The sequence below is a fragment of the Paralichthys olivaceus genome, chromosome 18 (assembly GCF_024713975.1).
Source record: "Paralichthys olivaceus isolate ysfri-2021 chromosome 18, ASM2471397v2, whole genome shotgun sequence".
Lineage (NCBI taxonomy): Eukaryota > Metazoa > Chordata > Actinopteri > Pleuronectiformes > Paralichthyidae > Paralichthys > Paralichthys olivaceus.
In genome coordinates, this window is record NC_091110.1 from 12416628 (window position 1) to 12653592 (window position 236965).

The following is a 236965-nucleotide window of genomic DNA, read 5'->3' on the forward strand; positions in this document are numbered from 1 at the left end:
GGCACTTTGCAGTAATCTCTTCTCCCCTAGTGTTTCCAGTCTGTCTCCACTTTTAATTACAAAAAAAAGCCAACAAATGTTACAGAAATACAAGTTGGATTTCAGAAAGCAAAGTTAAATGTGACAGAAAGATTTAATTGAATAAAATTATACTGATTCTTTCCCCTAGGTCCATCCAGCACCTTCCCACTGCCGTCTCTTTCCCCCCCCCAATTATTCCAGATCTCATTGAACCATCATTGTGGTAATTTCAGGCTACGAGAATGTTATGAGGGTGAGAAACCTCTCCTAATCCAAGCATGCAATTCTATGAATAACAATGGTGAAACTCCATCCTGAATAAGCCATTACCTCTCCATCGCTAATTTCCTCTTTATTTACCTTTTTTTTGTTTTTCATGGCTTTACTCCAACGGCCCCTTCCATCTGCCATATGCCTTATTTCTGTTGATCATATCTCACTAACTTTAAGATGCAAATCCTTAAACTCCTCTCACACTCACGTTTGCATGTCCACAACAGGAATGCAAACATCCCATAGATTCTAACCATGCATCCTGCAGGTGATCCTCCCGTACTACTGATGCCAATTATGGCGTGGCATTGCAAGATTTATGTGCAGACAGCGGGCGTGTGACTTAGATACAACAGGGCTATTAAAACACTTCTCATGAATAGCCTGGTATTTCAACACAATTGCCATATTAATCTCCTCTATGCACATAAGCCCAGACATCACATAGGGAGATTAGTTTCCGAGATCGGTCACTCATGTAATCTTGCAGATGTGTGTGTTGCAATCATGGAGATTGCATGTGCGTAGCTGGATCTTCCAACTTGTGTTGTGTTTCAACAGTGTTACCTGAGGTCTGTTTTTTTGGGTGGGTGTCATGAAAGTGAAAACTAGGACATTAATGTTTCAAGAGTCAACAGAAAAAAAAAAAAAAAAGAAAGCATTGTTTATTTTGAGGTGATGAAAAACCAGAGTCAGAGTGATGCAGCTAATTTTGAGTCTCCATTTTCTTCCCCTGAAATCAAAAGCGTCAGACTCATGAATGATGAGACCATCGATGCAAGAGCAATCTAAGATAAAATCATGAGAAGAAAATTGCAAGAAAAATCCTTTATTTAATTCAACTTTCTGTGAGGGCTGTTCATTTGTCCTCATAAAGTAACACTTATTCCTTTCGACAGAACCACCTGTTCGTCCTAAATGGATGCATTCATCAGCATTAAATTACTAATTAAAATCCTCTATAGGAAAACAATCATGACAAACTCTGAGGCGACAGAGATTTACAAACAGGGATGAAAAGCAGACAGTCTGATACACTGTTTGGATATTATCGACGCTGGAAGCAAAACCAGTCGGTGTTTTCTGCTTCCTGCCTCCGCTCTGCCCACTAATTTAATCAAAATCTGTCTCTCAAAATATCTGTTTCCTGCCACATTAGTGTGGTTCCCCTCCAAACAAGCGAGGGGGTCACTGCTCCTCCTCTCAGTCCATCTGTCATGTTTACAGGTGCATGTTGCTTCGCTGCCACCGCAGCTTATTTACACACTTGATTATTTTGAAATACCTCTGGCTGGGTTATATTCATCATGTGGGGATGACGGTTCCAAACTGGGTATTAGTCACCTACGCCAAATATACTTAAAACTCCAATAAGATATTCATAAAAATTCAAATTCTACTTAGTGCTGATTATGTGTCAACGTGCACGTTGTATTTAGCATCCATGTGTTTCGTCCCTATGCTTGTGCCTTAGTGCAAAATGAATCGATTCTGGATTTTGCACATTTATTTCAATAGTTGTCACAAATCACACTTTTCAGTCATTACGTTATGGCAAAAAGATTTTAGTGTCCCATCAAGTTCTCTTTACAGTCAGAATCCTTAAAGGTCTTAAAATGTAAAGTTAGTTAGTGCAAACAATGACCTGGAAAGATATGACTGGATGTCCACAATGACCTGGAAAGATATGACTGGATGCCCAGGCTGCAGTTCCTTTTAGACAGAAATGTGTGTGCATGTTTCTGTCACTATCACACAGACATGTAGAAGAATTACATATTTTTGCAGTGTGCAGATATAAACAAATATTTTACCCTTAAATAATATTATGCACACAATGATTCCCTATATCCATTCTTTCTCTATTCTATACTTTCTTCAGGGTTGCGAGGGGGTGAATCCAATCCCAGCAGACATTGGATGAGAGGGGAGGTACACGCGGCACTGTCAATCAAAGACACAAAACAATTCACGCTCACACCGACTGACAATTTGTCTTTGTACTGTGAGAGAAGACCCGAGTGCCTGAAGAAAACCCACAGACACGGAGAGAACATGCAAACTCTACACAGAGGCCAAGATTGAATCAGGATTCAAACCAACGACCGGATTACGGAACCTGCTTAAACCTTGTGACTGTCATGATTCAACCCCAGTGTTATGTTATGGGTTTAAAATCTTGAGTCTGGACTTTGATTTTGTCCATTTGCTTTTAGGATTTAGATCTTTGTTTGCTCTTTGAGTTCTTTATTTCACACTTCCTGTCTAGTGTACTTTGTGTATTTAGTCTGTGTGTTCTCCTTTGCTCAGTGCCAGTTCTTCTTTTTGCCTGTGTGTTTTGAACACCTCTGTTTTTTTCATGTATCAAACCTGTGCATCTAATTAAAGTGTTAAACTTCCCTTGTGTGGCATCTGCATTTGGGTCATCTTCTGTTGTCTAGATGTAACAGCTGCACCGTGCTGCCCTTTAGGTTCAGGTGTTTACACAGCTATTACGAAAAATGTCATTAGTATTTAGGATTTTCCCAGATGCACACGCAGACATGTCTCAGACAAACATGTTGACACATCCTGTCGGTGACATCGTGTCCTTTCAACAAAATTGGGAAACAGGACTCGACCTTGATCCTGGCATCTGCTGTTGATCACGTAGTTTATTAACCAACCAGAGGAAGGTTAACAGGGAGACATTACGTGGATTAGTTGAATTAAACTTTTAGCCTCTCACTGGATGGGAATGTATAATTCCTGCACAGATACTTCCACACTAACCATGTCTACATTTAAATGCATTAGATGAGCAGTTAGACGGCCGCTCCTCTGTTGATGCGGTGCAGGCCATGTGTACGATTTATTGAAAGAAATTATATCCGTACTGATTTCATGATACTTGAGGGAAATCCCATCCTGCATTAAACAAATTAGTTTGGCCAACAAAGCATTTCAAATTCTGATGACAAAAACTTTTTTTATTTTCTTCTTTCAGTCAAGCTCCTGCACGTCTGCCTTTATCTGAAAGAATTCCTCACCTTGAGAAAAGAAATGACAAATTATTCATGAGTCCCATTAAATATGCCACAAAGAAACCAGTCTTATCCAGCAGCAGTTGTTAATCCAGACTCAAACCTGATGTATAAAACTACCTGCTGCGTCTCAACCTGTTCTCTGCTCCAGCTGCACAGTCGAAAGGCTGATCTCTTCGCTTTTCTTGGAAAACTTAAAAACAGACGCAAAATGACACCGCATGGAGAAAACACCTGGTTGACTGGACGGCAAACACACAGCAGCACAACACTCATATTCAATAATTCACCAGCTGATTTTCCCTTTGACATCCTTTTGATGTGACTCAGTGTCACACTTTCAAGCTGTTGCTAAAAGAGATTGTCACACAATATTACAACATGGCTTTATGTGTACACTACAAGACTCTAGAGTGGTAGACAACAGTACGCAGAATAATGCATAACAACTCCTGGTCTTGCTTTATCATCACAGACAGTTCTTTGTCCTGCTTTGGCCCGTGGACCATGCACTGCGCAGTATGTGGTAGATTATATATATAGAGGGCTATACTATGTCATTTGGTAAGATCGGAGCAATGTCACTCTACTCAGGTCATTCTTCATATCTGGCAGCCATTGAATTATACCTCAGTGCCAGGGACACGCAGCTGCGGCCGGATGTATAATGTTTTTGAGCTCCCCGCCCGTCCGTCTGTTTGTCCCCTTCTCCTTAATGCAATATCTCGGTGGAATTTCTTTAAACTTTACCTTCATCCTTGACTCCAGACACGTGTGCAATCGGTTTTGTTGGTCAAAGGCCACTCTGACCTCACGTCTGTGCTACTGTCAATAACACTATATATCAACAGGACAATGTCAAACTCAGGAAGACAACACTCAGAGTCCAGAGTGATCTGATTTCTGTGGTAAAAAAGGTCAAAGGTCACTGTGACCACACAAAACTTGTTTTGGGTCAGAACTTAATTAACACATTATCTATGAAAACAAAAATACAGTGACCACTTTGATTGGTTGACAAACACACACAGGCGACCTCTGATGAAGACATACAAAGGTCTCGGACCAGTTGGACTCCTGGACCCAGCTCTTTAAATTTAAACAAACATCTTTGTATGTGACCAACAATTGCACACTCTACTTTGTATTATGGGATCATTTCCATCTGTTATTCATCTAATAAAAATGTGTCACTACACATTATGATTACACAACCAAGCTAACGCACTGCAGTATCGAGCGGACTGCTGAATGACCAGTGTAGAGTTTGTGGATCTTCTTGTACGGACACAAACAGACATTTGTTCTTTACCCCCATGTTCATAATGTTACATCTGTTCAGACCTAACGTCCAACAATGTGATCTGACAGAGCTTGATATGTGCAATGGCATAATTAATAAGATTGAGTGTAACTCTCAACCAAATCTCAACCCATTTCTTACTGGAACATTGCATTGTGCTCTCTTGTAAATGTCATAATAGCGCCACCTAACATAAACCTGAGCAGAGCTGTAATCAGATTTTTATTTACTAAAGCATGGCAGCAGGACTACATGCAGGTTAAAACATGTCCTGAATTATAAACGGGTATTTAGTGCATTTTTTATAAATGTCAATTTAAGTTTTATAATTCTTTTTTCTTGTGCATAAAACTTTCTGGAATAAAAACTATTCTAAAAACTTTCTTTATTGGAGGAGTGAGGATTTGAGGAGTGTGACAGTTTTAAAAGTTTGTATTTGCATCTATAAACCTGGAGCCTGAATCAGATCAGCCAGATGTGATACCATATGAAAGAGAGCTGTGATTTGAAGATCACTGCAAATTTCTCCTTGAAGCTTTTTTTTTTTTTTAAACTAATTTGGAAAAGCTTCAAAGCGGCAAGAGATGTGTTCATGGGGCTCTCGCGCTTTTGGAGTTTAGATGTCATGAGTCAAGTATTGCTGCCCGACTCAGTGTGATTGATTACTCTACTGCTACCTTATTATGGATCTACTGCCAGCGTCACAGTCTGTGATTGAATGATAATGACCCTAATAAACAATTAAAATCTGTATTTGCTGCAAGAACACAACAGATGTCAGCCAGCAATGACAGCGAAGGTCACGGACCCGATTCCTCATGTTTTTGCATCCCATAGTTGTACACACTGAGGTGGGGTTTTAGGTTTAATGTGTGTAACATTATATACATCAAGCTTAAATAGATCTATGGGTGGGAAACCTCAGGTGTGTGGATAAAATAGGAATGTACTTGCCGAACATTACTCATGCCATAAAGATCATGCTCCACGTAGACTAGGTTTTAAACAAGCTGCAAGATAAGTGTTACCTTTATTGAACTTCCATAGAGGAAATTGTTGATCGATTGCTTATATGTTTTATATTTAATTCAAAACGATTACTCTCTATGTATTTTTGCATTTATTGGCTAATGTGTGCACCACTGTTGACTACCACTGGGCCAAATTGTATAATAAAGATCCACCCATCCATCCATCATAGCAACTATCAAGAAATAGATGCTAAATATCAAGTTTTCCAAGACAGTAATGAAAAAGGTAAATTTCAAACATCATTACAGTTTGAAAATATGCTTTGAGTTTCAAGGACAAACACATTGATCAAGTTAAGCTTGATTAAGTTTCAGCAAATATTGGGAGCCTGGCGAGCTGCTTACACAAGAACGTGCTGTGCAGCCTCGGGAGCCAGGAAACAGCTATGACGCTGAAACCTTATTCTGAAGGAGAATTTATGAAGGAGCATCTTGTTGCTGCTGCTGCAGAGTCAAATTGTTCCACGGATATGACACTCCCTGTCAAGTTTGATTGATGGTCACCCTGCAGGAGAATCACTTAGAAACAACACTAAATCCCTGTAGTCCGCAGCGGTGGGTGAAATAGCCAATACAAGCTGGTGTCTGTAAGATAACAATTCACCAGCTCTCCACCACACACAGGCCTCACCCTGATCCCAGTGAATTGGGCCACAGCCTTCACAGTCCTCTAACCTTGACTGTAACACAGCAGGAGAGTATCAGCTGATCGTGCCGTGCCCCGGCACAGCGTGACACCGGCTCTATCTCAACACAACAGGTATTTTCTGAGTGTGAGGCTGAGAACTAGTAAGAGACCGAGCTGCAGGTAACGCAATACATCTGCCTGAGAGCCTGTCCTTCATAGCACTGCAGGTCAAGCCATCTTCAAAACACAGGAGAGCAAATAGAAGGAAAATGGAGGAAACTCTGGGTCACAAAGAAAAACGCTGGGACGTGGTGGGACCACGCCGCTGTGCCGGGAGAGAAAAGAAGATTCTTCTTAACTCTTCTCAGCGAGTCAGCATCTTTCAGCGGAACCAATTTCACCGTCTGTAGCCGGTCCAAGAATTTCTTCCAGGTGAGAATACAAAGCAGCATCTGTTCTCCACAGACCGCACATTAACGGGACACACATCCATTTTCAAGGCAACGGGTCATAACCAGAGTAAAGACCTATTTATCATCCTTTTACTAAAACCAAAAACCAGTGCTCTCAAAGTTCACTACAGGTTTTACTTTTAACCTATGAAAAGTTGGTAAAGTAAGATGATAAAAATACACTGATTATTTCTCGTTTGATGTGAATATCAACCACAGTCCCTTTCAAACTACAAAGCTGCCCTCCCTGTGGAATGATCCCTCGTCGATGTGCAACAAAAAAAACAGGAGGAACAGGAAGGCGAGAAAGAGTCGGGGTAAAACTGAACCTCGTTTGAAGCTTCCTCTCGAGGCCTCGGGGGAACGCACATGTTGGAATCGATCAGGATGAAGTAAGACGTTAACTTCAGGTCAAATCCATTTTAACCATCACAGAATAAAGTACAGTGATGGTTTAGAATATTTGTACTACTTCACAACCTAAAAATAAAAGATTTTGCTCGAGCTTTTGTTTGAGATCTTTTTAAATAACTCTTACTTGGCATATTTTGCCTTGTGTCTGAAACACAGCATCCTTGTTGCTTCTATATTCCTGTAGAACCACACAACACAGACACGTATGTCTGGGGAGAGATTACCAACACGGCGACGACCTTGGCTCGTGCCGGTGCATTTTTAAGTTGGTGTACACTAGTGTGTTGTTTACTTTGTGAGATACAAAGAACAGTGGTGCTCAAACCAGGACAGTACGGTGTGTGTTTAAGAAGAGCGATGGTATGTTACACTGATAATACAATGAATTATATTGTTTATGTCTTACAATGGCCTTTACAGCACATTTTATGCCTTAGAATTATGTTTGAGCATCAAATCAAAATGAAATAGATGAAGGGAAATGAATCACCTTTTTTTAAATTGTATTCTATGTCCTGGAAGATAAATAGATGCAGATCCTCATAAGCAAACTGTCTTTCAGGTTTTAACAATGTGATAGCAAAGTGAAAGCATTTTCTGAATTTTCGGGGGGTTTCGGGAGCAAATTAATTCCGGATTTTCCTGTTTTGTTTTTGCAATTTACCGGAATTTCCTCATTGAATTTGGAGTTGTTTCTCATTTTTCAGTTTGGGGATTTTTCCAGTAATTTTCTAATATTTTACTAGTTGTTTTCCCAACAGAATGTTTGTGCATGTCCTTGATAATGAAGTTCATGCAGGGTTGTTCAAAGCTATTTTTGGAAACAATATGTTTTGAGAAACTTTTAGTCTTTTATTTTCATTGTTGCAGTTTTATTTTTACTTCAAATCAATTTGGGGGGGTCACATCAGATCAGAGGAAGACTGATGTGTTTTTAAAAACAACCTGACAGACACAAAGCTGTGGTCTCTTAAAATAAGTCAGGGGGACAGATCCTGTTCTGAGATATAATCACATATTCATCTGTAGTGTACAGTCGACCACCTCTGTGACGGCCCACATCTACTCAATATTCTCCTTCTTAAGGCTTGAACAGCTGTCCTTGCTTTTCATAAAAATGTACATGCATATCACGTACTGTATATCCTCAGTGAAATCCAATATGCCATTTTATTTTAGCTGTACCATCACTTTGCATGGAAAATTTGATGCATCATCATTATTTTATGTTTATTTCCTTGTTATTTTGTGGGGCTTCTTTTGCATCAATCACTGGGTTGATGACTTGTTTTGACATTTAAGTTCAGTAGACTTGCACAGTCTGGGGTGATCATTTGAATTTCTAATGAGACCACTGGTGGGTCTACGAGGATAAATAGGTTAAATGATCCAAGTCCTAAATTAACATCAAGACAAAGTTAACGTGTTGGCATTCACAGCCTAGGGGTCGTAAACACTTCATTATAGACTTTGATTACATGTAAGGTCACAGTCATGGCCTTGAATCCATAACATCTACAACTGCAAGGTTCTTAATGGACCAATATGGATATCAGTTTCCCAACACGACCTTTCAATATCATTGTTTTTTCTTTGCCAATAAATATTTGGAAACTCACCATTTTCAGCCGCTTATGCTACATTAAACATTTTCTGGATTTGGTATTTAGATAAATAGGACTTCTCTAAAAAGCTGTGACTGGAGGACACCGGTTACGAGAAGTCTGCTGACAGCGATGCCAACATGACCTTCAACAAACATTTCAGGCAACATTAAGGTGATGAACTCAAGGGTCTGCTGGATGCACACCAGCAAATTTGTTTACTGAGAACAAGTAGGAATACAGCAATATAAATTTTTAATTGTGTCAAATTAAAACATGCTCACTTGGACTTTGTGTTGCTACAGGTATGGGGATAATTATTGGTTAATCACAGGAGTCTTATGGTGCCCATCTGTCCTATTTTGTAAACTTGATATCGCAAGAATGCCTTGAGGTCATTTCTTCGAATTTGGTTTACTCAATAAAGATTGAGGCGGTAGAAGGTTAAAGGTAAAGACTTGTTTTTTGGTTCTGCAACATCCAGGAACGCCTCAAGGAAATTTGGACTCATGAACCAATTCTATCAAGGTCAAGAGCATGCAACCTGAGCACAGAAAGACCCCGGGCAAATCGGAATTCAAACTGGCAACCTTCTTACAGTGAGGCTACAGTGCTACTGTTCATCAGTCATCGAGATTTCTGAACTCAACTTAAGGAAAGTGGGTTAGACTAAACAGTCAGTTCAACTCATCTCTCTTAATTTTTAACTTAATACACTGAGCAAATTAAATATAAATATACATGGAGGGCATTTAATGTCTGAGGTGGCATTTCTACTGTTCGAGGATGATTTTCTTCTCTTGGCTTCTCTGAAATGTGAACTGAGTGTTGGGGATTTGGGAGGTTTGGGTGTGGATTTCTCATTCCCTGTGAGGAGGGAGCAGCTGCCACACATGGAGCGGCGACGCACTGTGGAGCAACGGAGCAAGGGATTGTGAGATTGATGGTCAGTTAGGGCCACTGGCTGGTGAGGCTTTGCATCACAATGTGGTGGTGAAAGTCAGAGCCCAGCGAAGGAGTAAAACAATTGAACCGTCAGCCCTCGGTCACATCCTCTTTGAATAGTGACAGAGAGAGAATGAGATCGCAGGTACGGGCGGCTTTAATGAAGTTTCTCTGCTGGGTGTCTGCCTGTTAAACAGAGCTCAGTGATTCTGAAAAACCTCAACGCTGAATCACTTCTCCTTTGCAGTGTGAGAAGCCAACTGAGGGGGTTGAAAAGGCCACGCTCGGTTTGGCAATGTCCTGAGGCATGACCAACTGAGACGACAACCCCAGGACAGACCAAGGACACACCTGAGGGACTACATCGCCCATCTGGCCCCAGGAAAGATGAAGGATACCACAGAGATGGTGGAGAAAGTTGACATTAAATGGTTAAATAAGTCTTCCTGATACTGATACTATTGAATCCAAACTTGACTGACAAAACTTTTTCCATATTGTCTTGTACTGTAACCTAGCTTCGTCTTTGCCCGCATCTGAACCACTTGTACTCTGAAATTGATTTCTCTCTGTCTGAAGATCAAACCCTGCCTCGTCCATGCCTCTGCAATCTCTTCTGCTTTTCTCTATTGACAAACCAAGAGCAAGAAGCAAACTTACCTTTCTTTGTCCCTCTTTATGCCATCAATACAAAACTGGAAAAAAAAAAGTGAAATGACTTTCCTGATGTATTGCATGAGAAAGACTAATAAGTTTAAATAAGCATTAATATTCCTCAATGTTTGTTGCTAAATTTAAACTAAAATTAATTCTGTATACATATTTTTTTTCTTTTAGCCTCAAACAGAAGATATTTTCAGCCAACGTCCCTCATGACATATGATTATTTCTCATTAAATTCTCAGGCCCCTGATCGTCCTTTCTGGATGTTTTCACCTCTAACATGATTAAAGTAATTCAAACTATACTCAAAACAAAAACTGAAAACTCATTTCAGCTCCATTTATATCAATGTACAGTCTGCTTTATAGATGCAGAGCGACTATTCATTAATTTGTCCTGCACTCATTTGGATTAGTTGCTAATTAAATGATCCTTCAAGTTTTCATGTTAGATGAAGAACTTCAGAGGGATTCTCTCTCTAATGGGGAAGAAAACTTTCATAAAAACAGGAGCTGTCACATCAAACAATCTTCAGTGTTAGTGTGGTAGTGGTGTGTTTGTGTGGTCCTCAGGTTGTGAATAAAATTACTCAGCATAAATTGGTGTTCTATTCTTTGCAGAAGGAAATAGATCAAAAGCTGAAAACACAGAAAATTAACCAAATTACACTGATGCAAATTTTTGAAAGTCGTGTTTTTGACGTCATGACAAATGCTCGTCTGCTCAAACGTCTCATCAGGCGCTTGGACAGAGGACATTTCATTTCCATTAAACCGCGGTTAATTATCCTTTATAACCATCTTTCTGAATGAGCACAACAAACAAGAGATTCCATCAGAAATTCAGCCTCATGGTTTATTTTGGAATGTTTTGTTTGAGCACAGGCAGCCTGCCAATTTCTTATGAATCTCACAACACACTCGCCCCAGTGTGTGTGTGTGCATCACTGAGAAAGAGATGTGTGTGTTGAAAGGAAGAGGCAGACAGGTGAAGAGAGATGGAGAGAGAGAGAGAGCGAGACATGTCGCAGCACCCTCAGGACGTCTCCTCTTTCTGAGCAGCTGTTGTCTGAGAGCTGGAGGCAGCACTGCGGCGCCCTGTCAGCTCCCCTCTCCCACACAAGCCCCTATGCATGCAAAGCAGGCTCAGGCTGCCCTCTCTCCTTGGCCAAACTTATTCCGCCCCCTATTTTTTTTTGTCTGTATATACCAGTCACCTCCTTATTTACTCTGGCCCCCTTCTCTCTGAGACAGAGTCTTTATTCAAATCAATTCCCAGCCATCAGACGTAGTGCGCTCAGTAATAGTTTACAACACACACAGACACAGCAAGTGAGCCAATTTTATGAGAAAGAGCATCTCAAGGGCAGAGAATGATAAAGGAAGGAAAATGTATTGTTGTTATTTCAGACCAGATTGATTCTGTGCGAGCAGACGCATCAATTCCTCTGCAGAAGGAAAATAAATGAGCATGGTCTGATTTGGTCGAGCTCTTTCCACCATTGTAAAATCCTCTTACTCTGAAAAGTCAGGGGCCAGTAACGGTGTGGTAAACACGCCATTAAAACCTGTTCACTGTTCAAAACTCTGACCTGCTGATGCTGTTATACATCCATATATCAATGTGTATGACTGTTATGATTCAATTCAGCTTCATCCTACATAGCAAAATGGTTTGGGCCTATAGGTATGCATCTCACACCCCAGATCCGGCCCACACACACCGTGGAAAGATGGCCATTGGGTGGTCCGCTCATGTTTCATCTGGGCTATAAGTAAACCATAGCATGTCAAGCTAAAGTGGCCAGAATTTGTTTTAAGAAATTGGGACCATATTTCTATATGTCCTGCCATATTTAAACATATTGATGCTATTAAGGACAGAACCAATTAATAATAGCAATGATAATTATAATGACTGGCAATAGTAAAAATGAAAATTATGATAGGAGTTGAGTAGTGTCAAAACTTAAATACTGCATTTGCTTGCCTTGTATAGTATAAAGGCATTAATAAAGAGTTCCACTAGGGGGCGATACTTCACTGTCGCTTGAATGCATGTTCTGCAACAGGTTGATGAAAAGCGAGATGAGAAAGAAGTAGAAATGCACTCAGAGATGCTACACACACTGAGAATATTGAAGTTACTACAAATTTACACGGTACGTCCAGAGTGACCTGCTGGATCTCACGCATGGTGATGAGGAATCTATCAGGATTTGGAAAAAGCCCAAAACATTACATCATAAGCTCCTGCACCACCACACCCATGAGTGGAGTCGTCCAGGATTCAGGTGGCCTACAGCAGGGCCCGTCCTTCAGAGACATTCCCAAGTGAATGAACATCTATCCAGCAAAGATGACCACATCACAGGCTATAATATGTACAACCAACATGTTGGTATCAGACAACAGATCCCATTTCTCAAATGCCAAATTAGACTTGTTCAGGAGGCAGAATGTTTTCTGAAAAGTGAGGTCAGCACCTGTCCACCTAATCGTCTAACGGACTGACAGAGAGGGAGGCTCAGACCTTCATGGAGGGAATGAAAATGATTAAAGGTGATAAAGTGCAAACCAGGTTGTCAAGATACCGCTCCAGTTATCGCATCAGACCCATGTGACGAGCATCCTGTCGACTGCAGAAGAGCGGGGGATGTCACAGAGACGAGCTTGTGACAGACAGAGAATAAAAGGCAACAGAAAAACACTCATGACACAAACAGAAAACTGAGAATTTTCTTACGAGGTGACGGCATGTTGATCAGAAACTATTCCTGTGGTCCTACATCCCTCTGTCGTCCACATCTCACCAGGTCCAGTAACACTATGTTAGAAGTGGTCAAACCATAAGAGACAAAGTTGGACTCGACACTGAGCCCAGGTCCGATCTGGGAAATGAACAGGTGCTGTTGTCAGACACTGAGACCCTGTGGCCCCTAACAGACAGTGATGGACTAGAGAGAAGAATCTCCTGTGTGGGCCCAATTCAGATTTTACATTTTCTCTGTTTCATTACTTGTTATTGTAATGTCCATGGACTATAGTCTTATTTATCATCATCAGGGTTTATGATGAACATTAAGCTCAGGCTGTAGAACACTGGATTTCTCAGCCTAGAGACCAGTGGCAATCAAGACTCAGCTAAACTAGTTATAATTTGATTTATTTCAAATTTAGTTAGACATTTGCAACACTCAAGAAAATTATCCACTGAGTGCTGTGTATTATTTTAATCTTGTATCAAAATGTTGGGTTTGGAATTTATATTGTGCTCATGTATTATATATTCCTATTTAAAAGTAAAGCCAACTCAGTGGCACTGAGTGACGGGTACCAAAAACAAGGGGTCAGGTCCAGTGAGGGACTATTTGTAGGTTTCTGTGGGGAGGGATTAGCAACAGTGTCAACAAAACCTAAAGGCCCTTAAACTGGTTAGTCTGGTCATGGGTCAAGGACTAATGCTTTGACGCAGGATTCCTTTCGTCACATTCACACATTCGATGGACACAGAGCCCAAGGAAAGCTCCCAGTGCTCATGACTTAAACTATATTCTGGGACTGCACCTTAATTTACTTGGTAACCGACCAGTGCTATAATGAGGCTTTCAGATTTCCTGATCGTCTGCGAGAAAAAAAAAAAACTTTTGAGTGCCTAAACTTAAAAACTCCTTATTTCCATAAACTCATAAAGGACAGTTTTGAATCTGATTTCTGAGACCAACCCTGTACACAGCATAGAGAAAATTAAAAATTTTAAGAAGTGCTTTCTCTTAGTCAACATCATTTAGTCAGTTCTGACTTCATTGCTTCTCCTTTTGAACACAAGTGTGTGTTTTAATCGTTAGGTTTTTTTTCCTTGTCTAAAACACCCAAATAAACTTTGATCATTCAGTTAGCGTATAACAGAACAGTGTCCGATGACATGACCGGATAAAATGTAGTATAAAGTTTTTTTTCTAAGCCGGTCAGTTGTGTTGTCCCTTATGAGCCTGTTGATTCAACATTAGTGGCGATGAAAGCTGTTCTTCAGGACTGAAGGAGAACAGGAGAGGTTGGGATCAGCTTTCTGTAATTTGATAAGAACCCAGACAAAGGCTTATGAATAATGAGAAAAAAGAAAAGAGCATGTTGCTATGATACTGAAAACAACAACCCAGTGATTAACAATAGAGTCAACATTAGTTAATGACAACAGAATGAAAATATAGAACCACTAGTGCTACACACGTATTTTAATTCCACTGCCTAAATGAAAACAAATTAAACTGACAAAGAACATCTTTCTTAGTCAGGAAGCGATGCTCATCCTGTTGTTGATAAAATGCTGCCACCATGTGTTGTGCGTGAGTACTACTTAGTATTGCTCAATAATGACATGTTCATGAATAAGTTCCTTTCACGGCCGAACCAGGACAGAGGTCAGTGAGGTGACGTCACTGATGAAGACTTTCCAGTCACCAGGAACCGTTTTCATCACATCTTTCATTTGTATTGTCACGTTGCAAGTTTGCATGAAAACAAGGGTTTGAATACATGACATGGCAGTTTGGACAAATCCTGACTGAGCTCATTTAGGTTTTTTTGAAAGTGTCTCAATAGGTTTTCTGAGTTCAGGCTCTTCAGTGACTCACACTGGGCTGAAAACTTTCTGCTGACTGATCTGTGGTTTGATATGTTTGACTTCAAGGCCACGCCCCCAGAAGCGATGTTACAATAGCTTGAATTGCAACACGCCTGATGATAACCCACTGACTTATCTTTAACTTTTAATAAGTTACAATCACATTTCTTTTTGTGTCAAGTGTTAAAATAAATGATGAAACAAAGCTAGTCAGAGCTGGAAGTGGTCATTCATGTCTCAATAGATGTGTTGTGGCTGCCAAAGATGTCAAGTCAACTCAGAGTTCAGAAGTTTAAACTTCTGATAACCACCAGAAGTTTTTCAATTCTAGCAAAGATGCAAAAAAGTGACACTCTGTCAGTTCAGCATCACGGGCCACAATAACCTACAAACAGTGTTGGACCAACTTCTCACAGTTTAGAGGTTTAGAGTTCACTCAACACTGGAAACAGCAGCTCTCAAAAAAATTATAAATTCTCACCTCAAGGTCCATTTAGAAGCTGTTCCTGTTCTGGAGCCTTCAATCATGGATGTTCAAATCCTAGGAGAGAAAAAAGTAGAAAGAAATAACTACATTTCTGTAAAAATTAAACACTAATGAAGACCATGGGATATGAATCTATTTTATCAAGAGGCAGACTCCATGTGCTTTATAGCGAAACATTAAACACTAAATAAGATGGAAAACAATACTCTGCCATCATTGGCATTCTACCATTACTGACTCTACAGCTGTCATTGCTCGGCCTTCCATGCTCCCCCTCCCATCTCTGTCAGCCATTTTCTTTTATACAAATACTTTAAATATTGATACACTTGATGAAGACATCAATTTTACCTATATAGTATATTTCATGAAGAGGCAGTCTCAGTGCTTTACAGTAAAACATGCAGAAAACTTTAAACAAGCAACAGAAATACTCCACACCAATATAACAACTCTATAGCCGCCCATCTAGCAAACATACATATACAGGATAACTGCAGGTTTCAAGACCATGATGTAATTTAATAACTCCCCATAAGTGAAGATCAAGTGATGTGGAATGATGACGAAGACCATTGAGTGTCAAAGAATCCATTTTATTTATAAAGTACATTTCATACAGAGGCAGATGCCATGTGTTTTATGGTAAAACAAAAGATTAAACGTGCAATAGAAAAGAAATACTCCACATTGATAGAATAACCATACAGCCTCCCTTACAGCACACGTACTTACACACATCACATTCACAATGAAGCATTCACACACACACACACACCAACAACCAAAACCCTGAGAACTGTTTTAAGCTAAATAATTTAAACCTCCACAACTGTTACTAAATTCTGGGCTTGTTGTTATATTCCAATATTCTATAACCACATTTATAGTTACACGTCAATGATTTCACATGGACACATCTTGTACAATATTTTATAAGGATGCCACAATAATTGGAAAAATGGAAAGTGAAGTTTTGTGTGTGTGACCTATGTTTAGATGACGGCTGCTTCTACAGCTTAAAATGCATTACTTAAAATACACAAAATAACCTCACACCGTTAACAGTTTCATATAACATACTCTTATTAGCAGAAATTTGAAGTTCATTGATTCCGAGTGCAAACATTTAGTCATCTTCCTCTGCCAGTTTCATTGTATTAGTTTCAGTGATTTAAAGTATTTAATTCAGTTTTCTTCAACTCACCGGTTGTGGGGGTTGTCAGGAGTTGCCTGGTTGGACAGCAAAGGGAGGCTCAGCTCTGTCAGACCTGCTTAAATACTCATGTTTGCTAATTGGACCGTACCATGTCTCTACTGCATTGTGGGGAGTGGAGGAGTTTCCAGTTAACTCTTCTTTTTGTTAATATCTTTTTCACAATGGTGGTTTTGAAATTGTTGATTCATTAGTTTGTTAACTAACTATGTTAGTTCATTATATCATATTTCAGGTTATTACTGTTCATTTGAATAATTGTTAATAACTGCTTCCCCCCTTTGAGTGCTTGAGTTTTTAACACGTTTTTAAGTATATAGTTAAAAACTTAGTACAAATGTCTTTTAAGGCCTAAAATTCATTTGGTTTGAATTAAAGACTTTTTAAGACCCTGCGGTATCATTGTCCAGCGTATGTCTGACATTTTCTTGCTTTTTTAAAAATTTTCCCAAGAGACCATCTCTCTTTGCTGTCGCCTCAACATGAGGGTATACAGGTGGTCCCACCTGTGGAACTGTACTCTCATAATTCATGTTTAAATATGAACAATTCACACACTTCATATTTCTATAGAGTTTGAAAAAACATGCCTTACATCTCAGTCATTGATTTTCAGTCATTCACTCCTCTATCAGGATATTGTGTTTCTGTCTCTCTTCATCTTCTTGCAGTAAACAACTGTAAACAAACACACAGTCAATGGTCGCAGCCTCTGAATAAATAACACCAATAATAAATGGAGTGAGGATGAATAATTCAAAGTGCAGCCGGTTGTGTCTGTGCCAGTGTGTCGTCATCAGGAAGTGGTCGGTGGTGTTTGCAGAGGATGGGAGCAGCAGGAGCAGCAGGAGGAGCAGGAGGAGGAGGAGGCGGTGGCAGAGCTCAGCTACCAGACGCGTGTTTCACTCTCAGCCCGGTGGAGATGGATGATCCCCGGAACACGATCCGCTGAGATCCGACCCCAGGCCCAACACTCGCGGCTCATTGCGGTGCCACACGTCCCGTCTGGAGGCTTGTGGAGGAATGGGTGCGCTCCAGTCTGCAGCCGGTCAACCAGGATATGTTGATCTGGCGGAGAAGACGGGATGTGAGTGTTGATGTGTGTTTGACTTTTTAAATGTCCGCAGAAAAACATGAGCTCACTGTTGGAATAACAGGTTGAATCCAGTTTTATCTTAAATCCAGTGTCTGACATCTGTTGAGCAAAAACATGATCGGGCCTGTTATTTGTCTTCATCATATAAACACACCAGCCTCTCTGCTGTGTCTCGAGTTTGAGCTGCAGCATCAATGAATAATTCAAGTTAGTGTAAGTTTCCGAGATGGGTGATAGTCGCTAAGCAGCAGACACCAGCAAACCAGAATGTTTTCCATAGAATATGAATATACAAATCTGTTGCCACGAAACTTTCCTGTAGAACTTGAAGAGCTTGTTCATTAAAAACAAACACCTTGCATAGTTAAAGGTTCAGTGTGCAGAATTTAGTGACATCTAGCGTTGACGTTGGACGTTGAATGCCCCTCACCTCACCCTCCCTTTCTAAACATGAAGGAGAACATGTGGTTGTCTTCACTTGTCATTAAAACTCAAAAGGTTTAGTTTGTCTAATTTGGACCACTGTAAAAGACATGGCGGCCTCCGTTAAGAGGATTCTCTCCCAATGTAAATATAAAGTATTTAAATATAAAGGGTCCATTCTATCATTAGGATTATTTTATATTCAATTTCTGTCTAAATCTCACACTCTGGACCTTTAAAGTGTCAAAATGATTCATGCTAAAATGGTTTGAAGAGTAATGTCTGTTTTTTAGCAAGCACACAATTTAGAATTGGACCTAACGTTGCTTCTTTCAGTTTCATTTGAACAGATCCAAGTCCTGCATAAAAGATTCAAACAGCTGAGCCACAATGAAGAAACTCTGCGGTAAGTTGACCTTGTACTGTAGTTTGCAAGTCATTTTATTTATTTTTTTAAAGCAACTCTTCCTAATAAATTGGCTCAGCGTTTTGCCTTCTTCCTTTGGGAATAAAAATCTGCCTAACAGGTTCCATGGTGCCACAAACAGCCTTTAACACGTGACCTGTATTGATGACTCCTTTAAAAGCCTTCTTTCACACCCTCAGGAGAGATCACTTCAGTGGGATCCCAGATCTTGCGTGCAACCCAATCCGTGCACAGATCATAGAGGCTTTCTTTGACAGAAGGTGCAGTGACCATTCCTTTAAGAAACGTATCTCCACATGTTTGAACACGCAGTTATTGCACATTTCCACATGCAGATTAAATAGGAATCCTCTACTGTGTATGTGAGTGTTTTAATGTGATCACTGTGCATTTCTACAGAAACTACCATCAGAACGGAGAGGGCATGGTGCAGGAGATCGGCTTTGAGGAGTTCCTGGTGGTCATGTCCCATTTCAGGCCCCCGTCTCTGCACATGACAGAGGAGCAGCGTGAGAACGTCAGGAGGGAGAAACTGAGATGTGCGTCTGAAAACAAACCACGCGATCATATGCTCGACATTATCTGTGACTGACACAGCTGATCGTTGTGTTCTTCTCCACAGTTTTATTCAACATGCATGACACAGACAACGATGGGACAATAACCTTGGAGGAATACAGACACGTAAGCCACAAACAATGCTCCACTCATGCGGTGTTAAAACCTTTAAATAAACTTTATGCATAAAGATGATGAAGAACAACCATGTCTGTGAACAGAAAACCTTCCTGAGTCAGTATGAGATTATGAGATATGAGAGATGAGATATATATTTATATGTATATATATATATATAACTCCACTGCTGGTTATCGGGCATCTCCTCTCCACCGCTCAAGAGTCAGCTGCCTTCCTACAGTGCACTTGATTGGCAGATAATGAGTGAAGGGAGGAGGGGTGCCATTTCCTCAGACCCCCTGGAGATCAGGGATGGGAGTGTCGTAGTTCTCAATGTGAAGTTATTACTTCCTCTAAGGAGGTTTGTTTGTTTTCTTGTTTGTACTTAAGATTACACAAAAATAACTATACAGATTTCCTCAAAACTTGGTGGAAGGAAGCGGTGTGGGTCAAGGAAGAATCCATTAAATGTTACTTATAGGGGACGGTTGGGCCTCGATGGAGGTGTGCACTCTACTAAGTGTCTTTCTAGTATTACAGCTGTTGTATTTCTACATCTGTGCAGGTGGTGGAGGAGCTGTTATCTCGGAGCGGGGCTTTGGGGAAGGAAACAGCGAAAAGCATTGCAGATGCAGCCATGTTGGAGGTGGCCAGCATTTCCATGGGTCACATGGTGCGTAAGCTATAAAATAACAAGTTTTAAATCCAAGCGGGTCTGCACAGTGTCTGTAAACTCTTTGTCTTACACAGGAGCCTGATGAATTCTATGAGGGGATCACATTTGAGCATTTCCTGAAGGTTGGTAACCAGAACACACACTATTATACACTATAATACCATTTCCAGTGTATATAAGTAAAGTTTAAATTGTCACATTGAATGATGTCTAAAGTCAAACTCTTTTTGCAGTTGCTGAATGGCTTTGAAATTGAATCAAAAATGAACATTCGCTTTTTGAACATGGACACATCCACCCTGTGTAAGTGACGTTGGTACGTTTAGTTAGTCATTGACTCGGTGAAGACTCTGAGGACACATATCGTCGTTTTCACAATAACAGCAACAGCCTGTTTCCTACACCAACGTTTGTCGCCTGCACTGACTATATGCCTTACTTATGTTGGAATAACTATGCAGATCCAAAGAAAGTATATATATTATTATATATTATATTATGGATGTTTTAGGAGTATTTTATTTGTCTGTAAGCAATAACATGAGGCACTACATGATATATTAACAAGCCTTTTAGTAGTTGGACGAAGCAATAATCAAATATCCATGTCTGGAGTAACAGATGGTACAACTATGCATGCAAATATGGATGCTAGAACTGTTAGTGCCATTAATCAATAGCACCCAATAATCAGGGATAAAAGAGTTTGTCTTCAAATGTATATGTTGAGAAATAATAAGACAATATTAAGAAATGCCTTCACGCTGACAACGCAGCATATTTAATATGGCTAATGCTATGCACATGACATTTGCACAATAAAAGACCCTATGAGAAAAAGCCTGATTGTAGTTGATGATGTGCAATTCTGATTAAAAAGGAAACAGTTGCGCTCTTGCAAGATTAAAAATTCTTAACAGCTCAATCTGATTACTTCTAAGAACTTTTATCAGGTCACACTTTGTTTTCTCAGAAAAGTCAGTATATGAGTGTGAACCTGGCATTAACCGTACACTTAGTTAAAGGTGTGATCTGTGGTATATGATCTGATTACAATTTTTCAGAATTAGAACCATCTTTTGAAGATTTCAGGGAAGTCACAGCGCAAGGTGTTGGAGAATATCCTCACTTGTGATATTTCTATATATTAAATCATTCAATTATGAGGCCAACCAGATCCTTTTTATTCCAACATAACGAGTGTGAGCAAAACGTTTACATCTTCATCATACCAGAAGTTTCAAGAGCTATTTTCTTTACAGGGGGTAGAAGGGGCAAAGATAAAAACAATAAATGCAAGTAATAATCTTCCATACTTGTTTCATTTCATGGAGAGCTGCTGTTCTACTGGCCTGCACTGACTCCACATGCTTTTGCTGTGACTGTACTGTGTTACTGCATCTGTATTGTTTGTTGCTTTTATACTCACACATTAACTAAACATTGTCTGAACACGCAGAGTTATAAATGTAGAGAATGTAAAACAGCCAGCAGCACTTCTCATGCACTGTGACGTCAGACTCCAGCCAAGATCTGACGTGTACTGCCCTCTGCAGGACAAAACATACAAACCAAATTAAAGCATAATGAACTTGAACCTGATTCTTTTTGTGTGTAATTTCAGATTGTATCAAATGTGTGATGCGGTGATTTTAAACTTGATACATTTTGAGTCATTTTCTTCCTGGTTTTTCATTATTTTAATGTTTACATTTGTCACAGCCCATGGTATGATATCATTTAGTTTTTTAAACTGCGGGAAACCACAAATGGGGAAGTGGTCTCAGACTTCTGGATTACTATATCCCTAAAGCAATTGCATGTGTAAGTTAAATGCAAACAGCTCAGAGAATAATAGTTTTTAATGGTTTCTTTCAACATTTTCCTCGATTTCTCAGAGAATAATGCTTGATTTTAAAAAAAAAAGATCAGGCATATTTAGGGGACTGATATGCAATTTGGTGCAGATCCAAATAAAGATCTGGATCTAGTGAATTTAAAAGTGGTTTGATAAAGGGGCTTTTGGGCCTTGGTGGAGGTCTGCGCTCTATTTTGTTTGCATCAAACTTTGCAAAGTTGATCCAAATGAGAAATAATTTGTTGCATCCTTCCTCCCTTCACTAATCACCTTTCAGAAACGATATCACTGACCTGTGCTAAGCAGAAGTCAACACAGTCTCACAGTAATGTGCTGTAGACTGATGACAGGTGGGTCAGTGTGTATAGGACCTGTAAAGGGTTTCTGTTTTATATGAGGCTTTATATGAGCAGTCTGAGGCGCCTCTGCATGTCGGCAGACCTCACCCCCAGATCAGATCCTGTGAAGTGAAAAGTAATAAATAACGAGGACTGGAGAATTGGTGTTGTCCTAACGTACCCTCTGTGTTTGTGCTTTAAATAAAGCCGAGTTATAACGAGGAACTTGATTCATGACCTAGAGTGAATCCCCCATCTACTTCCAGTTTCCTGAGAGCTTGTGATTTAAGGAAAGTTTAGTAAGCATTACTTCATTCAACAAAAACTTTTGGTATCTGTGATATATGTGTGTGATACATTTGCACGCAACTATTCAAGAATTAATAACAGATTTTCTGCATGATTTCAGCTCCGCTCTTGTTTTCTCTGCCCCACCCTTCACACACTTGCATCTCCATCTCTATGAAGATGTTCAACACATACAGTATTCTCACCCACACCTTGTGACCGACCAGACGTCCCGCCAGTGTCATGAAATCTTTCCTATCTGATGCAGCCTTGTGTCCAACACATGCGTCATTCTGAGCTGATATCAGCTCGGTCAGCGTCTCAGCAGCTTCCTGATTTTCTTTTAACTCCTTTTGATGGACTGACTTTGTGCAGAAAACAGTACACGATGCATTAAACTAGAGTTTAAGTGTTTCTTTAAACTTTCTAATAATGTAGAAACAGATATATTGTCACTTTAAATGAATTTAACAAATGGAAAGTCACATGTGAAGCATAATAGTAGTGGTGGAGTGTTTACTCTTTTGGGATCGTCATTTTTCCAGACACTTGTGTTGCTGTGCTGCTCAAATTGTGCAACAACAATCACAACATAGAAAATCAACAATCACAAAGAAGTGCAGCTTTAAATTTTCTTTTAATAATTCCATATGCAGTAAATAAGTTTACATCAGCAAAATAGATACTTATATAACATCAAATGAATTAAATATACATGAATTAGATGGATTTCACACCCTTCATTTGGAACACAAAAGAAAATAAATATTAAATACCATAAATAAGCTCCATTACATTGATGTACCAGCCACCTTCAAACATCTTTGCAAGTCTTTATCAAAACCCAGTGAGAACAGGTGTTGTTGGAAACTGACGGTCTAAGGCCAGCCTTAGGTCATCCTCAGAAGAAGGGTGCGTTCGTCTATATCCCCCTGCAGACTTTGCTCTTGAGGGTTCTCAGTTCTCTGTAGACATTTGACAGGAACTCTAAATGGGTCTTTAGGACCGCACAGCCGTAGACCTTCTGTTGGAAGACGTTCTGAGGCGGAGGTAGCGTCGTGGGCCCCCCTGCTGGCTCAGGCATGGGCAGGTTTGGGAAGAGGCTCTGGTAGAAGCTGTTTATGAGAGATGCCAGATTCCTGCTGCGGGTGCTGACATTGGTGAGCTCAGCCAGCAGCGGGTTCGATGGTAACTGCAAGTCTGTCTGCTGCTCGTACACCCGTTTGAAATGTGTGAGGAAGGCTTGGAGGTGCGTGTAGATGCTCGCTATCCTCTCTGACGGCTCCAGGCCAGAGATGTTGGGGTCAGGGATGTTGTTGACCGACAAATTGCAGAGGTCCTCTGACATCTCTCCTTGAGAGGCCTTCTGCAAAAACAAAGAAAAAGAAAAGATATTTAAATTATCTCAAAGAGAAACACAAACAGTCAACATGTACTACACAAAAATACTGCACAAGCACATGGGGATTTTAACACAGCAAAACACAGTGCAGCACTTTTGCACCCGTACTCACATATGTTTCGATGAGGTCAACAGATTCCTTCTTTAAGAGTCTGGTGAGCTTTAAAGTCTGCTGCACAGAATTCCCACACTGCTGGCTTCCGCTCACTGCCACAGTCCTCGTTGAATCAACAGCCATAACCAGCAGGAGAGAGAGTAACGCTGAGGAGAAAGGAACTGGTCAGTTATGGTGATCCTTCATCACATCAACGAGGGGAACTTCAGCGTTAAAGCCACAAGTGGCAAGCAGAGGAGGTAAAAATAAACATTCAGCAAGTCGAGGACAGAACACGACAGGTCTGTTATATTATCAGTTCTGAGATTTTATACAATTAATGAATGCACTTGACATGTCATCATACTTGTCTCTTTAAACAAAGGTCAGATTTTCCAAACTTTTTAGAAACTAAATTAAATTTACAAATGCAGGAATAAAATCTCAAACATGTAAGTATATAATCAACAGAAAGTGTGAATAACTTATAAATATAAAACTGTATAAGACTGTGAAGCACTTAACTTGAATATGAAACAGCAGATTTAAGGCACAGAAAATATCCACAACAAGCACAATATCAAGAAAAGATGTGACCAAGTGTAATTGCTGTTTGATATTTCAATAGAAAAAAAGAGATGTGAATAAAACTTACTTGTTGTCAGTTCCATAAACTGTTGAAAACTCATTCTCTTTACATAACCATTCATTCTCTCCTCGGTATCTCAGGCAAATTGCGCGGACTTGTCATAATCACACCGCTTTAAAACTTTTTTTAAAAAGACACAAACCACACATTTGTCATAGGAGGAAATGACGTGCAGTTTGTGAGGCAACCAAATTTCCCAGAATTTCCTCCTTTTTTCTCACATGTGCCTTTTTTTTCTTCTGTATAAAACAAGTGGTCAACGTCCCTACATGTCTGTGCACAGACATGTAGGGACGTTGCCCCCTTATTGTTACAGGTGCACTTAACCTTTTTGACATTTTAAAAGCACTTCCTTTTCATTTGTGCATGGAAACATATTCACACGTGGTATATTAAAGTCACTTGAGGAAGATAAACCTGCATCATTTAGAAAATAGTGTCAGACATGCACAGAAATAAATCAAGCACTGGGGGGAGCCTCCCCTTTGACACAGTTCACTACCTTTTTAACTGCCCCCTAGAGAGAGGAGGTGAGAACTTACAGGGTGTCAAACAGTTACAGTGCACAAAGCTTGATAGTGATTTTCACTTAAAAATGTACCTTAAGAAACATGTAAAGCTCAATTGAAGGCATTTGTCCTTTAATGAACTAATCAGGTACGGATGAATATGGAAAAATCATTGGTTCCACTGATTTTAATGACAAATTAACAACAGCGCCACATTAATACACCTGATACTCATCCAAACATGAGTGGAAAGTACAAGTTGCGTTCTTTAAAGCAACGTTTTTGAACTGTACCTTCGTAATTTCATCCACTTCTGCTGCTTTTAGTGAACTTTTATCAATATAACTGTATATTTACAATTTAACTGTAATTAGTGCTCGAGTTTCTGCAGCTCGTGTTTCTGCAAAACATTGCTGTGGAGGAAGCCAGCGAGGTGACAGGAAACGCATTTCTCAATCAGAAACTTTTACATGTGCGTAAAGGGGCGGGTCTGCGTTACTCAACTATGCAACACGTCAGTGTCATCACACCACAATTTTAAGATTTCAATGAGCTCATGTATTTCAGGGGATGTTTCATTCTGACATAATGAGGTGGTGCATCGTCATGTCCAGCGATTGGTGGGAGAACGTCAAACATGAAGATAAACTGGGGTTTTTCATAACACTGACCTCTAGGAATGGTGGTCACTTCTGCTTGGAGACACGCTATGATGTGTTTAGTCAGCCGTCTGCATCACAGGGTTGGTGAGAGGTCACAGCCACAGCTCACTGACATGATCTCCATTTTACAGCAGTCATGTCTTTGTTTTAAGCATCTACACTCGATGCTGTATTGTTATCAAACCACCAACTGCTTGAGAAAAGCCAAGGGGAACTCAACGCACCACAGCCCTGTCAGCACTGGTTCAGGTAAAGGCAAACCACCTTCTCTGCTGCCCTCGGGGCTTTCCACTTGCCCCCGGGGATAATAGTGGGGTTGTGGTGAGGCAGGCGACTGCTGCAGATGGTGCTGCAGACGTCTACGGTTCAAGGAAACTACAGCCGAATTCCTGCCAGCCACCAATCAACACCCATAGAGCAAGAATCAAGTTTACCCGAAACAGCACCCTATAAAACACTGTGTAGGTCTGAGCTGTTTAACTTCCCTCTCACCTCCTGTTCCCTTTTCAAAGCTCTGGTTTTCACAAGTTGTCTTCGACCTGCACTTGCCTGTAGATCTATGGTGACTTAAAATGAACAGCGTTTGACACAATGTGGGCCATGGCTGTGATGTGGTACCAAAGAATATCAAAAGTGAAAAGTCCTCAACCACACAACAAAGTATTACAAGGAAATGCAACCACAAACAATATGAAATTCACTATCATAAGATGCAGGATGTTGACTGAGACTCTTTTCTTTCTTTTTTTCAACAGAATCTCTTTTATTTTGTCTTTATCTGCACAGGAAACGGTTGTTAAGGAAAGTCCCCTTTTATTCTAACTAAATACATCTTTATAGTAACTCAGAATTCACACAGATTGCTAAGGTTCATAACGGTTCTCAAAAAAAACCTTATTCCAGCACCCCAGCAGCACTTGATTTATATATTTTCTTACTAGAACCTTTCGTCCACAAGGCTTCAGTTCATATGTGACCAGACAAAAAGGCCTTACTGCATATGAGAAACTTTTTCATCAAATTTCAAAAAACTTTATGAAAATGTAAAAGGCTGAAAAATCGAGAGGAGCCATTCATCAACACATTCTGGTCAAACACAACAAGTTCAGAATCTGGATTTCTGTCTGTAAAACAAGCGTTTTGAATTTCCATCAGAAATGATACTCAATATATTCCTCTGTTTAAAATACTGTGCTAATTCAGGGGACGTCTTCGGCCTTTCAGCGCCGTGAGGAATACGACTGAACATTAATACAAGCCGCGGCTACGAAATCAAAAGACACAGGAAATAACCGCCGAAACATGACAGGGTTGCATTCAAGACCACAACATTAATTAAACAATGTTTCAAAAAACTGACCCGTGATAAAATAGTATTTATTTTTTCATACATATACTTCATTTTTAGAGGGTTTCACTGCATGGGGTACTCTAAATATGTCATGAGTGTCTGAAAAAACTTAGTAGTGTTTTGACTTGGGGTGGGGGGGGGGGCTTCAAAATGCTTCATGTTCACATTTTGTAAAAATCAATCGTCTCTCTCCAAGACACAAAACTACAAGGCTAAATGTGGTATTAGAAATTAAGCACCAAACAATTATCGTTCCATTCAGTATAAATGGAAACATTGTGCAACCTGTTCAATGACCTTAATGAACATGGCAAAAAATATGTAAATCTGATCATTAGACACAAATCACTCAAATGCAATCTGGATTCAAGTGTTGTGTTTTTTTTCATTTTCTAGAACCGCTGATCGATAAAAGATCAATCGGAATGATATTACAAGAAGTCTGTGGTTCCATTCACCAGCATTTATACAATCTGAGAGTCTAGTGATTTCCACTTAGCAATATACTGAGCTATTGTTTGACCGTATCTTCATGTTATAAAACAAAAACGAAGCAAAAACCTTTATCGTTAAGCTCTGTTATCGGTAATAGACCAGTGTCTCTGTGTCTTCTAGCTATTATTCTCATGTACAAATATTGATATCAAAAGTTATACAGCACAATTCTCACCATTTTTCCTTTACAAGAACTTTGATTAGTGAACATTAAATGATCCACAAGTTTAGATGAAACCAAAACAAAAATGGTGCCGGCCTCAGGAAATAAAATATAGATAAACACAAAAAACTAAAATCTGCTTCAGGCACAACTTAAATGAAGGCATTTGTGAAATGATCATATCAAATATGGAGCTTATGTCCAGTACCCATAGGCTTTGAAACAAAAACAAAAAAAATGCTATGACCACTTTTATTTACAAACAGCTAAAATCTCTGACAGATTCATGCTTCACTTCACAACCTGAATTTGTCCTTAAAGTGCATGCAATAATAAGCAGTTTTACCAAGTGGGATCTTGAATTGTGATAAAGAGAAACTGGTTGATCAAGCTGATGCCAATCGATCCTACATATCAAATAAAAAACTGTTGCCTAGAAAAAGTGAGGGACCACAGTATACTGTATGCATAAGCACAATATGGAAGTATGACTGAAGAAAATGTAAAATAAAAAAATGAATAAACTCTGACCTTATCCAGTGACCCCCATACAGTAATATTATCCACATTCAGAGCATTAAATAAATCAAACAAAATGAAATAAACCTCGTAAATAAAAAGACAAAGCAGCTTAACACCACGGGGGAGTCCGCAGCTCACATTCCACAATGTCCCTCCATGTAACACACACATTTAGCATCATATGAACATGATGGGTTTCTACTTAAACATATCAAAGTGCCCATTTTACTAAAATTTCCTGATTTATTCATTTCATACCAAAAGGAGAAAATGGCATGGAGGAAAAACAAAAGAGTCTGTTGTTCTGAACACATAAGTTTTGAGTTACACTGACTAGGTTTGATTTTTATTGACATGTTGTTGTTGTTGATTCTTTTGTTTTACTTTCCCCCTTCAAGTTTCACAAAAGAAGTTCTCATTGCACGAGACACCTCGATTCAAAGATGCAATATCTGCGAGAGAAGAAAAGCAATAAGAGAAAGTTTCCAGCTTTGACGCCGTGGGGCGCGACAAATGGCGGAGTGGACGTGAAAAGGGCGTGGATATGTTCTCCTCCAGAGATAAGTCCACTTTCATCTGTTGTCTTCTTTGGGGAAGTCCAGAGATCCCAGGCTTCCGAAGCCGAGACTTCTACTTTCTGTGTCAAAGGCGTTCATTTCTCTGTCCTGACGTTCCAACAAGTGCTTGATCTTCTCAGTGCGTTCCTTCTGAAGTGCGGCCAGTTCCTCCTCAATCTGCAATCGAAAAATATCACGGCAGATATTTCATGATATGGAAATCTGAGTTGTGTTCGCCAATAGATTGAAAATTAACATGGGACACATGGAGGCTTCCCAATAGTGAAGCCAAAAGTGCCTTGATCACTCCCTAGTGGCTGGCTGCAGTATAGGTCATAAACCCTGTCTCCTCCATGTTAGTTGGTGGGACACAGGCAAAACAAAAAAAAAATCTAAATAGACTCACGGCTTAATCCTCTGTTCGCTACTGTGAAAACTCCAGCTCCCAATGATGCAATCGGTGCAAAATGGCAGCTCTTTTCGTTTCTGGATAGTGAAGACACGTCGTCCATCTTTATTTACAGTCCATGGTTTTGCGGTCAGTACTGTTGCCAGTGACTTTACGAGTAAGATATAATGAAGGTTGTCATGATAATTATATTGTGGATATTCATGATTCTCTAATGATTAAACTTACTTGGTGGTAGCTCTCCTGACCCTTAGCACCGCCCAACCGCTACAGCTGAAATGTTGAGTCCTGATATGTCACTCAACATAAAATATGTCAGACATTACAGAGTCTAGTTTCTCCAATGTGAAGGTGAATGTAAAGGTTTTATTTTGATATTTATTTTGAAGATATTTGAGGATGTCTCCCTGCACATTAGTTGAGCTTTATAACCCAAACAAGCAAGAAATGAATTTAAAAAAACACCTCTTGGAAACCTGTGGCTCAGAGGTTAGAGTGGGTCGTCCTCAAAACAGAAGGTCGGTGGTTTGAGCCTAGTCTTCCCCATTCTGCATGCCTCAGTATCTTGTACTGAAAGCTTGTGCTGCTTTCATAGAGAATCATACAGAAAGTTCTACACAAAGATGCACTGTCCTTTGAGTGATCATCTAGAGAAGCACCATATAAATACAGCTCATTCACCGTTATTGAATTATTAAAACATGTTAGTTGCATTGTAAGCTACCTCATACTGACAATTCAACTTGTACCAATCTATCCAATTAGCAGATTACTATGATACTCTTTGTTTGCTTGCTCATGCTCCCTGGTGGACGTTCTCCATTCCTTTTTTATGCTCTTTATTTTATTTTTTAATAATCAGCAGATATCCCAGCAAACCACTACCATCAAACAAAACATGGTTAGAAATAATTACATAATAATAATTAGGGCAAACTGTGTATTGTAGCTACACTACTGGTACAGTCACACTCATAAAGTTGTGAGTTTGGTGGGACTTTTATATCTGGGTTGTAATGAACACTGCAGCCTCTAGGGGCCATTAAAGTCTCCTCCAACTGCCACCTTAATAAATTTCCTCCTGCACATTTATCTATCTGCTACCTATGAGGTCACTGTTTATATAATTTGGTGTTTCAGAATGGTGTCCATCTTAAACCTACCTTCTGTTCAAGGTGCGCCCTGCGTATGGAGACCTTCTGCTCCAGTTTCTGCTGCTCTCGCTCGTGTTGGGTCTCCATCTGCGACTTGGTTTTTCTCTGGTAGGCGTCCAGCAGCTCCATCTCCTGCTTCAGCTGCTGCTTCAGAGCTTGGCACTCGGCTTCCTGCTCCTCATCCAATCGCATCTAGAGACGCAGCGAGACAGATACAAATGAGCCATGAGCCTAAGCCGGGCTTCGTTTATCAGAACGACGAGATTTCAGCAAAACTGTTGACAGCACTTTGGATTTTTGATTATGAAGCTGGAAACAACTGATGCACATATGGTGGACACATATGTGAAGGGCAAATGTGTTGCACCGATGAATATAAAACATACAAATGATGATTGAGGTCCAGTTTGCAACTCATGACAAGAAGCTTCAGGGTCCTCATACCGCCTGTGATGCCATCATCTCGTTGATGCTCTGCTCGTACTGCTCGGCCAGCACGGCCAGTTTGCGCGTCTGCTCCTCTTTCAGGCATTTCAGGATGTTCTTGTGGTCGCCCTTGGGGGAGACCTCCAGCTGATGGTTCCGAAGAGCTTTGTACTGCTTGTTCTGCACCTTGCAAGTGTCCTGGAACTGTTTCTTGATCTGCATCTCCAGCGCCTGCAGAGGGAGACAGAAAACCTTTTAGTGTCCTGTTCTTTCATGTTTTACATTCAGATGGTAAAAATATGGAAAAACTAGTTTGAACAATAAAAGAAACAGGGAACATGATGTCAGGATATCAACTCACTAAATAACCAAATACACTGGTAAAGAAAACTCTTCAGGCACCTTGAGGTTTCTGGGCTGCTGCCGCTGCTCCAGACTGTGTTTCCTGTGCAGCTCTCTCTGCCGCCGGCCGTTGTACTCCTCCTGGTTTTCTAGCTCCGTCTGATGCTGCAGCCGCATGAGTTCAATGCGCAGCTTCTGCAACATCTGCAGCTGCCTGCGCTCCAGGTCCTGTGTGGACTCGTCCTGCCGGATCATCAGGGCATGTTCCATCTCCTTCTGGGTCCTCTTCTTGTTCAGCTCCTGGAACAAGAAGTTGATTCATTTGATTACTTTACTTAGAAACCTTAAGACTTGTTTTGCTTCATGGGAGCTCTGTCCTATCCTTTTTAACTTCACAAGCTTGTTTTTGGTCATTCAAGATTCCATTCTAAAAATAGCTGCAATGTTAAAGGGAACGATATGCACCCAAACGGATTGACAGGATTTGGAGGTTTCTTGCTATTTCATGGTCTTTTAAAACACAATTCATCCTTAAATTGTCATCCAACTTTTTGATTGGCTCTGATGTCATGAAGTCTCACTACCTCTCTCAGTTGCTCCTGTTCAAACTCGTGCTTCCTGACCAGACTCCGGCGTTTGAGGGCCCTGCAGCTCCGGTCGTAGACCAGCCTCTGCTGGGCCAGCAGGTGAGCTTCCTCCTCAGCCTGAGAGCGCTGCATTGTTTCTTTGTGCCTGGACAGACGCTCCTGCTTCTCCTCCTTGGGTGTGCAAGCGTCTTCACTCATCTCCTTAACAAACACAGAAACACAGACACAACAAAACAGAACACAATGAAATCCTCTGAGAACATGTTACTATGTGAGCGACATGACGAATAGCTTAATAAACTTTGTTCATGATATTTACTTCTTTGATCTTGTCTTTGCAAAGCCTGTACTCCTTTTTCTGGTTGTCTAAGAAAGACGTCAGCTCTCTCTTTTGCTGAGCAACAATCTGTTGCTGGATCCTCCTCTCCTCTGATGCAACTGACTTCATCTGTGAGGAGACATTTAGAAATTTCACCAGAAATGTCTTGACAAACATAGTTTTTAGCTTAAAGTGAATGAAATCGCTGTTTCATTTCCACCTCATTCATAAGAAACACCCAGAGAGCCGTACCTCTTTGTCTGTTTGAGCAGCGTGCCGCTTGGCCAGTCTTTCCAGCTCAATGTAAGTGTTGTTCGCATGTGTCTCTAGTTCCTTCTGCAGCCGGAGCCTATGCTCATCCATCTCGGCCTTTAGCCTGTTCTCCAGGGCGATCAGCTGCTTCTGGTGCTGCCGCCGCATGCGCTTATACCCAGACATCTGCTCCCGCAGCTCAAAGTCCTGCTCATGCTCCTGGATCTACCTGATGACCTAGACAGAGGAACACAGGAGGCGGGAAGTAAAAGACACAGAGCAGGCAGAGAGACACAACTGCCATGGAGGAGACGGGAAGGGGGGGGGAAGGAAGAGGGACAGCTGGTAAGTCAGAGGCTGTGGCCTAAAAACAGACCAGATGCACTACTGAGGCAAAGAAGAGCTCTTTCAAAGAAAAGTAACGAGTCTACAGATCCACGATAACATAAGACTTTAAAAGGTGATGCAGAAGTCTCACTTATAATCAATATAAAACAGTTTCAATCCCATTAAAAAACACAGTTGTCCAGTCATGCTTTTGCAGCTCAGGAAACTTTCAAAGATCAGCGTGTTTTTATCCAGAAGAAATTTAGAGATTGTCATTTATGCCTTCATTCCCTTTTGTTTGGATTATTGAAATTCTCTCTCCACCTGCCTGAGTCTACATAAATTACAGCTCGTCCAGACTCCTCACCAAATCTGCTATTAGCTTCCAGTACATTTTTGAATCATTTTAAGATTTGATTGCATACTTTTGAAGATCTGGACTTACCTCAAAGTACATTTCTTTTGACACCATATATGCTCGGTCATAATCTGACCTCCAAGGGTGACCGGCTCTTTTCTGTCAGGGCTCTGGCAACACCTTGTTTTTCCTCTTTTCTCATCCGTAACCTTTTCTCTTTTTCTCTGATTTACTTTTAAACTTTTTCTTATTGTTTGATTTTCAATCCATTTCCTTATTTGCCTCCAATTTTTTTCAACTCTGAATTGCAAAGCACCTTTTGCAACTGTGTCTCGAAAGGTTCCATATAAATAAAGTTTATTAGATCCCATTCAAAATTCTACATGAATCATTCAATTACTCACTACAGTGTGCTTTCCAATTAGCAAGGAATATCCACACCATTTCAAACACTGGGATCGTGACCCAACAATCTGAGACGACGTGTGGAAAAGCACCCTTCAACACAAACTAAATCCCATTAGCGGCAGACGGCGAGCAGAGATTTGCACATGGACGTTCGTACGAATGCATAAAAGCAGAGGCAGAGAGAGGGAAGCTGAGGATGGAAAAATGACATCCATTAACAGGATACGGTTGCCATGACTACAGATGTACAGCTGAGAACACAGACACCCCCTTCCCTCATCCTCCTCACCCCCCTCCCCTCCACCAGCACGCACGCACGCACGCACACACACTCACTCGCTCTCACACACGCGCGCGCGCCCCGTCCGCGTGCACTCGCACACGTAGCCCTATTTTCCATGCAGGGAGAGGGGAGCTGCGTACCAAAGATGCTGATTTGATGGTGGTGGCGATGTGTTCACGGGTCTTGCAGTCGGGAGACCGGCTCTTGTGAGAAGTAGGCCGCAGCTCTGGCCTGGTGTCCCCGTGCACAGCCTCATCCCTCACGCAAGCATGGTCCTGCAGGGGGGGAGGAAAAGGGGGAGATCGTGGGGCTGGGTGCTTCCCAGGCCCTCCGCACTCGCTGTTCCTGCCTGAGCCGCGATCACTGGCGAATCTCCCTGAATGCAGCACACATCCAGCGTCAAATGCATCATTCCCCCCGGCTACTGTCTGCAAGTCCTTCCTAAGAGAGAAGAGGGCATTGCCAAACAATTGTGCAAGGCAGCACCAAAAAAAAGAGGCAGCCACAGGATGGAGTCGGGTTTTCTTTTTTTTTTTTTGCTTTCTGGCGTCCCCCCCTCTCTTCCCACAGAGGAGGAACCAAATGGCTCCGGTGGATAAGGGTGAATTATGCAATGCCTACCATTGATAATCGGAGAGCACGGGGACGTGTTCTGCTGCCACTCTTCTCTTCCGCCTCAAAACGCAAGAAATGTTTGGGAGGATAAAGACTTCTCCTGTGCGCCCATGATCGCATGTGGTGCCGCGGGTAAAAACGCTGGAGTCAGACGGTGAGGCGCATCCGAACATGTTTTTATTTCCCCGAATCTGTCGCCTGACGATCCGCTTGTGTTCCACTCGAATTTCTGTCCTACATTTACAGCGCACTTGGTCATGGTAGGTGGTTCTGGTGCCTTCTATTCATCTCTTTCCTCTGTCCCCTGCTACACTCCCCCTTCCTTTAAAGAGACACCGCAATACTACAGCCTCCTCTCAGCAGGACCAAACTTCCACATCACACTCAGTGGATTTTAGAAATAATACCAATCAGGTGTTGTCATGTGGGAAGAACATGTTTTCTTTATATGCACAGGGCTGTTGTTGAATATAATCTTAGTTCCCCACTTTAAACACATTGAGCTATGCCAGATTTAAAATCAAATTTCAACCGTTTCAAAATAATTTAATGCATTTAAAGTAATGTTCTGCAGTAATGTAAAAATTATAGAATGATATATTATCTCACACTATAAATGTGATTCTTGAATGTAAATGTTAAATGTAAATATGAATGTTAACTGCACAAATCTTAAATAATATCTAATTGTTATCCCTATGTTAAATAAAAATGCAAAATATGAATATAAATGTTTAAGAAAAACTAAATGCGAAATATAAATGTTGAATATAAATATACAACTTTACAAAAAGAAACTTGTAAAGAAATGGGAACATAAGACCATGCTACCATCCTCTGTGGACTATTAGCATTACAATTAATGTGCAATAATAAATAATAATAAAGCAGAATCCATAAACATGCTTTCTTTAACGTCTTATCATTTCTATTGTTGCTTAATGTGGCAACAGACAAATATTAAAATGCAGTCTCTGTCTCTCTCTGGTGAACATATCTCATCATATGTGTGATGTCATTACTGCTGCTATGTACAGCGCTATTAAGATCAGCTCTATGGCTTCTCTGTGGCTGCTTGGGGTATTGCATAGTCCAACACTTAAAGGTCCAGTGTGTAAGATTTTTTTACATTAGTCCAGACTGGACAAACTTTTTGAGTTTTTATGACAACTGAAGCTACCACGGGTTCTGTTTCATGTTTGGAAGGGGAGGGTGAGGTGGGGGGTGTTCAGATGCAAAATGCAATGTCACCACTAAATTCTACACACTGAACTTTTAGCTACCACCTAGTACAACTCTAGCTACTCCGCAGAACAGCTAGCAGCTACCTTACAATGCCAGAGACTGAAAATACCATAGTAACCTAAACACAACTAAACACAGTGACATATGACATTCTACATATAACAACCACCCAGAGCCTCCATATCACTCACTACTAACTTAACTAAATGTTAATAAAAATGATGTTCCGCTAAAAATGGTGTACTTGAAATTTCCTCTGGAAATTTTTTTTTGTACTTTCAGTAAAGAACAAAGCAAAGAAAGAAAGAATTAAACTTTTCAGAAACAGTTATATGGTACTTTTTATAGCAGACACCTGGTTGGATTGCAAACAAATAAAGTCAAGAAACCAACCAAGTAATCACACACCCTTATATTTGTGTTCGTATTTCTATTCTGTTCTATAATTATTTTACATTACCTCTTTTATTTCCATCAGTTATTTCAATTAGTACATTAATCCCTGTGATGTCATACAAGAAACTTTACCCACAGGTCATATCTGAAAACGGCTGAACAATAACTTGTGTCCTATAAAACTCCAAACACTAGGTGTCACTGTTTACTTTTGAATGACCTGGCCTTCGTCAGTGAAGCTCTGCGTCTCATGGATGAAGCTGAATGTTTGCTTTTAAGTGTGATGAGAGTTTCACACGAAATTAAAAGGTACTCGTTTTCAGATTCTTATCAAACTTAAAAGTAAACAGAGAACCTTTAATCTCTTGTGATAAACCTGATAAACATCTACATTGAACATCTCATATAGAGGAAATACGTGGGTGATTATCAGAGTAAACAGGATTTCAGGGATCACGTTCAATCTACCATTTAGAAGTAGATGAGCAATGATTGAAATAAAAGAGAACTGGTTCCTTCTAATCTTTTAATTTGCTCATAGATGCATCAGCAATGAAAGGAGACAGGTACCTTTATTATTCTTATGGTAGGAGCCGTTTAATACAGTTGAAAATTATATTATTATATATTATAATAAAAAATAATCTAAATTGAAGACTGCAGCTTTTCCAGAGATTCTCTGCCTTAAAGCAAATGAAAACTCAAACCAAGTCATTTCTATATTCAGCTATTCTGCCCTGTAGAGGACATGGCATCAATGGAAATGCATAAATCACTAATACACATGTTCAATCAGAAAATGCTGTCATGCAAAAATATTCCTAAGACTCAAAATCAGTTCCTATTTTTACATTGGTGAGTTTGCATATATTTGTTACTGTAGTGGTGATCGTGCATTATAGTAGCAGATAGAATCTCATGACAGGAAAACAAGCAAGTTACAGGAAATCACATTTAGTAAGCTGTAACTAACTTCAGTCAGTGCTACTTAGGTCGCTAACTTGACCTACATCTCGCTCTGCTGGTTTCACTTGTCTCCATCCTGCCTCTGTCTGATCTGAACAGGTATGACGAGCTCATTGGCCGGCTCGCTGACGGACGTTCCGGGAACGGGAGCCTCCACTGACAGGACTCCATCACCAGACAGGGACGAGCTGATGTGCTGCAGGTCCACCCCCTGCGGCAGCCTGGACCAGAGTAAAGTAAACTTCTGTGTCACGTGTTTTTTAAACCAATCTAATATAAAAATATCCCAGAGATGTGAAATTACACAGATTCATTTAACTGACTTGTATTTCCTGTTGAAGCATCTTGTCACAGATCCATGCTGATCTTGCCTTTCTTCATGATTTCCTTCAAATGAAAACAACAAATTGTAAGTAAAACACAATATAAAAACAAAACATTACACATTGCTTTCAATTTCCAAATTGCAAATGATGCGTTTACTTAGTTTTCATCACACGATTCATTAAAAGAAGAACAGGCATCACCTGATATCTGCAGGTATCCCTCCTTGGTTGTGATTGTAATCTCTTCAGGTGAGAAGTGGTTGACGTCCAGGTTAATCTTCCAGCCGTCCTGCCCAGTGCGGATCTCTGTCACCCCACTCGTCAGTTGTTTCGGGCCCTTTGCGTTACCATCGAGCGGAGGCAGAAGCGGAGTCTGTGTGTACCCAGGCCAGGAGAACGAGGCCAGCCTCCTCTGTGCCCAGTCTATCCAGTCCACATCACTGGGCTCCAGAAAAGGAGGGAGGCCAAAATCCTGCGTGAAGATGCGGCTCGGCTGCGTCCAGTTTGGAAAAGGATCCCAGCTGACATCTCGGCGGAAAATGGGACGGGATAGTATTTTATTTTGTTCGCCCATATCCCAGAAAACAAGCTCTGAGTCGATGAGAGGGTTGTTGAAAATGCAAAGCCCGTAGCTCCACCCTGACAAACAGGTCTGGATTGATGACCTGGACACCGAACAATAGAGCAGCTGTATTTTTGTTGTCTGGGTGAGCAGGGGCCTGATTTGGCATATATACCCGGCTGACTCATTTTAACACATGTCCAGCAGCGACTGGGATCTAGGTGATGAGAAGGTTTTGGTATGTCCTCAGCTGGGAGGTTACTCCTCCGTTGCCCTGGAGCCTGAATAGGGAAATGCTAATTATTTGTATTTATATCTCTGGAGTGTCTGTGGCAAGTTGTTGGCGAATGACTCTGGACAGTTTATTCAGTGGTGGCCTCTACAGTCTTGTCACATACCGGTGCTCTTTGTCCATAGAAATCACAGCTTTGTGTTATGTGAGGGAACAGCGCGTACATCCACAGTCACACAGTAAACAATCGAGTTAAACCCTGTGTCCAAACCCAAGCCTGAAGTAAAAAAAAACCTCAAGACCAAACAAACACTACTTCTTGATGGATATTTATATGTAAAATAATAATCCTATATTATCATGATAAGTTGTGTTCACATCCAACATGAAGTGACGGGCTGAGAGGCTGACGCGGTGAAGTGGAGCTGAGGAATTTGACATCTACAGCATCTTCATGTTATGTCGTACAAATAATGAAACGAGCTTTGGAGGAATAAATCAATGAGCTATTCGCCATCAGAGAGGAATGATGTTTATTAATGAGGCAATATCTGTAACTTTTCCATCAACACCCATTAGTCACAGGTATTAACCAGATAAACACAATAACAAGGGTGACATAGTGTTCGGAGGAAGTTATTACATAATGCTTTGAGCGAAGCCATTGCCAGATAATCAGACACTTGTTTGCAACACTATCGTATCAATTCAAATGAGCTTATTTTAAACCAAAGATACAGATTGAAGCTAATCCTGATTTGTGTCCTGTGATATCAGCAATAGATGTTTGATTTGAGAATAGTTGCACTGGAAGTTAGGTTTAGTGTTTATATAGTTGGGTAGAGTTGCTTTGTTTGATTCAGGAGCTGTTGTGACACTATTTATTAAATGAGGATGTTTTGGTGTCAGGGGACTTTTAACCCAGTTAACTGTAAAGTATTAAACTGAAATCAAATGTATGACAACGAACAATTTATTAATAACCCTCCCCCAAACTTAAGTTCACAGAAAATAATGAATGTCCACTTGAATGTCCATAAGGTAAATCCAACAAGGGGGAAAAAAGGCAGCTCGCTCAGTCCATGTAAAATGTCCACAAAAAGAAAGAAAAATTCAGTTAAGTTCCTCCCTTCAAAATGCAAAAATATAACTCAGGAGAAACAATGCATTGCAAAAGAATAGAACTCACCAGGGTGGCCGAGGAACAGGGGAATAGGAGTCCAACCGAGAGTTGACCAAAAAACTGTTATGTTCCTTTTCTCACACTGTATTCTCAAATTCCTCGTGGGTTAGGTATCACCATAAAAATGAAGCAAATATCCGTTCTATCCTCAAATGCACAAACCCAGCTCCCCCCTGTCTCCCCCAAACAAGTCACCTCTCTTTGTTCTCCTAAGCCCCGCCCCTTTACACCTGTGACCTGGCAGTAGAAATCACCTGTGATGGTGACAACAGCCGGAAACTACACAGAACAGCACATGTGACGAGGAGAGAGGTTTAACTCTGCAAGGATTCAGTTCTAAACCATCGATAATATCCATAATCTTCCTCTCGTACTTGTGGAGCTGTCACACAATGCATCAAAACAAAGACTTAAATCATCATGTAGACACAGTTTCATTGAAATAATTGTTTGTGACCCAAAGGGATAAAAAGCTTCGATATTTCACAAAAAAGGGAAACTTTAGAGAAAAGAATCTGAAAAAAATGAATCCACATGTTTGAACTTTGCTTTTGTGCATGTTAATCATCTCATGACCCCTCAGACTCATCATGTGACACTTTGGGACAAGGGTCCCATCCCTCTGTCGACCATGTGACATTTAATACTACTGTACACGCACAGTATACGGAGAAAAATCTGTATGTGCTACATTAACTACAGGAGTGTCCTTTTAAAAGGAACAGCTTCTGTGCGTCATACAAAGAGATACAAGCTGCACAGTATTAGTGTATTAGAAGAACTTTATTATCAGACAACTTTGAAAATAATAAAGTGTTAAATAATATTCATCAGTGTTTGAGGTCAATACACAAACAACACACACAGTTCATTCACAGTTGTTACTTCTGTTTTCTGAAAATACACAGATTTAGAAAGGAGTATTTTCACATCCTGACTTAAATAAGAATGGAGTGTTAAAACAGTTGCAGGAGGAAACTTGCTTTACACTAAAAACTAAATCTGTAGTTTTTAGAGTGAGTGTCGTGTAGTATTGGGTGTCATAAAAAAACATTTCCACCTATAGACGTCAATCGAATGATACTTTTCTGCCATGGAGGATGTGATGTGGAGTTACTCATTACCTGTGCTGCTGCCTTTGTTCAGTCTGATGATATATTAATGTATATTGTATAATACATATTGTATCAGTAGGTGGAGATATAAACATGCAGGTCACATTGAAGCTCAACCTGTGGTTAGAAGGCCTCCCTCGCACTTTGATTTGAACGTGCAGCTTTCCTGAAATTAGAAAAATGAAAATGAAATGAAAATGAAATAGAGAAAATTCACTTTTCATTGAACTACAGTACACAGCCTATCTGTCACTTCACAGCATATATAGTTAATCCATTTATACATGTGGAAAAGAAGGTTTTAGATACTGTGACCCACCTTTTCTGTTTCCTGGAGCTGAGTACGATTGTCGTTATAATAACAATCAGCGCCAGAGCTCCGATGACTGAACCGGCCACAATTCCTGCGAGATTACCTGAAATATGACAAAGATGAATTTAAACCAGCGGCTCTCAACAGAAGCGACAATATTTGACAAGATGAAGTGGGTTTGATGAAATGCATTCATTGTATTTTAACTAGATGGGATGGATGGAAAGACAGAGGTCATGCAACAAAGGTCACCAGGATCCCCAAACACTGAATCAAGCTAGTTTTCTTGGCACAAAGCACATGAGTGACAGAAAACATTATATATCTTCACCATGTTATCCTGAGGCCCTCTTTTTAAATACTTCAGAGCAATGCAGAAAGCTTAAGCTTCAGGTTGAAATATCTCTGAAACGAATGGATCGATTTTTAAATGTGCTGGAGCTTTCCGTTTTGTCAGATTCAGACTTTTCAATCAGGTAGAAATGTGTAGTTTTGAGTGAACTAACATTACTTGAACTAACATTACAATTTTGTAATGACGTTCATTGTCCCCTGGGGATAAATCATTTGGTATCATGTCTCATCTTTTCTTTTTTCCCTGTTAAAGGCTCAGCTCAGATCCAGAGGACGATCATCACAGGCTGACAGATTTTATAAAAGCTCACTTAATAGTTGAAGAGGTTTGTTTTCAGGAATGTAAGAAAAAACTATTGTAACAAAATTTACAAAAAATCCAGTGATTATACGAGAGGAGAGAGGAGGGAAGTCGTACAACACAAAAATACTTCAATTTATGTCCCTAGAATTTTGTTGCTGTTCTGCATTTCATAATTCTCCTCCTCATAGTGATTAGATGACAGATGGAGTTTGATGCGTGCGTTTTATTCCAATCAGAAGTTGCAGATTTGTAAAGGACACATCAAAGGTCATGAAAGAGATTTAATTTTTTCTTCATTCAACACTTCAATCACAGAGCTGATTCACTCACAATTTATAAAGATACAAATCATTGGTGAAGACTGATTTCAGTTTATTTCGTTTGTTCATACTGGGAACCACGCAGCTCGTCTCCTCTCCGGACCACCGGCCGTCCTGCTGGCACATGCGCTCCGCTGACCCTTTGAGAGTGTAGCCGTCATCGCAGGAGAGTTGAACCTTCGCTCCTTGTAAATACGTGGTCCCCTCCTTTTTACCGTTGTCAGGTGGTGAGAGCCGGCCACAGGATGTCACTGCAGAGTTTGACAGTTACTATGACAACTTATAAATGTTGCTAAACATGGGACACTTAGACGTCTTCATCATGTGGACACTGACCTGGCTTCAGATCCTCCACAAGAGAGATGTGATTCTGGAAAGACACTCTGGTGGCGTTTCCCATCCTTGGACTGCGACCCACCAGGATATCAAACCTACGGTGCAGAGGAAATGATCAGGAAATGAGCTGCTGTAACATTATTTAAGAGACAATAGAAATTCCAAAGAAGTTGAAAGACATCATGACCTTTAGTCCCTTTATGGGCTACAAATGCAACAAGCTTAATCCCCATTTCTTTCAAACTCTGTATATACATATCTTTATAACACAGGTTGTCTGTTAACAATTTGTAGTCCAGGTCAAAATAAACCTGATGACATTCAATATCCAATATCAGGATTATTTTGTTGGATGACAATTATTGATTATTTATTTTATTGATTGATTCTATTTTGTGGATAATTTTGTAAATCTTTTTACTTTCTTTCTATCGTAATTTCTCCAAGTCAAGGTGACATGTTTAGATGTGTTGTTATTTTCAACTACATATTCATAAATTTAAATATTCAATAAATACTCTTTCTGACGACAGAATAATTGGCATATGTTTACGATTTCTGCTTTACTAGAACAGTTAATCATTTATGAAAACAATGGCCAATGATTTCTGCTCTACTATTTTTTCAGTATATAATGAGTGAAAGTACATTTTCTTTGCGTACCTGCAGAACTGAGCTCCATCTCCTGAGCATATCTCAGACGCCTGATTGCTTAATGGATCGTCTGGACTCACAGGGACAGAAAACACTGGAATAAAAGTGTGGTCGTGTCTGGGAGCGTAGTAATATGTGTCCAAAAGAAACTCAGAATCATATGTGAACAAGGCAGACGCGTTGTATACGGCCCCTGTAAGAAAAGAAAGACACACAGTTAATATATGTAATAAAAATGTTGGAGTTAAGGTAGAAACATATAGTAACGTTATCTGCTGATGTTTCATAAATGAGCTTGATTTTCTGGTTCTGTGCATAAAAAGAGAAAAAGAACAGATAGCAGGTTTTCCCACAGTGAAAGGTTCACATGAAGGGGACATGGCCCAAACAGGAAGCAGCGTGAAAAAGAAGAAATGGTGAGGAGAAGAACTTTCAACTTGTGTGACCTGTATTTAAATTCACCTGAATCACAGTAAAGATCAGTTTTACTGTGAGAGACAAATATATACAGTTTACCATCATACATTAGGTGTCTAACACATGAATATCTCATGTTTTTTGGAGGCTGAAGAGTGTAACATATGCAACTGAAATAAAAAAAGATTCACATCGAATGCAAACATCACAGGAATTCTGACCAATCATCAAAGGTTTCATTGATTTCTTACAGCTCGCCCCGAAGCTGAACAGCTCCTGCGGATTGCTGTGGTTCAGCACAAGTTGACCGGTGCTGAGGACGAGGTCGTCCGCGGCGTCACCGTTCATGTTTCCCAGCAGGCCAAGGGTAGAGTCTTTGAACTCCTCTGGTAGGAGCACGGTGGTTGTCATGGTTCCCTCTATCAGTCGTACCTCCACCCCGGCTCCAGTCGGGAACATCACGGTCACATTTGTCGAGGCAGGAGAAAACACAAACACGCCTGCAAGAGAGATTCGGTGAAAGCAAAGGCAGAGGAAGATTATATCAAGAACTTGATTGTGAGGCCATGAAAAAATATTTATTTATGAGCAATGGGGATGTGATCTGAAATCCAAAAGTGTCCTCTGACAGTTTGAACTGTTTGTTTGAATCCTTTAGCACTGAAACAGTAGAAATATTATTAGATGTCAGCTTCAATAAGCTTATCATAGTACTTTACTGTTGTAGTTGGTCAGGGTGAAGGTAAATCTTTATATACAGTTGGATTGATGGATGGATCTTGGCCACACACCGAGGACAATAGTCCTGCCTCAGTTTTTTCCCATTTTGTTTTCTGTGAATACATCGTGTCATGTTTAAGTCAAGGTGAGCAGGTGTTTCCATTTCTTTTAGAAGTCGAACAGGGGAGGATAAAGGAAACATTAATAATTGGGATAATCTAGGTTGAATACAGGATTTCCTCCCCACCTGAATAATTGTAACACAGTCCCTTAATGTTGTCAAGAGCTGTGTTTTGGGGGTTCAGGATGTCAGGACGTCCTTGTTTCAGGTCAGAACACTCCTCTGTTGTGTAAAAGCCTCCAAGAGTCTAGTTTACCATCTCAACTGATACACTCAGCTATGACAGCCCTGTCGGTATAAATCCTCAGTTTTTGTCCTCTACACTCTGTTATGAGTCAAATTGTGAGGATTGTGTTCAAATTCATACTCACTGTTTAATGAAATGAACAAAAGCAGGATCAGTAAAATAAAATGGATCATCAGATGCAGTAGGGTGAATCTCACCGTGCAGGTCCATCCAGCTCTGCTCAGTGAAGGACAGGGTCTTTTGGTTCCGCAGCACTTGGAGACTGTTGTGTCCGCTGACGAGCCGCACCTCAATAACATCAGAGGAAGCTTCTCTCATGGCCAGGGCTGTTAACTGTGTCGCTTTTATGATTCCTAATCATGAAAGAAGCAGATCATTGACTATAGGGGGTAACAGTAATTGTGGTAACAGATCCATGGTGGTGTGTATTTTATATTCAGTCAGGTTTAAAGTCTCTTCAGTCACTCACCATTCACAGATTCTGTTCTCCCTTGGATTATCAGATTCTTCTCTGCTGAGGTCACCAGAGTGTATTCCCCTTTACCATTGAAGGAGTAGCTGACGCCATCAAACGTTATGAAGTGGGGATCTCCAAACACCACAGCTGTCTCACACACAAACATTATGTCATGACACAGAACACTTTTCTTAAAAACCAACACAAAAACTGCTCCGCTGTGAATGAGTCACTGACCCGAGCTGGGTGACTGGTAGCGTCTGCAGTCGCTGGACGGCCGGTGCTTGAAGTAGTAGTGGCAGTTGTCCGACCACAGGCAGCAGTAGTAGAAGCTGAGCACGTCATACACCCAGTGGGACTGTCCAGGGATGCGAGGGGGTCTCTTGTAGGGAGGCGAGCCCCAGTCGTGCGCTCGGTCCGGAGTGCTCCCCCCGATGGAGTCCGCCGTCAGGACCTGGGCACCGGTGCTGTCATAGCAACACTGTTGTCCCGCTCCATACATGGGACTGTGGGTAGGTTCACAAAACACAATGTTGAGTTTACAATGACAAAGCATATATCCATCCATCCAAGGGACGCTGAGGGGCTGGAGCCAATCCCAGTGGACATTGGACAGAGGCGGGGAACAGGTGCCCATGGTCAGGTGCTAAACCCAACACACGGCCAATGTAGAGAGACAAACAACCAACTTCAATAACATGCAAACTCCACACAAACCAGACCAGAATTCAAACCAAGTGGTGACAGCACTGACCACTGCACCACCGTGCCACCCACAACACTGATGGTAATAATTGAAAAAGCAGCACTCAAAGTTCAAGGACAGCATGAGAATGATGAATTATCCTTTCCTATCAATCCTTACTCCAACACGTCTGTATTAAATTTCATGAAAATCCGTTGCAACTATTTCAGAGATATTTCAGTCTGGGAACAATGAGAGCATATTAATGACAAGTGATGATCGATGTATGTCCGAGGCTTGAAAATCCTTTATTGGCACTTGATCCAATCAAAGGATTTGTGCTTTGATTTGTGCTTTGCCAGCTGCTTTTCTCTTTCAGTATAATATTCCGATAATCAATAATTGTTTACTGTTCCAGGTGCCATACATTATTATGAGTAATTAATCAGAGGTAAATCGTTTGATTATGCAACTGATTAGCAGGATAAGGAGGGAATTTACTTCTACTTACTGTCACGGTGATGTATTAATGGTCACATTTTATTATGGAAGCAGAAAGTATTTTTCTTTGCTCTTTCTTAATTGAAAGCAAAAAGTTAATATTATTTTAATGAAATAAAGAAAACTTAGTTTTTTTTGCCAGATGTGAATATTTTACAGGCAAATTTTTTTTGCCACGTTAAGACAGACCTTATTTTTTGCTCTGCTGATAGACAGTGAGTCAGCACATCATAATTTAATCCGACTATAAGTTTGGCATCTTTGTTCGTTGTCACAGATACTGGTGGGTATCAATAGCAAACCTTATCACCAGTTCTCTCCATCCTACAAACTTACAGAACATAATGTTGAACTATGCTCTTGAGGGTGTGTTTACAGTCTCACCTGGCTTGTATGGCCCTCACACAGTGAACACTCCCAGGGTGGTAGGTGCAGACACTCCCTCTCTCGATGTCACAGCCATAATCAGTCTGAGGAGAGAGAGACGCAGCGTCTGTGAGCAGGAGGCCGATTGTACAGTTCACTGTATTAATGTTTAAACTACAGTTCAGGAACTGGCTTGTTAAATTTCAGCCTTGATGCAGCTTCACTGTTTTCTCAGTGGAGATAGATTTCCAAATGCCTAAATTAAAAACCAAACAAACTGTTATTTACTCACTAAATATTTACACACAAACTGCCATTGAACCAACACTGGCTTAAGAAAACATTTGCAGTGTGACGGCCGTGGGCCCTCGGCTTGTGTGCGTTCTGGTTTTGTCTCGTCCTAATGTTTGAGACCATCAGTAGGAAGTGAGGACAGCTGGACACTGTGTCCCAGTAAGACCCCATCCTGGTACCTGCAAGGCTCCCTCCTCCCTTCTACCACTTTGTGTCATGTTGAATCTTGGTTTTCTGAAAAGTTATATTAGCTCAGTCGCTCCATCTGCCATTCTGCCGTTAGTGTATTTCTGGTTTTAAACTAGTAAACAACTTTACAACCAACATGGTGAGCACACTCAGTTTATGAATAGCTGGTGCATAACTCAAATATGACAGATGCAACCACTGATATTCTGTTGCTTGTCCACCATTTGACGACAGCTTGATAATAACAAACACTGAACTTGCAGTTTTAACACCATGTTTCTCCTTCGCCTGTCTCTAACAGTCTGTGTTGGCTTTGTCTGTCCCTCACTGTAAAGGACTCAGATAAGAAGGCCATAAGTTCTCTAATGAAACGCGTAAATACAGTGTACGCTAACGAGAAGAGACTTCTTTACTTTGAACTGACGAGAAGATGTGAGATTAGCAACAGGCCATTTAAGTACAATCATAAACACATAAAGTAATTACACACTTTTATCTTTAATCAGTAACATAATTCAAGATAAAGTGGGTCCATGTGAGCATCTGGGTCCACACACACACACAACTGATACACGGATGTAACTGCCTCCGCCGAAGAGGTTATGTTTTCAACCCTGATCTTTAGTTTGTGAGCAGGATTATGCAAAACTCCTGAACGGATTCCGTGGGCCAAGAAAGAATCCATTCCATTTTTGGTTATCTTTACTTTTTTGATCCTTATTATTTCAGCACATTTACAGTCCAGCATCGCATCAGCTTCAGTCTCTTTTATGGTACTTACATGGTACAGGTAGATCTAGAAATTTTCTGCCCTTTACACTTACATGAAACCTCCCGGTGTCGGCTCTGGCCTGAGCCAGGGTGCAGGGGCAGTCTATGATCTCACTGAGGAAGTTGGGCAGCTTATTTTCCAGCTGGTCCCAGGCTACACACTTGTCCAGGGCCCAAACTGTCGAGTTCTGCCTGAACTTCTCCTCAAGATGCCAAGCAAGAGCGTGATCCTCTGTCCACGCAGCTTGTACATTCCTAAATGAAACAAATACAGCTAGTAAATACTTTTTATATTGTTTTTCTTGATGTGATGAGGAAATATGAGATTGAAATAATTTGTTTTTCCTACTGATACAGTGGGATCTTGGAGGATTGAAATGTTGTGAAACCATTATGAAATTGCAAGAAGAAGAGTATTTATTTCAGTCATACCACATGCCATCGGAGTAGTTACTGGAGCTAATGCGCACAGAGCCGAGCTCCCAACTTGAAAAGCCGTTCTCTGCTGGTTTGGGCAAAAAGCTGAAGGATCCACTGTTGGGTAGATCCTTTGCAAGCGAGTACAGATACTCCCATCGCCCCTGCCAGAGGTCTGAGTACGGCTCTCCTGTAGAGAGGCATCACGCAGATGCTCAGTGTTTTCCACTGCTAAGTGAGCTCAGGTGTTTATGTCCAACACAGTCGTACTCACCGGTCTCCTTGTATCCCCACAGCTCTACGTTGACCCTCGCAGCTCTGACCAAAGACGTATTCCAAGTCATCTCCAGAGTGCCTCCGACATCAGGCGTGCCGTAGTACTGCCATTTGGTCGAGTTGACCAGAGTCGCCTTGAATTTAGAATCTAACTTGCCAGTGTGTACTGTAGCAACACATTTAAATATATTACGTGTTAATGGTGTTTTCAATTCTGAGCAAGTTCAGTTACGTAGATAATCCCAGTACCTGAGAGCCAGGCTCCAGCTCTGCTGAATGTGGAGCCATTATCTGAGGAGATGTGCAGAGGGACCCATCCTGTTTCATAGAGAAGTGGGGAGATACAGTGGCCTCGTCTGCTTTCATCCACATATCCCACAGTGTTGGTATCATTGTTGAACCTGCCATTTTAAAAGAATTATTATTATCATTTACAAAATAACTAATAATTAAGTTTCCATGTTTTTTTTGGTACTTCCATTGTAAAATATAATAAAAATTGTTGTATACTTGAGTATTAAAGTTCATTTCTTGGCCTTAGAAACAGAAGTTTTCCAAAAAAATTATAATCTCAAAGTCCCCCTCCAGTGGGAATAAAGTTTTGTGCATTTTATATACACAACATTTAAGTGAAATAAGCAGTCAACACCATGGCTGAGTGTCTCCACCTAAACACTGCAGTTTGGAGAAAAAAAGGATTTAAGGCTCGGTCACACAAACACGATGTTAACATCGGAGTTCAAGTTATTGTCTGTATTTCACCAAAATCAGTCAATTAAAAAAGGTACAACAGGTTTAGGGACATGTAAATGCTATCAATGAAAATGTTACCTGCATACAACTTGGGAGCTTTGGTTGAAAGTTGCATCAAGGACGATAAAATCCGTCCCACCAAACGAGGTCCCAGAATACGGAGAGATTCCCACACAGTACTCTTTATAGTCCATGCAGCAGGTATTCAACGACGTGCACGTCGGGTGACACGAGCAGACGTATAGTGTGTTTCCACATTTTCCCTCACATGTCTGCCCTGTCCCATGAAAAGAGGTTTGAAGTGACGATCAATACATTATATTATTATTTAATTAGCATTTGATAAATAAAACTAAAAATATATTAAATTAGACTTTAATTTTACTTTTGACTGAAAATTAATCATTTATTGAATTTTCAAAAATATTTTACATTTAGAATGATTTTATTCGACTTAATCCATCTTTCTATAATGTTTCACCACGTAACTGAGGTATCTCTTGCTTCATCATTTACATTTTCTGTTTTGTGATTGCTTTAAGTCAAGGAATATGTCTCCTGTCTCTGTTCTGATCCTCCTCTAACTCTGATTTGATGGCAAAACAATAAAATCAGACACAATATACATCAACTTTTCACAATTCAGAGGTTTGCAGGTACTAACCTGATGTCCTGCAGATACATGAAACCAGGAGGACAAATATTACTGCAGTGAATCGTTCCATCGTGCCACAGTGACTGTGTCTCCACGCTCCTCTGCAGGCTGCGTCTGCAACAACTTAGTCCCGGACTGTTTAAATACATTCAGCAGTTTAACAAACCTTGGCCCTGTTATCACATGCATTTACAAACAATGGTTTAATCATTAGCCAGGAGTCATTGTGACAATGATTGACTCCAGATGTAGCAGCAGAGGATTTCAATGCTTCTGGCTTGGAATCAGTACATCACATGAAGCTATTAAATATATATAATATTCATATAAAATAGAGTCACACTAAATTCCAATAAACTGCTGTGTGAGCTATTTTCCAGGTTAGTTATAATATTTGGAACAGACCTGGAGTCAGTGGGTCACATTGCATGGGAGCAATTGAAAACAATGCAGTTACGTTATGTGTTGATAGTCTCTCAATGAAGTGGAGTGGCTACATCCACACAAAATATTAAACTTTTACACGCTGCTTTCAGACAGGCACTGAACCCTGAGATCCTCCTGGGAAGGAAGTATGTGTGAATGCACAACGCTTCAGCTGGTGTGTTGATCATTGAGGCCATATGATGTCACCTGGTTGGATGCAGTGCTCCTGGCTGTTTGTAACGTTGGAGACGTTATGGTGACTGTTGTCAGGGAGACGGGATGAGAGACAGAGCCTCTTCCGGTCTTAGAGGGATAGTTCACCCAAAAAACTCACCACTATGTCGATGGAGGGATGAAGTGTTTCCGCAAAACACGTTTGGAGCTTCAGGGGTAAAATACAAAGAAATGAAATGGCGACCACTTCTTCAGACAAAAAAAACAACAGAAAAAAGTAATAAAATGCCTCCATACGTCTCCTGTAGAGTCATCCAAGTGTCTGTTAGCCCCGACATTCATATTCGACTTGAAACGACCTCATGTACACCATGTTTTTAGCCTCAATGTCTGCTGTGATCCCTTTATCCTCCAGCTGTCACTTGAGAGGTGTGATCAAGTCGAGCGCTTGTGCGTTGTATTGACGCAAATGTGAACAAGGCTCCGGGCTAAAAGCAGAACAGCGGACATTTCGGCTAAAACATGCTGTGAATTATTTTATTTGTTTTTTTGTTCTTTTACGTTTGAATTAGTGACCACCATTGACTTCAATTGTATTGGATTTGGCTGCAGCACTGTTTACCCCTGTTTACCACTTCTCCCACCCCTCCATCGGCAGAGTGGTTAATGGATAATGTTTGAGCTTCCCCTCTAAGGAACGTTTCTCTCAAACCACGGGTCAACTCAAACATGCAAGTGACATTATCAAGGAAGTGTCCTTGATCCTTCACGTGTAAGTAAACTGCTGAGTCATGACAGGGCGATGAAGGGGGGGATTTATTAGCTAAGCAAGAACTTAATCACAAAGAAGTCATGGACATATCTATTAGCTAATCGGAAGCAAAAATTAAAGGGATCATTATTAAAGAATGGCAGCATATAGGATGTAGCATTTTGAGCATTATGAGCATTCACATTATTTGAAAATTGGGGGGAATTGCTCCACTGATCCAATAAGAGAAGGGCAGGTATTGTTAGACCCCGCCTCCTGCATCACCAGGACTCAGTGGTGAAGAATCACCTGAAATGGATTCAGATGGGACCACCTCCAAGTCTCAGCCATGACAGTATAGCATCATCTGCAACATTCACTCGTGATGTGACTCAAGCACAGGAACTGATATAGTAGATCTCTGCATACGTACTTAGTGTGGTACTTATACTTATACCTTGTTTAATTGCTCACTATGTATTTATATTTGTACTCAAATCAAATGTTTGAGTACTTCCTCCAACACTGATCCATAGAATTGACAAATAGGCCAGTAGGTGGAGCTGCTGCCCCAGAAATCATCAACACTGTCTGACGCTGATGAGTCAGTGGTGGTTTAACGTATTTTAATGTAAAGTTACAGCATGTGTGAGGTATTAAAACACAAATACATCAACGGTTGCACACATGTAATATGTCTCTCTCCTGGTGTAATCTAACATTTGTGATACATTTAATAAAAAAAATACAAGTGCTTCTCTTCATATTAAGGAGGGTTGAGTTTGTTCACATACAGATGATTTTAAACTGCAAATATTAAGAACAAGCAGAGCCACTGATATTCTATATATTGGGCTCTGCTATGAGCATGTTGTGTTCTCTCTACAGTCGAGGTATTGGCAGTAATCATGTAACAGTAGCATCTACAGTACTTAATTGTGTTGGATGCAAAATGCACAAATTCCAGGTTTGTTTGCAACAGGATTATAGATAGAACAATCGTGGCTGTTGATTCAAGATTTGCAGCTTTGTACTCGCATCATAATCTTGTCTTGGTTCTCGTCGATTCCTGAAAAACACAAAGAGCTTGTTCACTTGTTGGACGCTTTGATAATAATTTAAAACAGTATCTTTACTCACCACCATCAGGTGGCCATTCTTTGCTCTGTAGACAATGGACTCCTGACCACTCTTAAAGTCCACAAAGCCCTCTCTGCCTGGCTGGATGTCGAATCGCACACTGCAAAATGACAATAACCGTTTCACACTAGAATAAACTCACTCGTCTTTCACCATTAAGACATATTCCTCTGTATCCTGTACCTGCCCTGCACCACTTTGATGCAGTTCTGCTTGTTGGCAATAACACTCAGCTTGATCAGGGTCTCAAACAGGAAGTCACACTGCAGCACCAGATCCCCCTGAGAGAACAAACACCGGTCATTCAACTGATCCTGTTGATTTTTACAAAACCCATTAAGTCACGTCTGTGGTCTGATCCAGGTCTGATCCAGGTCTGATCCAGGTCTGATCCAGATCCTGCCCCTGCTCATGGCAGCTCTCATGGAAAGTCATGAATTACGTGTTGAATTTACAGTTATTGATTTATGAAGACAAATCCCTCACACAGATCAAAGAACAAAAATTACAAACACAAAATCATTGATGAAGTCGAGGGCCCAAACTGATATTGATTATCTCTATAATGTCGTCATGATAATAACATTAATGATAATAACATTAATGATAATAACATTAATGATAATAATAATAAAAAATAAAATATTGCACTTTTCAAAAGAATTTACAAATTATTAAGAAATCAATTCTGAAGTTTATAGATAAGAATTCACAAATCCACTACTTGTCTAAAGAAGTGTGATATACACGGTTCTGTTATCGTTTTAAACATCCATACCTACCACAGACACCAGCCTGTTGACAGCTCTACAGTACCTTTTTCTTGATGTCATCACACGTGACATGAAGGATCAGGAAGTTGTCGTTCAGGTTGCTCACGGATACGCCTGTTTAAAAAAAGTGCAACCTTTTTAAAGCACGAATCCCACAACAAGTGTGTGTCCCTCACTTTGTCTCCTCGCTCGTTACCTTTCAGAGAGCTGTAATCTATCCGCTGCTTGATCCTGGCCTCTTCCACCAGGTAGGCGGCTTCCAGGGTGAAGATTAGCTGCCGGAGACGAGGCCTGAAGCCGTTCCTGTCGTACTTCACGACTGGCACGCTGTACTGTGGGTAGAAAGTGCACGAGGTTAGAGGGGATGGAAGCCGCGTAATGTGAAGTAAATAATGTCAGTTTACCTTGACTTGCTCGTGTCGTATCATCTGAAGCACTTTGATGTGTATGTCGTCTGTGCCTTAAGAAAATAAGAGAAACTGTAAGAGAGGGTTTTACACTAATAACCAGATACTATAGGATGGAAAGAAGCCAATTGACCATAATTTGGAAACACTTTACATCTGCTTAGATCTAATGTAAAGAGCTGCTGTGTCGTAGTTATGTGTAAAGAAAATATTCCTGTAAGTAGATTCAGTGGCTGTAAAACATGTGGTCTTACTGATCCTGGTGTCCAGGAACGGTCTGCAAACACTGAATGGGTAGTTTTCTTTCTTTCCTTTAAACATGGAGCTCGTCTGTAATTTTAACAGAAGCTGCAAACAGGGAAAATATGTTAAAACACAAAGTAAGGTTATATATAGTAATATACAATATACTGCATATGTACTGTTTATTGTTACTTTGTCTTGGTTTCATGTTTTCCACAAACTGCTTCAAGAAATAAAATACAAAAACCCATTTGTTTGAGTAGATTTAAATGGATTTAAATCTTCCATTAATGCAGACACACATAGGAATGTTATTGCAAATGTGACTGGACACCCTTCATACTAACATGACAGGTTCTACACTCGTGTGTGACAGAAGGTGGATTGTACCTGTGCCCTCCTCTGTGGAGTAATTTCTTGAACGTACTTCTGTACCATGTGGCGGATGTAGAGCTGCTTCAAGAGCTGTGACACCTGCAAAAAAAGAAATCAGCTGAGCTGTTTGATTACCGGCCTGAGCACTGGTGCATGCAGCCTTTTGGAGAACAACCCACCTCCTGCATTACAGGTGGAGGCGTGAGCCAAGCGTCTTTCTCCAGGACTGTTCTGGGAAGGTTTTCTTTCAGCCGGGTGAGGTAGTTCTGCCTAACGTACGCCAGGTACTCGCTGTTGTCCATGCAGACCGGCTGATTCCTGGTCATGAAACCTTTGATGAACCTGGAACAGATCAACAGACGGAGGATGTCACAGCACAGACTCTATACAAATGTGTCCTTACTGCCGTACTCATAAGATCAACTTACTTCTTGATGACCTTGACGGCCCATGCTCTCTTTTCTCGCTCCTTTCTGGCCATGATGCCTCTCCAGCAGTTTTCAATCTTAGTGGCTGTTGAGATCAGACAAGTAAACAAAAGGTAAAATCCTAAACGTTTGGTCGAGAAAGATATTATAGTTTGTGATGATATATGTTGCCTCTCACCAGCTTCTCTTTGTTTCATGTAGTCTCCTTTCACTCTGTAGCCTTTGTACTTGGCCTGAATGCTTGTTGCTGCAACAGAAACAGTCAGAATAGTCCCCCCCCCCGTTTAGCTTTTTGATGCTTTTACTCCTTCAATAAAAATCTACAGAACAACATCTCACCTAGCTTGTGTTTGCAGACCTGAAAGGCGTCTTCTGTTGCAAACAGAGTTCTCGGATGGCGGATGAAGATTTTTGTCCTTGAGGAAAAGACGGTGAAACACTCATTACTGTAATTCCTGCATCCACCATAGACAGTCTGTGACGGCCATCCATTCACATCTGTTTGTACCTGCCCATCTTGTACTCATCAGATTTGTAGCCCAAGTGTTTGATGAGGCGCTGCACCCCCTCTGCTGCCGTACCTTTCCAGTTGGGCCAGGTGTCAGGACACAGAGGTTTATACCTGAGCACAGACGAATACACAAAACATTTGGTACCAGCAGCAGCAGTTTATACAGCCTTCAAAATTAGAGACTGCATCTAATGTCAACAGCAAGAAAACAAGTAACTTCATGTGTATTTCGAATGCAAACAAGTGCAGTGAAATTGAATGTGTGTTTAATACCTCTGGAGGAAGATCTCATATTTGCGGCGGTAAGCAAATCCAGCACGTCTGACCCTCAGGTGCTCCATCAGCCCCAGGTACTTCACCTGATGCCGCACCAACACGTCGTCAAAGCGTCCTGCAGGGGACACCGCAGTGCTAAGAGTTCAAGTGTCTAGTCCTAACTCACAGTGCACATTTAAGTAAGGCTCTAAGGTCTGAGGTGTTATGGGACACCTGGACTCACCTGGCTGCTTGGCTTCATTAGGTTTAATGCAGCGGACGTACCAGGGCTCTTTGGACATTAGGATCTCTGTCAAGCCCACGAGGCTGCTTTTAAACTGAGTCACCACCTGAGGAGTTACAGGAAAACAGGATATGAGAACTAAAAGTTTGTTTATTGTACTTGTGGAAATGTGTAATTTAATTTCATTATCTTACAGTTTCAGGTCTCTTCTTAGTGTCTGGCTCAGTAGAGGGAAAACAGAGCTTGATGATTGCATTTTTGGATTGTCTCATGACCTGAGGGAGAACAGGAAATCTGTACCATCAGCCAACATGTCCAACACATGTCCATTAATGTAAGAGAAAAGAGTTCTGCTCCTTTACTCTCAATATATTGTCAGTTATGTTTGTGTTGAAGTGGACAACATTATAAATCATTCAGCACATTCAGAAAGAATTCTGTATTTGTGTTGTACACTTTTCAAACACCTGCTGTCAGAGGATTTAGATAAAATGAAATTACCTCTTTCCCATTTCGATACAAGAGATCATTGTTTTTGTCCAAGAATCCTGAAAGAAAAAACAAAGAAAATCAACCATCTTTGAGAAAAGGTTTGGCTCATGCATTAACATGGACCTATACTTAAGCCAGCCACCAGGGGGCAATCGAAGCGCTTTGGCTTCACTTTTGGGGAGCCGCCATCTCTATAAACAGTCTATGGGTCTAACTAGTTACTTTTCTCTACTTCTGCTACTGTTGTACAACATTTCATTCAGAGGTTCATTTAATGGCAAAAACACATGAACAAAAATATAGTATTTCATTTCTCACCAACAACACAGTATGTAACTTCCCCTGCGTAGTGCAAGAGGCGGAAGTCTCCTCTATCCAGCGTTTTCCTCGTCTTTTGGTCTGCGAGTTTATGTCTGAATGGAGGACAGGGAGAGTCAGTGTAGGTATTTAGGATGTTTATGTTTATGTGATGTGCTGGCTTGATTGCTGGGTCACGTTTTAACCGTGAGCATTCTCTGTTAAGTGTTGGACTCACGTGACGAAATGCGGGTGGCCGCCCATCTTTTCCTCCATCTTCTCCAGGAAGGTGAGATCTGTGGCTTCGCCCGGACGTAAACATTCCTCGTCCTGTTAGAGAGGATGAGCATCACATTTTACTTTGTTGTTGCGTCACAACATTCTTGATCTTTTTGAACGACCATAACTCAGTCACAGCTTTACCAACTGAGAGATGATTCCTCTGTATTTCTCCTCCACGAGGTCACATATGATCTTGTTGTTGAAATATGGCACTGGTTCCCACTGAGCATAAAAAGACAATAAAAGGAAAAGTGTCTTGTAGCAGTGTGAGTCACTTATGTCGTGAAAATATGAGGGAAAATGATGCTCATACTTCAATCCCCTCCATATCGTACTCCTCCTGCTCTGATTTGAGGGTCAGCTGGATGAAAAGCTGCTGCAGCTTCTCGTTGCAGTAGTTGATGCAAAACTGCTCAAAGCTGAAATGAAACAAAGACAGTGTCCGTATCTGATTCCTCGTTTCACACTTTTTCTGTTGAAGAACAATCAGATTCTATTTTTTAGTGATCTTACCTGTTCACATTGAAAACTTCAAACCCGTAGATGTCCAGCAGACCAATCACTGTCTTTCTCGAGGAATCCTGGATTTAATTTACAGGAAAATAAATGCTTTCTGTTTTTAAACTGTGGATTTTACAAAATGTGTGTGTTTAATGCAATAGCTCAGGATAAGGGAGATTAAAAATAATAGTTGTCGATTTTTTTTCCACCCACCTTGTTGGCTAAAGATTCATTGATCTTGTTGACCAGCCAGTTGAAAGTGCGGCCATAGACGGCTTTGGCAAGGGCATCCCTGGCATATACTGCGTGGTCCACAGAGAAGGGAGTGAGCACCTTCAACATTGGGATGAGGGAGATGATTTAACACAGGCATTAAAAAAACACTCCAACAGATTTTATACTTTATAAAGTATAAAGTCACCTCCTCTGTTTTGGCTTCAATCTTCCTGTGGGTTAAGCCCTGTTGTAGCACCTGAGCAGGAATCCCCAGCAACTGCACAGCAAAGGCAAACCGAAACCGCTTTGTTTTACATCAGGAGGTTTAGATGAAAGGTGTAAACCATAAGACCACATATAAAGATGGATGACATGACATTTTCCCAATAGTGAAGCCAAAGATTGATGCTCATTTAGTTGAGTTTGGATTTAATAAGTTATTTGAGGCTTTAAAAATGGGTTGAAATCTCTTGATAGACTGCTGAGGCTGACTCAAGTGGTTGTTATCACAGATTCATCCTTGATCACTACCAGGCAGACTGTGGCTTCACATTTGTGAAATGGCAGCACTCGTCCTCACAATGCTTTGGCATCATTTCTGACCCCTTGAAGGAAGTGGAGACCTATCTGTTGTCTGTTTGGGACTCACCTTTGACACCCAGTTCATCTCCTGGTTGGTGTTGAGAGTGGCATATCCTCGACCGTCTGCTTCAAACCTGATGTTACCCAGGTGGAGCACACTGGCAATGATTCCAAACAGGTGCTGCATTACACCCAGAGTGAACTAGTTTATTATACATGGTTTTATTTGAGGTTTTGTCACACGTTAGAGTGTAAAGTTATTTACTACCTCACCTCAATATCACCCTCACTGAACTCTATGACAGAGAGAGCTTTCCGCACTGTCCTCCAGTCACTCTTATCATTGATAGAGCTAACTTTGGCACAATCTCCCTGAAGAAGATAAACACAAAAGGTCAGACTCAAGGTTTTTGTCACCCCAGATATATAACAAGTGGGTTTTTTTCACGCTGACCTGCACCAGATAACTGTAGTGCTGGCAGTTTCTCTCTAGGCCGAGCCAGCGGAGCAGATCTTCCTCTCCTCCGTCCACCAGCTGATAGAAGATGTGGAAGTTTCTCTCTCCGTGGTTCTGGTGGACCACGCGGGATTTCTCCAACAGGTAACTGAGGATGTGACCACCGACTGCACCACCCTGAGGAAGAAAGGTCATCTTTAACCCCCGGTCTGTGCTCAATGTTTAGGGCTGTATCGTGTTATATACAGAGTTTGTTGTATATTTGTTGATTTTGCAGTGTAATGTAATGTAAAGGCGATAAATCAGTCCACCTGGTGGTCAAACTGAATATCCATGTATTTCCCAAAGCGGCTCGAGTTGTCATTCTTCAGGGTTTTGGCATTTCCGAAAGCCTGGAAGATATAAAACGCAATTTATTTTTAAAATGACATTTTTCTCAGAACTGGTTTTACATGGCAGCAACTTTGTCCGACGTGTCACTGACCTCCAGAACTGGATTGGAGAGAAGAAGTCTGTCTCGAACATTGTTCAGGAGTCTGGTACTCGGGCAGCTCACAGCGTAGTACTGCAGGATTTTCTTGGAGGCCTCGGTCTTACCTGCCCCACTCTCCCCCGAGATCAGGATGAAGTGGTTGTTGAACTCTGACAGCATGGTGCGGAAGACGTTGTCTGCCAGAGCATAACTGAAAGTACATATTCAGTCAAGTTTTAACATTAAGAATGAGACAAATTGTTTGTACATTTTTGTTTCATTAAGATCTTGTTCTTACTTGTCATAGACAGCATTTTTATCCTAAACACTTCTTATATGAGATGCAGAGAAAATAAAGGGCTCTGGCCAGATGCAAACCAGGGTTATTGTGGTTTATGGCACCTCCCATGGATACATTTTAAAATCACATGTGAGGCCACACTTGGCCAAAGTGGTGCTGTGATGTAAATGCTAAATTTTGAACGAGTCTAAAATTGGGTGTTTATATGCTAGAATTCATGGATTAGCAATGTACACAAAAGCGAGCAACATAAACCAAAGTATTTGACAGGTGATGTTGCCTTATGGAAATGTTGACCTGATAATTTTGCTATTTTAAAAGCCAGGGGGTCACTAAAGGTATTGGACCAAGCAGGTAACATTGCTATTGCTAGACCCACACTGCTTCCATGACTGAAGTATAAGTTTGAAAAACTGTCTAAGAACTGTAGCATATCAAAATCCATCCTTGGTATCAGCTTTATCCAGAACAAAAGGAAATCTTACATATGAGGTGGTAACTCAAAGAAGTTGACTCCCATGTATGTGTCCATTTGCTTCTTGCTGTAGATGTCTAACTCTTTATATGGATTGACCGTCACCAGCAGAGTCCCAACGTAGGTCTGCAGACAAAGACAAGGACAGGAAGTTGAGGTCTGCAAATCTTGCACATTTGATGACAGAGATTGTTTTTCTCACGAAGTGATGTGACTTTAAAAAGACCTCCAGCTGGTGGTGTGCATGCATCATTCCACTGATAAGTATTTTGTTCCTCTTATCAAAAGCAATAAGTTTGTTTAATCACTTGTCGTGACCTTACAGACAGCGGTGACCTCTAGAGTGCTCACTCTGCAAATGAAAAGAACAGGAGATGCTGTTTCAGCAGCACAAGGTGCCAGATTCAGCAGAGGGCGACGCAGCATTAGGACCTCATGGGGTTGAAGGTCAAGGCCGTAAAGTTTCATTAGAGCACAGGAGAACGAGTGCAGCGTGAACAGTTACCCAAAATTAAACCACGCAGGAAAGACTCACGTAAATGAGATTCTCATGGAAGCGCTTCCTCAGGTTCTCCAGGAAGGCCGTCTCGCTCGTGTAGGCGTCCAATAGAACAAAATCCTGGATGCCCACGCGATCCCGGGCCGTCAGGGAGGCCTCCATGTTCTTCAGGATCTGGTTACACCGCTCATCCAGGCTCTGTGCCCGAAGAAGAACTCATCAGTGACATGACAAGGAAACAGAGAGAGAATCACAAAGCCAGAATTGTTTCTTCTCGACATATTATTTTTAGTCCGATTATCCCAGACCTATATGTCCCAAGCTTTTACGTTGCTTCCTGTTTTCCTCAAACGTTATCTGCTTTTGTTGAGGTTGTCAATCAAGAACACATACACACATGCACAAAATAATGAATAACATGGGATATATATTGTGAGAGTGACTAATTTCCTGCCTGTCTCTTCCTATATCTGTGACGTCCAGTCAGACAAGTTAGCGGCCTTGGCTGCATCCTTTATACTCATGACAAATCTAAATTCAGCCATCACTATCTAATCTACCTCTGTGTTCTCTAAAGAGCCATTAGTCATGCTCATGGCAAGGACAGGGCCAAATACTTCACCTTCTCTACCATCTCCATAACGTGAATGACAGTTTGATAACAGCTTCAACAATATTTAGACACAAATACAAACTAAAGTCAATCAAGCACAACCCAGATGTAATTAGATTCATTATGGAATCCACAAACATGGGATTTGTTCTGCTGCTTTAGTCACGATTGAGGAAGTGCCAAGTGAAATAATCAGCAAATGCGATGCCCTTTAATTACAGTGCTACGAGAGAGCTGCCCAGTATTATGCTTCAGTAGTTTGACTCTCATCGCTGCCAAGTCGACCTGTCACCAACTCTAAGAGACTGACAGTCATCCTCCAGTAGAACCAGACGGTGACTCTGCTGAACCACACACTCACATCAAAACATTTCAATAAACTACATTCTGAAAACAACATGTGATTGTTTAAATGTTCAATGAGGAAAAGCTGTGAGACGTTACCTACCCCGAGGGTCCTGGATGTGTATGTCTGTCCTGAACTAAACATCTGGTTTTATTGAGGGGAAAGGACAGTTTCATGTCAGGAAACTCTGACAGATCGCTGCCTGTACTTCCTTTTCTAGGAAACCATCAATAATATAGTGCATGTCCAGGAACGGAAGAAAATCTCATTCTAAATTTGTGTGTGCGTGGGTCAGTATGTAGAGATGAATTACATGTTTCCTGAACATACAATGTGTTTCCAACTATTGCTAAATATGTAAGGTCAGGACCTTATGTTAAGTAAGATAATATGTTGTTATTTAACACGTTTTGGTTTTTCAAAATCATGTCAATCTAAATCACGCTTGCAGTATCCATACACTTTCCATTGTTGCAGCTCTGTCAACTCAATGTTTAACCTATTGAAAATGAAATTCATCTTTATATAAAGTTCTGGTATTTAATGCAACATTCTTAATGTTTCTCACAATATCAAAGGTAAAAGAATGAGAGTTATTAATACTCATTTTTTCTCAGTGGAACAAATTTGATACTGACTATCCTTTAAAACAACAAAGACGTGAACACCAACAACTAGTGGCAATTGTTAAACTTTAGAAATGAAGAAAACGTTTACTGTTAAATAGCTAACATGAACAGACACTAGCCTGATGTGGGAAACGCTAATAACATGAGAAACCGGAATTTTCATCACAGAGGTTGAAACTTTTCTGACAGACCAACTATTCATTGTGAAACCTGCTTTGCTGTAGATTTACAACACGGGGGAAATAAATGAGCAGATCTCTCCATCACTCTGCTCTGTTGTTGCTCTGTGGGCACTGAGCAGAGGACGGAGATTTTATTCCATTCAAAAGAAACATGACCTCCTTTGAACACATGGCCGGTGAGAAAACAAACACTGTCCTGTAAAACAATGGACAACCTTACCAAAGAAGTGGTGACTAAGAGGTGACTCTTCTTGGCAGCGCTGGCATTTGATTTAAGTGTGTGAGTGCAAATGACCAGAGATGAACCAAACACTGGCGTGGGAGTAAACGCTCCAAAACAAACTATTGCCGTAAAACATCAAATTGTGATGTCAGGCTTCATCAGAACAGGAAAGTCTATCTGACCCGGAGACCATCACCCGAGAGGGCGCTCCATTGTCCCTGTCTATCCAGTATGGTGCCGGATCCTGTTACGCAGCCACAAAGTGGCAGTTAGGCTCCTGAAAGAGATAGCGCTCCTCGTGGGCCATTGACTGACATCATGCATCACCCAGGGCAACACACATTTAGGGGGCTCCAGGTGTCCAGAGAAACCTGACCGTCAAACAGGCCTCCATCACACCAGTCCAGTGGCTCCTCTGTTGCTACTGTTTCACACTAACATGCAAGACACACCAACAACTCATTGCCCTGTTTGCATTGCATTGCTTAATGGTGAAGAATCAACTGAATTTCCAATTAAAGTTTGTTTAAAGCCACATTCGTTTATTTGTGGCCACTTGGAGAGAAAGAAGCTGAGAACACAACACTCTCACGTTATCCTCACAGAAACATGTTGTTGTGAAGCAGCTAATGAGCGATTTGCTATGTCCTCATGCAGCAGATAACATTAACACTTATTTGGAGTTGTGCGTCTTGCCACCAGGTACAAGGTCCCTCTCCTTTTAGCTCAGTTTTTAGTCTTCACCGATTCATTAAGGATCAATGTGGCTCTTTAGCTGCTACATAACTCCCTGGCTGGTTCCCCGGCAAGTTGCTTAATCTGTCTGTGATTGGGTGCTGCTGATTTTTGCAAGAATTGATGCTGGTGGTGAGACTGAACCATAACTGTGCAATTGTGCTCCAGAAAAAAAAAAAAAACTACGAGACGGGCTTAAAAGGCACCTATGCACTATAGGTGATGCTTTTCTGTGGATTTGTCACAGCAATCAACACCTTTAATATTATACAGAGTAATTGGATTTATAATGTCAGAATAAAAATATACATTTGTGCTACTTTAATGTTTATGTGAATCTAATCATGATTCACACATTTTAACCTGTACTGTCTCATTTTATACAAATAAACAAATGTTGTCAGAGAACTTTGAAACAGCAGTTAAGTAGAAACACACGCGAGGTCCATGTAATTACCTCCCTGACTTCCAAAGCCCTGTGAGTCATGGCTGAATGAGTCCTGTGTGAAAATCCTGATAAATCCAAACTGTTCTGAACCTCAGTCCTCAGATGAAAAACTCTGGAATAAGGGTTTTCAGTCGGTGAGAAGTTCTCCCATAGTGCACTCTGTTCAAGTCAGCCACTGATATTTCAACAAGAATCTTCTCTTCTCCTCTGACACTCAGGTTTGCATCGGCCCCCTGATTCAAACACTGGCTCGCAGCGGGCCCGGTACCAAGCCTGGGACTGAGAGGCTGGGATGAGGAGGAGGAGGGTGTCCCTGCTGCTTCCTGCTGGGCTGGTGTCCCTGCATTCTGGGTAATGATGCAGTGATGAGCTACCTGGCTCTGGGAGCACTGAGCTGGTTAAACATTCATGGAGCGCAGGCAGCAAACGTTCATTTCAGTGCTTCACCTGAGTGATGAACAGCTATGCTATGTGTTTAAGGACAAGTGTGTGTGTGTTTGTGTGTATCTGCAGATATGTTACACAAGGATGTGGTAACTGTATCCTCACAGAAACCCCTCCTCATCCTCCTCCCTACAAAATTACTGCACAAGTATTCGATTACTGATCTTTGATTAGGCAGATGCATTTCAAACTAATTACTAACTGCTCATTAGAGACACACACAGCGAGCGGACCAATTTCAGATCCTCTGACATCAGCCATCAACACCACAAATTAATTACACATGTAGTCATATTCTAAATTAAATATTTTCAATCCTCTGACAAAACCTCAAATAGAATTAAAATTAGCATTAAAGTAATAAGGGTATGAAATTATAGAATGGACTTTACCCTATTTTAATAGTTTCAACACATAAACCAACATAAATGTTACCAAATGTAATTTTTTTTAAATATTCTTTGAGCATTTTTTGCCTTTATTTAAAAAAGTACAGCATAGAAGTGACAGAAAGTGAAGGAGGACAAGATAAAGATGGAACCAATGCAGCAAGCCTTCCAAAATTGAATGCAAATTATGCAATTGGCAAAATTGACATTACACTTTAAACATTATTCCATCCTGGTGCGTTTGTCTAATCTTTCTCTTATGTTTCAGTTGTGACGGGCCTACGGGCCGAGTAACGTTGCCCTCAAATTCCGTCTGTTTAAATTTTAACATTGTGCTTCCTGCAGGCATCAACAAAAGGCATCTTACGTTACTGCCTGAAGATCGGCCGCAACACGCAGTGACATAAGAGAGCATGCTGGAATAAACCCCCATTAACATAATGTAATCCATTATGTAAGTAGTGATTTTGAGGATCCGCTCCATCGTTGAAGAAGCTGCTTTTGGAATGTAGGTGCCGGATAAAAACACAGACACAGCTAAAGGTCACATCTTATTGATTGGCAGTGCACCTTTGAAAAACCTAATGGTCCCTAAGATCAGTGGAGTATGATCATTTGGATTCTAATGAATATATCACATGTCAGCATTTGTGAGTGTTTGCTAATCATCAGAGGGGACATACGTATATTTATATATAGAGAGACTGAGCAGAATCTGACACTGCTATGTTGATCCCAATTCATCTTTTATTCTACAGGAATGTTATTTGACCAAAAACTGGCATTTTGGAATTTTATTCTTTAAATTTCACACACAAAGGAGTTATCTGTTCTGTTAAAATACAGAGTCAATGAACTGACAATGTCCTCTTTTGGAAAAAACACATTTAAGTCTCATGTTTGTCGTCCATCTATGAAGCACTGAAGATATTTCTGACAGTTTTGTTTTAAAGACAAATACTGTAGTATAAAAAGAAAAAAAGACAATCCAGTCCAAAGTGAGAAAACATTGTAGATTACGAAAATGAACCAACAGCTCTGATAATAGCTCTGATTGTTAGAACTTGTTGGATATTAATGTAAATGTAACTTCTTAGTTTTGGTTCCAATGCACAAAAAAAAACTACTTTTTGATAAACTTTTGGTTTTGGAGCATAAACACATGTTTTTCTAGTGAAGCAATCAAACTTCTCTACTGCATCGATGTTCACTGCTGTTTCTGCTTAATTATTCATAAAATAACTGTGTCTGATGAAGTACATTATAATATGATAAAACATATTTTAAATAAAATCTTTTGCTTTCAAAAGGGAGCATTAAAATTCAAAAAGACTAAGAATGTGAGCATTAATCATCAACACACACTGCATTGATTGTGTGGACCAGACACAGTTCTTTGAAGCTGCTGTGGTCCTCGCCCCTGCAGTAAAGATTCACAGTGATAGTGTAGTAATAAGAAAAGTTGAATACTTTAACTGTACGAACTCACACACACACAAAGACACACACCTCAACACCATCACCATCAGATAAGAGAAGAATAATATGGCCTGCAGCAGTTTCGTTTCTAAGGACAAGTGTCCTTGATCCACCACTTGTCCAAATAAATATTCACAGGCTCAATTAGGCCCAAACAACTAAACTTCCAACTGATCCCTTATTCATGTGAGCAAACAGATTGCTGTCGCAGGAGCAGGACTCTGAAGGCCACAACAAGCTGTGAGGATATTAGTTTCCAAGTGACCGAGGACACAGCATCACAAAACCAACTGATTTAGAGATTTCAACATCAAAGCGACTTTGCATGCAAATGAAATGATAACAGCTTCAATATCTGTTACCAGGAAAGTTCATTCACATAATGCATGAACATTAATCTCATTGGACTCATATTTTAGTTTTCAAGCATGAAAAAGCCCCAAATCTTACCTCTGCGTCCATGTCGCAGTTCTGTATGTAAACCTAAAAGAAGCTCTGCTCTGTGTCTGCGTGAGTGTGTGTGAGTCTGTCCAGGCAGCCGATGTGACCGCAGGGGATGCTGCGAGGACGAGAGATTGGACTGTAATTTCTACCTGTACTGTATTTATGGCCGTCCCATAATGCAGCAGCCTCAGCATGTCCTCACTGTGTCCTACTTTACTTTCATTTTCAGGTCGACCTTTTTCACTTGAAAGGCCTGAGAGACTCCAGCAGCTGTACATACACTTTATTTCATCTTTTTTTTTAAAGATATTCTAATGGACAGGAACTACATGATGTAATATGCTGTAGAAAACTGGTTCACCAGTACAACACACTGTCAAACAGTGGTGCCATGTAACTAAGTACATTTACTCAAGTTAAAGTACTGTATTTAAATGGAGCGAACCCTGCGAGCTAGTTCAGGCAGCCAACTCAACCTTATTAGGCGGCCTGTTTGAGCAGAGACAAAATTCCCATCAACCCCTTTGCTCCCACTGCTGTTGCAGTATCACCACCAGTTGCCTCAGCCCCTCCACCATCCCAGCATCCACCTGTAGGCTCTGACAGGGGGTTACAAGTATTTCCTCGTCACTCCCATCATGTCTGTGTAATCATATCGGGGGAGTGGTTAAGTAGGAGCCTAGACACCAAACACAAACCTGTTCTACTGCAAGAAAACATTTGAACTTGAGTTGTCTGACTGAAATATATTTTTCACATTGTTTTATTTAACTGAGTAGATTTACTCCACTGCATTAACATACATAGGGGATCATTGTTCTATTGAATCCACTGACGTTTCTCATTGCAAAAACATAAATTAGTATAAAATTATTAATAAAATAAATTGTTTTGATGGTTCCATTTAAATAACTGCTTGTGCGGTAGCAGAACTTGTTTCTTATTTGTCGTCTTCCCTATCCTGTGGCCCGGGCCCAACTTTATAATTACAATTCTCCCAGTACAGTTTTTCTTTATTTCATTGCACTATTTTATTATCTATTTGCACTACTTGTACTTAGCATACAGAACCAGCTGACTTGTGTACATATACTCTAATGGTGTATACTTTTTCATTACTGCATATCCTCCATTCCGTCAGGACCATCCACAATTATACAAAAGTATCTTTGTACAAATCTTTTACTTATTTCTTCTGTATTTTATTGTCTCCATCCGTAGCCATGTACATTCTGATACTTTTTACTTAATGTTGAATGTAGACCTTCAGTTTGTAATGTACTTTTACTTTTACCAAGGTTATGGATCTGAATACTTTGCTCTTAGCATGGTGAAAGTGTATTTATCTGGTTGTAGGTTTCAGTTTATTTTAGTCCAGAGTAGAAACCTGATGAGAGAATAGTACATTTCATCTTCGAACATTATGACCGAGTGACACAAACAACCACAGGCAGTATGAGAGCACAACCTGCTGACGGCTGCAGGCTATAACAGATACCTTAACTCACTTTACTCTTCAACCAATACTTGTATTTCTTATACTTATATATCCGTATAATATGCAACCTCTCTGTGGTCCTGAGGGAACGGGGTCCTAAAACAAACACATTCACACACTTTGTTTCCCTAAAATTATTACATTTAGCTTTGATTAATCTGCTTGTTAGTTTTCATTTAATTTAATTTCTCACTAAAGAAAATGTTGAAACTTAAATATCTGGCTTGGTGGTTGTTTTCATCACACTATTGAGTCAGATTTCATCTTTTAAGGAAAGGTGAAGAGAATATATGTGATGAGGCTGAAATATTTATTCATTTATCTTATTTGTTTTTCAAGTTACAAAGTACTTCACGCAATAATAAAAACACAAATAGGTCAAATGACCAGTGTTGTTCTATTTTTAGTCTCGTCATTCCCTCTTATCATCTCAGTGAATCAGTCTCGTAGCACATGTTTGCTCACAGGTGTGACTCGTCCCCTCTCGTCTGTGCAGTATGCTGCTCTCTGACTGGTTGACTCTGAAACCTGAAACAGGTACAGAGCGGGTTTGGTGAGTTTTGATTGTGTTACCTTCTACAGCACACCGGTGTTTCTGTGGGTCACTGTAGACACTGACTCTGAAATGGATTCTTTTATGAGACCTGCTCAGATCACCTACAGGAAATGGAGGAATCCTGAACTAAGGTAAAACCATGAAATGTTGGGATTACACTCCTCCTTTGGATGTAGATTATGCTCAACTCCTATTTATTTGAAATGTTGCTCTCCTTCCTCTGTGTCGACGTTCAGGTGTGAGGTGGATTTTGTGGCTCACAGTGATGAGTCCCAGGGAACAGAGAACGAGATCTGCACAGTGACCTCAGCCACCAGAGAGTCTGCACCCAGCAGTGCGTCTGATCATCGCACTGAAGGTTCCTGTTTACTTTCTCTATATAATCTAAAAGTATGTGAGGTTTTTCAGTATACAGCTGCCAGCACTTTGTTGTTATATCACTGGATTATTGTTGTTGGAGCATTATGGGAGCAGTAACATGATGTAATTTGATCGGGGAGTTGAATTCAACTGTTTCATATATATTTTTTAGTAGTTTTGTACATATTATCCTCTGTATTTTTAGCAGTTTAACATATGTTTTGTAGTTTTATATATTACTTCTTAGTTTTATATCTAGTTTTTACTATGTTGTTAGTAGTTTTATATATTTTAGTATTAATTTACAGTATATATGGTGTTTTGCATATTTTTAGAAGTTCAAGACAAGAGTTTACATATTTTTTTATATATATATACAAATAAAGTCATTATATATTAATGTATATATTTTATAGAGCTCATCTTATCTATCTTCAAATGTTTAGGTTTAAATTGTTGTAATATTATATTATATAATGCAAATTGTATCAATAGAAGTAGGAATAGAAGTAGAAAGTAGAATAAAATGGAAATATGTACATTTAAATATCTAAATAGTGTACTTAAGTACAACATGTCTCTCTGCACCACCTGAACTCCAGTTCAACAACTCTCCTCTGAGTGTAAGCATTGATCTGAGATCTGTTGTCTGCTATAAGTCTGATGAGCTTGTGCTGTGCTGGAGTGATTTATCAGCAGCAGCATCAATACATCGCATGTTGTTGCATTTATGATGAAAGTAGTTCTTGCTTTCTTTGGATTCTCGATGCATTTGTTCAGCGGGTAAGAGTGAACTCACAGTGACCGTCATGTCCCTTGAACAGAAACTCTTACAGTGGAAGATGCACTGGACGCCATTGGTTTTGGGCCGTTCCAGTGGAAAATGTCGCTCCTCACTGGACTCTCATGGGTATGACATGTCGTCTCTCCCTGATTTCCATGCGGCCACTGTGCGTCTGTCGTGTAACGTCGTGTCTCTCTGAGTGCAGATAGGAGACGCCATGGAGATGATGATCCTCAGCATCTTGGGGCCACAACTGCACTGTGAGTGGAGGCTGCCAAGCTATAAGATGGCTCTGCTCACATCGGTAAAGTCTGTTCCGTTGGGATTCTACAGCTTGTTGATATTTATGAATGATAATGTTTAACCTTTTCTGACTCAGGTGGTGTTTGTTGGGATGGGGATCAGTTCACCTCTCTGGGGGAAATTGTCCGACAAGTATGGCAGAAAAGTTGTGAGTGTTGTCTCATTTCTCAGGTCATCACATATGATTCGTGATTTTTTTTTTTAATTATCTCATGTACTTTTGTTTCTGCGTTGAACAGGGTCTGGTGATTTGTATGTGCTTCACTCTGTACTACGGCCTGTTGAGCTCCATAGCTTCCACGTATGGCTGGCTCTTGTGCTTGCGGGGCCTTGTAGGCTTTGGCATCGGTGGAGCTCCTCAGGCGTGAGTTCACTGTTTCAAGACGAGACACCTCCATGATTTGTTAACATTAAACAGCAAAGATAAATATTTGGTCTCTTTTTAGGGTGACACTCTACTCAGAGTTCCTCCCAGCGAAGAAGAGAGGCGTCTGCATCATGCTGATTGCGGTACTGTGGTGATTTTGTTATTAATGCAAGATTTGACAGTGTTCTTGTATTGAATTTTTTATCTGATGGAGTAAAACAGTTCCTTAATTCCCACCTGATTGATGTGTTTGTGTGCATTAGATGTTCTGGGCAATCGGTGCTGTGTTCGAGGTCCTCCTGGCCCTGTGGATAATGCCGACGCTCGGGTGGAGGTGGCTGCTCGGCCTGTCCACGATACCAATGGCCATCTTCATTTGCTTTTGCTTTGTACTAACGCTATATTTACAAGACAGATCCCTAAAACAGATCCAGCTGCAGTCAAACTCTCAACCGAATGTTCTGTGTCTTGTAGTGGCTGCCTGAAAGTCCTCGTTTTGATGTGATGACGGGAAGGAGCGAGAAAGCCTTGGTAACTTTAACAGCCATCGCCAAACAGAACGGCAAGGCCATGCCTAGGGGGAAGATGGTCGCTTATAAACAGGTGAGGTGAAAGATGTTTTACAGAATGTGTAAAAGAAGATATGTCAGATTCTGGAAGACGGTCACGTCTAACTTCTAGCCCTACTCATCCTTTACAATATTCTGAATGACCTATCACATTTTACTTTAAGCAAAAAATTTGTGCATGCGGATTTATTTGTATTTTTATGTTTCTTTGGATAAAATTAAAAATTATATTTTACAGAATGACCGTGGACGGGTCAAAGATCTCTTCAACCCTCAGAATTTGAAAACAACTCTTCTCCTGTGGTTCATATGGTTAGTTTTAATCACACTTTCTACTCGAACAAAGGAAATTGTTTGATGGAGGTTGTATTACCTCAAGTTTGTTTATGTGCATTTATTTGTGAGTATCAGCCTTTAAATTATTACTTTACTCTCGTTATAGATGTGCATTGTAAAGTTTTAAGTTTTAGTTCTTACAGTTGTTGATATTTATGTCTCTGATTTACTGAAACCTATGGGCAGGTCATATTACACAAGCAGTTTTTTTGTATCTGGGACACCAGGTAAAATAATTGTGAGACTTCCTTATGTGTGATCAAAGTGATGGAAGCAAAGTGTTGTTATTTTATCCAAAGGTTTTCAAATGCCTTCGCCTACTACGGCATAGTCCTGTTGACAACTGAGATGTTCCAGGCTGGAGATTCATGTGGAGGTAAGTAGCAGCTGCTCCAGGTGGATCTGCTTTTTACCCTTGTCTTAATTGGAGCAAAATACCCAAAATAAAAACCTCCCTCCTTCCTTATAGTGACGCAAGGGGCAAAGATTGAGCCAAGCTGTAGTCTGGGATGCAAATATTTGACATCGGACGATTACAAAGACCTTTTATGGACGACGTTGGCTGAATTCCCAGGTGAAGTACAGTATATTAACTTTTTTCCCATCAGCTGTCGAGTCATAATTGGAGCTTTGAGGTAAAGACACTTCATGATGCTGTGGCCAAAAGCAGCATTAAAAGGTCCAGTGTATAAGATTTAGGTGAAAGGGAACTATTGGCAGAAATGTAATGTAGAATAATCCTCATGTTTTTCTTTAGCCCAGAAAAGGTCCTTTACATTTAAATACTTCATATTTACATCGAGGGTACCCTCTCTACGGAGGCCGCCATGTTTTTTACATTAGTCCAGACTGGACAAACTAAACACCTTTTGAGTTTTTATGACAATTAAAGTCTACCACAGTTTCTTTTTCGTGTTTGGAAGAAGAGGGTGAGGTGAGGGGTGTTCAGCTGCAACATGCAACTTCAACACTATATATCACAAAATTCTACACACTGTACCTTTAAGCTGAGAGGAAGCTTCCTTACTTCTTTGTCATTGCCAGAAATACTGTAAGAACGTCTAAGAGATCACAGAGAGACCCTCTCACGTCACCACCCAGGCCTGCAGCAAATCTAAAGAAGCCAATGTTATGTTTAAGGGAGTGGCTTCTGCTGAATTGTCATTTATCCTCTCTGTATCTTTATTAACTTGATTGCAGCAGTGTCACTGTATGTTTCTCATGTTTGTTTCAGGTCTTGTGCTTGCCCTGCTGGCAGTCGAGTGTATTGGCAGGAAGAAGAGCATGGCTCTGTGTTTCTTCATATTTTCTTTGTCCATTCTGCCTTTATACGCTTGTATCGGGAGGTAAGTCGGTCTCTGTGTGCCTTCATTCGTCATTAAGCATCAAAAACAATACATTAAACATTCTCTGCATTTCTCTCTCTGTTCGTGTAGGACGGCTCTGACAATCTTCATCTTCCTCGCCAGAGCCTTCATCTCTGGAGGATACCAAATTGTTTTTGTTTACACACCAGAAGTAGGTCTATACACCCTTTTTTAACATTAAATATAACCAATAATATGCTTGAATAAAACTGTGTCTGTTCTCTCAGGTGTTTCCTACAGAAATCCGAGCCTTAGCAATGGGGACTTCCAGTGCAATAGCCAGGGTGGGTGCTCTCATCACCCCCTTTGTGGCACAGGTATGAGGCAAAGTGCTACATATTTTGCTATATATCATTAAGAAATACTAATTTTCATCAAATAACAGCTTGTATACGTTGTTTATTTTTGTGAAGCTGTATTACTGGTTTAAATTAAGAATTGTGCAGCTTCCAAGTTATGTCAGACTTCTTCACACGATTGTCCAGATTTCTCTGCCAGGCTCCTCAGTGTGTTTTTATTGTTTCCAGGTGATGCTCAGAGCATCAGTGTATTTGACGCTGTCCGTGTACTGTGGCTGTTGTGTGCTGGCTGGCATTGCTTCCTTGATCCTTCCCATTGAAACGTTAGGCCGAGGTCTGCAGGAGTCCAGTCTTGACCGGGAGGCCGGAGGACAGGCAGGCAACACAAGCAGTCAGGAGCCACGATCCTCAGGCAGGGTTTAGGGTGACCAGGACGAATGCAATTAGAAGAGGAAGGATGTTTTGGTCGCCTCGCAGGCTGCACCATGATGTGGCTGTTGTCTCTTTAACTGTGGACTAAATCATCTGAGCGATGATGGGTGAAGAGCAGCGCGGGACAATCACATTACAAGCAGCCAGTGATAATGGAGGGTGGACCTACTGCCCACATTTAATGAGAGCGGAAGCACATTGGTGCTCAGTTTGTTTATGCTCTCCACCATTTCAACCATGACGACAAGCAAGGAACATTTTTGGAAAAAAATGACGCACTGTGACGGCTCTGCTCTGAGCTACAAAACGTATTTTGCCCTGAAGAAGCTGCAGTTTATTTAGTAATATTCAGACAAAATAATATTTGTTTATATTTATTTTGTATGTAAGCCTTTTGTGTATTAAAGTTGTTCATCTTTTATTTTATTAAGAGACATGTGATTATTTTATGGCTGTAGATTAAGGATTAGTTGATTATTGAATTAGTATACATTCTAGACTAACTAATTACTTATATATACAAATACAAATTATTCTCTTGTTTGATTATTTTGGGCGTTTTGATCTATAGACGTGTATTATATGACATTTCGGACAACAGGATATTAGGCATTTTAAAAGTTATATGAAAAATAATAGAAAATAAGTTATGATATAATATTAAAAAACAATAATTGTATTGAATTTGGAAATTATACATAGCAAATTATCAAAATTAAAAAAAATATTACAATCATTTGAACAATGGGAATGGATAATTTGAGACTGTGATGATGGTAATAATGGAGAATGATCTTGTTATTGTGTGTTTCATAACATGAGGATCATTTCATCAACATTTGTATTTGGGAGTTCCTAGTCTGGCCAGTCACCTTGACAACATTGGCCCAATGACAGCGCACACGCGAACTAGGCCAGCCAATCAGAGGCGGCCGCCGGATCTGCCTGTCATGTGTGCCCCGCTTCAACCTGCACCGTGTTGTGTTTGTGTGTCTGCGGACATGATGAAGCCCCGCAAATCACGCAGCGACTCCCTCACGACCCCCCGCACATGAGGACCCCGGTCACCGCAGAGGACGCACGGAGCCGGGCCGAAAGGCAGCAGCACCGCCGCCGGGACTCGGGAGCGAGGCGGCGCTGGATGCGAAGCAGCGGAGTCTGACTTGGCGTTTTTTCTCCCCGGTGACAGAGACACAATCTCCGCGGCGCATCTCCTCGCGTCCTCCCCGCCCTTCTCCTCCTCCTCCTCCGCGGCCGCAGCCCGCCGACCATGGCCCTGGTGACTCTGCAGCGCTCCCCCACCCCCAGTGCAGCATCCTCGGCCAGCACGACCAACAGCAGTGCGGGGGAGGTGAGTGGAAGGAGCCGGTGTCTGCTCTTTGTGTCCGCGGCGTGAGATGAATGCGCCTGCAGGATTTCTCATCAATAACAGTCTGGGTGGTGTTTGACATCGTGCAGGGAGCGTTCAGCTCACTTCCGTCACTGCTGAGAAACTTGATTTATTGTGTTATAACAGCAGCAGACTTGGATGTGGCAACTGTGGCGGCGGATTTGTAAACAAAATCCGACACAGGGGGGAGGAAGAGGGAGGAGGAGGTGGTGGTGGGGGGGTGTAAGCTGTCAGAACAAAGTGCTCATTTTGCTGCTGCACAAACATTTGCTGCTGTTTGTGTTCAGGTTTGTCCTCCCTGCTTTACTGCTGGGCTTTTTATCGGCAGCAGTGCAGTCTGGGTGATTGGGGACGAAGGAGACTTTAAAGGTCCAGTGTGTAAGATTTAGGTGAAAGGGATCTATTGGCAGAAAGTGAATATAAAATAATCCTAGTGACGTTTTCTCTGGTGTGTTTCATCTAAACTGTAATAAACATGCCCTTTATATTGAAATACTTTATCTTTACATTGGATATGTCTCTCTACGGAGGTCGCCATGTTTTTGTTTTTTTTACAGTAGCCCAGACTGGACAAACTAAACTTGAGTTTTTATGACAACTGAAGGTTTCCACAGGTTCTGCCTCATGTTTGTAATAGAGCTGCAACTTCCCCACTAGATATCACAAATTTATACATGCTAAACCTTTAAAGGGAAATGCGTAGTAACGTAGGATGCCGCAGACGCAATAACCAGAACCACATAAAACAATCATGTGTATGAGCATCTGTCAGCCATAATGTAATATTTAAACTCCTGACAGTGAGACGTAACTCTGATTTTATCTATTTACCTGCAACCCACCAAGTCCCAGCATCAAACAAAGTCAGCATCCAGATACGGAGCAGACGTCACAGAATCAGAGTCGGTGCTCCAGTTTCTAGTTTTTAGGAAAGTAGATTAGGTGCTCGTAAGTAGGCTGATTGAGCCGGGGCACAAAAACAAGCTGTGACATTATTCCTTTTGTTGATAAGTGTTTGGTTTTTAAATATAGGTTTCCTCTCACTGTTCTGCAAGAGTCAGCTGCCGGAGGAATAACTGGTGTGATGTGTTATTTTCCTGAACTTGAAGATGTCCTCATGAGTCAGCTGACAGCTCTATGGGACTTTGCATAGCATATGAGATCACAGCACTGACCAGGAAGGACCAGCAGATGGCGCTGGCACACCGTATTCCAATTTACACATCACTGATTGGCTCAACTTTGCCATCTAACACATTTTAAGGATTATTTAAGGATTAGACAACAATTCTTCATGTTTGCAGCCACAAACACTAGATTCACGGAGAGAGTGATTTTCAGGTCAGGAGTAAAATGTAAAATCTCAGTGTAACACTTGTGACACAGTTTTAAAATTGTCTGCCTTGTTTTTGTCTTACAGGACTTCGGGAGTGATGATGACCGGAAAACTAACCAGAGGTGAGATCTCTCTCTTTTAAAAAGTTAAAAAACTAGTGAACAAAAAACTTTTACTGCACCGAAAAGCTGGAATCAAACACCAGTGTCGAGATGTATTTATTATTGTTGACTTTTTGTGCTTTAGCTGCTTTTAAACTTACCCTACTCCACGTTCAATGTGTCTGACTTCTTTAAGTAAAACAGCCAGGGACCTGAAATAGAAGAAAATGAAAACAGGCATTTATAAAAATCAACAAATCTTAACATTAGTTATTTAAGAACATTTCTGAGTTATAAATTGCGGTTTTCTGAATTATAAAGAGAAATGACAGAAAACTCTTTCTACATCTGTCTTTTTACATATAAAGTGCTTTTATTCAAGCTGAGTTTTGTGACTTCTGCATTGAAGGTTATGTGGAAGCTCCTCATCAGCACGTGTCTCTTTTACAGTCTCTTTTCTCTCATGGCTCCAAGTGTCTCACCGTGAAAGAGAAAAACCGGCTGGAAATGCTGTTGATTAACGTGACTGATTTTAAAAAAAAAACGTTTTCTCCCCAGTTAAGTTAACAGAGATCACGTACACAGTTGTTCCTGCTCGGTCACAAAGCTTTTCTTTAATCAGCACGACGTCACAGAGGCAATGATTTGTGTCAGCAAAGCTCTGGCACAGACTCTGTCATTGTGCTCAGTGTGTGTGGGTCCATCACAGTTGAAACAGTCGTGTCATGCTTTGTCTGACTCAGTGGGTGACATGTTTCTGTAGCTCAGTGATTCATCAGTGTTACAGATTCTGCACGTCAAACTTCAGCCTGACGCCAAGGCAGCGTCGTCCACCGCCTCCCCGCACCTGCGTGAAAGATGCTATTGTGGCCGAGCTTTGCAGAGGGAGCGCTGACTGTGAGGAGGAGACACCGCGGCACGGATGAGGAGAATCGAGGACCGGGGTGTGGGAGGAGGGAGGGGGAAGGTCGTGCTGGGACCCAGACCATGATGCTGACAGAAGAGGCTAGAGCCAAATGTATGCAGGTTTAGAAGATGAACTGGAAATAGGTTAATATAGGAAAAGATAGTGTTTTATCAGCAAATCGTAGAACAAGCGGCAGGATGCATCTGGTGGTGAAACCGTCACATAAAGCCATGTTGACCGTGCTGCCTGACTTTGTGGAGAAAGCTGCTCTGACTCGGAGGGAGATCTGTCGCATGTAAGTTTTCACAGCGGCACAAACACATCAGGACGTGATAGTGGACACTTCTTTGAGTTAGTCGTTCTTAGTGGAGAGTAGAGTATGTAAGGTCTAGTTTTATTTAACGGGATCGAATGTTCACGTTTGAAGGGCAGGAGATGATTTTATAAACTCGCTGGCTCTATTTTAAAGCTTTAATCTTGGTCATAATTGAGAGGATTTTTTTCTTTGTTGTTAATTTACCTTGTTGTCAAAGTCGTCTGCATAAATTTGAAAAGGAACAGTGACACCACGTAGCAGAGGAGCTAAAACAAAAGGCCTTTTGATGGTCCCACTCAGTCATACCAGGCTTTGTGTGTGTGGTGGTTGGGAGAGTGGAATGAAACTGTGGTTAAACAAAGCTGTGCCCTGTCCTGTGTGACGAGACACTGAAGCTGTCCTCCTGCTCACTGCAGCCCTCACAGTGTCTCATGACCCAGGAGACATCCAAAAGAGACTGGACAGGAGAGCCAAGATGTAACACTTACTGACTTTTAGGTACTGATGAGGCTCCGTCTGCCCTCTGACTGTACATATACATATGTGTCCTGACTGAAGCCATCTCATGTTCCTGTGTTTCTCTTCTTGATTTGATTCCATTTCTAATTTGGCCACAATGACAAATCTACAACTTTAGGGAGAAGGAGCCTGTGATCAATGTCAAACAGCACCAACACACACCTGAAAACCTCCAGACCAAAGTCATTTAGAGCGATGAGACCACAATTAGTGTTTACACTTACAAATTCTGATCGTGGTGGCAGCTGATTGTGCAGCATGGTGGTGGATCATGGTGGTGGATTGTGGGTCATGATGGTGGATTGTGGATCGTGATTTCATCTGATTGTGGTTTCCTTACTCTTGTTGAGGATTCAGGACAGAGGATGTCGCACCTTGTTAAGCCCTGAGAAAAATTGTGATTTGTGAATATGAGCTATACAAAAAAATGTGATTTGATAAAAATAAACTCTAGTCAACATTGATGGTAAGATGAACGCAACCCTTGAGGCCAGGTTAAATTCATAAGCCAGGAAGCTGTTCCTGAAGCCTTCAATTTATTTTCCACTCCTTTTTGTTTCAGCCTCAGTGAGAGTTTCTTCATGGTCAAAGGAGCTGCCCTCTTCCTCCAGCAGGGCGGCAGTGCACAAGGACCAGAGACACCGAGCCACCACAAACATGCAGGTAGGAACAGACACGAGCAACTGAACAGAGAAGCTTTTCTCTTTGACTTTTTGAGCTGCTGACTAAAGAAAAAACCTGTTTCCTGTGGTGACTTTTTCCCCCTGTGGGTTTTTATGTTTATTCTCAAATGTTACAGAGCTGGGTGTGACCTGCAGTCAACACCAGGGACGCCCCAAATATTATTTAAACAAAGAATAAGCCTGAAACATGAATATATAGACAGTTACTGGTTATAAGATCCTGCTGAACAATGCTGATGTCATCCTCCAGCTCTCAGTGATTGATGATGTGTGTTGTCCAAATTACTGCAGGTATTTGTGTGTGTGTTTTTCTGCTGCCCAAACTTCACACAATCGCACTGCTGCTGTACGTCTGCACATCAGAGGCACATAAAAATTTGTCATCGTCATGCTCAATCTAAAAATAAACTAAACGCTCGCTACAGTCCCATCCACAATTTGAGTGCACGACTCAGGTGTGACTTGCTTACATAATAACCAGCAGGTATCAGGGTTTAGATTGAGAGAAATGAAGAACCCCCCTGCACAGTGAGAAGAGGATTAATGGTCAGTTTGACCTTTAGGGCCCGATCAGACCTGGTGTTAACATCTGTCCTTAGAGAACTGATCAAAAGTGGACAGTGTTAAGTACAACTGTTCATGCCTGGCATTACAATGTGTCCGTGCTTCTTGTGACCATTTGTGATGGGATCTGACGTCCTTCACATTTGTTTTCACACAGCTAAAAGAATGTGGCCACAAGCGTCCCAGACCACTTCCAAATGTGGTCTGAGTGATGGGATCTCAGGATGCATTGAAGACGCATTAGGGTGCGTGCACTTAGCGGTGACCACTTGTGATTGGATCACCCAGGACGGATGTTAATACCAGATCTGTACAGGTTCTTAGTTTTTGTGTCGTAAAGCTGAGTCAGTGCAGCCTGTTCTTGAGTGTGTGTTATTTTGTCCGTATTGCGAGTTGGGATGTTAGTGTCTTTCCGATTATCATTATAAAACGCTTCGATCAGAAAATAAACTGTAATAATCTGCATCTTCTATTTTATCACCAGTCTCAAAATGTTTCACTTTCAGGTGATCTACCTCAACACCTGCAGGTCATGTTTAAGATCCTCCGCTCTGAAGATCGCATTAAACTGGTTTGTATGATTCCTACTCTTCATTTCTGGTTCAGGGCTTATCTTGACGACAGCACGATATTTTCATTTCAAACACACTTCCTATGAATATTTCCTTTTGTTCCAAAGGCAGTGCGGTTAGAGAGCGGATGGTCGGACCGGGTGCGCTACATGGTCGTCATCTACACCAACGGTCATCAAGATACAGAGGAAAATATCGTCCTGGGAATGGACTTTACAGACAAGGACAAGTAAATATTCTCCCAGCAGCCTCACATTTACACACAGTACTCTTCACACTGATTGTTATATTTTCTAATGAACTGTTTTTTCTGACCCTCAGTAAAAACTGCTCCATTGGGATGGTGCTGCCACTGTGGAGTGATACCAATATCCATTTAGATGGAGATGGGTGAGTTTCATTTTGTCCTTTGATGAAAATTGGAATAATAAATGCTTGAATCAGCCGTCGAAGTGTAGCTACAGAACTACGATTGGAATAATAGTAATATTTTATTTATATACCTCTCACACATAAAAATAACAAAAACAAATAAAAACAGTGAAATGGAAGCTGGTTTAAAGGACTGAAGCTGGTTTTACTGACCTCCAGTGTCAGAGGAGTGAACCACCCTCATTTTTCTGTTCTTGCTGACCTGTTAACATTGTCCCTGTGTGCTGGAGGAATGTTCCACTGGTTCACAGCCTGAATAGTCCCATGAACGAGCCCCGTCCAGTCCGTGTTTACATCCCTTCATCACGCTTCATCTCTACCCAGACTCAAACTGATCTTCCTCCTCTTCCTCCTTTTCCACCAGAGGTTTCAGCGTGAACACAGCAGGGCGGTCACATGTCTTCAAGCCTGTGTCCGTGCAGGCCATGTGGTGAGGAAACTGTTTTTGTTTACGTGGGAGACTGTGGCATGTGTGTGGTGTGGCCTGGAGTTTCGATTTAGACATTCACATTAGGAACAGGTTTTAGACCCTGTGGACCAACCACAGGACGTGTTGTTGTTGTTATCTGATGCCAAAGTTAGTCATAATATAAATCACACAAAAAATACAATGGAAAACTATGTCTGTCATCCTCGTGAATGACAAAAGATATGAGGCCTAGAAATATGCCATGAATCAGATTTCAGTTGAAATTTGAGACATGAATGTGTTACATCATGTAAACTGAAGAACCATCCATCAGTGGACACTGGTCTCCCTGCCAGAGTGTGAAGTTGGATTATCCTATAGATATTTAATTTGCAGTTTAAAAGAACCACAGAAAAGAAATCCATAAGCTGTCATCTTAAATCTCTGTTGTCATTAACAATGTCCTGAACTAGTCACACACTATTTGTTCAGAGACCTCCTCTTGTAGCCACATGCCACCTGCTGGTCACTTATAAGAATTACAAATAAACAAGTCAGCCTTCTTCTCCTGTCTATCTGCTCCTGTCACATTGTTTCTGGTCTAAAGCCTTTTTGCTGTGCGTTGCCACAGGTCTGCCCTGCAGGTCCTCCACAAAGCGTGCGAGGTGTCGCGCCGGTTCAACTACTTCCCAGGGGGCATTGCCCTCACGTGGATGGCCTTCTATGAGAGCTGCATCACCTCGGAGCAAAGCTGTGTCAATGAGTGGAATGCCATGACCGACCTGGAGACCACCCGGCCTGACTCACCCACCATGTTTGTCGACCGGTGAGAAGCTTCAGGCTGCATCACGCTACAGTTTTAGTTGCAGTACACCTACACTTCAATAGATGTTAGTATTGGTCTTACCCTTAGACCGTGTATAAAGGTCCTGCCGATACACTCTACCAGTTGTGAGCCCCTCTGAGCCAGGGTGCCAACTTGAGGACGTGGTTAAACCATGGGGGAGTTTTATTGTCGTCTATCTTTATAGGAAGTCTGTGGTCTAGCTTGTGTACGTTGTTTTCAGTTGAACAAACATAAAACTCTAAACTTCATTTTCATTCACATATGTTCTGTGCAGGCCAACCGAGCGAGAGAGAACAGAGTGCCTCATCAAAGCTAAGCTACGCAACATCATGATGTTTCAGGACCTGGAGAACATCACGTCGAAGGAGGCATGTGTCAAATTAACGCCTCAACTGTGTGCATTTGTTCTACATCTGTCTATCAGCCTGTAAAGCTACATTCTAGTGTTTGACTGAAGGTGAGAAATACACTGTGAAACTTCTTTTAACAAATAGTTTGTTTCTCAACATCAGATACGTAACGAGCTGGAGCAGCACATGAGCTGTAACCTGAAGGAATACAAGGAGTTCATAGACAACGAGATGCTCCTGATCCTGGGTCAGATGGACAAGGCCACACTTATCTTTGACCACGTGTACTTGGTGAGAGTTTTTACATCATACTTCTACATTATATTCTTCATTTTTCCCACATGATACTTAAATACACACCGTGGTTATATTTTTTCCTCAATAAAATACAGTTAAATTAGCCTTTAATAATAAACCCCTGATTATCCAATTGAAATGTTTTCCTGTCTTTACCTTCATAGGGCTCAGAGTGGAACGCTTCAAACCTTGAAGAGCTACGTGACTGCGGGTAAACATATCTCATATTTTCTTCATTAAATATTAAATGATGTATTCTTTCACTGGATTCAATAAATTATATGCATGTATATTAGATTGTTAGATTAACTGTAGGTGTTGTTTTTATTTAAGTCAGCTTACTATTGATAAAGTTTGTTACTGTTAAATAATCCAACCGAGATGTGCAGTTTGCAGATACTGTTAGCCAAGAAGAAAGTGTGCTGGTTCATGAGTAAACGGTTTGAAAGAAAATTGACTCCGGTCACTGCATTGAGAGTAAATGTTTTTTGTTTGCAGAGTGGGCTACATCCTGAACGTGACCAGAGAGATTGACAACTTCTTCCCAGGGATGTTCTCATATCACAACGTGCGTGTGTACGATGAGGATGCCACCGACCTGCTGGCCCACTGGAACGACACCTACAACTTCATCGTCAAAGCCAAGTGAGGCACCGCACATAAATAAACCTGTGAGCTGGTGCTTTTTGACAGAACGGGCTGTGATGCAAGAGTAGAGGGTGAAATTATCCAGATATATGGACTGTAACAGCCTGGTGGTATGGTTTGTGCTGATGATAGAGTGTAGCAGTGCTCCTACAGAACTGTGGTATGATTACATGGAGTTTTAAGACTATTTTTAAGCTGTCACAGTTCTACTGTCTCTCATCATTCATTATCCAGGACCAGTACCAGGGCTACGGTCATTCAGGACACATTTTTCTTGTCTCCTAATACATCACACAACTGTGAGTTGCTCCAGTAACAGAGAGAGATTAAATGGTGCAGTCGGTCTGGTTGCTATGCAACTGTCCAACCATGCTCACCTGATGTAAAAAAAAAAAAAAAAAAAAGCATTAATAGAGCACAATCCCCACATCCTGGTTATCTAATAATCTTTTATTTTGCAGTGTGTGATAGTTTTTGATCCATGCTGTCCTAACATCATCAACTTCATCATCAAATAATACGGTTTCCTTCCCATCCAATAGGAAGAATAACTCCAAGTGTCTGGTGCACTGTAAGATGGGGGTGAGCCGGTCTGCCTCGACAGTTATTGCCTATGCAATGAAAGAATATGGCTGGTCTCTGGAGAAAGCCTACAACATCGTCAAGCAGAAGCGGAGTATAGCCCAGCCAAACGCTGGCTTCATGAGACAGCTGGCGGAGTATGAGGGAATCCTGGATGCCAGGTAAGAATGTTTTCAGGTTTCACTCAGGTTTGTTCACATCCTGGGGGGTGGTACACTATGAAACGTAGCTTCACATGTAAACAAAAGTTTACTTTCCTTTCACAGCAAACAGCGTCACAACAAGCTATGGAGGCCTGAAACAGATGAGGAGGGATCAGATGATTTGCAAGCGTCTGGCCACTGCACTGGTGGAGAGGAGACATCCGGGCTCAGAGGAGAGGAAGCCTGGGGAGGCTGCGGTGCATCTCCCTGCAGGGTCATGGGTCTGGAGATGGAGCCCCTTGACTCTCTTAACTATAATTACTATTTCAGACGTTTGTCAGACTCTGCGTTAGACAGCGAGCCCTCCACCCCAGTGCGGGGCCCCCCGCTACTGGGTATGGAGAGGGTTTTCATTGAGATTGAAGACGTGGAGAGAGACGCCCTATTGGAGGACGAGGGTTTTCCCATGGCCCATTTAGCTCTACCTGGCGAGGGCACGGCCGCGCAGACTTGTGGCCGCCTCGACCCCCTGGAGGACATGAGACTAAGACTTGAGTTCAGTACTTTGGAGGAGGAGGATGAGGAAGAGGCAAAGAAAGAGGAAGCTGAGATGGCAGCCTTGGCTCAAACACCTGGAGGATCAGATGGGAAGAGAGCAGGGGAGGAGGGTGAGAAGACGGAGGAAAGACGGTTAGGTCTCGCCAACCTTAACACCAACAACAGCAACCGGCTAGCTGCAAAACGCAGCTGCCCTGCAGCTTTTGATGTGAGTTGAGATGGATTTTAAGTTTTTTGTGTGTCTGCATATCTTAAAATATCTTTTATGTAAAAAACTAATGTAATGTCTTAACATTTTTAATATTCTGCATATCACTGACCATATACTTTATTCTCCAATTTTACCCCTTGCAGGACAGCGCGAGCACAGGAAACCCTTTAAAGGTGAAGCCCTCCTATCAGTCCTGTAAAGACTGCTTGCGTCTGCCACAAGGTCGGCGCTGTGACCGTCCAGCAGGAGGTCGTTCCCACCGTCTCAACCCCTCCCGCCACTGCACTGTCCCAACTATATACATAGATCCGCCCGGGACCAACTTTGCTTCCACTCCAATTCTGCAGTCTCTGCCGACCCCTGCAGTTGTCCCTCCTGATGTAATCCAGCCCTGTGCTCACCTCTACCGCTGTTCCACATGCGCCCCAGGCATCCCACCAGCGCATCGCCAGAAACTGGTCTCACCCATGAGCTGCGAGGAGACGCCTCCTGACTGCGGCTCAGTGGAGGCAGAGGACATGGACCAACCAACTGCGGAAAACGTGGATGTGCAGCTAAGAGAGGTTTCAGGGACGGTCAGTACTGCTACTGCTGAAGGTTTAAAACTACAACCTGGTGATGCAGCCGAGTTCCAGCAGCAGGCTCTGGCTCAGCTGCAAATGCCAGGACTGGGGATAGAGTTTGGTCTGGAACTGATGCGACAGAGGGCGGAGCAGCTTGAAAAGCTGCCGAGCTTGGCGATGGAGGGTCAGCTCCCAGTGGGCCCCCTGCCTTAAAGGAGGACCTGGAGGAGGAACACTGCCTCCATCGGGTACACTATGATGGCTGAGAGCCTTTAGATGACTGCAGCTGTGGTGTCGTACCAGAAATGAAGCACGAGTCTGACCTGTTCCGTCAATTCCTGGCCTCAAGCAGCTCTCTGTGCTTTTGCGTCTGCTGGCATGAAGAATGAGATGAGGCTGGTTGTTTTCACCGTCACACCATTAAAAGCTTCTGGCCAAACTGGGACTGAAGACTTCTCTCATGTCCCATGGAGTTGCTGCCATTTTACCATCAACACGCAGGTTTTGTGGTGGTTTCTAAGATCTACTCGTTCCTTTGTGACTCCTGAGAGAGCTGTAGTTAACACTTTGATGTTGATGGAAAGAAAAATACCTGGAGTAACCTGCTTCTGTTGGTGTCCTGTATATTTTATCAATCCAACTCATCAAGAGTATCAAGAGGAGCTCAATGATTTTGAGCCTGTTTGATTCCAGTCCGTATGTCCTCATGTTACCACGGATAAACGGAATCCCTGTTCAACTTCATTTCTATTTCTCTTGCCGCAGCTGCTTTTGCATCACGACGGGGCGTTTTCATGTGAAAGCTTAATCATTTTTAAAAAAGGATTTGAGCTAAGTGAGCATTTGAAAAGCGTCGTACCTCGGACCACAAATATCTGTCGGACTGTTTTTGGTCAAAGACTTTTGTTTCTGCTCAGTGGCTGGTTCACCCCCCCCTCCATTAATGTAATTATGTCCTTCAAGTGCTCAGTTTAGCCACGCATGACTTTGCAGTATTACAAAGCATATCCTCAACGTGCTTACGCAGAAAACACATTAAAATCACCTTTAATTTTCACCAAGTTTTTGAAACATTACAACATCCAGGCATCAAGGAACAATGAAAAGCTTAAATATCACTCACTCTTATTCAGGTCATTTCTGATGTAACTAAAGCCATATCATGTTGCCAGGTTCAGTTTGCACCTAATTATTCTCTGGGAAACCATCAAAACAAATTCTCTCAATCTAAAAGAAAGTGAAAGAAACATTCCTGAATTGTCCAGATCAGTGCCAAAATTTCAAGGGATCTATTTCAGCACGTCTCATCATTCCATAAAGTTTTATGGAAATCCGTTTGGTAGTTTTTTGCGTAATCCTGCTTTCAAACAAACAAACGGACAGGGGTGAGAACATAATCTCATTGGCATTGGTAATTATAGTCAATAAAGAAGCAGAGCACAGTTTCATTTAACCAGTGAAACATCTGGCTGTTATGTAATAGGCTCATCCCATAAACTTTTTTGGTAATATGTTGAAAAACCTTAGACTACCTTTTGCGAACCCACAATTATTTGCAAAGGCACAATGATCACGTATAGATTTAACACTCGAGCACAACTCTAGTATCCATTCACAGCGCACAGGCATAGTTCAGATGTATATTTACATTTATTAAGAATTATTTCAGAGCACTAAATCAAAAAAAAAAAAAAATCAAAATGAAAAATACACATTTCAAAGAAGTATGCTTTTCCTTAGCTTGCAGTTTTGACACCAATACTGTAAGAATTATTGAATTGATCCATCAATCATCAGACAGAGGCTGGCACTAACTTTTTTGTTGCTAATTTACTTAAATACTTAAAATATATATATTAATTAATTAACTGACAAGACCAGATTTCCTTTTATTTTTTAAATAGAGGTAACCGGTTAAAAAAATTGCAAAGCCCACTTTCACAGTCCATCAGTTCTTCAATAGTTATTTAAACTTTTCATAATGCACATCAACAGCTTGAGGTATATTTTTTAACCTGTTTGGTTAAAATTAGGCCACCTATCCAAAGTTGCTGTGCCGCAGGACGTTATTCTTTGGTTTGATGTTGTGTTGCGATTGTTTTTTGGCACGCTGGGTGTGCTAGAGTGGTTCTGAATGATCCCTGTTTAGAAAAAGCACATGCAAGTGTTATTACTGTGTTTAGAGATCCGAGTGCTTCAGGAGAACTCTTCAAAGAATGGATGCAAGTTACTTAATCATCGTTTTAATCATTTCTTTAAAATCCATCTGTAGAAACTTAAAGGGAAAAAAAAACAATAATTCCTCCTCTGTTCCTTCTCCTCTCTTAAATGAATCCCAGGGAGCTGCAGTTTTGCTCCACTAGTTAGATTTAAGTAATGTAGTTTAGCCTGTAACCTGCTCCTTCCAGTCATGTGGACATTTGAGTCTGGTGCAGCACCTACAGGAAGTTGCCATGAATAGTTCACAGCTGAAAGTATTACAAAGCGCAGTGTACAAGACAGACTAAAGGAATAGTATATTGAGGATATGAAATATTTAGTTCAACATAAAGACTGAAGGAAAAGTCTGGTTCTGAAAGATCTCGCACCTCTAAACTTATTTTTGCGTAAAAATCGCAAAAACCAAAAGTGTACAACATAATTTTTCAAGTAAGCTGGAAGTAAGGGTGCTGAGGGGGCTGCAGCACATCCCACTGGTAAATGGCTGTAAGTGCAAGGCAAAAAAAATTAGATTTCCTGGAGTAACATTTTGAGAAGCTCAGTGGTAGGTGTATATCAATTATAACCCTAATGAAATTTTCAATTTTGATTTAATCTTCCAGCATTCAGTGCATTTTCTGTAGCTTCTGCATGCACAAGTGTAGAACGCATCATTGATGATGAAAGGATAATGGATGTAAGTGGTGGAATTACAAGGTTAGATTTTATTTTACTGTCCCTTGACTGTGTCATTGCTATAGAATATATCTTGAGTCAAGATGGGTATGATTTAATTGCCCTGCTCACTTCCAGTCTAATTGTCATTTTTACACAAAGCCATGTTTGCTGTTCCTCCATTTGTAGTCCTTATGCTAAGCTAAATGACCACATTATGTTTTCCATTCAGACATCACAGTGATACCTCCTCCTCCAACTCTTAACAAAGCAAACAAGCCTATGTCTCAAATCTCAACCAATTCCTTTAGTGTATTCTTCATATAATTCTAAATGAATCCAGTGGTTCTCAGTAAGTTAATGGCCTGACGACGGTGCTCGACAACTCTCCGTTTGTGTTTCCTGCCCGCAGCACAGATATTTGGTTGTTTGCTTCACGTGTTGAGTTTGTTTTTGCATTTAAGTGCCTTAACCTCGGCCTTAGCTCCGCCATAAAGCATCACAGGCTTTGCAGTTTCTGAGAGTGTGTTGAAGGTCTGATTTATTTTTTTTTTTTTTTTGTACATGACTTCCCCTCACTCCCAATAATAACCACGCTCTTTGCATTGTATAACTCGGCACATTGATATAATGTATGCAAACACAGATAAGCTCATGCACAGCAGCCTCCTCTTCCTCAACAGACACATACTTGATGGACTTCCATTTATTAAATAGCCTATAATAATATTGTACTTGTTTGATATTGTTGAAACTTGTGGTATTGGTTCAATAGCTGGCTGAGGAACCTTACTTGCTGGAATGAGAACTATCATTTATTTACATTAGAGCATAAGATAAGAAGGATTTAATTAAGTCTCTGACATTTACCAATCTGTAAATACTTTTCTCTTCCATTTACTATTGAGTCGACTAGCTTGCAGATGTGGTCAGTATTAAGAAAAGCACTGATTATGCTACTGTGTCTCGCACACAGAGAAAAAAAATACGATTCGGAGGTCATCTCTAATTTAGTCACATGACTTACAGCTCTATTAAAAATGAAAATTATTGAATTTTTTGTATTATTATTATTATTGCATCATTCCCAGGCATCAAACTGACAATCCTACTTTAAGGGCCAGAGGCTGAGGAAGGACATTAAATAAGACATATATTGTACTTTCAGGTGATGGGGGGCATTTATAGAGTGGATTCATACAGAGCACAAGTTTGCCCCCTAATGCATGAGACGAGTGGAAATTGCAGAACATGAAAAACCTACCTGGGAGGGGGATTTTGTTGATCGTCTTTTGTTTACTTGTACTGTACATTGCCAATGTTCATGTGTAATGCACTTTTTTTTACATTTTGTTAAACTGATGTCCAGTCTAATGTTTATCATGGAAATAAACCATTTCCTCTGCAGAATGGGTTTATCATGCTGATAACTGTGCATATATTTGATTGAACTCAATTCTACTTGTATTGCACCAAATCACAACATGCATTATCTCAAGTTACTTTTTATAGTAACCTTAAAAATGAAAGCGAAACCCAGCAGTTCCCACAACAAGCAAGCATGGACAGATCTTATTTGTGATTATACTACACTGTAAATATTACTTTTTCTGGTTATCAGGAGGTATCGATCCAGCAAGAGAAACTTTATGAATATCATGAGGAGGCTGGAGTCCTCCTGCAGCGGCTGAAGGTTTGGTTCCGACCCGGCCATTTGCCTATTCTTTCTCCCCAGTTCAGGGCTTGCACTATCAAGTCAATGAAAGTGAAATACACAAAAGGTATCATGGGATAAGTCCTGTATGTGCATCTCTGTATATGTTTGATTGAAACGCTCCAGTCTCTGGCAGCATGTGGCCTTGCTCTCTCAGTGAAAGTAACCAGGCAGAGAGCGATCTTATTGAATTATTCAAATTATGTCTGCCTGACATGGGGCAGGTGACAGCTGACTGAGAAGATCTCCTCGAAACACTAAAGTCTGACACAGGCAGAAGGAGCATCATTTTTAAAAGTCAGCCTCAGTAAGTATCTACCTTTTCTGCAGTATTAGCCCTCAATGACATGCTTATATTAGTGTAACTTTAGTCTTTTATTAAATATCTTCTAAACTACAAAAAATTAGTTTCTTTGGATTCAAAAGTATTCAAAAGGATAGTCAGTATTGATTGGGATGGTGAGGTCTACAGTATCAACAGGTCAGGATGAGAATTTAAATGTTAAAGGTCGGTAAAAAAAATAATTTCCACATTAATGACATAAACAAATTATTTTACAACATTAAAGCTGCAGTCTCTGTATTGTATATACTTATGCTGGATACATCTTGTATAACTATATTCTACACAACCACAGAAATTGCTCATTAGGAGCTGCTCTGCTGCATAAATCCATCAACTATAAAATAAGCACGTTTATCTTCAGCGTTTTTATGACTAACTCCTGCCATAGAGAATGCTATGAAAATTTTACTGTCAGACTAGATCATGTGTCTGAATAGCATCCTGTCTTAGATCCAATTTGAAATTGGAGCTACATTATGTCATAAGCTGCTCTTAAGGCCTGTCTCAGTGTTTTTTTTAGAGGAAAACAAAGTCTGAAGTAATTAACTGGGCTAATAGTTGGTGCACTGTGTCACAAGTCTCTTATAAAGTGTGTTTTTGGTAATAAAAGCATGAGATGCACAAGAAGAGTGATGTAAGGAGAGAGGGAGAATGAGACTAGGGGGGTTTCACAGATGCCTGCAATGCTGCTATTGTAACACATCCATCCCAAAATAACACTTCAAGATACACTAAAGCTTCAAGCGCACGTGTCTGTCAAGCAGTGGATCAATGTGAGCAACATCATATTACAAAGCCAGGCTGTGTCATGACAAAACAAATGCTACTGAAAGACATAGTAGTAGTACCCTCTCACCGTCAGATAAACTAAATTGCATTTATTGATTACTTTAAGTTAAAATAACCATTTATACACTAATTTTTAAGCTAAAATGTTCTGTAAACTATTCATCTGTAAATTTTAACAAACTCTTATCTAATACTTTTATTTTGTATTTCATCAATCATGTTTAACTCTTTTCCAATACTTTTATTTTGCATTTTAACCATTTATCCATCACTTTCAAGTAACTGTTATCAATTGCTTCTATTTTGTTTTATCCGTTAAATTCTCAGCTGCCTGGCATTTTCAGCATGTGGTGTTCAGAAGTCAAAGCTTGATTAATATATATAGTTCTTAATAAAAATATATATATTTAGAGATAAAACGTAGCTAATTAACATCAAGGGGAATCGTTTTATTTATGTTCTGTGGACAAGTATGTTCATGAAATGGACTGACAAGTATCACTCAGCACTTCTTATACTTCAAATGCCACTAGTAGCGAAGCACATGATTGCAGACGAGGGGTGAAGAGGTTCAGTCACCTCTCTTTCCTCACTCACTTCTCAGCTCCAGCAACCAACGGCTCTTTAGGAGGAAATGTGGCATTTTAGGATTCAACATAATCCTAAATCGACTGTTAGGTTAAGTTAAACTTAGGTGTCTGTTTCTGCACGGGTGTACACAAGTTGTCCCTTGACTTGTGTGTTTGCAGCCTAAAAATACTCCTGATTCCACATGCCGCTTTAAAGCCCGTAGAGCCGTTTTCCCTTTGTAATAATCTCTCCTCCACCATCCATCATGTAGGTGGTTAAACTCTCATCGGGCTCCGCACAAACATTTCGGTTCAGCAGTCAAAGCACTTGTGACTTGCATCACGTATTCCAGGTGACCTTTCTAAAGACCCGGCCGTAACCAAAACAATCATAAACACTGAGATAGTTTGAAGGGAGGCACGCAGAGCACAAAGAAACCTTGTCTCCAAACCGGTAATTGACAGTGCGTGATGTCCTGCAGTGCGCTGGCTCTGAAGGGACATGTTTGTACAAAATTAGTTATCAAACTCAAAAATCATGAGAAAACAAGACTTTGATGTTATTGAAAACCTATTAATATACATCTTAAAATGTAACGTCCATGTATTGGGCAGTATTTATGAGAACGCATATTTTCTGGGCATTATATTTGACATTGGCACCTGGAGGCTGACCGCTTATCTCACTTGTCTTGTTTCTTTTTTGGCCTACTGACTCACTGGCAGCAGTTGGACCTTTAATTATAGCAACCGCGGCATTCCTTTCTGACAGAATAGGGGGAGATAGGCAGAGAGGCCATGGGAGGGCAAGTGTGAGCCATATAGACAAATATACAAAAATAGAGAAAGATTCAAGATAGTCAAAGATGGACAGCAGTGTCTGTTGTGTGGTTTAATTTCATTAGGACGGGGAGGCAAGCAGACCTTATTAGGCTACTATAACTCTGCTGCTGTGTCTTGATATTTGTCTCTTTCTTTTCCTAATGCTAAGACCGAACAACCACCATGGGCCAGAAGCTGGAGAAGCTATCGGAAAAAGACGAAGAGTCGCACACTAATTCAGAATGTTCTGAGCAAACTGGAGAGACAGAACAGTCGGAGACAAGAGAACAAGATGAGAGCATGCATCAGGACGAAGGCAGTTTTGCGACCCCTCAGAGTATTGATGGGATTAGCGGGAGCAATGTCAGTGGCCTGGCGACCGGGCACGCAGGGGAGCACGCAGTCACTTCTGCACGTCCAGACTCCCAAACTGGGCAGCCAATCAGACCTCTGTGTCAGGAGGAGCACCCGCTCAACACTAGGGGAGAGTGGGTGGGTGGAGACAGGGAGAGCCGGAGTGTCACTCGAACTGTAGCAGAGTCAAGAACTGTTCTGAGACTGAAAAACACCAGAAAAACTTTAATCCAGAAGCAAGGCTCTGAGAGTGACGCTGTGGTCTTTACGAGGACTACGGCTATGGAGGAGAAGGGAAATGGGAGGAAATCTGAAACTGGCTGCAGCAAGTTAGATCCTGACACTCAAAGCAGGGGTCTGACAGCATCAGGTGATCCCACCAATGACGAGGATTTTGTGGTGCTTGATAAGGATGAAACTTGGATGTCTTCTGATGGAGAAAATGATCCTTTTGGTGACAGGATAAAAACAGATAATCTTCAGTCATCCAATAAAAGAAGAGTTGAGGAAGACGCTTCTGCTACTTACGGTGACAGTAACCTTTCCCAACCTTCCAGGAATAACCCTCAAGGGAAATGTCACGAGAATAAAAGCAGAAGAACATCCGACACGCGTTTAGTGGGGACTGAAAGTGTGGAAGCACGTGTTAGAAGTTCACCCGCTGCCTGTCTGGAGAGCGAAACGGGTCAACATTTGGCTGAAGTGACAGGCAGCAGGTGTCAGCTAAAAGGAGTCAGTCATTTGGGGGCTGACTACGCTGAGACAACTGGGAGAGGAAAAGCAGAGAGGGAGCAAAACAACAGCAGTAGGTATTTTGGAAACACGCTTGATGAAGCAGGTTGTTTGAATGCACAGGGAGAGCACGGTGGGCAGAATAAGGAGGACAACAATTCAGAATTTGCTGTACAAAAAACTAAAGTTAATAAATCCTTTCTGAACAGGTTTGCTGATGCTGTTTCTCGGAGAGCTAAAGCAGGCACTGTTAGTTCATGCACTAAGACAGATGAAGGCCAAGCATTAACAAGAGCAGCCGACTTGCACCCCCAAAAGGCCAAGGCCCATAGTTCTGAAATACCACAGCAAGACCATCCCTTATTTTTACTCGAACAATGTGATGAGATCCCTTCTCTTCCGCTGCCAGGGAATGAAGGCTGTGATGGAAAGATACAGATAGCAAACTCAAAGAGAGAGAGGGAGCTTGTTTGTTTCTCTGCCGTCGTGACTTCTCCACCTTTAACTCATTTATTGACAAAGAAAGACACTATAATGGAAACACAAATCGATACGAGCGTGGCCAATTCACAGATGCCCACCTCATGCAATTCAAAGGATGAGTCTGTGCCAAAGGAAAAGCTCAAAGTTAAAGGTCCACCTCCGCCTGTCCCCAAAAAGCCTAAAAATCCAATGATAAAGCTCAAAACTGCGCAATTAATGTCCACTGATGTGCAAAGAAGAAACAAAGCTCATCTGAATTCTGAGGAGAGGGTCAAGAGAAGACACACTTTTCATTTTAACAAAGACTTTCCAGGTAACGCACCAACTAATCAGGACATGTGTTTGCTGTGGGATGAAAGAGGCCCTTACATCGTGCCAACCAACATGCGTCGGCTCTCCGTTGACCTTGAGCCGTGTCAACATCTTTTACACATGGATGATCAGTACAGCGATATGATCGACTACAACTACTGTGCGCGCATGGCTAACCTGTCTCCGGATAGAGAGCTGCAAAACCTGGACATGACACAAAGAAGAATATCCATAGGGAGACGATCCAGCTATAACAGCTCACCTCCTCCTGTTGCGAAAAAGCCCTCAAATCCCTTTACGTCCACAGAAATTCCAGAAGTCATGTCTGACATGGAAATCCACAGACCAAGACCTGCTTGCTCACGGAGAAGAGAAATCTACCCCGAGCCCCTATCTGAGAGAGTCAACACACAGGTCAGCAACGACAGCCATGCTAACTACAGTTACCGTAAAGATGTCACGGTTCATGGTGGAGATAGGGATGCAGCATATGACAGTGAGGTGGGCTCCTACAAGCCTGTGTCAGAAATTGTCAAGGAAGCAAATCAAATGCAAAGACATCAGGGTCGGGTCAAACCTGAAGGAGTCAAAGCTGAGGTTCGAGTGGCGGAACAGGGTCCAAGTGTGAAAGTGTCCCAAATAAAGAACGCCTTTGATGTCCCCAAGAAATCCAAAGAGAGACCGCCAGAAGTGCAACCACCTCCAAAAAAAGGTAAGGACTTGGGTTTACTACCTGCCCAGCACTAAACACCAGACAGACAAAATAAGCAATTAGCTGGTGAAGCTAGTGGAGCATTTAGCTGCTAAAGAGACAGATATTTCCTGCAGTATGTCAATGTTTGACTTGACAAGTCTACATGAAAGCTAATGCTAATATAAAATCAGAAACGTTCTGTTTTTGCTGATATTTTAGTTTTAGTTGTACTTAACTAAAAGCAGCTGATGTGTTCAGGCTCAATAAAAAAAACTGTCAGTGAGGGAACAACAGGATCACAGTTCCATAAAACATGACATCTAAACTTTTAAACCTAATTCTATTCAAAGTCTTGTTTTTCTTGTCTGGTTGAGAGAGTAATTTAATAAAACACCAAAGCAGGATTTTCCCAGACAATGTTTTTCACATGGTTCAACTATGCCTTAGTAGCATTTACATAATTGTTGATGAAAAAAAGGAGAAATGCCTGTTTCATATTCCCGTCATTGAGTCATTCAGTTGCTCCTCTTGACAAACCATCCTCTTTTAAATCTCAGCCCCTGTTCGCCTCAATTTTCTCCCACACTCAAAACACATGCAGCTCTTTACACTCACTGCTAAGTGTAAATTTGAGTATTCATGTGTTCATCCATCCTGATTATCTCAGTTGCAGTTTTGGAAACTGCCCATGTTTTCACACCTTCTGCTGACTCACACTGGGACCGGCTCCAAGATCCTCTCCCATAGAATAAAGCAAGTTCAAAAATAGGCAAATAAATGTGGTTTGATTCTGCTACATGTCCCATTTATTCATTTACCAAAAATTTATTGTTTTTTATTTTAGATACAAGATTTCACAATACTTTCTCAGTAACTTGAACCACTACAAATCCAACTCAAGGTCAACTTTCTATCTTTTTATCATGTTTTTTACAACAGAAAGTCGTCTCAGGTGTCAAATATGATCTGCTGACATACGAGCAGTAGCTGTTGCAATCCATTAATCAATAACACTTATAGGTCTTATCTGTGGTGGGTTTCTGAAAGTGAATTCTAGACCTTGAGGAAAACTGTGTGATATGATTCAAAGTGCTGGAAAAAATCCATTGAATTGTAGCTTGAGAATTAATTATTTTGTCATTCTGTTGTTCCTAATGGAAAGGAACAACAGAATGACAATAATTGAAACAATTTCCATGCTTGTTTTACAGTAACACTTTCAGATTGTGTATTCATCACTAACTAATATCCAACACTCTTTGGTTTAGTTCTTTTGCTTGGTTTACTTTTACGAGTCACGATCTCAGCTGATTAGAATTAACTTAAAAACTTGAAAATGCTGCTTTCAAACCTGTCTTTTGTGCGGTTGCTGGAAAAATGAAACATGCCTCAACATCCGCACTTCATGTTGTAGTGGAGAACAAGTTCAGCAGGTTTCGACACAGTAAAGGAGAATAATGGGAGGAGAGAAATGTCCTTTGTGCAGCTGTCTAAAAAATGAAACATGCCTCAACATGGAGGACATGTTAAGCAGGTTCCAATACAGTATAGGAGAATAATGGGAGGAGAGAGAGGGAGAAAATGGACTGGCTTATGGGGCAGCACATGCAACACATTAAGGTGTTAACATCTATGAATAAATATTTTATAAACATATATTAACGTTTTCACTTATTTTAGTCATCTATTTCTCCAGCACACCTCCCTGCTTGAGTAAAGATTTGTCTTCCTCACACCGATCATCATCTCACAACAACATTCAAACTCATCTGACTTTTTGTAATTTGTATAAAAAGAACTAAATAATTGAAAGTCAGTTTGTGTCTAATACCAAATTAGAAACACGTGGCCTTTATCTGTATTCACATATAAACATCAGGTTCAAATGAGAGAATCTGTGGAATAAACTCGAGCAGTTTGACAATTTAATGAGCCAAAGATTGGAAATATACTTTGAAAAACATCAAATGTCAAATCAAATATACTTTATCGGCCCCACAGGAATATGTTTGTCTTGAGCCAAAGTGCTACAGCACCTGCAGAACAGGATATTGTGCAACAACCAACAAAAAGCAATACACGCCCCACTTCCTGACAAGGCAAACAGGTAATGGTTGACAGCTGATTCTCTGGGATGTTTGTGATCTTTGGGTGGTGGGTTTCTTTATTGTGTTTGAACAGGACCTGCTGTGGTAGGGATGGGACACGGAGGGGGGGAGGGTAAGAGGGACCCTGACTCAAAAGATGTTGCTGGCTCATAAAAGCACATTTCAACAGATCGGTGTGGGGGGGGTGAAATCTGACTTTTTCTTTTGCGCATGTGCAGTAGCTGGTTTCCACAGCAGCCTATTGAATTTAATAACGATGAGAATAGACGATTGCTAGTCTTCTACCGCAGGTGAGGAGCGGACAGGGGGGACGCTCCATTCGTGCACCGGCGTCCTGAAACACCACTCGATTTAAAAAACTAAAACAAAAAAACACAGGGGGTCTGCGGACAGTGAGGGGGAGCAAAGCGGCTGGGGCTGTTTTCTGTGGAGACACCAGAGCAACGTCCTGCAGGAGAAGGGCGCGACTCCTCCACCACCACATTCATGTGTTGTGATTGATTCCCCCCCCGTGCGTTCGAAAATCCTGTATAGATTGAGGAGGAGGTAAGACACATTGATAGACACAAGTCTTTTGAGCTGTGTGCATTTTCTCTATGAGACGTGTGGGTCTGGGCTGTGCAGTATATCCGTCGCTGGACGGGATTGAGAGCGGGAGCAGCCAAAACCCGTCGGGCTGGAAATGTCTGCACTTGCGTCAGTTGGCGGTGCTCCACCGCAGCTCGCAGCTAGCCTAGCTTAAACCGAACCGTGGTTGCGAAACACAGGGTCGGGCTGGAGGGGGGTGATTTAACGCTGTAGCCTGGTTAGGAGGCTCCGCAGTGGTTTAACTCACCGTGTTGTTAGTGGTGGGGTGTTTTCAACGTATCGAGGCATCACTCGTCTCACCTCGCCTCTTGGCGGTGCCTCTGTCTCAGCGGTTGTGGAGACCATCCCCCGGCACAGCTGCCGGAGCTGGGGGAAGCGCCGCGGAACACGGGCGATGAAACACCCGCCTGTCTCCCTGTTAGCATTGTAGCTACCTTTTAAATAAAACACCTTATTCTATTAAAGTGAATACCTCATTCAGACCTCAAGCTTAGTGGCGTTTGTGAGTGAGAGTCACATCTGGGGCGTACTCACCTAAATATCAGTCTGCTCAGCCGGTCCTGACCCCCTTGTGTCGGTTGTTAGCTAACTGAAGCTAACAACGTTACCCGCTGGGTTTTTAAACCCGCTGCTTAGTTCGGGGTTAAATATCACACCTGTGTGTCACCATCACCTGGATGATGCGATTTACAGCATCTTGTTCTAATGGAGGGAGGATGGGGAGGGGGGGGGGCACACGGTTAGCTTTTTGCTAACGTTAGCCAGCGGCCACCATTGTTTCACTGTGCACAGCTGCTCCGGGTGATTCGAGATCAGACCGTGAATCCAGCACGTGTGTGTACGGACAGAAGCGCGCCGGAGATGGGAAGAGCTCCGGCTGAGGAGAGGTGGTGGTGATGGGGGGGTTTGGTGGCGGTGTGCACACCCATTTAGTCGCATTGTCCAGACACTGGAAACAACAGACTTGGAGGGAGGAGGAGGAGGGTGATGGAGGCAGATGTTGACTACACCTTGTTAACGACAGCAGTGTTCCTTGGATCATCATATTTTAGCATTAGCTGCTGCTGCAGCAGGAGAATCAGTGAGGGCACATCCATCAGCCAGGCCTCCGTGATACAGATCAGTCCCGCTGATGGGGGTGCAGAGAAGAGAGCAGCATGTTGTTGTGATGCATGACATCAAGTGAAGCTTGCACGAGCTGAAGCTGCTCATCTCATCAGGTGCATGTGAGGAGGGAGAGGAGCTTCTCTCGCATGGAGGCTGAACACCGGCTGAGGGAACACACTGTTCTGTGAAAACTGTCCAAGCATTTGCTGCTTTGCAAAAGCCTGGACAGTGATCATGACTCTGAGGGTCATGGTTCTGTGAATCAAGGCCTTTAGAGGAGGAGTGTTTAATTCATAAGACGTGTCATGGCCAGTAATCCATTTTAAAACTGATAATTATCTCACATTATCACTGATTAAAGTATCTGAGGCTGCGTGTTAGAGCTCAACCAGTTTGGCTGATGATAACGGCTGATATGAGCTAAGGGGGGGTGATGTGATCATCAATAATTAAGATAAATGTCACATTGCATTTAATTTTATTAAGTAAACATTGCAGAAAAGATGTGTATTTATGTTTACATTATATATTATAAAGGAGTTTATTTTCTTGATTGAAGTCTTATACATTTAATTTAATTAGCCTCTTTTTAATTTCTAGTTATTTATAATAAAGTTGATATATTAGGTAACAGAAATTCTAACTCCCGTATATCGGTGTCAGCATTGGCCCCAAAAAATCCACATCTGTCCAACTCTATAAGATATATAATATAGTTATATGATCTGTGTCCATTATTTATATATGCTATTTTGTGTCAGACTTGTAATTTGGGATGAAAATACCATCTAATTGTATAAAAACTAATTTGAATGTGTTCAACATATCCACTGTTCCCTCAAGCTTCTTCTTTCAGGTCAAATAACTGAAAGCACTTGTGAGGTTGTATGAGGATACTGGCTTTATGGTTCTAATATTGAATTGGTGTTTAAGTATCATAATCATTAAAAAACACAGAGAGATTTGTTTATAATTATATCTTCAATCTTTATTTTGTCATGTTCTTTGCAAATCTCTTAAAATGTTTGGGTGCACGAAAGCAAATTTTCTATGTTGGATCCAGAAGCCTGTGATTCATCTTCTCCATTTTCATAATCTGTGATTGAACATGAAGAAGCAGGTGTGATGACGACTTGTGGGTAACTGGTGAAAAATCTCAGCCTCTGGTATAACAGACTGCCAGTGTAATTACTGCCCTGCAGTGCTGTAGTTTCCACATGAATACACTGCAAAGCATGTCACTAAAACTGTGAAATATCACCATCACTTATGAAAGATGCAGGTTTTTGGAAGAACAATAGATGATGCTAAGAAAAGGCCGGTTCCTCCAGGAATTACTGTTGTGTTTGGGTTTTCATGACACGGCTGCAGATCTCAAGAAACCAACACTCGACTCTGACGTGGGAACATTTGTCTGTACTTGATGAATCTCTGGAACAGAAGAGTGAGAGAGCTCAGAGCCGCAATGAGAGCAGAATTTAAAGCATTTACAAAAGCTTGGTGCAGCAACAGGCCATCTGTGGTGTGCCCACTGTTTCAAAAATACAGTATAACGTCACTGATGACAGCTCAGAAAAAAACACCCACCTAATTTCCTGTGTCCATATGAAATAGAACATTGTTTTCATATGAGATTTTATTGTGCTTTTAAAATATTTTCAGGTTAAACCTTGAAAGGGTTTTTTTCACTGAATGAAACTGCAAAGTTGCAAATTTGGGTATTGCCGTCAGTTGCAGAATTGGAAGTAACTTTACGAGGCGTCATCATAAAGTCCACAAAAAATTTAATTTAATCTAATTGCAGTGAACTAAAAACTCTCTAGCAGATATCCATACACTGTGAAATGTAAATAAATATTACATTTCTTTAATTGGATCTGGAGTTGGAGGCAGTTTGATGAATATACAGTTGATATCAATCATAGTTGATATCAATCTTTCTACCTAAAGCACCAACATAGCAACAACCTCACATCCCCCTCACATGCCGAACTTGAACTCTTCTCCTCTCACACGTTTGGGAAATTGCGCTAAGATAAGGAGGTAAACACAGCTGGAGAAAAAAAGACAGTGTCTCATGTGTTCCAGTAGGTAGAGCTGATTTATTTGCTCTGCAAGCGCTGGAACAAACTGAGTCTCAGGGAATGAATGTAATCTCACATCAGACAGACTGTGCTGGCTGTACGCCCAACTTTCACTTCAAGGTTTCCTCAGCAAGCTCAGTGATGACAGAAAGATGCTCACTTCAGGATCTTATAACAGCCACTTTCAGTTTTTGTGCTTTCTGTACAAACAATGTCTTATGAGAGTGTTTCTGGAGCTGCCGCTAGCTGTACTTGCTCTTATTTCTCTCTGCAGATATGTCGCGGCGAGTTGTGCGACAGAGCAAGTTCCGTCATGTCTTCGGTCAGGCCGTGAGGAACGACCAGTGCTATGATGATATCCGCGTCTCCAGGGTCACATGGGACAGCTCCTTCTGTGCCGTCAACCCCAAGTTTGTTGCCATCATCATCGATGCCAGCGGGGGAGGAGCCTTCCTTGTTCTTCCTCTACTAAAGGTCAGATGCTGTGCGAATGAAAAAGCTTTGGTTTTAAGGTCCATTACAGAAGAACTAAGGACCAGATTTGCACAACATATTAAAAATTTCCATTGGAATGAGTTCACTGAAGGTCTAAGCACAGCGTCCCTCTTAATCTGTGAGGTTGCTGTAATACGCTCAGATCAGTGGACACAAACAAGCTTTACAACACGATTTAAAGCTCTGCTCTTCAAATCTGCTCCTCAAGGGTGTTTTGGAAGTTTTAGTTCCGCTCTGGTGGATAATGAACAACAACTGCTCCGTCTGTGCCTCTACTCAGGCAGATGTCATGTAACATGTCCCTTTTTACGTATTAGAAATACCGTCCATGTAGTAGTTACTTGTATTTTTCTGAAAGCTGCCGTCTGGAATGTCAGGACACGATGCATGAATTCTGACTGAGTCTCTTAGCGTTACTGTAACTTGTTGAATTTCAGCATCTGCCTTTTTCGCCAAAAGCTCTCGATTGTCGTATTTCCAATTTGACGTCTTCGTCTGCGTCTTCTACATTCGGGCACTTATGTCCCCTGAAATGTTTGTATTCTTCCAGTTTTGCGTCCATGTGTGTGAAGGGATATTATTTATTCTCACATGGGCTCACTCTGATATTTTCTTGACATTTTACTTCCAGTAAAAGCCTGAGCAAGGGTCCAGACCCTGTCTGAAAGCAACTTGTAAAAGGTCCCATTACTATTCTGATGTCATGTTTTGAATCTAATCCCTTCTCTAACCCTACTCACATATGCTCTAACTAACAGATAGGATTAAACATCTGTATAACACTGTCTCTTGAAGTCCAAAGCTGGACACAGAGGGTGTAAAGTGGAGGTTGTAGCAGTGCACTGTCATGTTAAAGCCTTCAGAACATGTGGTGAATCAATTCTCTACAGGCGCAGTCATCAGTGCACTGCTGCTGTGACCCCGTGCTGCTGAACCCTGAGGCTCATATCGGTAGTAAAACCCCAGATAATCAATGTGCACATCTGCCTGATAGTAAAGGGATGTGATGTGTATCCTGTTTCACCTCCCTCGTTCAGCCCATGATACTCACAGGGGGCGGGGGGGCTAAGATTATTGTAGGCCACTGGGCTAATTAATTTATATTGTACACACTGTGTAAGTGAGTACATTTTGGGAACTATCTATCTATTTTTGAAAGTGTTTCAGCTGTAAATGTCAGTCGCTTGTTCTGTAGCCACGTATGAAGTCAGTTGTTCAATAAAAAAACAACATGATGATCATAGAAAACCGAAGAATTGCTCTTTCATCATTTAACTTGTATAGAATACAGGAAAAGCCCTGTAAGTGTAAACTCTATTGCTGTACCCCAGGTCTCAGCCTTGCACCCTTTGTAACACAACTGCCCTCTCTCCCTGTAGACCGGCCGCATAGACAAGGTCTACCCGACAGTATGTGGTCACACGGGCCCAGTGTTGGACATCGATTGGTGTCCTCATAATGACCTTGTCATTGCGAGCGGCTCCGAGGACTGCACAGTCATGGTAAAGTCACAGTTAATCTCTGAATATCATGTGATGCATGTGAAGATGCCTTATTGTGCCATATGATTTCCTGTTATTTAGAATCTTTTTAAAGGTGTAATGTTCAGGATTTGTTGACATCAATATATTTCCATCACTTCTTCAGTGTAAAAGTTTTTCGTAACTAGTGTTTTTCTATATTTGGCAAATACTCAGTTTTCCTGTCTGTATGTAAAGCTGCTAAGTTTGCTTTGCTTTGTCTTGTGTAGGTTTGGCAGATCCCTGAGAACGGGCTGGAGAATCCCCTCTCAGAGCCTGTAGTTGTGTTAGAGGGCCACTCTAAGAGGGTCGGAATCGTGACTTGGCATCCCACTGCTCGCAACGTTCTCCTCAGTGCAGGTAGGCTTTGTCCTCTGCCCTGAAGCTGAGATAGATATCCAGTCTGCCATTTGTCCACTGTGCACAGCTGAACTCTGTGTGATGCAGATTTCCAAAAATAAACTTGGAAACAGAGGTGTGTGCAGTCAGGCCGTGTGTGTGTCCATTTTAGGGTGTGACAACCAGATCATCATCTGGAATGTGGGCACGGGACAGGCCATGATCAACCTGGAGGACATGCATCCTGATGTTATCTTTAGTGTCAGCTGGAGCCGCAACGGCAACCTGCTCTGCACTGCCTGCAAGGACAAGAAGGTCCGCGTCATCGACCCCCGTAAGCAAAAGATTATGACGGTAAGTAGAAACACTGAGGGGATTATTTTTATTTTTTGGTGGGGGGGGGGATTAGATGCTTGACGTGTGGAATCATGTTTCCCAGAATCACAGACCATGTACGCAGGCACGGCCGACCAAGCTGACAGGTGTTTTTGTGTGTTTTCAGGAGAAGGACAAAGCCCATGAGGGAGCTCGACCAATGAGAGCCATCTTTTTAGCAGACGGAAACATTTTCACCACCGGATTCAGCCGCATGAGCGAGCGCCAGCTAGCCCTGTGGAAAAGTGTACGTCACAGCAGAGAATCTCTTTCAATCTGTCACAGAAACATTGGTATCCACACAACACTGCTTTTAAAGTGATGTTCAACTTTCATAGAACCTGGAGTTGTTCAGCCTGCTGTCCAAGATATGACTGATCAGACCATCTGTGTAACCTCTCCACTCCAGCAGGGGGCGCTGAATTCAAAGAGAAAATCTTTTTTGTGATTGTGATAATATATAATGTGAGAATTATTAGCAGTAATTGAAATTAATCACTAAATTACATTCTTCTGAACTGCGCCATTAATTGAAATGTTGAATCTTATGTTACCAGGACAACATGGATGAGCCAATATGCGTTCATGAGATGGACACCAGTAACGGAGTCCTGCTGCCCTTCTACGACCCCGACACCAGTGTAGTCTACCTGTGTGGAAAGGTGAGAGGGTCGTGTAATAAAGACACATCTGTTGTGTTCCTAAGAATCAGATTCACAGACTCACACTGGGCTCTGACTGTGTGTCCTCAGGGTGACAGCAGTATTCGGTACTTTGAGATCACAGATGAGGCACCGTTTGTTCACTACCTCAGCACCTTTTCCACCAAGGAGCCTCAGAGGGGCATGGGGTACATGCCCAAAAGAGGCCTGGATGTCAACAAATGTGAAATCGCAAGGTAGCTTTGTTTGTTTTTTTTAAAAGCAGCAAATATGAATATTTTAAAAGCTGTATTCAGATGAAATATTGCATTTTTGCTTTAAAAAAGATGGTTACATATATTTTTTTTTTTGATAATAGCCAGATGTAAACATGTTTATATCTTAAAGTTTATAACAACAATATAAAAATTATAATATATATGAAATATAAACACCTGGTAGTATTGAGTGGTAAGTAATAGACAAAAACATGATTGTATTCCCTTTAAGATGAAATTGAAATGAATGCAACTTCTCTTCCTGTTGTCTTGGCAGGTTTTACAAATTACATGAGAGAAAATGTGAACCAATCATCATGACAGTCCCACGTAAGGTGAGTCTGTTTCTATCAAGTCACAAATACTCTGTTCTTTCATTGTCTCTCTATATATCTGGCAATTTTCCTCCATCTCTACATTTCAGCATTTTGCACAATCCCTCTTCTCCTTGTGACATTTCCTGCTCTCTCCACCTTCCCAGTCGGATCTGTTCCAAGACGACCTGTATCCAGACACGGCCGGCCCCGACCCCGCCCTGGAGGCCGAGGGGTGGTTTGCCGGCAAGAATGGAGGCCCCATCCTCATCTCGCTCAAAGACGGCTACGTCTCCACGAAGAACCGCGACCTGAAAGTGGTCAAGTCAAACGTCCTGGAGACCAAGGCAGTGACAAAAGTAGAGAACACCCCGACTTTCCAGAAGCACGTTCCTCCACCAGCCTCAGCAGTGAGTGTTGAACGATGAAGAACACCTGCACAGCATTTATGCTTCTTTCTTTAGCGTTAGATTTTTAAAAATCATTTATTGCGATCTAACTAGGTTCTTAAAACAGATTGCGTATCCTCCTGTTCTTTTAAACTTGCACACAGCTTTTTCTGCTGACATGGGCACTCTCCCATTCACAGTAATTATTATGGTTGGAACAATTCACAGAAGTTATGGATCAGCACATACTTTGGTATTTGGGTCACAATTCAGTGGAGCAGCAAAGGAAAATGTTAAACGCTCCAGGCCTGTAAAGTCTGTACTTATTTTACCAAGATTAATTTCTAGATTTATTTGAAAATCAACAAAGTAAATATACACGTCCCTGAAATCTTTAGCAGCCTCTCAAGTTTCAAATGAGAAGTTGAGTTAACTCTCTGTGAATGTTTCAGCAGAAAATGGAAGACAAACTGGAAGAGGTACTCCGAGAGTTCAAGTCACTCAGGGACCGCGTCATCCTCCAAGACCGTCGAATCGCCAGACTGGAAGAGCAGGTCGCCAAGGTCGCCATGTAAGACGCGGCCCCTTCCCTGGTCCGCTCGTTGTTTTGGAGAGAAATCGAATGGACGGCGTCAGCCACGGCTAAATTCTCACGATTCGGCTACATTCAGCTCGACACCGTCTGCCAGGCGACGGGTCGGAGCCTACATTCCAAGATGAACTTTTTATTTTTCTCATCAACCTTCGGTTTTACATTTTGCCCCAACACACACTGAGAAAAGGAAAAACTCTTGCAGCTCATTTTAAAGAAAAGACATTTTTTTGTTAAAGGAAAAGTCTTACCTTTTTTTTGTTTTCAAATTGTGGTAAAACATTCTTATGTGAAGTTTGTACTTACTACTCTACTGTAGCATCAGTATTTCCATTGTTCTTTTTTTGTGTTGCCAAATATGAATGGTGTGCGGTTCCATGCACTGCTTTTACATTTATTTTCTATCCTGTTGTACATTCCAGTCACAACCTGGTAGAATGACTTAGTCGAGCTGGATTTTTTTAAACAATAGCTGTTGAACTTTTTTCCTCCCACCAGTTTGTTCATTGATAAACCATCAGATTTATGAATGTGGAAGAATTCCTTTGAAAAACATTTGCTTTCTGTTCTTCTGGGGATTGAAATTCAGCATTGGGTTTTAAAGGGGAGTGTGGGGTGGGGGTTTGCATCTCTCTGGTGTAAATGTCGTGCAAATGTAGTGGTGCCTCTCGTCACTGTCAAGGGTCAAACTAAAAGTCGCCCTCTCCGGTGCATATTTTGGTGTTGGGAAGGGACCACTCACCCAGCTTGTGTTTCACTGAACCCCCTGACAAACAGTTCTGTGCACATAATAAAGATTTTACACATGGAAACCTCCATTTTACCTTTTCTTATCTTGCCTTCTGTCCACACATATCCCTGCACGTCAGCGAGAGCCTCAGATTTATTTGATTTCTTCTCTGGCATCAGATGTGGATTTGAAATCTCTTGAGTTACACAGAGAAGAAACACGGATGTTTCAGGCTGGTAATTCTACATTTATGAATACTTCTTCCACTGCTGAGGCACATTTGTCTTTCAAGATAAGATAAATCTTTATTGATGGAAAGGGAATTTCAGGTATTACAACAGCCCAAGTACAGAATTAAGACTGTTGTGGATGGAAGAAGAAGAAGGTGGGTACTGGTTACATTTCACTTCATGACAGCTCCGCGGTAACTTCTCAGTACTTTAATTATTTATTACACTATCTATTTGAATTAATCTGTTTTAATCATAAAATTGTGAAAAAAGTGTAGATTGTGCTCATGTCTCAAACTGGGACAACCAAATAATAGAAACACTCAGCTTCAGTTAGGTGTTCTTAATGTATTTGTTTATCGATTAGGATCCCTATAATCTTCCTGGAGTCCACCTTAAAACATCTGTAACAAATTGAAAATATTTAAAACCACCAAAATTAATCATATCTGATTCTAGACGATAATAACAAAACCAAAAGTGATAAATAAAAGTTTGCATGTAGATAGAGAACTAACGCTCGAGTGCAACTTTCACAACTTTTTGCAACATGGCAACATTCAAAACAGTGAAAACGTTTGTTATCTTCCTCTGCAGTTCACAACCACATCTCAGTGTGACTCATTGGTGAAGGAAGTGACGGTTATGATTTTCAGACCAGAGGAACATTTTTGTTTCCTGTCTCTTTGAAATGGTCGTCAAAACAGCACACTTCAGATTGATTGATTAAATAAATTGACTTTCAGGTTGATTATTTGTAGTTTCATTAGATGTGGGCAGTTAGACAGTGACCAGCTCTTTCTCTACGTCAGTGGAATCATTCTCTCATAGAATTCTATTAGGACAGGTTACAAAGCTAAGAAAGAGACACGGAACACAGCTATAACTATAACATGAACATTTTATTCTTAATTCACTTTGTAATGTGCTTTTTGAAATACTGTGCACAGTGGAATTTAGAGAGAGAGCCCTCGGGGTAGGTCAGGAGACAAATAAATATGAATATGTATGTTTCACAGGGTGAAAAACATACATATTCATATTTATTTATTTATTATTTATCTGTTATCATCAAATTGCAAAATTTTCTGAATGTATTAAGAGAAAAGGGGAAAATATATTCCTATTATTTCCTATTATGAACCTGTTTGGCAATTCCCTGATGCATTTATATCTATGTTACATAAGATGAGGTGGGTTTTTATGTACACCTACAATACAAATTTAAACTATTAATAATAAACTGAGAGAAATTCAATTGAATTAAATCTTAATTTTGATATAGATTTGAGCATTTAGAAAGAAATGGCAAAGTGTGTAGGGAAGTGTGTGTTTGTACCTGACGAATCTGAAAACATCGCATGGTGCTGTTTTTATCTTCTTCTTGTTTTCAAAGAGTGTGAACATTTCCTGTTTCTTGTGTCAGGCAGTTCCACAGTCAGTTGGCATGTCAGAGTCAGAGGATGTTCTAACACAGAGGCTGAGATGAGCTGAAGTCCACTCTGTTTGTATTTGATCCTCCCGTCCATCGATCTGCTTCTCCAGCAGTGAGGTAAGACACTGACACGACTCAAATCTATGTTCAGGCTGAATGTCTCTGGTTATGAGGGCTGATGTTTCCTTTAGTGATGCCATCACTTATTGAAGAGAAATGTTCTGCTCTGCCACCAAAGGCAATATATGTATCAAGTTTTTGCCACTGTCCACTTTAAATCCTTGCTTTAACTTTTTTATATTTCAGACGTTAAACAACTTTCAACGTGAAATGTTTTTTTCTGTACAGAAAGTTTCATCAGGAAGTTTGATTTTTACTCCACAATGTTTCAGTTCTGTGTATGTCTCTCTGAAACGGGTGTGGTGAAAGACTGATGACAGTTTCATCATAAGATGTCACCAGCAGTCGCAGACACATGACGCATTGATTTTTCCCCACGCGTGTTAACTACTTTTATCACCCGGCAGCCTCGTGCATCATAGCCTGTGAACATGAATCTGTTCTGTTGTTTCAGATCTTTTACTCAACGATGATGCGTCTCAGCATGAAGGCCTGTCTGCCTCTGCTGTTTGGAATATCTCTTTTGTTTTCTGTGGAGGGTGAGAGCAACAAGACAGCTACTGCTGCACCAACCACAGCCAGCATGCTGCTCACCTCTGCACACAATAAATCAGAGACTCTTGGGACAACTTGGGATCATTCTGCAACTCACAGTCCTACAGAAGTGGCTGCAACAGCTCACGCCACTGTGTCACACACAGCAGAAACAGAGGAGGCAGTTGTAAGAAACAGCAGCGTGGCTGGTTTGGTTGTTGTGAGCACAGCGGCAGCAGCAGTGACAAGAAGCTCAGGTCCACCGATGCTTCGTACCTCAACAGCGGTGACCACAGCTCGGCCTGCAGGTGATGCACAACCTCCCCGTGATACAACAATCTCAGAAACATCGAAACCTACAGAGGACGAGATGCAGCGACGATCATCCACCAACTCTACGGACGGGGGTACACCTGTAATGACCTCTGCAGCATCGTCAACGTTGCAGCGACGATCATCCACCACCTCTACTGACGGGGGTACACCTGTAACGACCTCTGCAGCATCCTCAACGTTGCAGCGACGATCATCCACCACCTCTACTGACGGGGGTACACCTGTAACGACCTCTGCAGCATCGTCAACGTCGCAGCGCCTCACGTCCGCCATTAAACCTGAGGTTACATCGAGTGTATCTCCCAGCAACTCCTCTACCATCAGCAGTCCCTCATCTTCTACCTTGACTGTAACAAACCCTGCCTCCGAGGTATCACCTGCATCTGACCCCACTTCTTTACCAGTCATGACAACAAAGACCCTCACCACCGGCAGCTCCGACATTTCAACCACGTCTCAACCCGTTTCTCACCACGTCTCCTCGTCGCAGTTCCCCGACACAGCGGGGTCGAGCTCTCCCACTGAGTCTTCCACCGCCACAGTCTCCGACAGCTCCTCCATCTCCACCTCTGCCGTCTCCACCAGTCCGGCAGATATCTTTCCCAAGAGGTTGCCAAGCCCATCAACTACACCAACTCCATCAGCTACAGTAGCACCTTGTAAAGTCTCAAAAGTCCCACCCATCATACCTGAGGTCCAGCCCTGCTCTACCCGCGGCGTGGTGAGCCACTGTCTCATCGCCATCGCCTCTCTGGCTACATTGGCCACCATCTTCATGGTCACTACCGTTGTCCTGTGCTCCAAGCTGTCATCGAGGAGGTACAAGGTCAGGAGGCACCAGCAGTCGACTGAGATGATGTGCATCTCTGCCCTGCTGCCTGAGGAGGAATTTTCCTACAGAAGGCACCGCACCCCGATCACCAACGGCATCCTGGTGATCCCAAGCGGCCGAGACAGTGACGACGAAGTAGGAGATAACGTCACTCTCAGCAGCTTCCTCCCAGAAAATGAGCGTTATGTTTAGAGACATCAGATTATGGAAGGACTGAGGACTTATTGACAACTCAGAGCTCTTTACAGTCACAGTCATTCACTATACACAACGCTTTTCCTATCCAGTGCAGACGTTAGGGCCAGTTTGGGGTTCAGTATCAAAAGATACTTCATAATGCAGCCTGGAGGAGTCGGGGATCGAACCGTCGATCTTCATCTCTACCTCCTGAGCCACAGATGAAAGATTAGACGGATCAGGCTGATGTCAGTGATGTAGAGACAGTTGCTGTTTTAATAACAAACCGCTTCCTCTTTGATGTTGGTGGTAGCTTCAGTGCACGCTCCTGCAGGAAGTAGTGACACACGCACATTTTATAATCTTATAAAGAGTGAACATCTGAAAGTGGCGCACGATCAATGATTTTATTTTTTTGGGCCTCGATGGTATTTCACTCAGGAAGACTTGTTTCGTCACAGACGCTGGTCTCTGGTCCTGTGAGGCTTTATCATATAAATTGAGTATTTTGACTGATCACAAACTTTGTGTGTCTCTGAATGTGTGATATTTGTTTTGAAATACAGTTTCTGGGATAATTTATTAAAGGAGAATCATTTATAATGCTTTTTTTTCCATGGGTCTGTTATTGCTTCTCAATTTCTCACAAACTTCCTGGAAAGAATTCTGTAATAAAGACAAAGATCAAACCAAAAACAAAAAATCTGTTCGATGTCTGCTGGATCCAGAAAACGTTTGAAAAAGAAAAAATCTGCACACTTCAGAAGTCTGAGGAGGATAAATAAATCCATTAACAGGAGCTTTAGGTGTGCACATTTTAAAAAGAATGTTTTAAAGAAATCACCAATCCGTTATCTATACCACTTATCCTTTAACATCAACCTACGTGGTTCGAAACTACCCTGTTTGAAAAAAGGCATGAAGGGCCTAGGGAAGGGGTTAAGGGTAATAGGGAGTCAGTCCCAGCAGACACAGATACACACTGGACAGGTCAACAATTCATCGCTGGGCCGACATACAGAGACAAACAACTATCAACACTCACATTCACACCTCTGGTCTCCAATTAACCAAACTCCATGTCTTTGGACTGTGGGGGGACGCGGGACCACCTTGAGAAAACCCACACAGACACAGGGTCAACATGCAAACACACATAAAGACCTGGGCTGAACCAGGATTCAAACTGAGAACCTTTTTACTCCATTTAAACCCAAACAAAAAGGCAGCCTGGGTAATTGGAGCTGAGTGTTCTGTAGTTTACCGGTTGAACACGAGTATTTGAGAGAATGTTTTGTGCTGAAAACGTTTAAAATAAAAGTCAAAATTATAAAAAAAAGACCAGATGGAGTTTTCATTTCATGTGTCTTTGACCTCAAGTCACTTCCTTTATTTGTGAAAAGCTTCATAGAAGGCTTTTCTTCCGCCCTAGATTTGATATCATGTTCACTTCCCTTCCTGCGAAAAAGAAAACAGAGCTCTGAATACTTATTAGGGCCTGTGAAGCCAGTGCTTTATTTTTCTTTTCATCCTCTCTGCCTTTTTTATTTTGTTTTCTTCATACTCAGCAAAGAGCATCAGAACCAGACACCGGTGACTCTGAGCAGAGCCCAGACGAATGTAAACCTGGAGGAAGCCGGACCTTCATCTCCTGCTCCTCGGTGACCATATAAAGCTTGACTTGTCTTTGACTGATCACAAACACCGTCGACTTGCCAAAAATGCATCCGGGCACGTACACACACACGATCACTCACAGACTCACACTCACTCGCTGCGTTGTGTCCCTAAAGTGGTCACACACACCATGTGAGTTTAATTGCTTGACTCTGAGGGGAAAAACAGAAGAAACACACCACGTTGTTTCAAACAGTCTGCCCCTCTGCTTTCCCCCCCGTCTCCTGGCTGTCCACACAGGAAACATTAACCTCTTCCTGCATTAACCGGTCACTCGTTCAAACCACACTCAGTCTGACTCTTACGTCTTAACCCAGAGAGGCTTTGTTTTAAGTGGTCAGTGTCGGAGGCCAAGGGGTTAGAGGGGAGGCCAGGCCGTCCATCAGAGCAGGAATCCTGGAGAAATGAGAAGATCCTGATGCTGATGATGTTTGAGCCACAATTGACTCTAATTTTTGTTGTCTTGGTCTGACACATCCAGTCAGCCACACTTAAGGGTGCAGGAGAGGACCCTGCCCCCACAGCACATAATAAACTCCTGCCTGTAACAAGAACAATCTGTGTGCAGGCCGGAGAGCCCAGACACTCTTGGGGAAACTGAAGAGGGGGAGGAGGAGAGCAGAGGAGAGGCAGAAGGAGGGATTTGTCCTCATGGTTAAAGACAGATTTTTTTTGCACTATCCAGACAAACCCCCAGCCCTGAAATCTGAAACTGCAGAAGTTGCGTTGGCTCACCGAGCAGTCATTTCACTGTTAGTTCACTTTTTCCAGACTGGTTTCACTCGTCCTCCCATCAGACTCCAGCTGAGACGCTTCTTCAGGACAGTGAGTGAGATGTTTTGTCATTTTTTACGTTGCTCTTCCTCTGAATTCTTTCCAACTGTTGCATGGTCAAGCTGAACTGGGCTTTTATTGACATCATGTTGAATCAGATGACAGTTTGAAGTGAGGGATGTGACAGCACCGTGATGCCTTCACAGCAGCCTTCACACTCAGGAAGACAGAGCACGACTATTAAAACTTCAAGTTGAACATTAACAAAAAACAGAATCTAGCTTTGTGCATTCTTGCACATTTTATCATTGTTCCGTTTTATCTGCGTCCTCCCGTGTGTGTGTGTGTGTGTGTGATTGCACAGGCATGTGCGGCTGTGTTTATTTGGTCTGGGTTGAGTAGGTGATTAATTTTGGGAGGGAAGAAGGAAAAAGAAAAAACTCCGACCATTCCTTCTCCAGATGAGAGCAGTTTCATGTTGTACCAGGCAGCTTGAACACAGATGCATCAGAATGAGGATTAAAGTGACACAGACCGAATAAAAATAAAATACTACACCAGACTAAAGCTGAGTTTAAAGGGTCACTTCAACTATGTACCCATGCAGATGTTTTTACTTGACATTTTTAACTCCTGGTTTCTGTTGTTGAACAACATGTGTTCAGGACACTTATCTGAAAGAGTCAGACAGTTCAGGCCGAGCTGGAATAAAGCCAATGTATTTAACTTTGTGTTGAATCAAGCAAAGGTTGATCTATCTAGCACATTTAATTCCAGATGGAGGCACAATGCAGGAGCTACCATGAGCGTAGTGATCCAAGATAAATGTTAGACACAGATTTAAACAAACACACACATTAAAAAGAAGGAATATAATATGATTAAATGAAAATAATAACCCAACTAATAAAATAATAAGACACCTAAAACCAATACAAATAAAATGGTCAACTTGAACCAGCTTACTAGACCACTGAAAGGCTAAAAATAAGTATATATAATTTTGTTTTGGTACAGTCCAGTCAAATAATACTGTTTGTCATCTTCATATTACAGCTACATACAAATTATCATATAATAATGAATAAACTGTTTTCACCATATGGATCCTTGCTTCTCCATTTAAATATGATCTAATCCAGATTAATGCATCTCATGTTTTACTATTACATTTACGTTACAGAGTCAAAACACTTATTCTTGATATTTCCAGAATCTTCAGAGAATCAGTGAATCATGTCGATAAAAGAAATATTCAGTCTGCTGCACAGTAAAAAGTATTTTTAACTCATTTCCCCATGTTGTGCCTACAATAATGAAACCCGGATATAACTCATAATAAAATCCATCTGTAGTTGCGTTTCTGGCTGCCATCCTCTTAGAAACAGTGGCACAACTTGAAAGATGGATGAAAGATCTTTTTTTTTCTCTTTATCCTGCAACAGACTGAATATTTTTCATCCAGATGGTCAGAGGAGTCTCTGGGGATTCTGGGAATACCTTCAGAACAGTGGTGAGCATTGTGAAACAACCTGGGTTTTGCTAAGATCCTTTTATTTTCCCCGAGAAAAACAGATGCTCTGCTCTGAGACTCGAATGTAAAGCCAGAACACGAGAACAAACTATCTTCACATATGGAGCTGACATTCCAATCACTGACGTTCATTGTTATTTACAGATCCTGTGGGGAAACCATGCTCCCGCTGGGCCTTCGTCAGATCGGTGCAGGTGTGGTGTTTTGCCTCAGCGGTGGTTTGGCCACACCTGTACCGTTATACAGTTCTCTGGAGGGAAGTACAGATGAGGAAGACCTTAGTAACTTTGCTTCCTCCCTGCCCACCAGCGTCCTTTTCTACGAACCCCAAACCACACCTGCTGGCCCCACCCATGTGGAAACTGACTTCCTGAGTCAGGTTGTGAGCTTCCTTGAGGAGAACATGCTCCTCATCCTCGTCACAACTTCCTTCATCCTCCTCGTCTTCCTTATCATCTGTGGGGCAATATTCATGAGCCGCAGGCGAAAGGTCAACGCCTACTACCCTTCCTCCTTCCCCTCCAAAATGTACGTCGACCAGAGGGACAAAACCGGAGGTGCAAAACCCTTTAATGATGTTCCAGAGAAACCAGCTCCTGAGCAGGAGAGTGAGCCTGTGGACTCTCACAGGCAGCTCCAGGCCGACATCATGAGGGCCGCCAAGAGGCTACGGACGCCAAATAAATCTGTAGATGCTGCAGAAGGAAGTGGCAGCAGTCAGAAAGCAGCAGACCACAGTCCTGGAGACAGCTCTAAGACATGTGGCAGCGTCCTGGATCAGCAGTTGCCAAGTTTCCCTGAGGAAAAGGAGCCATGCGAGCTCCCCAACATTGAAGAGGCAGCAGCAGCAGGAGGCAGCACTGAGCTGAGCAGTCCTCCAGAGCAGCAACATCCAGAGGGAGTTGATCCAGAGCAGCCCCACGCAGAGGGAGATGATCCAGAGCAGCCTCATCCACAAGATGATCAAGAGCAGCCCCATCAAGAGGGAGATGATCCAGAGCAGCCTCATCCACAAGATGATCAAGAGCAGCCCCATCAAGAGGGAGATGATCCAGAGCAGCCTCATCCACATGAAGACGATCCAGAGCAGCCACATCCAGAGGGAGATGATTCACGGGAGCCTTCGATTGGCAGGAGTCTGCGGCCCTCCTCTCTGCATATTCACAATGACTCTGCAACACTTCAGCTGATCGCAGGAGAGAAAACAGCCTTCTGACTCCTCTGAACACTGTGACCTGACTCTATTCTCTAATCGAATCCACTTTGAATCCACCCGTGGCAATTTGTCTGTCATTCAATATTTTCTTTTTGTCTAGTGAGGGAAAGATGACATGCAGCAGAGCTCGCCAATGACTTGTTTTATCATTATGGTATTTTAAAACATGTTTTTAAAGGCCCAGTGTGTTAGATTTAGGTGAAAGGGAACTGATGTTTTCACTAGTTCGTTTCATCTAAATTGTATGAATTGTAGTTTTCTTTACCACAGAAATGGCCCTTTATATTTAAATACTTTATATTTGCATCAAGGGGACCCTCTTTACGGAGGCCACCATGTTTTTTTCATTAGTCCACACTTGACAAACTTAACACCTTTTGAGTTTTTATGTCAATTAAAGGCTGCCACAGGTTCTTTTTCGTGTTTGGAAGAGGAGGGTGAGGTGAGGTTGATTCAGCTGCAACATGCAATTTCAACACTAGATATCACAAAATTCTACACACTGTACCTTTAAGTCTTTAATATCTGCTGCTCCCCACAACCCTTAAAACAGACAAATGTTATAATAATGGATGACTGGGGGGCCACTTAAGTAAACATGTAGTAGTATGTGGCCTGTTATCTGTACTTCAGTGCATAAACATTATGCAGCTTTTTATCATCGGTTTTTTTATGTTATCACAATAAATTGGGTGGTTTCTCAGCACATTTCCCTTTTTTAATTCTAATCCCATTTTGACAAGCAGTGTTTATAACAAATGCATTAAATTCAGGTGATCCACATCCATAACCATTATATTGTGAATTGTGCATAATGTAAAAAATTAGATACCTGCGTTATTAACATGAAAAACATCTGTTAATATTTAGGATGTTAAAATCATAAATTGCACTCGACGCAAAAGATGTTCAGGATACTTTTATTGCAGATTTTCACAAAAGCATTGCTAGATACTACTAATAAATTGAAAACCTTTTCATAGTTTCTAACCACGTTGCTTGGTTGCATATATTAAAGGTCAAAGCTTAGGGTGCAGACAGGATACATAATCAGCTCTTAGCTTTAATCGATATCTCCATCACACCTTTCAAGACACACTCCTCACGCTCGACAATCTTAAAAAATATCACAATCTCAGAAATAAGGCTCAACTTTGTACCAACCACTCAGAACAGTGCTCACATTGTGCGTTTAGGTGACAGGCTAAAAAGGTAAGAGAGTGCAGGGTTGGTCACAGACTAAGCCTGGTGTAACACTGCTACAGAGGGTTGACAATGGTGTACTTGTTATCAACGTATTTGGTGTGTGCGTGTTTCAGTACTGCAGAAAAGTGAACTACAGCTACTTCTCTTCCTGGCAGCAGGAAGCGAGTGGTGGTCGGTTTAACTGCTGGCCCTGACTGCCTCCTGCTGGTCGTCCTGCTGCTTAACGCGATAGTCTGCCAGAGCAGCCTTGATGGCATCCTCCGCAAGCACTGAAGAGGAACAGGAAATAAAGGTTGAATAATGAAATACATGAGTGGAAAAGTTTGGAAAAGACAACAATCGTTAAAAGAATCCACCGAAGACTTACTGGAGCAGTGAAGTTTAACCGGAGGAAGACTGAGCTCTTTGGCAATGTCAGTGTTCTTTATTGTCAAAGCTTCATCCACCTGAAAAGAAAAACGAAAACCTTTCTGTTTAATAAGCGGAAGAAGAACAACAGAAATGGGAAGCAAGAGTCATGTGTTTTATGTAATCACTCACAGATTTGCCCTTCACCCACTCGGTGGCCAGAGAGCTGGAGGCGATGGCAGAGCCGCAGCCAAAGGTTTTGAACCTGGCATCCACAATCTTCCCCTGGTCATCCACCTCAATCTATCGAAACGAGAGGTTTCATAGTTTTACACAAAAGCCAAAGGAAACTGCATAGTGATAATTTCACTGTGAGCCAAGTAATAACTGTTTTTACCCTAAAAGATTACAGGGGAAACACTATATAGCAATGTTAAACTATTTATCAAAGACTTGAGCCATCTACTTGGTAAAACAAAAATATTTAGCGTATCTGTGCTTTGTTCTCCCACTTTTTTATTTGTTGTTATAATAATCATCCTCTAAAAGCTCTTCATGTACACAAAAGGCTGGGATCCATCCATACATGGTACCTGGAGCTTCATTACATCTCCGCAGGCTGGAGCTCCCACCAAACCCGTCCCAACATTCTTGGAGTTTTTGTCCAGCGAGCCAACGTTTCTCGGGTTCTCATAATGATCGACCACCTTCAAATGAAAGAGAGGAAACATCAGAGTGGGGTTTGGGACATTTATTTTATTTTTTTTTTACATAACACTGAAATAAATCAGAAGACCCCAGACATCAGCAGCATCCTGGAATGTTTTTCTTTCTATTCTGCCACAATCACAAAATGTCTATAAAACGCTTTTATCACTGTTATACAACTACGCATTTCCTCCATTGTGTAAGTGACACAGAAATAAACAGATTAGGACTGGACGTCATTGTCCACTATACCAACTCCTGCACCCTGGCCCCCTCCCTGAGTTCCTGCTGAGTCACTCTGACCAAGACAACACAATGAGTCTGTATATACTTCATCTAATACTGCAAATTCCATGTGATGTGAGATTTCTGCATGTTTCTCTTTTTGTTCACTTTCAATACTGACTTTCAGCTTTTTATATTTAATGTTATGACATAGGAAACAATTTTATTTTATTAAATCTTTTTATTTTAGAGCTTTTTATTATATTTTTACATCCAAGGAAACACAAACCATCTCTGTTTCTAAATTAACTCAACTTAGATGTTTGTGTGGTTCGGATTCCCACGATCCTGACGGTCACGTAAAACAGTTAAACTAAATGTGAAAGTCGTGTTAGATAGATATATGCTGCGCAAACAAGAATAAATACACAACTCTTCCACAGGTATTACAGAACATTGACACCTTACGCAACGTGCACCTTCACCACACTGACGGCCCTTAAAGCCTTTTAATCGGATGTGATTCAAGTATTAAAGCTGTGGCAGTGGACAGTTGGAGGGCAGATTAGTTACGTTATTTTAGTATTCAACTAGCTAACACAACAAATAATGTTAACTTACTTTATTTATTGTACTGTTTTTCACGAGTCATATTTATTCGTATCTGTCGCACTCTATGATATGAAGCCCATGTGGGAGGAGAATGATGTAATCTTTTTCTAAGGCAGCCATGTTTAAGGTCAAATTTAATTCAATTCAAAACGAATGAATACCATACACAATATCATTTAGGAGCTATAATAACATCATTCAGGAGATCCACATGTTCTCTTAGGCTTTTGAGTGTTTATTAACGTTTTAACCTGTTTTTACATTATCATTGTACTTCTCCTCCTGTCTTTTTTTACACAGCATTTTATTGACTGGTTGTTTGAAACATGCTCTTTGAATAAAGTTGACTTGAGTATTTCACGCTCACACAGTATAGAAGTATGATGGGAAACCAGCTTGAGAGTTATTTAGTATTATTACATCACCCCGCCATGTGTAGCAGTAAAACCTAATGATAACACTGAATCAATCAATGTGAGCTGGACTCATGATACAGACAGGTGGGTGTATGAACACATGTGGTTAACTTTCATTCGTTTGATTCAGAGTAAATGAGATTTAGCTGTAATATCATAATCCTCCTGAGGATTGTTCTGTTTTTGATAAACAACCCTGGTGGCTAAGCTAGCTGGTTGTGGTTAGCTCCATCACAGCAGAGCGTCACTAAACAGGAACTTCTCAGTGGAGGCGTTTGTAAACAAAGGTCAAACAGCAGCTAACACACTCACACACACAGAGACACACACACACAGACACACACAGACACACACTAATAGCACAAACACACACACACTGGGTGTCTGTACCTTCTTGTGGTAGCAGCACTGGGTGAAGAACTCCGGGGCAGAGAGCCTGCGGCTGAGCAGAGCCAGAGGACTGAGACACTTGTTCATCGCGGTGGTCGCCATGTTGGAGCGCAGAGCAGCAATGACGCAGTTTGAAAGAGAAGAGCAGCTCGAGCCCGGTGCGCGTCACTGCCAGGGGGGCGGGGTCACACTGACAACACGTGCGCATGCGCTGTTTATGTAAACAACACTCAGAGTGAACATGATTTTATGACCAGAGTCCAGAATGTGGAAGAAGCTGCGTCAGTGGCATCGTTGAAATCTCTTCTTTAATCGTGCTCTAATAGGAGAGCCTTTCATTCAGTTTTAATATTTGTTTCTGTATCAGGAAAAGATTGTGGTGTGCAATGTTTTTTTCTGAATGGCAGCAGAGTAGAGGTATTAAGCAGTAGCGTTAAGAGGAGTCCGTCTATACTCATTCAAAGTACCTACAATGAGTCCTACATATAAGAAATGAAGGCGTCAGTAATGACAGCACAATAAAATAATGTACATTAAGAAGGTAAAGGGCCCATTTTGCAGAGTTAGTACTATTACATTTTATGCGTAAGTTGTATAAAATTATTAATAAAATATGGTAATGATTTGTACATTCAGATAAAATTGTGAACTTAAAAATGTTGGTTACAATTTTATTATTTTGTACATTGTTGTATCTGAACCTTATAAATGACCTACAATGCAAAAAAATCATAAAACAGAAGTGTCCCATTTAAGAATCTATGCAGGTCGGTACTATTGCATAATTATTACATGGTTCCCCAAATATCATATGATTTTTTTGGGGAACTCTAAAGAAATGCTTACTGAGGCTATAAAGTTCATTGACGTACAACACGATTTCAGTACCCGCGGTTAAACACACAATAGGAACAATTATGGGTAATTCATACATATTGAATTAGACAGAGTAAGTTTTTTCTTTACAAATGATTAATTTGGTTTTAAAAGCAATTATGTTATGTGAGTTTAAATGGGGACTATACAGACCTTTAGTTAATGAATCTTTGTCATTTTGTGTTACTGTGTGAAGGGGATCCCCTTGTGAGATTACATCAGTGGGCTGTTGTAAGACTCTAAAAAGCTTCATAAAACAATTTCATGTTTATTTTATCCCCTTTTTATAAACCCTCTTAAACTCGTTAAAATGGTGTCACCATCAAACAAAAAATATGTTTCCAGTGATGAGTGCCCGTCAGACTCTCGCTGTTACGTTATAATTCCTGATTTATTTCCTCTTTTTTCTCTCAGTGCATCTGTTCAGGAAACTGAAGAGAGAAGTTGCATCTTGCCACTGTGTGTTTCAGTAAGAAGGCACCAGAACAGTGATCGCTTCCTCACTGAGACTAACGTGAGTATTTATTATCTGTTTCATAGGATAAATTAAAAGTATTTCTTTGTGCTAAATTTGTGAAACTGCTATAATTATCTATGTGTATATGGAAAAAAGACTCAGTCTGTCCTTAATATTACAGGAAAACAAGCATGGATGTGGATTATAAAGAATATGAAGATTACACACCAGACAATGAAACTGAGGACATCAGCACCACCACAGCTGAATTCCTGAATTTCAGCCGCTCTCATTCTTCGTTGACATATGTGCTAGTGGTATTCAATATCCTTATAACAGTTATTGGCCTCATAGGAAATTCAGTCGTGATCTGGATCTGTGGATGGAAAATGAAAAGAACGGTCATCACCACCTGGTACATCAGTCTGGCTATTTCAAATTTTATGTTCTGTGCAATTCTGCCCCTGGAGGTTTTCTACAGGATAACATCACACTGGCCTTTCGGACTGCTCTTGTGCAAGTTCACCTCCTCCGCCCTGTTTCTCAACATGTACAGCAGTGTGTTTCTACTGGTTCTGATCAGCACTGATCGCTGCGTAATGATTCTATTCCCCGTTTGGTCTCATAACCACCGGACAGTGAGGAAAGCACTTTTGGTTGTTGTGCTCACTTGGGTCCTTTCTGCACTCCTAACGTTGCCCTCACTGATCTTCAGACAAACTATAGTCCATGGCTCAGTCACTCAGTGCTACACAGGCTACGTGGCCCACTCCAGACACAAGGCAGTTGCCCTGACTCGATTCATCATCGGGTTCCTGATTCCGTTCGTGATGATTGTCGTCTGCTGCTCCGTACTCGGTGTGAAGCTCCAAACTTTGACCGTCAAGTCAACAAAGCCGTACAAAGTCATGGTGGCGCTCATCTTGTCGTTTTTCTTCTGCTGGGTCCCCTACCACACCTTTGTTCTTCTGGAGTTGGACGTCAAGAACTACAGCCTGGAGGTTATTCAAACTGGACTGAAGGTGGGAGCCACGCTGGCCGCAGCAAACTGCCTCATATCCCCGGCTCTGTACATCTTCGTTGGTAACGACTTTAAACAAACCCTCAAGAGGTCTTTGACATCAAGGATAGAGGAGGCAATGGCGGAGGATTTTCGTACAGTGGGTCTCAATCATTCAAGGTCTAAGTCAATGGAAGTGATCAAAAGCTAGATGGCACTGTGCAGAGCGTATTCCTCCGCCAAGGCCTAATATTCTGGATCCAGATATTTACTGGATCTGCACCAAATTGGACAAACTCATAGATATCAGTCCCCAATTTATGCCTTATTCTGTCAGATGATTGGCTATTGATTTGTTCAAGACATTCATTTTGTCTTTCAACTTTTTAAAGAAAATCTTCACGTTCAGATGTTTTTTATTTCTAAGATTTTTTTATGTCTACGACTGAATTTCTTTTGTTTCATTATGTTTGCAAACCAGCTTCAAATTGCTAGTGTATTAAAGTGGAATACACAAGAATTGAATATAATGAATATGCATTATCAATATAATATATAAGAATTGAATGAAAAACAAATGTCTTTATTTTTAATCTTATTAGGAATTGATGCATATTTGAAAGTAAACAGGGAACGTATCTTTCTAATCTATTCATTCCAAATATAACCATATGCCAGTATTGTGTGTATTTATGTCCAGTAAAGTAAATACAAATGTCTATATACATTTTGTATTGTGTTCCATCACCACTGACGAGCAGACTTCACTAACTTCACAAAGCCTTGAACTACAGCCAGGTGCATCACTTTTTTGGGTCTCCTGGACACATTTCAGTAGTTTGCAGGGCGTTTCTGTATTTGCATGTGTTGTGACTTTTTGCACGGCACGTGTCATCAAATCCATGAAGTCGTTTTCTATTTGCATGTGTTTTCTTAATTTGCAGTGCTTCCTATTTCCTGTAGTGAGAAGCTGTTTTCTGCAGTTAGATTGTGAGCAACTGTAAAATAAACCCTGCATCAAAACCAGGCGCTCTCAGGGGCCCCTTCTCAAATTGGGGCCCCTCCATGGCAACTGTGCTGTTGCAACGCCTCTGCTCTTTGCAAAAGGAACATAGAAATGAAACACTGGGTGTAACCCAAAGACCAGGGGTCACCAACACAGTGCCCGCGGGCACCAGGAAGCCCCCCAAGGACCACATGAGTCGCCCGCAGGCCTGTTCTAAAAACAAGACAACTCACCAGCGAGCTGCGTCTAAAATTTGATACACGTTTCTAATTCAATTTAAATATTTATTTTTTATACTGTAAAATTTGTATTCTCATATTGAAGTTGACTATTGACTATGATTTGTTAAAAGGGTTTGTCAGTGGCTAGTGTAAATGGGACATTAATATAGATTAATAGAAATGAAGTGTTGAATATTGATATTATCTGTTTCCCACCTTGTTAAGTCATTGTTGATAATTATTGTGAATAATCATTAACATGATCAGTGTCTTCACAGCAAGTCAGTATCATTTATCATTAATAATAATATATAACTAAAGGCAAACTGAGCAAGTTGGTTATTTCAGAAGAGTGTATCAAACTGGTAGCCCTTCGAATGACTCAGTACCCATGGAGTAGCTCTCAGTTTCAAAAAGGTTGGTGACTCTGAGGTGCAAACTTATGAATGGGATTATTGCGTGGTTAATGACTGCAGGTTTACACTCACTCAGGTGCTCTGTGAGCCTCCTGACAGACAACACTGAGGGCAGCAGCAGCATGCCAGCCCCCCCCCTCTCTGGATCTACTGCCGGGTCTGTAGCGGATGTGTGATGCAATCAGCTGTAAGCGACCCACCACAACTCCTCACAAGTCACGGGTCATTCCGTGGACCCACCGCTCAGCTCACACCGCCCCTGTGTGTGTTTATCTCCGCTGTGTATCCGGTTAAACCATCGGTTCGCTCCGCTAGCTAACGTTAGCCGCTGCGTAGCTAAAGCTAGCTCCCTGTTACCTGCGGGACCTCTCCGCCTGTAGGAACACTAACCTCAGCCTGGACCTCCGTATGTGTGTGTTGTGAAGCGCTGGGTGCCACCGGCGGAGTCACTCCACCCGAACTTGCCTGTTTTGAGAGGATTTCGGTTTTAAATGGCCACCGCTGCCCCCGTTCCACCTCCTCCTACGGCCTCCGGCCCTTCCACCGCGGCCACCGACAACCCGAGCCCCGGGTCCAGCGGCTCCAGCGCGGGGGCCGACAGCGGCAACCAGGACAGCACCTTCGAGTGTAACATATGTCTGGACACCGCCAAGGATGCAGTGATCAGCCTGTGTGGACACCTCTTCTGGTATGATAGTGGCTGCGGGGGGATAAGTGGAGCTTTTTTAACCCGCCTCCTCAGTGTTTGTCCGGGTAATGAGGCCACAGACAGAGTCCAGACCTCCAGACTCACTGAGACTGTTGTTAAAGCTAATCTTCATCATGTTACTGAACAATAGGCAAACCAGTTTATTGGCATACATCATGCTGGCCAGTGTCAACAACAGCCATCACGAGTTGTTCACTTTGAAATGACTTTGTTATCTCACACTTTAAAACACGTGAAGACATCAGCACTTATTCAGATTGAACTAAGTTGTCCTGGGTTGTGTTTAAAGATCACCAGGCATGTCTGAAAAACACCAACACCCACCACATGGGTGGACAAATATCACACTCTGTTGTTATAACAGCTCTGATCCTAAAACATTATTATAAACTTTATTAGTCATTACAGAAATTGTATTATTTCCCCTCCACTTATAATGGTTACACTTGGATTTTAGGAAAACGTATTATTTCTGGTGAACTGTTTAAAGGTGAGATAGGTAGATAGTTAGTTTGTTTGGTAACTTATTGATCCTCGGGGCAATTGAGGCTTCCGGTAGCACATGGAACAGTCAAACACAAGAGCATAAGAATAATAAAAGGGCAAAATGATTGAAGGATAAGTTCACTTCAGTGAGAGGAAAGTGTAAAGAAGAATGTGCTAATGGGGATATTGACCATACAAATATTTTAAGTGTAAGGTGATAGGAAGACACTGAGTGTGGTCTATAAATACAACTGTCAGTGTAATGTGTTGGATTTTTTTATTTTGGTCACTTTCATGGAAACTTTACAGCCTCTGCAGCTTGGTGCACCTCTTCAAATATACTCTGACCAACTTTTGTCCGCTGGGAACAAGTCACGTCTCGAGCATCTGGTCTGTTATAAGTGGTGACAGTATTTATTTAGTTAATCATTTAGAAACAGTAGATAAAGCCCAGTGCAAGAAGCCTGGTTTCTTTTCTCTCACCTCTCATCTATAGATGCCATTTTATTAGCAAAGGTATATTTTGCAAAGTCAGTGTTTCACTAATCACATGTCTTCCCTTTCCAACCCCTGTTGCATTTCCTCTCAATCAGTTGGCCGTGTTTGCATCAGGTATGTCAAAACTTTTGGTTTTATTTCCTTTTCCTCATTTTGCAAATGCAAATGAGAGGGTGGTGCTTTATCGCGTCTTTGTCTTTTATGCAGTGGTTGGAGACCAGACCCAGTAAACAAGTGTGTCCGGTGTGTAAAGCTGGCATCAGTAGAGACAAAGTAATCCCCTTATATGGACGGGGAAGCACAGGTCAACAGGACCCCAGGTCGGTATATTTGTGTTACAGGCCAGACTGACTCCAAACTTCATGAATTGAGTCATCACAATCATCCTCCTCATAGTCCTGCAATGATAGACATGCTCACGATGGTGTTTTTCTGTTTTATAGAGAAAGAACACCCCCTCGACCACAAGGGCAAAGGCCTGAACCAGAAAACCGTGGTGTAAGTACTCTGCACAAATACAAATTATTATTTCTTTTATGTTTTCTTGATTTCAACGATGTGAGGCAGCTTTGTGTATTCTCTCAGTGAAACGTCAACAGTCAAGCAATCTCATGCACTCATGATGAAATCCTTACATAGAATGATGCAGGTGCTGTGGTGCAGCCCTGTGCTTTATTCATTAACTAAAGGACCTTTCCCACTGGGATCCATTAAACACACTGTGTTGAGTTGCAGCTTCAACTCTTGAGAATTAACACAAGTTGTCCTGCCTGTTGCGTCACATCTGACAAACTATACAATAAACTCTGCGTCACATGTGGTGAATACACGACTATACAACACACATTTTCCTGTTTTGCAGGGATTTCAAGGGTTTGGTTTTGGAGATGGGGGTTTCCAGATGTCATTTGGAATCGGTGCCTTTCCATTTGGTATTTTCGCTACAGCGTTTAACATCAATGACGGGAGACCTCCTCCAGGTATTTCTGCTTTACACACGTCACTTTCACCATGCTGTACCTTTCAACATATCAAATAACTGTCAAACTAATTCCCCATCAAACAGCGGCACCCGGGACGCCACAGCACATGGACGAACAGTTTCTGTCTCGACTCTTCCTGTTTGTGGCTCTGGTGATTATGTTTTGGCTGCTGATTGCATGAATGTGCAAGAAAACAACGTGCGGGGTTCAGCCAAGAGATCTGACAGGGTTGAGACAGGAAGGCACATCATCGTGGTTATCTGCCTCCATGCATGTTTTTCTTCCTTGATGATTCTTTTTTTCTCTCAACAAGCCATGTGAGATTAGAACAAAACAGTTTTTTTGAAAATAAATGTATGAGTGCTAATCTAAGAATAACAACTTGATGGTGAACCATGTAACATTGGTTGCCTTTGACATCAGGGGTTTTCACACCGGACATTTGGAACGTGTCTTAGTAGGAAAAGTACATGACTGGTAATGTTTACCATGTTGTTGCTATGTCACAATTCAGGTGTTGCAAACTTTAGAGGCTCCATTAGAAAACCAGTTGCATCACAACAGCCCAACTAGGCCATTTATTTCGAAGGCTCCTTCTAATGCGTCTTTCCAATCCTGAGCAACGAAGAATCCAATCAGTGGATCCTTCTCGGGCCTAAATATCCCAGGATTTATTGAGATGAAGCAAACAAGCTAACTATGTGGGCGGAAGCTGGTGACACAATTAGGAAATCCTGCATAGATCATACCTCTGCCTCTGAGGACCACTGGGGTCTCCGGAGGCCATGCTGAAGGACACAGCCTCTTTAAACCCTGACAGGGTGATGGTTAATATAATGTGCTTTTCCTACTCGAACATGTCAAAATGTTTCCAACAAACAAAAGTTTTAATTAAACACTGAATACGAGCCTGTACATCCTCAGCGTCATCACTCTGTTCACTAATGTACTAAGAGTGTTCTTTATTTACTCTAATACTACCTGATCTTACAAATTACACATCTTTTCGTTAAAATTTACAGAAATCGGTCACATGCTTTGTTGAATCAAAAACGATGTCGGTCATCGTCTTTTCATTTTAAAACTACAATGATGCAGTTGAAAGATTAAACTATGAAACAGTATTTATCTCCAAATTGTAACATATTTTATTTTGCTCAGTTTATTGTATGTCTTTGTAAGTAAATGTTAAATACTGTACTACAGAGTAGAGAGAACTTGGAGGCTGGTCTGATCACATGAAATCTTTACTCTTAATCTGAATTCACACTATGACAGTAAAAGCTAATGTGAATAAAGATGTTAATCAGGCTCTTTTTTTCCTATGAAGGTTTCATTCTCACATAAGCCTTACCTGCTCAGTTAATATGCAAATGAAGACACACCAGACAGACGTGGTGTGGAAAATGGAAATACTCTGTTGAGAAGTAGAATGTTTTTCTTCAGTCTTAATTATTTTACATGAAAAAAGATGTTTCTTTAACTAAACCACTTTATGCTGTAACAAAAGAAAAAAATCAATATTTTGGTCATTCTGTGGAAGAGGTTTATAGAAAACAGAATAAAGTACAAAAATAGTCTGTTTGGTTCAGTCTTGTGCTTCTTGCTCTGTGTGTTTCTCTTGGGATTCTGCCTGTGTGACGTTAAACTCGGCTTCATACATAATCTGCTGGATCTTTATTTTTGTCTCGCACCTTTTCTGTGGAGCGAGTCGCTTAAGAGCAGGAACAAAGCTCAGCAGGAATAGTTCATCCTCATCCCGTGGCCTGGTGGGAAATGAGGCGCCATTGTCTTTGACCAGCCATTTTGTCGGGGACTGTATACTTTGAGAGGAAGGCGGCGAAAGTGACTCTTGAATCAGACGCCGCTTCCGCCCGGTTTTGCTAATGGGTGCGATCGGAGAGCTTGAAGGCAGCTTGGCCATAACAGCCAGCTGGGCCATCTGAGTGTCCTGGGACATTGAAGGAACCTGCGTCACAAACGCCACTTGGGGCTTGAGTTCAGGTTGACTCACAGGGGCCTTCATGATGGACTGCGGCGCCTTGACCGCCTCAGACGACGTGGTTTCTCCCTCCATGCTGCCAGATTCGTTGTCAGGGTTGTCCTGGTCGTCATCTTCGTTGCCGCAGATGTCTGCCACGCCGCTTCTTGACCCAGTGAAGGGCGCGATAAAATTCATCAGTTGTCTGTATTTCCACCTGCTCTGCACGATCTCCCCTTGCTTCTTGCTTTTGATCTCCATTCGGACCTCCTTCAAGTAGCGGTCTCTCATGTTCTTCCATTTTCTTTTGCACTCCTCAGCTGGAAAGAGAAATTTCAGAGTGTAAATCAAATGATTCTCCTGAGGACAATATAAACAAAGTAACCTGGACACTGATGTTTTAATTAGGACTGATTATGATGTTCATTATTGATCATAGAATGGTGTATGATGTAAGGTCAGATTTGGATCAGGGGGCTAGATCCATTTCACCTTCTGTGACAATGCAAGTTGTTTTTCAACATTTTCGTTATTCGTGGACCTTGACAAATAAAACCAGGCATATTTATCTGAATTTAATTTATATGTAGTCTCATAAGAGGACTGTTAGGCCCTGACGCCTTATAACTGTTTAATATTGGTTTATTTTTTGTATTTCTTTACTTGTAAAATGCATTATAACTGTGTTTTGAAAGGTGATCTGGTTTTACACAGAGAATAACTCGCTCATTGAGTTGAAGTTGATGTGACCCTGTGCACCATGTGTGGGTCTCTGACACTGACATGTTGAACCAGAGACACCGCGGAGCTGCCGCTGCCACGACACATCCGCTTTTCACTTTGTCTTCTCTTCGCTGTGTGATCGCAGCCTGACGATCGACACGCGGCTCGGTGCGGCGGGTCTGCGGTGCCCTCCTCCTGCGCAGAGCCTTGCAGCACACGCGGCGCAGCGGAGCCGTGCAGCGCAGCGCAGCGCGGCCTAGGCGAGCGAGCAGCGGCGGCTGCTGCTGCTGCTACCGCTAGCACGGCGGGTGCGCGCGGCTGCGGCCACAGCACCGTGCTGCACTCGCGCGGAATTAAAACAACAAAAACGGCCACCAGCCGGAAACAACACGTGAAACACACACGTGTGCTGAACACGCGTGTGTGTTCCCTCGCTCCTCTCCCCTGCGCTCCACGCTGACGTCGCCTCCGCGGATAATAAGTGTGAGTAAAGTTGGGGCACAAACAAACATACTCACACGGGAGACCCAGTAAGATGCTGATGTTCCTCCAGGCGTGTGCGCGGCTCTCTGTGCAGCGGTAGTTGGGTAAAGTCACGTTGTAAAGCTCCGGGTAATTAAAAACGGCCAATATTAACTTATCGTCCATTTTGCGCCTCCACTGCTCGGTGTGTGCGGGGCTGCGCGGACGCGGAAGCGGCAGCCTTCTCCCGCCTTTTCCGCTCAGCTGCTGCTCGACGCAACGCGAGATGACGCGGGTGGCGGACGGTGCCGCGCCGTTTCGCTCCGCCGTTCGACTGGACCCGGCCGCCAGGGGGCGCACCACCGCACACAGGCCTCCATCACTCTTAGTTTCACTGTGAGAGAAGAAAAGACTTAAACCCACATCTTTATGATTTATGATTAGACCACAGAGATGGAGGCTATCTCTCAAACACAACAGTGAAAAGTGTTTGTGGTTCTTTGACCCTTTAGATCGCTGGTTCCCAAACTAGAGGCTGGGACCCTCTGTGGGGTCTCCAAATGCACACAGAGGGTCCCAAGATGATTTCCCGGGAAATGAAATAAAACTCAAAAGCCATTCTTGATCATTTATTTTATGCATAAAAGCTGAAATAAATTTGTTTTACTTAAAATAATTACAGTAAAACCAAGCAAGTAATCATCAGCCTTTCCATCTTTGTTTCGTTGTGGCCTCTCGGGGGATGACGACAGATTAGCGACAGCATCGGTTGCATCTCCACAGGAAACATTATGTGCACATAGGTGATTGTTTTGTAAACTATATTTCAAATCTATAACATTTGTAATAAAAAAGACAATTGCACAATAGTTTTTCATACTTTCTTTAATTTGTTCCATTATTTGTTGTATACAGTTCTATTTCTAAATAGGAAAATCCATAGTTTGAGTCATGCTAGAATCCTAAAATAGTTCCTGCAGATAAAATCCTGAACTGTCAAATAGTTTGTCATGGTTGTGATGGAATTCAACTAATTTAACAAGAGTAGACACCTAACTTCCTCTGCCGGTTCATATTCTAGATCCTCAAGTGGTTAAAGGGCTAAGAACTGACCCCTTATGATTGCAATGCAGTCAGTGTAAAATACTATTCTTACTTACAAATGGATTCAAATAGATTAAAGGGAAGATTTAAACAATCTGGTTGTATGTAATATAAATGACTGATATGTATATTTAACTGACACAGATGCTGCTTACTAAATTAATGTGGGATGTGGAAAAGTGCAATGAGAACACAGTGGCACATGGGAGCAATTTGTCTTCCTGTGTAGTTCAGTGGCGGTAACGTAAACCTGCTTAAATAACAAAACATATGGTCCCAGTGAGTTCCAACAGTCTGCCGGGTGATGTTGAAGCCAGACAGACTGAACTCCAGGTCCCAGAGCTCATTTTCAGATTTCACGGAAACGATTTGAGAAAAAAAAGGGGGGGGGGGGGGTAGAGAAATATAATATTCGTATTTACACAGGTATCTTTCTGTATAGTTTCTGCAATCACAGAGTGGCGTTCTTCCTCTCCAGCCCCCAGAGGATTGTTATCTGACGTGTGTTTTCTTAAGCTATCGCAGTCACTTGTGTTTTCCCTGCACAAGAAAACACAGAGGAAGGTTGATCCTCTGCATTTCCTGGTCTCACAGCTGCAATCTCCAATTCCCCAGGAGGTTTTCGGCCCCGGTCCAGCGGTAAGCAGAGACACTGAGCTTTTTCACACGTGAATGCTCTCATGTCATGTTGGGTTCTCTGCTCATTTACCAACAGTCAGTGTGTGGGTGTATTTTGTAATCCTGTGTCTCCTGTCGGAATTGAACCGATTTGATTTGTGTCCTTTATTGTTCATGTTTTCATTTTTCCTCCCGCTGACCTGCAATTTGAGCAGCCACTGGATATGTCTGTGTCCCAACGTGACACGTTAGTCACTGATAATTACGCTGAAAAGAACCTCACACATCACACATTCCAACTCTCCCCTGATAAACGTGTTATTTTCCAGAAAAGACTTCTCTCCAAAATGTGCATTTTAACAGGATATGACAGGAAATTGATTTAAATGTATTTTTCAGCCTTGGGCTTGTGTGGATCAATCTTTTTTGTCAGTATATCTGATTAGTGTTTGGCCAAATATTGCATATACATGTATTGCATCAGATACATATAGCATGTACACAGAAATGTTCTGCAAAACATCCTTCGGACATGACACACCCTTCCATGAAATTTCATGGAAGTTGGTGTTGTAATTTTTGTGCAATCCTGCTAACAAACAAACTAACAGACAAAACATAACCACCTTCGAGGTAATAAGATTCAGGCTTCAGGTGTTATTGAGGATATAAGAGGAATCATTTCCTGAGCCCCACCAATAATGTTTACTCCTGTTTCACTGTTAATAATGTTTGCAAGTAAAAACTCCTTTAAATGGAAGAGAATCAAAAGTCCAGAAAACTGTATGAACCCTCATGTGCAGGAGGTTTCCCTCACTTTACTTCTTGTACCACATATTTCTCTTTACAACAACAAAATGAACCTTTATCAATCTAATCCCCAGTAATGAAATTTGAGCTGTTTGAACCAGTGCGGATGTGCTACAATTCCTTCTTTTGAGAGCCACAATAACTGCAGATAGCGATCTCCCATGCTCCTCAAACTATATGTCAACAATCTGGATGCTATTAAACCCGGGTGAAAAGGATGGGATGGTGTTTATTGTTATCTGTTTTTCAAAAGCCTTTATAAGCGGAGCTTAAGACAGATTGTGGAAACCCATTAATTCGTATATTGCCTTGTATGAAATCACAGGATTTGTTGGGGGGGGGTGAATTTAACCTGTAATAGCTTTACCTCAGCTGTGCACATTGTCAGAGGAGTCAGACTGAAAAGACTGCACCGCACAGATAATACACATGATGCATAATCTTGAATAGGAACCCCTATTTGTGCTTATCTGTATTGAGTAATATTGTACATACAAATCTATTAGTGACACCACAAATATCTCTATCGCACTAACAATACAAGGAATTCCTTCATCTGCTTCGCTTTATTTAATGGGTGTGATCAGCAAGCATTGCCGTTGTCCGTGTATCATTACTCGTCTTATTTACCGACCATATCTACTAATTTGCACAAGATCATTTGGTGATAAAGCTAAATGGGAAAGTGACATCATGAAATAAATTTAGGGAGCTAATCCTCAAGTTCAGCATGCACAAGTCTCTGGCCACACCAAAAAAAAAAAACGTTCATCTCTAAATCCTGGTTTCTAATACCGAGCAATCCCCTTTTCTCTAAAACCCCAACAATAAGGATCTTAGGAGCTCTCAACTTCTCATTTTATGCAGTGAAATCTGATTTCTTTTGGAGAAAGGAATGAGGCAAGATTAACTGAATCTGCCGTCCTCCCTAACCTCTTCACAAAACTGCCCAGATTAGCTAGGAATTAAGTTTCAACCGTTTTATGTGTCTGGTCCACAGGGGGATTATAGTTTTACTATTTTTTTTTTGCCTCCCAATTTTACTATAAGGGCCTGACACAGTGTTGTAGAAAGAGGAGAAGGAGAAGAGCAGCCGAGCCTGAACAGTCAAAAAGTGCTGTGTGTCAATGTACTGTGATTATCATTGCTTTTGTTTTATTGGACTCTCTATGAGAGATGGATGGAGTGATGAGGATGGAGAGACAAAAGTTTCCTTTCACTATAGAAAACATATTGACCAAATATCCGGACAGTAATGGTGACAGGTGGACGTGTGGGACGAGTGGTGCTGCGGTGAAAGAGAAGACAGTGAGTCCTGCTGGGGACCAGACAGAGACTGTTGTTCATCACGCCTGTGTGTGCTGCTGCTACTGCTCCCACTGTGGAGACATACTCAGAGCTGATTTCATCCATGAAGGTAAGACTAAGCCATCCCCTCTGTTTAAGCACGTTTTAAAAAGCTGGATTTGTGTTCTGAATGACTGACTCTCCTCCCTAACCTCAAATCAGATTTCCTCCCTGCCACCTGTCAGTATGGATGGCCCCCGGCGATGCTCTCCAACCCCTGCAGGCTGGGAGAGGCTCTTAGAGAGGAGCAGCTGCCCGGTCAGGTGCACAGGAGGACCAGACGTCACCGCACGATTTTCACCGAGGATCAGCTGGATGCTCTGGAGGAGCTGTTCCTGCAGAATCAGTATCCAGACGTGAACACGAGGGAGAAATTAGCACAGCACACTCACTTAAGAGAAGAAAGAGTAGAGGTGAGTCTGTTGTATTTCAGTGAATAATGCAGGGTTTAATGTCTGCGTTGATAAACTTGTGTTTGATAATGGTTTCTAATGTAGATCTACGTATTTAAAAGTGAGTAAAAAAGTTGCCAGATATTGTGAGTACAGTAAATGTCACTGAAATAATGAAATTACCACTAACTAACTTTTCTGGCAGGTTTGGTTTAAAAACCGAAGAGCAAAGTGGAGGCGTCAGAAAAGACTATCGTTTGCTGTGGGAAATACAGAAAACTAAACTTTGTACTGTATATATGGATGACGGCACTGAAAAAGAAGAGAGTTATATTTGTGTATGTGTGTCAGTGGTTGAGGGAATACATTTTATTGTTATCAGTTAACAAACAGGCAGACTAAATCTTTTTTTCCACCAGAAAATAAATAAACATGGAGATTTCTGTGACTAATTATGTGACTTTATCCTCTGCAGTTTTGTAGCCTATTCTTGAAGCTGGTTGGTTGAGCACATGATAGAAGCACTGGTCGCATAAACGTCTTTTAAATCCTGGAAGACAAGTTTTAATTTTGTAAATTGATTGTTCTAGTTTGCACCAGTTGTGAAAAAAGTGCCTTTAATAACAAATAAAGTTCTTTTGAAAGAGCTGAAAGAATCAGGTTTTTTTTCCACAACCACATTATGACAAATATAATTTAAATATTCGTACTTTTTTAGGTTTAGGTTTATGTTTCAGAGAGAAACAAAGAAAAGTTTTCATCCGACAGATCTCCACATCTGTTAGGCTTGCTTTCATATCTGTTTCTGCTTTCGCATAAACTCTTCTAGTTTTTAAAACCAGAACCCCAGGAGCACAGGCAATATTTAGTGGGGATACAGGATAATACCAGGAGTTAGGTATTAGTATATGTATAAATATGTATATAAATATATTCTGCAAGTGAGTAGATAACAGCGTTGGATTGAAGCCCCTTGTTTGAAGAGTCTATCCTGCAAACTACCTTTATTTCATATTAGATGATGGTGATCAGTAAGGATGAGTAGCATTGATAAATTCTTTGTTGTTAAAAGAAGAATCCTAATAAGGAGCTTTTAAATTCAATATGATATATGTTATTAATATAATCTTAAATGTGTAAGTGTATTTATTTGGTTGACTTGGTTTTGTAAGATTATTTTGTCAAGTAAGTAGATCTTGCTGAGAACATTGATCTACGTTCTATAAACAAGTATTGATTACAAAGATCAAAGTTATAATAGACAAGCATACTGTGATTTTTGTCTATTATTCCAAAGTCAGTATTACCAATATCAATGAATAGTAGAACTAAATGCAATCAAATTTAAATAGTTAAAATAATTGTATTCAATAATTAAATTCAATAATAATAAAAGTTAAAAAAAAAAAAAAAGATTCCTGAAAATATACTATAAGGCTAAACTTCCGGTGACGTCACCTCGCGCAGTACGGAACTACGTCGGTCGGACGCTGTCGCTCTGTTGTGGCTAATGATCGATGCTAATAATACGAAGCTAACGCATCGCAGTTGTTCGCAGCTTTTTAAGACGTCTGGATTCTCGCGGTGCCCTTCACGCTTGTACGCGGTGTTTTTGAGGTAGAAAAGCCGCATTGCGTTTCCGTCCGGTCGGTGTTTGTCGGTTACCGATTTGCCCGTTAGCCGTTAGCCTGTGAGGCTAGAAGGGCTCCACGATGGAGGGCAGCGCCAGCGTGAGGAGAGCCCTGTCCGGGACTCTCGTCCCCGCGGCGGTGACAACAATGGCTCTCCGGCCGCAGCCCGAAGAGAAAGGGACGGGGAAGCCGAACAGGAAGGTCCTCGACGAAGAGCAGTACATCGAGGTAATGAGATGACAGACAGCCGTGCGTGGTAGTTACAGTGTTTAACTTGTTATCAGACAAAACAACTGAGTCATCGAGGTGAGAGACAGACAAGACACTGGTTAAAGTTGAGCTTCGTGTCTGTTGTGATAAAGGATTCAGTTTTGTGCATCTGGAGTGGTTATGATATAGTGGTCTTTAAATCAACTTGTTGTTAAACATGTCAGTGTTGAAGGTTCGACTCAGGAAAGATCTGAGTTTGACAACTGTGAAATTACGATTCGACTAAATGAAGAGTTTTGTCCATAAATGATATTGGGTTACAAATATCCCTAATTCTGCTGCCACATTCTCTGCCACATGGAGACACGAGGCTGTGCTTAGACAAATCATTTAACCAAAAGACAGAAAAATAAATGCCAACAATATTGATAATCTTGTAATAAATGAATTTGTAAATAAGCCATAGGTCCTCAGGTAACAGCCTCTCATACGCAATGAATTTAATTATGAATGTCAAGTCAAGTCCTACCTGTGTACTTCCAACAGAGTTTGGAGAAGATCATCCAGAGGGATTTCTTCCCAGATGTGACAAAATTGCAAGCGCAGAAGGACTATCTGGACGCAGAGGAAAACGGAGACCTGGGGAGAATGAGGGAGATATCCATCCGATATGGATCATCTCTGACTAAATCCACACCGCGATCTTCGGCCCCTTGTGAGTATTTTGATATAATTTGCTTTAAATAGTTGATTTCACAAGGTAGTTGCACTAGACCAGATTTTGCCATGAATGTAATTTTCAACTATGATTTATTTTGTGTGTCAGATGTGACCCCGGCTAGCTTCGAGACACCAGTTGGTCACCCAGGGTCTCCCTCCTCCATTCGTGGCAATAAAGGTTTAGATGCCGGTGAGTATTTAATTTTTTAATTTGAAGAACACGTTTTGTTAATAATTCCACAGGCTGTATATTACCCTCTTCCTCATTTCATCCCATGGACAGACGCATTTGGCAGCAATAGTGAAACAAATTCTCGTACAGAAGTTTAACGGTAATTAAACTGTACTTTACTATTAATGTTTTATTTACAGATGGCAAAGATGATGACAAGGAAGAAAAAGAGCTTCCACCACTGGACCATTTCCTGGCTAAAAATACCAGTGAGGACAATGCATCATTTGAACAGATAATGGATCTGGCAAAAGACAAGGAGAAAGTGAAGCATGCCTGGTTATATGAGGCTGAGGCTGAATACAAACAGGTACGCATGTGCAGATTAGGTTTTACTTAAATTCAAAGCAAATGAAAAACAGGTGTTCTGATCACACATTATTTTAGTGACGTTGTAGAACTATTTATGATTGAATAGCTCATTACAGAAATACTTTTTATGTGTTGGGTATTTTAAAATAATCTCCAACTGTGGGCTTGCATTTAGTGGGTAGGCAGTAGTTTATAGTGGCAGGTGAATGCTAGCTGACTACAGTGAAAACATTAATAAACAATGAATATGTTTCAGCGCCACGAGGAGAACCTTGCTTTACCGTCAGTGGAGAAAGCAGCACTTGAATGTGTCAAAGCTGGACTGGAAACATGGGAGTACAAAGCTAAGAATGCCTTGATGTATTATCCAGAGGGTAAGAGTTTCTAAAACATCAACGGCACAAATGATGATTAAACATCTCAGAGAGAAAATAATTAATATAATGTGTTTTTTCTTATTCAGGAGTTAAAGATGACGATGCTGTGTTTAAAAAACCAAGAGAGGTTGTTCACAAGAATACGCGTTTCGTTGGAGACCCATTCAGCAAAGCTCTCAACAAAAGCCAGATTCAACAGGCTGCGGCTCTGAATGCACAGGTAAGTTTTAGGAATATGGTTCATGAAATAAAGGATGATGTTGCATTGAGTTTATATACCTCAGTATAATCCCTGAAGGATGCAGCTAATATGTCATGTTACTTTGTCCAGTTCAAGCAGGGTAAAGTTGGTCCTGATGGGAAAGAGCTCATCCCACATGAGTCCCCAAACGTGAATGGATATGGTTTTGAGAGAACGCCTTCCCCTGCACCTGGTAAGTGCATCTTCTGATCCTTCTCCACCTGGAACTAAATGTTGCAATAAATTATTCAAGAGCTCTGCCAACATTCTGTTGTTTTGTCCGTTTTTTTCAGGTGTATCTGACTCCCCTCTGATGACCTGGGGTGAGATCGAGAGTACACCCTTTCGTCTAGATGGATCAGACTCACCATATGTTGAGAGGAATCATGGTCCGTCATTTAAGGTACTCAGCACTTTCGATTTTTTACTAGCGCTGGCATCGGACCCGCTGCCCAGACCAGCCTCCAAAAGAAATTACTGAGAAGCTTGGATTGCAACACACACAGTGGGAGTGTGACTTAATCTCTGCTCAGGACACCATTACTCCAACATATCCTTACATGGGAATGTGTTGTAGGGTCCTTCAATAATGTTTAACCTTTTAATATTGTCTCTATAGATTCCAGAACCTGGGCGGCGAGAGAGGCTGGGTTTAAAGATGGCGAATGAAGCTGCTGCTAAAAACCGTGCCAAAAAAAAGGAGGCATTGCGAAAGGTCACTGAGAATCTTGCAAGGTAAAAATGTTCATCCTTCTTCACACTTGATTTTATCTTCTACAGGTAACAACACCCTACTCCATCCGTCAGCTTTTACAGTGTGTGTGTGATTAAGAAGTTACTATCGTCATGAACTAACTGATCACCTTTGTGTTGCAGTCTTACACCTAAAGGTCTGAGCCCCGCCCTCACCCCCGCCCTGCAGAGGCTCGTCAATCGGACGTCTAGCAAATACACGGACAAAGCCCTGAGAGCAAGCTACACCCCATCTCCCTCACACGGAGCCATTGGCTGCAAGTCTCCCTTCGGTGGCCCAGCTACTCCATCAGGAACGCCAACGCCAAACAAAGCCAAGACACCAAGCTCTCAGGACGTCGCCTCACTCACAGACAATCTGCTGCAACTTCCCAAGAGAAGGAAAGCCTCAGACTTTTTCTAACGAGGAGAAGCTCCTCTCTGTCGGGATATTATAAGACGTTGTATTGTGGATAACTTTATTAGAAACTCTCCACACCAATTTTTCTCTGTGATTTAAGAGCCCATCTTTCGATGGCTTGATAAAGAAATGTACAGTGGACTGATGTATTTTTATGGATTTATTTGTTTTATGTTTGCACAGATGGGTTGCTGTAGATCCCAGTGAAATATACTTTCCAAATTCTATGGAATTATTTGTTTGTCTTATTTTTATATTTAGTTTTGATCTCAAACACCAAGTTTTAAAGGGATTTGTACAGTTTTTTTCCAGTTAAACTATTTCTCCCACATACGAACCAGCACATGCTTAACTGATATTAAAATATAGTTATAGCTCATTATTTCTTTCTGAGAATTTCATGTGGATTTTAACTCACATCATCTAATAGCCTGTTGCCCTGTTCTTCATAAATGTAGCCATGACATTTTAGTGTCTCCCTCTAAATGCACAGGTGTTTTCCTGCAGTTCAGCATTGCTGCTACACCCAGAAATATTCACACAGGGTCTCAGGGTACCGTAAGGCCATTTTTTATAAAATGAGGTTGGCCTGTTGTGTGGGAAAGTCAGCACACATGCTCCATACAGCTTGATTTCCTACTTACCATTCTCAAGGGAGTCGTAGGTCTGTGTTTTCATTCTGAAGAAGTGAACTGATTTAGACTGAGGTGTGCATTACATACTTAAAATGAACCTTGTATTGGATTTCAGCACTGTTCATATGTAATATACATGTTTATCTTGTTGCAGAAGAGGCTTTTGTTACTTGTATGCCTAAATGTACATTGAAAGAACAAGTGGACACTGTATGGCATTGACGCTTAGTGCAGCACCAGCACAAGAGGACAGACTCTCCTCCTGTGCAAAAAAAATGTGTTTCAAACCTCAGCGGAAGCAAATGTGAAGCTTCAGCAGTCTTGAGTTAACTGGACCTCATCTGACAGTACAAGAGCGAAAAATTCCCCTCTGTGCGTTTTCTCGAGACATTGTTTTTTGGCTGAGAATTGTTTGGATTAACAACACTTGTTATGTCTAACTCAGACAAACTTAACCTAACACTGCATATTTGTACACAGCAAGTACAATAGACTTCCATATCTGTGTGAGAATTGTTTTAAGGCAGACATCCGGATATAGAGTCGTAAACCAGCGGGACATTTTATTGAAATTATTTTTTTGCCTCTGGTTCATTCTAATGACACTTTTAATGGGTTTATCAACCAGATTGTTGACATATGTTGAATGATCCAAAAGGACAATTACAAAATTAGAAAGCCAGGTAGTGTGTGTGTGTGTGTTTGAGTTCTGTTTGACACAGAATCAGAGCGAATGTGAGCAGATCAAAATGAGGTTTTGTATTATTGTTCGGCCTCATTAATAAATTATTCTGTTGAACACAGGAAAATATGGCTATCTATATTAATTGTGCTGTTTCAAATGAACAAGATGAATTTAATATACAACAGTTTTGGTGAAATAGAAACTTACGTTGGTTAGATTTTCTATTTTTAGGAACATTAATGCTTAGCTGCTTTGGATGGTTCAGGGTCATGTAAGAAATAAAACAAAATGTAATAAAAGTAATAATCTTATAAATAACAACCATAATAATAATGATGATGGTTATCACGTGATAGTGTTTTGGGTTAAATGCAGCACACACACACACACACACACACACACACACACACACACTCTCTCTCTCTCTCTCTCTCTCTCTCTCTCTCTCTCTCTCTCTCTCTCTCTCTCTCTCTCTCTGGTGATCGTGTGTCTCCGGGTCTGGTCCGGTGACTCCGCCCCGGCAGCTCCTCCAGCTGCCGCCTGTGTGCTGCGTGTTTGGGATTGTTGTGATGAGGAGGCCGCAGCCATCTTGGATCAGCGCCGCTTCGCACCGAGCAGCAGCAGTGGAGGGAGGACGACGTGAACGGCAAAGCTAGCGTTGGTTAGCTCCTCGATCCGGGAAAACCCGCGACCCGTCTCCACGACAATGCTCCGCGAACGTCCCCTTCCTCCGCCAGCTGCCGCTTTGAACGCGTGAGAGAAAATGGGAGAAAGCAGCGTGAGGCGTTCAACGTAATAGTTCCGGAGGAGGAAGGTGGGAGGAGGCGACGACGGAGCAGATCCTCGGTCTATGTCTTCACATTTCTGGATAGAGGAGTTACTATGAATGGAGGATAAATGTTGCCGAAGGCTGACAGCAGCAGTTTCGTCCTCTTCTCTCTCCTCTTCGTCCTCACGCTAACGGACCCACTACGGACAGGTAATCCCGTCTCTGTTGCTCCTGCTCGGCTCACGTTACCCCGGGCTGCCGCTGTGGAGAGTGGGATAAACAGATTACCAGCTGAGGGGTTCAGGAGGAGAGGCCTGCTGGATAAAACCACGGGCTCCAGTGGGGGGTTCGTGCCGCCGCTGTGCTGCTGTTGCCGGGGCAGTGCGTCGGCACGGAGGCGGGGGAGTTTCAGTAACAACAGGTCGACTGAAACCATCATTTAGGAATCATTAAATCACAAGTCACTCCATGACTTCAATGCACAGCCCACACAGATACTTTATTCTCAGGAAAATGAAATCAACCATTGCTTCTTTTTTTAGCAACAAGCTAGTTTCATATCCTCCACTTCTTCTTTGGTTGGTGTCTTCACTCCTCTGAATGAAATGATGTGTTTATATCAGTCTGCGCTTCAGTCGTGAATCTGTCATTTAAAAAAAAAAAATGCATGTGAAAGATTCTTCCTCCACTAAACCTGACTCTCATTCCCTCAACCCTGCAGCTGCTCAGCTGAAACACATCGCAGTGGTTACCCACACACTGATGCCACAGCCATGAAGATGCTTTGGATCATAATTCTTGTAACTTCTAAGTTGATAGATCAAGATAATCGTGTTGATGATGAAAAGTCATGTCACTGCTGCAACGTGCTGCAGATACAATACATGACCTATTGAGACAGGACTCATTAAATGACAGAGGGCTTGATGTTGACACTACTGAGTCCACACAGCAACTTGATTTTCAGAAAAATCCCATCAACCAGTGCCTCTTAATAATAAGCTAGTTGACACTTCTTATTGTTTCGGTTTATTGTCGGGGTGGCAACCAACGTCGAGATGCATTTATCACCATCTACTACTGAGCTCCTCTTTCCCTTTTCATTGCTTCACACCCCCAAGTAGGGTAATCATGTATGATGGGGCTTTTTCTTCTTTGTTCGGTTTATTGGTGTCTTCAATCATTTGAATGAAAGGATTTGTTTACCCTCCACCACATCGGCTTCAGCCGTGAATCTGTAATTTGAAATGCTTGTCAGAGGTTCTTCCTCCTGCATCACCAAACCTGGCTCTCATTCACTCAACCCTGCAGCTGCACAGCTGAAACACATCACAGTGATGAACAACACATTGATGCAACAGCCATGACTCCCCAAGCAGAGGGTTTGGATCATTATTTATGCAACATCTCAGTGGATCATTTAAAGTTATGGTGTTGTATCTCAGGATAAGAAGTGCAGCTTGCTTCAGATACAATACATAACTTATGAAAACCATTAAAACCAACCCTCCTAAGGAAATTCATGGTGCATGTGTCTCCAAAATGCCAGTGCTTAATTACCGAACAGGCAGGTCACTTGTCTCCTGCATATTGTGATCTCCTCCTGGCCTTGTGATTCTAGCACTTGTATAGATTATAAACTGTTGTCAGCTCAGGTCTTGGATAAATATATTGTTATTTGGCTCAATAAGCAGCTGTGACCTCCTGCGTAGAACACACATTACATGCAACAAATCTGCACCCTTCTTTTTCTGTAGAGTTGTGGCTCCTGGGCACACGTTCACTTCATATTAGGAGGCTCTGTGGTTTATTTTTGCCCAATTACAGAGTGAAGTCAACTGTAGTTATTTATCTTTTCAAAGGCTACATCTTCTATTTTCTGTTGTGTTTGCTGTTGGTTGTGTTGTTGTTTGGGTTGTGATGTGGCCTTCATCCCATCTGTTTACTTGTACAGGCTTCAATGTTAGAAAGGGTGTGTTTTTGCAGAGCATGCTGCTGCACATCATGGGCAAGCTTCCCGGCAAGAAACAGAATAATCCTGTTTCTTGGACAATAATTCCAAACAGAAATAATTGAGCAGGTGTGAGCATGAAGGATTTCTCCTCTCATTTTACAATACGTCAGAATCGGACAGGTAAGATTCGTTAGCATCCACTCTGCTCCTGGCGTACCTGGCTTCCACACTTGTTCCGCAGCAGGTTACTGAAGCAGATAAGTTGCTCTCAAAGGTTAAGGTTTTATTTGAGCTCAGTTGGCATAAATGTCACATTTCTAAATGGCTTTTAAAGATTTGTAAGGATCCTTCAGTCTGACTCAACCAGGTCTAGATGCTCTCCAGTCAGCCAGGCAACATTAAAATTCAGATTGTTTAGAGAGACGCCAGAGAAGATTTTTAATTCAAAAATATAATCATAACCACTTTCAAAGACCAGGTCTGTTTCTCTAGCAAAACATTTCATTTATTGGGTTCCTCCTGTTTGTATGATATGCACTGACTCTGTACAACACACGTGACAAATATAAAAAAGAAGTATGATTTTACACATGACAGGTTTAGTGTCTTGGCCGTGTGGTTACTTCCGTTTACTCTGTTGATACAAACACACTGTGTCAGGTGGACTGGCGACCCGAGCCTGAAGCTATATAAAGCTTCTCAAAGCCTGACCCACTTTAAATGCAGATTTTAAGTATGGACAACACAGACAACGTTAGCAAATATATTTTAATAAAATGATCAAATCAGTCAGAGTCTATTAAAAGTGCATCTTATTAAGATTGAAATCTTTCCCTTTGCGTTCACTTGGCCATAAATTTGAGCAACAAGTCAGCTGAACTTTGTTCATTGTCTATGGGGCTGTGTTACTCTGGCAGCTTATTGGTCACTATTTGTTCTGCACAGAATACGTTGGCCGTGGTTGAACTTTTGGCAGACGTCATCTGTCAACAACCAGTCAGCTGATAGTCCACCGATGAGACCACAGTCACAGTTGACAATTAACTTGCAATGACCCAAATGGAGAACACTTTTTTTCTACCGATGTTAATTTTAGAAGTGATATTTTGTAGGAAATGTTTTGCTAATAGTTTTGCTCAGCCGTTGTCTGCAGATAATTGATTCAGAGCAGCAGAGCTGTGCTCATTGGCTCAGTTAAGAGCACTTTATTCACACTGGCATCATAAAGTAGGTCATTGGTTTGGAAAAAAACATTAGTGACCCACACATGTAATGGTTGTTAATGTTGTTTTATATCGCTAATTGTTTCAAATTTGTAAGATAAAATTCTTGTGCTGATTACGGTACCTTGAATTGTCTTTTGTTATTTCCTGTTTCTGTCGTCTGTGAGACGGCCCTGACCTTCTACACTCATCTGGCTCGAGGACAAGACTTTCTCACCCTCACGACTGAAATGTTTTGCAACGCTCCGCTCCTGCTGCTGTGTTGTTGAGCAGAAATAGTTTCATGTTGAGAACACAGAAAGTTCCACGGTGCAGAAATATTTTGCTTAGGGCAATGATACATTTGGGTATTTTATGAAGTAGGTCAGCAAAGATCATCCTGGAACACACGAGATGTTTGAATTAATTTGCAAACCACCCTTGTTAACTGCTCTTTTAATATGGAGAACCTTGTAAAGCTCTGTATTTTAGAGTGTTTTGTAAGTATCCACTGTGGTACATCAGATCTAATGTGAAATGAAATGAAAGTGCTAACACTGGCAGTGCAACACAGGAAAAACTAAAATATGCTTTCATCTTCTTGGAGGCCAATTCAAGAAGTTGCCCAAAGTGCTTTCTTCTACTTTGCAAACGTCACAGCTCAGTTCATCTGAAAGACCTGCTCTGCTTTTATTCACAAAGAGCAGAGAGAAATATTGGTTTTAAATGTGAGTTAGTATAATGAAATGGACGTGAATGCCTGTACCCACTCAGTGCTTTTAACAGTGAGCCTCAGAGCTGATGTGATTCATTAGAGGCTGGAGATGTGATACATGTGCACAAGGACAGTTCACCATTCTTTTGCCTTTCAGTATGACTGAGTTAGGCCACTTTCATAATTGTAATGTTCTGTTGATTACATAAGAGGCTCACATTTCGAGGAGTAGCCATTGTTAACTCAACATCACAAAATCCAAAGCTTGTGAGAGAAATGGCCTCAGTAGACAATAATTGTGTCCTGCTTGCTCTTCGTTAATCTCAACCTATCTCGAAAATGAAGTCTATAACGCTGTGATACACAGGCAGGTACATTAGTGTATATAAAGATGAACGATGCATCCCCACTTCCTCGCTTTATACCGAGATGAAGATAAAATATCCCAGATTAACAATCTGCTATCTTGCTGGAGCTGTGGTATTGAGGTCTTCTAGATAAACGCTCTAGACTCACCCTTAACAACAGTTGGTCACATTTTCAAGCAGCAGTAAGCAGCCAGATTTGGATTCTGTTCACTGGTTAGTTTCTCAATATGCTAATATAGCGAAGCAACAAGTCTTCCTCCAAAGTAATCATCTAGCAGCCGTGCACATTTCTTAGTATCCTGCCTCCTCACCTCCTCTCGTCACATTACATACATTTGTTTTGTCTTAATATTAATAATTTAAATCACTAACAAATCTTCTCTAATGCGTTTGGGATACGTGGTCTCTAATGGTATCCATCAACCTGACACACATTCATGCTCGGTGGGGTCCCGGGAGACTGAGGCAGGTCTGTAATGCGTCTCAATCCACTTAATCTTAAGTAAGACAGGGTGACGTCTGGTGTGTCAGAGTGCTTTTAGGGCACCTTTTGACAGAATGAAGACTATTTCAATTAAGGTCAGCGTTTAAGGACAGAAAGTGACATTAGTAGTAGTAGGGCATAAAAAGTACATCTTGTGTAATGTGAGATTCCTTTTTGTTAAATAATGGTTCAAGTTATTTATCTTTAAAAGATCTGAACAGTCCTCTAGTCGTCTTGTGTATAAGCTCAGTGAGAAGATGATTAAGTTGTTGAAATAATTTTATCCTAAGGCTCCACTTTGTATGATGATCATTATGGAACAAGAATTTTTTTACTCTCTAATTCTGGAATCAGCAACCGGCCCTGAAAATCCATATTGGTAAAGTTGTAAATGTAACAATGGGAAAGCTTTCAATGAAGTCTGGTTTTAAATAGAATGCATTTGTCACTGCGTTCCCAAAGCTAATATCTAGCTGGAGTATAAATAGAGACTTGTCTCATATCTTAAAACTTAGAGTAAGTTTCGACTTTGCTCTGTGGGCTCATTGAAAATCTTTTTTCGTTCAACGTCTGCTCAGTTGGTGGGTACACAGGTGGAACAATAGTCGCAGTCTTGAAATAGCCCAAAGCTTCTTTCTTTTCTAAGTAAAAATAGCGTTGCCATATTTGCCAGGTGAGTGGGTGGTCCAGCTCCACTGTGGGTCCACATACCCACCTGTATCCAAGAACAGATGGTCTAATGTACACACCTCTGGGGGAGCACCAGGGGAAATCACTGGACACTGACTAATACCAGTTGTCGAGAGTATAAATAATAGATTTCCTTATAGATGAAATAGAGAGCAGCACAAATAAGCAGAACACGGTCTGTTTTTTAAATCACACTGGCTTTGGAAGAAGTAAATTGAAACTTCCTCAAAGTCAAAGACACTTGACAGAATAGTCACGCTGTTGTTTTTATTTGTTTCAGGTCCACGGCTAGCTCTGGCAAGATTATTGTCAGGTAAGAAAGCTGTGTGTCTTCTAGTGTGGAAGCTGTCTGAGCTTTTTGTTTGAATATATCAGCAGCTTCTTTAGTTTAAACTATTTGTCTCTTAAGCTCCTTAGATGAAAATCTGAAGTTTTCCCAAATCCTTAGTTCTTTGTGGTTGAGCTCTGACTCCAGGGGATCATTTTTTGATATGGGGTTAGAAAAACAATATATTTTTAAAGTATTAATAATTGTTTTTTTCTCTTTAGACGAGAGATAATTTCTCTCGTGATAGATAGAGACCGGTTCGTTCATCACATGAATAAAGTTTAACACAGTTTGCTCTGATACAGAAGAATGGCTTACGTCAGTCTCACAGGATATGGAGACCCACTTAGGTCAAACTGTTGCTGAGGGATATAAACGGACAATAAGCCTCTACATGTTGTTAAGTATGTGTCTGCTGTAGGTCTGAGGCTGCCTCTTTCCAGTTGCCCTCATTTCTGCAGTGTTATTTAAAGACTAACTCACAGAGGTCATGTTTTATTCTATATATTGAATTACTCAGACATGATCAGAGTTACCAGTGTCTATGAACCAATTTAAAACTATATATTTCCCAACTGTAACTGTGGAATTTCCTCATTGGCAGGATCCCCTTTTAATTTCTACCAATTATCTATATTTATCCTTCATTGCTTTGTCAATATATCGGATTATATGTGTGTACTGAAGCGCTCAGATTCACTGGCTGCAATGGTACCTCTGGTTTTGTTTGACCCTTCCCTTAATTTATTCCATACGCCAAATTTTCGCACAATCATCATCATCTGAGATGTCTTTTAATCTGCCATGAAAAGTAAAGTGTCCTCCTTCAGTCTTCTGCTGGACGTTAGATTGTTTTCTTAGTCACTCGCAGGTTTTGACCACTCGACCTCTCCTGTTGTGTTTCAGAGCAGCGCTGCAGCCCCGGGCAGTTTGCCTGCCGCAGTGGGAAGATGCAGTGTATCCCAATGTCCTGGCAGTGCGACGGCTGGACAGCATGCGAGGACAAGAGTGACGAGATGGACTGTCCCCGTAAGTAAAGCTCGCTTAAGCCCTTTTACACCCACTGTGTTATCCAACACCCATACCATGATTGATTTCTGCAAAGAATAGCAACACGCAGGACTTTTTCCACATTTGGACGATTGCATCACAACTGAGCTGCTCTATATAAGTGTGGATGCACCCAGATTGCCTTTTAGACGCACTGGGATATAGTCAAGCAAGTTAAAGGTGATCCATGGTGCATGTTGTTGACAACATATGAAGAAGTAACCTACAGTGTGTGTGCAAATACATTCATGACTGAACTGCAGGACCTCCGCCAAGGAAGTCATGTTTTCACCCACGTCTGTCTGGTTGGCTGGATTATGCCAAAACTACTTACTAACAGTTTTTCCTAAAGTAAGTGGGGAACTGGGACAACCTTTGGTGGGGATATGTACTCTACTGAGTGCCGTTCCGGTTACTTCTGTAGTGTGTGTTTGTAATGAAACCCCTAAACACAGTTCAGTCCAGCTGGTTTGCTTTTACAAAGTAGTTCAGACTTAATGTTAAATCTGCAGGTCGGAAAAAGGTCTTTCTAATCCACCACAGTGAATCACAAAGATTAGCTGCCGTGGACTGCCAGCCTCAGATGGCAGAAGGATGGAGAGTTGAGTTTTTAGTGGCTGCACGTGTGTCAGTGTTTTTGTTTATCATTTGTTGATCTCTTCAACACTGCATAGATAATGCAGTGCTAAGCCTTTGACCGGAATCCTATTGTTTTCTCCTAAACCCGGAGAGACCTTATCCCCAGATCTCTGACTGCATAATGGGAATTATTGAAAAGGATTGAGTCCAGCATGTGACCTCCATACAGCTGTACATACTCTGAGTCTGAGATGCTGTAGGCCTGTCAACAACACTGTACACTGAGGGAGGTTTCCCACTGGACTCATTTATCACACAGGAAATAAAAGCAGGAATTGTTTGTACAAGCTTCGCCAACGGCACTGAACACCGAAGCAGAAGCGTCCTTCTCTTTTCTTTCTAACCACTAATGCGTACGTGTATCTTCTGCTGATTATTATTCGTTGAAAGATCTTGCAGCTGAGCATCGTGTTTCTGCGTGTGCAGCGTATTTGTGCTTTAATCGAGAAATGCAATTTAAAAAAACACAGTGTTTTACATATGCCTCAGTGAGCAGTCTCTGCTAAATCAACAATCTTTCTTGGGATTAGCTCTCTGTTGGATAACAAGTACAGTAGCAATCCTTCACATTGAATCCAGCCAGACACAGACAAATGCTAGAGCAAACTGTTCAACCTCACCCTGTCAACACACAAACTAAAAAACAAAACCCAGGAAACCGTGTTATAGAAAATACACTTTGCAGGCTGAAGAAAAGGAAGCCACATTGCAAAAAAAGAGATGTAATTGTTCCTTTAACAGCAGACCAACAGACTTTTAAAGTAACAAGAGGAAGTGTGTGGTTAACCTAGTGCAGAGTATCAGGTTTTTATAAAAAAATAACATGGTCTGAAGATGGAGAAAACACAGTAGATACCTTATATTTTAAGAAATTGTGTTTAATTAGATTATCAGAATTTCCTCAGCCAAGTTTTCAGTTCAGGTTTCAGAAATGAGAAATTGTGAACTCTCCCACTTTACCACAATTGAAGTTTGCTATTGTATAGTTTAGCCCAAAACATTATTCGTTCTGCTTTTATCTTCCTCAAATCTGTGTGGACTGCATCGTGCACTTCCTTTTCTAAGTTCTAGGTGAGTCATTTCTTCTTCAAGTTCTTGTTATGAGAGATGACACTGGAACAAACGTTGATCAAAAGCATTAGTCTATGAACACATGAAAACAGAAACTTGTGTTAATTTTTAACAAAACAAGAGCTTTTCCAACAACATGATTTAGTCAGAGCTGCAGCAGAAACAATCAGCAGGTTATCGGTTAGTGTATCAGACTCTCGGACAAATGAAAAAGCTTTGAACACAGGAGAGGTCTGACAGTATCTGGTTACATCAAACGCTTTTTACAGGTTGCACAACACAAACCAATCTGTGCACTGAAAAACCCCCTCAAATAACTGGTGGAATAAATGACTAGTGAAATAAATGACTAGTGGAAAAAAGTTCTCTTTTCTTGACTTCTTGCAGCTGTAAAGGAGGAGAGGTTTCGGTTTGGTAATGGATACGACCAGGTAGAAGACGTCATTGGTGTGGCGCAGCCTGTGCGCTTCAACAGTAAGAATCCCACTCTGCTTTCCCCTTTTTATTTAGGACTATATATCAACCACAATGTTAAAGTTTCTCCTTGGTCCACAGAGAAATGCCCCAGCGGGTGGCACCACTACGAGAAGACAGCCAGCTGTTACAAAGTGTACCTGCGGAACGAGAACTACTGGCAGGCCGTGGACACTTGTCAGAAAGTCAACGGCTCACTGGCCACGTTCGTGACCAACGAGGAGCTGCAGTTCATCCTGAAGATCGAGGTGGACTTTGACGATAAAGTCTGTGAGCGCAAAGACCAGTGCAAGTGAGTTTGTGTCTGGTGTGGGAGTAAAAGCAAATGCAGGAGGAAGGTCCAGTGTTCTGTGTATACTCCTGTGAAACATTGGAATCTAAATTAACTTCATGCAACAGTTACAGATGCCACAGTTTGTGTGGTCCGTCACATCCCACAATGCAAAGTACACCAGGCCGCAGTTGTACAGGAGTAAATGAGTACATGTGGTACATCACATTTCCACCTTAAGCCAACTGCTTCAGAGTTTATTCACGGCCAGGCTGGGACCATGTCCTCTAAAGGATCTCGGTGATGTTGTTTTGTTGTGACTGGAGTGAGAACACTTTGTTCATACTTGCCCAAACGGATCACGCTGGGGGTGAAAACAAAACAGTCTGATTTAACAAGAGCAGAGGTGTGAAAACAACCCTAAGACTTCCAAACATTCCAGAAGAGGCTGAATTTTCTGGATGTTTTACCATCGAATATAACTTTGTGATTTTCCTCAGATATTTATTTTACCAGATAATCAGATGTGATACGTTTGGCTTCTGTAGAGGAGGTCTTCCACTCTCCAGAGGGTCAGTGGTTCGATCCCCTGCTCCTCCTGTGTGTGGAGTGTTTGAATAGTGTGTGATAGAAACAGTGCTGCCTATATACGTGCTGGGTGAATGGGACTTGTGCTGTAAAGTGCTTCGAGTGGCTGAGAAGACCAGAAAAGTGCTATTTAAATACAATCTATTCACCAAGAATGGTTTCTCATGGTTATGTCAAGTGCCCATAGGCTGTGCAGTTTCTGTGATATTTCTGCAAACGTGCTCGGCTCTGTTCAGCCTCCACTTTCTCTGTTTCACTTGGTCTCTCTTTACTCAATGAAAAGCTGCCAGAACATCTGTACTTCTAACTGTTGTCAGAGACTCATTCGCATTTTGAGATTCACATTTTCACTTGTACTTGACTTGTCAATGATAGTACTCTGTTTTGTTCGTAGGCCACCTAGTGGCCAATGGTTGCAATTTCATCACTTCAAATTGGCATGTGCACAAACCCTAAAATAAACCAAAGTCAATTTAAACATTTTGGTTATTTCCTTTCTTTTTAAGGTTTTGGGTGGGCTACCAGTATGTCATCACCAATCAGAACCACTCCCTGGAGGGCCGCTGGGAGGTAGCCTATAAAGGTATACATGTTTTTCTTTGTTAGAATAAGATGTTCATTTCTGATTCTTGACTTGAGTGTTGGGAATGTTTAAAATTTCTGGTGTTTTGTCTGTCAACAGGATCAATGCAGGTATTTCTGCCACCCGAGGGTCTCACCAGTGTCGGGGAGGCGTCTCCCACCCAGGAAAACGTCTTCTGTGCTCAGCTCCAGCGCTTTCAGATCAAAAGCATGAATGAACGAGGCCTTCACAGTTGGCACGCTGAGAACTGCTACAAAAAGTTCCCCTTTCTCTGCAAGAGGAGTATGTGCTCATGTCTTTTTTCATCCAGATGGGTCAAAATCATCAGCATGTGTGATGTGTTTTTAAAATTTAAACATGATTCTTTTCCCTGACAGGACAAACGTGTGTGGATATAAAAGACAATGTCGTAAACGAGGGCTACTACTTCACCCCTAAGGGGGACGACCCGTGTCTGAGCTGCACGTGTCATGACGGCGAGCCTGAGATGTGTGTGGCAGCGCTGTGCGAGCGGCCGCAGGGCTGCCAGCACTTCCGCAAGGATCCTAAAGAGTGCTGCAAGTTCACCTGCCTGGACCCAGGTACTGCCCCCTCTGATGCATCTCACTGATTCGTGCTGTTTCACACGAGCAGAATGTTCCCATGCTTTTAGTCACTGGTTGTGGTTGTCAACGAATCTTTGAGTTTGTATGTTCTGTACATGAAAACATTTTCTTGTAACCTTCAGTGCTCATAGTCCCACAAGATGCAGCTCCACACAAATCTACTATATTAAATTTGCTGCAAGTTTGACTTACAACCATTGGATTTCAAACTCTACAGCATAATAATGATTTAATAATAAATAATTTAATTAAATAATTTAATAAGGTGGGACCTTTATAAACACCACATGGTCGCACACAGACCTTCACTTTTTCCTTCTCTTTATTTATCACAATGAAGACAAACAAACAAACTTTAGGAAAAAAAAAAGTTTAATAAATTGAATAATTTAACAAGAATAATGAAGATTAGCCTGGTTTGAATTAGAAGTCTAGTCTGAGCTTTGTTTTGTGGACTCAAGGACACAAATGAGTTGTTCTGATGCTGTTTTCTGGTCTTGGCACATAAACAATGAGAGAAATTCAAAAATGTATTCAACTCAGGCTTACAATAAAGAAATTGTGTCTGTATCTTTCTCTCACGTTCCTCGTCAGAAGGAAACAGTCTGTTTGACTCAATGGCCAGTGGAATGAGACTGATCGTCAGCTGCATCTCATCCTTCCTCATCCTCTCCCTGCTGCTCTTCATGGTGCACAGACTCCGACAGCGACGACGCGAACGCATCGAAACACTGATTGGAGGAAATTGTGAGCATTCTCTCACACACGCACGCACGCACGCACGCACGCACGCACACACACACACACGCACACACACACACACACACACACACACACACACCTACCTCTCTCTGGTCCATAATAATGAAGTTTTGTAATGAAGCTCAGTGGTTATAATGAGTTTCAGTCGATTTAATTGCAGCTTGTGATTTTTCATTTTTATATTTTTGCTGTTGCAGCTGATGATCCTCTGTATCTGTTTGTTTTGTCAGTGCACCACTTTAACCTTGGAAGACGAGTCCCTGGCTTTGATTACGGCCCGGACGCCTTTGGCACCGGTCTCACTCCCCTGCATCTGTCTGATGATGGAGAGGGAGGAGCTTTTCATTTCCAAGAGCCTCCGCCTCCGTACGCAGCCTACAAATACCCCGACATCCAGCACCCCGATGACCCCCCTCCTCCGTACGAGGCCTCCATCAACCCGGACAGCCTCCTCTACGTGGACCTCGGTACGCCCACATCCTCGTCTCGTTATTCATGTTCCTCGCTGTGTTCAGAAAGAGAGTTCTCATTTCCTCTCCTTGTCGTTTCCTTCAGGACACAGCAGGGTTTCCATGGTGCCGAGCCAGATGAACGCCATGGGAGACGGCCTGCAGGCAGATATTCCCAACACGTCTTGCCCCATGCCAGGCTCGGCGCCGTCCACTCAGGAGAGGGAGGACTCCATAGATAGCAGCACCCTCCTGGTGGGGCCTGACACGCCGACAGATGGCCACACTCCCGCTTCCATGCCCGCAGACTGCACCTCCCTCAGCACCGTGGTATAGGCCTGTGGACGGACGGCATGGAGCTGCACCTGGACATTACCTGCTGGTGGAGGAAGGTCATGAGAACGTCCTGCACACAGGAGAGGACACAGCACGTTGTTGTGTCATTTATCTAAAATGCTGACGGCAGAGAGGAGCGTTATTGTTTGTACAGACGAATCAGACGGTGGAGCAGCCTGCTCTCTTTAAGGTGACGGGATCGATGCCCTCATTCTGAAAATTGTGCAGTTGGACTTTTGAAATTGTTTCTGTTTTTTTTCACCAGCATCCGAGGCAGCAGAGAGGACTGTCTCTGTACAGAGAAGAGAAACACTACAATCTGAGACAGCGACACTTTTACTTTTAGCGTCGACTGAGCGAAGCTTTTTGAAAACATCTCAGAGTTGACCTGCCCGGTCGAGACGCCCTGATGTAAATACCCCCCTCAGGTCTGTGCCAGTCCGATTTGTAATACTTGTGTGTTTTAGTCCAGCACAAGACGGGGAAAAAAAGACAGCCGGACAGTGAAGCCAGCTTTTGTTCCTTGTGCTTTTCTCTTTGCATCATACTGTTAAACATCTGCAAACTAATCTTCCCATCAGCCCCGTCTGTCGCAGCATGTCCCAGAACAAGATTTCTACTCGCTCGTCCAAACCTTCTGTCCACTCACTTTCTTATTAGTCTGATACATGAAACCGTCTTCCAGGTTTATAGCTCATATTTGCATCAAGAGATGTTTTCTAGTTCGGAGGTTTAACCTCCTTAAGAAGGTACGATTAGTTCCCTCCTGTAAGGTTTTTCTTAGCTGACACGAGGCGTTCTGTATCAGCGGATGTTGTAGTACTGATAAATACTGAATTTATGTTTCTGTTCGACGATAATTTATGACTGCAGCCTGTAATATTGATTGATTTATTTTGGGACGGACGCAGCCTCACATCCTAACTGTGTGGCGAGCTGTGTGCAGTTAAGGAATGATACGTCGTTAAATTTGAGGAGAAAAGTTTATTTAAAATAACATTTTCGATCGTAAAGTTGTTAAATTACGCAGTGTTGTTACTTCATCAACTCTTCACAGAGTAGTTGGGAAAAGATCCTTGTTTAGTGACGAAGTTCATCCCTTGATTAAATTATTATTATTTTTTTTATTTGGAAAGTTGATTTGTCATTTGTCACATTTGAATGCTTCCTCTCCGCGTGTGTGTGTGCGCGTGTGTGTGTGTGTTTCTTCTCTCAGTACATTTGTCATCCAGCTTGTTTTTCAGCTACTGATGGAGATGACGTCACTGACTGTAGATGTGAATGGTTTCTGTTTTGGTGTTGACGGGTCTGTTGTTCTTGTTTCTCTGTGGGATTGCAGTTAAAAAAAAAAGTGTAATAAAGGAAAAGTGTAAACTGTATATTTTGAAGTTTGCCCCCCCCGGTTATGACGACAATCGTTTGACTCACTCGAGGATGAATTTTATCAGACGAGCCACAACCACCAGCATCCAGCAAGCTTTTGTTATGAAGTTTATGAAAGCAGTTGTAAACGTGTCTGAATGACTGTGCACATCTGTTTCATGTTCTTTCTATCGCTATTTTCCCATTATTCCAGCATATTGACAATCCACAGTGGATTATCCATCAAACAAAATCTCATGAATTGTCGGAAACGTAACATGCATGTGTGTATAGGAGGTGGTGCACCGGTCTGGGTTCCTTTATTTTCTCATCAAGCTTGTTTGGTTAAAATGTTTTGACCTGCAGTGCATGTTTTGAATCCTCTGGCATGCTGAGAGATTTTGATTTTTGTTTTATTTTGATTTTTAAAAAACTTTGATGGATATATTTTAAACAGTGTGTCCTGTACAGTCGGTTCAAACTTCCTGCATATAGTTTCAAATTCTCCGTATGCATCCACAACCCGCCCAAGACCCGGACAGCAGCATTTACACTGTAGATTCTGTGCGAGACTATGGTGGTGTGAGAACTAACTTTATTGGATTTTGAAATGTTTTATGTAAAATATGACAAACACTATGTTTTACTGTCTTTTATTTCTTTAGCCTTTTAAATTTTACAAAATGCTTCATTTGCAGACGGGAAGGAGGGGCTTGTGTTTTCTTTTTCTGAGGTAGATGTACATCTAATCAAATGCCAAATAAATTGCACCATGAAGGACGTCTCATGCGTCAGTGGGTATGAACACACGCCGGACTTTGTCGCACCTCATCGATCATGACATTTAGCTGCTGTGTGAGTCCTTTGACTCGATGAAGAAGAAGAAGAGGATTAAGGTGGGACGCAGGGAAATCCCCCTCCTCCAACTGTGAGATGGAGGTTTCTGGTTAAATTCAATCCACCGCAATCAAGAGATTCAAATAATTTAAAGAAAGCGGATATAGAGCGCCGTGCGGTGACTCACGAGGCAGCAGGCGGAGCGGAGATAGTGATACCCTGCTGGAGAGCATTGTCACCAGAGAAAAGAGGCTTTGTTCACACGGGCCAAGTAGTGACAGAATCACATAATCTATGAGTGGATGGGAGAGACGCAACACTTAACGCTGAGCGGTTCAGTCAAGACCATGGTTGAATTTATCAGACGGGCGAGAAGAGTAACCACATTCACTACTTTATCTGAAAGCCACAGAGATAGAGTTAGAGAGTTAGAGATAGAGCAACTTCAAGTTTATTTAGCACATTGAAAACATGAGTTGAGCCAAAGAATCCTGGGTAAAAACATGAGATGTTCCTTGTTAGGAGTACAATTTATAGAATAGGACAACATACTATGAGACATGGACGATAACGTAAAGTGACATTAAGTAAAATAATGAACCATGATGTCACAAACTAATTCAGTATGATTTCTTTTTCATTTCTCATTTATTTCATGTGCAAAACATTGAAAATAATTCGAATTAATACTTTGTGAATTTACTCATCGGACAATACATTTATTTACTTAGATTCACCAAATAATCTACATTGAAACTTTTGATTATAGAGGATTTTGTTTCAGTGCTTTAAATTGTTTCTGTGATGGACAACCTACCTAAAGATCAGAGGGATTTTCCCACATCTTATTTCGTCCCTTTCTGTTCTATTCAGGCCGTCTTCGCTGACGCAAAACCACATATACGATCTGCTCCTTTCTAATTCAGCTTGACTTTCCCATGAGATGAATGTGTCTTGTTACTAGTCGCCGGGCATCGATGCTGGCAGTGGCGAGGAGGGTGAGGAGGAGGAGGAGGGACGAAGCTGTGTGTGCATCAATGAGCCTGTTGATCAGAAAAAAGACCACTGGACTGGTAATGACACAGTCCAGCGATCAGGCCAGAGGAAATAAAACTCAGCTTTCACCTCCGTCTCCTTATTTAAGCCACAACGTTTGCACTGATCTTCAGTCTACCTCAAGATATTGTCTGCTCCACCGGCTGTGGGACGATGATCTGGACTGCTGCTCTCCTCACGATGCTGCTTTCATTTGTGGATTCTGGTGAGGGTCCTGTTTTAGTTACACACGACAAAAACTATATTGATTTCTGATATTTGTTAAATTCAAGTTACTGAATTCAAGGAAAGAAAAATGACATTTAGCTGTTTTTGTATTGCAGACGACTACTGCTACAATGAGCCACATTGTGGTAAGTGACCTATCAACTATTACTTTATTTTAAAACCCAGTCTATTTTCTTATTATAACAGTCATGATAACATAAATATTACCTGGTTATCAACTGGTTTATGGAAAACAACATTCAACTGAAACAGATCCTTGATTTAATGCAATTTAAGTATTTTTTTCTGTCATTATTTTTGATTTGTGAGCCTTTAAAATTAAGAAACATCTTTTCACCCATGGACAGAGACATAGATTTCATGTCTTTCAAGTAGGGAGCTGAGATTTCCTCCTCTCAGTTTGGTTAGACAAAATCAAAAACTCTGAATAAAGGGGAGTTTGAGAGAGAAGAAGTATTTTTTTCATCACAAGGTCCATTTAGTTGCTGTTAGAACTTTAGATCCGACCACACGTTCTTCCTCAGCAGATGTTTTTGAGCGAGTTTTCCTCAGAGAGCAAGATTGAAAACGACATCGGATCATCTGGTGCATTGAGTTTGATGCAGTGTGGTGAGTTCTGGTTGAAAGCTCTGGAAAAGAGCAACTAACCGGACCTGAACTCTGTTTGATGCACTTGGATGAGAGGCCTGTGATTCAGCATCAACAGGGAAAAATCCATCTGAGGAAGAATGTGTGATATGATCAAAAGCTCCAGAGCGGATACTCAATGGAGCTTGAGGGGAAATTGTTACGTCAACTTTTTGACCTGTTTCCAAGTTTAAGAATCAAATTTGAGACTCAGGATTTTTCTTCTTTCATGTTCCATTAATCATCTTGAGATCAGATTTATCTTGTGACCCTCGGAGAGGACTCGTATTTCATGGGGTTTGTTTTCCATCCTCAGATCCTTACGCATGGGGAGACATGTACCTGTCATGTCACCCTTTACTTGAAGAGCACCACTCTCCCATTAATCTGGGCCACCAGACCACCAGGAATGTCTCTCTGGGGCCTTTACACCTGGAGGGCTTCGATGTGACCCAGTCGGGCCACTGGACGCTGAAAAATGACGGACACTCAGGTGAGGACACCACAGATACTTTCCTGTGTCATTGTCTCTTTGGAGATTTGTGTTGGCGATGACTTGATTGTGGTTGCGTGCAGTCGTGCTGCAGGTCGGCAGTGGGATGTCCGTGAGTGGTGGAGGTCTTGCAGATGTGTACCACACCATCCAGCTGCACTTCCACTGGGGGGGCCCGTCCACGAACGGCTCAGAGCACACGGTGGACAGACGCAGATTCCCGATGGAGGTACAGTACGGTCAGTAGACAGCTCCACACTGTCACCAAGCAAGTGTTGCATCAGACTCCTGCAGGGTCCGTAACGTCTCGGGGCTTTTTGTTCCTTTCCAGATGCACATAGTCAGCATGAAGTCCATCCATCCCAATCTCACAGCGGCCCTGGAGGATCCCACGGGACTCGCTGTTCTTGGATTCTTCATTGACGTCAGTTTGTGGTTTTTATTTGATACAATCAAGCATTTTGCATTTACTTTTTTATCACTGCGTCCCAATATGCATCTTTTCTTGCAGGTTGTTTACGCAGAGAATGTGCACTTTGGACCAATTTCACAGAAACTGTCCTCTGTAGCTTACAAAGGTGAGAAAACACACACACACCTGCTCATGTTGTGCGTCACTGTTTCACTCATTGCTGTTGTGTTCCTCTAAAGGCCAGACGACCAAAATCAAGCCATTCCCGCTGATGAGCCTCCTGCCGAAGCACAACATGAGTCAGTATTACCGCTACGACGGCAGCCTCACCACCCCCCCCTGTTCTCAAGTGGTCGTATGGACTCTGTATGAAGTCCCCATCTTCATCTCGTGGTCTCAAGTAGGAACCTCAATCATCTCAAATAACACTTTCCATTTAAGTAGGTCTACATGGCTTCCTGGGTGACACTTGTATTTCCTCCTCAGCTGGCTCAGTTCACCTCGCAGATCTTCTCCACGGAGGAGGATGCAGAGCAGGTGACACCTCTGCAGAACAACTTCAGACACGTGCACCCCACCTTCAGTCGCACCATCTCCGCATCCAGAGACGCCAGGCTCCTCGTGGGGGCGGCCGGTCGTCCCCTCAGGTCGGCTGCCTTGGTGCAGCTGCTTCAAATGCTTTTGCTGGGGAGTTTCATCTCTGCTCTTTAGCGCTGCCTCAAGTTCAAATCATGAAAACGTGACGAAAATGGATTCACGTAGAACCTGAGGTGGAGTTTACAGATCTGTAGAGACTGTCCAGCAATGAATACATATATAAAACTGAGGAATAGTACTGTTACTTAACTTTTCATGATTGTACCCTGCAGTCTCCATTAATGCATCACTAACTCTTTAATGTGAAAGGAGCCTTGGTGCTATTGATATGTGTATTTATGACTGAAGGTCTTTATTTTCACTGTTCAGTAGCTTATTCTTAAAATCCTGACATTTAGTTTTCATTACTTTCTTTCATTACTGACTTCGGGCCTGAGATTGTTTGTAGTTGTAAAATTAAAGCGTTTCTAATAGTCTTTTACATTTTGATAAAACTTTCACATATAGCTAAAGGTGGCATGCTAACGTGTTTATTTCATAGACTAGATATGAAGATGGATGAAGCGCCTCCACTCTCCAGAAATGAAGCCCCTAACGCTGCCATCTTGCTCCAATGACGCGATCAGCGAGTTCCCTCCGATACTCGACCAATCACGAGTCAGTCTCAGCTGTCACTGATCACATTTCACCTGGTTTCATATCCTTTGATTTGGTGCCTTTAATACAAATTTCAGAGTTTTATTTGAAAAGTCTCCTGTTGAAGCGATTTAATAAAGAGATTAAAATAAAGTGTAGTAAAAGCTGATGGAATGTTTCTCCTGCACCCGACATGCAAACCCTGATTTTTGCATAAATGCCAGAACCCATCGGCATCAATGTAAATAAGCATCGTGCAAAGAACAACTTCAACTATTCAAACTAACTGAGCGAAACAAAACAGATTAAAGAATAACAACACTTATTATATACTTTTTCACTGAACCTGTATTAACATGTCCTGTGTCATAGATCAGCTCTTGTTTCTAGTGATATAAACTCCAAACGTTATTGTCTGATTTGTTTCCAGTTCTCTGAGACAATTATGTAAAAAGGTTTCAGTGAGGTGTAAATCTGCGTCAACATCAGGAGGACATGTTAAAGTAACACGACCCTGCAGGAGTGGAAACCCTGCAGAATGACTCATCATAACTCTGATTATCATGAGTCATGACTGAGGGTGAAACATGTTTGAACATCATATGTGAAAGTTTCTATGAATGTGTCCAAAATATGAGTTTTGCAGCCGATAGTGTCTAATCATGAAGTGCTGCCTGCTTTTTGGGGGAGGGACCGGATCAGTTAAAACTTAAAATCTGATGCATTCAAACATTTAATCATTTCCTGTTGAAAGACCTGCTGTAATATCAGGACATTGTTTTCATTGCTCACACCAGAGACACCACACAGCCTCTAGAGGGAGATTTCTTATCGAGGCAAAAGTACCATGGTAAAAAAATGACATCATGAAATTGTGACTTTATAAAATAAGTAGAGGGAGCACAGCTGGAGTGACAACATCTGACCAATCAGATCGCTCGGTGTAGACGTGTGTGTGTGTGTGTGTTCGATATCGTTCAGCAGATGGAGATGAGTGTGAGTTGGACGCCCATACTGTCTCCGACTCTGCCATCCTCTCTGCTTGTGGTCACACCATCCTCCTCCTGTCACGGCCTCGAGGCGACACACACACACACATACACACACACACACACACACACACACACACACACACACACACATACACATAGAGAGAGAGAAAGGGGGGAGGGAGAGAGAGAGCACACTGGGAGTCTTTTCTCTCTCTGTGTGTGTGAATGTGAGTCCAGGGTTGTGTGGAGGTGATGTCAGGCTGCAGATTTTCACTGAATTCAAACACAACCGATCAAAGACACGGTTGGAACAGGAAGTGAAGCGTAAAACTGGATGAGTGAAAACCTCTGAACGAGAGTCAGGAGAAATTCAAACATCAGGAAAATCTATGAGGCAGCGACAGGTGGTCCACACACTTCACATCCTCAATCATCTGACCTGTCCTTCTTTCTTTCTTTCTTCCTTTCCCCTTCGTTCCTTCCCATCCAGCATCCACCTCTCCTTCTTTTCTTTCATCATCCATCCATCTTTCTTTTCTTCCACCCATTCATCCATCTATCCTTCAATCCCTTCTTCCTCCCTCCTTTCATTCATCTTTCTTCTTCCTTCCTTCCTCTATCCTTGTTTTCGTTCCATCAATCCTCCTTCCCTCCTTTCTCTCCATCGACACTTTTCACCCATTCATCCTCCCTCCCTTCTCTCCATCCTTCCATTCAGAGTTTGTCAGAGGGGAGTGGGTCACATGACCTGGTCCTCGATCAACTGACCTGACACTGAGTCATTCATCTGATCAGCTGCTGCTGTCGACTGTTCTCATTCATGAAAACTGAGCATCAGTGGGACACTGTGGGTTCAACCAGGATCAAACAAACAAGCAGTTTATGGATGTATGCAAAATCGCTTTATTTCCATTATTTTTCCTTTTTCATACATTTGTTGTGTAATAAATAGACATGAGACGAGCCGATGCTTCAGTCCTCCTCCCATGCCGATTCTGCACCTTTTTTTCTCCACACCGCAAACAACTTTTCATAGAATTTACAACAGAAAATAAAAAAACAAAGCTTGACACAAGCTGAATTTCCTGCTACCAGCCCAGCTCAGCGCTCGCCTCATTATGTTACATCCACCTGAGCTGTGTTCACGTAGCATATTCCCAGGGAACAAAAATATATATATTTATATCGTATTCACAGTTACAGTATTTACACATTTCAGGATTATAAAGCAAAATGGGCAGAAAATGAAGACGTTTCTACAAGAAACAATCTTTCAAAAAGGGAGGTGGACACTTTTTTTCCTGTACACAGGGAACCTTGTCTTTAAATAAACAACCTTTGAAACCCTCAGATTCCTTTTAACTGATCCCTGAAAATAGTTTTAAATACTCAGTCCTCTGTTTTTAAAAAAAGAATAGAGAGAAAGCGAAAGATGCGTCTTAAAAGTGTTAACCCTGTGAAGATAAAAAAGTTTTCGATCTTCTGTACAAGTAATCATATACAATATAAACATCACTGATGGAAAAAAAACAAACAAGGAAATCTCCATCATCAATCAAACTGAAGGAAAAGCAATGGCTGACTTGGTCTTGATGGGAGTGGGAGGTGGAGTGGGCTGATTGAAGAGGGCGTAAAGCTGAAGTGCATTCACAAATATTATTTTTCTATCTTAATGACTTTATAAAGAATGAACGACCCTCTAACATCTGCAGAGTCGTGGAAACATTAAACACTGGTAGAGTAATAAGTGTAGCAGTTGAATCGAGGAGAGCATCCAACACCCCCCCGACCCGTGAGAGAATGGGCAGCAGCTCTTTGCACGTTACCACGGCTGCAGGTGACTCTTCTGCCCGTCAACTGTCAAGTTACGCATTCGTATGGCACTTAAAAATCAGGAAATAACTCTTTCTTCCAAAGTATTTTTGACGCTGCACAGTGGATGTTGGATTCTGTTTTGATCTAACTTTTTTTGCTCTCCATGATTGGTCGGCCTTCTGCGCTGTGTCCTACAGGGGGCAGTGCACTCACATTCTCACAAACGCCGAGATGTCATGATAAATACTTTGAGTCAGAAGCTTGACACACACATTCTCACTCTCAGACACACACACACACACACACACTCTCTCTCTCAGACACACACACACACACACACATATAACACAAATATAGTGTCTTTGAAGGAAACAAGCCAGAGGTGAACCCTCTGAACAAAAGTGGAAAACACTGGAATATCATTAATACAAATTTTTCACGTCATCTCTGACTTTTGCATAAACCGACAGGAAGCAGCACGATCCGTCATTGGCTGGTGAAAGCGGGTGCGATTTCCCAAAAACATCCAGATTTTTGTGGCAGGATTCAATGATTTTCTTTTTTTCATCAGTTTGATTAATTTCCGAGAAAACCGGTTCAGGAGGAGGTAGGAGCGAAAATGCAGGGTTTCAGTCAGGGGCGGGCCGTGACGCTTCCGCAGTCCTTCCCCCCCCCCCGCCTGCTGCAGGATGGGAAACGCAGCCGTCTGCCACCTGATCGGGAGGCAACCACGTCCCCCACCCCTCACAGAGAGGTTGTGTTTTCCCTGGTGGGCTTGTGCGTCTCAACAGTATTAGTAAGCAGCTGATCGTGTGAGTCTGTATCACGTGTGGTGTACGTAAAGCTTATGAGACAAATGAGAAGAAAACAAAAAAACAAGTGTAAAACTGTACAAACCAGGACTCGAAGGGGAAGGGGCCGTGCTGAAATACTGAAATCGCTGAGAGGAGGGGGAGGAAATGTCAAGTCTTCTGTAGATTCTGGGTCACTGGCATTCATAAAAAACTATGCATTTTTTCTTTTCAAGAGCACCATAATTCGTAAACAATCTAGAGTTAAATATGTGAAGAGTTCCGTACAGGTAGCTTAAACTTTATTCAGACCGTCTGCAGGTTTTGCCCCGGAACAAGACCTTCCCGTCTTCCCCTCCTCCTCGTCCAGGGAGTCAGCGTGCAGTCTGCGCAGGAGATTCTTCTGCTGTCGACCGGACGTTAATTCAGCGTTCCTCTGCAGTTCTCTGCCCCACACAAACAGGGGATCTTCTCGTCCTCGATGGGGAACTTGTAGTCGTACGTGATCTCCTCGTTGACGTTTATCGGCTGCCTGGAGTAGATGACGATCTTCTTCTGAGACTCCACAGTGATGACCTTCGCATAACAGTTGGGCTGAAAGAAAACAGACAAATAAACATGAATACCTTATGGTTGTCGTTCTGTTTGGAGTGATACAAATATACAGATACTCCCCTTACGTAATAGAATAATATAAAAATACTCTTAATACGTAATACAAGTGAGCATCATGAATTCAAAAATGTACAGAAACATTTGAAAGTGCCAAAAGGTAAAAGTTATCATTATGCAGACTGGTCACTTTTAGAATTGTTTTTTATTTTTAATTGAATGTGTGAGCAGCATTTTGTTGCAGTTGTTCAAGATGATATTTTTTAATGATTTTCTGCAAAAACCTCCAATCGAACCGAAAAAGATGTTTATTTAAATGTCCTACTTAGTCCTACTTTTATCTAAACTTTATTCTTTCTTTCAAACGATGGCAGTTACCTTGAAACACTTTTACTTTAATAAGAAAAGAAAAGAAATTCACAACTGAACTGATTCTTCAGGTGGAAAAAGTTGTTATCCGTTGACTTACATTGCAGCTGTGGTTGATGAAACGGGCGAAGTTGCCACACTTGGTGGCGTCTATGATGGTATCGTGGTCGACACGGAACATGTAGCTGCTGCCGATGCCCTCTTCCTCGTAGCGCTTCTCCCGCATGTCCGCGATCACCTGGAAATCAGGATCGATACTTGTGAGGGGTTTGTCAACTTTAATCATGAAACCAATTGTTTTATCTGGGAAATGATCTTATTATTATCAATTGTCTCAATGACTTTAACGAAATGAACTGAAGCTCAAATTGGGTTTTCTTGCTACTTGTCCACATTTCAACAGCTCAAAGATTTCAAGGGTCAGTTGTGTAACTGTTACAGCTCCAGTATTCACTTCTTTAAAAAGCCCTGGTTGACCTGATAAAGCAAACGTGCACTACATCTATATAGGAAGTTAGAAAGACCCTTTCAGAGTCCGTTTCCAGACACACACACAAAAACACTTCAAACTGGAGCTGCCTCTCACCTGTCTGATGTTTTGTCCGACGTACTCGATCACCATTTCATCAGCAGCGATGGGCTCCATGGCAAACAGACCCCAGTCGTGGATGTGCGACTTACAGAATCTGATCTTCTTCTTACGGAACTGAACGAGAAAAATGGGAGAAAAAGTTGAAGTTATTGTTTAAGTTTTTGAATCAAATCCAACCATTACAACCCAGGATGAGCAGCTGTCTGTGTTTGTTGTGCTCGTCCATCTTATCTTCTTCTCGAGTGTTTTTAGAATAAAATCCAGTGAATCAAAGAGCAGAGTTCTGTTAGATTTGTTGTTACCTTCAGCTGGTTGAACTTCAGCAGGTCACTGTCACATGCGAAAGAGGACAGCAAGCGTCGCTGCTCTGACCGCCGCTCCGAGCCAGCTCTGGTAGAGGCGTGGACTTGTGCAGGAATACTCATACCCTGAACAGAGAACATAGAGTTTGAGGTTAATGCGTCGCACATACACGTGGTCATTTAACTCAGGCATCGCAATCCGTCATCTCCCGCCCACCTGAGTGTCGACCGGCGGCTCCTCATACTGCAGCTTCGTGCTCTGAAGATATTTGATTTTGTCCTTCTTGTCGATCTTGTAGTAACCTTCGCTTCGGGCGCAGCCGGTCATGTGATCCCTCATGCCGTCGTCTCGCCTCTTTTTCTTCACTCCAGGGATGTTGGTAGGTGCCGGGGAGTCAAGGGAGAAACTGAGAAAATCCTTGAACCAAAAACTCTTCTAACGCTCAACAGATACTGGGGTAGTTAATCCCAGTTCCTCTGTTTCACCACCAGAGGGGGCTGCTATTTGACACACAGGGTACACAACTAGACAATTATGATCATTTTAAACAGAGTTTAACTGAAGTGAACTCCTAGAATGATTTACCTCTACTTAATGGGAAACTTTAGTTTAGTGTCACAAACAAATAAGCATAATTAACATTAGACTTTAAGCAGAAAAGGATATAAGGATGGCCGACCCAGAGTGTGTCGTTGAGCCAGTCGTTGCCATTATCCTGCTGGAGCATCTTGTCATAGGTGATCTGCAGGAGCCGAATGTCCTCCTCGTCTATTCCCTCGTTCCAGATGTCGTACAGGATGGTCATCTCCTCGAAGTCAGAGCGTCGCTTGAAGTACGGCCGAGGCGGCGTGGTGACCGGGGACAGGCTGTTCAGCAGCAGCTCTTCCCAGCCTCGCCGCGCCCTCCGAGCCGGCTTCACGACCACAGGCGCCTCGTCCTCGTAGGAGAGGAAGCCATCTTCTGCGGGCAGAACCGTCTGAGGCTTGACGTCTCCTTCCCGGAAGTCCAGACTCGGGTGGTCAGGAGACTTGGCCGACGTGATTTGCGTGGATAGATCTATGAGGTGTGCTCCATGAAGCAATGTAGTGGACTCGGATGAGAGCTCCAAAGACTCGTCGTCCGCAGCAGATGGTATCTTTTTGCCTTTGGGTCGTCCAGGTTTCCTCTTCGATGAAGCAGTGTCTGATGGCACAGGGACGTCTACAGTGAGACCAGCAGGCAGATCTTCAGGGACACTAGCTGAGAGCTCTGTGTCAGTGGACAGGGTTTGATTAGGCAGTGCACAAATGGGCGGCTCCTTAAAAACTGGTCTATCATCCAGGCTCTCAGAGGATACTTTCCTATTAAGAGTTAGTGCTGTGGGGTCAGGGAAGACAGGGGTGAAGGTTAAGTCTCTTCCTGGGGTGCGGGGGACTCCAGCACTGAGGACAGGGGATTGAGCGGGGTAGGAAAAGGGGCTACCAGGGATGTGAGGCGAGCTAAGCAAAAGGCTACTCCCCGTAAGCGGGGCGTCACTACCGGGTGTGTTGGGCACTGTGTCCGTGCTCTGGGACTTGCCCAGACTGCGGGCACGCTCCATCAGATCCCTCCCCGGTGTACGGGGGATGTCTTCATCTGTGGGGAGCCTGGCCCGCTGTGGGAGGTCAGGAAGGGGACCGGGGGGTGGATGAAGGAGGGAACGACCTTCTATCGCAGGGTGAGGAGGGAGAGGGAGGTGCATTGAAGATGCGGAGACGGGTTTGGGGACAGGTGCGTTTGGATCTAAATGGGGTGGGGGTAATCGACCGGGGGTACAGGCTACTTCCCCAGCCTCTGTTTTACCTTTGGCTTTCGACTCCCGGTCACTGTCTGGCGCCGTGCCTGTGGGCGTGGGTGGCCGAAGGTTCGCTACGTGCTCCTGAGGTTCAGACTTCACTTCGGGGATGGTGCCGTCTCGCTCTTTGACTACAAGAAAAGAAAAGATATTTGTTTTGTTTAACCTAAAATCAATAATTATTTAATTAATAATAATATTTAATAACTTCGTAGGAATGTTTCACATGATCTCTACAGACGCAGTTAAAGATGCTCACCTGGGCCTTTAGGTGAAGGCGGCTTCAGGTCCACTGCCTCCTCCACAGGACTTGGGGGTCTGCGTTTGTTCTTGCTGCTAAGCACCTCTTTGCTTCGTTTATCCTCCTTGTCTTCTAGGACAGGTCCTGCAGGTGGGCTCGGGGGCTTGGCCTCCGCCTCCTCTTCATCAGAAGATGAGGACGATGATGACGAAGAGGTGGACGACGTCACAGCCTCTTTGCCTTCATCCTCTTCTGCTACTGTCTCCACTTCTTCCCTCTCCTCATCGTCCTCCTCTTCTGAGCTTAACTCGTTCTCGGAAGAGTCTTCGCTCTCTGCTGAGGAGTCTGAGCCGACCTTGGAGGAGGCTGAACTCTCGGCTTCTGCAGGAAACAGGGGCAAAGAAATATTGAGTTACAGCGAATATACTTCATAAATGAACTTACTCCTGTTGTCAGATATTTAAAGTACCATCATCAGATGAATCGGAGGAGGCACTCTCGCTGGATGAGTCTTCATCGTCACCCTCCTCATCACCACTCTCCTAAGAGATGATCAGATATATTATTACAAGAAGGCACCAACAATCAGCACATAGAATTATCATCATTTTCAAGAAAGCATACTTTTCCTGACAACAGCATGTCTGTAGCTCCAGTTTCATCAGGTTCATCCGCTCTGTCCGACAACGACGACTCCTCCTTCCCTGACGTGTCCACCTCCTCCTCTCCCTCGCTGTCCAGTTCCAGTGGCCGCGAGTGCCGTCGCTTTGCAGACATGCTGTCGCTGTCCATTTTTGAATCGTCCAAGGGGAGCTCGGCTGGGTCTCGATCCCGGTCTGACAGAAATAATCAAATATTAGTTTAAGTGGAGAAAATTCAACACTGCATGTATTTGCTTTTGTTTTGCTTTATTGACAAAGGAGGGGTACCTTCATCCTCCAGCTCGTCATCGACTGGAGTGGAGGGTCGGGCTCGTTTACTGTCGCCTGCTGTCGCGGCCTCTGGTGGGTCCTTCCTTTTCACCTGAGCACATCATGCAACCAATAAACACCAATGGAGTGCAACACATTGAGAGTAGAGACACTCCCTCTTTATCCAAGTTTTCAAAAATACGAGTTTAAGAGCGTACCTTGAAGGAGGGTAGACGGATGGCTCCACGCAAACTGATTCCCAGGCCCATTCCCTCATAGCCCAGTCCCTCGCCCTTGTTCCAGTTCTCCAGCAGACTCGAACCAATCGTCTCTTTGGGTTTGGGTCTTTCTTCTTCTTTCCCCTCTGCGCCCTTCACTGGAGTCAAAGATGCCTGAGAAGAAAAAATGTGTAGCTTTAAAAAAAAATAAAAAAATTCAGTCTCTCACATTTTAAGAAACATTAGCTGCTTCACAATTAAATGTAATTCATTTAATTTGTTTTGATTGACATTTAATTGATGTTAATACAAACTTCGGCACAAATGTTTTTCCCACAATTCTGTGCGTGTGTAGATGTGAGCTCACAGTGTCTCTGTTGGTAACGCACTGTTTTTATCTCGAGTGGTGAAATGTAAGACTCACCTTTGCTGAGCGTTCCTTCTTATCCCACCAGTCATCAAAGGCTCTAAAAGCCACCACCTCGACCATTTTACGGTTGAGGTCCCTCTTCATGATGGCCTTCAGCTCTTTGACGATAACCAGTAGCACGCCATCGACAGTGGCCTTGTGCGGATCCTCCTTTTTACCCTCGTATCCAGGTGGAGGAACAGTGGGGTTGAACTTTGGTACGCTGGATTGCTGCCACTGTTGTCCAGGTGCCCCTGCACTGCCACTCGTGGGCGCAGTACCGAGAGACAGAGGTGCGTAAGGTCCACCAAACTGGGCCGACGCACCACTGTCCATAAAGTGTGGATAGGGATAGGGCCCTCTAGTCTGAGCGATCCGACTCAACATCTGCTGCTGCATCTGGAACGACATGGGCACCGTGCTCCACTGCTCCCACCGCAAGCAGTTCATTAGCTCCATTTGCACCAGTGGCATCATGCTCGGAGGGTAGGGACCCATGTGTGGAAGCATGTGGTGAGGCACTCCGGGATGACCGGCCAGGTGAGCAGGATGCCCCTGGACGGCAGCGTGAAGGGACAGTTGGTGATGCGGGATCGTGAAGGCGGCCTGGTGTGGCAGAGGGGGGAAGCCGGGGGGAGGGATGGTAATGGTCTGCATCGGGGACACTGCGGAGTTGACAACGATGCCCTTGCCACATTCGCCACTGGTAATTGGAGTCCCAGGCATCTCATCCTCAGAGATTTCCATGTCTTCGCCTGACGACTGATGACTCTGTGTGAAAAAGGAGGACAGCCTGTCAGGACTACGCTAAGTGAACATCATTTTTCACAGGTTACACAAGTACAATATGTATTTTTCCATCTCTCTGACAACGATGCAAACACCATCTACTTCTGGGTCATTCCAGGTCAAATCATCCCACTTTTGGGCAGAACTGTCAGAGATCTCAGCAAAAACCAAACTTTCTAGAGTCCTTGATGACATTATAAGCTAAAGATTACTTTTATAGTCACTTATTGTACTGTTATATTTCTCTATGACTTAGATTGAGGGAGACCTGGCTAGTCAAAGTCCCAACTGCTTTGGTTCATATGTCCCTCATTTAGGACATTGCAGTTCTATAGGTTTCTCATACCTACCTGAGTTTTAGTTGCAAAGTCTTAGAAATGTTTTTTAGGGAACATGAACAGTTCTTGAAATACTGTTTGTACACAAGCAGCCATGGAAGAACTTTGCATGAAGAAAATCAAGTCAAAATAGGTGAATAACTGTTTGGAATTTGACTGAGCAAAAGTTTAACATAGCTTTTGATACTTTGACACATTTCAGTCACTATGAAAAATGTATTGATGTTTTATCCCGACAGACTTCCACAATAAGAGCATCACAGATTAAAATGCTGATCTAAGCTCAAACACAGCTGACCCAAGTCGTTTGTCGGCATGTTTTAAAACCAAGCTGTTTGTTCAAGAATCAAATTACATAATCCTCAAACCAATATCAGCAAATATGAATGAAAGGCTTAGACATAACAGAAGTGAACTCTCTTCCCTGGTGTTCAATTCTAGAAATAACATATCTGTCACAAACTGTTTAAATGTTGATACTAAGCAGAGTTAACTCAACCTGGGAGTGGAGTCGTTACCCAAATGACCTGTTTGCACTGTTTGCTTTGTGATAACTTGAAATGTGAGAGCAGAGATGCTGCAGCCAGTCCTCACTATCAGCCTCAATGAAAACCAGGAAATGCTGTGTTGAATGGGGCCCAACGACCAAACCGCGTTTTCTTCCAAGAGCAGCGATTGTTAGAAAGAGGAAACGAGAGTGTGCAATTCCAACAGCAAAAAGGCTCTTATTTCTCTTTCAAAGAGCGCAGCAGCAAGTGTAGGAGTACAGGATCACGGGCCAGATGTGTAACTCAGACTACAAACCAGCTCCGTTTCACGAGAATGTGAAGGTATTTGTAAAGATGCAAGTTGTGAATTCACAACTTTTCATTCATAACTAATTCCAGCTTTGACCTGTGCAGACAGGACATTTATTTGAGCTTTCATGAAACTTTTGTTCTTTAAAAAATTACTTTTACTGGTTTTAAGATTGTTTTCATTCTTTGCACAAAAACTGACAACAGCAAACTGCTGTCTTCCCAGAGCCTTCATTGTCTGAAACTGTCGAAGAAAACAAAAGGGAAAGTTTACTACCACCACCTTGCACTGAAACTAAACCTCACTTCCTGTGTCCTCTGAGTAACCGTCATTCATACCTCTGCGTAAACACCAGCACACAACAACTATCAAAACAATCACTTTAGTCCCTCAGAATGCTGTTTCCAGTGAATAGTAACCAACTTAACACATGGAACCATGCATCCTGCAAATACAGAGCTGTGTTTATACTAATATCATTGAAAACTGTTTCTTACCGTGTCCATTTTATCAGTGGGAGTGTGGACTCGAAACTGTCCATCTTTCAGTTCACTGTTGCTCATCTTCTCGTGGACAGGAGAAGTGATTTTCTTGACCAGAGGGGCAGTTCCAGGAATCGGCTCCTCGTCCTCAGAGTCCGGTAGTGGGGTCGGACTGATGTCCTCCAGGCCTGTGCTAGATGGACGGGAGTTTTGCTGCCCACCCTGAGAGCTGCCAGTGTAAGGGGGAATTGGGGAAAGCTGAGAGGACGAGGAGGAAATCGGACTTCCCTCCATTCGCACCTCAGTGTCCGAATCTCGTTCCTCCAGGAAAGGCAAAAGTTTTGTCCGTTTCTCTTTGAGGAGCATCTCAATGCGGGAGTCCAGGCTATTGCGCTCTGGATCCAGTGCAGGGGAGCCAGGGGAGGGGCAGCGTTCTGGCGTTTGAGGAGGAGGGGTGGTCGGTTGGGCTGCGGGCTCAGGTGGGGGCTCGGGAATCGGAGGGGTTTCTGGTCCCTCCTTGACAGGCAAAAAGTCAGTGGCAGCCGGTGGTGGCGGCGGCTGAGGTGGTCGGAGGTAATCACCCTCCCTCTGGGGTGGGTGATGGAAAGTAGGCTCTGATGGGGGGAACGCAGGGGGCAGCGGAGCCTGGTAGGGCGAGTACGTGGACTTGAAGTTGGGCGTAGCAGGGGGAGGGGCTGTGAAAGACGGGGTGGAGGGTGGAGGTTCAGGTGGGGTGAGTTGGTGCTGTTTGAACAGACCCTGTTCCGATGTCGTACCTCGATACATGTTGCTGCGGTACTGAGGCCTCTCTGGTCTCCGGTTGTACGCATCTTGGAACTTACTCTCGTGTCTCCGGGATTTGTATCCTCCGGAGCTCTCAGGTCGGCTGGACTGGTACGCAGGCGTGGACTGCCGACTAGAGTAATTAGAGTCTTGAGAAAAGGGCGTACTTGTCTGGCGGGGGGTAAGAGGGGTTCCCTGGGACTGGGGTGTGTCCTGCCTTAGGCTGGAGAAACCTGTATCCAGTGACAGAGGAGTGGAGGAGCTGCTGGGTGGTAAAGCTGCTCCCCCGGCTGACACGCTGCTCTCTGACAACCTTCGGATGGGCTCGCAGGCCTTGGAAGAGAAGAACAGGATCAGGACAACAAGTCACAGGTGGGACAAACCTCCACCAATGTCTCTCGGTTGCACCTTAGAACCTATTGTAAAGCTGTATAAGTTCATTTATGGAAAATAATGGGACAATTTCCCTCAAATTACCAATAGCTGCATTTCACAGAATACACCTGCAGCAGTCATGTCAAAGGCCAAACTGGTGGATAAGAGTATCTAGGCACAATGCCTGGGTGATCTCATGTTACAAGGTCAAAGTACATATTTCAGTGGCTTTGTGATTTCAGTCTGAAGGCAGGGGTCTGGACAACATTTCCTCTGCTGTACTCCACCACCTGCTGCTCCAGTAAAATGGATTACAGATAAGTATGGCAGCTTAGATTAGTAAATTGGTTCATTTCTACAGGGTAACAACAATGAAATAATCATATCTTCTCAACTGAGACTGTGCTAAAATACATTAATATCCAACTACCATTGTCACATTTTAAGTAGTGGTGTATAATAAACAATGAATACAAACATGCAAGGTATTAAGAGGTTGTGTTTTTTACCAGTAAGACCTCAGCCAGGCTACGAGGGGAAACGTCTCTGGCGTCCTCTCCACCAACAGGCAGGGTCATTGGATTGTAGCTGCCATTCATCAGGAGCTGGAAGTACCTGAGGCGATTTTCACCTGTAAAACAATAAACATGAGTGGATCGGATGCCAGGTTGATAGAGCAGGAATAAAGCCAGTGAATGTTGAATAAAGCTTATCAGACAGGATAATTATGACAGCAAATTCTAACACATTTGTAAAAGAGCAGTGTGCATAAACAACTGTTTCCTCTCTGATTATTTTGCAAACAGTGATTATGCTGGTGTGTCATACAATAAATATGGTTTATATAAATATGGCAATCTGAAAGATTACCTGCAATGAATCAATGTTAATTTATTGACATACAATAACACCAAAACTTTGATATTTTATACATTACACACACACACACACACACACACACACACACACACACACACACACACACACACAGTATCTACACTCATTATAAAGACAAAGAGGTTCATGATAATAAGTAATTTTGCAAGAATAAATTAAGAAAAACATTTATGTTGGTAAGATAATGGTGCACACACTAATTAAAAATATCAGTCATTATTATTTCTCATATTAAATAAGCAGAGGTGCAAATGTGCCACCAGGGAAACAATAAATACACAACACTGTCTTGAGAGGAGTTAAAGTTCCTGTTTTTGCCAGTTAATCAAAAAAACAAGAAAAAGAAAGAAAAATGAATTTCTATTATAAGTGAGTGAACAGACACGTGGGTAGAGGGGGGGGCTGTGACTGATTGGTTTGTGTTTGTTTACAGGTCTGAAATTAGGCACAGTGGGACTACACTGCACCCTCAGCTCTGGGCTCCTGGGATCAGCCTTACTATTCAATTGCATTCAATTTTCCCACGTTACCAGGCAACGCACGTATACATTTAGTAACGTGACCGATGTCGCTCCTCATAATCCACACGAACACAACACTCCACCGTCAGCACAGAGGAGGAGACACGAGGCTTGATCGCGCATAACAAATATAGTCCACGCGTCTTCTCCTCCCTTGAAAGAGTGAATCACTGTTTACCTTTCGGATCCAGCTCCACGTGGATGATGTTTCCCATAACAGACGTGTTGTGGAGCGACTGCACCGCCACCTTCGCGGCTTTCACGGTCTCAAAAACCACTTTGGCAATTCCCAGGTGCTTCTTGTTCTTCGGATTGTACAGGATCTCCACCTCCTCGATGTCCCCGAACTTCTTGCACATGTCCATGAGAAATCCTTCCCTGATGTTGTCGTTGAGCCGGGCGAATGTCACCTCCTTGGGAGGCACGGGGCCGATGTAGCACTCATCGATCTGGAAGAAGAATGGAGGGGAGGTCGGGTTAATGTCGTTAAGTGGCTTCGGGGGTTAATGTTGCACCCGGTGGGGTCTTCCCTGACAGCTGAGATAAGGACACGCCACAGTGGTTACAAGAACATGCGAATGCACACACTCTCGTTCAAACAACTAAAAGATGGAGCGTGCGTGTGATTTATTTTGGTTTTCTGACAATCATACTTTCACTGGACGTCCCACAGATGAGTGAGGGGGGTGTGTCTGCAACTTCTGACAGCACCACAGGGAAAGACCCCTGTCAGCATAGCTCCTGTCAGAGTATGTACCTTAAACTTAGGCACCGGTAGATCCGTCTCTTTGTACTTAGTCCAGAGGCGACCGATCCTCGGGTCCCGGACAATGTCCACCGGGGACATCCCGGGGTTCTGCAGGAGAAGATGGGGGGAGAGGAGGGGTGGTGGTTACAATGATGTTATCCATCCCATTCACAACTTCACACTCCACTAACTTGTTGCAAAGTAGTCGACGGGTCGTGTGTTTAAAACCCAGCAGACGTGCTGGATGTTTTTGAGGGGATGCTGGAGCGTGTCCGCGGCAGCAGCGGCGACACGGCCACATTGTGACCAGTCATGGAGGTCTGCTCCTCGGTTACTATTGTGGCCGGGTCCCCCCCCACCCCCTCACACACACACACACACACACTGGCGGTCCACTTACGGGCATGTTGAAAGTGTGTCCATCGTAGCGGTACAGCTTGTGCGAGCCCTTCTTCAGCGCCGGGTCGATGATCAACTTGTAACTTCTCCAGTGGTGACTCCGCTTCTCCGCCGAGCCGCAGACGGGGTGACTGTCCATGCCGTTCGCCAGACCTGAAACGACGGGAGAGAGGAGAGCCGCCGTTAGTGCAACCCGCTAAACACGGCTGCTGCTGCTGCTGCGAGCCCGTGTGCCTCCACCACCACCACCCCCCCACCGCGGACACTTTAAAACACACGCTACAGATGCATGGCTCCGGTGGTTCCGGGGGGGGAGAAACGGGACCTAGCTTACCCCACTGAAAACAGGCATGAGGAGGAGAAGCTGGAGAAAGAGGAGAGGGAGAAAAAAAGAACAAGCTTACTTGAACTCTGCTTTCTGCCATGGTCTTCGCTCAACCTGTTTCTCTCCCCGGGCTTGGACATGGTTCGTCCGATCGACTGGAGGAGGGGGGGTGGTTCTCGAACTGATGAAAAGACACAAATCGCTCTCCTTTCGCCGCTTACATTACATGATTTCGCCGGAAGAATACTGCCTCCTTTTCGGCGAGAGCCAGCACATATTGTGTGCCTCTCTGGTCCGTGGCTGCTCCTGTCTCTCCCACAATACACCGCCAGGCTTGCTTGCCCACCACCCTCGACGCTGGCCGCACTTTCGGCGCAAACTTACTTCTCCCTCCGCTTGTCAGTTATTATAATTTTTCTTTACCGCAGTTTTTTTTTAAAGCGCCGATCTTTCAAGCGACTCGTTAAAAAACGAAGAATGCGAATATAAAATGAAACCACGGGGGCGGCAGCAAGCATGCGTCGCTAAACCCTCTCAATCATTTTTTTTTGTGTGTGTGTCGAATCTGCCGACTGCTTTCAACCCAGATGGCAAACCCAAGCGAGATATACACAGGGGTCAATATGTAGTGAACCGCCGCTGGAGGCGAATAAAACACACGCTTAGCTGCGGAGGAAACGAACAAAGGAGCTAACGTGGAGCTAACTGCTAGATGTTTGTTGGTTTATTTATTTCAAATACGAACGCTAAGTTGAATGAAGTAATGCGGAAGAACCGTAGGAATGCGGCGGGTTGTTACATCCTTCCCTGTCTGCCTCTAATCCACTCAGGAAAGACAAACTAGTGCCAACCCGGATATGTAGTTCCTCGTGTTTTTGTGACGCTTCTTTAAACCCGTGCGATCGCAGCGTGGCTTTTTAGGTGTCTCGTGTGTTTTTATTGAAATTTACCGGGACTCGTGTATTTTTTTTAGGTTAAACCGGGTTTTGTTTGACGTCGCCTGCTGTTTTTGCGGTGCTCGGGCAATTGGCTGGTTAACAGCGGCGGCGCGGCGGACCAATCAGAGCGCGGCAGCAGAGGAGCCGTCCACTATTAGAGGCGAGGATCAGGAGTCCTTCAACGCAGAGCAGAGAGAGGGGGCATCGGCAGCCATTTTCCTAACAAAAACACACAGGACTCAGTGGCCTATATGGGTTTCCTTTGTTCCAAAGAGGGATCTTACACTCGATTTCCTCATCTCTCACGGACTATGATTAAAAACTATCCTTGAGAAGGATTGAGAAGAAGGAAGAGAATGTGCCGGATGTGACATTTTGAGCCTTTTTTCCTCTGCCTGGAATCCACCTTTGTCTTAACTAGGCCATGGCACACCCAATATAATAGTGTTTATATTTCTTTTAAGTGAAAAAAGAAAAGAGAAACCAAAATTGTTGTGAATAAACAGCTTTATGGTTTTGGAGAGAGAAGGAGGAGGAGGAAAGAAAAAACACAGTTTAAGTGACAAAACGTGTAATGGCTGGTTTGTTTGGCATTGCACTTTATGGCCTTTGTAGGATAGGAGTAGCAATGAGTAAGTTCAACTCTTTTATAATCATTTCACAGTGTTTTTGATCTTTCAGTAATGTAAAAAAAATGTGAGGCATGCAGTTACTGTTATTAAAATTATTTTTTATACTGTCAACTTATTCTCTGAGCTATCATCAATGTTACCACATAGAAACTGTGATCTTTATTCCAAATGTGTTCCCTGGCATGCTGACATATAGATACACAGCATCCAGGTTATATACAGTACCACTGCTCCTCTAGTGACAGAGAGCAGGCCACGCAAAACTAATGGCCCCTTTTATTTGGTAAAATAGTTTGTTGTGCTTCCTGCGATTTGGACTGTTGACTGACAATCCCTCTGCTTTGATTAATGACTTACTTTCCTCTCACAACAGCAACGCTTAACAACCCTGATGACTTGAGTTGTACCCTGCCCACAACCGTGGAGACAACTCCAGGCACGGTACATAGGGACCGTGCCGTCCATTTGGCTTTTACGCACCGAATGCGTAAAGTGTAAAACGACGGTTTGACCTTGCTCCAAGGGCACATTTAAAACACTACTAAAGCCCAGTGAGGTTGCCTTTTTTAAGAACTCACAACAGTCTATATAACGATTCAAAAAAAAAAAAAAAAAAAAAGCTGTTAAACCAAAGAGGAAACAGATGGAGGGAAAACTCTCAGGGTGAAAATATTTACCTCAGCACTTTGGTGAAATGCAGTTAACAGGCCTAAACGCAAGGGCAGAGACGTTTTCAGCTCCATCTTCGGATCCTCTAATAATGGCTTTAATAAAGGGTGAGAGAGCGTCTCCTGTGAAAGGAAGCAATCCATTAGCACGACAGACAGAGAGCTCTTTTGAAAAAAACTTTTTTTTTTTCAATCAGTGGCATTTGCGTCTGCCAGCGAACATGCATCTCCAAGCATCATCTCGTGTGGGCAATATGCAAACTATCCCTCCTCTCTCCTTGAAGACAGGATTGCAGTCAAGTATAACCTCCTGCATGTCGACATTTCTAACTGAGCTGCATCGTGTTAAGAAAGAAAAAAAACTAAACAAGGAAAGGTTGGTTTTTTTTGAGAGGTGATGGATTTTGAGCTGTTTCACTTAATTCTGCCAAGCTGGTATGTCTATACACGTAAGTATTCTCACAGAGGACAGACAACATGACAGATCATACACGTGGATTCAAACGTTATCGTGAAAAATATATTTGTAAAAAAAAAAAAGAACCAATATATTTTTATACATATTTTTGATTGATGTTGTAAACTTACAGTTAGTATTCAAAAAACATGTAATCCAAGTCTTAAACGAGCAAAAAAATGACTCTTATAGGGAGGAATCTTGCATATTTCACTGCTTCCCTTTGTCCGAAGACACCTTTTGGTGATGTGGCTACACTTGTTCAATGGTTTCTCTGCTGTTCTCTGTCTCAAAATGGCTTCTTTGCAGACAAAGGCGAGCACTGTGCTGTGAAATGCTGCTGCGCCATAACTGGGTGAGGCTCGCTCGTGTGTGTGTGTGAGTGAGTGTGTGCGTGCGTGGGGGGGAGACGCTCTTTCTCCGAGGACATTTTCTCTGTGACTCGACGTGGAAGTCTTTGCACCAAGCGACACACAGGGTGGTGGGGGTTGTTTGATTTCTCGAAAGGATGCATGTTTGAGATAATAAACAGATAAACGCGGCAGAGAGCGCGACATGAGGAAGGACGCGTCAACAAGCGCCTGTCAAAGTGCTTCTCGCTCGGCTGACGCGCCCTGGCAACGGCGGTAATCCGAGAGCTCTGGACGGTTGCCATGGTGTTGCAGAACCCCCACACTGCCATATAAGGTCACCGGGAACCCTCTCCCTCCTCCCCCTCCATGGTAACAGCAGCAGCAGCCCTTTAGATTCGTATCTGCGTGATAAACAACTATCGTGGCTGCGACGAGCCTCTGCGCCTGCTTCCCTCTCCCTCCTCTCTCTCTCTCCCTCTCTCTGGATCACCGTCATCGAGTGTTCCAAACGCCGCAGGCCGCAACAGGCAAACAAACGAAATGCGATTCTACTCTTTGTTTGCTGAAGGAGCCGAAAACAGAGGCAAAGGGGGACGCTTATGTTCGCGTGCGTAAAACAGGGGGCTTTCCACGTTGTGCAACAATGTGGTGCCTTTTACGCACGGTGCTGTGTGCGCAGTGCGTTTGAGGACATAAAAAATCGGAGCCGGTGTCAGAGGCCTGTTTGTCTTGATCTCCACTCACAGCTCCGGCTGCCAAGTGCGCGCATTCCTCCATTTGCAGGTCACGAGGCTGCTCCCCCACCCTCTCTCTCTCTCTTTAATCCCTCATTCCTCAAGTATGCCTGTATTTTTTTTAACTTCTTACCTCTTACACAATATGGATCAAATTGTGAAAGTTATGTTTGCGTTACAAAGGTGAATATTTAATACTAGTTGAGTCTTTTTCTCGCATCGAATTTGCTATTATGGTTATTTTTAGGCCCTGTTTTTTTTTTAAAAAAAGGGAAAAACTCCTCCCCGGTGGGTTGCGCCATTCAATTTTGCCTGCTGCTGACAGACTGGAATATTCCACACAGAGGATTGGCCTCTCTCGTTCAGGACAGCTCTCTCTCTGCATGCATGGCGAATAACCATTTTTTTGACAATAGTTCTTTGTTCATGAATTGACAATGGGTGATTTTACATGTTTGGATATTTTGCACAGGACAGTTTTATATCCTTTTTATAGCTATTCAGGTTGACAGTTTCACTTTATGAGTCAAACAAGCACTCTTCTCTTATTATTATTATACAGGGATTTTTTTATTGCATGTGCTACACAATACTTTATTGTAAAAGCATATGGGACACGGTGTGTGTATGTTTCTCTGGAATCTGACAGACAATGCACCTCCTCTCTGTCTTTCTTTGTATGAGCAGCCTTTTATTCTGACGGATTGTTCACTGAATCAAACCAGGTATCCTCTGCGCTTTATGTTTTTTGATAATTCATGGGCACACTTGCTTATTCAAGGATTTATCCATCCAGATTGCTGGTACTGTATTTGTTTTATTTACAACATCAGCCGTTCTTCTTTCTAGCTCTTACATATTTGCATGTTTGTGTACTGTTAGTGTAATATTCCACAGTATGGTTTGTGCTTTAGTGTGCTTGGCAATACTCTCACCTGTCTGTGATTTTGAGGTGTTTAAATAAATAGAATATACACCCATTTTATGGTTTGTTGTTGTGGAAACTGAAGCAGATTGTTTTGTTTTTTTTAAAAATCTTTTTGATGAATTAACACTGAAAACGTAAAGCTTTAAATGACATAAGGCCTGGATTTAACACAGTGTTTTCGCCTGTCATGGCATATTAAAAGCACACCACACTAAAACCCACAGACATGGCTGTATGAGATGTGCATGTGTTTTAAATACTTGGAAGACTAGTGTGTCTTCTTAAAATAGGCAAAGGGCAGTGTCAGCTTATCCTCTTAAAGGGACAGCTTGCTCAAAAGGGTTAGTCGCTCTTACACACCAACTAAATACATCCTTTCCCAGCAGTGACCATAGAAATGTAACCTTTGGATTTGACTTTGTAGCCTACGTCGGTTTGAATTCGCCTCAGCGACTAGACTCTAGACGATGAATCGAGATTAATCTCCAAAGCATTCTTGTGCATTCTGATTATGCACACTCATTCTTTATGATCTGCTCTCTTCTGACACCCTTGGTAGTCAACCCACATATTCCCAAATTTAAGATTAAAATGTAAATTCATTGCATACAATGATGTTCAGGAGTTCTCCGGCATCCAGGTAATTGGATAAGCAGAGATAACACAAAGGAAGGAATGAATAAACTCACACAGCATGTCCTGTTGTCTTTGATACTATCTAACCATTATAACATCCATCCCTAGTTATAGACTGAAGCTGTGTTCAAGGGAAATCTCATTTATTGTCTTAGAAGTCATTCTGCTCTAAAGTCTCCTTCAGCCTCCCATTAAAATAAAACATAGTGCAGAGGTATGTGAAGTAAAGTATCTCTGCATTATCTTCAACCTAATCACTTCATTTGGCTCAGTGCTGTTGGATAAGACGCCGAACGTCACACGCTGGGACGAGAGAGAGAGAGTAGCTCGTCCTGACGCCCAATCTGTGATGTCACCGTCGTGTTCAGCTGCAGAGTGAAAGGAGACGTACATTTTTGTTGTAACCACGAGGATTCAAACCAATTACATGAATGGATGCTACCATTATTTGTATACGACCTTATAACAACGCGGTCAGATGGTGTTTTCAGATGTATACATTTAACCAGTCAAAATTTGATTACATACTATAATACACTGATATTAAATTGATTACATTTAACGGTGTTTTCCCATAAAGATTAAAACATGAATATTCAAAGGACCTGAGAGAAGTGATGCAGAAGGTTTAATACAGCTCATATTTTGTGCTTCATCTGAGAAGAAGAAGAGGGAATGGAATGTATTTGAGAGAAGTTCACAAAAGACATAAACTGTAGTACATAACATGTACTTGTACTCTAGTAAAAGGTACAAGACACTCATTCATCCCATCCACTGTCACCAGAGCATCTCCAGGCCTCACATGACTTCACAGTTAACCATCAGAACTTACATACTTGCCGTGAATGCCTCGACAATACACGCTCACTTATCTCCAGCACTGGAGGAACATTTTCAGCGTTATCTCACACGCACACTTCTGTGGACGGAGGCAGTACTTCACATCAAACACCCACCCATACAATGAAAAAGGAACATCCAATAGAGGAAGTAGGTGCAGCCACACTCAGATGCTGCTGCATTATTCATACACCAGAGATGCTGCTTCAGTGAGCAGCGCAGCGGTGGGACAGGGGAGAAGCGTGTAGTGGGGGGTCGACTGCAGACAGCCTCTATGTGACAGGAACAGGAAGTGGTGAGGAGGCCGAGCTGTACCTGTCAAACCATGAGCCTCGTCTGTTCCTCTCTCACAACACATGCATGGAAACCATCTCAGCCTTTCCAAATAAAAATTCACCATGTGTTTAACCTGAATCTGGAGGGAGCATCTTCAGCCCTGTCCTGACTGGCACCTGTGTGACTTCTGCTGGAGGTCGACATGACACAGAACAGTGCTGCGACTGGTAAAGGTACCGCAAAGGAGGGAGATGAACTTAAAATTGTGATTGTTGGAGATGGAGGCTGCGGGAAAACATCTCTTCTGCTGGTTTATGCTCGAGGAAATTTTCCAGAGGTAAGAGAGGCTGTGGCATACAGTGTTAATGTCCTTTTCAAGACTAGATCCACTTAAAAAATGTGACATATGAAAGAATAAGTTAATGCGTGGCTGTATCCTAAAACCAGCATATTCTTCTCGTCTCAAAAACAGAAATATGCTCCATCAGTATTTGAAAAATATGCCAGCACTATCTCTCTCGGAGGAAAAGAGATAAAGCTCAACCTGTATGACACAGCTGGTAAGAATCACCTCCGTGTTGAACATCCATTAAGACAGATTTAAGTCCCGCTACATTTAACATGATGTGAAGAGACAGTGTTTTGAGGATGTTGACCCATACACTGTCAACTGACTGGAGTATAATAGAAACACTGTGCAAATAAGGAGCACACACACTGACTCAGAGGTCAGTGCTGATGTTTACTGCAGGTGGGGGAGGAATTATTTTATGGTGTCTTGTCTTTTCAGATATTAAAGTTTAGGCGTCCCGACACTGTGAGTTGGGTCTTTATCTTGTTATACTGACACACAGAGACACAGAGGAAGTGGTAAAGGTTGACATTAACGTCAGAGCATCATCTTAATCATCTCTCGGGAAGTGAGACACTGTCGGTGACTACTAACAAGCTCTACTGATGACAAAATTTACAGAATGTATGTAAAACTAGTCAGACTGTCAGATGTTAAGGTGTCTGATTAAATGTGAATAAGAATTGTATTGATATTTGCCAGAGGTTAAATAAAATACATTCAGCACATAAGGGTTCAGAAAACAGTGCTGTTTTTTTTTTTATTATTAGTGGTTAAAAACCAGTTTCACAACCTCTCTGTCTCTTTGGGACATAAAACATGAATTTTCCATTAAAAACAAGTGTCATTACATGTCCAGGAAAACCCATGAGAGTGTGTCTTGACATCTTATCTTTAGTATGTGTGCAGCAGGGTGCTTTACATCAGTGGAAAAGGAAGCTGAGGCCAGGATGTGGTTTTATTCATCAACTTTGTAACACATGTTGCATCTTGAAATTCAGGCTGTTTCGTCCTGCACACATTTATTTCGTTCGCTAACACGTAGGTTTCACCTTCCCCTTTCTAGGACAGGAAGACTATGACCGACTGCGACCTCTCTCTTACCAAGAGGCCGATCTGATCCTGGTATGCTTCGACGTGACCAACCCCACCAGCTTTGAGAATGTCCTGATAAAGGTAATCACCTCTTCAGAGCATTAACGACACGCAGAGATCAACAGGGAGGCAAAGAGAAACGAGAATGTGACTGTTCAACAGGAGTTTCAGGTTTACTATTCAAATTCAGTTTGTAAATGATTGTTAGAGTCTGGTGTGTTTTTGCCAGCTGCATTCTTTGAGCTATGATTAACTCATGGAGGAATGGACGTTGACCTCATGTGTGCAGGACTGTTCTCAGTGCAGAGTGAGAAATGCTGTCAAAGAAAGTTAAATAGAGCAGACACACAGAATTACAGCTCAGCATGTGAGACGTTTAATTGTTTTTCTTGTAATGTCAGTGGTTCCCAGAGGTGAGGCATTTCTGTCAGGACACACCGGTCATCCTGATTGGCTGCAAGACCGACCTCAGGAAGGACAAGGAATGTGCAAGGAAGCTGAGGGCCATGAATCTGGCTCCTATCACATACACGCAGGTAAGATGAGAAGACGTGTGCAGGCGTTGATCTGTGGATACAGGCCTTTTGCCTGAGGTTACAGGATATAAACTGCAACATGCAAGATGATGCACCACAGCCAGAAGCTTCCACCACATTTAACTGTATTACAGCCAAATGAATGGAAATGCACATTTATCTTTATCGCCTTAATCTCACAATCTAATTTTTGGTTTTGGACTTAGGGTGAGGAGATCCAGCAGCAGATGAAAGCAGAACTGTACCTCGAGTGCTCGGCGAAGTATCAGGAGCACGTAGAGGACATTTTCAGAGAGGCGGCCAAAAAGGCTCTGGCCCACTGTAGGAAACAAAAGAAGTGTAAGAGGATGAAGAAATGTGTGGTTTTGTGAAGTTGAAGGGACGGAGCCTCGAGGACCCCACTCTGCAGACGAGGGCCCACAGGTGATGACAGCAAAAGATGGTTTTGTTCCTGCAAGTTTGGGCACCACTGAGTCACGGGTTCATCTCTTTTTTATCAAAAGTGATGCAACAGGAAAGAGGATTTTGCAAGAAGTTGCAGGGTGGAGATACGCAAAAGTGTTACATAACTTGAAATGACTTTGGTCAATGTATTTTTTTTACTACTTTTGTAAGGATATTATATTTTAGTAGTATTTCAATCACAAAACATACGGTTTGTTTTATTGAGTGTATTTATTGTAGAAATTTGCAGTCAACTCTTTCCCCAGAGGATCATTTAAATGTCTGTGTAAAGTTTTGAAATATAATAAATTGTGGTTCTGTAGCTTTAAGTCTGGAGACGTAAAAAGGAGGCTTAGTTCATTTTCAGGGAAACTAAACATTGGGCTTGACTGTTTTGACTCCGTCCACTGAAGCTCTAATCTTTGCCAACAGTGCCCACCAGTGTTGAAAACCTGGAATGCATCAGAGTCGACTACAAATGCAGCATTCAAATAAATAAGTCACTTCAGTCAACAAGAAACAGAATTTGCTAAAAATTTTAATTACGTGTTTAATTTTAAATATTTCTTTACAAGAACGTACACAGAGAAATTGTCAACTGTCTCTCGTCACTGATCGTATTCAGGCACCAGTTACGGATTCAAGAAGATTGATGAAAACATTTGTTCAACATCGGCTACATCATAAAAACAAGGAAGTCTTAACTGTGTGCATCCTGGCAGCTCATTTTAGTCTGTAACCTGACGTGCGTCAATTAATAAAAGTGATGTGCAAATTCTGTGACCCTCCTCAGCAGCACTACTGTATGAAGGAGAAAAAAAGACAATATAGTGCAATTGTCTTTGGATTTTCAAAATAAAAAATAAAAAATCAGGAAATGTTTTGCTGTGACAGGCTGGAGGGACAATAAGGCAACAGAGACCTGACACCACCACAGCTGTTCATTTGAACCCACCCACCCCCTGGAAAAACAAGAAGACCCTCAAGTGCCATCTTTAAACAAACATGAAATGTGAACCAGACACCGTGACAGTGAAGGAGAGTAGAAGCCCTGGAACTGGCCATTCATTCATTCTTATAAATATTTAATTTAGTATGCGTACTTGAATAAAATAACTGAATCCAGCACATTATTAATCATCAGTGTGTATCGTAGTCTCACAGTACCAGTGCTAATAGCAGCATTTGATTATAACATTCTTTCTGCATTATTACAGAATGAAATGGGAACGGCAGCAGCACAGTAATGACAAATCCAAATACTGTGCAGGAACTTTGAATCTTTGTGACAAAATGTTTCCTCCACTCAAAAGCTTTTCCTATACAAGTACAAATTTAGACCATTAGTGAAGCATGATAAAAACCTAATTATATATTACAATTTGTTAGCATTATGCTAATGATATCATAAAGTGGAACTGTTAAAGAGGAGAACACATGAAAACCTTGTGAATGTGAGCCAGATAACCAAATTAAAGGATTAAATCACACACACCTATGTAAATGAGGCCTAAAGGGAAGAACAGTGCTCCATTCTAACATCACTAGAATTTGTTTTCATGAAGCTGAAGGTAACTATGGTTACCTGCTCGTGAAGTACCAGGTTTATGTTTTTTAAAGTTTGACCTAGTTGACTTAGAACAAAAGTCAAGTTGAAAAATAAAAAAGTAATAATGGTTAGCAGTGTAACAGCATGATGGGGAGTTGAGAAGTACTCATAAAAGAAATGAAGCGCAGTGCCAAATTGAACATGTCCGCATTTGTCTGAGCCAAAGACAGTTTGACAGTTGCTACTTCACAGAAGTATGAAGTATGTACATAACAGACGTTAGGTCCTTAAAAGGCAAATCACAGACGGGTGATAAATTAGAGGAAAAACCCGGAAAAAGGGAAATGAAACAGAACGATGCCCTGATCCAGAGAGAGCAATGGTTTGACGAGCATGAAAATGATGTGAATCACAAGCTGTGGCCTTCACAGATCTGACAGCTATCATGATGACCACTATCATCAAAACACCTAGAGGGAATACATATTTTTGATGAATGGGTTTTTAAACCGTAGTCACGTTCAGAAACTTGTAGAATCAGTGCCGAGGCACACTGAAGCTGTTCTGTTGGCTCATTTGCTTTTCCTTTAATTTGTCACCCATCTGTATATTGATGCTACCTGCCCTCCTTCAGTTGCATATGATTTAAACAAAGACTCAGACAGATTCATACACTGACAACACTCAAATACAACACATTCTTTCCACTCACTTGTTATGTACAAGATAAAGCAACAAAACTGCTCATCCTTAAACAGGTGAACAACGCTTTGTGTTGAGACCGACTGAGCAGCGAGACAAACAACGAGTCATTAGAAAGCAAAAAGCCTGATCTCCAGATACTCCAGCGAGATGCCGGTGGCGGAATCAAAGCCTGAGAGACGCTGCTGTTTCCGCTTTGCCTTCTCCCGGCCCGATCGTACTGGGGTCAGTCTCACAAGCAATCTGTGCCTGTTGCTTCAAAGTTACTGGCCGTGTGGAAGAATTTGAGGTGTCTTGTTGAGTTTATGTCTCAGTCATTTTTTTGCACCTTCTCCTGGTTTTTCTGGATTTTCTGGTGGACAACTTTTACTGTAGTAAGAAAATTTCCCAGGAACAGGACGAGAAATGTCAATGCCAACATAAATACCTAAAAGGGAAAAAAAGAAAAGAGAGAATCTGTTTTATTTCAAGACATCAAGTGTGAACATGCAGTTTTACAACCGAGGCCATGTCTGTATTTCCAAATGTTGCTGGGCGAGGACATGTTGAAGCAGGTGGAGAGAATATTGGACACAAACTCACTTTAATAAAGTCGTTGTGTGTTCACTAATCAAATCTGATGTCCACACAGGGCCCCCAGTTTGTTTATACACCTTCTCCAGTCTTGATATTCAACCAATGGTTTCAAGTTTTATTTGTAATTTGGATGTGCCAATCCTTACCTGCCACTCTTTACAGTCTTCATGTCCTGCCAAGCGAAACAGGGTCACTGAGTTGTACAGCTGCCAAAACTGCAAAGGAACAGGAGACATCGTCTTTTATAATGTTTCTGCACACTATAGCTGCACAAGATAATAGTCCTTCCTCCTTATTTAATACAATCCAAAAAATACTTACTTTGTTGAACTACATGCTCTTCAAACATACTTTATGTGATTAATACAAATAACAAATAAAAGGTGTAAAATATATTCTGCCCAGTCTTTTTGATTTAAAACTATTGGAATAGGACGATAAAACTGTGGTTTGATCTGAAACAAAAGAAAATAAATGAAAATTTTTGACTTACGTGGCCAAAAAAGAGGAATGGCAAAAGAAAAGTGAGGCCTCTCCACATCCAGGACTGGAATCCCTCTGCAGAGACACAAAACAATTGTAACAGTGACCTCGGCACAACAAGGCACAGATGATCCCTGTGCTCTCTCTGACATTAGAGCAGCAAACTCACTGAGGCCTCACTCAAGATCCTGCGACATCTTTTGTGCGGCAACAACTGTCTCCATCTCTCACCTTTACCCCATTTACCGCCCCCATCCCCTTAGACATGGCTTTCCAGATGGCTCAAAAGTTCAAACGATTAAAATGACAACCACCCAAAATAGCTGCCAACTCACCCACTGTGAGGTCCAGCTGATTCCGCTCTCCCAGAGCTCGCAGCCGGTATAAGCAGCCGCTCTGGTAGTAATACTGGAGGAACTGAACAAAGCCTGGGGGACAAACGGAAAGATGATTGAATTTATGTCTCAGTTGCCATCAGTTAACACCAGTTACCTTCCCCCGTAAAAACAACAGTAAAAAAACGTAAGTAGAAGTTTTACACAATAATACTTTGATTATCTCAAAACAAAAGAAAACACAAAGAAAGGAGGCACTATCTGAGTTCAGGCTAAATTTGTCCTGTGACTAACTTAAATGAACTATTTAAAAAATTGTACTTAACCACTCAAACCATACCCGCACAGATGCATCACATTGATTGACACATTATGAGTCTACATGTGATACTGAGCAGTGACTGTAACCACTAGTGTGACATGACTTCCCTTCTCTATTCAGGTGAGACAGAAGACCTTGTTCAACAAAACAAGTCTCAGAACTTCTGCAATTAATCATTGTTTATCTGCAGAGTCATTGTATGATTCCTGCTACAGTCTAACCTTTTTTTTTTACCCCACTGGGTAATATAGAGCTTTGCATTCTAATAGAAAAAGTACAGATCTGTACAGCAGTTGAACATGTCTCAAATAAAGAAGACTCAAAGTTGTAGCTGCTCTTCAAAAGGATGAAAGCTTTACATCAACCTGCTGTCTCCAAACACCATCACTGGTCTGTACAAAACGAACATTACTCTGAGACATCATAATAACATGAACACATCTTGTTCCAACAGTAGCAAACAGATTCAAAATTCTTACTCTGATATATAGAGAACGCAAGAAACTGGCTTCTGAACATCTGATACATGGGCCCCTCTGGCCTGTGAGAGGAGAAAAAATAAAAAGTTAAATTAACACCTACAGTCGTCTTTAGTCACTTACCTCTACATGTGTGACCTTCAGCTCATATACTCAAAACAATCCACCAATATTCTGGTATTAATCTGATTAAGATGATAGTCTGTCATCATGTCAACAGCATTCTCTGATTATCTTAACCTGAACAAGATCATACTCAGAATAGTCGATTGAATAAGTAGATTAATTAAGTGGAGTATTCTTATCTTAGTTGCATTATGAAGTCAATCACTATTAGAGTCTTCACAGCATTTTGCAACATCTACATACAGCAGTCACAAGCTGCTTGACCACACATGCCCTGGTTTCGAGAATCACCAAGTAGTAGGAGTTGATGGTTTAAAGATTGTGCATGCAACATGTTACCAGGAATAATTCAGGAGACGGTCAATAGTCTGATTACTGTAGAAAATGTAAATGTGGACACTGTGATGTGACGAAGACAAAAACTCACCAGGTCAGCATTACACCAGACAGAAAGGTGGACACATAATGGTGAGACACCCACCAACCTTTGATTCTGAGTGAGGGAAAAAAAATACACAAATTCACATTAATACTGTAACTCAAGAATTCAGTGAGCACTTCTTCAAATTACAAAATGATATCAACGTAGAGCGATCGTATGTTTTACTTTCAACTAAACAAACAGATAGAAATAGAAATGAAAAAAGAACGAGTGCTCTGGTGGGTTTACACGACAGTTTCCACTGACTGCACAGTGACTGGACTGATGCTGCAACTCACCTGGAGCCATTGCTCATGAGGATGCTTTCTCTTATGGTCAATGTGCAGTAGTACCACACCAGCAGAAAGTTGAAGATTTCATCAGTGACACTAGAGAAAACAGAGAAAATGAAATGGTGAGCAACTCTTAAATAGGGTTCGACATCAACAACGCTTGAGGGGAAGATAAACATCTCACCGACAGTTGAGGAAGAAGAGGCAGGTTATGGCTCCAAACATCAGGATTATTGTCATGTAAAGCTTGAACTTCTCGTACTCGTCTTTGTAGGCAAATCTATGCAAATGAACAGAAAACAAGTAGACGATGAGCGTCGCACAACAAACACACACAAATCCAGAGTCTTAACCTGTGTTTTCATGCCATCCCAGACCAAACACTTCACATACTTTGCCTGATTGCTGAGAAGTGTTACGTTCACATTGCCCAGGACCAAATTCAGGTACAGTCTAGACACAAAACAAGACAACAATATAAATAGGAATGTATCTGAGAACTAAAAGTGACTGAGATGAAATGGCGACATGAAGAATAACTGACCCGTTCCTCTTAGGCAAATATGCTTCCATATCAAAAAAGACATTTTCTTTATCTTTGATCTGTGTTTTGATGTCCGTGATCAACTTCAGATCTTTCTCGTCACACGTTTTCACACATCTGCAAAGAAAAGACACAAGAGGATGTTGAGTGGGAAAGAGGAAGAACATCTGATCCCTCCATATGATAAAAGTCAGTATGATAAAAGTCTAGTGATCTCTAAACAGCTCTTATCTAAACCTAAGTTTTTTTTTAACAGATTAGTAAAGTGAAGCAAAGCAAGAGAGTTAAAACATTTACAGTATTTTGCACTGTAGTCCGAATAAAAACAAATGCAACGCCACCAGAACAACTCCCAGAAATGAACATGAATGAAATCCTACAATTTGTAATGGTCAATAAATCAATAAAGATTTATAAGGTAATCTGGACAGTCACTAACATTAAGAAAAGCTCTTTGAGGAGATATATTTTGAGAAGCGATTTAAAGGAGGTCACTGATTCTGCTGACCTGATTTGCTCAGGCAGCTCGTTCCAGAGTTTCAAGGCTCTGACTGCATCTTTCTCCATCCATCATATACCAGTGCATGGAATGAACCGTTTTCTTGGCCAGTGGTGAAGCCGGTTGCAACTTTCTTTCTGAAACTGTTAAAGTGACCTGCAGTAATTGAGCCTCTGTGAGTAAAAACTGTCTGAACGACTCAATCTGTAGGAGCCTGAAACCACCGCTGCTGCACAAACACCTGTTTATTCAAAGTTCGGTGAGGCTGGACTCAGAAGCACAAACTGGAGAATCGGTTGCCATTGCTGGGGACAGGCCCACATCATTTAGTTTGACAAGGCATACAGTAGAAAAAAAACTTGCAGTGTTTTACAATACCGATTTTGGGAATACTTACTTGCTCAAGCTGTACCTTAAGTCCTTTAGGCATTTTCTCTGTTTACTGATGGCATTGCTGCACGTTGTCTGTAGATTGGTGAGCTCCTCAAGTTTTTGTCTGTATATTTTGTGACTTTCCTGTGGATCAAACAAAAACACAAAGTGAAGAAAGGAAATCTGTAAGTTGAACATCTGCTGACTGAGAAATGGACAATAAGTCATATCAACCTGCATTTCCTCAAATTAATAGAAAAGCAGGAGCAAGTGTATCAAAACAAAATGATAGTTACAATCATATTTTACTACACACACTTTATAAAGGCTCACTATAACGAGTGAAGTTTATCTTCTTTGCACTGAAAAGCTATATGCCTGATTCTTATGTGGGAAAATATTGAAATGCCTGTTACATGCATTTGTGCCAGAAGATCAGACCACAGGTTCCCAACTGTTTACCAAGAGTCCTTGCCTTCATAGTATCTCCAACACTTATAGGTGCCTCTCAACTCTTTAAAAATCTGGATGTTGTCTTGTAGAGCAGGACTGTCAAGAATCAAGAGACCAAAAAGGGCCATTGTTTGATAAATACTTCCACAATTAATGTTTTGTTTCAACATTAAAATGACACAAGTAGCCTAAATGAAAGATGTTTAATCTGCCGTGTCTTTTTGTATCTGTCTACTGTATCATTCTTGTCATCTACAGTAAAGATCTGGGTTTCAAGGGGGAATACTTTAAAAGTAAAACATGTTGGAAGAACAAACTGGATTTTGTTTTATTTCTAGATTTGAAATACTTGATTATGCATAGAATGAAACACTGGTTTGTTTAAGGCTATGGACCAGCTGAGCAATCACTCGACCGCTGTGACTTTGTGCCGTCTATGCTTTTAACTTTGTCACACTTTGGAAAGCAGAAGGAGATCCTGACCTTTGAGGAGGAGAGATCATTGTGTTTACAATAGAGGTAGATCACATGATGCCCCCCCCCCCCCCTTAGCAGTAATGTCAACATGCACATGGTGAGATGAAGAGGGAGGCATCAGCCCAGAGGTTCACTAAAGGTCAATCAAACAAAAAGTTTGAAAACCAGAACCACACACAGAGTTTGGGGACTTTACTCCGACGACCTGCAAGTGTTAAGATGTAAAAATGAGGACTGTGAAAGAGAGACAGGCGGATTATGTGGCTTCAGCTATTCACCAACACATCTGAGCTCCTCTGGAGAGAATCCCTGGAGAGCTTGACAGTCACCTCCATCATGTTTCCCAGCGGAGGAGCTCCACATCCTTTATTATTATGATACTGGTCCATGTCTCGGATGTGTGACGCTGCCATGAGGAGAGGACTTGTACTGTTATCAAGTTAGCCTGCTAGCTAACCTGAGCTAGCGTAGTGAGGCTGCACAGTGCTGCATTCAGGGACTACAATCTCATTTAGTCAAGCAAAACCACACAACCAGCAGTTGCACTTCACGACCTGTAACTTGTGACTTCTGTGAGAGCAATCTACAGTCACCAGTTTCCACAGTGCTGCGGCGTGTGGCTAGCTAACTTACAGTAGCTGCTCATTAGCCTCATCTCACTCGAGCAGCAAGAACCGGCGACCTGCTGCTAACGCTAGCGGCTAAAACACCGGGATGCTCCAGTGATAAACGCGAAGTGAAATTTAAGATGTATCGAAGCTAACAACAGCAGCTTTAGCTCAGAGCTGAGAATGAATGGCGATCAGGGGGAAGCTCCAGCCAAAGTAACGTAGCCCCTCTGCGAACAGTTAGCATCGTCCTCGGCTACTGGATCTACCGGGGACGGTGTTGTTCCCCCTCGTAGCGTTTCTCCATCACCTGTAGTTGTTGGTGCTCCTCGTCGATTTCCTCCCACTCCGTCTGGAACTTGGGTTTGGACATGGCGCTGCAGCCGCTGAGGTGGCGGGGAGGACGGGATGCTTGTCGCCGGCTCGCTCGGGCAGACGCTGCTCTTAATGGGAGCACGGAGCATGCGCACATCGCATCCATTTAAACAAATAAATAAAACATATAAAAATAAACCGCGCGTCAACTCAACCTGCTGGACGCGTTGAGATGTGATTTTTAAAATAACTCTTGATACAATTTATTTGTTTTATTTCATTTACACTGCGCCAGCCGCTACGCATCTGTGTTGCTAGGATACAACAAACGCTAAGTGTAATGCTAAATCTACGCTGCTAGCTTACCGACGGTGTTTGTTGGTTTGTTGGTCCGAAGCTGCACGGACTGAGTTTGCGACTCGAAGAAAGTAAACTCGAACACAACACTAAGGTACAAGTTCTTTATTTTTGAGTGAGTGTTCCATTCGCTAAATTCACCTGGGTTTGAAGTTAGCGGTGTTGTTTGTAAGTCAGGTGAATAGCAAGTGCGAGCTAGCCAGCTTCAAACAAATTATGCTAAATGTGAGTTCACGTGCATTTGTTTGCACCACATTGAACATTTAATCAGCCCTGTCTTTCATAAAGATCAATACATGCAATAGATATAAGATCAGTAAAGATTGCACATGAAGTTGTGCTGTAATGTTTTTTGCATTTTGATGTTTAATATTTCAAGTGTTTTTAGTGCAAGTGCAATATTTAACTTTTACTCTGCACTATTTTTCTGTGTATGTCCTTGTGTACTGTGTTTTGTTATTTGTTTCTCAATGTACTTCTGCAGCTGCTGTAGCACTCTGGCCCTCAAAAGTATATTTGATATTAGAATTGATTAATGTTGTTCTCTTTTTATGTCTTTTAAGTTTTTATGCTACATGGATAAGGTGTCTTATGTTGTTTTTAAATGTGACCTGAACACTTATTGCTGTAATGTGTATGATGGAAGTGACAAAAAGAGCTATTAGGTATCATGTGTTCAGCTGATGGTAAACTGAACTGGGCAATGTAAAGGTTAAACTACAGCTTCATGGCTCTAACAGGCTTTTTATGTTGTAGGTTTTTCTTCAAGGTGCCTCCAGCCATGCCGTTTGTCAAAACAGCTCAAAAAACACTGTCACTCTCAAAACTGTTGGATGTGAAGTCACAGAAATGTGGCCTGCGGCACACAGTTTTCTCGGCCAATGGAAATGAATACACTGGGGAGTGGCAGGACAACAAGAAGCACGGTAAGATACTGTGTCGTGTCCGTGGATGTCGGGTTGTGGTTCATTATACAGGTTGATTACCCTACAATTAAAATGTGTATGCATATTGATCTTTTCAAGGAACGGGAGTTCAAGTTTGGAAGAAGTCTGGTGCTATTTATACTGGGGAGTGGAGAATGGGAAAACGGGATGGTTATGGCCATTATAGTGTACTGCAGCCAGAAACAAAGAAGTATGAAAAGAAGTACATTGGAGGGTGGAAAAATGGAAAGAAGCATGTGCGTATCTGATATACAGCCATATATGCACATGATAACTAAGTGTAATTACACCCTGTGATATCCTTTGCGTCACTTTCTGTCCCTCAGGGGTATGGGACATACTTCTTCAGTAAGTCAGCTGTTTATGACGGGGAGTGGAGTGACGACCATCGGAGTGGCTGGGGGAGAATGTATTATGAGAATGGAGATTTCTACGAGGGAGAATGGATGGGGGATAAGAGCCATGGACAGGGCATTATTCGATTTGGTAAGAGCAATGTGCTTTACATACATTTCTATCTAAAACAGGTTATAATTCAGTCAGTTAACATGGTGATTTTGAAATCTTGAATTTGCAATTTGTGTCCAAGCAAATGGAAACTGGTATGAAGGCACGTGGCAAGATGGCAAGAAGAACGGCAATGGAAAGTTCAACTATTCTGATAAAGGCCAAGTTTATGAAGGCGTTTGGGTGGATGGCGTAGCAAAATGTGGGACCCTGTCGGATTTTGAGAGGGATGTAGCACCCACACAGAGAAAGTATCAAATTCCACAGGTACGATATTCTGACTGTGGCTGATTTTACAAAACCACTTAATATCACTGACAGGACACAAAGAAACGTGTATCTAGTGCAATGTTGTATAAAAACATGAACGTACAGTATCTTCTTTTGCAGATCCACCTGGTGGATATGGAGTTGGTGTTAAGGGAAGCCCAGTCAACCTACCTTGATCACTACTGATGAACAAGAAGATCAAGAGCAGGTTTCCACCTCACCACACAAATGGCATTATGGTGTTGTCCATATTCAGGATATAAAGGATAAGTAGAGGGCTCTAGCTTTACAAAATGAAGCAAAGAGGAGAGTGTAATACCAATACTTATTCCACACAACTCAAAGTGTGATTCTGCAACAGGACTGTGCAGTTGGTCATAAAGCAAAAGGATAAACATCTGTGCTAACTATTATGCAATAAATGTACTTATAAACTTAAAAGGTTTGAGATGTGACTTGCTTAACCTGTGTCAATGATATATAAATTCAGAGTGATAATAAATCCGAATTATTTTCTAAACTGGGAAACCTTGAATGCCACTTAGTAAAAAAGTGTTTATTATAGCGGCACAGCCTGTGCTTCAACATGTCAGCAAGCATACTCGTACCATACTCAAGTTTTAGCAGCTGTTGATTCATTCTATGCAAAAAACATGGTGTTACAAATACAAGAAGTGAGCATTACAATAAATCGAGTGCAGGGTGAATACTGAGGAAACAGTTAAAATACCTGTGGTTCACTAAACACAGCAAAGTAATATATATATAATAATCAATACAGTCTTCACTGACAAACAGATAAATAAATGCAGCAGGCAACAGACAGGATTCCTAGTTATTGTTCAGATTGTCTCTGCCATAATTTAAGAGATAAATCAAGCAACTATCACAGTTAAGACTTTACAATCTCAAGTAACATGCGTATTGGCAGATTGGTGAGTTCACAGTTGATCAAATAAGTCTTTTAGAAATACAACTATTTTCACAAAAGTAAATTTCACAACAAAGACGTGTGATATATATATATCGTCATTCCTGTAAAAAAAAAAAAATGAGGACAAAATCTAAAACTGAGGCTTCTGGCTTGGAGATATTCTCGGAGTTCCACCACAGATTTGTATCCACCATGCTTGCCTATGGGAAATGTGAGCTTGGAGACTGCAAGATGGAAGAGTCCCCTCTGTTGTCTAGCTCGTTCTGAAGCCTGGTGAGGTTCGATAGCTCCTCCAGCTCCTGAAACTGTCTGTCAGTCTTGTGGCTGACCAAGGAGCGGTAGAAGTGCACAGCAAAGACTATGAAGACCAAACCGAAGGGGACCATGATGGAGGTGGAGGTGATCGCAGCAGCCACGCCAGACGAGACCGTATTATTGCTGGACTTGTTGGGCTTGATGGGCAGAAATTTGACCCAGCAGAGGAGAACCACCTCAGCCAGGAAGAGCAAAGTACCGATGACAGTTGAGAAGGCCCACGCCAGCTCAATGTGTCGGTGCATTCGCTCGTGAGGAGACTCCTTCACTGAGTTGAGGTTGTGGACGTTGCTGACGGCCTCGATGTTGGGCAGGATGCAGGTGCTGACCATCAGAGCGAAGAGGTGGACAGCCACGAGGACAGTGGTGCAGGCACTGAAGGCAATGAGGAGGGCAGGGGGGTATGGGTAGCTGTTGTCCAGCTGCACTTCTACCATGGCCACCTGGAGAGGAGGAGAACAGAGAACACAACTTTACAAACATGTTACTACTCTGTAACATCACGATTCATCCACAGAGGAGTGGAAGGGGTGAAGTCTGGGGACAGCGTTACCATAGCAAATCCAGAAAGCAGAGCTGATGTCCGGCTGGAAGCCTTGAGTTTAGCCCGACTGAGGTACAGCTTCCTCCAGGACAGAGCCTGCAGCGAGTGCTCGTTCAGGCTCATGTCGCGTGTTTGTGTCCGGGGACTGGAGGAGCAGCGCCGGCGTAGTGACCTTCTTCTTACTCCTGGACGCGACTGAAACAAGCGATCAACATGTCAACGTGTTCGCCCACAAAACATTCACCCTCGCCTCGAGTTGCGGAAGCTGTTTCTGTCTTTCACCGCCGGTCTGCACAGCGTGTCTGCACCTTACATTACCCAGAAGCCAGTGCGCTCAGAGAACAACATCCGCTTCTGAGAGGCTAAATGGAGGCTAGTTCTTCGCTTAGCCTTTATATAAGAGTTAAACGTGATAACAATAAATACAAATACCATGCTTATTTATGACAACATGAACATTCTATTTCCTGATTAGACTTTAATCATTTTTTTTCTGACCTGTTCATTTATTTCTTTGTTTTTCTTCTCTTTTGTGTTTATGTTTTATATATTTATGTCTGTATATGTTTATGTCTGTATATGTGTGTTATATCTTTATGTCTGTATCTCTATGCTCAGTCTGGTTTTCTAGACTTCTCTTGTGTTGGAAAATTTAAATTTATATCAGCCAGCCTTATTATACATAAAGTAGAGAAAAAGTGGATTCTATTCGCCATTTTACAAAAATAAAAACAGCTTGTAACCAATTCATAAAATGTTTATATAATATTCTTTTAATTACAATACTTAACAGTATTTATATATTTTTTTAAGGCTTATATATAATTGCATCTAAATAATCTAGCTACCCCTATAGTGTTAAATGTTTAATTTTCTTTTTTCTTCCATTTTTGCACTCTGGTGGTACTTTAATCTCAGTGGTGAGTAATTAAGAATTAAAAAAAAACTTCTTACCTTTGCATTAATACTGGTCTAATACACCTTCAATGTACAGAAATAAAAAAACAAATACAAATAAAGTGAAAGCAGTATTGCAGCAGAACGTAAAAAATGATATGCATTTTTGGAATATGGTTATAATCGCTTATTTTTTCTATTTGACTGACCTAGCTGTTTGTCATTGTATGTTTGTGCACATATGATCGGTGTTGTGTCATGTGTGCTGGCTGACATGCCGTGACGTCGTCCAACAATGTTTTGGTTCCTGGCGGTGACGTCACACACAAAAACATGGTTCCCCTTGTTTTGAACTCGAGCAGCGTGCTAAGTGCTGCCGTGACTCCGCCGCGCAGGGAGATGCTCCTCCGACACTGAGCCACCGGGGAAACGTAGCCGACGAGAGAGGATGGCGGACCCCGCGGAGACGTGCCCTGAATCCGGACGCAGGCTGGTGCGTAGCTCCCCCATCCGCCGTGTTGTCGTTAGCTCATGAGTCGAGCTAATTACTTAGCTAAGCTAACGTCTGCAACTACAGGCGCAGGTGGTGTTCGTCAGGGCTGCAGGGGACTGAGCTACATCCGCTGGTTTAGGGTTTACAACTTCTTTAATATCTGTCATAGTTCAACGATTCAGCATACGTGAGGGAAAACGTGCAAACATTCATCACTGTGGGACCTCACACTAAAAATACCTGCTGCCTTTCATTAGGACAAGTGTCGTTTCATGATTATTGCACTTGACGTCACATTCAAGGAAACATCATGTCACCAAAATATGCACAGTCAACAAAACCTGAATATGAGCCCTCAGTTAATCCCGTGTTAAAGTTTGTGAAGAGATGAAGGTCCAGTTTCTTGTGATGGTGTGTTTACACACAGATGCAGGGGCCTTTGTGAGTTTAGTATTGTGTCTTGTGTCATGTTTGGATTGCAGCGCTCCATCTGCAGGAGGATGTATGATGAGAACGAGGACCTGTCTGATGTGGAGGAAATCACAAACATCCGAGGTTTCAGCGTTGAGGAAAAGCTGGTCAGTGACAGATACAGTGCAAACTTCGTCCACTTGATGGAGGGAAAAGGTAAATAGCAAATTACACAACATCTCTATTAGATATGACATGTTCCTCATTATTATTATCATGCATTTTGCAATAAAGAAACACATCAGTTCCTTTTGCTTTGCAACATGCATGTTATTTTATGTTCTTTTCTGTATTAATTACCTCAATGCATTTCGATCACTTAAATCATTCAGTTTTTATCTACATTCTTACAATCAGTTTTCACAGCTGTTATCCTGTTCACTGTTCTTTTACAGTCATATACACTACTCTTACTTTATCATTTGAGTTCGCTGCACTGAGTTTTAACTGTCCATGGATATTACACTTTCATCCTTGTTCTCTCTCTTGTTTTTACTTGTTGTCTTGACATGCTCTATGTTCCTTAGAATTACCTAATCTCAAGAATATTCCCTCAGGGGACGAGTGAAGTTGTTTTGAATTGAATTTGAACTGAATTTCTATCATTTCCTTGGACTAAAACATTCATGTATTGTGTTGCAGACTTCACCTATGAATATGTACAAAGGGAGGCTCTCAGAATCCCTCTCATCTTCGAAGAGAAAAATGGACTAGGCATCAGGTTAGAAGCAACTTCTGTCAATTGAGTTCTTTAGAATATCTTTTACTTACCTTTTTCTATATTAATGTGTTTTTTTGTCTGTAACAAATTACTGAATGTCATCTTTCCCTCTCTTTGATTCACACATATAGAATGCCCGATCCAGAATTTACAGTCAGTGAAATTAAAGGTCTAGTTGGTAAGTTGAATGCTACAAACAACACGCACAGTAAACCTCATGCATTCATATTTTACTGATGTAGCAACCAATACAAATGCTGTCCTGTGTTTAGGATAGAGAGTTCAAAAACTTGTGCATGCTAATAGAAGAAAGTTTCAAGATTAAAAAAATGCTTTTGTGAAATTTTGTGAAATATAGAAAATAGCTTAAGAAAATGAATTATCCAAACTTATGCTTTGCTGCAAGTATTAAGGCAAATTTACATAATTCACAAGTAAGTAAAATACCTTTGTCATGTTTTGCATTAATTACTTAAATGACATATCATGTAACACTGGTAATACTGTTTGTAGTTTATCGTTTAATCAATTTTATGCTGTGTTAGTGAACTCACACACATACACACATGCCTGTCTTTCTGCTAACTGTCTGCCTACAATTAAAGAAGGTGTGTCTGTGTGTCTTTGTCCACTTTCTTATACTATGGACATGTTGTCCTTTAATACTATATCTGTTTTTCTATCTGCTATCTTGCACTTTTTCGAAAAAAACGTCCAACAGCAATTATTTTCTAATGCATTAAAAAACAACTTCACTAAAGTGAAATATGAAAGAAAAAGAAAAAGCACGGCTGTTGTGTAGTTTTGCCATCTAGTGGAAGAGATAATGAAGTACATGTACAGATGAGATAGTTGACAATGATGTCATCAATGCAAAAATGTTTCCATGTATACATCTAAATTAGCGTGTTATTCTTTTTATTCAAACCTGCAGCCAGATTGTCAATGACAGCTGAAGCACTGGTCTGTGGCTTTCACCTGATGTCCTGGTTGTGTCTTGCAGGCAGTCGTCGGTCTGTGGATGTTATGGATGTGAGCACCCAGAAAGGCTCTGAAATGACCATGGCTCAGTTTGTCCGATATTACGAGACACCAGAGGAAGAGCGGGACAAACTCTTCAACGTCATCAGCCTTGAATTCAGCCACACTAAGCTGGAGAACCTCATCAAGCGACCCACGGTGGTAAGATAACATGGCACTGTATGATGTGTTGAAGGATTTTATAAACGTGACACTGGTACCATATTAAAAGAAGAAGTTTGACTAACAACACTGGTTGATGGATGGTTGATGGATGACACTGAAGTTTTGATTGCTCTCACAGGTGGATCAAGTGGACTGGGTGGACAACATGTGGCCTCCTGATCTGAAACAAAGCCAAACAGAAGCCACCAATGTCATCTCCGAGATGAAGTACCCTAAAGTGCAGAGGTATGAATGAACTGAATAGTTTTTTCTGTTTTGCTGTTTGTCAGTCGGTGATTAAAAGGTGACACACGGAGTGAGATGTAAACAACACTTGATTGCCTCCTCGTCAGTAGATATAAATCCCCCTCCCATCTGCATGTCTCCTGCATCGCTCCATCACTGCAGAGCTCTGAATACTACCAGTGTAATCCACCTCCTGTAAGTGCTCCTGATTGTTGCTAGGCAGCAGAGTTTTCTATGGTGGAGGACGGTCTTTAACACCTCTCGGCCAATCAGCTTTGGACAGTAGTACGCTAAGAATCCAAACCAATCGTACAATTTTTTTAACCTTGTATTACCTTGCATCACTCAGGGACTCTATCCCTCATTCTTCCACTCTGTCCCTCTCCTGAGTTATATTTAACCATTTTAATTATATTTGTGAAACACTGTTGAGGTTAGGTGTGTGTTGTAGTAGGCATTAGGCTGCACTGGATGGAATAATAAAGAGCAGATGTTAACCACCTTCAGTGGTTTCTTTCCACTCGCGGAGTTCATCGTCATTTTACTATTAAAGTGATATTAGTAGTAGTATAGTAGTGTAGTGTTAGTGTAGACATGATGCTGAAAACAATAATTTTTTTTTTTTCACTACTTTATTAGAATGCTAATATTTTATCTGAAATAACGGTGTTGCCAAGTGCCTGCATTCACAGTTAAACTGTGGTAAACATTGCTTCTTTTACATCAGCAGGCTGATGTTTAAAGGCTTCACTGTAAATTGCTCCCTTTCACAATGTTGCCTGAAAAACTTCACACTGTCTTTAACGCTCCGTTAGTTAATAATCCTTCTGTCATGGAGGTGCAGAACGCTGGGCATGAATGTAATATGCTTCATTGATGTATGTTTACAGTTTTGTTTGTTTCCAGAGTTGCTCACACAAGCAAGCAACAAGTCATTTGTCACAGTTGAAATTGTTATTCTTAGAGTTGATAGAGAACTTGCTCATGAATCAGTTATTTGAAAATGAAAGTTTTGAAACTAGTTTGATTATATGTCATTTGTCATTTTTTAAAAGCTACAACACCAAGAAAGCAACATGAAGACATAGCTTCGGTCTCTGGGAGGCCGTGCTGGGTATTTTTCACTATTTCTAACACAGATTGATCAATCAAGAAAATAATCAGTAGATTAATCGGTCATGGAAATAACTATTAATTGGAGCCTAAATTGTCAGTCTTTGATTCATGACTTTAACTTGCTGATTTCGTATTTTTGCCAGAGTCTTAGTCATCTGTTTCTCCGGCTGCAGCCTCATAATATTTATATAATATAATAAGTATAATCTTACAAGTGATGATATTGCAGATGTTTTAGATTAGACTTCAATTCATGTCACAGCCAAAGTGTTGTCAGTGTTCATTTCAAACATTTCTGGACAGCAGACTCTTAAACACATTTGTTATTTGTAGCTGCGGCTTGCAAACCAAGTGTTGTGCTGTCAAAAGAGCAGAAGTACCTGTACCTGCCGTAATCATTTAACATCTCTACTGACAAATTAGTTCATATCTACTTCTGCTCAGACGGCTACAACTGACGGGCCAACAGGTTTAAATAAACTGTCTCAGTGCGATGCACAACATAATCCACTGTAAAGATTTCCTTGGCATAGATTTTTCTCAGATAAACAGAGCAGCTGCAGTCTTACTGAATTAGTGAATCATTTATGTCTCGCAGCGCTAACTGTTCCCCAATTAACTTCCAGAGGAGAGATGTCCTATTGAGAACAATTTTCCATGCTGCAGTTCTCAGTGTGAGTGATTTCTAAGGCTGTTTTTATCGGTAGCTAATGTTTCGTTAAACACAGCTGAGATAACTGCTGTCTTCTAAGTGGCTGAGCTGCGGCTTTTCCTTTTCAGATATTTCTATGAATGTCAGTCTGTTAAACCTGTAGACTCTCACCATCTGATTTATACAATTTGCATCTTGCAAATGTTTTTTCTCTCAGGTACTGTTTGATGAGTGTGAAGGGCTGCTACACAGATTTCCACATCGACTTTGGGGGAACTTCGGTTTGGTATCATGTTTTCAAGGGACAGAAAGTAAGTTCAATCCAGTTTCTTGACACTTATGTGATATTTTGTTTCTACAAGTGTCAGTGTTGATTCTTCACCTAACCTGGCCATAACTGTACAGGATCACCATTAAATAAGGATCCCTCTCCTCAGGTGTTCTGGCTGGTGCCTCCAACACTTCACAACCTTGCCCTGTTCGAGGACTGGGTCCTGTCTGGCAAGCAGAGCGACATCTTCCTGGGAGACCGAGCGGATGGATGCCAGAGAGTGGAGCTTAAGCAAGGATACACCTTCTTCATCCCTTCTGGTGTGTTGGCATTGTTTGTTTTTGAAAGTTGCCAGGAGGAGAACGATTAGCTGCTACTTAATCTAATCTACTTGTATGTAAAGCTTTACTTGACCATTATACCAGTTTATTCAGCTTTGCATGAATCTGCTTTAATCTCTCTCTCTTTATATTTGTGTTTTACTTTTGTATTTCTGTCTTTAAGGGTGGATTCATGCTGTCTACACTCCTGAGGACACACTGGTGTTTGGAGGCAACATTCTGCACAGCTTCAACATCCCTATGCAGCTTACCATCCATGAGATAGAGAATAGGACTAAGGTAGGAGATTACAATGTAGTGTGGCTGAATTCTGAGTGGCACTCTAATACAATAAATTCTGCCTAGAATAAATGAGTTAACCTGTGACACAGTGAGAGGAGTAGCAGTCGGTGTAGTTGAGATTTAAGTGGAATAAGGAGTCAAAGGGCAAATTATTTGGCAGTGACAAAAAGACTGCCGCCGCAGAAGTCAAGAGGATATGTTTCACTCTTATTACTGAGGTGTCTGATGTACGCTGAAAAGACTAGAAGGGGCACTGACCTTGAATGTTGGTTATTCAATGCGAAAGAAAGAAACATTTTCCAACACAAATGGTAAATGAACTGCACTTCTCTCTTCTAGTCGATCACTCAAAGCAACTTACAGCAAATTTCACATTCGCCCATTCACACAAACTATAGTACTTCTTTGTGCAGCTTTTTCTTTTCTGTCACACTTGGTATTGTAAACATATTTTTGAAAGGAAAACAGACGATATCGAGTGCCACCTATTTGTTCCACGGATCCAGAATTGAAATGTTTTTTCTTGTAGAAAACTGGTTTCCCAGACTTTCCCCACTTTCTTATACATGTTTGTTGTTTCTGATTTCAGGTTCACTCCAAGTTCCGTTTCCCTTTCTACTACGAGATCTGCTGGTATGTCCTGGAAAGATACCTGCACTGCCTGACCAAGCGCTCCTACCTTTCTCTGGAGGCCCGTAAAGAGCCTGTACTGATCGGTGAGTAAAAAGTGCAGCTGTCTAAGATCTCTCATGTGCCCTTGGATGTTGTTAAAATCTTGTACTGCGGTTCTAATTAGCTCTCTCAAGTTACTAAATCTCTTATTAGATGTAAATAATAAATGATATTTCTCCATCTGTCCCACTGCATTCTAATGGAATCTGCAGCAACAGACTTAATTCTGCAGCAAGTTTTCACTATTCTCTGTTATTTTGTGCCGTCAGACTACGAGACGAAGGCGAACACAGAGAGCCCGTCCTCTGACTCGAGGAGCCAGGACATGAACGAGGACTCGTGCGAGATTCAAGCGAGGGAGGACCAGGGTGAGAAAGCAGAGAGGGTTGCTCTGGATGGCACCTGCTCTCCTGACCACGGGAGGGGGCAACACCTCAAAGCTGTTTTATCGATTGACTCTGAGGACAGCTGTAATCCTGGCTCCACTTCTCTAGATTTCCCCAAAACCCCCTCTGGCTCTCCGGCCTCCGAGTCTCAGAATAAATGGACTCATTTGACAGAGTTTGAACTGAGTGGACTAAGGACGCTAGTTGAGAAGCTGGAGTCACTGCCTGAAAACAAGAAATGTGTCCCAGAGGGAATAGAGAACCCGCAAGCTCTACTGGAGGACATAAAGGTAAAAAAATGAAAAAGACAATGGTTTGTTATATATAATTTATACGATCAAATAGTTGCGACACATCATTTTTCTCTGTCGTCTGTGGCTGTCTAGCTTGTTTTAAAAGAACATGCTGATGATGACCCCAAATTAGCAATCACTGGACTTCCTGTGGTGTTGTGGCCTAAGAAAACCATAAAGGTAAGAATATTTCATGTGCAAAAGTTGTAGCTGTGTCCTGCTCAGCAGAGCAGTAGAGGTGTGTCCCTCTGCTGGGCGTGCGTGGTTATGTGTCCCAGTACCTGGACCAGATGCCCAAACATGCATGAGGGTGGAAAAACAATGTTAATAAAAGAAACGCCCTGTTCTTTGTGGAACACAGAGATTACTCCAACATGCATTCAGCCCACTTTTTGAAACTCAGACAACGTTTAACCTGATAATACAATTTTTTAACATTATATTTACCTCTGAAAGTAAGAAAGAGCGTCACAGGTCCCCTTTATGTGCTGTTGATGTCTCAATGTCGACATCACTTCACTTTTGATTATATTGAAACTTCAGCTGAGCAGGAGGCATCAATAGAGTCATAATAAGGTTTTTTATTGATTGTGTAAACGTGAAATTGCGAAATTATTTTACAATGGCTTTGCCGAGTATAAATTGTGCCGAGTATAAATATAAAGATGTTCATTTTCACTGTCAGGCAAAGCAGTTTATAAAGCTCATTTAATACACAGAGGTAGATTCAAGGTGCTGCACAGGGACAGTGATAAACAGCACAGAGACGAAATTAAAAGAAATCAATTCAAAATAAAAACAATTTATAATATGAAAAAGACCATTTTATCAAAAAGCGCATGAATAAATACAATGGTGGTGGAAATGTTCTGACTCTATTCTATGTTTTATATATCGTACATGCTTTAATTGCCCATCAATAATTAATTGAATAAATGTCATGATGTGTGTATCAGCGAGAGAAGCCTCAACAGGAGGGAGGATGTGTTGTGATTTCTATTGGTCTCGTGGACCCTCTGGATCCCCCCACCTCCACACCCATCCCTCCAAAGGCCAGCTGCTGGTCATGGGGCCTCTTTGTGTTTGCCTTTTGTAATGAGATGCCATCTGGCTCCATTGGCTGCATGTGCAGAGCCTGCTCTCCTCTCCCTGTGAAACCCGTCATGAATATGACTACGCTGTTTCTGCATATTCTTCTTCCACTGGATAGAGGCAGACACCCCCCCAGTAAATATTCTGATGCACAGCAGCCTCCCATTGGCCCTGTGCCTCCCAGCACCCCTCCTCTTTTTCATGGAGTTGATCCATATTAATGAGGCAGGCTCGCCTGTGTTTCCTGCATCTGCTTGTGGTATTGTGGAGCTCTTGGAGCAGGAGGGAGGGCTGTAGGCCAGACAGCAGTAGCAGCAGGAGGAGGAGGAGGAGGAGGAGGAGACTGCAGCCATGTCAGTTTGCTGTGAGCTGGACGGTGTGTGAAAACCAGCCATGGCCATGTCGCTGAGCGCTGATGATGAGGACTACGATTCAGACTCGGAGCAGGTTAGCACATCACACCCCTGCAGGCAGGCATAGTGAGGCCACCAGAGGAATGCTTGTGCCAGACAGAGCAGTGAGCAGCATCACAGTGCAGCGAGGAAATGGAGCAACCTGGAGAGAAATTAATTCACTCTACCTTCTGATCTTGCTCTTTGATTTTTTGTTTTTGTTGTAGTCTTGTTGTTTTTTTAGGTTTTTGTCTGTGTGCATGTGTGCATGTGTGTGTGTGTGTGTGCATGCTTGTGTGTTTTTGTCCTGCAAATCCAGCAATAGGAGAAGGGCTGTGTTTATACAGCTCAGAGCCTCGGGGCTGCTATTGGTTGTTAGAAAGGAGAGAAGCAGAGGAGTGGGAATTCATGTAGATTCACAAGATGAATCTTTCATGGTTTGATTGTAAAAGCAGAGGATGTGAATTATGTTAGGAATATATAAAAAAAAAAAAACAGGTCATCCTGCCAGAAGGAGAGCGGTCATCCTGCAGGGATTTATTTGATATTGCTCAGTGTCAGTGTCAGGTTAAACTGAGAGTTGCTTACACAGCAAGACATGTGTTTGGTCATTTGATTATTTCTCTTTACTTAACTTGGAACCACACCCCTTTGCATTAATTTGGTTGGATTTGAAAAACATTGATTGCAGAGTATATCATTATTATTATCTCCTCCTATATCTTCCTGTTTTCATTTCCGTTTGTTCCAGTCATGTGAATGCACCTGTTCATGGTGTCACAGTTCAGGTATTTGAGAAATCCACAGCAGGAGGAGTGACTGACTTTAGGTACCACACAGGTCAAACATACCAACAGTGGAGCATCGACCACAGTATTTCTCAACATCTTGAGAATGTAGTGTATTTACTCTGAAGGTATTTTAACTTATTGACAATTCGTTTGTTTTGTTCTAACAGGTTATACTTGGGTTACATATACACACTGCAACAGAGCAATCACATGTTACACATGCAGCATCAGCTTCACAACATATGCCACCTCTAAAGCTTAACAGGAAAGTAATCCCTCCAGGAACTCGTGAACCCTTTTTTTTTGCCAAGTCAATTGTTTTCTAGACATTTTCCAAGACAAGGGAGAGAGAAATAATGAAGTTTGGTCTGGATAGTTGGAGAAACTTCATGAAAAAAACAACAACCTGTTTATGTGAGCATAGACTTCAGGTGTTCTTCTGTTGCAACCAGTTACGTAATCTTGAATTTCTTCTGCTCTGATAAAAACAACTTGTTCTATTGTTTCTTCAATCTGTACGCTTTGTCTTCAGGGTGATGTTAAGTACATGTACAATAATTGATTTCCGCTGCTCTCCACAGCAGCTCAAGATGTTCCAAGGCTGTGTCGGTGAACATAAGAGGCTGCTTTTCATAATGATCCCCGGCTGAATGAGCTGTGAGGAGCTAAGAAATTACTAGTTGGTCACTTGTACTGTACAACAGAGGCACGTGTGTACACTAAATATGTGTATATATAACAATTACTCACTATTTTGCTGCCAGTGTCATATTTTATGGTCAAGATATGTTTGCAAAAACACCACTGAGTGTAGTGACTTGAAACGAGAGGCGGTTAATTCCATCAGTGCTGTTGTTGTCTTGTGTTATTTAATTCTGTCAGAGGGATATCTGCTTTAGTGATCACCCACTTAGCAGCCAGTGGGGGGTTCAGAGGGGATTTAGGGGACAATGAGGACAACTAAAATAAATTAATAAACATTTTTGATATAACATTCTCACCTGTAATTTAAATTACAGGTGTAGTAACAATAATAAAGAAGTTATATGTGCTCTGACATGAGCAGTTTGACTTGTCGGCTACTTGGATCTTGCGAAAACAGGGTTACAGATTTTGGTGCTTTAGCCACTGCAATGGATTTATTTTTCTGGTCTCATTCCAGAGTTAACCCCCCCACCCCCCACAACAGCTCTATACAGACTGCACAAGCCCCCCCACCCCAATATGCCCCTCTAATCCTGTCTGGTAACCACATATCTGACCGCCTGTGTCAGTCTATTTCATAGCTATTGTTAGAAGAAATTATTGTAATATGCCTAAAACTGAAGCTGCTTTCTTTTTCTGTCAGAGGGTCTCATTACAGTTCTTATTGGTTACAAGTCTGTGTGTCATAGACTGTTCTGTTAGGGAACGGGATGTGGCTGTTGCTATGCTGACGCTAGGAAAATCTGCCCTGCCGATGTAACTAAAGAAATCTGATCTTCATTTCCAAGAGCTGCAGTGTTTCTCGCTCCTTCTTTGTTTATTTCTTGCCTCATATTTTCTCACGTGGCACGGTTGGCAGTATTTGGACATGTGGTTTTCATGGTAAAAACGCACTGTTGTGGTTTTGGTTCTGTCAGCTCTGAAAAGAAGCAGAAATATAAAACACAAGAGCAATAATGATGCAGATCAAAAGCATCTCATCTCCATTACTCGCTTCTATTAAATAGAGCACATTTGATGTGTACTGTTATAAATCAGTCTGCACGCCCCCTAACATGGAATAATGGGGTCCTGGTGATCCATGTGAGAAATGCAGCCATAAGTGCAGCTTCTCTTTGAAGTAGAAACATGCAAGCAAGTCAAGTGCTAAATCTGGAAGACGCCTCTGGGGACGTTTCTTGATGTGTTTGTTTTCTCCTAGATCTTGTGCTTTAACAGCCATGAATAATGTGTTTATGCACACTGTGTTTTTATCAGGTTTGTGTTGAATTGAGGTTATATATTATATGTGTATTTGTAGGTGCAGGTGCTGTTTTCTTTTGCATGTGTCTGAATCAGAAAGGGCATATCCCCACACATCCAGCATTAACACTGACCCCATCTGAATCTGATTTAAGGTTTAATTTTATTCTTTTTATATAACATGATAGTTAGTGTTTATTATAGGGGCACAGAACAGTTATTAAATTAAATTCAATGTAATCCAGCACTTTAGAGCTTTATGCCTTCCTTATGAATCTTAATAAATTTGTCAAAAAATTCACAGATTTAACTCAGTAGAGCGCATACCTCTGCCAAGGCCCAACGGCCCCCTCATGAAACCTCTGAATGTGCCTTTTCTCATCATGATCCATGAACTATTCTCTGAGAAATTGAGGAAAATGTTAAATAATCTATGTCACAATGTTAAAGAAAGTGAAAACAAAAATCCTGGATCTTCCCTTCTGATGCAGATCTGCACCAAAATTTAATGGGTTCCTTTCCTAACCAGTATATAACATCCTTACACAGAGTTTCATGGAAATCTGTCCAGTATCTTTTGGGTAATCTTTCTTAAATCAAACAAACTAATAAACTCATGGACAGGGGGGAAATATAACCTCCTTGGCGGAGGAAATAATATAAATAGAGTAGTTTCATTGCCATTTAATATTAGGTGAGATAAGGATTCTAAACCTCACTTTACTTATATTATTAAGCAAATAATAAGTGTTATAATATCATATATCAGAATTCTTAATATATATTGCTAGTAGGTGATAATTAGCAGAATAACAAAATAATAAGACATTAAATGTGATCTTTGAATCTAGTTGTGTAATAGTTGTTGGTTGATGGATTTAGGTTCTTGACACCGTATCCCCTTCATCCCTTTAGCCCCGGCCTCCCAATCGGCCGAAACCTAAGATGGCAGCCTCCCCTGCCTCAGCAGTCAAGCTGTCAGCCAGTCGGGGAACATCTGGTGCCAGGAGAAGACGGACCCGCTGTCGGAAGTGTGAGGCATGCCTGCGGACGGAGTGTGGGGAGTGCCACTTTTGTAAAGACATGAAGAAGTTTGGTGGGCCGGGACGTATGAAACAGTCCTGCATCATGAGGCAGTGCATCGCAGTAAGTGCCCTGTTTATATTGTGAATTTTCTTTTTGTGAAAGACCCTTGATGACTTTTTTTTACTGAGAGGTAGAAGAGAAACCACTTTCAGTTGATTAGCTTAGCATAAAGGCTGGAAACAAGCTGGCAATGTTCGATGGTAAAAAAAAAAGAATCTGCCTACAAACACCTACACCTGAAATAAATAGACCCTAGATTATTTTCCTTGTTATTATTATTACTTGTCATTATCATGAAGTTGCCAGACAACCAACAAAGAATTTACTGGCTGAGAAATAGTAAAACCACCATAGAACCCCAGCTTGTCATTTTTATATTTGTCTACAAATAACCTTAATGAGATGTGACATTAGTCAGAGAGCTTTAGATGTGCTGGTTGTTTTTTCACTTAGGTAACTGTTTCCTAGTGAACAGACATTGTGTGATATCAATCTTTAATTGCATTCCCCAAAATATAAAACAATTAATTGAATGATCTATTCATGGTTGTGTTTTTCCTTTAATTTTAATTACTTAACTTTGTTTGTGTCCATGGGGTTTTGAGGGTGTTAAACGTGGTTGTAAGGGCAGTACAAGGTGATTGGTTGTGTGTTTCAGCTGATCGTTAATTACTGCAGTTATGCCATTTGTTTAAGTAGTTATAGGATTACTAATGATAAAGCAAGTAGTAGTGGCAGCAGCAGATTTGTTGGAGGGACTCGCCAAGGACCAATCATCATGTGTTTGAGTGTTTCAGCACCATGGACAGAGACATGTTTATCCAGCACAAACAGAGATTCACTTTTATTAAAGTTTCATCTGCTCCAATATTTCACACTTATGAGCTTAAGCTCTTCAGCAACTTTGTCCCACTTTTAAGAAACGGCAATATGTTTAATCCACTCTTCATGTTCACTCTGATGCTGTTTCAGAGGTAAGTATATCCAACAGATCATCAGTACCGAGTTGGATGTTGTTAAATTCAAGATAATTGTTTTCAGGCTGAATATACTTGAGTAAAAATCAATAAAAGGCTTTCAGAGCAACAATGATTAAAAAAGAACAGAAGTATAAATGTATAATATTATATTAATAATATAGTTTATTCAACTGTCATAGCTGCTGAATGTAAAATGTGGGACCAGAATTATATGAATCCACAATTTGTAGGCTGCCAATCAGTATTACCTCAGTCAGACTGTGTTTCTAATTTTCTGGCTTCTCAATTAAATAATGTGAGTGGGTGATTAAAAGCCAAGGCTGTGAAATGTTCTGAAATCACTTTGACATGTTTTGCTTCACATTTCAACATACATACATTTATATACTGTTTAATCCACCGGTAACATACTCAAAGCCCTGCAGATAGCGAACAGCATTTTAATAGAACCTTAACTAATAGATATTGTATAAGTGTGGGTTAGCTTGTTTGTCAATCACATTTAAAAAACGATGTGAACATGACACAGACCGTGAAGGAAACTGTGAGAGAGTAGGGGAAAGACATGCTGATGATAGTCCAACCAGCCAGGAGGGGACCTGATACTCCAACTTTACTGTGTTTTTTCCGCAGCCGGTCCTGCCCCACACAGCAGTGTGTCTGGTGTGTGGAGAGGCAGGGAAGGAGGACACTGTGGAGGACGAGGAAGAAAAGTTTAACCTCATGCTCATGGAGTGCTCCATCTGCAATGAGATCGTTCATCCCAACTGTCTTAAGGTAATTCACTCGATACATATTAATCTTTCTATCATTTACTTTGAAAATTTAAGTCATTGTTTCCTTTCATAGTAATCTGTATATGCTTCTTTCTTTTAGGTCAAAGATTCTAATGGAGTTGTCAATGATGAGTTGCCAAACTGCTGGGAGTGTCCAAAGTGCAACCATGCGGGGAAAACAGGGAAAGTAAGCATCTTTGTGGACTTTATTTTGGATGAGTCCGAATCTCAGAACTAGTAAAATAAAGTTGTGCTCTTTTTGTTTCTACCCTTTTGGCCTCAAAGCAAAAAAGGGGGCCAGGGTTCAAATATGCATCAAACCTTCCCGGCTCGCTGCTTAAAGAAACACGGTTAATTAGGGATTTAAAAGAGGAGCCCGACCCTCCCATGGTGGCTACAGCAACGGTTACTGCGCTGACGACAACGTCTGCTGTGAAGAGGAAGGCAGAGCGGGAAGACGTCCCCAAGAGGAACGACGAAGAGCCTCCAAAAAAACGTCCCCCTTTGTTGTCTCTGGATGGTACGCCCCGACCAAGGCTGGAGGACAACCCACTAAGGAAAAAGAGAAAACTTTTTGACACCAATGATGAACCTGTGATTGTAAAAAAGAAGGTAACAGCCTTATCTATTTGTAATTACAAACAGCTTTAATGCTTTTATATCTAGTTTGTACCTTTCAAAAATTAAAGTAAAATATGTCAGCATTTCATAAATCTCCTTTTTCTCTTGAAAATAAGGAAGCTCTGCTATAATTTCCATATCTTTAAATTCACACCTTAATTCTAATTGCTTATAATAATTATCTCCCTCCTTTTCTTTCTTAGAAGAAACTTTTGAAACCAGATGATCCCCTGACTCATAAGCTGCTGCGTCAAATCAAGACCGAGAGGGATCACGGTGATGAAGAATATGACCAGGATGAGCGTGAAGGAGATGGGTTCTGCTTGGACAGGATTTATTTAAAGGAGAAAAATGAGTACGGTGATGAGGACCCAGAGGACGATGAGTTGGAAGAGGAGAAGCTGACGAAAGAGAGAGACAGTAGAGAGAACAAAGCCAAGGTCTTGTTGAATCCACTGCTGAGAACATCTGCGGTCAGAGAAAGTGACCACTCCTCCTCCAACTCTCCCAGAGCTGGACCTAGCAGCGAGTCAGGAGAAGCTCAGGAGAGGAGCTCTACTCAGCTTAAATCTCGCCATCAGCGGCGGCGGCTCTCCAACAAAGAGCTGAGCAAAGAGTTCAACCAGGAGGTTCTCCACACTGAAGACCGTCTGAGCAACCAGAACCACGGGTCAGTGAAGACAGAGGACAGTCCAGCCAATCACAATCGGCGGCCAGTCAAGAATGAGGATTCTGTGTCCAATCAGAACCGTAAACCACTAAAAACAGAGGACTCGACCACGAATCAGAGCCGCAGGGCCCTGAAAATGGAGGAGGGTGTGGTCAGTCAAAACAGACGGCCACTGAAAGCGGAGGACTGCTTGACCAATCAGAACCACAGGCCGATAAAATCTGAGCCCGAGAACGAAGTAGATGACCAGAAGCCTAGATGGCCTCTTAACAATGGCAGCGGCGACCTGGGTGACTGGCTGCGACATCGGGGGCGGGAGGTGAACGGAACGCCACGTGGTTACTCGCCCCTCGGCTGGAACAGGAACGCGCCGATCACACCCATGTGCCCCCGACCACTCCCCTGCAGGTCGCCGCCCAAATGCATTCAAATGGAGCGCCATGTGATCCGCCCTCCTCCCATCAGCCCCCCACCTGACAGGCTGCCGCTAAGCGACGGCGAAGCTCATGTGATGCGGCGAGAGATGTGGATGACAGTGTTCAGTCACCTGACGCACAGAGACCTTTGTGTGTGCATGCGCGTCTGCAGGACCTGGAACAGATGGTGAGTACAAGATGTGCTGCGGAGTTTAATGCATGTTGTCTTCACTTCATCACACAGCGTTTATGGGAAGGTGTCCGCTGCGTGTCTCCACAGGTGCTGTGACAAGCGGCTTTGGAAGCACATCAATCTGAACCGATGTAAGTCCATCACACCTCTCATGCTGAGCGGCATCATCCGGAGACAGCCAGTGGCTCTGGACCTCAGCTGGACCAACATCTCCAAGAAGCAGCTCAGCTGGCTGATCAACAGACTGCCAGGTGAAGATACACTCCACCAGGGAACACTGCGCTGTAGTTGTGTTGTATAAACAGCCAGTAAATGAGATTAGATGTAGTTTTGGAGGGAAATCAGAGAAATCTGGCCGACATTATTATGTGTTTGTTAAATATCACAGGAAGCAGGGGATCAAAGGAAAAACCACAAAAAAACTGTATATGTTGGGAAAGATCTAGTTTAAGTTCAGTTGATCTCATTAATTATTCTTTCATATTAAATTATAATAAGTGGAATAAACTGAGGGTTTTATTTAAGAAAAAATACAGTTTCCAAATCTGTAGATTCTTAGTGTTTATGAAAATTACCCGACAGATTAATTATAGCGAGACGAGGAGATGGTGAATCACTTTGACACAACCTTACAGTAGTATCCATTAGCACATGAAGTAATTGAACCATATTAACCATGAATTTAACCATGGATAGTGAAATAGACATGTTCTGATTCTGATAATCATCACTTCACTTCCACAAAGGGTTTATAGCACACAGCTGTTTAAATGCTCAGGTATCTGACTCGGTATCGCCCGATACACAAAGTCCAGGTATCGTAACTGGCAAAGGAAAATTGGTGTCACAGCATCTTTTGAAAATAAAGGCAAATAACCTACTACAGGCAGTCATAGTACTATTATCCTGGTGTGAATAAAAGTGTGTTTATGTTGCATGTGCAGGTTTTAAGAAGTTAGAGTTAAAACGTTTTGAACATAAAGTGTGTTTGAGTAACATGCTCCCGTATGGCTCGTCCATATGGATAACTGTGTCCCCTGAGGCTCCTGAATGTAGACGGTTAACTTTAGATGTTAGTACGGTGTGTTTGGTGCCAGAGAAATGATTTTCTTTCTCTTATGAATCTCTTAGTTGGACGATTCAGAATATTCACTGCATCTGTGTTGTTTGATTTTGTGACCTCAGATAAACAAAAACTCTGGAGACAGAAAGCCTGAAGAATGCGGCGTGTTTCTTTACGAGACTGTTCATCAGATAAATCTATCATCCGGCTGCGTGAACCGATCTTAATAGAGTTTTCAAAAGAAGACAACAAATGCAGCTCGGTTTAACCGGATGTTTTGCGTTTGCTGTCCCTGCAGGTCTGCGTGTGCTACTGCTGTCCGGGTGCTCCTGGGTGGCCGTCTCTGCTCTTTGCACCTCCAGCTGTCCTCTCCTGCGAACTCTGGATGTTCAATGGGTTGAGGGACTGAAAGACGCCCAGATGAGGGACCTGCTGTCACCTCCCACTGACAACAGGCCAGGTACTGACACTCTGACTAAACTGTCTGAGAAATTAGTGGAGGAGTGAATGTAATGATCTGGATTGTTCCACAAGATGTGATTCTGATCTGCATATTAACTTCAAGGCCTGTTTTAAGCGATCAATCCTAATGGATCCTGCTGAAATAAGAATTTAAAAATGAGACACAAACATGTTAAGTCCTTATCTTCTGGGTACTGTTGTTAATAATGTGAATAATTGGTTTGAATATGATGGAGGTCTATGGCACAGATGAATATACCAGAGTTATAAAGCAGCGTTTGGATACACAGATAATAGAAATATCAGTTCATTGTTGATTTGAGTCTTTTCATGGTTTTTCATGGCCATGAGAAAAATAATACATTATTCTCCTTAAATTAAATATATAGTGATGTGGACAACCACAAATATCCACATTCACCATGATTATTCAGGATCATTCATATGGTTAAACACAACATTATATTGACCATATAGAATAAATGCTCTCTGTGTCTCTGGCTCAATTTCCACTCTTTTTCCATTTTCACTGTGTAGGTCAGTTAGACAACAGGAGTAAGCTCCGTAACGTGGAGGACCTGCGTCTGGCAGGGTTGGACATTACAGACACATCTCTGCGCCTCATCATCCGTTACATGCCCTCGTTGTCCAAGCTGGATCTCAGCTACTGCAACCACGTGACTGACCAGTCTGTCAACATCCTGACGGCTGCAGGGACGACCACCAGAGACTCGCTCACTGACATCAACCTGTCAGGTACAAGCTTGTCTTTGTTGGCTGTAAAATCTGCCTGCATCTGACTCGCTTCCACTCAGGGATGAAGTTTGAATTTATTCAATATTGACGCATCACGTCTTTAGCTGAATAAACAAACTAGTGTTTTTACCTCATTAAACACAAATCTATAAATATGCTCATACTGCTGCAGAACATCCTCCAAAGTACATGCCTAGTTTTTACTTCCAGACAGGGACCTTGTGCCATTTCATAGATTTTTATTACCTTTGGTAATAAAAACCAAAAAGTTTCTTGGTTGTTACTTTGAATTAATATATTCAGGTTGTTTTCAATCTGCTTTTATAGGAGTTGATTCAGCCTAATGATCATTTAGAAGGCTGTAGTTTGTGGTGTTACTTCTTGCTGTTCTATCAGAGCTTTTAAATGACATGAAAATTGATTTAACCATTTGTTGGGACGTGCACACAAAGCTAAAAATAATCAGACCGTATACTTGTTGTCTCTTTGGATTGCCATTAAATGTGTAAAGCAGTGAATCATTATGGATACAGCTGAAAGGCAAATGCATTTTGTCTTTCTGTGGAGTGCATCAGCCTCCTCATCCATTACCAAAAACATTGCTGAGCATAATCAGGCCTTTGGATTTCACATCCTCAAATATTCTAAAAGGGTTGATTTATCCATGTCATGGCTTTTGTCAGTGCAGGTGTCCCATCACGCATCACTTGTTCCCTCTCTTCTAACCCAATTTCTCCTCATGCAGTCTGTAACAGGGTCACAGACCAGTCGCTGACCTATTTCAAGCGCTGCGGAAGCATATGTCATATCGACCTGCGATACTGCAAACAGGTGACCAAGGAAGGGTGCGACCAGTTCATCGCAGAAATGTCAGTCAGCGTGCAGTTTGAGCTGATAGAGGAGAAACTGCTGCGAAAGATCAGCTAGACAGAGGCTCTTTGACATTTAACAAGTGGTGAAGCTACTGTCCACACGGAGGCAGCAGACGACTGCGCGCTGGTGGAGAGCAGCGCCGAGTGTCATCTGCAGACTACTGAGCAGACGAGAGGAAGCTGTCTCTTCCTGTGCAGCCTGATGTAAAAGGGAAGCTGTGCTGCTAAGCCCGAATGTAAAAAGAAAAAAAAGAAAGTCCAGTGAAGGCAATATTGCAAAAATGTTTTTTTTGTCGTTGTTTGCACCTTGTTTAAAAGTTATTTATTTCTTTGTATTGATGTATCATGATTATCTTTTGGGTGTTCATAGACTATTTTTTTGTTCCAATGCAAAGTTTACTGCATTATAGAGTAATATTTTTGTATCAGAAAGTGTTTCATACATTTATGTGCAGTATTGAATGCACCAGTGTACAGTATCATACCATGAAAGTTGATAATCGTTCGGCATTACTGTTAAGCTCTTGTTGTCGAGAGGCATTTTATTGCCAAACTGTAGGACGGTAGCTTGTGTTTGTGCGGGTGTTTTTATATTTTATTATACGTGTCAGTGCCCTGGTTTCTGATTGGACAAAGGTGCTGTACTTTTTGTTTTTTATAAGACTACATATGTTGCTCTGTCCTCGTGGTAGAGACGTTTAAAAAATGCATTTGCACTGATACAGTAAATATGAATGTGTATAAAGCCTATTTTTCCAACACTAAAGCGTTCTGCTAATTCTACTAACAGCTTCTAGTTACTGGGTTATACTGACACATACCTGTATACAAAGGTGTCTGTCGATCATCACTCTTTTAGTATCGTCGGTGCTTCGTGAAAGGAAGCGTTTGAGAGGCTGCATGCAGAAAAGAAACATTTACAACACAGTCAGTAGATTTAGAAACCGATAAATATTATAACCATCTACTCCTTTACTCCTTATCCTGAGCTGAACTCCACGTGATAAAAAAACCAGACTAATGAAGAGGAAGCAAAGTCCAGGAGGAGAGGAAATTAAATTCACACAAATCTTTTAGATGAGGCTTTGGAACTCAGGTGTAATCAGTCAAACAGACAGGACACCAAATGATTAATGAAAAAAAAATCTCATCTTATACTGTATATCCCAAAACTCATGACCACAGATATTTGGTTTATTTAGTGATTCATTGTTTCTAGATGTGAGGGATGACCTTGTCTTTTATTAAGATAATATCAAGACAACATTAGAATCAGTCTTTAAAACCCAAGGTTCAAAAATTCCGTAAATTGAGATGAGATAAGACTTTATAGACCCCACATGTCCATTCATCCTAAATTATATTTTAAGACCCTTCAAAAACATCTGTCAATCATCTGAAAGATTTGTGGAATTGGATTTTGTTTATTCTTTATTCTGTCTCACATTCCAGTGAAAGACATTTATTCTTTTCTTTAAAATAGTTTTTTGAAAGTAACATTTTTTTAGTACTCATTTGTGTTAAAGAACATCACAGCCTATGGCACCATTTCATTGTTCTCACTGTGTGCCTGTATTCATCGTCATAATATTCAACTTGATACACGAATCACAAATTTTCTTATCGGAACCAATACATTTCTAAAAGGCTTCACAGTAATGATTTGATTTGTTTGCGTTTTGTGTAGCTGTTGGACAGAGGTTGACATGCTTCAGTGGATGGGTTTGCATTTAAATATTTGTTTTTCCTAAACAACCACATCTCATTGGAAGATTTTACTACATTAATGTAAATGTTCTGTGTACATAATGTACATGTAAAGCCTCTAAAGTCAACCTTTGAGATATTAAATCCGTTTAAAATACTGAAATGTGTGTGGTTTTGGTCCTTTGGCCTTTTAAAGATTCCAGTAACTGCAAATGTGATTTAATACTGCAGACAACAATATGCTTTGTTAGGAATACAGCAGTTTTGATAAAGAGCTTTTCTAGTCTTATTGACCCCTCAAGGTGCTTTACACCATAAGTCACATTCATGCAGCGTTTTTTTCTATCATACACCATTCACATGGCCATCAGGGGCAATTTGAAGGTTTAGAATCTTGCCCAAGGACACTTCTGCGCTCGGCCTGGAGGAGTCGAGGATTTATCTGTTTAAAGTTAAACCGAGGAAACATTTGTTGTAGGAAGGCAATTTGAATCCAAGGCGTGAATGGCCGACCAAGAACATGTAGAGAAGAAATTACAAATTCTAAATACATTAAATGATCCACAATACAAGCAACTGAAATGACATGAAAAATCTCATAACTTTTGAAAGTGTTTCATAAAAATTAGCAACATGACAAAATGAAGAGCGTTTTTCTCAGGTCTGGTTTGTAGTACTGCATTTTATTGAATCTAATAAATCATTTTTCTCTTGTTTACCAAAATAAAAAGGTTCAACATTCCAAAATATAAAGATCCAGGATTATGAGTGCTCATGATACCCTCCTACTCTGGTACTACTGTAGCTGCCCATGAATGACATCTTTGAGAAACAGCAGCGTCAACAAACAGACTTACAGAGTTACAGTGTTATAGTTTCAGTGTCAGGTTCAGATCTGAAGCAGACGATGGTGAGAGGCGCTGTAGGAAAAGCGAGACCATCACTTTAGTGGTGAATGAGGAAATCTTCTGACCAAAACCAGCAGGAATACATTCTGAAAAACTGTATATTCTTTATTTTCAAACCTCCGCACTGATCAGAATGTTAAATCATGTCTTCTCCCAAGTACATGGAAAAATATACATTTAATAACTCATCAGTAAACAACAATATAAACTATCTACTGTATGTTATTCACTTAACAGCAAATGAGTTGGTTTTTTTCTTTTTTTTTACCACAGGCATACTGTACACGCAGATATTTTAGTAACTCAATCTCATGACGAACAAAAAAGTGTTTCATTTGCATAACAGGTTAAAGTAAACCAGGATTCTTTGACCTCTCGCTGTGGATGATGTTTGGAAGGACACAGTGACGACATGACAGAAAGGTGTGATGATGTTACGCTACAGAGAAGAGGAAGTAGCACCTTTTACCTGCCTACGATTCTACGTTAGTGGACACACAGACACTTGGTGGACGTGTAAATCAAATAGTATTGCTTGGTGGAAGATATTTTACTAGTGAGGACCACACCCCAAGGATGTTTGATTTCAAGGTTTGAATGGAAATCCATATATTGCATGTCGAGAGTTGAGGTGAAGGTGTGTCCGATGGGCGGGTGATGGAGGACGCACTGGTGACCAGGCGGAGGGAGACTCAGTGTGGAGCTTTAACAACCCCCCCCCCCCCCCCCCCCCCCCACCCACCCAGACAGTACCAAGAACGAGACATGCAAGAGGCATGCACCAGAATAAGAAGGGATGAGGGAGGGAGGGAAGAGAGGATGACTGGATGAAGGAAAGGGAAAGGAAAAATATGAGACAAACAAATATGTTGACAGGTGATTAGAGGTATGTTTGAGGCGTGGCCCTGCTTCCAAACCAAACTAGTTACTAGTTTCATTAAAATGGAACAAGTCTTTAAGAATGTCTTGGCATCATATAAGCTGCGTCCCAATTCAAAGGCTGCATCCTACACAGGATGTGGTCTACGAAGACCACCTCCTTCATGCGCCAGGCAGTGACCGCAAATGAGACGGTCTGGTCTACAGAGGATGTCCGTCTCCATCATCTTACTGCTGTCTCCTAGCAACAGCGCTGCAGTTGGACACCAAAAAGTTTTTATGCTTCTTGGTTTTTTTTCAACGTGTGGCATTAGATGTGCAGTTGAGTTGAAGCCTGTCAGTTGTCGAGAATTCTGGGATAGTTTGGCCCAAGACGGATCCACCACTTGGTTGGTGGATGAAAGGACGCATATGTTTGGCCGTATTTTTAGGAGCCTTCCCAGTGAGACACCGCTGTGACGCGAGTCTTCCAATGCAGCCTCCGAAGGACGCAGCCCCTGATTTGAGACACAGCTATAACCTCCAAGTCACATGATGTCAACTCAAACATCTCCATGACAACCATGGAAACTTTCTGATGCAGACCGTTTGTAAATGAGTCTGAAGTTATGATTTTCTTTCTCATCGCTCTGCTTTCTCAAAGGTCAAAGGTCAAGAAGGAACTTCCACACTGAACAGGAACATCGTGCAGCATGTTGTCGGCAGGAGTGGCGTCTGTGCACCGGATTTTTAGTCGAGGGAAATGTCAGAGCACATTCACACATGGTGTTCACACATTTACTTTTATTTCCTAAAGTTCATTTGAGAAAACAGAAAGAAAACAGGAGTAAACTATCACACCAACTTTGCTGGTTGTGAGATGCATGTCGCTACTGATGTGAAATCCTAACCCAAATATCAGACAAAGGCATGACGTTTGGCACCTCACAGCCTTCTGCGTGTGAGACGAGATGACTAAAGACATGTGTAAGTAAGTCTCTTTCATTTTTTTCTCTGATATTGCACATCCTAAAGAACACTGAGGGAGATAGCACACGGCGTCATGTGGCATGACTGTGTAAACCGTATCGACTCTAACCCTGGGATCTTACATTTCTCATCGCGCTGCGTCAGAACAAACTGATTCTGCTTCAAGTCACCACGGGACTGCCATCCTCTCCTCCTCTCCTGCGAGTAGGATCTAAAAAGAGAGTAGAAAGTGATGGCGGGGAGTGGGGGGGGGTCTGCTGTGTGTTTATCAAACCCAAGAGAGAGGGAGTGTGTGTGTCCCGGTGCAGCTGATGACGGTCCACCAGGGAGGAGCAGTGGGACTGGAGCATGAGTTAGTTAAGAGGGGAGGAGGGGGATCCAGACCGTGGTAGGCCAGAGGCAACAGTCTGGTTTCCGGGGAGTTGCTCGTGCCTGCTGCAGCATTAGGCCTCGTGTGAGACGTCACGCACAGCACTTCTTCCTCAGTGGTGTAGAAAGAGCTCGGGCCACGTGTGCGCGCCTGAGGGGGGCCGCTCCGACGCGCACACGCTCGAGAGTCTCTAAGACTTGAAGACGTGCACGGCCCGCACTACGTACTGCCTGCATATGGGGCACTCGCTCATCCTCTTCCCGCATTTGGTGCAGGTGACCATGTGGCCGCACTCCAGCAGCACACAGTCGATGATGGCGTCCATGCAGATGCGACACAGGTTTTCATCGGCCGCCAGCTGAGCTTTGACACCATCTGTGGACGGAAATATGAAGTCAGGTTCCACTGTTCCACTGTTCACTTAAATACACAAGAGTGTAGTTCTTTTGTGATAATCTGTACAGTAGTTTTTACCGAAATTCCACTGACCAACAGCTCGACCAACAAAAGCAGATGAAAACATAACTCCTCCAATTCTTCAGAAGTGATCACAACATCATTCAGCTCTGTTTGGCCCAGCTGTGACCTGCCGTAAACTATCTCATCTCAATCTCCCCTCTCTAGTTGTTAAGTCATCAAGTGTACAAGTCCTCATTAAAATGTTTAATCAGCATTGTCCAAATCTTATAAATGCCACATCTGTTCCTGAAAACTGCTTTGCTGAATATTTGGTTAAAGGATTAATCAAAAAGTCAAAGCTTTCGTATACGTTCAATGAGACATGAAACAAATCATTTCATCAGCAACTATCTGGTGCACACAGAGCGAATACCTCCACCTGCGCATCTCACCGTGTTAAAGCAATAAAACCACACTCCTCCACAAAATTCAATCCTGCTAACTAACTAATTGATAAGCAGACAAGCAAATACCAATAAAAACATAATCTCTAGAAACAGATTCAGACGATAGCCGATGGGCAACGAGCCAGATGAAAAAACTTCTTGATAGAGCTAATAACCAACACGGACGTAAATTAAAACTCCATCTGCTGCTGATCATGTGATGGAACTGAAAGGAAAAAAAAAAGCTCCTTGAAAACTAAAGCAACAAATGAGTCAGGGTAGTTGCAGACGTCCAGATGCCTCGCCCCTATAACAAACTATAAAACTAGCAGGAAACACAAATGCCAAAATCGTAAACCTCCTCGGTGGAAGTAATAACCAACATGGACGCTGATGAAGATCATGTGGTACGACTGAAAGATGCAGAACAGCTGCTCAATAGACATGTGGGTTTTATTTAATTGTTAAAAGCTGACAGCTCTTATAAAACCCTGGTCACTGAAACCAAGAATATGAAAACTAAAGTATAATTTTAAGCATTCATTAAAAAAAACAAAAAACGTTCTCATGTGCCTCTAATCTGTCTGACAGCTGATTGATCAGCTCATTGGCTTAAATCTGGCTCCTGCTGCGCTCAGCTGTAAAAAGCCGACAGAGCCCATCGGCTGGCCCCTACACATCGAACCGTGTCTACCCTCCTCGAGCTCTTCATGTCAACAGGAGGACCAGAGGAGGTCTGAGAATGTAATTACACCTGATGGAGACATGCTGCCACTGAAGTAATGCGATGACTCATCACAGAGGTAAGAGCTCTGAGAGAGTGGGTTAATGACGGGATGAGAGAATGAAATGAGATGATGCACAATGGAGAAGAGACACGAGTGACACAACGTGCAGACGCTGAGAAATACAAGAGATAATGACTCAATTTACCGTAATGGGATAATATACAGGATGATAAAAAGGATCAAGAGGGTGAAAATGGCTCGAGCCCGACCAATTTATCAGCTAGTCAATAAAAAACTGTCTGCCTTTGGCAGACTGTGTTCATGTTTCTAAATTTGAAAACACAGAATTAACAATGCAGAAAAGATTTATTCTCTCAATTCAAGTTCTTTAAATGTGTTTGAATTTGTGTTTTCTTTTAATTTGCAGTTATTTATAAGTAAGTTTATGGTTTAATTGTATAAAAGATACTGTGATAATAAAGATTAAATATTATATAAAGCAAGCTGATTTCTGATATTCCCCTTCTAACATGTAGCTGATATATCGTAATTTAATTTTTTTTATTCTTTAATATCAGAAACCCCAAAATCCATATCAGCCGGGCTCCAAAAAAGGCTGCAGCATGCAGAAATGTGAAATGTGCAGTATGACTTCATGGAGTTGATGCAAAATGTGTATTTATTATAAATTATACATCTTACCTCCAACTCCACTGTTGCAGAGAGGTGGAGGATATGCAACCACTTTATAGATAAGAATGAGCAGTGATAGAGAAAATGTATTAGTGTAGGAAACTGTGTTGAAGCAGGGATTAAAGCAGATTAACGTCGAGTGGGAGTTTATTTCATATGTAAAAGCAACAAATATAATCAAAATGACAATTACCTGCAGTTATGCTCACATTTTCCACTAAAGAAAAAAAGAGAACATTTTATTTTTAGGAGACAGAACCAGAGGTCACATGAATTCATAAGATTTTGATGCGAAAGATTGAAAAAGTCAAATCTGAACTCACTGGATTTCCTGTTCTGCTCGTTTTCTCTGTAGAGTCGATGCACTCGCTCCAGCAGCTCCCACTTCTCGCAGCAGCCCGAGTAATTGACAAAGTTCCTGGCGAGAATCTCTTTCAGCTGGCGGACGGAGAGGTTCTCTATCGCCTCCTCGTTGTCCAGATCAGACAGTGAAGCCCTGATCCTCCTCTGTGTGGCCGGACTGACCTACAACACACACGGGAAACATATTTATGTAGTTTCAACATCATTCAGTTTTATATATATATATATATATATATGTAATAAAAACCAAGGCACCACACCTCCATGATATTTTCAGTGGGCTCCAGGTTCAAGAGGGACGCTGTTGGAGTATCCTCATGCTCCTGTGTGGGTGGAGATCAAGACAAGTCAATTCAGCTTTGTTTAAACTCTTCAGTCAATGCTCAGCCTATTTAAAAGACACAGCACATTTACTGATTCATCTCAAACATAAAACCACAGCTCATAAAGCATGTACTGTTTGACTAATGCAGACTCAGAGTGTCAAAGTCAGATGATGTGCACAAAAGAAATGTGTAGACATTTTTTCTGTTATTGAATAAACTTAGAGATCTTTGAAAAAACAGTGTTGTGTCATTCTAGTTCTATATAAAGGCCAGTATGTTAGGCCAGTTTAATTAGCTCAAGATGAACACCCTTTAAATGTGGTGCCCCCCCGGCACATTTAAATCAGCAGGTTTGATCCACGTTTCTGTCTGAACTGAAACGTGGGTTTGGAGAAAGTAAAGCTAGTAAAGAGCCCAAACAACAAAAGCATATTCAGCCCTCGTGTCCCGCGGAATGAGGAGAGAGGAGATTATCTATGGGAGGATGAGAGGAGGGATGAACTCCAGTGTTTGTGTTGTTTCTCTGCAGCTGTGATGCTGTGGGGAGTTTCTCAACCTGTGTGGCTGTTACATAACAGACTCAGCCCAACAGACCTAAAAAAGGCAAAGGGCTTAAGCTGCATCGCTGGCTGGTGTAAGAGCCACACACACACACACACACACACACACACACACACACACACACACACACACACACACACACACACACACACACACACACACACACACACTTGTACTTCTATCTTTATAAGGACATTCATTTACATAATACATCTCATGTTTCCTCACCCTAACCTTAACCATCACAACTAAAAAAGGTCTATACCTCAAAGACAGAGGTACAAGTACACACATGCAGAGCTAACACAGTTGTTTCACATGCTGTCACACAGACATATCAGATAAGCCAGCAGTGTTTTTTCAATGTCAGTGGAGGAAAATCTTATCTTCACATTTTGCGGATTTTCATGGAGACACATTCAGAGCAAAGCACCATGGGAAGACAAACAAAAGATAGAAACCTGAATAACACTCAGTGGAGCGTTTACCAATCAACGCCTTTACATTCAATCAAGCTGCACCACATTTCACACACCTATAAATATCAGTTCCCTAAATGTGTTTAAGTTTTTCCCTGGGAAATCAGTGAAAATGTTGAAAACTTGCAATGTAAAAGAGAGTGGCAAAAAAAAAAGATCTGCATCCGCACCAAATTTGAATGTGTTCCTTCCACATCCTTCCTACAAGTTTCATAGTAAATCTATTTTTTGTGTCATCTTGCTAACTAACAAACACACTGGGTGAAAACAAAACCTCCTGTCTTGAGTTGAAAAAGAAAGAATAAAACAAGAAAGGAAATAATGAAATAACCAAATTGACATCTGAAGAAATTTGAACGAGAGGCTATTTGTTTGTTGGGGAGTTGAAAGGAAGAAAACCTCCTCCTGACTGAAAACTTGTAAATAAGTTGATTTCACCTCTGAAACTAATTATCTTGGATAGAATGAGGCCAGATGTGAGGGAAGTATGGCATATGGAAATTAGTGAGTGAGTGAATGCCTGCTTGTGTGTGTGTGTGTGTGTGTGTTTGTGTGTGTGTGTGTGTGTGTGAGTGAGTGTGAGTGTGTGTGTGTGTGTGTGTGTGTGTGTGTGTGTGTGTGTGTGTGAGTGTGTTTGTGTGTGTATGTGTGTGTGTCAGACCTGGCTGGTGGTCCCTGAGCTGTCACTTGGGCTGAGCACGTCTCCCTGAGAGGCGGAGAGGACTGACTGTTCAGAGGTGGAGCGTGTGGCAGAGCGGGGCGAGGCGGCGTGCGAGTGGGGGAGTGAGTGCAGACTGTCTGTGTCATCTCCCCCTTCATCTTCCTCCTCCTCCTCATGTGTGTCCTCCTCCTCTTCTTCCTCCTCCTCCTCTTCCTCTTCTTCCTCTTCCTCCTCGTCCTCCTCTAGCACCGCACTCTGGGGCTCCCTCGACCCCTGATGACACAGCACCAGGTCCACCAGGTCCTCTTTCTCCCGACACATGTCTGTGGGGATGTTGCGCAGCAGCAGGTACTGGCGCAAGTCCTTCACTCGGAGCTGCATGAGCCGAGGCCTCTGGAAGGCCGTGCCGCGCAGAAGGTGGCAGGTTGTGCAGCAGCGCAGGTTCTCCTGCAGCACCGAGCACAGGGCGCAGAAACTCTTCTTACAGTCACAGCAGATGTGCTGGGGAGGAGAGAGAGGAGGAAAGTCAGTGACTGACGTGATGTGATTAGTGATTCTTTTTCTTCTGACTGAAGCAACCAAACTCATCATTAGAATAATTCAATGTACAGCGTTCGTTTAAGAAAATGTGTTTTTCATTATTTCTAATTCGGCCCTGATGTCTGACTTCTGTGAGCATAAGAAACTAATATCCTCCACGTGACGTGTGATGAATATATGAATCACAACAGGGATTCAATTAATTTGAGCTGAGGAAAGTGGGTCAAACGATGGAACTGAGATAGTGACAGTTTCTGTTCACATTGTTTTAGTTTGAATCACAACAATTCACCAACCAAGAGTTTGACTTGCAAGATACTGTTGATTGGAACTGAGCGATAATCCAGAATTACCATTTATTAACTTTCAGTGGAACTGCTGCACGATAACAGGAATTTAATTTGTAACAAAATGATTAGTTTTCAATTCTGAGCAAAGTGCAAATGAGCTGAGATTCTGCTTTAACATTATAAAGATAATTTCTAATTTTGATGATAACAAACTTTATTTATAAAGCACCATTCATGCAGCACAATGTGCTTTACATAAAAGATGTTTAAAACATTCATAAGAAAACAATTATAAGAAAAATAAAGCTGAATATAAATAGCAAGTTGAGCTACGATTGGACAACAACCATCGGGTAAAACATTCAAAAAATGATTTGCCATTTTTTGGGAAAGAATAAAGAAAAAAAGACCTAATTGTCAGTAGTTCTTGGAGATGTTTGACATTTTACAGGCTTAACACTGATTCAGAGCGTTTGAGTGGACTGACACTTCAAATGTGCAGGAAAGCAGGACCACAGCTGTAAACATCTTATCAGTAACACACAAATATGCTCTGCTCCACCAGAAGCACATTTCTGCTGCAACAGATACACTTCTTCAATCATCTCCTCTTAATCCTCCGGCACGTCTCTTTTCATACGATAAAAATATCACGCCCGCACACAAATTTGCACGTATCGAGGGAATCGACCCGCCGTCAGACAGGCACCTGGTGTTTGGATGGCGATAGAGCGATCTGAAGCGGTGTGGACACGCTGGCATTAAACTCTGACACGGGCAGAGACCCCTGGAAATACCAGAATAAATATGTTTGCTTGTTGCTGCCCAAAAAAACTGAGACATTTAGAGCAGAAATCCATCTGTTGTGGAACTACTGTCTGTAGTCTGATAATTTATATAAGGAGTACTTCATGTGAAAGGTAGTACCTATTTCTTGCTGAAATGAAGTGAGCCATATAAATCAGAAATACTCAAGTACAAGTACCTCAAACTCTACTTTCAAACAGTAGTTGAGTAAATGCACTTTTCACCTTTGTGACAGGTGGAGCTGCAGAGAACTTCAGATAAGTTTCTTGTCACAGTGCAGAACGTGCTGCTGCTGCTTTTTGTTATGTGTGCATGTTGTACTGAACATGCTGATCCTGTTACTGTTTGTGTATTTGTCTGTGCTTTGTCACCTACTGCTCTATTCCAGTCCATTCATGTCAGTCTGACCCTGTTATTTTATTATTTCTTTTGACTCTTAAAGAGGGTGTTAATGTAAAACAGCATAGAGATACTGATAATTCCAAAAAAGAAGCTCACTCACGAGTTGAATCTCATCAGTGACTTAACAACATACAACCTTAAAAATGATCTTGTTGAGTCGAATATGGATTTAAAATCAAATTCATTTAATTCAAGTCTAGTTCCCAGGTTTTTACATTAAGGGGATCTCCACTCAGTTAATCAGTAATTATGGATGTCAGTGTTTCCTTGAATGCACCATGAATGAGCAGTCCCTCTCACTACTGCACGCAATGATTGCATAATTCAGACACATAAAAAAAATAAAAAAACGATGACTGAATGTGCAATGTGAGAGATTATTCAAGCAAGTTCTCTTGTCTCTGCAAGTTGATTTGGATGTAGCTCTGACCTGCAGGGGGGGGGGCAGCTGGTATAGTCAGTGTTAACTTGTTGTTTTGAACGTCCTTCCTAAAAATAATCTTTGGTGTTGTCCCTGAACCCTGGCTCCCTGTCTGAAACACTGTTCACTCAGCTTTAGTCTCTGCGAGCATCTCCCAGCTCTTGTCTACCTTGCGTCTGAAGACGGAGAAGGCCAGTCCACAGGCCTTGCACAGCTGTCCAGCGCTCCCTGAGCTGGTGGGCGGGTAGGTGGAGTATCCAGCACTGGGGGCGAAGCGGAAGGGCCCGGCCCCTGCTCCGAACCCGGGCTGCTGTGCCCGCACCGTGCCAGTGCCCATCACCTCGTTCAGCAGCCCGCAGCATGACGCCCACATGGACGATGCCCCGGCCTATATGAACAGATAGAAACACACACACACACACACACACACAAACTTTTAGAGACATCTTTCCACAGCTTTAAAAAGGGAAATCTTTTCTTCATCCACAGTCACAGACAGTATCATATGTATTATGTATCAGCTCATTCCAGTTCCTCACTGAAGCTAAACAACATATTTATGTCTCTGGACTCCACATGCACTTCTGCACTGCACTGAAGTAATGATCAGTGCATTTGAACAAAGTTTGTCTACATTTACATTTACATTTAGTCATGTCATGTATAAGTACAAGTAGTAATAAACTACATTCCAACACCATCATGTAGTTTACAGTAAATACTGATTAAATGAGTTATCACGCTCTGATCTTGGTATTAATGCTATTTGTGTGTGTGTGTGTGTGTGTGTGTGTGTGTGTGTGTGTATCACGTGTAAATAACTAAAAAGCAGACGAACTGGGGATTTCTCTCAGCCCTGAATAGCGCCTGCAGTACCTCCGCAGACAAAGTAGGGCAGCTAGTGTGTCGCCTGAGACTCAAAATCCAGGGCAAAAAAAGTGAAATGTTTCACTACTGGTTGCAAAACCTTCAATGCTGTGAGCACATGGTGGAATATTTTAGGGAATGAATCAGAGTTTAACGGTAAGGAGGACATGTCCCTCTCATGGAAACTGTCTAACACCTGTTCAACGTGGAGACTGTGAGGACCTGAGCAAATCATCAACATTTCTTGTCCTCACTCTAGTCGAGCATTAAGGGCAGAGAGTGTTACTGAGCCCTATGAGGCAAACTGTGATTTGTTAAAGTGCGTTGTACAAATAAAATGTGATTGATTGATTGTTATTCTTGTTCTCAAACAATTCACTTCCTGCCCTATAAATGAGGTTTTCCTTTCATTGGTGCCCTGGCTGTATATCAAACTATTAATTTTGTTTGTTTGTTTTTACTGCATCATCCACCCCTGGCCTCTACTATACCCCGTATGTCTTGAGGAGATGGTCTCCCTTGGTACGGAGGCTGAGAGAGTAAAACAAGAGAGATGAATGAGAAAGAAAGGGAGGGAGGGAGGGAGGGAGGAGGGGAGATACTGGACAGCCCATTACTGAGAGTGCTCTTTAACAGTCCTCGAGGTTAGAGATAATTAGACAGAAGAAGCCTCTAAAAGCTCCTATTAATGAAGTTTTCCAAAGAGATCTGTGGGTTAAACTTCTCACTCACTGCATTATTTTTCTACAATCTGATAAATAAAAACGCGTTATAAGAAGCAGATGATGTGAGGAGGATATACTGGGAGGGTCAAACAAGAGGATCAGAGTCTTACGGTGGCTGTTAGATCGAGCAATCACAGAGAGACTCGGTCAGTGTTTGACCACGAGATGGGCCAGAGACACGGAGCAAAGATGGCGTGATGGGAGCCACGGCTCCTTGGAGCATACTGATGAGACGAAGGAGGGAGGGGGCGAGGTCAGCAAGGAAGAGAATATGTCTTCTGTTGTTCCCCCAGCCTGCAGAATCAATAGCTGACATGAGCATAACGTACGCCCTCTGTGGTTCCCCAGCTCTGTGCAGGACAGTATCAGAGTTCACAGGGTCCTGCCACATCTCTTCCTCAGGCAGTGCTCTGCTCCGACTTGTCACAAACACCCTGTGATCTGACCTCACCCATCTGCTTAGGGATTCCTTACGTAATCTGCGGAACCAGGCACTATATGTGGAGTCACGGCGAGGAAGGTGGAGGAAGGTCTAGCCCCTGCCGCAGTCGCACAGCCAGGATAGGTTTGCATAATTTAAATCATCCGCTTATTTCATTCATTTATTCGATTTTCACCAAACTAATATCTAAATAATTCATCTTTGGTTAACAAAAGGTAAAGAAATAGAGAAAAATGTTTATCACCTCTGCCCCCAGTTCAAGGTGACATCTCTAAAAACTGATTTTGTCAGACCAACAATCCAAAACATAAAATAATTGAATTTACAGTAAATAAAACTCAAAATCTTTAAATTTGAAAAGCTGGAATCAGTAAATGTTTCCTCTTTCTGCTTGATAAATAACTAAAAATGTCATTAATTGACTGCTATTAACTCATTTCATAGTAACTGACTATTCTTAGCTTTATGCGTCTTCTCCTGATTAAAATCTGCCACAAGCAGCTTGCTTTGCCGTGCTGTACTCCCGCAGCTCTATGCACACACAATACAACCAGGATGCATAACAACTTGAATTATTTGCCCGAGGCTTAAACTTGACCTGATGTTCGGCTGCTAAAAAAGTCTCGCAGGTCAGATACAAAACCTCCTCACCAGGGAGTGAAGCCACTAAAAAGGAATATTTACTGCATCCTCCGCGGCGGCCCTCCGATGAAAACAGTGTTATCCGGCGGTGAGCCAGCAGCACGAGATCCCTCTGTCACTTCAATTAGCCAGTGTGAGCTCTGCGGGCAGGGAGTCCCGCACAAACAAGGGACAGGAGCAACATCACTACACCGTTTTCGGCAGTATCATTTATGTTTCCTTGGGAATACTGTATTACAATGATGGATTCTGTCGATCCAATCACCTCTAGACACTCTGAATTCTGGGGCTTGGCCATATAATTGAGGCATTTCTCACATTGCTGCTGGAATATGACCAGCAAACAACCAGGGCACAGTTTTGTGCACAAACAAATCAGAGGGCCAGCAAGAGGGGAGAGCAGCAAAAAGTGACTGTGGCTCAGATTTAAAAAGAAAAACCACCTGGGAATGAATATCAGCTTCGTTCAGGCCTGATTGCATGAACAGTAATCTGACCCCATAAATACAGCTTCAAAAATAAAACTTTATCGACACAGACAAGTGTAAACATATGGGACAGAGCCATATTAAGGTGTAAATGGGTCGTATGAAGATTGGAGCTAGAACGAGTCTGAAACTGAGAGATAACACTTCTTACCCCTGAGCAGCGTCAGGTGACTGCTGAGCAACCTCTGCTGAAAAGGTTCACTCTTACATTAACTCTAGAAAAAACAACCAGGTGCCCTGAACCACTGAGTCTATTGGTCACAGGGAGTAACCACATAACAGGAATCATCCACAGTTTGAATCCCAGTATGGACTTTCATAAATGTACACATTTTTAGAGCGTTTTCTTTTCTGTGAAATAATAGATACTTTAACCTCTTTGTGCATAACTCTAGAATTTATAACATCCTTTCACATACATAGACAAACAACACCTGGATGTCTTCGGACTGTGGGAGGAAGCCCAGAGAAAACTCCACCCAGACACAAGGAGAACATGCAAACTCTGCTCAGAACGACCGAGTCGACATTACTGACCTTGATGGAAAATTCATAGAATCAAATATATGCATAAACCAGTAATGCCTGACTTGCAGCCGTGTCCACCACATCTCCATAGAGCTATTTAAAAGGAATTCCACCAATTTCACACAACAAATACGTTTTCAGGACTTGGGGAGAACTCTCCAGTCCTGCTGCGTATATCCAGTTTTTGTACACTGTCCATCTTGAGTCTGAATACTGATACACAGCTACATACTCAGAGTGGTAAGGTGTGACAGTTGTACCTGCGACCAAGCATGTTCCTGGTTTGAATCCCAGCTTGACCTTGACCTTTCTGTCTGGAGTTTGCATGTTCTCCTGATTGTTGAATGCTGTGTATCATCACAACAGTCAATCTCTGTCTCTGCATTTGCAAGCATCAACAGCAATCAATACACAGATACAGTTTAAACCAGACTGAGAGTGTTAGGATGCCTGCAGAGTAAACATCTGTGCACTATCATAAAGCGTCATCATTCACCATATTTCCATCAGGAGCTGTCTCTCTCTCACATTTCATTTCCTCTCTCTGTCGGCTGAATCCTGTTTTTCTCTGGAAATGTCACTCACGCCGTGGAAAGTGAATCCCGCCACCCGTCTGTTCAGACCAGAGACAGAAAATAAACTAATTCGTTTACAGCCTTTTGTCGTTTGTCTAAAATGATAAGACTCAACGTGAGTTTTTTCATTTTAAACTACACATTAGTGAATAATGCGCGAGATGTACTTGATTCGGTCGTGTCTGCTGCAGCCTGCGGACATCACATCCAGAGAGAGTCTGGAGAGAGATATGCACATTAAAGTCGGCTACAGGCTAAGTTTGGATTTGTGTCTGCAAAGTACAATTTTTAAACAGTTTACTCCGAGGCCAGAGGAGAACTTGGCGAGGACTTAGCCTGGAGAATACTTTTGGTTTCGCAATGCAAATGCATATTGACTGCTGCAGAGATTGTACTGGAATATTAAAGCATAACCAGACTGTTTTACAACCAGCACCACAAATCTGTCGACCCCCTGGACCTTCTTCATAGATTTAGACCTCTTCATCCACTTTAGAAATCAGCCCTAAGTCAACTTATATTCTCATCTGGAATATGAGCATGAGCCACCGAGATACATCACTGTGACATCTCATAATTTCAGCAGAGATTAGCGTTTCCGTCCGTGACGTCCAGTACGTGTTTATATGAAATGATAAGAGGATTTTGAATGGAAAGAATTAAAAAAATCAAATATGCATTTGCATTGAAATATATATTGAGTCAAAGAGTACATCCCTGATTGGTATTGATAACACATTTACTGTAAGGACGTTTTTCTGTTTGCAGATGTATGCTACGCTAACATCGTCTGTTCCATATAGGCTACAGTAAGCTGCATTTCAATTTAAAGCAGACTAAACAATAAAAACATAAAGTCCTTATTGTTTTAGTGGGACACAGTGATGATGATGTGCTGCAGGTAAATTGATTACACAATATTTTACACATGGATGGTAGTTGGTAGATGAGGTCAATTTCCACCATATTACAAGAGGTCATTTGCAAACCTTACAATACTCTGTATGTGTATAAAAGCTCAAATACCCAATAACAATATGTTTGTCCACTCTTGACTGAAAACCTCAACTAAAGAAAAAACTTAGTGTCTGAAAGTGGACTTGGTGAAAGTAACCAATCATCAACATCCCCTTCATATATAGACCAGCGGAAAGTATTTGAGTATATGCATGTATTTGAGTATATGCATGTATTTGAGTATATGCATGTATTTGAGTATATGCATGTATTTGAGTATATGCAAGTATTTGAGTATATGCATGTATTTACTTTGCAATAAATGTGTTTTTCATACCAAGAACAGAACACATCGCTCACTGCAATAACATGTGGTTTACTGTCAGATGCATCAACCAGCAGCTCATTACTCTTATCATATCATGCATGTGATGATGAAGATGATGATGATGATGATGGTGGTGGTGGCAGCAGTCCTGTCTAACCTCTCACTGTGCCTCAAACCTGCCTCCACCGGCGCACCGATGACATCATCGCCAACATCTTCATTATCACCGAGTCCTGAGCTCAGCTCGAGCTGCCCAGACATCACCGTCACCTCTTTCCTCCCGGTGCTGCAGCCTGACTCTGCTCCAGCTGCAGGACCACAGCTGGATCCACACACTGGCTGACAGCAGGGAGACTCCACTGGCACTGGACCTGAGAGGAGATCCGAACCGGTGTGTGTGTGTGTGTGTGTCAACACCGAGACGTCTCCCAAACATCCCCGCGCTCTCTCTCTCTCAATGACCGCAGTCTCTATCTCATTAGAGCGGATTAGAGCCTGGCGATGAATGGACGTCGCTCCGCCGGCTTTAGTCCACTGAACTATCACACTGGGGTCAGATCGGACTCATTAAAAGGCTACACACTGTACCTACTGTTTATTACACGCAGGGGGAGAGCATCTCCAAAGGGTTGCCCGCTCGCCAAGAAAATGAAAATCACACTGACAAGAGCAGGAACAGCAGCAGGCGAGTGGATATCTGATGACAACTTCCAACCAGGCAGCTAATCATGCGTAAAAACGCAAACGCCTGTTGATGTAATAACAACTAAGTGTCACACAAACAAAATTAATTGTCGTTAGGATGGAGGCATTCCTCTGCCTCTCGGTGCAGCATCGTGCGCAAAACCCCCCACACAATAAACCCGCATCATCTACGAATCCAAAACATAAAGGAACTGCAGATGGAGTCGCATACCTTCATTGCACCTCCCGTTCGAGGAATTTGCCGAGTAATGTCAGGACGACGACCATGGCAAGTGCACAGGGAATCAAACCATTACGTCTTCCCTCTCTCCGACTGCCTGTGTGTGTGGAGTAAGCATAACGTAATGGCCAAGAGAGCCGCAGCCAACCACAGCGCGCACAGAGCCGCCGTTATCTTTAGCAGCCAATCCGCTTTGGCACAGCACCGGAGGGGGCGTTCTGCGCCGTGCGTAAAGACGCATGTTTGTGCTTGACGGACGCATCATGCTATGTTCACAGCTTTGGTTTCACATGTACGTGTGGTAAGTAATGCGCCCAACTGTAACAGCCTTGATTCAAACATGGTTTATTTTATTATTATCTGTTGTTTTCAGGCAGGATTATTTTATGCTCACAGTTTTTATGAGGGTTTAAGACTTTTTTTAGGTTAAGGATTTTTTTAGTGTTTTGGATTTCCCTTCACAGAAATAACCAATTTTGCAAATGCAGCTTTATCAATATCAACTTAATTTATTATTTACAATGTATTTCGCTCAGAGGAAGATAAATCTACCTACATATTATTTCACCTTCCTATGTAATCCATATACATGCATATGTGCATTGTTGTGCACACTATGCTGCTGTCTGCAGTAAAGGAGGTTAAAGGGGTTTTCTTCTTCCATCACAGCGCCAGTACTCACTGTGAGCCCGCAGGGGGCAGCAGATAGCGCTGCATCATCGTTATTGTCATCTTTCAGAGATAACTGAGCCTCAGGGGGAGGAAGGAGGGCTCCTCGTGTTTGTTCCTGCTGGATAATGCAGCTCATATCATACAGACTGTGTAGGTTGCGTAGCTGCTGCTGCTGCAAGTGTGCAGGAGACATCAGGACCCACACTGATGCAACTACAGTGTTAAGCTGCTGTTTAAGTACATTTAAATTCTCTGCCATTTCCCACACATCAAACAGTGACCCCACTATGTTGATTTTATTTCACAGAGCCACATTAAAGATCTGTTGAGGCCTCTGGGCTGCCAGTGACACACTTAAGAGCTTCAGAATTGGCCTGAATATTCATCCACAGCGTTCTAACTTCAAAGTTGTGTCGGAGCATGGAAGTGTACACTTTTTTTCCCCCTCACGTGTGTTATTTCGAGAGAACCACTTGGAGTGCTGTGTGCTCAAATAAGAGTTGTTTTCAGGGTAGTGGTGCCATGCGTTGCAGGTAATTCTAGTTTTATTTTGCAGGTTTTGACATGTTATTCTCAGATCTCTACTTCCACCCACTCACTGAAATAACCTGAAATGACTGCCCTGTGGTTTAATGCTTCCTTCATCCAGTTCAGTTTCAGTCTGTCATGTTTACCAGACTCTCACTGTGACCTTTGACCCCTGAAATATAATCAGTTGATTTTTTTTTAAACTTTAAAATTTGGAGAAATTCTCCGAAGGCAAAAAACGTTTTGTTGGGCCACCGTGACCGTTGACCTCCAAAATCAAATCAGTTCATCCATTGGTCTAAATGAACATTTCTGCTAAATCTGAGAGGATTCCCTGGAGTCTATAATAATGCATTACATATTATTACACTAATAATATATACCTGTGGATACTTGGGCTAGACGACTCATGAGGCCTTTCAGGAGTTTCAGGATCAGTGTTTGGGATTTTTAAATTTGCAGAATATTTGTTGCATGAAGGCTTCTGAAGGTTCTGTGAGGTCAGGAGCAGGGATGCACCTTTTGAGGGGAGGGGTTTCAAAGGGGGAGGTTTTATTAAGGTCTGGGAGTGACCAACCTTGTTCCTTTGTTTGAGACCATGCGGACCTGCACCAGTGAGTTTGTTTGATTTTATTGGGTCAGTGGTTGAGAATTTATTTTCCCTTCTTTGTATATGTTAATATATTATGCACCCTAATTCACTTATCTATTAATCCCTAATGCTCGGTGATGATATTTGTTTGTGTTCCTGTTGAAGGATGCAGATGCTTTTGTCAACAGGATGCATAGATTATGTAAGTACCTCATTTAATCATTTATTTTGTTTGGTACGTATGGTTATAAGTTCATTTGTTGTCGTTATTCAAAAATTCTTCCATTCCTCCAATCACCCACCTTTTGTATTGGATCCATGTGTTTCCCACTCAATCACTCTGCTTCTGATCATGCAGTTTATAACAAAGGCAACAAGTCAAATACCATGCTGCATATGTTTCGGGGAAATGTGTTCTCCACATGGCTCTTCAAGTTTTGCAACTTTGAATGAGAAACAGACGATACGATTAAACTCTGTGGGAGAATGTCAGACTTTAAAACTTTGGAGAGAGTCCAACGCCCAATTGTTTGGGGAGTTGTGAAATAAAATACCCTTCACCTACTCTTCACCCCGGATGTAGTCACCTCTTGTTCTGTCAGGCCCCATGCAGCTCTTCTGCGCTGCCAACAATTACCACTAGATGGAGCTTGTATTCTTTCCAAAACAGCACTCCACTGCTCTTTGTGTTTTACATTTCCTTTGACATTCCTGAATAACTGGTAAACATTTGTAGAAGAAACCATAGATAAAAAATAATAAAAATAAACTCCTAACTTTAATATTCCAGCATTTTTTGTCATTGGTTCTTTATTCTGCATATATTTGATAACTTTTGTGTTGAAAAGTGCAACATAAAGTTTACTACCTTTCATACTTGTAAAGCACTTACAGACAACTCATGAAAATATAGTTAGAAACTACAAATCAGCTTAATGGGAGAAAGAAACTAATATCAATAAATTGAATGAAGAAAACCTAGGAAACACATTTTAATAACATCAAGTGACTTGTTTTTGAATAAAACACATTTGTGGGAAGAAAGGTTACTGAAAAAGTGTGTAATTGACCTTTACTTAAGTACTACTGTACTTCCAGTACTACTTGAAGGAAAAAAATGCGTCATTGTGTACACTGAATATATTTTGCAACCATTCTGTTCTCCGATTATCATGTTGAGACTCGTCAGATCACTCATACTGATACACATTAATGCCTCGTGGCAATGAATAATCTTATGTAACCTTTTTTTGTTTGCTAACTTGTAACTGAGTATTTTAATGCAGTAGCAGTGATTTGCTAGTTCTTATACTGCTGCTACGTGCGCTGCAGCGAGAGCCAGCACAGTCGGTATTATGGTCTTATGAGGATTAACCGAGCTCTGTTTTATTGACAGGAAGATGTGTGAGTTTTATTTGGGAATTAAAACATTCCTTCTGCCTCCTACATCCTCGTGCACTAACCTGCTCCAATCACACGGATGAGAATGATGACTTACCTGGATGATAGCTTTTTGGAAACAAGGAGAGGAATCTATCAGACAAACATGGACAGTGCAAGATAGATCATGCAAAGACTTTATGAAATAATGAAAGTTCATTATACCCTCCAGTATCTTTCATTTGGTATCATATGCACATGAGCGGCTGTTGACAAAACTCTTAAGCAATGAAGAAAAGACAAAATACACAAACAATTGACATTCAGAATCAGAATCTGCATTTCAAAGCTTGCTGTAAAATGAATGATGGATTAGTACAATTGTAATGTTTCTGTTGCATGTGGAGAGCTTTGTCAGATTAAACTCTAATACTT

General features: G+C 41.8%; 25 protein-coding genes and 3 long non-coding RNA genes across 56 annotated transcripts; 17 read left to right on the forward strand and 11 right to left on the reverse strand.

Moving 5' to 3' along the window:
* Positions 1–14012: 14012 nt before the first annotated feature.
* On the reverse strand, positions 14013–16729 carry LOC109626021 (uncharacterized). Its single transcript, XR_002202495.2, has 3 exons — positions 16675–16729; positions 15462–15521; positions 14013–14425 (listed from the first exon to the last, which is right to left on the reverse strand). It is a non-coding gene; the product is annotated as an uncharacterized lncRNA (long non-coding RNA).
* Positions 16730–17488: 759 nt separating this feature from the next.
* Positions 17489–20823, forward strand: tescb (tescalcin b). The gene is made up of 8 exons (XM_020081781.2): positions 17489–17770; positions 18539–18608; positions 18809–18889; positions 19029–19168; positions 19252–19313; positions 19873–19980; positions 20058–20105; positions 20217–20823. The coding sequence occupies exons 1-8, from the start codon at positions 17707–17709 to the stop codon at positions 20292–20294; spliced, it is 651 nt and encodes a 216-aa protein (XP_019937340.2). The 5' UTR covers positions 17489–17706; the 3' UTR covers positions 20295–20823.
* A 2262-nt stretch (positions 20824–23085) lies between these two features.
* On the reverse strand, positions 23086–25082 carry m17 (IL-6 subfamily cytokine M17). The gene is made up of 3 exons (XM_020081782.2): positions 24619–25082; positions 23982–24130; positions 23086–23833 (listed from the first exon to the last, which is right to left on the reverse strand). Exons 1-3 carry the CDS (start codon positions 24671–24673, stop codon positions 23390–23392), a joined length of 648 nt encoding a protein of 215 aa, XP_019937341.1. The 5' UTR covers positions 24674–25082; the 3' UTR covers positions 23086–23389.
* A 1501-nt stretch (positions 25083–26583) lies between these two features.
* On the reverse strand, positions 26584–34696 carry taok3b (TAO kinase 3b). Of its 7 annotated transcripts, none has more exons than XM_069513971.1 (9): positions 34358–34696; positions 33877–34177; positions 32361–32657; positions 32109–32237; positions 31787–31990; positions 31263–31502; positions 30879–31091; positions 30444–30626; positions 26584–29048 (listed from the first exon to the last, which is right to left on the reverse strand). In XM_069513971.1, exons 3-9 carry the CDS (start codon positions 32544–32546, stop codon positions 28887–28889), a joined length of 1317 nt encoding a protein of 438 aa, XP_069370072.1. In that variant the 5' UTR covers positions 32547–32657; positions 33877–34177; positions 34358–34696; the 3' UTR covers positions 26584–28886. The 7 variants fall into 7 exon arrangements, with proteins under 7 accessions (XP_069370072.1, XP_069370069.1, XP_019937771.1 ...); XM_069513968.1 differs by having other exon boundaries at positions 26962–29048; positions 32361–32597; positions 34358–34670; XM_069513970.1 differs by having other exon boundaries at positions 27140–29048; positions 31787–31987; positions 34358–34657.
* Positions 34697–36807: 2111 nt separating this feature from the next.
* LOC109626345 (heat shock protein beta-1-like) lies at positions 36808–37972 on the reverse strand. Its single transcript, XM_020082218.2, has 3 exons — positions 37486–37972; positions 37282–37345; positions 36808–37179 (listed from the first exon to the last, which is right to left on the reverse strand). The coding sequence occupies exons 1-3, from the start codon at positions 37856–37858 to the stop codon at positions 37020–37022; spliced, it is 597 nt and encodes a 198-aa protein (XP_019937777.1). The 5' UTR covers positions 37859–37972; the 3' UTR covers positions 36808–37019.
* A 2056-nt stretch (positions 37973–40028) lies between these two features.
* LOC109626343 (sushi domain-containing protein 2) lies at positions 40029–50303 on the reverse strand. Of its 3 annotated transcripts, none has more exons than XM_069513967.1 (17): positions 50287–50303; positions 49536–49649; positions 48950–49148; positions 48368–48519; positions 48117–48284; positions 47858–48032; positions 47479–47680; positions 46190–46275; positions 44857–45125; positions 44632–44766; positions 44360–44515; positions 43326–43574; positions 42667–42850; positions 42004–42098; positions 41739–41918; positions 40696–40792; positions 40029–40542 (listed from the first exon to the last, which is right to left on the reverse strand). In XM_069513967.1, the coding sequence occupies exons 2-17, from the start codon at positions 49594–49596 to the stop codon at positions 40500–40502; spliced, it is 2451 nt and encodes an 816-aa protein (XP_069370068.1). In that variant the 5' UTR covers positions 49597–49649; positions 50287–50303; the 3' UTR covers positions 40029–40499. The 3 variants fall into 3 exon arrangements, 2 of the variants coding, with proteins under 2 accessions (XP_069370068.1, XP_019937770.2); XR_011239170.1 differs by having other exon boundaries at positions 40507–40542; positions 41678–41918; XM_020082211.2 differs by lacking the exon at positions 50287–50303 and having other exon boundaries at positions 49536–49665.
* Positions 50304–51485: 1182 nt separating this feature from the next.
* Positions 51486–96826, reverse strand: myo1hb (myosin IHb). Of its 2 annotated transcripts, XM_069513448.1 has the most exons (33): positions 96691–96826; positions 75619–75669; positions 59864–60025; positions 59339–59454; positions 58565–58763; positions 58392–58472; positions 58078–58257; positions 57897–57995; positions 57691–57804; positions 57247–57318; positions 57039–57158; positions 56838–56905; positions 56638–56743; positions 56466–56546; positions 56281–56372; positions 56064–56158; positions 55755–55801; positions 55448–55528; positions 55254–55359; positions 55028–55145; positions 54752–54865; positions 54583–54659; positions 54422–54490; positions 54244–54328; positions 53995–54157; positions 53831–53914; positions 53452–53545; positions 53195–53250; positions 52987–53122; positions 52834–52904; positions 52201–52298; positions 52018–52117; positions 51486–51946 (listed from the first exon to the last, which is right to left on the reverse strand). In XM_069513448.1, the coding sequence occupies exons 3-33, from the start codon at positions 59987–59989 to the stop codon at positions 51917–51919; spliced, it is 3078 nt and encodes a 1025-aa protein (XP_069369549.1). In that variant the 5' UTR covers positions 59990–60025; positions 75619–75669; positions 96691–96826; the 3' UTR covers positions 51486–51916. The 2 variants fall into 2 exon arrangements, with proteins under 2 accessions (XP_069369549.1, XP_019937316.1); XM_020081757.2 differs by lacking the exons at positions 75619–75669; positions 96691–96826 and adding an exon at positions 60889–60912.
* LOC109626254 (synaptic vesicle 2-related protein-like) lies at positions 67745–73056 on the forward strand. Its single transcript, XM_020082021.2, has 16 exons — positions 67745–67944; positions 68050–68171; positions 68998–69083; positions 69163–69261; positions 69337–69408; positions 69500–69624; positions 69707–69770; positions 69891–70016; positions 70102–70230; positions 70435–70508; positions 70832–70908; positions 71002–71106; positions 71767–71878; positions 71969–72050; positions 72127–72216; positions 72427–73056. The coding sequence occupies exons 1-16, from the start codon at positions 67883–67885 to the stop codon at positions 72619–72621; spliced, it is 1620 nt and encodes a 539-aa protein (XP_019937580.1). The 5' UTR covers positions 67745–67882; the 3' UTR covers positions 72622–73056.
* On the forward strand, positions 73604–84718 carry ssh1b (slingshot protein phosphatase 1b). 2 transcript variants are annotated; one of them, XM_020082020.2, is made up of 15 exons: positions 73604–73981; positions 75441–75478; positions 77762–77862; positions 78953–79017; positions 79126–79247; positions 79340–79408; positions 79815–79880; positions 80491–80685; positions 80981–81074; positions 81219–81347; positions 81518–81564; positions 81852–81998; positions 82544–82744; positions 82850–83492; positions 83639–84718. In XM_020082020.2, exons 1-15 carry the CDS (start codon positions 73901–73903, stop codon positions 84269–84271), a joined length of 2631 nt encoding a protein of 876 aa, XP_019937579.1. In that variant the 5' UTR covers positions 73604–73900; the 3' UTR covers positions 84272–84718. The 2 variants fall into 2 exon arrangements, with proteins under 2 accessions (XP_019937579.1, XP_069369550.1); XM_069513449.1 differs by lacking the exons at positions 73604–73981; positions 75441–75478 and adding an exon at positions 76412–76659 and having other exon boundaries at positions 83639–84406.
* On the forward strand, positions 88921–105389 carry coro1cb (coronin, actin binding protein, 1Cb). 6 transcript variants are annotated; one of them, XM_020082017.2, is made up of 12 exons: positions 88921–88953; positions 91342–93765; positions 99909–100108; positions 101509–101631; positions 101880–102009; positions 102161–102342; positions 102491–102610; positions 102921–103025; positions 103116–103261; positions 103560–103617; positions 103764–104006; positions 104441–105389. In XM_020082017.2, exons 2-12 carry the CDS (start codon positions 91356–91358, stop codon positions 104558–104560), a joined length of 3837 nt encoding a protein of 1278 aa, XP_019937576.2. In that variant the 5' UTR covers positions 88921–88953; positions 91342–91355; the 3' UTR covers positions 104561–105389. The 6 variants fall into 6 exon arrangements, with proteins under 6 accessions (XP_019937576.2, XP_019937575.2, XP_019937578.2 ...); XM_020082016.2 differs by lacking the exon at positions 88921–88953 and having other exon boundaries at positions 92520–93765; positions 104438–105389; XM_020082019.2 differs by lacking the exons at positions 88921–88953; positions 91342–93765 and adding an exon at positions 95832–95854 and having other exon boundaries at positions 104438–105389.
* A 1547-nt stretch (positions 105390–106936) lies between these two features.
* selplg (selectin P ligand) lies at positions 106937–109574 on the forward strand. The gene is made up of 2 exons (XM_020081864.2): positions 106937–107089; positions 107547–109574. The coding sequence occupies exon 2, from the start codon at positions 107562–107564 to the stop codon at positions 108984–108986; it is 1425 nt and encodes a 474-aa protein (XP_019937423.2). The 5' UTR covers positions 106937–107089; positions 107547–107561; the 3' UTR covers positions 108987–109574.
* A 1760-nt stretch (positions 109575–111334) lies between these two features.
* On the forward strand, positions 111335–114878 carry tmem119b (transmembrane protein 119b). Of its 2 annotated transcripts, XM_020081818.2 has the most exons (3): positions 111349–111473; positions 112868–112935; positions 113101–114878. In XM_020081818.2, the coding sequence occupies exon 3, from the start codon at positions 113117–113119 to the stop codon at positions 114170–114172; it is 1056 nt and encodes a 351-aa protein (XP_019937377.1). In that variant the 5' UTR covers positions 111349–111473; positions 112868–112935; positions 113101–113116; the 3' UTR covers positions 114173–114878. The 2 variants fall into 2 exon arrangements, with proteins under 2 accessions (XP_019937376.1, XP_019937377.1); XM_020081817.2 differs by lacking the exon at positions 112868–112935 and having other exon boundaries at positions 111335–111473.
* A 3427-nt stretch (positions 114879–118305) lies between these two features.
* LOC109626291 (chemerin-like receptor 1) lies at positions 118306–121135 on the forward strand. Its single transcript, XM_020082087.2, has 2 exons — positions 118306–119467; positions 119592–121135. The coding sequence occupies exon 2, from the start codon at positions 119602–119604 to the stop codon at positions 120619–120621; it is 1020 nt and encodes a 339-aa protein (XP_019937646.2). The 5' UTR covers positions 118306–119467; positions 119592–119601; the 3' UTR covers positions 120622–121135.
* Positions 121136–122544: 1409 nt separating this feature from the next.
* Positions 122545–126309, forward strand: rnf185 (ring finger protein 185). The gene is made up of 6 exons (XM_020082089.2): positions 122545–122741; positions 123842–123860; positions 123954–124066; positions 124190–124244; positions 124609–124726; positions 124813–126309. The coding sequence occupies exons 1-6, from the start codon at positions 122545–122547 to the stop codon at positions 124908–124910; spliced, it is 600 nt and encodes a 199-aa protein (XP_019937648.1). The 3' UTR covers positions 124911–126309.
* Positions 126253–128147, reverse strand: LOC109626292 (uncharacterized). Its single transcript, XM_020082088.2, has 2 exons — positions 127952–128147; positions 126253–127030 (listed from the first exon to the last, which is right to left on the reverse strand). Exons 1-2 carry the CDS (start codon positions 128079–128081, stop codon positions 126318–126320), a joined length of 843 nt encoding a protein of 280 aa, XP_019937647.2. The 5' UTR covers positions 128082–128147; the 3' UTR covers positions 126253–126317.
* Positions 128148–131269: 3122 nt separating this feature from the next.
* LOC109626294 (homeobox protein goosecoid-2) lies at positions 131270–132812 on the forward strand. Its single transcript, XM_020082090.2, is given in 4 exon segments — positions 131270–131434; positions 131436–131844; positions 131937–132187; positions 132372–132812. Coding segments are annotated over 4 exon segments (762 nt in total). The 5' UTR covers positions 131270–131410; the 3' UTR covers positions 132450–132812.
* Positions 132813–133619: 807 nt separating this feature from the next.
* Positions 133620–137274, forward strand: ess2 (ess-2 splicing factor homolog). The gene is made up of 10 exons (XM_020082045.2): positions 133620–134025; positions 134554–134722; positions 134834–134917; positions 135100–135269; positions 135528–135645; positions 135735–135868; positions 135980–136082; positions 136183–136292; positions 136509–136624; positions 136766–137274. The coding sequence occupies exons 1-10, from the start codon at positions 133879–133881 to the stop codon at positions 137043–137045; spliced, it is 1431 nt and encodes a 476-aa protein (XP_019937604.1). The 5' UTR covers positions 133620–133878; the 3' UTR covers positions 137046–137274.
* Positions 137275–138817: 1543 nt separating this feature from the next.
* On the forward strand, positions 138818–153839 carry dgcr2 (DiGeorge syndrome critical region gene 2). 4 transcript variants are annotated; one of them, XM_020082042.2, is made up of 11 exons: positions 138818–139341; positions 144825–144857; positions 145779–145901; positions 148020–148106; positions 148188–148398; positions 149472–149548; positions 149648–149830; positions 149926–150129; positions 150748–150900; positions 151146–151382; positions 151471–153839. In XM_020082042.2, the coding sequence occupies exons 1-11, from the start codon at positions 139260–139262 to the stop codon at positions 151698–151700; spliced, it is 1620 nt and encodes a 539-aa protein (XP_019937601.1). In that variant the 5' UTR covers positions 138818–139259; the 3' UTR covers positions 151701–153839. The 4 variants fall into 4 exon arrangements, with proteins under 4 accessions (XP_019937601.1, XP_019937603.1, XP_019937602.1 ...); XM_020082043.2 differs by having other exon boundaries at positions 138857–139341; positions 150751–150900; XM_020082044.2 differs by lacking the exon at positions 144825–144857 and having other exon boundaries at positions 138853–139341.
* Positions 153840–153975: 136 nt separating this feature from the next.
* Positions 153976–158101, forward strand: car15 (carbonic anhydrase 15). Of its 2 annotated transcripts, XR_011239071.1 has the most exons (9): positions 154665–155160; positions 155279–155308; positions 156127–156303; positions 156387–156532; positions 156635–156727; positions 156815–156881; positions 156955–157115; positions 157202–157485; positions 157859–158101. XR_011239071.1 is itself a non-coding variant. In XM_020081885.2 (8 exons), the coding sequence occupies exons 1-8, from the start codon at positions 155109–155111 to the stop codon at positions 157424–157426; spliced, it is 951 nt and encodes a 316-aa protein (XP_019937444.2). In that variant the 5' UTR covers positions 153976–155108; the 3' UTR covers positions 157427–158101. The 2 variants fall into 2 exon arrangements, 1 of the variants encoding a protein (XP_019937444.2); XM_020081885.2 differs by having other exon boundaries at positions 153976–155160; positions 157202–158101.
* A 1718-nt stretch (positions 158102–159819) lies between these two features.
* setd1ba (SET domain containing 1B, histone lysine methyltransferase a) lies at positions 159820–176534 on the reverse strand. Of its 4 annotated transcripts, none has more exons than XM_069513206.1 (20): positions 176296–176474; positions 173549–175830; positions 173146–173297; positions 172755–172853; positions 172176–172446; positions 171089–171210; positions 169437–170537; positions 167030–167785; positions 166606–166779; positions 166406–166499; positions 166101–166312; positions 165946–166018; positions 165495–165857; positions 165244–165366; positions 164089–164604; positions 163639–163805; positions 163422–163547; positions 163114–163233; positions 162628–162765; positions 159820–162140 (listed from the first exon to the last, which is right to left on the reverse strand). In XM_069513206.1, exons 2-20 carry the CDS (start codon positions 173607–173609, stop codon positions 161967–161969), a joined length of 4842 nt encoding a protein of 1613 aa, XP_069369307.1. In that variant the 5' UTR covers positions 173610–175830; positions 176296–176474; the 3' UTR covers positions 159820–161966. The 4 variants fall into 4 exon arrangements, with proteins under 4 accessions (XP_069369307.1, XP_069369306.1, XP_019937452.2 ...); XM_069513205.1 differs by having other exon boundaries at positions 164089–164670; XM_020081893.2 differs by having other exon boundaries at positions 164089–165366; positions 175717–175830; positions 176296–176534.
* LOC138405365 (uncharacterized) lies at positions 176019–178231 on the forward strand. The gene is made up of 2 exons (XR_011239072.1): positions 176019–176156; positions 176474–178231. It is a non-coding gene; the product is annotated as an uncharacterized lncRNA (long non-coding RNA).
* Positions 178232–179065: 834 nt separating this feature from the next.
* rhof (ras homolog family member F) lies at positions 179066–182690 on the forward strand. The gene is made up of 5 exons (XM_020081901.2): positions 179066–180271; positions 180407–180494; positions 181353–181462; positions 181783–181917; positions 182124–182690. Exons 1-5 carry the CDS (start codon positions 180137–180139, stop codon positions 182286–182288), a joined length of 633 nt encoding a protein of 210 aa, XP_019937460.1. The 5' UTR covers positions 179066–180136; the 3' UTR covers positions 182289–182690.
* A 193-nt stretch (positions 182691–182883) lies between these two features.
* Positions 182884–191182, reverse strand: tmem120b (transmembrane protein 120B). Its single transcript, XM_020081898.2, has 12 exons — positions 190911–191182; positions 189088–189206; positions 188192–188308; positions 188041–188100; positions 187832–187927; positions 187654–187743; positions 187361–187426; positions 186808–186869; positions 186007–186099; positions 185682–185746; positions 185335–185403; positions 182884–185039 (listed from the first exon to the last, which is right to left on the reverse strand). The coding sequence occupies exons 1-12, from the start codon at positions 191079–191081 to the stop codon at positions 184923–184925; spliced, it is 1125 nt and encodes a 374-aa protein (XP_019937457.2). The 5' UTR covers positions 191082–191182; the 3' UTR covers positions 182884–184922.
* A 46-nt stretch (positions 191183–191228) lies between these two features.
* On the forward strand, positions 191229–193437 carry morn3 (MORN repeat containing 3). Its single transcript, XM_020081902.2, has 6 exons — positions 191229–191366; positions 192029–192198; positions 192298–192455; positions 192546–192705; positions 192809–192993; positions 193117–193437. Exons 2-6 carry the CDS (start codon positions 192054–192056, stop codon positions 193180–193182), a joined length of 714 nt encoding a protein of 237 aa, XP_019937461.1. The 5' UTR covers positions 191229–191366; positions 192029–192053; the 3' UTR covers positions 193183–193437.
* A 94-nt stretch (positions 193438–193531) lies between these two features.
* Positions 193532–195127, reverse strand: orai1b (ORAI calcium release-activated calcium modulator 1b). The gene is made up of 2 exons (XM_020081903.2): positions 194799–195127; positions 193532–194688 (listed from the first exon to the last, which is right to left on the reverse strand). The coding sequence occupies exons 1-2, from the start codon at positions 194910–194912 to the stop codon at positions 194131–194133; spliced, it is 672 nt and encodes a 223-aa protein (XP_019937462.1). The 5' UTR covers positions 194913–195127; the 3' UTR covers positions 193532–194130.
* Positions 195128–195983: 856 nt separating this feature from the next.
* kdm2bb (lysine (K)-specific demethylase 2Bb) lies at positions 195984–216796 on the forward strand. 4 transcript variants are annotated; one of them, XM_020081897.2, is made up of 22 exons: positions 195984–196179; positions 196662–196806; positions 197293–197371; positions 197503–197549; positions 198375–198553; positions 198696–198802; positions 200788–200881; positions 201008–201161; positions 201346–201461; positions 202054–202180; positions 202406–202504; positions 202631–202812; positions 202909–202995; positions 207953–208183; positions 209737–209880; positions 209980–210066; positions 210156–210491; positions 210704–211773; positions 211867–212030; positions 213141–213302; positions 213842–214060; positions 214806–216796. In XM_020081897.2, the coding sequence occupies exons 1-22, from the start codon at positions 196135–196137 to the stop codon at positions 214985–214987; spliced, it is 4056 nt and encodes a 1351-aa protein (XP_019937456.2). In that variant the 5' UTR covers positions 195984–196134; the 3' UTR covers positions 214988–216796. The 4 variants fall into 4 exon arrangements, with proteins under 4 accessions (XP_019937456.2, XP_069369308.1, XP_019937453.2 ...); XM_069513207.1 differs by having other exon boundaries at positions 210165–210491; XM_020081894.2 differs by having other exon boundaries at positions 202406–202812.
* A 3023-nt stretch (positions 216797–219819) lies between these two features.
* rnf34b (ring finger protein 34b) lies at positions 219820–233483 on the reverse strand. Of its 3 annotated transcripts, XM_020081670.2 has the most exons (9): positions 233350–233465; positions 231070–231186; positions 227051–227269; positions 224422–224922; positions 222655–222717; positions 222355–222556; positions 222225–222248; positions 222041–222082; positions 219820–220140 (listed from the first exon to the last, which is right to left on the reverse strand). In XM_020081670.2, the coding sequence occupies exons 2-9, from the start codon at positions 231106–231108 to the stop codon at positions 219956–219958; spliced, it is 1275 nt and encodes a 424-aa protein (XP_019937229.1). In that variant the 5' UTR covers positions 231109–231186; positions 233350–233465; the 3' UTR covers positions 219820–219955. The 3 variants fall into 3 exon arrangements, with proteins under 3 accessions (XP_019937229.1, XP_019937230.1, XP_019937231.1); XM_020081671.2 differs by lacking the exon at positions 231070–231186 and having other exon boundaries at positions 233350–233483; XM_020081672.2 differs by lacking the exon at positions 222041–222082 and having other exon boundaries at positions 233350–233464.
* Positions 233484–235074: 1591 nt separating this feature from the next.
* On the forward strand, positions 235075–236686 carry LOC109626208 (uncharacterized). Its single transcript, XR_002202513.2, has 3 exons — positions 235075–235172; positions 235316–235352; positions 236547–236686. It is a non-coding gene; the product is annotated as an uncharacterized lncRNA (long non-coding RNA).
* Positions 236687–236965: the final 279 nt, after the last annotated feature.

What these genes read in the sequence shown, in the direction of transcription:
- tescb (XM_020081781.2), top strand. Translation starts at nt 17,707, where the DNA reads ATGGGTGCGCTCCAGTCTGCAGCCGGTCAACCAGGATATGTTGATCTG. An exon ending in CACAATGAAGAAACTCTGCG is followed by an intron (nt 18,609 to 18,808) that starts GTAAGTTGACCT and finishes TCACACCCTCAG; the next exon opens with GAGAGATCACTTCAGTGGGA. An exon ending in GCATTTCCATGGGTCACATG is followed by an intron (nt 19,981 to 20,057) that starts GTGCGTAAGCTA and finishes TGTCTTACACAG; the next exon opens with GAGCCTGATGAATTCTATGA.
- m17 (XM_020081782.2), bottom strand. Translation starts at nt 24,673, where the DNA reads ATGAATGGTTATGTAAAGAGAATGAGTTTTCAACAGTTTATGGAACTG. An exon ending in GTTTATGGAACTGACAACAA is followed by an intron (nt 24,131 to 24,618) that starts GTAAGTTTTATT and finishes CTTTCTCCTCAG; the next exon opens with CGTTACTCTCTCTCCTGCTG. An exon ending in TTGACCTCATCGAAACATAT is followed by an intron (nt 23,834 to 23,981) that starts GTGAGTACGGGT and finishes TTGTTTTTGCAG; the next exon opens with AAGGCCTCTCAAGGAGAGAT.
- taok3b (XM_069513971.1), bottom strand. Translation starts at nt 32,546, where the DNA reads ATGTCTGGGTATAAGCGCATGCGGCGGCAGCACCAGAAGCAGCTGATC. An exon ending in AACAGGAGCAACTGAGAGAG is followed by an intron (nt 31,503 to 31,786) that starts GTAGTGAGACTT and finishes TTCTTGTTCCAG; the next exon opens with GAGCTGAACAAGAAGAGGAC. An exon ending in AGCAGCCCAGAAACCTCAAG is followed by an intron (nt 31,092 to 31,262) that starts GTGCCTGAAGAG and finishes CTCCCTCTGCAG; the next exon opens with GCGCTGGAGATGCAGATCAA.
- LOC109626345 (XM_020082218.2), bottom strand. Translation starts at nt 37,858, where the DNA reads ATGGGCGAACAAAATAAAATACTATCCCGTCCCATTTTCCGCCGAGAT. An exon ending in GGGATACCTGCAGATATCAG is followed by an intron (nt 37,346 to 37,485) that starts GTGATGCCTGTT and finishes TTTCATTTGAAG; the next exon opens with GAAATCATGAAGAAAGGCAA. An exon ending in TGCTTCAACAGGAAATACAA is followed by an intron (nt 37,180 to 37,281) that starts GTCAGTTAAATG and finishes ACTCTGGTCCAG; the next exon opens with GCTGCCGCAGGGGGTGGACC.
- LOC109626343 (XM_069513967.1), bottom strand. Translation starts at nt 49,596, where the DNA reads ATGGAACGATTCACTGCAGTAATATTTGTCCTCCTGGTTTCATGTATC. An exon ending in ATGTATCTGCAGGACATCAG is followed by an intron (nt 49,149 to 49,535) that starts GTTAGTACCTGC and finishes TTCATGGGACAG; the next exon opens with GGCAGACATGTGAGGGAAAA. An exon ending in AGCTCCCAAGTTGTATGCAG is followed by an intron (nt 48,520 to 48,949) that starts GTAACATTTTCA and finishes TTAAAATGGCAG; the next exon opens with GTTCAACAATGATACCAACA.
- myo1hb (XM_069513448.1), bottom strand. Translation starts at nt 59,989, where the DNA reads ATGGAGGCCTCCCTGACGGCCCGGGATCGCGTGGGCATCCAGGATTTT. An exon ending in GCCGTCAAGGTCATCAAGAA is followed by an intron (nt 54,158 to 54,243) that starts GTAAGTTGATCT and finishes GATCTGTTCCAG; the next exon opens with GTTCATCAAAGGTTTCATGA. An exon ending in CTCCACCTGTAATGCAGGAG is followed by an intron (nt 53,915 to 53,994) that starts GTGGGTTGTTCT and finishes CTTTTTTTGCAG; the next exon opens with GTGTCACAGCTCTTGAAGCA.
- LOC109626254 (XM_020082021.2), top strand. Translation starts at nt 67,883, where the DNA reads ATGGATTCTTTTATGAGACCTGCTCAGATCACCTACAGGAAATGGAGG. An exon ending in CTTCTCCTGTGGTTCATATG is followed by an intron (nt 70,509 to 70,831) that starts GTTAGTTTTAAT and finishes TTTTATCCAAAG; the next exon opens with GTTTTCAAATGCCTTCGCCT. An exon ending in GGCTGGAGATTCATGTGGAG is followed by an intron (nt 70,909 to 71,001) that starts GTAAGTAGCAGC and finishes CCTTCCTTATAG; the next exon opens with TGACGCAAGGGGCAAAGATT.
- ssh1b (XM_020082020.2), top strand. Translation starts at nt 73,901, where the DNA reads ATGGCCCTGGTGACTCTGCAGCGCTCCCCCACCCCCAGTGCAGCATCC. An exon ending in GACCGGAAAACTAACCAGAG is followed by an intron (nt 75,479 to 77,761) that starts GTGAGATCTCTC and finishes TTTTTGTTTCAG; the next exon opens with CCTCAGTGAGAGTTTCTTCA. An exon ending in ATCCATTTAGATGGAGATGG is followed by an intron (nt 79,409 to 79,814) that starts GTGAGTTTCATT and finishes CTTTTCCACCAG; the next exon opens with AGGTTTCAGCGTGAACACAG.
- coro1cb (XM_020082017.2), top strand. Translation starts at nt 91,356, where the DNA reads ATGGGCCAGAAGCTGGAGAAGCTATCGGAAAAAGACGAAGAGTCGCAC. An exon ending in CAACGTTCTCCTCAGTGCAG is followed by an intron (nt 102,010 to 102,160) that starts GTAGGCTTTGTC and finishes TGTCCATTTTAG; the next exon opens with GGTGTGACAACCAGATCATC. An exon ending in TCATGACAGTCCCACGTAAG is followed by an intron (nt 103,618 to 103,763) that starts GTGAGTCTGTTT and finishes CCACCTTCCCAG; the next exon opens with TCGGATCTGTTCCAAGACGA.
- selplg (XM_020081864.2), top strand. Translation starts at nt 107,562, where the DNA reads ATGATGCGTCTCAGCATGAAGGCCTGTCTGCCTCTGCTGTTTGGAATA.
- tmem119b (XM_020081817.2), top strand. Translation starts at nt 113,117, where the DNA reads ATGCTCCCGCTGGGCCTTCGTCAGATCGGTGCAGGTGTGGTGTTTTGC.
- LOC109626291 (XM_020082087.2), top strand. Translation starts at nt 119,602, where the DNA reads ATGGATGTGGATTATAAAGAATATGAAGATTACACACCAGACAATGAA.
- rnf185 (XM_020082089.2), top strand. Translation starts at nt 122,545, where the DNA reads ATGGCCACCGCTGCCCCCGTTCCACCTCCTCCTACGGCCTCCGGCCCT. An exon ending in ACAGGTCAACAGGACCCCAG is followed by an intron (nt 124,067 to 124,189) that starts GTCGGTATATTT and finishes TCTGTTTTATAG; the next exon opens with AGAAAGAACACCCCCTCGAC. An exon ending in CTGAACCAGAAAACCGTGGT is followed by an intron (nt 124,245 to 124,608) that starts GTAAGTACTCTG and finishes CCTGTTTTGCAG; the next exon opens with GGATTTCAAGGGTTTGGTTT.
- LOC109626292 (XM_020082088.2), bottom strand. Translation starts at nt 128,081, where the DNA reads ATGGACGATAAGTTAATATTGGCCGTTTTTAATTACCCGGAGCTTTAC. An exon ending in CATCTTACTGGGTCTCCCGT is followed by an intron (nt 127,031 to 127,951) that starts GTGAGTATGTTT and finishes TTCTCTTTCCAG; the next exon opens with CTGAGGAGTGCAAAAGAAAA.
- ess2 (XM_020082045.2), top strand. Translation starts at nt 133,879, where the DNA reads ATGGAGGGCAGCGCCAGCGTGAGGAGAGCCCTGTCCGGGACTCTCGTC. An exon ending in ACCGCGATCTTCGGCCCCTT is followed by an intron (nt 134,723 to 134,833) that starts GTGAGTATTTTG and finishes TTTGTGTGTCAG; the next exon opens with ATGTGACCCCGGCTAGCTTC. An exon ending in AACGCCTTCCCCTGCACCTG is followed by an intron (nt 136,083 to 136,182) that starts GTAAGTGCATCT and finishes CGTTTTTTTCAG; the next exon opens with GTGTATCTGACTCCCCTCTG.
- dgcr2 (XM_020082042.2), top strand. Translation starts at nt 139,260, where the DNA reads ATGTTGCCGAAGGCTGACAGCAGCAGTTTCGTCCTCTTCTCTCTCCTC. An exon ending in CCCCTTTCTCTGCAAGAGGA is followed by an intron (nt 149,831 to 149,925) that starts GTATGTGCTCAT and finishes TTTCCCTGACAG; the next exon opens with GACAAACGTGTGTGGATATA. An exon ending in AACACTGATTGGAGGAAATT is followed by an intron (nt 150,901 to 151,145) that starts GTGAGCATTCTC and finishes TTGTTTTGTCAG; the next exon opens with TGCACCACTTTAACCTTGGA.
- car15 (XM_020081885.2), top strand. Translation starts at nt 155,109, where the DNA reads ATGATCTGGACTGCTGCTCTCCTCACGATGCTGCTTTCATTTGTGGAT. An exon ending in GTCCTCTGTAGCTTACAAAG is followed by an intron (nt 156,882 to 156,954) that starts GTGAGAAAACAC and finishes GTTCCTCTAAAG; the next exon opens with GCCAGACGACCAAAATCAAG. An exon ending in TCTTCATCTCGTGGTCTCAA is followed by an intron (nt 157,116 to 157,201) that starts GTAGGAACCTCA and finishes TTTCCTCCTCAG; the next exon opens with CTGGCTCAGTTCACCTCGCA.
- setd1ba (XM_020081892.2), bottom strand. Translation starts at nt 173,609, where the DNA reads ATGTCCAAGCCCGGGGAGAGAAACAGGTTGAGCGAAGACCATGGCAGA. An exon ending in CCACTGATAAAATGGACACG is followed by an intron (nt 167,786 to 169,436) that starts GTAAGAAACAGT and finishes TTTTTCACACAG; the next exon opens with AGTCATCAGTCGTCAGGCGA. An exon ending in AGCCGCCGGTCGACACTCAG is followed by an intron (nt 163,548 to 163,638) that starts GTGGGCGGGAGA and finishes TTCTCTGTTCAG; the next exon opens with GGTATGAGTATTCCTGCACA.
- rhof (XM_020081901.2), top strand. Translation starts at nt 180,137, where the DNA reads ATGACACAGAACAGTGCTGCGACTGGTAAAGGTACCGCAAAGGAGGGA. An exon ending in CTCGAGGAAATTTTCCAGAG is followed by an intron (nt 180,272 to 180,406) that starts GTAAGAGAGGCT and finishes TCTCAAAAACAG; the next exon opens with AAATATGCTCCATCAGTATT. An exon ending in CTCCTATCACATACACGCAG is followed by an intron (nt 181,918 to 182,123) that starts GTAAGATGAGAA and finishes TTTTGGACTTAG; the next exon opens with GGTGAGGAGATCCAGCAGCA.
- tmem120b (XM_020081898.2), bottom strand. Translation starts at nt 191,081, where the DNA reads ATGGATGCGATGTGCGCATGCTCCGTGCTCCCATTAAGAGCAGCGTCT. An exon ending in TTAAGGTACAGCTTGAGCAA is followed by an intron (nt 188,309 to 189,087) that starts GTAAGTATTCCC and finishes TTTTCTTTGCAG; the next exon opens with ATGTGTGAAAACGTGTGACG. An exon ending in CTCATGAGCAATGGCTCCAG is followed by an intron (nt 187,427 to 187,653) that starts GTGAGTTGCAGC and finishes TCCCTCACTCAG; the next exon opens with AATCAAAGGTTGGTGGGTGT.
- morn3 (XM_020081902.2), top strand. Translation starts at nt 192,054, where the DNA reads ATGCCGTTTGTCAAAACAGCTCAAAAAACACTGTCACTCTCAAAACTG. An exon ending in GCAGGACAACAAGAAGCACG is followed by an intron (nt 192,199 to 192,297) that starts GTAAGATACTGT and finishes GATCTTTTCAAG; the next exon opens with GAACGGGAGTTCAAGTTTGG. An exon ending in GAAAGTATCAAATTCCACAG is followed by an intron (nt 192,994 to 193,116) that starts GTACGATATTCT and finishes CTTCTTTTGCAG; the next exon opens with ATCCACCTGGTGGATATGGA.
- orai1b (XM_020081903.2), bottom strand. Translation starts at nt 194,912, where the DNA reads ATGAGCCTGAACGAGCACTCGCTGCAGGCTCTGTCCTGGAGGAAGCTG. An exon ending in TGCTTTCTGGATTTGCTATG is followed by an intron (nt 194,689 to 194,798) that starts GTAACGCTGTCC and finishes CCTCCTCTCCAG; the next exon opens with GTGGCCATGGTAGAAGTGCA.
- kdm2bb (XM_020081894.2), top strand. Translation starts at nt 196,135, where the DNA reads ATGGCGGACCCCGCGGAGACGTGCCCTGAATCCGGACGCAGGCTG. An exon ending in AAAAATGGACTAGGCATCAG is followed by an intron (nt 197,372 to 197,502) that starts GTTAGAAGCAAC and finishes TCACACATATAG; the next exon opens with AATGCCCGATCCAGAATTTA. An exon ending in TCCCACTGACAACAGGCCAG is followed by an intron (nt 213,303 to 213,841) that starts GTACTGACACTC and finishes TTCACTGTGTAG; the next exon opens with GTCAGTTAGACAACAGGAGT.
- rnf34b (XM_020081670.2), bottom strand. Translation starts at nt 231,108, where the DNA reads ATGAAATGTGAGAGAGAGACAGCTCCTGATGGAAATATG. An exon ending in CAGCTCCTGATGGAAATATG is followed by an intron (nt 227,270 to 231,069) that starts GTGAATGATGAC and finishes CTGTTCATATAG; the next exon opens with GCCGGGGCATCGTCCATGTG. An exon ending in CGAGCAGAACAGGAAATCCA is followed by an intron (nt 222,249 to 222,354) that starts GTGAGTTCAGAT and finishes TTTTTTCTTTAG; the next exon opens with TGGAAAATGTGAGCATAACT.